The sequence below is a fragment of the Anastrepha obliqua genome, chromosome 4 (assembly GCF_027943255.1).
Source record: "Anastrepha obliqua isolate idAnaObli1 chromosome 4, idAnaObli1_1.0, whole genome shotgun sequence".
Lineage (NCBI taxonomy): Eukaryota > Metazoa > Arthropoda > Insecta > Diptera > Tephritidae > Anastrepha > Anastrepha obliqua.
Genome location: NC_072895.1, coordinates 16138917 through 16427274, shown reverse-complemented (window position 1 = coordinate 16427274; position 288358 = coordinate 16138917). Strand labels below are relative to the sequence as shown.

The following is a 288358-nucleotide window of genomic DNA, read 5'->3' as shown; positions in this document are numbered from 1 at the left end:
CCTGTACGGCGTATTGTGCCCGTTTTGCAGCATTTTCCATAGTTTTAGCTAACATTTCGGCTGGAATAGCGGTTATTTCCTCACGGATGTTGTTCCTGAGCTCTTCTATGGTCTTTGGCTTATTAATATAAACCTTTGATTTTAAATATCCCCACAAGAAGAAGTCAGGTGGCGTTAAATCGGGCGAACGCGGTGGCCAGTCAAAATCACCATTTTTCGACATCAAACGACGAGGAAACAATTTCTTCAAAAAATCGGTTGTGGTGCGAGCTGTGTGTAGTGGAGCGCCGTCTTGTTGAAACCAGAACTGCGTCATACGCTATCAACGAATAATTGGCATCACAATTTTCTTATTTTCTTCTTCTTCTTTTCACAATTGACCTCTTTTGTTGAATGTAAATTTCAACAATTTGGGAGCGCTCGCGTTGCGTGTACTGTTCCATGGTAAAAATCTGCTTGGACTGACGCTTCCAACGCGGTATGTCATTAAGAGATCTGACGTCTCTGCCAAAAGATACAGGGTTTCCAGATGGGTCCGTCGAATAGGAAAACTCTGTATAAGGTATAGCTCTCTCTCTCCTTTTCCTCTAAAAGCCTAAAAAATTTTAATATTGTTTTTATTTTTTTTATTGTAAAAAAAATTCCTGAAAATACTCTAAATTTTCGAACTCTACACCACCGGGACTTATTAAGCTGTCAGACTTTCGGGCGCGTACTCTTGTTTCCAGGCATTGAATTCATAAGAATATTGACCTTAATGCGTCCAATAAACTATTTTTTATTTTTTTGTTTTTTGGAAAAAGATACCGATCAATACACATTTAAATTGGGGTTTACTTTATGCGTGGGATTACCGCTATATACTCTTTAACCTTTAACTATATAAACCACGGCAGAGGTTTGCCAGGCAGTTGTAACAGCCAGTGGATTGCCCGCAGCTGTAACATATTTTTTAATGGATCCGCTTGTCACGAACAAATTAGATTAGATATGTATAAGAATTTCACTGAAAATCACTGGACCTTCTTTGAATGAAATTAGTCAGCTCGTGTTGCTGAGTAAGCAGCAGACTTCCGCCGGTAATAGACTACTAATACGATTTTGGAGTTTGAAGCCTCTTCAAGCTTTGTTTAAAAACTGAACTAGAAAATGAACCTGGAGCTAAAAATTGAAATGGTACTAAACGATGTTTGAATTTACCATTTTAGTATCAACTTCGATACCTGACCGCTATGTCAAAAGGAGGTTCATTTGCTTTATTAGTAAACTTAGAGTAGAGGAAGTTGAGAAGGATCGATTTAAGACTACTCATAAGTTACCCCACCATTTGTTGTTGTTGTTGAAGTAGCATAATCATTTCCCATACATGTGCGCACAATGCTGCTGGAGTGAAAATCCTTGATATAAATCCGAGTCGTTCTGGTAACGTAGAAACGACTACCATGGGACTGCCAACTGGCAACACCAGTCGCTATGAACTACGCTCGCATCTGCTCCAGATGTGTCTGTGCTGAAACACAATACTGGTTTTGTTCGACCTTGACTGGATCTAGAGTAATATTTATTTTCTTATGAAAATCAAAGCTATACCTATGACTTTCAGGAATACAGCTCCCAATAATTTATTTATCCTCCTTATTTAGTCTGAAGGTGAACTGGCTATTGGAGATTACGGGTGTGATAATGGAACGCAAAAGATTTTCTAGGGTACAGTCTCTCTTCATAGCTGTCATATCCCACACCGTAACTTAGTAGTACATCTAAATATCCCGGCTAGAATTTTATCCAGTTTAATGAGTGAAAAACTTAGTATTCGGTCTGCGTTCGAAAGTTATTCAATAGCACCCGGAAAATCATTTTGTATTCTCCTGAGTACACACACGAAAATTACAAATAAAGTGTGAGTTCTTATTGGTTGATTTTTTAAAGATTAAATTAAACAAATTCGGTTTAGTATCACTCTTTTGAAAAAAAAGAACATTATTTCCACATATATATAATATTATATATGTACGTAAGTATCAAAAGTAGAGAACCTAAGGTGTGACCCCCGCATGCACAAAGCTTGTTCGCATACAAGAAAGGCCTTTATCTACATAAGTACTTCTATGCACAAAATAAGTCAACAAAAGCACACAGATTCAATTTAAATTTTGCATTTGAGTAAAAGATCAACTATTCTTCGCCTACAATGGCTTCAAGTGTTTGGCTGAAAGATAGCATATGCAAATGGCTGGGAAATTTGCATTTGAAAAGGACTCCATTGGACGCCTGCTGTGCGCTCTTAAGCATGTCCTCCCAGCTGGAATTCAGAAATGCTGTTATGTAGCTCGCATACAAAATGTATGCACACTCTGGCATATGTGTGTATGTGTGTGTACATTTACATTTTATGCGCAATTTACATATGAGCACCAATACATGCACACATATATGCACGCGTGTACGTCTTGATATGAGTGTCAAAGTTTATATTATCTACAAGTCCATATTTGGAAAATTGTTGAAAATGAAATAAAAATTCATAGCCAAGTGCTTTCTAATGCCTTTCTGCATGTGCGCGCATTTGTCAAGTAACTGGCAAATGTCCAGCGTACATTTCGTCTTTCTCTGCCTCAAATTTTTAGTTAAGGCCCGCTTAAGCAGAAACTTTGCCAGGAGTTAAATCAACGAAGGTTTTTAGATAAAAAACTCTTATTAATCGAATCCTTTTTTTATTTGGCACATTTGCTACAAGTAGAGACAAATGGGAATGGAAATAGAAGTGGAAAAAAGAGTGGGAATGAAAGGGACAAGGAAAGGCAGACAGAAATTGAGAAGGAAACAGAAATGGAAGTGGAAAATGAAAATGAAAATGGAAGGGAAAGAAGAAAAAAGAATTGGCAATGGAAATTCAAACGAAGAGGAAAGGGGAATTGAAAAAAGGAGATGGAAACAGAAGTGAAAAATGAAAAATAAAATAAAGCAAAAGGAAATGGAAAAGGGGATGGGGAAGAGGAAGAGGAAGGACAAAGAAAACGAGGGTGAAAATCAGATGAAAGAGGAAATGGAAGCGCAAAATGAAAAGAACAAGACAAAAAAATGAGAAATAAAAACAAGGAGGAAAAAATGAAACGGAAACGTAGAAAAAGAAAAAAGAAATGGGCATGCCAAAGGAAAATAAAAAGGAAATAGACAAAAAAGAAATGAAAAGCTGAAGGAAAAACGAGAAGGAAAGTGATGCATTTGGAAAAAAAGACGGGGAAGGAAAATGAACAGGAAACCTAATTAAAAAGAAAAAGGATTAGAAAAAGAAAAATAAATAAAAACTAAAAGGGAAAGGGAAAGAGAAATAACAAGGGAATATAAAGGGAAAGTAGAAGCAAAACAAGGCGGAAAAGTGAAAAGATATGGACAAAAGGGAAAGAAAAATAAGAAAATATAAAAAGGGGAAAGGAATGAGAAATGGAAAATGAGAAGTTAATGGAAAGGGAAAAAAGAAAGGAAATGGAAATAGAAAAAATAAAAAGGAAAACAAAAAAGGAAAAGAAAAGCATAAAGACAAACGAAAGGGAAATGCAGAAGGAGAAAGAAAGCAAAGGAAATGGAAGATTAAACTGAAAATGAAAGGACAAGGAAAAGAAAGTGAAAAGGAAAATGAGATGGAGAAGGAGAAGAAGAAGAAACAAAATGAGAAGGAGTGGTAAACGAAAAGAAAAGTAAAAAAAATGCAACAAATGGAAAAAAAGAAAACGAAAAGGAAATTTGAAAGTGAATGTGAAGGGATGTTAAAAAAAGAAGTAGAAGGAAAATCAAAGCAAAATGGAAAAGAAAAAGCAAAATGAAAGAAAATGAGAAATGAAAAGGGAAAGAGAAATTGAAAGTGAAAGCAGGAGGGAAACAGAAAGGAAAAGTGGAAAAGTGTGAAAATAGAAAGAGAAAGAGAAAAAAGGAAAGGAAAACAAAATGGAAAGGGGACAGGATATGCAAAAAAAGAAGGCAGCTGAAAAGGTAAATACAAAAAAGTGCGAAATTAGGGCGCTAAGGGGAATGGGAAATGGAAAGAGAAAGAGAAAGAGAAAGAGAAAGAGAAAGAGAAAGAGAAAGAGAAAGGAAAAGAAAAAAAGACAGGAAACGAGAAGGAAATAGAAAGAAACAAAAATAAATGGAAATGGAAAATGAGAAGTAAATTGAAAGGGAAATAAAGTAAAGGAAATGGAAATGGAAAATAAAAACAAAAAGGAAAAGAATAGCATAAGGAAAAACGACAGGCAAAAGCAGAAGGAGAAGCAGAAGGAAAAAGAAAGGAAGAAAACAAAGGAAAGGAAATGACACATGGAAGGCGAAATTGAAATGGAAAGGACAAGGAAAATGGGAAGGAGAAGAAAAAGAATAAAAAATGAGAAGGAGTGTAAAACCGAAAAGATAAGTTAAAAAGAAACGGAAACAAGAAAAGAAAAAGTAAAAGCAGAAAGAAAACGAAAAGAAAAAATGAAAGTCAAAGGGTATTGAAAAAAAGGAGGAGAAGGAAAATTAGAAATAAAAAGGGAAAGAGAAAGTGAAAGCAGAAGGAAAACGAAAAGCAAAAGTAATGGTGTAATAAAATAGAAAGAGAACCACAAAGAGAAAGGAAAATGGAAAAGAAAAAAAGGAAAGCTGAAAGGATCTGGAAAAAGGGAGAAGGAAGCTGAAAAGGTAAATACAAGAAAATGAGAAATTAGAGCAGTAAAGAGAATGGGAAAAGGAAGGAAAGAGAAAGGGAAAGGAAAAAAAGGAAGGGTAAGGGAAAAGAAACCACAAAAATAAAGGAAAGGGGAAAGGAGAGGGGAATGAAAAGGAAACGCTAGAAGAAGACTTAAATCAAGGCTGAAATAACAATAATAAAGTAAAGAATCAAATGCTGAGTCAGGTTATACCAATGCTACGCAAAAGCCACAACCTCTAAGTAATTTAAATGTAATACACCTTTTTATTTAATTATTAGTAAAATTTCAAATATATTTACTATAAATTAAAATTCGAATAAGTCCGTAAAATATTACTAATAAAGAGAAGTGTCAGGGGTAAGAAGCACAGCGGTCAATAAGAGAAAAGGGAATCCAACTCTACCACGATTTCTTTGAGTGACCAAACTAAAAATATAAGAATGTATTTACCACGTGGTGGGTTTTCTATTGGCGTCAGCTTACATGGTGAAAAGATTTTTAGAGGTGTACTACCTAGCAGCTTGTGTACTACCTTCGGCTGTGAGCGAATTTGACAGATATGCCGTCGTCATTCCTTTTGTGTTTCACTAAGCTAAAGCTAAATTTGGTGAATGACAAAACGAATGACGTAGAATCCAAAGATCCACTCAAAAAACGTTTTTTTCACCATACCTAACGAGCAAAGCTGGTATCTATCATCCTTGGTCAGCTCATAATGGTAGATATTTCGGTTGGGGATTAACATCGGGATTGGTTTCAAAAATAAGTGCAGGTTCCGAAACTTTCTATAATATAATCTAGAAGAATTAGTCTGATAGATTTCGGTTTACACTTTTTTATATTAATGCCAGTGCATTTTTAGTGAATTTTGGGTATAAACTGCTAAGCAGGATGAACAAAAATGATGCGGCTCTGCAAAATAACGCAACCGCACAGTGAGTTGTACTAAAATTTGAGAAAATTTGTGCTGTTTCATGGCAAATGGGGCTTCAACCAAACTGGCGCTTTCTTATGTGATTCCCTAATCCGACGCTGAAGAAGGTATTTTGACCTGCAGAGGTTCATATGTTGATAGCAAATGGTAGTCACATACCAGAAGTCGATTTAATTATAAAGGTTTTTCCAATAACAGGTGTATGAATGGATGGATCGCGCTATTAAGAAATGATTAACGATTTTTTATGGCCGGAATTTTATGGTATTGATCTGGGCAACGTTTATTTTCAACAAGACGGCGCTACGTGCCACACAAGCAACGAAACTATTGATCTTTTACGGGAAAAGTTTCCGCACCCTGTTATCTCTCGAAGAGGTGATCACAATTGGCCACCGACCACCGAGATCTTATGATTTAACACCTTGTGACTTTTTTCTTTGGGGCCACGTGAAAGAGAAGGTCTACGCCAACAGGTCGCCAGGGTCGATTCAAGACCTCAAAGATGGAATTCGTGAAGCTATCGAGGACATAGGGTGGCTGTGCAATTCGGTTATGGAAATTTTCATGAAAAGGATATTGTCCTGTAAGCGTGGTCGTGGTGGTCATTTGCCTGATGTCATTTTCCACTAATAACGGCATACCTTCCCCTTTATAATGGAATAAACATCCGATCATTCATATTAAAAAATAGCATTTTTCTTTGAATATCAAAATATCAAATTTGAATATCAATAAGAGGTGTTATTGGAAACCCCTTTCTTACAAAAATTTATTTTTACTTTTCTATCCCACGACTTAAGTGGCCATCTTCGTATTTGATGCTGCCCCATTTCAGCTACATTTGAACTGTTAAGAATGTGGTTTGGTTTTCCCAGCAGGGTATTTAGTTCAGAGCGTGTATGTGTCAACACTCACACATGCATGGGCTTGCATATGAAGCACTTGCAATATGTGATCTTAATCATTTCAAGTTCTTATGTCAAATTTATGCGTTTGACCTAAATATCGCTACTGATACTAACGGCGGCAACTGGATTAAACACATGCATATGCCTTTGTGTGTGTGTGTGTATAATACGTTTGTTAGAGCAAAGCACCTGGCGTTGACCATTATTTTGAATTATTTGAAACCCGACAATTTCGGGCCTGCCACAGTATCGCTTAAGTGGAAAGTCCCATTTGTGGTGTTCGCCAGAATTGATGAGCTAACAAATTTATAGTTGGTTATGCATATTTGTATGAACATTTACCATATCTACGTATAATGCTTTGGACTGGTGTGCACGTCGATATGTACGATGCGTATTTGCATACATTGAAGCTGGTGTATTAATGAACGCTTGACTTTGTGCTTGCGTATGCAGCTTTTCCATAATCTAAAGCATATTGAGTACCAATAAATGTTAATTTGATTGTGACTTCATGTCTCCTACCTATTTTTGGTATTTTGGTATTTGTATCCTAATGGAAATATGCAAATTCATAGAATTCATATTCTTACGCATTCCCGAGGGTGCAGTCCTGCAGGAACATCCACTCGTGCGCTTCTAAAGAAACAAGATTATGGAGTGATTACACGTGAACTATTGTAACTATTCTGGGTGTTTAACAAAAATGTGGTTTTGTAAAAAATACACAGTGGATGGCACTGGTGTCGCGATATTTTAAGGTCTGATCAAACACTAGTTTTTTATAGATATTTTTTATAATTTTTTTTAAAGATAATAAAATGCTATCGTTTTGATTTTATAGTACGTTATTATTGACATTAAAGTATGCAAAAACAATTTTTTTTTACATCTTACCATCTTACATCTTACCATCTTTACATCTGGCCATCTTACAATCTGAAACAGACAAAAACCCTTATAAGTCTTTCGAAACACGAACTAAGGCATATAATATCTCTTATCACCGGCCACTGCCTTTTGGGCACTCATGCACGTCGGCTTGGTGTTCCTCAAAACGACCTGTGCAGATACTGCGAGGACGAACATGAGGAAGCAGGCATTTGCTCTGCAGTTGTCCCAGTCTAGTCAAAAGTCGACTCGCTCTTCTAGGCTCTCCAACAATTGACAATCTTTCAGTACTCTCGGACCTGAAAATCGAATCTCTCATCAAATTCTCGAAACGAATTAATATCTTTGACCAAAATCTGTAATAAAAATCTCGGTGGGGAAATCATATAATATAATGAGCTCTAGGGCAACACAACGGTCCCAACTTGCGGTCTATGTGGCATTCCGATGTGGGGTCACCCTTAAACCAACCAAACAACCAACCTGGGTGGCACCAAAGTAAGTGTCTTAAAATAAAATAGGTGGCGGTAATATGTTTTTTGTTTTTTTTTAATTGTGAGTTTTCGAGTCTTGAATTACATGGTTTTTTTGTGGAATGCACTATACTGTTATAAAAACATAAAACATGACCACCTTTCGTCTTGACTATAGCCTTCAAATGGTCAAAAAATGAGTTGCATGCTGCACGAATGTGATCTTGAGGTATTTTGGCCCATTCTCGTATAATCGCTTTTGGACCAGATGGAACAGTCCATCAGATTTGCGTCTGGCGAATTCGAAAGCCATTGTGTGGACGAAATGAAGTGTGGAACATGATTTTTAACCATTCTTGGTTCGGACGAGCTTTATGAGATGGTGCCGAGTCCTGTTGGAACGTCCAAGGACTACGACCACGGCTCTAAAGCAGCTTCTAAAACATTTTCCCGATAATAAGTCGCATTCACTTTGACACCAGGCTCGATAAAAACGATTGGAGAGCGTCCATCAGCGGTCACTGCGGCCCAAACCATTACTTGCGATGAGAAATTGCTTCGAGTGGCCATACGTAGGCTCAAATTCTCGTATGTGCGTTCGATCAAGTAAACACGATTGTTTTGAGTGTTTATGAACTGCTCAATTCGGAAATTCTCTTCATCAGAGAACACAATGTTAGGAAATTCGCCACGTTCGTGCAAGCGCAACAACTCCTCGGCTCTTTCGCACCGAACTTTTTTTGCTGGGGTGAAGGATCGTGTGCTTTTTGGAACTTGTAAGCCTTGACCTTGAGCTCATTTTTGAATATGCGTCGAATGCTGTCTTGTGATATTTTCAGTTCTTTGGCCAATTTTCTTCCACTTCGACGTCGATTTCGTTCAAGTCGAGCCTTCACTTTCCGAACCATTTCTGGCGTTGTTGCGCTTTTTTTTTGGTCCACCTCCATAGCGTTTTGCAATGCCAATAGTATCATTGTAACGTTTTATAGTGCGATACACAAACATTTTATTCACTTTGAGGTGACTGAGCTCACGAACAATGGCTGGTTGTGATTTTCCAGCCAAATATAGCGCAATCACACTATTACGTTTGAATTCCATCACAGAAAAAAAAATCTACACAACTGAGACGCAAATGCTTTTGATGGCTATAAACAATATATTGAACTGTCATTAGAACAATTTTGACGTTGATGTCATGAGCTGTTTTACAGATACAAGCAGTGTGAAGTTAGTAACACTTCATATCACTCTCCCTGTAGAGTCCAATCGCCTTTTGTTAATTGTTGAGTAACTCGAACAGTATTTGTCCGATTTACTTCAAATTTTCACACAATATTTTTAAGATATTATAAAAATAATTTAAAAACACAAAGATCAAATTTTTGCAAAGACAAAATCAAACCTTTGCCATCTACTTCGGCTACTCTTTGACCTCGATGAAAAGCAAAGACGAACAGGTATCGAAAAAGTTTATTCTCTTGGGTATTCCATTTCTAAGGCCCGAAATAAATAAAAAATGAAATAACTCATAACCACAAATAACATAGTTTTGTAGAGCAGAAAGAATTCTATTGAATGAATATTTACCCTTTGTCAAATAGCAAGCAAATATGTAGTTGTAAAGTGAAAGAAAATTTAAAAACGCTATGAACCCAGTCCAATAGGTAACAAAAGTTATTCAAAAACAAAATTGGATGATTAATTTTGCGCCACCATGTATGTTGTACATACATCTTCTCTTCTTCTTCTTCTTCTTCTTCTTCTTCATCATCTCTTTCTTCTTCATGTTCTTCTTCTTCATCATCTTCTGTTTCTTCTTCTTCATCTTCATCTTCTTCTCGTTCAAATGACTACCACGACTAGCTTTACAGTAGGCCATTCGATCAACCCAATTTTTAAGCACATTTTCGATTGTTTGGGCTCCAATTTCATGAATGGCAACTTCGATTTCGTGTTTTAAAGCATAAATCGTCTCTGGATGGTTCGCACAGCATTTGTCCTTAACAGTTCCCCACAAAAAAGAGTCCAACGGGCTTAAAACACAGCTCCGAGGCGGCCAATTGATATCGGAATTCAAAAACGGTAACCAAAAGTTCGAGTGTAACTTTGGCAGTGTGACAAATTGCACCACCGTCCTGTTGAAACCAAATGTCGTCCATGTCATCCTCTTCAATTTTTGGAAACAATTCGTTGAGCATGTCACGGTAACGCTCGCCATTTACTGTAACCGCGGCTCCTCGCTCATTTTCGAAAAAAAATGGCCCGATGATGTCGCCAGGCCAAAAACCGCACCAAACAGTGACTCGGTTAGGATGCATTTGCTTCTCTACAGTAACGTGTGGATTTTCTGAGCCCCAAATCCGACAATTTTGCTTATTGACGTAGCCACCGATGTGAAAATAAGCTTCATCAGAAAAGAAGAAGAAGACTCACTACTTTGGAAATAGATTTTCAATATTTCCCAATTTTGTTCAAGCATATATCGTTCCATTTCGTAAATGTCAAACCTTTAAGTAAATTATAAACACATTTGAATTGTCATTTGTGTTACCATTCTCAAAAAAATTGGTGGTTCAAAAGGCATACGCTATATGGCCCACCCTTTACATTTTATTACACGAGTCAACATAAAATTCATTAAAATCCAATACAAATAAAATAAAATAAATTAAAAAATAAAATATAACAAAAAGAATTTGATTTGTCTTCGATTGGCATAGATATCCAGCTCAGCTTCCCTTGATGTGGAAGTCTTTCCGCTGCACGTCTTCCGTTTGGTTCTAGAATCTCTAGTAGTCCTTATTATTCGATCACTGCGTGCCCTTGTTAAATGGTCATTCCAAGCTCGTCTTCTAGCCCATAGAAGTTTAATAGTCTCAGTAACTTTCATTTCCTTCCTTATTGCTTCATTTCTTACGCAATCGAGACAAATTTTTCCAGCGATGGATCGTAAAATTTGTATTCCAGTATTGCGTAGCATTTGTTTTGCTTTGCATTTTCAGCTCGTGCCTCTGCACTTCACGACAGAATGGGTCTTACTACAGATTTGCGTATTCAGGTTTTACCTGCCGTTCTTAAGTACTTATTCCTCTCTTTATATGACTCTAGGGCATCCTGTTACCTTGCCCACTTGAGCACATTTTTCTCGCACTTCCTTAAGAATGCTGCGGTCACTGGAGATCTCCATACCGAGGTATAGAGGGAGTGCTTTGCCAGTAGCCTGTGCATACCGGACAGTATCTGATGATGCAATTTGCGTGATTGCGGGAAAAATTCCACTAGATATCCGAGCACGTGAACTACACCGTCGCTATTCAAGGCAAGGTGTAAAGCCTACAAGGGACCAAAAGTTGGCACAGCGAATGACGTCACTGAACGAATGGCAGCGAAGATGGGATCATTCTTCTAAAGACCGCTGGACGCACGAACTTATCTCTAGCCTTGACATGTGGTTACGGCAAAGACACGGAGAAGTGGACTACTTCCCCTCTCGGCCACGGGTGCTTTCATGGGTGCAAGTTTTCCAAGCAAGTATTGCGTACGCTACACAAGCAGGACGAAGAAAGGCGAACAATAGAGCTGTTTCTGTACCGGTAGCTAGAGCAAAATAGTATTAAAGCACTGTGCCGCGTCTGATCACACCGAACTTCCCGACAAGTGGTAAAGCTAACATGAAACAGTGTTCCGAGGGGCCGATTCAGACATACCGAGCACAATTACGGACGCTTGAGTTAATGACTCACGACCATATCATACGCAGACAAGACGGTAATGCCCATGACATTATCGAACCCTTTCAAAGTTCCATTTACTTCTTAATGGAGTAATGGAGATTATCACCGACGTACAATCTTCATACGTCGTAGGCGGAGAGTCTGGACGCAGGTTTCTTTTGTGGTTGTTACCTACAGTCACGGCTCCCCCCTCGATGTAGTGCAAATGCTGTCCCGAGGTGGAAGTCAGCCGAAGAGGGGAGGTCTGTTTTAGTGGGAACGTGGCCCACATATCATTGGCGCGAGGACATCAATTGAATGTTTCTGACATTTTTATCCTCCCCTCCCACAAAAAAACAAAAAATCCCGAGATATTTAAATTTCATTACTTGCTCAATAACAGTTGGATAAACTCGCATCTTCCCGTCTCCCAAAAGTATGTTGAGTTTCTCGCACAAACACAATACCCATTTCGCTGCGGGCGTGCATAGAGAAAATCGGAAAATGGTTCATAATATTCTGATTATATCTAAGCCAGGAGTACACAGTGGATATGTAGTTCAGATTTTTCCTGCGGGGTCGCATTGGTCGGCATTGATACGCACAGTTGTATGTGTGGCCAAATTTATGCAGTTTGGCATATGGTTTGGTTGGTATGATGATAATCTATTTATATAAATTGGAAATACGAGCACAAATTGTATGCATCGCAATGCAGTGCTTCATGTGCTGTGTCACAATACAAACATACAAGTGAAAATATGTACAAACTCGCTTTTGTTAAAGACACTAAGGATTCAGACAATGTTCTTGCTTGCTCCCTTGCACAGCCAAACTTGTTTCAATGAGTTTTTGTATGCGTATCCTTGCGTGCATCTACATAATTCTTACCAATATAATTACTTGTGAAATCAGACAATTACATCGAAAAATTATCCCTTACATTTAAGCGTTCTTTCCGATATATTTGAAATATTAGAGGTCAATGCGAACCTACATAAGTGTGGCAAAAACCAATTAACTGATTAATTTGAATTAACCTGAGAAATATTTAGTGTGACTACTTTAATTTTTCGTGCAAATACAGCTGGTATTTTTCAACAGAATTAATCTTTAAAAAACACTTCAATTTCATACCGAAAAGCAGCAGATTTTATGAAGCCAAAAAAAAATTGGGCGCTGACTTTTAAAAGCGGAAAGGGCTAAGAAGTTTCCGAAAAATACGTCCGCTAACTCTGAAGTCTGTAAATGTTCCGTTCGCTGATCAGTGAAATGTTAACTGGGATAACCGTTGATACGATACGACTGGAAATGAAAAACTTGACTTCGATCGTCACGTCCTTGTCCGTTCGGACTATGAACAGCTTTTTTTCATGGTACATTAATAAAGCCCATTCAGCTTTAAAAACTCAAAAGAAATGGCCTACAAAATGGAGAATATGGAATGGAAAATGGAATACAGGAATGTAAGAAGCTGATGCTATTATAAAAACTGCAAAGTGGTTGCACTTCAAATACAACTTGAGTCGCCAACTATCTTCCAAAGATTTATGGCGTAATTTAAAAAATCTAAATGTGCGCGACTACAATTCCGGGTAGTGCCCGGGTTCGAGTCTCCGAGCATGAAACACCAAATGATAGAAAAAGTGTTTTCTAACAGCACTCGCCCATCCGCAGCTTCGAGTAAATTTCTGCCATAAAAAAAGTTCCTCATATCAAAACCATATGACGTTTGAAGGCGGCGTAAAACTGTAGGTCCCCCCATTTGTGGAAAAATATTAGGACGCACAACACAAATAAGAGGAGGAGCTAGTCCAAATAACCAAAAAAGGTTGTAAGCGCTAATTATGAATACTACCCCTTGATCAAAAAGTTCCCGGAATATGTGCAGAAACTTTACCAATTACAAGTTTATGCCTCAAAAGTGATATTATCGCCTTCAAAGTACTCCTCGTCAACTGCAACGCACTTATGCCAACGTTTGATCCAACTTTTCAAACATATTTCGACCTCGAATTTCGACCAAATTCGCTAGCTGCTTCACGTAATCGTCTCATAACTCCCAAATGATAGTCCTTATTAACTTTCTGACCTTCTGAAAAATTTTTTTTAAGTGAAACTTTTTAGGCGTTGATGGACGAGCGGGAATGGAGAGTAAAATTTCAAGGCCACGTTTTGGGTATTTTCGTTCCACGAGAGAGAAAAAAGATATAACGTAGAGGAAAAGGAGAGAGAGAGCTATACCTTTTATATATCGTAGATACACTTTAGGCTTGCAAAAGCATCAATTAGTACTTCACGAACTCAAAATTTTATTAGAAATTTCGGTTTAAAAGATGAGTTTCAATTTGAAGGTGCATAGGATTCAAAAATGTTGATATCTTTCATGGAAACGAATGTCATTAGAGATGATGGCATAGCCTTGAAATTTGTGAGACTTGTGTTGCCATTTATTCTAGGCACCCTCGTGCTCATTATTGACCACTGCTTCACAACTTTATCCTTCTCAACTCAGAGAAAAAAGGCTAAACAGATGCTGATGGTCTTTCAGCTATTTTGCTTAAAAATAATAAATCTTTATCTATGGGTACTTTCTTAAATGATTGGAAGTTTACAATCATTACACCTTTTTTTAAAATGGAAGAAAAAATGATGTTCGTAATTATAGGCCGATTTCCAAGCTGTGAATCATATCTAAACTGTTTGAATGCATTGTAAAGGACAGAATTAATTTTGCGGTTAAGTCTTTAATTAACCCAAGCCTACATGGTTTTGTAACTGGCCGTTCTACAGCTACTAATCTTAATGTTTTAGCGAATTTTGTATTTCATCGTTTTCCAATGGGCTGCAAGTTGATTGCGTCTACACTGACTTCTCTAAGGCATTTGACAAAGTGTCGCTCGAGCTTTTATTAAACAAGTTGTCTTGCTTGGGCTTTCACTCCACCTTTCTGCAACGGCTTAAGTCATATTTGACGGATAGACGGAGTTTGATCGAACCACTTTGTTGCTACTTCAGGTGTACCCCAAGCGAGCATCTTAGGGCCACTTCCTTTTGTCATTTTTATCAATGCCACAAGCAAATGTTTTACTTTTTCCAATTTCTTGCTCTTCGCGGATGAGGACTCAGTGGATGCTCAGAAGCTTCATTTCGACTTGAACAATCTTCATCGTTGGTGCAAAAGATCCTTCTGTCTTTGAATATTAAAAAAATTTTCATTTAACATTTTCGAGGCGTCAGTGCATTTTTAGCACATCCTACACCATTTCAAATGATGTACTACAAAGTGTGACAGAGTTTAAGGATCTTGGAGTATTATTCGATACAAAATTTTCCTTCAGTGGCCACATTAATTTCATCCTTTCAAAGTCGTATTCGGTTCTAGGCTTCATCCGTCGCAGTACAACTCAACTGAATATTCTGATCCATAATCCGTAATCCGTAAATTGCTATTTACGTCTCTTGTTCGTTCTCAGCTAGAGTACGCGTATATCATTTGGAGACCTTACGACCAACTCTCGATTAATAGAATAGAACGCGTTCAAAAAATTTTTCTTAAGCAAGCATTACGTTCTCTCCAATTTGAGTCTCCTGTTCCATCCTATAGTTCTCAGCTAAAGTCTGTATGGTAGTTTATTAAAAATAAAAAGGGCAATGCTACTAGCCCTAGTGGTTATAAGCCTGTCTGCATTTTACTAGCCCTTTCGAAGGTGTGCGAGTCACTGATGGCAAAGCAAATTTAATCATTCACCCACTTCAGTCCGTGTTTAGATCGAAGTAGTATAGCTGCTCTACGGCATTTTTGAAAATACTTGATGATATGAGCATACAATTTCATAACGATGATCTATCTCTTCTTTGCCTCTGGCAGCAAAAGCATTTTATTCGGTAAACTATAACCTTTGATAAGCAAAAATCTTAATCTCTCTGTTAAGCTTATGATCAGCTGCCTTTCAGGAAGACCTCAAACCGTAATGTGCACAGCTGGCTTCTCCACGTCTTGTTTTGTTAGCTACGGTGTGCCACAAGGTTCTGTCCTTGGTCCTCTCTTCTTTAGTACTTTTGTGAGTGATATATTCTCTGTCACCAACATGTCAATACTAATGCTTAGAGTTAATATTGGTTGATAATAGAGTTCAGTCATATATAGTTCTCTAATCTATATATATTTTTTTTTTTAATATAAACACGCTTTTCGTCAAGAAGGACTTGTTAGAGAAGCGCCTGCTGCCATAGTTTCGAACCTTGTATAAAATTTTTTGAAATTTCACCAAAACTTTACATTTTTGAATAATAAGAGCTTTTAGAATTTTTTAAATATTTTCTTGAGTAATCACTTCTACGGCCCATTGAATTTCAGTATAAGAAAGTGCAACTTTCAAGAGCTATAAAATACGGTTAATATTTATTAATTTTTTCGTTAACGATACTTGACTTCGAATCGAAGTACGGGAGTCCTAACCTTCTAACGTGGCTGCCTATTAGAGAATGACCAGTTAATACCCCCTTCATTTTTCTTATAGCTTTTCTGTTAAATCTTAAAAATTATCGGTCTGCTATCGAGCTGTTCCATTTCGGCCATGTCTGTCTGCTTAGTTCGCATGTTGTGAGGTTTTGCCAACTTGTCTTTACTTTGTTGATGGTTTCCCTATCTATCAGTAGTTTACAAGTGGCTAAAGGCATGGGTTTCAGCGTCTTATCCACTTAGAGATCAAGCGTTGTACCGGTTCGAGCAAGTTCATCTGCCTTGCAGCTACCTGCTATATTCCTGTGACCTGGCACCCAAATAAGGTGTACTTTGTAGTATTTGCTGTGGGCAAAAAGTGAGGTGAATTTGGTTGTAAAATGAAAAATCTTTATTTATTCTTGTAAATCAATTTCATCCCCTTCAAAATAATCCCCTCTCGATGAAATACACTTATGCCAACGATTTTTCCAATCCCCGAACCATGCCAAATAGTTCATTTCCGGTATAGCCATCAGCACCTTCTTCGATTCAGCTTTTATCTCCTCAATCGACTCGAAACGCGTTCCCCGGAGTGGTCTCTTGAGTTTTGGGAATAGCCAGAAGTCACACGGAGCCAAATCAGGCGAATACGGTGGTCGCGGAACGATATGCGTGGAATTTTTGGCGAAATGGTCACGAAGAACGAGTGCAGTGTGAGACGGTGCATTATCGTGATGCAAAAACCAAGAGTTGTTGGCCCATAATTCTGGTCTTTTTAGACGAATTGCTTCACGTAAACGACGCATAACGCTCAAATAATATTCCTTATTAACAGTTTGGCCAGGTGGAAGGAATTCATAGTGCACCACACCACGAAAATCGAAAAAAACTGTCATCATGACCTTTATTTTTCAACGACTTTGACGTGCTCTTTTCGGTCTGTCCTCGCCTTTAGCACGATATTCGCTTGATTGGTCGGTTGTTTCAGGGTCGTAAGCATAAATCCAAATCTCATCTCCCGTAATGATGCATTTGAGCTTGTCCTGATAGTCTGAAAGCATTGTTTCACACACATCAACGCGACGACTTTTTTCCAAGAAATTGAGAGTTTTCGGTACCAAACGAGATTTGACTTTTCGTAGGCCCAAATGGTCTTTCAAAATGGTTTTCACAGATCCTTCTGATATTCCGATCATATCAGCAAGGTCTTTAACAGTCGACGATTTTTGAGCACTAACTCTTTCACTTTATTGACGTGTTGGTCATCTGTTGACTTCGATGGTCGTCCGGAGCGCTCCAAGTCATCAACACGTTCTCGGCCCTCTTTGAAGTCTTTGCACCACTTATAAACATTTTTCTGCTACATGGTCGAATCATCAAATGCCTTCTGCAACATGCGAAACGTTTCCGCAGCCGAAATTTCATTCCGCAAACAAAATTTGATGGCACTTCTCTGCTCAATCAAATCAGACATTGTAAAAATCGAAAAATGCACTCTTGGTCGTTTCGTAAACACAAGCGTAAATATATTACTGATAATGACATTCACATGAAGGTTGGCCCAGATGTTATTAGCAGTGCTGCCAACTCATGAAAAAAATAACTAGAGCGAAATTTTAATCCTGCGAAGTTTGACAAATAAATTCACCTTACTTTTTGCCCACAGTAGTAGATACGTCATGTTTTTGACGAGTGTGTTTTAGATTCTAGCGTTTTATTGGCGCTTGACTGTCCGTGTATAGGTATGAAGACTTCATTTGTGGATAATACTCTCGTTTTTATTACCGTAGGTCCCTCTTTTATGGCAGTGACTTCCGCCTGAAATAAACTGCAATGATTAGGTAGGCGAAATGATTGTCTAACTCTGAGTTTATCGGAGTAAACTCCGCCACCTATTCTGTTGTCTAGTTTTGAGCCATCTGTGTAGATGTTTATATCATTTTCTCCAAGTGAAATACTTGAAGTTTTTATATGTTGATTTTTGTATAATTTTATATAGAGTAAGAAACTTGAATTATGCAGATTTTTATGTGAGATATAATCTATTTTTTTTGTTTTTTTAGGAAAGCAAAATAGCCAAAACTTGCCAATATGTGGTGCTTTCCTAATTCTGAATCTGGGTTTATTAATCATTCATAGCCTTAGCTTTAGTGCTCATTTTATCCATTTTAATGAATTAATTTAACAAATTTAATAAATTTTGATGTGAAAACTAATGTTTTATTAATCTAAAGTGTTTTTACCAAATTTCCACAGACATATTTATGTATGAATGCCAGCTTGCATTTCGATTTTCATTAACTTGCCTTTGGTTGCCACGAGTTATTATTTAATTCCATTAGAGTGCAATCAACTACAATTTTGTGCCAGTGACATGATTGAGGTGTTGACAGATGTTATCGTCACATTCAAATGACAATTACGTGCAACGTACATACATAAGTGGATAGAGTGTCCACTGTACATAATTAAGAGTTCGTGGATTATAATTTCATGTTCATATACTAATTCAAGTATGGCTCTATATAAATATTATTGGAGTATTTCATGAGTGATTGGAGGCGTAAAAAGGTACACATGCGAGTATAATTTATTTATTGAAATCCACACGCCCTAACATGTATATATGAAGCTATATATGTATGTGTGTAAATTATACGACGTAGCCGGTGTGTTCGAACGTAGGTTCGAATTTCCGCGAAACACCTGAATGAAAAAAAAAATATATGATAATAATAGCGGCCGCCCCTCGGCAGACATTGACTAACTTCCGAGTGTATTTCTGCCATCAAGAAGCTCCTCATAAAAAAAATATATCTGCCCTTAGTAGGCGGCATACATCTATAGGTCCCTCCACAAATAGCAGGAGGAGCTCGGCCAAACACCCAAAAAAGGTTGTAAGCGCCAATTATATATAAACATATTATAATATTACTTAGAAAAATGTTTAAGTTGCCATGCGGATCTACTGACAATGTAAGGCGTGGTAGGCACTTGAATAGGTGGGATCATTATCCAACTATAAAATAATAAATATTATAAAATTCTATTGTAGTTTTGGCAAAAGGAACATTGCTTCAATTGCCCAAATGTTTTGTCGAAATTTTCGCGCCGCTAAACAAAAATTCTAAATTTTATTATCGGCATATTTTTCAATTTTCCAAAGACGTGCTCAATGTGTATAGATATTTTGTTAAACTGTTAAAGTGAAGGACGAGAAGCTTGATAACGAAGTCTTTAAATATATAATTGAGCAACTTCAATCTCCTGCTGGTTCGGCCGAGAAAAGGAAGAAACTCTTAGTAGAAGGACTAAAAGAAGCTTTCGATCCCTCCATACCCAGGCGAATAATGCGCCAAAACAAACAATATCTATTGGGGCGGGTCGATTTAAAAATCGCTCATTGCTCTGTGAAAATCGTATTCTAGGGATCAAAATAAGAAACTTTGTCGAAGGAACCATACCTCTAAAACGAATTCTGATGTCCCCCATCATTGGGTCGAACGAAAAATCCCACTTTGACCCATTTAGAGTGCTCCAATCGAGTCCAAATGTATGACCGACCCCCACTAACTTTGGACGGCCGATCCACCCATGGCAGTGGCACACCCCCTGGAACTCCCCTGGGAGGGGCCTTTACATGAGAAAAGAAACTAAAGAGTTCGACCCAAATTGGCGGATATCAGAATTCGTTTTAGAGGTATGGTTCCTTCGGCAAAGTTTCTTCTTTTGATCCCTAGAATATGATTTTCACAGAGCAATGGGCAATTTTTTTGCCTCCCCGCAAATCGACCCGGCCTAATATCTATGCTACTGGTGGAACGAAAATATCAAATCATGTTCAATCAAAAATGTTCAAAATTTTAGATCAGCCAGGCAGTCGCCCGAAAAAGCCATTAAAACTAGCAAGGAAGAAGCTTTAAGAGGAAGCTGATATCGACGCCTAGGGCACTGCGTATCAGGTGGTATTATCCAAAGCGAAAAGCGTACGCAAATTACTTGCCAAGTAAGCTAGCGCAAGCTTCCTTGGCGCGGAGCCCATTCGGGCACTCCCTTCTGCTGCCACCAAAGCCACGGTTAGCAAATGGCATGGCAGGCTGAGAGAGGCTGCAGATGGACAAAAGCAGTTCTTCCTGTCACTTAGCAGAGGGCACTTTAGGAGGCTGGTAGGACTGATGACGGGCCACTTTCTATGGGCGAAGCACATGGAAAAGGTAGGCATCTCAGACAGTGCAGTCTGCCCAGCATGTCGAGAGGAGAATGAAACGGCGGACCACTTTCTGTCCGTCTGCTCAGCCTTCGCTCGAATCAGGCTTGAGGTTTTTGGTACTGTTGTGTTAAGAAGCGACCACCTTGGCTCCTTAGCATACCAAGATCTACTCAGATTTCTTCGGAGGTCGAATAGATTAAAAGAAAATTAAAAAGGGGACCCGAGTGCAGTACAATGGACTTACTTGCGTCTGAGTGCTGCACTTGCTTGTCTGTTTCTTCCGTCAAAGATCTGCAAACATTTTGCCATTCTGCATACAATCGAAACAGGTGACATCCCTCGTGTGAACCGAACAAGAACTTCAAGCGGCGTGTAATAAAATAAAGTCTAATAAAAGCCAAATCTTCTTCGTCTTAATTGGCGCGATAACCGCTTACGCGATTTTGGCCGAGTTTAACAAAGTGCGTCAGTCGTTTCTTTCTCGTGCTAACCGGCGCCAATTGGACACACCAAGTGAAGCCAAGTACTTCTCCACCTGATTTTTCCTCTTCCTCTGCTACCACCAGCTGGTACCGCATCGAATACTTTCAAAGCCGGAGCGTTTGTATCCATTCGGACGACATGACCCTGCCAACGTAGCCGCTGGATCTTTATTCGCTGCGCTATGCCTATGTCGTCGTAAAGCTCATACAGCTCATCGTTCCATCGTCTGCGATATTCGCCGTTGCCAACGTGCAAAGGTCCAAAAATCTTACGCAGAATCTTTCTCTCGAACACTCCAAGCGTCGCTTCATCGGATGTTGTCATCGTCCAAGCTTCTGCGCCATACGTTTGGACAGGCATGATGAAAGTCTTGTAGAGTATTAGTTTTGTTCGTCGACAGAGGACTTTACTACTCAATTACCTACTTAGTCCAAAGTAGCACTTGTTGGCAAGAGAGACTCTGCGTTGGATATCAAGGCTGACATTGTTATCGGTGTTAATGCTGGTTCCTAAATAAACGAAGTCTTTTACAACCACCTCAAAATTATAACTGTCAACAGTGACGTGGGTGCCGATACACGAGTGCGTCGACTGTTTGTTTGAAGACAGGAGGTACTTCGTTTTGTCCTCGTTCACCACCAGACCCATTCGCTTTGCCTCTTTATCCAGTTTGGAGAAGGCAGAACGAACAGCATCGGCGAGCGATTCAGCTCTGCGGCTCGTACGATGCTCTCCAACATCAGGTTAAAGAAGTCACACGACAGGGAGTCACCCTTTCTGAAACCTCGTTTGGTATCAAACGGCTCGGAGAGGTCCTTCCCAATTCTGACGGCGCTGCTGGTGTTGAGCAACGTCATCTTACATAGCCGTATTAGTTTTGTGGGGATACCGAATTCAGACATCGCGGCATACAGGTAACTCCTTTCCGTACTGTCGAATGCAGCTTTGAAGTCGACGAAAAGATGGTGTGTGTCGATTCTCCTTTCATGGGTCTTTTCCAAGATTTGGCGTATTGTGAATATTTGGTCGATGGTAGACTTTCCAGGTCTGAAGCCACACTGATAAGGTCCAATCAGTCTATCACTAAGTGGTACACATATTTATGGAGTTGTTCACCTCCTTCTTTTAAGAGCTCAGCCGCTATAGAGTCTTCACCGCTTGCCTTACCGTTTTGGAGTTTCTTAAGAGCCACAACGACTTCGTCCAATGTTGGTGGCAGAATACTGTTTTCAGCCGTAGCTATACCTATGTTCCCAAGGCTGTTTTGTCAATAGACATAAATACATAAAAGCTACTAAACCTTGAAGAAATACTATCGCGGATCAAGAGTGGAAATCAGTCGATGGGGAGGAATGCCATAGTGTTAATGGGTGCCAGCCCCGCATACCATTGGTGTGACGGCACCTTTGATAATGTTTCTGATATTTTTATTTCAACCTCCTTACCCAAAAAACAAACCAAAACAAAACCAAAAACATGTTGAAATGTCACACCTCGCACCTTTCAGCTTCTTCCTCGCTGTTGCTTTTGATTTCGCTTTTATGTTTGAATATCAAATATTTCGAACTAAACCTTAATGGAGCTTGGACATTTGGTACACTAGCGACTAAGTTCCCTAGGGCGCACCGACTACGTTGAAAGCAATGCTCTAAGTTAGCAATGTTAAAAAACAGGTTAACTGGTAAAAGGTTGCCAATAAACTGGCATAAAAGATGCATGTGCAAATGTAGCAAAAGTGAGAATAAAAGAAATTTGTTTCCCAAAATGGACTGACTGCGCTGAGCGTTCGCTTTAGAAAAGCACTCGACTAGAGTAATAGGAATGATGACTGTGCAGTGTAAAAACAAAATATGCCAAAGGAATTGTAAAAAGAGAAAATATGACTAAAAGTACAAACACATTCATTTATGTATTCACACATACAAGCATGAATGTAGGCACTACAAAAAACTATGAAAAACTCTCTTTTCGGCAAATTAAATTGCGCTCATGCGTAACGTCCTCGCAACTCAAGCGAAATCGGTCAAATACACATGGAAATAACTGCGCAAAGTGCAAAAACGAGTGCCACACATACATGCACACACACATAGAGGAGTAGGCATATGGCTTCACGAGAAATATTTTTTTGTTTTTTTTTCTTCATTGCACTCGCCACTGAAAATATAAATAAGCTCGCGGCGTGCTTTGGTGCCCGATAACCCAAATAAAATTCGAATGGTCAGCAAATCGAAGGTGACCCAGCTCATGACAAAATACGTATCTACACACATACTTACACAAATAATGAGAAATTTGATAGATAGAAGAGCAGCGAATGTCAAAAAAAAGAAAAAATAAATAAATAACAACTATTTGTTTTGCGAATAAACAAAGTAAAATGAATTTTTTGTCTTGCGCTTTTAGTTTTGACAACAACAAGCAGCATCCAGCCGGGTGCTCGCTAACTAAAAGTGTAAAAGTTCTGCAACTTTCGGCAGGTGTATAAATTCGAGAGGGAGTGCAATCTGACTATAGAAGTTAACGCAGGTGAAACGCATAAAAAAAGGCGGAAAATATGAAATTAAAAAAAATGAAACGAAATTGAGTAGCTCGAACTTACGCAAGTGCAAACATTTTTCAAATTGCTAATAGGTGAAATTGGATTATGCAAAAAGGGTGTGGGGGCGGGACAAATTCGTAGACAAGTTAATGCAATTTGAAGCGCAAAAACTTTGCAAATTTTAGTGCGTAGCTGAACTTTGCTTTAGACGTACCAGCAGTAAGCAATTTTAGCAAGCGGCTTGGGACAAACATGCACTGGAAGAGAGGCTGAATGCCTCGTTTTTTTTTGTTTTTTTTTCATAATTTTTGGGCTCCATTGCGTTGACATTTTCGTGAGGCAGGCTGAGTAAATTCAAATATGTTTTGCGGGAGCCGCTATGGTAGAGGTTTAAAAAATAATATAATAATATTTATAGTTCAAATTAGTTCAGACAGAGGATAAACGGGAAGCAGAGCGATTTATTTATGAATTATGAATGGTCTTGGTCTCGGGGTTTTTGGCTGTAAACTAATGTAATATATCTAAGGAGTAGTTGAAATATTTCAGACCTTGGTTGAAAATACTTTATAATCAAGGTTCGAAAATCCTAATACAGGGTATCCACTCTTAAGCGGACACCTAACGGACCGACAAGTTTGACCGCTTATGAGAAAAGTATAAAAAGGATTCATAAATATTTAGAGTAGATGGTTGTTAAAACAGTTTTATTTACAAAACAAGAACATAACTACATACCTATATATTAAACAAAGGTAAAATTTTCATAAAATTTTTTTTAGGAATTCACAAAAAAAAATTTTCTATACAAAATATTAAAAATGATTTAAAAAAAGTTACAAACGTCATAGTTAACAAAATGTAACACCCTGTATAAAATTTGTATATTATTTTTTTCTGTTTTTTTTTTTTGTTTTTTAAACAAAATCAGGATTTTCATAAAAACTTTTTTTAGGAATTCAAAAAAAAAAAATTTTTTATATAAAATAATAAAAATGATTTAAAAAAAGTTAATATAAAAGCGTCATGTTTAAAAAAAATGTAACACCCTGTATAAAAATTGTATATTTTGTTCTGTGTTTTTTTTTTTTGCTTTTTTCGTAATTTATGGATTCAATAGCATTGAAATTTTCGTGAGGCACGGTGAATAAATTCAAAGATTTTTTGTAGGACCCGATATGATCGAAATATTCCAAATAATAATATTTATGGTTCAAATGAGTTCAGATCCAAGATATATTTTATCTATCTAAAACTAAATATTTTCGAAAATATTAAGAAAATAAAATTAGAGCAAACATTCGCATAATTTATGAAATACGCTTTCATGTCGCTGCCTTGGCTGTCTTCGTAGTAGCGCATCCTGTTAACGCAGTTTTTCCAGACCCTGCTTACAGTTTGTTGCTCTACTTCACGAATGGCTCGATATCCGCCTTAAGTGCCTGAATTACTAATAGATTGTTCGCATAACATCGGTGCTTCAGGACACCTCCCAGAAAATATCGATGCTCCAATTGACATCGGCGAGACAACTGATAACAAGATAGCTTGGAGCTAAAAATTTCGATTTTGGCGCATGTTGAGTGGACGGAATTTGGAATTGGAATTTGAAAAACGAGCCTCGAAAGATTGGCAATTCCTAAAACAAGCAGGCTCAAATGCCCGTTGAATTCAAAGCTCTGGAAAATAAAAAGGTATATAGTCATGGAGGAAAGGAGAAGTGTAACAGAAAGAAGGAGAAAGGATAGAATAGAGACAGAGACAGAGATAGAGATAGAGATAGAGATAGAGATAGAGATAGAGATAGAGATAGAGATAGAGATAGAGATAGAGATAGAGATAGAGATAGAGATAGAGATAGAGATAGAGATAGAGATAGAGATAGAGATAGAGATAGAGATAGAGATAGAGATAGAGATAGAGATAGAGATAGAGATAGAGATAGAGATAGAGATAGAGATAGAGATAGAGATAGAGATAGAGATAGAGATAGAGATAGAGATAGAGATAGAGATAGAGATAGAGATAGAGATAGAGATAGAGATAGAGATAGAGATAGAGATAGAGATAGAGATAGAGATAGAGATAGAGATAGAGATAGAGATAGAGATAGAGATAGAGATAGAGATAGAGATAGAGATAGAGATAGAGATAGAGATAGAGATAGAGATAGAGATAGAGATAGAGATAGAGATAGAGATAGAGATAGAGATAGAGATAGAGATAGAGATAGAGATAGAGATAGAGATAGAGATAGAGATAGAGATAGAGATAGAGATAGAGATAGAGATAGAGATAGAGATAGAGATAGAGATAGAGATAGAGATAGAGATAGAGATAGAGATAGAGATAGAGATAGAGATAGAGATAGAGATAGAGATAGAGATAGAGATAGAGATAGAGATAGAGATAGAGATAGAGATAAGGAGAGCTAGTCCTGTGAGAATTTTCCAGATTCTTTGGTAAATTTGAGAATATCTTCCGAATATTAGTCAATTAATCTCACGACATCGGCACCCAAAATTCATTGACTTGTTCTAACAAAGGCAGGACACACACTCACTCAGTGTTATCCGCCTCTGCTAAGCATAATAGGCAAATCGGGTGCTCAATGATTCCAAAGGTGGCCATATGCTGACCCCATGGGTTGTGTCCTGTAATAATACCGACCATCAAGCGAACGTACAAGTTTTAGAAGAAAATTCGATAGTTTTCATTCCCTAGAACACCGCAGTGTCCTGGAATGCATATACCCTAAGTGCAAGCTTATTCCGTCTTGCAACAGAATTAAGGGGTTAGGGGTAGTCAGAGGCCCGAAAAAATTATGATCTTCCATCAAATATTTTTTGCTAGTCCATTGCTTTATTTTACAAAAACAAAAACATAGCATAAATGGATCGTTTTTCGACTTGACTTTAGCAAAATTTCAAAAAAATTAATTATTGTAAAAGTTTCGCTTTTTGTGTGGAGCCCGTTTTTCCAGAAGTCCATTACGGTGATCATCACAAGTCCTTGGAGATTCATCTAAAACGCATGGGACAAGAGAAATTAGTAATTTTGTGCCTGATTCTAGCTTTTTTTCAAAATTAACAACATGACGGCCTCAGAAAATATTTTTCAGATTTTCGAAAAAAAAACCGACAATTAATTGTTTAAAAAAACCGAAATTAAAAAAAAAAGATTCTTCGATCAGGTACGAGTTTTTTATGTTTTTCAAATATTTTGCTATCTGCTCCGAAGTGCCCGAGCACCATTTGTTAATTGTTGAGTAATTCAAAAAGTATTTGTCGGATTCACTTCAAATTTTCACACAATATTTTTAAGATATTATACTTTAAGAACAGCAAAAAAAATTAAATTTTTGAAAATTCTGTCTACCCATAACCCCTTCAAAACTGTTTGCAAAAACAAAAACATATCGGCGTGAAAAAAAGTTGAATATGTGAAAACAACTTTTTGAAATTAACTTATCTTCCAATCTGCCATTTCTATTAAATTTCTTTGACTAAATCTTTATTTCTAAATTTTTTATTTCTTTTTGCAGATGCCGCAGTGATTAACCAAAGCTATTTCGAGTTCAGCTCATAAGAGCACAAGAACATGCAAATCAAATACTCAAAGCATAAAAACTTTGAAGTAAGCCTAATTTGAATATCGTTGAGATTTTAGGCACCACTAAAATTTCTAAATCCTATTCGATGACATAAACCAAAAAAAAAACTCAAAAGCTCATAGCAAATAAAATTTGATATAAGGAAAAGCAAAAACAATTTATTACACAAATTACTTCCCACTCATTATCCACCACCATTACCTGGATAGCCAACAACTCTAATACTCATTGAATAGTATGCAAATAAACGGCACTCCTTCTTGTCCCACAATGGCCGCCTCTGAGCCACCAGAACCGCCGCCGCGCAATCCGGATCGCATTAATGCTTCGCTGCACAAGCTAAGTGAATCTGTAAGTACATGCATGTATGCATTTTTCAAACCCATTTTCCTCTGCAAATCGCATAAAAATAAAAATCACGCAAGAAAATTCCAAACAATTCCAAACAAAAAAAAGTAAAATAAAATAAAAACGCCTTCTTTCTTACTATTTTCATTGTGCGCGCGGTATGTAGGTCTATGTGTGTGTACTAAAATGCATGTCTATGTATGTGTGCCGCTTTCATAACATTTCTTTAAGCACAAACGTTGAAGAAGTATGAAATGCAAGCATATAAAAAGTCAAAACTATTGCATGTTTTCTATAACTTACTTTCCCCTTTCAACCTTTTCACTGCATTCTTTTCTTCACTTTCCACCTTGGCATCCATGCGCATAGCATACCATTTTATGTCATTCTTCACCTACTCATAGAATATTTGTTTGTCTTCTCACCCGTAGTTGTGTGCATGTGTGTGTGTGTGTGTAATGCCTATAAAATTCCTTTGTGCACGTTCGCTCAACCGAGTATGTGAATAACTCTCAAATTTCAAATAACTTAAGATCGAATTTTATGCTTTTAAATTTTGCTATTTCCTCCTCACTTCATCTTTCTTATAAACGCCTGAGCTATTTCAAGCTTGCTTGCACCTCTATGCATGTGTCCTCTATAGCTACAATCATCGTAAACGAGAATTTATTATTTTTTTGTCGCAGTTATTTTTATTGAGGTATTTTTTTAGTGTATACCTTAATATCGCTATGAAAATGATATATTTGATGTTTTTGTACAAATTCGCTCACTTTTTTATATGCACAGCAATATTTAATTTTCGGGCTATCGGCAGGTTGGGTATTTGTTGAAGACGAACGAACGATGACTGATTTACGGTGGTGTTAGCCGCTTCGTACCGCTGATGAAGTTCATCAGGTTTTTAATAACAATGCCTGCTATATCAAAGAGATAGCACCAATATACTTAAATCTTAGCCCCGTGAAAGGAGACCAACTAAGAAGACAGCGCTGAGATGATTCCAGCTCTTCCTTCAAAGAACTGAAGCAAAAACGACTTGAAGTAATGTCGCGTATCACAGCATAGATTTTTTTCTTTTCCTTGTTCACTCCTCTCGGGAGCATAGGGCCTCGACAAGACTCTTCCATCGTACACGGTTCTATGCTGTTGTTTTTGTGCCGTCCCATGAAATGTCGGCATCTGCTAGTTCGCGCAACATCGACCTTCTCCAAGTGTTTTTTTGGTCGCCCGCGACCTTTGCTCCCTTGCGGGTTCCAGTCCAGTGCCATTCTCGTGATGCTATCTGGAAGTTTTCTCAACGTGTGACCTATCCATCGCCACTTTCTGCATTTGATTTGCCTAAGGATGGGTTCCTCATTCGTTAAGCCCTACAGTGCGTCATTATAGAATAGAATAACGTCGTCCAGAATATTCTGCAGATGATGCGGAGGCATTTGTTGGCAAAAGATTGTCGCCTCTGTGTGCTGGTGTTAGAGACCAGCCATGAGCCGAATATTCTTAAACTACGTACACCTGGAGATTTGCGATCTCCCCCATACGGCATGCCGCCCTTGCTTTGTTTAGCCTGCATTTGACATCTTCATTTGCTCCATCCTCTGGCGTGATGATGTAGCCGAGGTAGCAAAAGCTATCAACAAATTCCACCGGTCATCTGTCAACCAATATCTGTCTTGCGCTATTGTGGTTAACTCACATAGCTTTGGTCTTGGCGATGTTGACCTCCAGCCCGACGGTGCGTGCCAGCGCGAATAGTCTGTTCTCCTTCGCTTTCATGTCTAAGAGTTTGTGAGAGAGGAGGCAGATGTCATCGGCGAAGTCCAGGTCCTCAAGATGTCTGGTGAAACTTCATACGATGCCTTTTTTGTGCAGGGCCAGTTAGCTCGTAACGTCATCAAGGACGATGGCCTTATGCCTGCGTTGGTAGTGTATGGATCGCTGATATCGCCTTTGTGAAGCACTGCCAGTTCGGAGTTCTCGTAGAGGTCTTTGATGAGACGGATTATCTTGGCGGGAACTCCCTTGCTACTCAGTGCCAGCCATATACAGCATGAATACCTCGCGGTCAATCTCCTTTAAGGACACCCACAAGATCCCTCGAGCGCCCCCGATCCACTCATGGCCAGAAAGATTTTGCGACCTTCCAAATTTGTGTTGGGTTAGGTTAGGTTGGTATGGTTGCCCAAGAAATGAACACACTTAGACGAAGAAAAAAGGTTTCGTACTTTGTGGTACCATTATGAAGGAGGTGAGGTGAAAGAGGAAGACCGATGGGATGCGGGGAGAGGGCGGGGAGAGTGCGTTCCTTAGAGTGTGCGGATTAGGAACGATGACTATGCTGCGTTTGCGTGAACCGCTTTGTGCTGCTGATGAAATTCATCAGATTTTTAATGTCAACGCCACCTATATCAGCAGGCGTAGCAAAAAAGTAAGAGCCAAGGTGCCTGGATCTTAGCCCCGCCAAAGCAGGGTAGCTAAGGAGAAGGTGCTGAGATAATTCCACCTCATCCTCCACACATCCAGCGCAAAAAGGACTCAAGGTAATTCCAAGTCTCACAGCATGCATTCCTCGACAACTTCAGAAGCTCGCCCGAGCGCGCCCAGTCTACACGTGGTCAGAAGGATTTCGCTTGCCCGCCAAAGCAGGGCAGCTAAGGAGAAGGAGCTGAGATGATTTCACCTCATCCTCCATACATCCATCGCAAAATAGAATTGAGGTCTCACAGCATGCATTCCCCGACAACCCCAGTCTACACGTGGTCAGAAGGATTTCGCTTGCCCAATGCTTGCTGAGTTGGTGCCATGCCCATATTTCCAGGAGCAGACCGCAGGTAGTCAGGGGGATCCCAATTCTCTCCTTTCGCGGGGAGATCACCTGACATGGCCCTTGGTTGGCCAGCTCATCCGCCTCACAGTTTCCTGCAATGTAGCTGTGGCCAGGAACCCAGATGAGGCTAATGTCAAAGAATTTGGACGCAATCGAAAGTGAGGTCAGGCATTCCCTGACCAGTTTGGAATACACCATCACTGACTCGAGGGCCTTTATTGCCGCTAGGCTGTCGAAGTAAATATTTACTTTCTTGACTGTTAGTATGCATGTGAGCAGCCAATCAGCTGCCTCCTTGATTGCGGCTACCTCTGCCTGGAATACACTGCAGTGCTCCGGTAACCTGAATTAAGGTCTGATGGGGAGCTCCTCGCAGAAAACTCCTCCGCCAACCTTTCCCTCCAACTTCGTTCCATCCGTGAACAAATTCACCAGACCCTGTCCCCAAGTGTGGGGGCGCTGAGCGCCAGAGTAGGAGTCGTTCGAGGCGCCCCACTGATTCCAATGGGTGCCGACCTCTGAACTCTCTCCAGCTTCTTAACCAATGTCGTCCTCTCTACTGAGTTCCACCAGACTATTACTCCATATAACAAGATAAGCGTTACAATAGGATTATATAGCCAAAAAACAACTCTAGGCGAAAGGCCCCATCTTTTTCCAATTGCGCTCTTTCACCCATACAAGGTTATTGTTGTCTTCTTTGCAGGAATGAGTGAGGAGAATGGTTCGCTCGGACTAAGCAGTGGTGCGCATTGATCGGTCCCCAAAGGGATGCATCTAAAGGTCCTATTGATACTTGAGGGTTCGTAATTGAGAGCAAACTTGTAGCCTGAGCCTTTCAATCTGATCGCAGCACTTGCAGCCGGAGCTCTGCCTGCAAGTACCACATTTAGCATTGCCTTAAGCAGTAGAGTAAGAGTAGTTCGAAGCGTCCCACTGATTCCAAGGAGTGAGACCTTTGATTGTGTATTTGCTCCATGTAACGAATGCTCGAAACTTTTTCATGAAGAAGAAGATACTCAAGGCTGCCACTAAAAAAATTGTCAAAAATCAACGCGATTTTTGAGGCTCTTTAAATTTTCGCTTTATTGTACCAAACTTTCGTGTGCTATAAAACTGCATACACAGAAATTTTTGTGTTTTGTTGGAAATTTGTTGTTTTTCTCTCTAATTTGCACAAGGTTTGAAATTTGCATTGACGAGGCTTTTGTATAAAAATTTTTCATTTCACAAAAAAAACAAAAAAACAAAAAAAAAATTAAATGCAGAACAAATAAGTGGTCAAAATTTCTCAATAAGTCGCTGTGCCATAGTTATTTGTATCAGCGGGCTTTCATTTTTGTCATAGCGCAATCAAAAGTGTTAAAATAGAATTACATACGAGTTCTTTTTTTTTTGGCTGAATTTCCAAACAAGTATTGAACACAACAAACGCTAATTTCATTCACCTCCTCTCTGCATGCTTCCTGATGTCTTTCACTGAGCATCACAAGTAAATTAACACCCGACTTCACCAGCTTTTCCAACGCTCTGATAACTTTTGCATTTACCTAAAATACTTCATTTGCGCATTTTTAAATAAATCCAAATAATTTTCTTACTTTCAGAAAAATATCAAATCGCTCGACTCCAGCATAGCAACAATTAACGAAAAAACGATTAACAATAATAAACCACTCAAGCCGATACTATCGCTGGACCACGGCAGTGGTGGCGTCAGTAACATCACCGGTGTAAGTGGCAGTGCTGCCACCACGACAACCGGCACAACAGCAGCACTAAGTGCCAAAAGTGTAACGCCAGCAAGCGCCACGACAGCTGCTGCTTCGGGTTCGGCTACAGCTTCAACTTTATCTTCCACCGCCAATCTACCAAACTCCACTACTACGCTACAACCAGCCTCACCATCAGCGGCATTTGTGTATAGTAAGCGTAGTACAGCGACTTCAGCGTCGACGACGACTGCGTCAGCAACGCCAACAGCAACGGCATCTTCGGCAACGGTGTCAGATTTAACATCTGGTGGTGTCGCTGATAGCGTCTCGCCGCTTAGTTCGAATGGCAGTAGCAGTAATCAAACACTTATCTCACCAATGACGATCGATAATCAGCAGCATCGCCTGAGTTTTCCCAATAAAAACGAGGCGCATGCAACACTTATGGCACAACAACAGCAACAACATTTGAATGGCGCAACTGCAGCAGCGACGCTGCTAAATGGTGGCGGCACTAATGCGGGTAGTAATGCATTGAATGCCAATAATCCGAGTGTGAATGCGGCGACGGCCTCGATAGTTACGGCGAATCACTCGAATACAGCAACAAGTGCAGGTAGGAGGGCGGGAAATTTTTATTTTTGGTTTTTCGTTCTTCGCTTTAACAGTGTACGCTAGAATCTAGTAGCCTATTTTTAGCAAGAATTTAAATACAGTTAAGGGTTGTGCTTAGTTTGAGAAATGTCAAGCTTTTTTAACGCAAGGGTAACTGTCCCTGATTGAACTAAGTCTTGCTTATGGTACATTTCAGAGGAGAAGACAATAATGGCAGTATTTATTTCGGTTATTACAAAAAGTATTTATTTTTAACCGCACGCACTTTGGGACAAGAGTATTATAATTCTGATCACATGAAAGTTGTGTATATACGAGATAAATGTATGTATACCACAATCCTATCAATGATGAGAAGAGTTGATTTATCCAGGTCTGCTGAAACATCCGGTCATCTGCCCGTGCGGACGACAACTCAAGAAAAATTAAATATTTTTCAATTAAACTTGTGTGTAGGAGGTGCAAAATTAAACACCCGATCGGAAGATTTACAATTTTTGAAAATTGCGTCGTACGTCAGTAATATTTGACATTTGTAAAGTAGACAGCTGCATTATACAAACCGACAAGCAATATTCAAAATAATATTCAAAATAAATATTTCCACTATTCAGAATCATTTTATTTTTGAAGTGAATTTTCTTGGCCGTTGATGGACGAGCGAGAATGGAGAGTAAACTTTCAAGGCCATGCAACGTTTTGGGCATTTTCGTTCCGCGAGAGAGAAAAAAGATATAACGTAGAGGAAAAGGAGAGAGAGAGAGCTGTACCTGATATATATATCTTAGATACACTTTAGGCTATTTTTCCTGAGTTTTTCCTTTTGGTTGCTAATTTCTAGTGAGAAATGACACAGCATACTTCTTGGCGCTTGTTCGTTGGTGCAAACTTGTATGAAATATATTTTTGGTGTTTTGGCCTTTTATTTACTTGGTGCCTACTGTATGAGGCGTTTTTTGGTCCCAATTCTTTTGGCGTTTTTTTTTTTGCGCCTACTTTTTGGCGCTTATTTCCGTTTCCTGACTAGTGCTTGTGCGTTCTATAAAGTGCTATCCACTCCGGCGTCCAATTTATTGGTATTGCTTTGCGGTAATTTGTGCCGTTGCTGCGGCCTGGAATCGCTGCATTTGTGCGGGTGATAAACGCTCAGAGTAGTGCGCCTTGTTGCCACGGTTTGAGTCCGACGTTTACCTACAGCGGTAGACCCTTCTCCGTTTTTTGTAAATTTTGTCTATTTGTATTCTCTGCAAATGTTGTGAATTTATTTATATATTTATTCGTTCTCTCTCCCTCCCTCTCTCATTCTCTCTCGGGTCTCTCCTTCTTTCTTTGTCTTCTTTGAAAGTTTCACTTCTGTTATGTGCACGCACTTTTTTTTACATCATTTTTGGCATTTTTCAAGTAGACAGATATACAATTTTACATATCAGAGGTGAGGTTAAATGGCTGCCCTAGCTTGGGGTCCACTTGGACAAATATTCAAGGGTCGTCCGTTCTGATGCCATACGGGGGAAGGAGAGGAGAAGGAAGAAGGAGCCTTCGGATTGGTGGATGATGACCAGGCACTTACGGCGACGCCGACGGTGGCTGATTTACATTCGTAATTAGCCGCAACAAGCTACTGATGAAGTTCGCCAGATGTATGGTATTTAAACCCGCTACATCCGTAGGCGTAGCGAAAAATTGAGCGCCCAGATGTCGAAATCTTTGCTCGACGAAAGCAAGGCAGCTGATAAGAAGATGTTGAGATGACTCCACCCTGTCCTTCAGACAGCTTCTGCAGAGCGGACTTGAGGCACTCCCAAGTCTCGCCGCACGGACACCTAACGGGCAATGTCTGGTAAGGCAACCCACCAAACTCGAGAGCTGGGGATTTGTTAGCCTTAGAAGTTCCCTCGAGCGTCCCCGATCTACCCGTGGCCAGAAGGATCTCGCGACTTTGCACCTTTGCGCACTAGCCCAGCACTCGGTAAGTTGACTCGAGGCCCATCTTTCCAGGAGTTCTTAAGGAAACTCCAATCCTCTCATTTTGTGATGAAACCGTCTCCAAAGATCCCTATCTAGCAAGCTCATCAGCCCAGCAGTTTTCCTCTATACTGCTGTGACTGGGAACCCAAATGAGCCTGATGTCGAGGTATTCGGATGCAATCAAGAGAAAAGCCAGACATTCCCCCAGCAATCTTGAACGCATAAACAACGAGCCCAAGTCCCTAATTGCCGCTTGGCTATCGGAGTAAATATTTTCTTCCTTAACCGTAACTACTGAAGTAAACAACCAATCCACTTCTTCCTTAATTGCGGCTACCTCCGCTTGCAAAATACAAAAATGATCCAGCAACATGGAGATAAACTGAAAATGTTTAAGTATGCTAGAGTGTCCGTAGTTAAGTCTAGTGTGTCATAGCTAATTTTAGCTTATGGCCCGAACACCTTATTCTTATTGCGGCGCGTGCAGCGGTAATTTTTCCTGCAATGTCCACAGGTTCCACATTCAGCATAGCGTTGAGTGCTAAAATAGGAGTGGTACGGAGCGCCCCACTGACCTTTGCACCCTCTCCAGCTTCTCAACTGATGCCATCCTTTCTAGCGAGTTCCACCAGAAAAGGACTCCGTACAGCAATATTGGTTTTGTAATCCTGCTCTAAAGCCAAAAATTGACTTAAGCGAGAAGCCCCATCTTTTTCCGATAGCGCCCCTGCAACCATACAAGGCGACTGTTGCCTTCCTAATTCTCTCCTCAATGTGAGTTTTCACATGAAATTATCGCGAGCGGTACCTAAAAGAATCTAAAATTGTATATGTTTTACAATATTTTAAAACAACATCTTGAAAGACCCTTCAATAAATTTCCTCATCAGTTATGAGGCTCTAAATAAATATCACCGTTAAAGGCTATATATTTCATAAATAAGTGCACGCACATATGCAAACTGTTATCTTTTTATACGCATCAGCTATCTGCGTAACTTTGCCGCTTTTGTTTTCCTTTGGCGCAGGCCATTGATTTGCCGCCACATCATTAATGTCACTCATACGTCCCGGTGGGCACATTAAAATTGCTCATCTTACATGCTGCAGCAGATAAGTTATTATATTTGTTAAAACTGTTTGCTTACGCACTGACACACACACACACACATACACACACTAATGCCAATATCAATATTAACACAAGTGTGGTGATAAATTTTCATTTTGGATTATATTAGTATTTAGTGTTTTCTGCCAACATTCACCCCACCCCATTTATTTATCGTTTTTGAATTTTATGATGGCATTTCAATAGCATTTAAAATATGAGTGTATATACGGAAAAATGAAAGCTCTCGAGTGGAGTTGATGTTTTTTATCGGTCTCATAATTTTATACGGAAGTTGATTCTGCGCCGCAACACTTTGTTTGCTTGTTTATGAAAAGCTATTCCATTCAATTTTTCAATATAAATTGTAATAAAATGAAAAGGTAAAAATAGTGAACCGCACGTTGTGCATAGTAAATTCCTCTTTTTAGTTTACTTACTAAAAAAAATTATACCGCACGACAGTAAAGGAAATAGACATTAGAGCGGGCTGATATGGAACTCATATTTAGATAGTACTTGTTGTTGTAAAAGCGGCAACAAATTGTAGTAAGTGCTGATGCAAGTTTTAAGTGTTTTTTTCCTTTTTATGTAAGTTGTGATGTGAAGTGATAGAATTTATGTATAACCTTATGGTCTTTGAAGCGAAAATTTCTGAAATTCAAGAAAGGCTCATCTCATTATTACTGAGGCACTAATTTTGTTTGTGCAGGAATTGATGAAAAATTAATCACCCGCAATTCAAGGCTTCACTAAAAAATATTTGTTTTAAGATACTTCCTAGTTATACAGGTCGCTTTGGTTAACTCTTAGGTTCTTAACCACGGTCCTTCCCTCAATTACTCATATGGTCAATAGTAATAAACATGCTGCTTCCTACTTGCTTTGCTATTGATTGCTACAGGTATGCCTTTGTTATCCTAAGCAGAGATGGGTTCGAAAACAATCGTGCAAACAATATGGCCTCAGGAAATTTTAATTTTTTTTTTTTTAATTTTAATTAAGCTTATACAATGTTAATAACTGTTATATAAACTGGGGTTTTCATGCAGCACTAGCTTCAGAGGCTATCAGCTGTCCCGGAAGTATGAACGGATTTAAATCCTTATTATGTTTTTTTTCAGATATGAACCTAAGAAGTGCGGTGGGGTCAGTTCCAACGAAATTCTGTTGTATTTTGGCATCGAGTCCTGAGCAGAAAGCAATTAAATGGAGAACGCTTGTTGGGGAATTACAGAATTGGCATTGGTTGGTATGGTCCCTTCCTGCCTCAGGAAATATTTTTCAGACTTTGGAAAAAAAACTGGCTATTAATTGTTTATTAAAAAACTCCAAATTTTTAGAAAAAAAATTATATTTTTATGTTTTTCAAAAGCACTTTCAATTTTATTGAAATCGACCAAGCGGTTTTTAAGTTACAGTGATCATCGTCAGTTCAAAAAACATAGTTTTGCGAAAAACGCATTTAAAGTTTTGCTATCGATTTATGTACAGGGTGATATGGTACGATATGAAGTGTTACCTATTCAAAACACCAGAACTTTTTTGTGTGAAATTAGTTTTTATTGACTTCAAAGACAAAATTGTTCAGAAGTGATTACAATTTTAACATAGTTATATTCACTTTAGCTCGATATGGCCTTTTGCCTTGACTATAGCCTTCAAACGGTAAAAAAATGAATCCTCACCTTGCCCTCCAAAATAGACCAGATGGAATAGTCCATCGGATTTGCGTCTGGCGAACTCGAAAGCCATTGTGTGGACGAAATGAAGTGTGGAACACGATTTTTTAACCATTCTTGGTTCACACGAGCTTTATGAGACGGTGCCGAGTCCTGTTGGAACGTCCATGGTCTACGACCGAAATGTTTGCGTGTCCACGGCTCTAAATCAGCTTCTAAAACATTTTCCCGATTATAAGTCGTATTCACTTTGACACCATCGGCAGTCACTGCGCCCCAAATCACTACTTGCGATGGGAAATTGCTTCGAGTGGCCATACGTAGGCTCAAATTCTCGTATGAGCATACGGTCAAGTAAACACGATTGTTTTAAGTGTTTATGAAGTGCTCAATTGGGAAATTTGTTTCATCAGAAAACACAATATTAGGAAATTCGCCACGTTCGTGCAAGCGCAACAACTCCTTTGCTCTTTCTCACCGAACTTTTTTTTGCTGGGGTGAAACATCGTGTGCTTTTTGGAACTTCTAAGCCTTGACCTTGAGCTCATTTTTCAATATGCGTCGAATGCTGTCTTGCGATATTTTCAGTTCTTTGTCCATTTCTCTTCCACTTCGACGTGGATTTCGTTCAAGTCGAGCCTTCACTTTCCGAACCATTTTTGGCGTTGTTGCGGTTTTTTGGTCCACCTCCATAGCGTTTTGCAATGCTACCAGTATCATTGTAACGTTTTATAGGGCGATGCACAAACATTTTATTTACTTTGAGGTGGCTGAGCTCACGAACAATGGCTGGTTGTGATTTTCCAGCCAAATATTAAATAACGCAATCACACTTCTACGTTTGAGTTCCATCACAGAAAAAATATTCAACAAAACTGAAACGCAAATGCTTTTGATGGCTTATAAACAATATATTGAACTGTCATTAAAACAATTTTGACGTTCATGTCATGAGCTGTTTTACAGATACAAGCAGTGTGAAGTTGGTAACACTTCATATCGTTCACCCTGTAATTACTTATACCGTGTCATCTATTCAGACGTCATATCAACTTCCAAAATATCGATTTGCTCTTGCTTACTTAGCATTCTACCTTCTATAGTGTTATCGTTAGCGTGCTTATCTGCCACTTTCATGCGAGCAGCATCCATTTCTTCAGCATACCGATGAGAATTAGGCCCACAATTAAGTCCCAGTGTTTCCATTATAACCAATAATGAATTTATACCTTCGTTGAATATACTGTTTGTGGGCATATTTTCCATACTAGTTGATCAGAGATTTCATTATTATTTTGATTGAATCCACCTTCACATCTTGAAAATGAATTTTCATTACTGAGATCATCGTAAGTAGGTTTGATAACTTTGCAAACATCAGCAAGTAAGGGAGAATAATCGTGGGTGTTTTCATTTTCGCAGAAGACCCTTTGTGATTAGCAGTACAATCATCTTCATGCGATTAATGCCATTTTTGGAACTCAACTGTATTTGTGTATTTTCATACTCACATAGCTTACAATATGCACTTTTAATGTTTATATCAAGAATCTGTCCAGTAAAATATTCAATTATAAAAGAAACTCCGAATGTCGATGTATATCCTTGTTTTTTCCAGGTTCCATCTCCCGCTACAGTTAAATGATGTGTACCTTCATTTTTAGGCATTGGCATTACTTGCTTTTCTTCATTCACAGCTTTCATCATGAAGGCTTCTGCGACGGTTTTACTACAATTTAAAATCCGTTCCAGTAATATTGTATTCGTGCATTTATCTAACGGTCCGGAGCACCCGAGCACCCTTTGTTAATTGTTGAATAACTCAAAAAAGTATTTGTTGGATTCACTTCAAATTTTTACACAATAATTGTAAGATATTATACTTTAAGAAAATGTAAAAAATCCAATTTTTAAAGCGCTTCGATGGCAGCAGTAGGAGTAATTCTCATAGCACCTGATATACCAGGGTTTGTACTATAGCTGTAATTTGATACCAATGTCCTATGTAGTGCGATAAGCCTTACCATTTGGGTGTAGATACGCGATAACTTACTTAAAATAGATGTTCAGATGTGATAACTAATAATTTAAACGCCCATCAGACACATATATACATTCTGTCGAAAAAGTACCGGGAATCGTTCAATAAAACGCAAAATTATTGTTTAATCATCAAAATTTATTTATTTATAATTCAAATAGGCTCCATTCGAATATGCCAATGATTATTCCAGTCATCAAAGCACCTTTTAAACGTATTTGAAGAGTTCTTCTTCAGCTTCTTCAGCGAATTCTCCTTAATGGCCTCTACTAACTCAAAGCGGCGTTCGCGGAATGACAGTTTAAGTTTTGAGAAAAGAAAAAGGAAAAAGTCACAGGAGACTTAATCCGGTGAAAACGGTGGTGTTATGATGTTCGATGATATTTGTCAAATTGATGGTCAAAAAAGTGTTCACAATATGAGTCTTGTGAGACGGTGCGTTGATCCTTGAATTTTCTTTGCACAAATTGGGCCGTTTCCTACGCACATTCTCTCTCAAACGTCACATAACTTCCAAATAATATTCTCTACTTATCGTAGAACTATTTGGAATGAATTCCGAGTGCACAACTCCATGACAATCTAAGAAAACGAGTAGCATGACTTTCACTTTTGACCGACTTTGACGTGGTTTTTGAGTTTCGGCTCATGCTGATAGTGCCATTCAGCCATCTGTTGACTGGTTTGCATGTCAAACTCATATACCTACGTCTCGTCACCTGTTATGATGCGCTGGATAAACCTTGGGTCCGAATTCACTTGCTCAAGCATGTCTTCAGCTACCTTCTTTCAATGCATTTTTTAAAAGAAATGCAACGCTCCTGGAACGAGTCGAGCAGCCACGCGTCTTGCCATCTCATGTCCAATTGATGGTGTACGGTAAAATGTTGCGAATTGATTCGTGAGACACGCTAAGGTCATGAGCTACCTCTTTCAAGCTTAAATGATGGTTTTCCAGCACCATTTCTTTGACTTTGTCGACAACTTTGCTTTCATCCGTTGAAGACGTTGATGGGCGACCCCATTGGAGCTAGTCTTTCACGACTCCGCGGCCCTCTATGAAAGCCTTATACCACTCACTGACCCGTGTTTTTGATAAAATACAATCGCCATAGACTTTCTGCAACATTTTCAATGATTCGGCACACAAAATCCTGTTCAAAATACAAAATTTAAGACAAATTCTTTGTTCGATATTTTTATCCACAGTGAAAATCGCAGAGCACACCTGCAGTTGACTGATATAATTAAATGCTTAATATATAATATAATTAAGGCTTATTGACAGATCATGCGCAAACTCTGCAACACTATAGACGACAGTTGTACCAACATTCCAGCAAAAAAACTTTAGAATTTTGAGTAACGCGCGATTCTTAAATAAACAATTCCCCATATTTTTTTTGACAGAATGTATGTCCAAAAAAAAGGAACACTAACCAGCATCTAAACAGAAGCTCCCATTTTGTAATAAGGCTAATTAAATCAGTCGTTTTTCTCTACACTTTTTGTGCGAGCAACCAGCATGACTGTACCATCTACACTAATTATTGCAGATTTGCCACGGTGTATGAGTGATTTAAAACTAAAAGCTTGCTACTAATTAAATATTCCACAATGTCAACACATGACCACACAGTCTACCTACATATGAACATGAATTAAAAGAAAAAGTCAGCAGAGCATCATTTCCATTCAAAAAGCTACCGAGTATTTGCACTTTTCCACTAACGATTTAATACGTATATTAAAATGCATGTGTAAACTGATAGGTTGGCTCTGTAGCCAGGTATGCAAACAACTTTTTATGCACAATTCACCGAAAGCAACAAACACTAATACCAACACACATAAATAACTTTGCCGTAACACCGGTCACACTTTAAATTCATAACTTCATCGAAGTATGGAATTTAATATTTTCCATTTCCGTATCAGGGATAGTGAAATATGAGTGGTCGTACGTATAGATAATCACTATGGATAGTAAGCATCGCCTGGTAGGGGATATGATAATTTGAACAAAATAACAGCAAAACTTACTCAGAATCCAACCGGAGCGCTGTATGCTGGCTTGTTAGCGGAAATAGCTTAAAATGAAAATGTAGTGGATAATCATTTTTCTGCAAACGTAGAGTGGAGTTGGTGCTTCACAAAGGCAGAATTCAGACTTATTCGACAGCGGGGCTGTGTGTTTGCTGGTTGGCGCTATTGAGCAATTGCTGGCTGCTGGTCGCCCATACCGCGCATGTAGGCTAAGCTATTCAAGAGGGACTTGGGCGCACATCCACAAATGAATATACATAGTGAACTCTGCCAGCCAATTTGCAGTGTTAGCAACATTCCAATGTCCTTCACAAAATTCTAATAACTGAAGTCTGGTGAGTTTTTTTTTCGTTTTTTTTGCTTGTAATGATAAGTGCAAATCACTTTCTGACCATTTGGCTTACGACTGGTCGGTGCATCTGTAGTCGAAATAGTGAAAATATTGGTCTGGCAACTCTCTCGTTGCTGCCTGGTAGATTTTACTTTTACACGTCAGTCGTAATGCGACGATGGCAATATGCACGAGCATTCCATTTGAATACGAGATGTGTGCGGCAGGTATGCAGTGTGGGCTCTGCGCTAGTTCAAGGCAGCTTGGAAGTTGTTTGAGCTTTTATGAGTTGACTGCCGGCATGGAGTTGTGTGGGCTGCTGCTGAGCATTGTGGTGGGCTGATATCATTGATGGGTCATACAAAGACCAGACTAGCTTCTGTTGGTTGTGCGACAATGATGCGTTGCTGTTTATCGTCTATTGGGTCAGTTTGTGCGCGTTTTCGGCTACTCAGACGGGTAGGTTATATAGTATGTAATTAAGCCCAGTAGGCGATATTTTCCCTGCTTCCGAAAGGAAAGTGATTTTTAATCTTTAAGGTGTATGAATATTTTATTATACAAGAATTGGTTAGTTGGTTTAAGGGTGACCCCGCATTGGAGTGCCACATAGACCGCAAGTTAGGTCCGTTGTGTTGCCCTAGAGCTCATTATATTATATGATTTCCCCACCTAACGGAGATTTTTATTATAGATTTTGGCCAAAGATATTAATTCGTTTCGAGAATTTAATGAGAGATTCGATTTTCAGGTCCGAGAGCACTGAAAGATTGTCAATTGTTGGAGAGCCTAGAAGAGCGAGTCGACTTCTGGCTAGGCCGGGACAACTGCACAGCAATTGCCTGCTCGATACTTCCTCATCTTCGTCCTCACAGTATCTGCACAGGTCGTTTTGAGGAAACCCGGGCCGACGTGCGTGAGGCAGTGGCCGGTGATAAGAGATATTATATGCCTTAGTTCGTGTTTCGATGGACTTATAAGGGTTTTTGTCTGTTTCAGATTGTAGGATGGCCAGATTTGTCTGGTCGTAACGCAAGTAGTTTCCACTCGCCACCTCCGATCAGCAATGCTGCCAAATTCTTGATCAATGATCATTTTACATGTTGAGAGCGGAATGTGGATTGTGGGTAAGTTACTAACATTTGATTGTGCAGCTCCAGCTCTTGCGAACTCATCACCTTTGCAGTTACCTTCGAATCCACTGTGAGCCGGTATACACATAACTTGGAAAGAATTCTGAACACTTATTTCGTTAAGAGATAAGAGACGGGATCGAACCACATCTGAGTGGGTATAAGAGGAGCTGAGTGCTCGAACGGCCATTTGACTGTCAGTGAAAAAGCGGATATCCTCTAGTAATATTCTCTTTTCTAAGAGAGTTTTCTCAGCATACCAGATAGCGCATACTTCCGCTTGGAATACGCTACAGTAGTCGTCGGGTAATCTAAATGATAGATTGATGTGAGGGGAATTGGAAAATATTCCAAATCCCACTTTGCCGTCTTGTTTTGAACCATCTGTATATATAATCAGAGGGCCATCGATTTCGGTAAGATTTGCCTTCCATTCTTCCCTAGTTGCGAGTGAACAGGAGAATAGCAAGGGTGATGATGGAAGACTTACATAATAGTCTATGTCGGAAGAGATAACAGTGTTCCTGTTCAGTATGGCCGAATGGCCAAGCTACTTTTTCCATTTCGATATAGACAAGAATGCGTTACTGTTTGCTCCTTTGAAAGGACGGTCGCATTCCCTAGTTCCAAGATTTCCAAAATCTTATAGACTTGCCAAGTGCCATCAGTTTGGCAAGTTGTTTTTTTCCTGTCCACTCCTCTCGGGACCATAGGGCGTGTACAAGACTGAGTCTCACGTTGGTTTCGTTAATCTATTTTGATTTCTGACAGGGTGGGTGATCAGCCTGCCACTAATGCATACTTAAGTTCTCCTTTTTTCCCAATTTGTTTTTGGAATCATTTTATTTAATTAAAAAAATTCGAAAATGAAACCAGGTAATGTTTCTTGGTTGGAAGGGATGACTACACTAGCCCTAGCTTTAGACCCATCAGAATGACCTCTTTTATACCGAAAAGTCTCGAACGGCTAGTGGAATTGCGCATATATTAGAAGTCGCTGAAGGTTCACCCACTCTCTCCATTTCAGCATGTCTATCAAAGCGGAAAATCCTGCGAGTCGGCACTGCACAACCTTGTTGCTAGGGTAGAGCTGGCCATCCACAGGAGAGACTACGCTATGGACATCTTTCTGGATATAGAGGGGGCTTTTAATAACACCACTTTCGACAGTATGTGCAGCTCTGCCTGGAGGCATGGTGTAGACCGGGTGCTGGTGAATTGGACACGTTCAATGCTAGCCCAAAGAATCGTCACGGTGCTGGCAGGGAGGATCTGCTGGTGCCATACGGGGTTAATAGAAGCTGCCCCAAGGCGGTGTACAGTCGCCATTGCTCTGGTGTATGATGATCGATCCACCTTAAATGGTGCTAGAGTCTACACACAAGCATATGCGGGCGACGTTGCCTGTTTGTTAACGGGCCCTTCGCTTATCTGAACATCTGTAGAAAAGTGCGGGGAAACTCTGGATATTATTTACACTTGGTGCTGTGCTAATCGGCTATCGGCAAACCCCACCAAAACTAGTATTTTCCTCTTCATCAGAAGGAGGAAACTTGATGGGCTCGTTCTGCCTAAGCTAAAAGGAGTCAACATCCAGCCAGCGAAAGAAATCAAATATCTTGGAATTCACACGTTGAATCAAAGATATCCAAAGCACTGACTGCCTTCTGGCAGTGTAAGGGTATTTTCGGGAAAACGTGGGGTCTAGCAAGATTATATGGATCTACGCGGTTATGATGAGACTTATTATCACCACCTATGCATCAGTGGTCTGGATGAGTAGACTCTATCTCGTGGGAGTCAGGAGGAACTTATCGAGACTACAAGGCACTGTGGCCTGCAGCAGATGGAGCTTTTCCAAATACTTTAGGCCCAGCATTAGATGCTCTAGTTGGTCTACCACCACTTGATGCTTTCATCCAAGGAGAGGCCTTAAAGACCATCTGCAGGCTGGAACACAATGGGAACTGGTACGGCCTCTGTTCGGCATTGGAAAACAGAGTAGGCATGGACTTCGATCCAATGACTCTTTCCATGCCCCTTGACTCCATGCCATCAAGAGTCGTATTTGAAAAGAGATACAGTGTGGTGCTGCCAGAGGCTCAGCTGTGGTCAAGCTCAGAAACTGAGCCCGGCAAACACTGTTTTCGCATTTTCGCGGATGGCTCCAAGACCGAGCACGGCTTCGGCTCTCGGATCTATATGGAATCTAGCGGGAGAAAATTGCACTTTGCTCTTGCGATGCATGTATCTGTGTTTCAAGCCGAAGTGTATGCTGTTCAAGAAGCGATGAACTTTGTTGTGGAAACCAGATGGAGAGGCAGATCTATATATGTCTGCAGCGACAGCCAAGCTGCGCTCAAAGCCTTAGACAGCCGCCCATTCACTTCAAGGATAGTTCAGTACTGTAAATCCAGGCTGAATAGACAAAATAGCCTGATACTAACATGGGTCCCGGGACAAGTGGGTATCGTTGGTAACGAGTCCTCTGACTCCTTAGCTAGAATGGGCTCTGAGGCCAACTTCCTTGGCGTGGACCCCGTTCTGCCACTCCCTTCTGCAACCATCAAAGCCACGGTTAGCAAACAGGTTACTCGAACCCACAAGTGAGATTGGAATGTTGAGAGAGGCTGCAGATGGACTGAACTGATGTTCCTTCTCATGTCGGACCGACTGCCCCAAATCCTTCTGTCATTAAGCAAAAGGAACTGGAGATAGCTGGTTGGACTGATGACGGACCACTTTCTGTGGGCGAAGCACATGGAAAAGGTAGGAATGTTAAACAGTGCACTCTGCCCAGCTTATGATGAGAAGGATGAGACGGCGAACCACTTCCTGTGCTTCTGCCCGACCTTCGCTCGAATCAGGTTTGAGTTCTTTGGCACTGATGTGTTGAGAAGCGACCACCTTGGCTCCTTGGCATCACAAGTTCTACTCAGATTTCTTCGGAGGTCGAGTAGATTTAAAGAAAGTTCAAAAGGGAATGCGAGTGCAGTGCAATGCAAAGCAAACAAAAACAAAAAACTAACGTGATTGTCAACACCGATTATTTCTGTGATTTTATCGACATTTTCGACATTTTCTTCTACGTTAAAAATGTCTGAACGAAAATATTAACTCGACAACGAGCATAAACTTTAAATTGCCTGATTGATACTTTGAGAGCTATCGATCACCATAGCGATCTGCCGAGAAAATAATTGATTACTTGTGAACCTTAATAGGTTTCACAATTAGGCTATATAACTTAAGTAAATGTAAGGGTCCTAAATACTAATGTCTTTATGTGTCTAGGACAACTTTCTCGCTTAAATCTTTTGGTATAACCTTTAGTTCCTTTACCTGTTCCCATCTCCTTTTATCACTTTTCTTAAACAACTGTTTTATTTTTTATATGTTCTTCTTCTACACTTTCATTCACTCTCCTCGTTCTCACATTTCGTTATCATCCAAACTACTGCACTATAAATGAGTACTCGAACGAAAAGAGGTGTGCAAATAACTCGTTGCAGGATAAGGAAATTGACACACCCAATCTCGTAGTCATGAGAGCAGCAGCAATTGACTGAAATTATTTGTTTGATATCCCAATGCAGAATACTTCGGCACTAGTTTCCGAACAGTCCAATTCACGAATCTGTGCACGTTTGTATGTATGTAGATATGCATGTGCCTGCACACCCACCTCCTTCAAATGCTAACGTAATAAGAGTGGAATTACCCAGAAAGCAGAGTTATCCCATTTTGCCCTAATGCCAGCCAGTCGAGTAGCGTAGATGTTCATTACAGGCCAACATAGGCTGACCTCTTTCAAATGCTGTTTGTCTGTATTGTCCTTGGCCGATACTGCCTGCCGCCTGCTGCTTCAATGAGTGTTTGCCAGTGTGTTTGTATGCGCGCGTGTAACTGCATTTCGGGTCGATTTTCAGCAGCTCTGTGGCCTGCATGCGAACGCATGCGATAAGACAACTCACAAAACTGCTGCAAACTCAACGGACAGTCAAGGCTTTGCCAACCTATTAAGCCGGACAAGCCAATCTGCGTGCAAAACATCTTTGCATTCATAAGTACAGTTTCGAATACGAAAATAGCAGTACGAAAGAAATATTAGAATTAAAAAAAATATAAATTTTCTTTCAAATTTTATTGTATTTTTTAACCCAACACAAATGAGTCTAAATCAGTTCTTCTGTAACGAAAAACAGAACGTTTTATATCAAAATTTGGGGGAGGATGTCCCGGGTATTCCTCTAGAATCTGAAGGTAAACTTCCGCGATAACCTCCGCAATCTACTTCCATTTTTTCTTAAGAAGGGCCCTCTTCTCCCTTGTCACTGACGGTCAATGTGCGACGGCCCTTGACGACTTCACTAAATGTTGGATGTTTATGGCGGCCTACTTTTTGGTCTCTAACGACCCTTTCTGCCGCTTGTTCTGCGGCTCGTTGCCTTTTAAGTTTGGCACCCGCCGGTTTTCCCAAATCGAATATTACTCCCTTTGCCCATTCCAGCGATTTAGCCTGTTTTTCGGTTAGCTGATCTGCTGCTACCTCTCCAAGTCTAAATAAGACTCTAATGGCCGCGTTTTTGTTTCGGGGGACGAACATGTTAAGCCAGTCCCCCCCGTCATAAACTGGCTGCCCGCCTAGAGATACTAGGGATTTCTATGGTTAAACCTGGAAGCATATGCTGACCCCCACTCCTCTGTAAACGGTTGAGCTGAAATGTGTGAATTATTCACAATAAGCCTAGTTGGCCCCGAGACCGGTTTTCCCAAGCCTCCTCGCCATCCGCTGCCTCCTGCAGTACTCGTACTGGGACCAGACCTCTCGCTCAATCCCTCGTTTTTGTTTTGTCCTTGTTCACCCCTCTCGGGAGCATAGGGCCTCAACAAGGCTCTTTCATCGTACTGATGATTGCTATTATTTTCGCACCGTCCGATGAGATGTCGGCATCTGCTAGTTCGCGCAATATCGACCTTCTCCAAGGATTTTTTGGTCCACCGCCACCTCTGCTCCCTTGCGGGTTCCAGTCCAGAGTCATTACTAGCGACCTGGCCAATACCTTGCTCGCAGCTATGGCAGTAGTCGGAGTCAACTCCGTCGGTTTTTTGGAAGGACCGTCCTCCTGGTTAGAAATATTTTTATTTAATTTCGAATCCATGTTTGGTCCCACGACTGTCGGACAAAGAAGATCAGCCTGTACATAGATCCGTAAGCACAAATAAGGCTAGATAGAACGTGAGGTCGCCAGGTATCTGGAGCGCTGCGCTGGGCTATTTTTGATCTGGATCCCCGAACTATAGAAATGGAATGCCCTCGCTCCATTTCGAAATATAATTAAACGTGATAAGGTCTAATTAATGATATGCCCCCGGTCCACGACAAGGTGCCTGCCTGCCTTCGCGGAGGGAATTCAGATTTAACACTAAAACAACGGACGCACTCTGACCAAGCTTATAAAAAAATTCAAGAAAAGCTGCACTGAAACACTTTCTAGATACCAAGTTCTAACGAATATTTGGTTGAATTGTCCAAATTTTTTATTACGACAGCACAACGCCGGGTAATTGAGGCCATCAGTTGCTCATCACTTGCGGAGAAAGAAAGAGAGGCGACCAAGAAAGAGATAGCTTGATGACGTCGAAGCCGTCTTAAAAGCCATCAACGTTCTTAATTGGAGAAATGAGGCAAGAGAGAGACTGAATTGGAGCAGGATTGTTGATGAAGCTATGGTCCACCCCAGGCTGTGAAGCTAAGGGAGACAGGGAAAAGTTGCCCACTTCACCGCTGCGGTTCTTCAGTCGCGCATCTTAAACAATTTTTCAAAATTGTTGATTGTTATTCGGTTTGGCATTGTGTAAAGCTTTTTTGAGTTACCCATAGATTTTCTATAGAATTGAGGACGAAGGACTGAGTTGGGCATTCCGTAAACTCCAGCTTATTTGGGCGAAACCAATTTTTGGCCTTCCAAATTGTATATTTAGGTTAATTTCCCTGCTGGTAGACCCATTTTATTGGCATTTCCTCACTGGCATACGACAACATAAATATTGGTGTCTATTGGGTTATCAATTTTGTATATGGGGCCTGTGCCATAATATGAGATCCATCACCATATCAATATTTTTGGGCGCCTACGTTTCATGCTACGATTTTAGAGTGGAATGCGGCTGATTTTCGGTGCCAAGTGAACGTCTAGCATATGGACTCTATGAAATATTACGCCAGATGTCAGCTGTCCAGCTAAGATGTTTTCGTGCAAATTCCAAACTTCTTGCCTTGCGCTTTGGTATGAGCAGTGGCGTTTTTCGTGGTCTTCGAGCTGCTAATTCAGCTTCGCGTAGTCTTCTACATACAGGCATATCACAAACATTTAAGTTCACTTCTTTTTTAATTTGTGTGGCTGACTTCGCGGGATTCGTTAATTATAAGTCTAAAACTTAATTATTGTTTTTACAGACCACTTAGATCTAATATGAGCTTAAGGGGTTACATGGGTTTCATTGGTTCAAAAAATCGATTTATTTTTTTTTGGCTTATTAATTTCTAAAACATCTCAGGAATATTATCCTAAATTTTCAAGATGAACCGAATAATAAATTCGGAGATACAGCCTTTGGAAGGTGTGCGTTCCAAGCCACTTTTATTGTTACTCAAAACTTTAAGCGCGTTTTTCTCGGAACCAAAGTCGGTTCCTCGTGCTTGAACGAAGGACTTTTTTTTTCAATTACAACTATTTAAAAAAAATCAAAATGTCAAGCAAATTTGACCGAAATTTTAATTTTTTTGAAAAATGTCTGCCAAAATTTCAATTTTTTCATTTTTTTTCTTTCCTTCGATCAAGCACGAGTTTATGGTCTTAACTAAAACATTTTTTTTTTCTTTTTTTATTTTTGATGAGCCTGTCAGGAGTTATGCTGACAACGCGAACGCACCTTTTTTTCGAGGGGTCACCGGAACTGACGTCACAATGGAGGAGTTTTTTTTTTTTTTTTTGAAAATTTCGGAAATTATTCTTTAAATATGTATCTATAAGACAGAAGAAAGTTTGTATTAAATAAATAATTTTTTACATAGAAAAAAAAATTTTTAAATAGGCCTTTTTTACCCAACGAAGCCCATGTAACCCCTTAAATTACTATTGTACTATATTACTATAATTATTAAATAAATTAGTAAAAAAGAGTTTAGAAATTTATAAAATTCATTCTTTGAAACCGAATAGTCAAGCGGAATAGAACTCGAGATCTTATTGAATTATCTTAAAGCGCGGGCAATTGGAGCATTACGCGCAAAATTCGTGTTAAGAAATTTAAGGTGAAATGGGTTAGTATTGCGTAGAGTTGTTGTCGGAATATGAAAGTGCATGCAACGTAATAGGGATGTACAGTCAATTTCTCCTTTAATTACATTAAAAAACGTAAAGCAGTGAGAGTATAGACCTCCTACTCTCTAGAGACTTTAAGTTAATTAAAATCAAACGGGAATGGTAGGAAGGGATAAGATTTGCGAATTTTAACGACCTGAGATCATATTTAAGGAACACCTGCTGTACACGTTCAATTCTCTAAATAGCAAATTGGTGGCAAGGCCTCCAGACAAAAGTTGCATATTCTAATCTAGAGCGAACAAAGGAAGTAAAAAGTAATTTGTGAGTGTACTGCTCCGAGAACATCGAGCTATTACGCCGTACAAAACCTAAGATTGAGTAAGAAGTGGACACAATAAAGTTAATGTGACTGTGGAAAGCAAAATGTGAGTCAAAGATCACCCCTAAATCTTTGAATTCATGAACAGATTGAAGTAAAGTATTATCAATGCTGTGAGATGACTGGAAAACCTTCTGAGTTTTGGCGAAAGTGACATGAAAACATTTTTTAATATTTAGAAAGACACCAGAGTTACTGCACCAGCGAACGAGCGGATCAATTTCCGTTTGCAACATAGGAACATCCTCATTTTTTCTAATGGCCGAAAATATTTTCAAATCATCAGCATACAAAAGAAAGTTGGCTAATGAAAAACAGGTACTAATATCATTAACTGTGGGCAAAAAGTAAGGTGAATTTGGTTGTAAAATGAAAAATCTTTATTTGTTCTTGTAAATCAATTTCATCCCCTTCAAAATAATCCCCTCTCGATGAAATACACTTATGCCAACGATTTTTCCAATCCCCGAAACATGCCAAATAGTCCATTTCCGGTATAGCCATCAGCACCTTCTTCGATTCAGCTTTTATCTCCTCAATCGACTCGAAACGCGTTCGCCGGAGTGGTCTCTTGAGTTTTGGGAATAGCCAGAAGTCACACGGACCCAAATCAGGCGAATACGGTGGTTGCGGAACGATATGCGTGGAATTTTTGGCGAAATGGTCACGAAGAACGAGTGCAGTGTGAGACGGTGCATTATCGTGATGCAAAAACCAAGAGTTGTTGGCCCATAATTCTGGTCTTTTTAGACGAATTGCTTCACGTAAACGACGCATAACGCTCAAATAGTATTCCTTATTAACAGTTTGGCCAGGTGGAAGGAATTCGTAGTGCACCACACCACGAAAATCGAAAAAAACTGTCATCATGGCCTCTATTTTTGAACGACTTTGACGTGCTCTTTTCGGTCTGTCCTCGCCTTTAGCACGATATTCGCTTGATTGGTCGGTTGTTTCAGGGTCGTAAGCATAAATCCAAGTCTCATCTCCCGTAATGATGCATTTGAGCTTGTCCTGATAGTCTGAAAGAATTGTTTCAGACTCATCAACGCGACGACTTTTTTCCAAGAAATTGAGAGTTTTCGGTACCAAACGAGATTTGACTTTTCGTAGGCCCAAATGGTCTTTCAAAATGGTTTTCACAGATCCTTCTGATATTCCGATCATATCAGTAAGGTCTTTAACAGTCAACCGACGATTTTTGAGCACTAACTCCTTCACATTATTGACGTGTTGGTCATCTGTTGACGTCGATGGTCGTCCGGAGCGCTCCAAGTCATCAACACGTTCTCGACCCTCTTTGAAGTCTTTGCACCACTTATAAACATTTTTCTGCGACATGGTCGAATCACCAAATGCCTTCTGCAACATGCTAAACGTTTCCGCAGCCGAAATTTCATTCCGCAAACAAAATTTGATGGCACTTCTCTGCTCAATCAAATCGGACATTGTAAAAATCGAAAAATGCACTCTTGGTCGTTTGGTAAACACAAGCGTAAATATATTACTGATAATGACATTCACATGAAAGTTGGCCCAGATGTTATTAACAGTGCTGCCAACTCATGAAAAAAATAACTAGAACGAAATTTTAATCCCGCGAAGTTTGACAAATAAATTCACCTTATTTTTTGCCTACAGAACGAAGAGAACGGGCCCTCAAATACTGGCTTGCGGCATCCCTGAAGATGCAATGAAAGGTTCCGAGCATTCACCCTCAATCGTTACCACACATCGTCTATCGGATAAATAAGATCTCAACCATTGAAAGAAAACAGAATGGAAACCAAGCGAGGCTAATTTACGTAATAGAATTGCATGAGAAACTCTATCAAATGCTTTAGAAAAGTCCGTATAAACACAATCGACTTGAAAACCTTCAGCAAAAGTTCCAAAGCAGTATTCACCAAAAGCAGCCAGGTTGGAAACTTAGGTCTATAGCCGAGATAAATCCATGCTGATTGGGCGAGGTTAAGCTCTTAGTTGCAAAGTAGATTTTTCTTTTGCAATTCCTTCGAAAAATTTAGAAATAGTAGAAAACTTCGAGATCGGACTGTAGTTGCACACATCATTCTTTTTGCCACTCTTGAAAGTAGGGGTGATAGTTGTGGTTTTCCAATCGTTGATAAAAACTCCCGAAGATAGAGATTTATTAAAAACTAATTTGAGAGGAATGACAATAGCCGGGCAGTTGCATCAGTCTGCGAAGAAGTTTTTAAACCCAAAATCCCATTCTCAATATCCAGGGAAACAAGGTTTAAATAGTCAAAATTCAAGGATAAAAGTGGATTATCATGACAAGAAGGAAACGAGTAAGTATCATCACTAGTGAAATTAGATTTGAAAAAATCGGCAAACAAATTGGCTATGCCCACAGGAGTAGACGCTGATTTGTCATTAAAACGAACCGCAGAAGGGACTCCTGTGCTTGACTTTTTAGATTTAACATTATCTTTTGAGCACCTTACGATTCTGCGATCGCCTTGCAGCGACAATTCTCGTTTTCGTCCGCTTTTTTGCGCTTTTTCACAAATTTGATTGCATTTGAAATCATTTTTGCTGAACATCGAAGAAGATTTTGTATTTCTGTGTAAGATCTTCCATCTGCTCCCAATTTCAGAATCTGGTTTTGTTGTTCTGTGGTGCAGTGGTTGACCCAACATAAAAATCATTTTTCAAGGCTACTGCTATTTTCATACTCGCAGCTGTATGCACATATGCACATGCAATTTGAATATGCAGGCACATGTTTTCTGCTCAAATTTTGCTTTCACCTCTATTAATTCTACTATTGCGTCTAGGCTGCAAATGTCTTTGTAAGCATACATGAATACACACTTACACACACACACTTACACATACATCTTTGTATATGTAGACCAGTTTCAACGTGCGAACACTCCGGCATGCACCAGGGCATGTTTGAACTTGTATTCATTTTCGTTGAGCGCCGCATGGAAGGAAATTCAATTTTCGAACCTGTATTCCAGTAGCTTTCTTAGGTTCAGTAGGAGAAGAGCAGCAATCCTGTTTAATTGCGACACACATATGTACATAGTTTTTGGTTGTGATGCATAGCTGCTCGTACATACATACAGACTGGTTTGAAAAAGATATTCTGATAACCCTCAATTGTATCACTGACAGCAACAAGCAATCTGTGAGTTTTCAATCCAATGACGACAGTTTTTTTTTTGTTTTTGTGAAAATGTGAATTTTTAATTAAAAGATGTTATTGCCTCCTACACATCAAAGTTTGCTTGTAGAGCAAAAATTTCTTTATTGCGTGGGTAGGGTGAGTGGTGCAGAGATTTTCTTGCACATTCGGTGTCACTTTGTGCTTTGGCAATTATTGTGTGAAGGGTGCTTTAGAAGCTGACTTCGATTTTCTCCTCAGATTTGTAATAAATACCAAATTTGTATGTGATGAAGGCAACGTTTCTATGTACTCAGTTGTGCGTTGTAGTCTTTTGGCTTCTCTGTAATGAGTGTGAACATGAATGTAATTTTCCTTCCATCATCTCTTAATTTGCTTTATTTTTTCTAGCAAAATGGTCTGTCAAACTCGAGTTTTTTTTTCTCTAAACTAAAATAAAAAAATATTTGTATTTTGAATGGGAATTCAGTATTCATTATTTATTATTCCATATTCATTATTGTATACTCATTATTCATAATTCATAATTCATAATTCATAATTCATAATTCATAATTCATAATTCATAATTCATAATTCATAATTCATAATTCATTATTCATAATTCGTAATTCACAATCCATAATTCATAATTCATAATTCATAATTCATAATTCATAATTCATAATTCATAATTCATAATTCATAATTCATAATTCATAATTCATAATTCATAATTCATAATTCATAATTCATAATTCATAATTCATAATTCATAATTCATAATTCATAATTCATAATTCATAATTCATAATTCATATTTCATAATTCATAATTCATAATTCATAATTCGTAATTCGTAATTCACAATTCATAATTCATAATTCATAACACATTATTCAGTATTCATTATTCATTATTCATTATTCACTATTCATTATTCATAATCATTATTCAGTATTCATTATTCATTATTCATTACTCATTACTCTTTATTCATTATTGTTATCATCGGAGGACGACGCAGATGATAGGTTTAAAAATGTGGGGCGTTATATCGCACGATCTGGGTGGCCAATTGACAGGTCCCGAGCGTGAAATAAAACTGTGACCTTTTCTGAACACATTGGTAGCTCTTGCAATTCTTCTGGCTGATCTTCACTCTAAAATTGACAATTCTGCTTATTTAAGTACCCATTGATCCAAAAATGAGCTTCGTCGCAGAACACAATTTTTCGATAAAAAAGTGGATCTTCGGCCAACTTTCCAAGAGCCCATTCACCAAAAATTCTGCGTTACGGTAGGTCGTTCGGCTTCAATTCTTGCACCAGCTGTATTTTGAAAGGCTTCACACCTAAATCCTTTCGCAAAATTTTCCACGCTGTTGAGTAACAGAGGCCCAATTGCTGCGAACGGCGACAAATCGAGAATTGATGATCATCATTAATACTGGCCGATACAGCTGCGATATTTTCTTCAGTTCGCACTCTACGTAAGCCTGTTTGGTGGTTTGATGTCCACTAATGTAAATTTGGTTCTAAGTTTAGTCGATAGCCGCTTCAGTGGGTCGGTTAAACTGACCATAAAATGGAAGAAGCGCGCGATAGTTAAACTTTCTTAACGGAATACGCATTTTTATAATAAAATTCAATGATTTGCAAGCGTTGTTCGTTTAGGAAGACGATTCGTGGTTAAATTATAGACCAAACTGAAGATGTTTGATAGTGAAACGAAACACGAAACGTGCGTCAGCTGTTTAAACCAACTGTTTGAAAAGATAATAGCTAAAAAATCACCCACCAAAAAATCAAAAATCATTAAAGAAACAATTCAAATTTAATCAAATTCTGGTTGTATAGCTATTTAAGATCACTGTTTTATTACCATGATTTTCAACGTTCCCTCAGCCTTCTAGAACATCAAGTTGCACACTTAAATCCATTACATTATTAACATTGACTATTCTACTCTATCTCCTATGCACGAGGGCGTATGAGTAACAATAAATGCATTATTTGAAGTTACCCTACCGCACGCTTTGTCGCTGTCGCCACTAATTTAATTCTAATCCTACCGGCGCGCCGCAGTTTCTACCCCATTGAACATACAACAAAGCATGCATTCCTTCGAAGTTTAATTTTAATTTTAATTTAATTAAATTGTAGTTTTCCACATTACGAGGCCCTCATAAATTTCGAATTTGCGATGTTTAAAACAAAACGTTGATAAGCAGCCAACAACCGGTGGAACTGCAGCAAATATCGCAACACAATCTCTAACCATGGCGCCAAATAAAAATAATTCATTTCATACACGCTTAGCTTTAATAGCCGCATTTAAAGCGCATAAAGACTGCATGGCGTATGAGTAACCACTTTTTTAAGCAAGTACAACTTTATGGGCTTAAATCTACTTGAAAAATATGAGCATTAAAAAAACATTTAAAAGCTGTATATTTTTTCTGGGGTAATAAAGCATAATAAATCCAACAACAAAAATTAATGCCACCATTTTTCAGCTCTGCCACTTTTACGCGTTAAATTTGTTATATTCGATTTATTTGTGGTTGGTAGTGAATTTTTTGGTTTTGTTTTCTTTTACAGTTCACTGCTGAAATATTTTTATGATTTCAGTTTATTAAATTTATTTTTTACGTTTTTCTTTGAAATTATAAAGAAATCTCATTTCAATTGCAACTTTATTGGCTTTTGGCTTGCACATTTGCAATAATAAATTAACCACAAAACAATTTATTTTCAAATGAAAAAGGAGCCACAAAAGTATAATTCAACTGAAGCGAAATATGAATGTAATACCTCGGCAATATTTGATGTGGCATAAGTAAAAACGTTATTACTTAATAAATGTGTGCAGCTTTGCATGTTTATACGCATCTACACACACACACACACGCACACTCACATACATACATATGCTCGAGCACATATGCCTGCTCATAGGCCATCAAAGTGGGCGAGCAATTAATATTGATTCAGTTTGTTTATGTGGCATTTAAACTGAAATTGCACTCATGCATGTGTAAGTATGCGCATAATAGAGTAAGATGAGAAAATATTGAAATGCAAAACTCTCTTCATTTACACAAAAAACTCACTCTTTATGGGAGAAATTGCAGATATTCGTATTCCATTTAGTTTCATGAAAATAATAAATAATATAAGTTATGAATTTCTGCTGTAAAATTGAATTTGGTTTTTCTTAATACCTCTCATATGCGCATATGTAAATGTGTGTGGCGAATTTTCAGTACTACATACATAGTAAAGCTCGTATTTCTGCTACGCAAGTTCAATTTATTTTGGTTTGTTTTTTTTCAAAATTTCGGTTCATTTCGATTTAATGGTGGACTGAACGCAAAGTCATGAAAATTTTACGGTTAAATACTGAAAAATTCATTTAAGCAAAGTAAATATTTCAAATATTAAAAGGTAGTTCGAAAAAAGCCCTTGTAGAGCATTGCTAAATACGGTGGCGCAAAATTAATCATCAATTTTTTTGTTTTTGTCTAATAACTTTTTTACTAAATATGAAAAATTATTCGGAGTGATGAACTTCTTTCCGCTTTTTGCAAAAATTATTCATCCCATATAGGGTGATTATTTTTGCGCCACCTCGAAGTTATACTTACAGAAGAGAAGCAGCCAGTAGGTGGATTGCGGGCTCAACCAGTGGAGGGAAAAATTTCATAAGAAGAAAAACATTGTAAAAATATTGCAAGACTATAACAAAAAACTTAACAATTTATTTTAATTTTTTTGTTTTTCAAAATTCCTTTTCGACATGGCCGTTCCCTTTCCCTGAAATTGTTTTCTATATGTGACTATTCGATTTCTTAAAGGGTTATATGCAGTTAGAAGGCCAAAAAAGCGAAATTTCCAGAATTTCTTGAGAAAAATCTTTTAAATTTATTGGTCTAAAAATTTGTGCTCATATTATGTTATCATTTAACTGTATTTTAAGACTTAGTATTAGTAAAAATATTCTTTGGAAAGGAGCTACAGTTGATCTTCGGGAGCTCCTCTCAAAAAAGACGTTTTGCGGTGACCACTAAATCTCTGAACTGGATCCTCTGAAATGAAAAAACCAAACAGATTTCATTAAAGTAATGTCAAATCTAGTAATTAATCGAAGTAATAGCAAAGTAAATTTTTTTGACAAAATGGTGGTTTCTCAAAAAAAAATTGATTTTTGACCAAAATTTCGGCCTTAAATTGATTATAAAAAAAATATTTCTCGGTGAAAAAAATGTTCGATTAATTACTAATAAATACATTTAAGAAGCTCGTGTTAAAATTTAAGACTAATCGGTTGAGCCGTTTTCGAGTAATGTTGGTCGCCGAATCTGAAAACTCCATTGTGAGAAAAACGCATTTAAAGTTTGAAAAGCAGTGACCCTAAGTCTGAAACACCTTTTCAGATTTGCGTGTAACTTCGAAAATATTCACCGGAACTATATTAAATTTTCTGCGCGTATTCTTAAATATATGTACATTAAGAAAACAAAAATATTAAAATATCGGAAAAATTTGGAAAATGCTAACCGTATATAACTCCTTAAATTATAATAGGTACTAGACATGTGGCGTTACAAATCAATGTGCCCTTGTGTTTGAATACCTGCTGAGTCTGTCCACTTAAGTTACCCTTAGAATGCTTGGACAGCTAAAAAGACATGCTAGTTTTTGAATTTTTTCTCTTTTTATTTAATTTCATTTTGTTTATTTCGAGTTTAAAACATAATAATAGCTTTTACAGACCTCTTAAAGCTAATATGAGCTCAAATTACTAAAGATAATCAAATATAAAACATAAAAAAGAGTTTAAAAAGGCTTAAAATTCCTTTTTTTACACCGAAAAGGGAAGCAGAATAGAACTGGAGATCTCACTGAATTATATTATATTAGGTAGTTAACAAGAATTTGAGAGTGTAAGCGTCCTTATAAGTTCAATATTCCAGTTTTATACAAAATTTGGAAAAATTCCACTCCTAATCCCAAATACCCTTTTTGAAAGATTTTTGGAATGTAGCTTTTCAAATTTTAATACAGTAAAGTGGAAGTATAACGCTGCTGAAATGCGTATCTCATTAATTTTTTCTAATTTTTTGCTTACAATTTTCTCCAACAAGCAATAAAGGTAACTTTTTTTTAATTTATGTGAAATTGAATTTATGTGCTTTTCGTTCGACACTATTCTTTTATATAAAAATAAAGAATATACAAAAAACCAAAAAAACGAAAAAAAAATATACATAAAATTGGGCAAAATGTTGGTTAACGAAATTTTGTGGCTGGGTGTACGTAGAATTTTGTCTCTATTTGGACCATTCGTATTGAGGTTAGATCAGCGACAAATTTTATTTATCATAGATAACGAGTTTTTAGGCACCATATACAATATGTTTAACACAAAAAAAATATATTATTTTAATTTAGCACAACTTTAATTGAATCAATTTCTTCGTCGTCACTGCTCAGTATGCCCAACCGAGAACATTTTTTGTGGAATGATATCACTTTCACTTGCAGAACTTCTTCTTCACTTAAAGTTCTTGAATCTACTTCGCTCTTAAAAAAAAATCTGAAATTGTACTTTGGTTGCTCGCACTTACAGCAGCTCCCTTTTGAATTTCGGCATCTTTCAGTAAAAAGGTCTGCATTCAAGAAAAATGGCTCGAGATCTTCAGCTAAGCTTAGGCCTATGCTATCTGATTTCTATATTTGCTGATTTTTTATTGCGTTGCTACTTGCTCATTCGTATATGCCTTGACGGCAGAGCAGCGCATCGGGGTATTTACTAGTAACACATCATCAAATCCAAACAGAGGTGTTACATAGATATTCAAAGAAAAATGCTATTTTTTAATGTAAATCATCGGATTTTTATTTCATTATAAAGAGGAAGGTATGCCGTTAATAGTGGAAGATAATCTCAGGCAAATGACCACCACGACCACGCTTCCAGGACAATATCCTTTTCATGAAATTTTCCATAACCGAATTGCAAAGTGGCTGCCCTATGTCCTCGATAGCCTCATGAATTTCATCTTTGAGGTCTTGCCTTGACCCTGGGCTGTTGGCGTAGGCCTTCTCTTTCTCGTGGCCCCAAAGAAAAAAGTCACAAGGTGCTAAATCACAAGATCTCGGTGGCCAATTGTGATCACCTCTTCGAGAGATAACACGGCCCGGAAACTTTTCCCGTAAAAGATCAACAATTTCGTTGCTTGCGTGGCATGTAGCGCCGTCTTGTTGAAAATAAACGTTGTCCAGATCAATACCATCCAATTCCAGTCATGAAAAATCGTTAATCACCTCTCGATAGCGCAATTCATTCATTCATAACACCTGTTATTGGAAAACCCTGTATATTTTTATCAGTATTGACTATTTTGCTCTTTTTTTAGAGTTTACTTCTTTTTTTTAATAAAAGTTGTACTTTAACAAAAATCCTTTAAATTTAGATTTACAACTTCTTACAAAATTAGTAATATTCCACAAATCTTTCATCATAAGCCCACGGTTTTTAATTCGAATTTCTAGAAAAAATTTGGCCTTCAGTTTTGTAACTTTTTTAATTTTAGTATAAAAAAGTGCAAATGGGACGTTGTTACAAAATCGCGTTGTTTTTTTATAATTTTTTTTTTTTTTGATGCTGTGGCGTATTTTCTCTATAATAACAACGTCGTGTTTTTCTGTTGTGGGATTGTCATGGTTAGGTTAGGTTAAGTATTTGTGGCAGTCGGCTTAGAGTAGCCAATTCACTTTTTAGGTCCGTTGTGGTACCACTGTTTAACACGAGAATCTCCGTATTTATTCACCGTGAAACCAGTTAGACTTTCTTTTGATGCGTAGGATGGGATTTATCCCACCATTGGATAGTTTCGTAAGAGCGCCAAAAGAGTATTTTCCTAACAACCTTACACTACTCCTAGCTAAGGCTGGTCAATTACAGATGAAGTATTCTACTGTATCTTGCTCTTCCTCGTATCTAGAACTTCTGCAGTATTCATGCGAAAATACTTTTAGCCTAGAAGAGTGCCTTCCTACGAGCCAATGACTACTGACACAAGCCGTGACTTTCGAGATGTTCTGATCATCCTGAGAGGTTGAGCAATTCCGCTGACCTTTTCTTATCTCTTTGCGACCAAATTAGCTTGGTTGTAACACAAGTATTTTCTCTCTCCATGACCTAGTGGCCTATTGGAGAATATTATTTGTTATACTTAATTTGCAGGTTGCTATTGGAACTCCGATATTGCCTCAGTTTTCAAGAAGTACGTTTTCTGTATCTTTTAATGCCCTTTAGTAGCCTTGTTATCTCCTTCAATATCTCTATGCCCGGGAACCCATATAAGATTAGACTTGAGAATAATGCTTAATATCCTTAGAGCTGCCAGGCTTTCCAGAGCAAACTTTGATCTTAGTATAACTGCCTCCATTGATTTGATGACCGCCTGGCTGTCCGAGTAGATATTTATCATAGTTTTTGTTACGGCGTGTGCGTTAAGGTACACAGTTACTTCCTTTATGGCTAAGACTTCTGCCTGGTGGACGCTACAGTACTCCGGAAGTTGGACAGATAATTCTAATACTAATTCTAATTCTTTTGAAAAAATTGAGACGTTTTTGGGATTGACATGAAAAGTATTATAAAGGGTGGTTAAGTTTTAAGGGCCGGTGTTGATTTGTAATAAAATACCATTTTTTTAGGAAATTATTGTCATTTCTCTTTATTATGATAATACTGATATGGCTCAATTACGCATGGAACAAAATATCGGCCAAATGGCCGCCGCGGCCTCGGCGACACACCTCCATCCGACGGTCTAAATCTTCAATGACGCTGAAGCATAATTGAGGTCAAATTATCTCATGCTTTAGCTCTTGAATTGTTGCTGGCTTATCGACGTACACCTTTTCTTTCAAATAAAATAATCCCAAAGAAAGAAGTCCAACGGTGTCGTTGACGTTTAAGTGGGGTTCACATTCAACATCGGTCTGTGAAATTTAACCACCCTTATATAATTTTAAAACAAATTTATATGAATTTTCTTTGGCAAAAAAGGAAAAGAAAAATATGTAAATTTGTAAATTTTCTCAACAAAAACAGTAAAATCAGATTACAGCTGCTAACAAATGATCTTTTTTTTCTGAAAAGAACGAAATATTCCAGTAGTTTATTTGCGTATTGGGTTTTTCTGGTAGTTTTGGCTTATCAGTACTAATTTAAATTGCCCCTATCAGGCAACGTTTTCGTTTGATGGTGGCAGTAAAGTCGACAATCAGTGTTTATAATTATTGCTGACGGTTTTCTTGAATGATGCAAAGGTGAAAAGTGACTATTCGCTGACGATAATAGGACAAATGAATTCAATAAAAAACTCTTGATTTGTGCGCGCATTCGCTGAGATGATTTAATGATTATTTCTATTTTCTCACCAGTGTTAAATTAATCTCCGGATTTCTGTTTTTGCTCATGAATTTCATATATTCTATGATGTGCTATCATTTGCAATGGGCTTTCATTGAACTTCTTTTGCAAATAGAAATTTTTTTTTAATAATTTGAAACAAATTTCAAATTCGGAAATATTGTAACAAACGACAGAAAAATTTTAAATATTATAAAAAACGACTAACGAGATTAACGCAAACTCATCTGACTAACCAGCTGATACATTCAGTTGACTTTTATGACATTTTACTCCAACTTTGACCACCACAATAAAACCCAAGGAGTGAATTTACTGAAGCAATTGAATGAGTGAGTGACATGAAAATCCATTTCATGCGGCTAACCGAAATGATTGCAAATAAATGCAATCGTAGAAAATCAAGATTCACAACCAATAAGGATGTTCTTGCTACATACTTACATATACAAATACGAGGGCAGCCTTTTAGCAGCGTCGCCTTTGCAATACTTCGAGTGATGTAAAGCGATACTTTTTAGTATAAACATTTACTTACGCGCTTCTTGTTTTCTTTTCAATGAGTTGAAAAACTCATCTCCCCCAAAAGATGGTTTATACTCGAGAATATTTTCGTGCGATGTTTTATTACGATTTTCGATGTAAAGGGCTTTCCAATAAGTGGTGTTATTTTGGTAAAAGATCAATGGTTTCGTTGCTTGTGTGACACGTAGCGCCGTCTTGTTGAAAATAAACGTTGTCCAGATCAATACCATCCAATTACGGTCATAAAAAATCGTTAATTATCTCTCGATAGCGCAATCCATACACCGTAACTGTTGTTCCAGCTGCATTTTCGAAAAAGTAAGGTCGAATGACTCCGCCGGACCATAGACCGCACCAAACAGTCACACGTTAAGGATGGAGAGGCTTTTCAGCAATAACTCTTGGATTTTTTAAGCCCCAGATCCGACAATTTTCCTTGTTGACGAAGCCACCGAGGTGGAAATGAGGCTCAGCACTCAAGATGATGTTTCGATGGAATTCCGGATCATTTTCATGCATTCCAACGACCCAATCAGCAAAGACACGACGTTGTTGATGAACGGCCGGCTTGATTTCTTGTGTTAACTGGACTTTATATGCCTTAAGACCCAAATCTTTATGCAAAAAACGGTGTAATGACGTTTGTGGAGTGCCTAATTTCAAAGAACGACGAGGAATGCACAAACTTGGGTTTTCTTCAACATTTTCGGCTACAACAGCAATATTTGCGGTTGTTCTTGAGCGACGTGCACGGGTTTTATTCTTCACATCACTAACTTGTCCCAACAGCTCGAAGTTGTTCAACAATTTCTGTATTGCGATCCGACAAGGTGCTTCACGATGATCCAAAAATGTTCGAGACTTACGAACCGTCTCTGCCAAATTTTCACCATTTTCATAGTGAATTTTAATAATTTCAGTGCGTTGCTTAAGCCTGTATCGTTTCATATTTATTACTGGCGTAGTTTCTACTTGTCAACTGTCAAAAAATGACAGCTTCAAAAGTGACATCTACCGAGATACCGGGCTATTCAAAATAACACCTGTTATTGGGAAACCCTTTAGATTATCGAGGCAGGAGTGCAGATCAACTTACTTCGAATTTTGGCATAAAAGGGCCACACTTCTTCTTCTTGATTGGCGCGATAACCGGTTAAGCGGTTTTGGCCGAGTTTAACAAAGCGCGTCAGTCGTTTTTTTCTCTTGCTAACCGACGGCTATTGGACACACCAAGTGAAGTCAAGTTCTTCTCCACCTGATCCTTCCGAATACTTTCAGAGCCGGAGTGTTTGTATCCATTCGAATGACATGACCCAGCCAACGTAGCCGCTGGATCTTTATTCGCTGTGCTATGTCTATGTCGTCGTAAAGCTCATACAGCTCATCGTTCCATCACCTGCGATATTTGCCGTTACCAAAGGGCAAAGGTCCGGAAAATTTTCTCTCAAACACTCCAAGCGTCGCTTCATCGGTTATTGTCATCGTCCACTCTTCTGCGCCATACGTTAGGACGGGCATGATGAGAGCCTTGTAGAGTGTTAGTTTTGTTTGTCGAGAGAGGACTTTACTATTCACTAGCCTATTTAGTGAAAGGTAACACTTGTTGGCAAGAGAGATCTATGCGTCAGTTGACAACGCAAGATCATCTCGTGGCATATGACGAGATAGGGGCATTCTTGGGTATTAGAGGGACCAGCATACATTCAATATTGCATGAACAATTGGTCATCAAGAAGATTTGCCCTCATTGGATATCGCATGATTTGCCAATTGCCCAAAGAAGTATAAGATGCTCGTGTCGGTTAGTATAGAGAAATGTTGAAGTAATTCAGCCGCGGTGGTTCCAAGCACTTCTGCGACTTCGTGCGAGCAACAGGTGACGAATCTATGCATATGAGGCGAGAACAAAACTACCAAATAAAGTTAGTAAACTCTGAATGGTGCACAGCCATTTGTTAGCCAGAAGTTTTCTGCGAATTAGGAAAAGCCAATCGCTGAAGACCTAATCATCCTTCAGCAAGACAGTGCGAGCTCTCACGTATCGGCTCACATGCGAGCGTTTTTGGGCACTCAAAAGCTGGAATTAATAGATTATCCACTTTTCGGCGTTCATTTGGCACCTAATCATCTTTCTTTTTGCCCCTGATCATCCAAAACTAAAATGCGTGGCAACATTTTTCAACACCTGCGGAAGCTCGATTTTGAGGTATCCACTTTTGAGTTGCAAAAGTGCTTTGAAATTTGTTTGAAACGAATGCAGAAGTGTACTGACTTCTAAGGAGAGTATTAACAAAAAAACAATATAACCATTTGCATTATTACTTCATCGTACTTTCATTATTGCACGCCAAATATAAAAGGCAACCTTCGTATAACAACAAAAACTTCCTTTATTGCAAGCGCAAAAAAATCAAATCTAGCGAAAACGAAAATGATTATAAATAAGCAATAAGAAAAAAATCATACCAATGGTTTTTACTCAAATATAAAATTAATGGATTTGGAAATGGCGAGTGCCGTAACCATGGCAACGATGATGATTGATAGTGGACGAGCAGGCGGAAGAACCAAACTCGAGCTTATAATAGCCAACAAATCCATCAATGCTGTAAGCCAACAGCAGTAACAACAGCAACGGCCAGTAAAGGCCAAAAGCGTATTCAGTAAGAAACACAGCAACAACAGCAACAGTTGCGATGGCAGGCGCAATGATAAGTGAAAGTTGAGTTCAGTCATGCATACAGGCGGGGAGATTTGCAGAATTATTGAGAGTTGCTCACCACTAATACCTCGCTTACCTACTCCCCACCACTTTACTATTATCACTTTCTTGATAATACAACCACTCGAAAGCTCGCTGAACTTAGCTGAACTCCTTCGCATGCCTGCATACAAGGGGAAGTCCAAAGTAAACAAGACTGGCGTCAGAAAAATTTTTTTGATGACCCCAGCTTTTCAGTGAGTTAGTGCGTTGGAAGTTACTACCCTAGCTGGCTTCCAGTGAAAGCTTGGTGGCACTCGGTTCAGTAGAAGCGAAGTTATTGCGTCTAAAGTGTGAGTCTGTTTGTGTCATCGGTACAAAAATGAGTTTCAAACAAAGAGCTAATATCAAATTTTGTTTTAAAATCAGTAAAACGTTTACCGACTCAAATATATTGATGAAAAAAGTGTATGGCGATGATTGTCTATCTCGTGCCAGAGTTCATGAGTGGTCTACACGTTTCAGAGATGGTTGTTGGAACATAAATGACAATGAACATACGGGTCGCCCAAAATCAGTAATCACCGAACACTCCATCGAAATTCTTCGTAAATGTATCAAAAATGAATCGAAATCTGCGTTAAAATTATGGAATCGGTGGTGAATATCCCCAAAACATCGATTTATCGCATTTTGACTGATCATTTGAGCTTACGAAAGATCTGTGCACGTTTTATGCCGCCCAAGTTAACTGAGGTCCAAAAATTGCTCAGAATTCAACATTCGAAAGACCTCTTTAAAGAGGCGAAAAAAAACGAGAACTTCCTTTACAACAACGTAACTGGTGATGAAGCGTGGTATTTCCAGCATCAATCTGAAGAAAAGTATCTTGGAGTACACATCGATGAGAAGCTAACATTCAAGGAGCATCTAAAAATAACCAGTAACAAGGCAATGAGAGTGAATAACGCACTCATGCGTTTGCTACCAAACGTTGGAGGACCCCAAGAAAGAAGAAGAAAGATTCTATCAATGGTTACTGACTCTATTATCCTATACGCCAACCCCAGTATGGTCAGGAGGACGAACGAGACGTTCAAAGGAGGGGCTGCAAGCTAACAGACTTAGCGCGCTCAGAGTAGCAGGTGCGTACAGAACAGTATCTGATGATGCCATCTGCGTTATAGCGTGTAAATTTCTCTTTGATATATGAGCATAGGAACTTAAGCGACTGTGTCGCTTACGTGGACACAAACGGACACCTGAAGATAAGATAACCGACCGCAAACGTACGATAGCAAAGCGGCAAACTATGTAGATGGGATCACCCCTCCAAAGGACGATGGACTTTTAAGTTGATCCCCATACTAGATGAATGGATAAGCAGAAAGGACGGCGAAACACATTACTATCTAACCCAAATTTCCAGCGAACGTGGTGGCTTTGTCGCATACCTCCACCGTTTTAATCTCGAACCACACTTGACGTTTCACTGCCGTAGATTTTATAAAGAGCGCTTCGAGCTCGCAAATGTCCTCGGCGTCGTCCCCACACCAGAAAACCTTGTAACGCAAATGCTGAACTCGAAAGAGAAATGGGAAGCAGTAAAACAGTTTGCAACAAAGATATTAATAAAACTGCAAAACTTAGAATAGGAGCGCAAAGCAGAAGCAAAGCGAAAGCGACCGATATAGAATACCCAAGAGATGCGTCGATTCGCAAAGAGATATTTTGAAACAGATCTCCTGTGGGGCTGACTGTATTCACGAACAAACGACAAGCACGAATGCGTGAGGTAAGGCCTCAAGACGAACCTAAACAGACGACAAGTCGATATCGAGTAACGATATTGCATTTTTCCGATGCCCCAGCGTATAACCCCAATACGCAATTAAGAAAGGTACCTGATGTGTCTAAAAGTCATAAACACGGCTCCACCTTGATGAAATTACTTTAAGCAGTCCCAGGGTAGAATCAGCGGAGAGAGAAGGAATGTTATAGGGTTAGAGGAACTGGTGTGATGCCACCTTTGATGATGTTTCTGACATTTTCGATTTTAGCCTCCTATGCAAAAAACAAAAACAAAAAAATACATGAACCTGAAACTAAGCGTCAAAGTACCGAATGGAAGGCCCCAGACGAGCCACCACCCAAAAAATTGCGTTTGTAGAAGTCAAAAATCAAGTCGATGCTAATTTCTTTTTACGATTCCAAGCAGTTCGTGCCAACGGGCCAAACCGTCAATGCAATTTTCTATCATGGCGTTTTGAAGCGTTTGTTGCATCGCATTCGTTGAATTCGCCCTGAATACCGCGAAGGAGGAAGCTGGCGCTTATTGCATGATAATGCACCATCTCATCGATCCACTCTTGTAACTGATTTTTGGACCAGACATCGCATTTTAACCATCAATCACTCACCGAGCGCCTGATATGGCTCCCTGTGACTTCTACCTATTCAGAACATTTCGTCATATAGGGCATCCAAAAGGCTTGTACCGACATCCTGAAGGACATTCCGGTGAATGACCTGAGACACTCTATCGAAAAGCTTTTAGATCGCGCAAAACAGTGTATCGAGATCAGAGGGGACTAATTTGAATAAGTAATCTCGAAGGTATCAGAAAAAAACGCTCTTGTCGTTTCTATTTTAGCGCAGTCTTGCTTATTTTGGACTTCACCTTGTATATAGGAATAGACGAAGAGGCTGGCACAAGTTTTGCTATTTAAGTTGGGTTAAGACGGCGGCAATGAGGCGCAATGCCTGAGTAGCAAATAAGTTTAAATGAAACAGCATCCGGATTACTATATTATTTTAGCACCAATCAGCGCATTTCATGAAGTAGAGAATATTGTTTAGATTGTGGTTATACGAATCTCTGCCACAGTAGAATGTTGAATGTTTCGTTTGCCTTTCAAATTTGTCTCCAATATTACACAGCAGTCGATTTTATTCCATTTTCCATTAGAGTTCTATTATAGTTTCTTGATTATTTTTGTTGAATGATGTTATTTTCTAGCATTCAACTCGAAATGTGTTGTCTATCTTAAATGGCTAATTAGTTGGTCAGCCATATTTCCTTGTATTTTTATACAAGACTTTTGTTCTTTCACTCTGAGCAGTTGTACGTTTTAGCAGGTTGCTGGCCTCACTTTGAACGCGTTTTTGAACGACCTTTTCTGGTTGGCTTGTTTATTACGCGACAGGTATTTCATTTCCCTCTTACTAGCCAGCTATTACTGGGAGGCGTTCTCCTGACCGCCATCTGCGAACGCATCCTCTAAAATTCGGAGGAGCTTGAATGGGACAACCTGTACATATTGTCTTATTGTGGTGATTACTCCTTACTGATTATTCAATAGCTTCAATGCCCTTGTACTCGTATGTGCCTACTGGTGTTTATTCGACATTTAATCCCACACATCAAGCAGTCATTTAAATCTATTGTCTGTGGTGTGCTATATGTCCTAGCAGTGCAAATAGGCCAATACAAATACTGAATTTGTCTATACGCATTGTTTTGTTAAACATTTATATGTCTGTGATGATGTGTTCACAAAGAATATCTGGGATTCCCTTTGCGTACTTGGCTCCGATTGCTTTGTATTGCTGCTGTGTATTTACTTAATTGGCAACGTCTTTAGTACTTTTGCTGTTGTACTCGTACATAGTTTATTTTACACGAATTTTGTCCATCCTTGCCCATTCCTTACAACAACATTTTTCAAGCGCACGTTATTTGTTGTTTCATTTAACTTTGGTTGCCATGGTGAAGTCTGAATGATTTTTTCGGAGATTTCATGTTTCGATGTCTTGTTGATGCTGCCATACTTTCATTATTTTCATAATCATCAAAGTAAATACACACAAAATAAAGAAATAAAATAAAAAATGAATCGAATATAAATAAAAATAAAAAAATGAATAAAATATAATTTAAAAAAAATAAGTGGCAACATCATTAAAAAAATATTTTTTAATTCAAAAATTCTAAATCATAAATTTCTTGATCTCCACTTCATAGTAGATACTTAAGTCATCTATACAGTTATTAACAATTTTCGCCCTAACAGTTATGTTTTTTTTTTTTTTTTTTTTTTTTTTTTTTTTTTTTTTTTTTTTATTATTGCAACTAGTTCATAAATATTTACAAATGACTAACAAGCAACTTAATTATGATAACATTACACAATTTACACTCTACATGACATAAAGCAATTCTATGGTGGTATGAGATCGCTAGGTTTAGTGCGTCTGAGCCTTCGTATTAATCCGTTGGTTTCAATTAAATTAAGTGCTTCTTCATTGATGTGGTTTAATAGTCTTTCTTTGTGGGCAACTGCAATCTTTGCGATTTCAGTGTTAACGGAGTTTATTTTAAGGTCGCGCTCAATGTCGGAACTTCTGCAGTACCATGGTGCTTTGACAATGCACCTAAGGACCTTATTTTGGAAGTGTTGGATTTCGTTTTTCGTACTTTGACTGGCGCACCCCCATAGCTGCGCCCCATAACTCCATACTGGCCTTAGTATCTGCTTGTAAATTAACAGCTTGTTTTCTATCGTGAGAGCTGATCTGCTACCCATGAGCCATTGCATGTTTTTGAGTTTGATGTCTAATTCTTGCCTCTTTTTCTTGACATGCTCTTTCCATCGAAGTTTGCAGTCAAGTGTCATACCTAGGTACTTCGCATAGTTTGAGTATGGGACTTGTTGATCATCTATGTATAGTGGTATATGTTGTATTTTAGTGTTTGTGAAAACTACGTGTACAGATTTTGTTTTGTTAAGTTTAATTTTCCATGTATTAGTCCACTGGCAGATCTTATTTAACGCGGTTTGTAATGTGGCTGTCGATTCGTTTTCAGTTTTTCCAACTGCAATCAAGGCGGTGTCATCTGCAAACGTTGCTGTGACGTAATTAGGATCAGACGGTAGGTCATGTGTAAAGATAAGGTACAGCAGAGGCCCAAGAACGCTGCCTTGAGGTACACCTGCATTTATTTGTCGAAGACTTGAATAAGCATCATCTTGCTTGACTCGAAAATAGCGATCTGATAAGTACGACTCCAAGATTTCGTAATATTGCTTAGGAAGTATTAATTTTAGTTTAAAAAGCAAACCTGTGTGACAAACTTTATCGAATGCCTTTGCCACATCGAGGAATACGCCAGAACATACTTTTTTTATTTTCGAGTGCTTTTTCTATTTCGTGCGTGATCCTGTGTACCTGGTCGATTGTAGAATGTTTACTTCGAAAACCAAACTGATGTGTTGGAATTATTTTTTTTCGTTCTATTATTTTATTGAGTCTTTTAATCAACAGCTTTTCAAACAGCTTTGAGATCACTGGTAGGAGTGATATAGGTCTATACGATGAAACTTCGTGTCCAGGTTTGCCTGGTTTTTGGAGCATAATAACCTCCGCAGTTTTCCAGAGAATAGGAACGTAATGAAGCTTAAAAGATGCATTCATTATGCTAGTGAGAATTTGGATGCTTTTAGGGGGAAGCTGCTTGAGTATTTCTGCAGTGATTATATCGAAACCAGGAGATTTTTTATTTTTTAGCATTTTAATTTCTCTTTTTAGTTCGGCGCTCGTGACTCGTGGAATTTCTTCAAACTCTTGGAGCACGGATGTAGACAGGCTTTCGGATGTTGCCTCATGAGGTGTAAAAATATCAGCTAGATAATCTGCATATAGTTCTGCTTTCTGGGAATTGTTATTAGCCCATTTTCCTTCTTTTATCTTGAGTGGAGGACAGTGCATTTGTGGCCTTTTTAAGTACTTTGTGCATTTCCATAAAGAGTAATCCACACGACGATCGTTGGACAATGAATGCAAGTAACGAGAAAACCCATCATTTTTAAACTTCTTTATTTTCCGACTGAGGTCTTTGGTCATTTTGTTTAGGTTAACAGGTTAACAGTTATGTGGCAACGCCATGGATAAAAAATTTTAACTAATTGTTTGTTCATTTTCTTGAACACACTTTGCTTGATACATACATACTAAGCGCTAATTAAAATATGTTATTAATTTTAATTTTTCTTTGAAAGTAGGTGGCAACGCCATTTAAAGATATTATTGGATTAAAGTTATCTTACTTTATATTGATTTAATTATGATTTATTTCTTTACAATCAATATCTTACTGTAATCACTTTCTTAATTTCCAAAAAAATAGATGGCAACACCAGCTACAAATGCTTTTTTTATTGAAGCTTAATAAACATTGTTTCATTTAATACCTATAACCTTAAAAATTTTTAATAAATTACTACCTTGCAATAAAATGCAGGTGGCAACGCTATCAACGGAATTTGGTCTGGGACATTTTTTTTAATATTGGCCTTGATCTTGATGTGCTGTAATACTGATATCTATTTTTTAATAAATTACTTTTCTTTTCAATAACTAAATTACTATTTTGTAATAAAATGCAGGTGGTCAAAAATTTTTTTTCTGGAATAAAGTTATTTTATATTTACATTAATTTAATTATGATGTATTTCTTTACAATAAATATATTACTGTATGCTCTTTCTTAGTTTACAAAAAAATAGGTGGCAACACCAGCTACCAATTATTTTTTTATTAAAGCTTGATAAATCGTTTCATTGAATACCTATAACTTTACATTCAACTGAAATATTTAATAAATTACTACTTTGCAAAAAATCCAGGTGGCAACGCTATCAAACTAATTTTGTCTGGAATATTTTTTTCTTAAATTGGCCTTGATCTTGATATGCTGTAATACTGATATCTACTTTTCAATAACTTTTAAAATATAAACAGGGGGCAACACTCTGCTAAAATCTATGTTTCAAACTAACCAGCCACAACCCAGAGTTTTCTATAGGTGCAACAAATTTTAAAATTCGGCAATAGTTTTTGAGTGTTGTTTTTCGAAGAAATTTTTTCTACCCGAAGTTAGTCCCTTGCCTAACTCAAAGCTCTGCTCTCTCTCTTGCTTTCAGATTCCCCAACGAAATTGCGCGAAGAAAATGAACGGCTTGGCGCTGAAATTCACCGCCTCCGCAAACTGTTGGAAAACTCACCCGAAGGCGCTGTCGGCGGAGTGGATCTTTCAGATTCAAATAGCTGTGGCGATGCGCAATCGACCGACGGCAGTGGCGGCATACCCCACCAGCGTGTCGATCGTCTCGAAGCTGAGCTACGTTCGGCGAAGAATCAAATAATGACACTTCGTATCGAACGCAAGAAACTGCGCGCCGATAAAAGTGAACTGCTGACGCAAGTGAAACAACTCTGCGCCTCGCTACAGGATAAAGAACAAGAACTGCGTGATTTCATACGTAATTTCCAAGATCGTGTGCGCGAAACCGAAACGAATAATGCCAAACTGACCGGCGATCGAGAACGCGAGCGTTGGCAATTGCTGAAACAAGCACGCGATGAGGCCGAACGTTCTTTGACGTTGGCACAACAATTGAATGCACGCGACTTGCAGTTACAGCGGCTGCAAGATCAACTACAAGAGGCACGTCGCCAACTTTCTGGCTGTCTGTCGGATCAAGAGAGCTTGCTATCGTTCGCTCCGCTAACACCACCATCGGCCACTTCGGGTATGATTAATCAGATAACAACAACAGTAACGGCGAACAGTGGCATGCGCACTGATGACAGTGGGCGTGGCAATTCGAATTCACTGTCTGCATTTAGCAGCAGCTTAAGCGGTGGCTCAGGTGCAACGGCGGGTGATCGTAATTCATGCTCGAATGACTCGGGCTTGCGGAATAGCAGCGATCGTGAAAGCACCGGTGGAGATTTGAATTTCAGTGACGGTACTTGCGAGAACGGACCATGCATAACAGTTGACCCGGACAGCATCTCGTTGGTCTCCAGCCAAAATATGTATCAATGTATGTGAGGAGCGCATCTGAAGGAATGCCGATTTATATTGCATTCTGAATTTGTTTTTTTTTTTTTCTTTTTGCAGATGGCACACCCAAGGAGCGTAGTCCAACTCTGTCACCTTTGAACTCTGCCGCCTACTCGAGGTATTCGCTTTATACTCCTTAAAATAGAATAATACAACTAGACTAAGATTAATTTTTCTTAGATCTGTGGAGCAACTTGGCTCGCCAGTGGAATCGGATGGTACTGGCGCTGTGGCGCGTAAGTTCACTCCCAAAACTGGAACATTAAGTACGCGTAATGGGCGTGGCGGTACTTGGGGTAGTATTTCACGAGTCTTTGCACGTTCGCGTAATAAAAATAAAGCTTTGTCGGCAGATGGCGCTGCCGAATGTAAGTTGAAATTCATCACATACCTGCTGCCCCACATGAAGCCACTAATCGCAACTACTGTGCATTCTAGTAACTCCTTTTCTTTCAGACGCTGACTACTCTTGGAGTCCACTCTCGGAAGAAGGCTATGCTGAGAAATTACGATTGTTGCGCGACGCTTCACAACTGCCAATGGAAAGGTGGAGAGCCTCACAGGTGCTCGCCTGGTTGGAGGTAGCGCTCGGCATGCCCCAGTATAGCACGCGTTGTGCGGAAAATGTGAAGAGTGGCAAAGTATTGCTCGAGTTGAATGATGGTGAGTTGGAGGCGGGCTTAGGATTGGTGCATCCAATGCACCGTAAAAAGCTACGCTTGGCAATTGAAGAGCAGCGACGCCCCGAAATGGTACGTTATCCCATGATTACACAACTGGGACACACTTGGGTGGCTTCCGAATGGCTGCCTGATATTGGACTACCGCAATATGCTGATTCGTTTCTACACTCGCTGGTTGATGCGCGTATGCTGGACACGTTGTCGAAAAAGGAGTTAGAGAAATTTTTGGGGGTGACGCGAAAATTCCATCAAGCCAGTATTGTGCATGGTGAGTAATAATGGAGAAAATTGATGATAGCCGCTGGCATTGAACAGAGATACTCGTATGTAATATGCCGGGCAAGGGTTTTATGATTTTGTTCAAATAACGGTTTTTTGAAATACTCTAATGACGTAAAGATAGCTATGGGCGTACGAGTTGCGCTCAAAAAGTAAAGCGACTTTCCAAATTTCACGGGCACCGTATATTTAATTTTCAGTTTTCGATTTTTTTAATTTTGTTTGTTTAATTCGTTTAATTGTGTTGGTGAACATGTCCTTAACATAAATCTGTCTACAGTTTCAAATGTCCCGCATATTTAGTTTATTTTTGACATACTCAAGTTTAAACTTGTTTTTGGGAGCTCGCCGATTTTCTGCTATTGCAAAAAACTGATAAAAAATCGGAATTCTTGGCCAAAAATAGCACCGCCATCTTGCCTCAGGCACCGGATTTGCGTTTTTCTAATTCTAGTTATTATTGAATAACAAATATTTTTCGAGAAAAATAAAATGTCACCTAACTTTTTGAACACACCTTGCACTTACTTTTGTGCTACAACATTGGCAATAATTTTTTTTTTTTTTTTCATTTTTTATTAATAATTTTAAGAATTTTTGTTTTCATTTTTGTATTAAGACAAGGCTTGATAATGTCTGATGAGATTAAAAAAAAACTATTTGGTAAAAAAACAATTTAGAAAAAAAAATTTAGAAAAATCAATTTCTTTAAAAATTTAGAAAAGATAAATTTAGAAATGTAGAACAAAAATTTTTTTTGTTTTTTTTTTTATTTTTTTATTACAAAGTTCTGGAATTTTTTTTCGTTTTTGTATTATTAATGCAGAGATAGAGCTTGACAATGTCAGATGAGATTAAAAAAATAATTAGTTAAAAAAAAAATAGAAAAAAATATTTAGAAAAAAAAAATTTTTTTTGTTTTTTATTATTTTTTTATTAATAATTTTGGGAATTTTTTTCATATTTGTATTAATGGCAGAAATAAGGCTTGATAATCTCAGATGATATTAAAAAAACAATTTGGAAAAAATTTTTTTTTTTAATTTAGAAGAAAAAAAATTTGGAAATTTAGAACAAAAAATTTTTTTGTTTTTTTTTTATATTTTTTTATTAAAAAGTTTGGAAGTTTTTTTCATTTTTGTATTAATGGCAGAGATAAGGCTTGATAATGACAGATGACAATAAAAAACAATTTGTTAAAAAAAAAAATTTAGAAAAAAATTTAGAAAAAAAATTTTTTTTTAGAAATTTAAAACAAAAAACCAAAAATTTAGAAAACAAAATTTGGAAAACAATTTTTTTTAGAAATTCAGAACAACATTTTTTTTTGTTTTTTTTTCATTTTTTATAAAAAATACTGGGAAGTTTTTTTCATTTTTGTATTAATGGCAATTCGGTAAAAAAAAATTTAGAAAAAAAATTTTTTTTTAGAAATTTAGCACAAAAAATTTGTTTTATTTTCATTTTTTTATTAATTGCAGGGATAAAACTTGATAATGTCAAATGAGGTAAAAAACAGAAAACATTCGGGAATTGTTTTTATTTCTTCATTTAAAATTTTTGGGAATTGTTTTTTTTTGTCAGTTTTGTATTCATAGCAGAGAGATAAAAAAGAAAACATTTGGAATTTTTTTTTTCATTTTTTAATTAAACATTTTTGGGAAATTTTTCATATTTTATTAAAAAATTTTGTGAATTGTTTTTTTTTCATTTTTTTATTAATAACAGAGACAAAACGTGATAATCAGATGAGATAAAAATAGAAAACATTTGAAAGTTTTTTTTTCTTAAGGTATATTTTATCCTACAAAACTAAGCCCAATAATACGTAAAAATGTTAAAAAGAACCGAATATAATTCACTTTAAAAAACTCACTACTAAAATTCTCAGCATTGCATAAATCTCAAAATTACCCAATTTTTCTAATTTTTGTTTCCTTCACTTCCAAAAATGTTTATCTATTCTTACTATATATATTAATTAGACCATTTTTTTTTTTTTGTTTTGAAAAATGTATTACAATGTTTTATATTTTGTCCTCCCCAGGCATTCATGTGCTGCGTATTGTGAAATATGATCGTCAAACTTTGGCTATGCGTCGCGTGCAATCGGAAAATGTGGATACAGATCCGATTGTATGGACCAATCAACGTTTCATACGCTGGGCCAGATCTATTGATTTGGGAGAATATGCTGATAATTTGAAAGGTAAGAATGGAAAGGTAGTCGTTTCTAAAATCAATTGAGTACCCATAGAAGGCGAGTATATAAGATTTATGTTTCTTGAACTTTAAAATCCAGTCAGTCTTATAATAACAGGGCCGCGAAAGTAGGGAATCTGAAGAGTAAATGGCAAGATTATTCCTCCTTTTTATCCTACGCATAACTGCCCAATTGCCGTAGAAGGAACTTAACTCTCACCACCTGAATTGTACAGTATGCGAATAAGTCTCACACCACTAACGATATTCCCAGTTATATTAGCATTAGAAACTCCGTCAACCTCTTTCGTGCCACACGTGACCAGAAAGACGTTCAATATTTTCGCCCGCCATTCGCTAAACTGACTTGTGGCCTAACTGCCTAAAAGAGGACACCATAACAAGCCAAGTGAGCCCCCGTACTCTCTTTTCGCGGAGAAACTACCTCGAAAGTGTCCCACCTAGCCAACTCATAAGCTATGCAGCCTAATATAGAAATCTTCAGATGCATCTGAAAGGAAAATAGGACTTTTCCGGACTGATGTCTAACGCACCATTAATGAGCTTCGGGTAGTAATTACCGTTTAACTATCGAAGTAATTGTTGATCTCCCTACAAGAGCTTACACTAGTCAGCAGCCAATCAACTGCTTCCTTGATAGCGGCTATCACCGCCTCAAAAACACTGCAGTTTTAGCTCAATTGACAGATTCTTACAGTAAACTACTCCACTAATTTTTACATCAAATTTCAAACCATTAGTAGACAAGAACCAACGTTCCAGAACCCAGTTTTCATCTGATACACTTCGCTATATTCTGGCCTTAGGGTAAACACAAACCCTCGTATAAAAAAATATATAGGATCATCAAACCCAACGTAGATCGACTCTCCTAGCCGGTATGTGGTGCCTAACTGGTTTATCTTTATTATTATATTATTTGTGAACGCGCCGGTTGGGGGCGCAAAGTGCAGATGCAAATAAATTCCAGTGGGGTCGATTTGCAGCTTTTGACTGTTCCCCAGAGGGCCAAGTGAGCGAGCCATCAAATGTCGTAAGTTCGTCATACAGGATTCGTCTCCATGTTCCTTTCGGCTGTCCTCTTCGGAGAGAGCCTTGCGGATTCCAGTCTAGGGGCATTCTGCTGAAGTCAATCGAGTGTTCACGGATTGTATGGCCTATCCATTTCCACTTTCGTACGCGTATTTCAATCTCAACCGGCCTTTGCTCGCTTCGAGTAAGGAGCTCGTCATTAGAAAACCAATTCTAAACCAAAATTATCTGTTGTTGTTGTTGTAGCAGCATAAACATCCCCGTGGATATACGAGGAATGCTTCTGAAGTGACAGTCCTTGGCCGGATATAAGTCCGGGTCGTTCAGGTTGCGTAGAACCGACTATGGTGAGAGCGCAGTATAGCTCTCAAGCAGCGGTTTATAAAAGTTTGGAGCTTTTTTGTTGTTGAAACCGCTACGGACTACGTTTCACAGCCATGCAGTAGAACAGACTTCCCATTCGAATTGAAAATCCTTAGCTTTGCTCTGGCGGTTCGCTGCTGCGAGTGCCAAATGCTTTAAGCATAGCGAATATCTGGCTTTCGATATTCTGTACTCAATGTCAGTATTAGTGCCGCCAGTGTTGATTTGGCTACCTAAGTAGACAAATATTTTTACACCTTCGATGGGTTGTCCGTACACTGTGACTGCGCCAGGACGAGTGCCGTTAATAGCCATAAACTTCGTCTCTTCAATGTTAATACGCAACCCAACGCGGTCTGTGTAGGTAGTGCCACATCGTCTGTGCCCCTGTTATTGTGACAGTGAAGGGGATCTAAGATGACTTAAGTTAATCAAAGTGCTCCAGCTGACTTGAGCACATCTCATATAAATGGCAACCGAAACTTTTTCCTACTTATTTGTCAAATATTGTAAATTAGTTACTTTTTATTGGGCCATAATGCGCTACGACCTCTGAGGTGGTCTATTGTGCGTCCCCGCGAGCTCATAATTGGAGGCTTCCTATGAATTAGAGAACTTCTTCGGGCTTTTTGTATCACGTCCCCAATGGATTTAGAGTCACACGCCTAGGTGTGAGTCTTCGTCTTATGAGAGCTACATATTTGCAGCGCAGATGCACTGGTACATATTTTAGCGCCCAGTTCGCGAAAAGGGTACACACTTTTTTCTATTATTCCTAGTTTGTTGAAATGATGACGAAGACTGCAATATGGGAGTTCGCAAGTACTTTCTATCTTCGTTTAGGAGCTTACTTGATGCTTTGCTAGAAGAAAGGTTAAATTGTTTTGTCTGCCTTTGTTCTGATCTTCCCACCCAGTGTCGAGTGAGTTCCGTGTCTTCCATGTCGTACTTCACCGTGGGTCATAATAGGCCATAAAGGTCAAAACTTCCTTTAAGTAGCATTTTTCTCCTAGTGTAGGTAGGTGGATAGGCGAAATTCTTCGTCGACCTCATCCTGCTCCTCCTCCGGATTCGCAGAACGGAACATCTTCAGCTGGGCCTTCCGTATGCCAAACCGAAGTTTATTTTCCACTTTTTGCAGTGATTCAAGGCTCTCTTCTGTGATTTGAAGAAGGAACGACACGCTGTGCTTCTGCGGAGCCTCCGCTTTGATGATCGACCAATCGGTCATCTGCGCTGAGCGGTTGTGAGCCTGGAGATAGGGAATTAGTTGATTGGCTTCAAACTCCATGTTTGGTATCCCGATGCGAGTCCTCGGCCTTCGTGGTATCTCCCTGGCTGGGATGAGCTTGAGCCTCAAGCCAATCGCATTTGTCAGGAAATGCAATGAGTACTGGTCATCACATTTAATTACCCGGCACTTCCACTGAGTTGAAACCTGGCGATTGACCCTCCGGCTTCGCCATGACATGGTCGACGATTATGCGACAACCGTGCCGCAATATCCGACCATTTGTCAAGCACAGGTTTGCCGCGATTGGAAGTTTCGTCCACCAGTGCCATTTGAAGATGGTCCAGTGCCACCTCACTCAATCGTTTGGTAAGTTTGGAGACAACCGCACCCTGATCTGAGATCTTGTGCTTCTTTGTTGGCCTCTTGTTTTCGTCTTGCGAACGGATACGTTTTTTGGCTTCTGTCTTTCGGGCGGTTTGGAATGCCAGGTATGCGTTCACCACCTTTTAACACCTTGCCTTGTCAGCCTCATCTTTGGGATGAGCTTTACCTTCGGTCTCGTTCTTACGAATCCTGTCAAGGATAGCGAGAGACCTCTGGTAGAGCTTATACCTTATACCGGCCTTTACTAGCGCGCTTTTGCCCCATGGCTTTAGCTTACGTTGTCGGCGTGCTGTGGCCCACAGCTTTACCCTCAACTGTTTCCTGGCTAGAGGTCAGGAGCTCATCCTCCGAGAAAAATCCGATCCCCAGTTTGTCATGGGTGTCCGTTTGTCTGTCCTGTGCTGTGAATGCGTGCGTCACTTTGTCCGTCTGTTTCTTGCCACTATCCGAGTTTTGTTTTTTGTTTGATTTCATTTTTTTTCTGGTTCGTAAGGTCACCTGCCCCGCCCAGGGAGCTGCGCATGTCGCCATGCGCGGTGACCAAAGAGAAATTAGGGGAAATAACCGGTCGACCATGGCAAGGCCACCGTTACAACCTGAGGCGGCCTGATATCAGGAGGGCTCCGTTCGAAGACAGCCTTGTTTAGTCCCCCGGCTGCCAAACCCACCCAATAGGCACGGGTCGCATCACACCTTGGGTTGAGGGAGTTTTTTTAACGAAGTTTACGTCTTCGGCCTGTGTGGTTCGCGGGAGACCTACTCTCCTACCTTCCATATCTGGGACGTGTTCCCTTATCCACCCGAGGACGCGCCCTCTAGGGAAAACAGGCTCCTCCAAGGGCACGTTCCTAGTGTAAATTTAATTTAATCAAAATCGCGCTTCAGTGCTACTTGGGGAGTGCCAGAATGGTACTTCAACCATTTTACCCAACTTTAATTTTAACTTATTTTCAATAAAATTTTCTTTCATCTTCCTCCTTCTCCATTTCTTCAGACAGCGGCGTGCATGGCGGCCTTGTCGTATTGGAGCCATCATTTTCAGGTGATACTATGGCCACAGCACTGGGCATACCACCATCCAAAAATATTATACGACGTCATCTCACAACGGAATTTGATGCGCTCATTTTGCCTGCAAGGTAAGGAATATTTAAGGCAAATTCTTTTCATTTACTTTTTCTACTATCATATCACCAAAAATTACTCGTATCTGTGTGTATGTAGCGTAAGTGTGTAATGAACTTTTTTTCTGTTAAATGTATTTGCTAGTAAATATATTTTATTTTTGTATTACATAAAGAATAGTGCCTGCATTTGAGTTGTAACGAATTTGAGAATATTTTTGGATATTCATTTTCAATTAAATTTAAATTAACATTTTTCCTTTTATTTTTATATTAATATTTTATTAATTTTTTTTTTATTTTTTCTATATTTATTTTTTTCTTTTTTTTTCTTTTTCAAATTCATGTTGCGTTTTACTTTGCTATCTATCATGCACATATTCAAATAAATAGTAGATACACACACCTTTGTAGGCTCATGGAGTATCGCATATCAACGCTTGTTAGTCTTCACATTTCACAAGCTTGCAATAGTTTTGAGAATACCATATTTTTTATTTTTTTGTCTAATTCACAATATTTTTCTCTCAATTACTCTATTTGGTTTTAGTATTTTTTCAATCAATTTAATTAATTTCTTGAGTTATTCCTTTTTATATGCATTTTTTTTTTTCTTTTGTCGGGACAGACTAGCCAGTTCAGCACTTAGACACAATTAAGTCCATTGTACTGCACTCAGGTTCCCTTTTTAATTTTCTTTAAATCTACTCGACCTCCGAAGAAATCCAAGGGGCCAAGGTGGTCGCTTCTTAACACATCAGCGTCAAAGACCACAAACCTGATTCGAGCGAAGGCGGGGCAGACGCACAGGAAGTGCTCCGCCTTCTCATCCTCCTCTTCATAAGCTGGGCAGAGTGCACTGTCTGAGATGCCCACCTTTCCCATGGGCCTTCCCCATAGAAAGTGGCCTGATCGTTGGATCGAAGTCCATGCCTACTCTGTTGTCCAATGCCGGACAGGGGCCGTACCAATGCATGCCGTACATGCAATTATTGTAATAATCTGGCAACCTGTACCGGCAAAGTACAAGTTAAGAAGCGTCTATAAATCCTATAAAAAATCTATAGGTTCACGTGCAAATGAAATTTTTCCCAAATACCCAAAAAACGTTCAGACCTGTCGCATTGGTCGAATAATACATCGAATGAAGCATTACTATCAATATTTACTCGAACAGTCTAGCTTCCCTCAGTTAAGGCTGAACTTTTTGGAAGAGCGAAAGCGGTCTCTGACCTGTGCATTACGAAGTCAACGAGTGGATTTTACACGTTTTTCAGTAGAAATGTGCACAGGAATGTGTGACGTATGAGCGCAGGATTATTAGGATATCCACACAAGTGCTCGAAAATCAAAGCAGAATACAATTACATAAAGTCCAGCAGAACGCAACCGCCGAGGTTGGAACATGACTAAACTGCGGTAGTGCCCAGCTTCGGATCTCCGAGCATGAGCATCCCTTCTTCATTTGCCGTTCAAAGTCGGCTTAAAAATGTAGGTTACTCGACAGGCAATGGCAACCTCCGCGTGTATTTCTGCATTTCGGAGAAAAAGCTCCTCATAAAATATCTGCCGTTCGGAGTCGGCTTAAAACTGTAGGTCCCTCCATTTGTGAAGCAACATCAAGACGCACGCCACAAATGGAAGGAGGAGCAAACACTCAAAAGGGGTGTACGCGCCAACTTTTTTTTTTTAATTCCAGTTGAATAAGTCTCCCGAGCTCGGTTTAGTTTTCTTTTGTTAATTTGTTAGTTTTTTTTAAGTTTTTTTTTAATTTTCAATAGTCAAATTTATATCATCTTTAGCTGCAGTCATCCACGAATTAAGCTATTAGACCATAAACTATTATGTTTAGACTCACACACACACACACACACATGTGGAAAATATTACTTAAAATACTGCAAAATTTACACACACTAATTTATAAATTAAATACAATTTAATTAATATGCGACAGGTTTATTCAAATAGTGATTAAAACCAAAAAAAAAACCCAGTTTCGAAAAAGTTGTGTTTTCAGTAAATACACTTCTTACAAAAATTAAGGGAGGGGTCTAGGGTTTGAGCATTTTTTTTAATAAATTTTTGAGACTTTGCTTTAGGGATATGAATAGTGAAAATGTATTTAAACTTTTTGTACATTATAAAGCATCATTTCAACAATATTGTACTAAATTTTTTTAAGAAAATATCGGGAAATAAGCCGGTGAGGTAACTTTTCCGAAAACGCCTTTTCCAAAAGGTGATTTGCGGTGACTATCGTATCTAGTTGTAGAATCACCTGAAATAAAAAAAACAGAATTATTTGGTTAAATTATCACCAAAACCTCCCCCCCACGGGCTCCGATTTTTTTTTTTTCATTTTTACGTTGCCAGCGCGTTTTTGAAGCAAAAAGTGCGATTTTCACTGATTTTTTCGCTGTATAAGTGGTTTCGAGAAAAACGCGTTTGAAAAACACGCTCCGCTCGCAGCTGTCGCAGAGGAGTGGGGACAAAAACGTCTATAACTCCAAAAGGTTTACTCCGATTGAGCTGGAATTTTGGGACAATATTTTTGAGATGATTTACTATAAGAAATAGCTATTTCCAAAAAATCGATTTTTTGAAAGTCAAACCCTAGACCCCTCCCTTAAGGGAACAGTAAAATTTCCTAAATTTCTTAGTGATTTTTGAAAAGCTGTATCTCGGTGAAAAATGGTCGCGCGGAGTTCCGACAAAAAACAATTTGAAGCTTTGAACTTCTAGTTTTAAGATCTTTGAGCAAAAAATATTTTTTATTTAACGGTTATTTTGTAATAGTCAGTTAAAGAGCGACATAAAAGTTTTCGAATTTTTTTTCTTTTTTTTCTTTGATTGCACGGGCTTGAAAAAATTTTTCCGACTAAAACTAGCCATACAGTCAACTAGCTTGATTATTTGGCTTCAATTTGCTTTTTTTCAATTCTCGCTACGATCATTTTTCTTTGAGATATCCGCATTTTACGAAAAAGACCATTTCATCTTTGATCATTGATATCTCAGCAACTAAAAACCCCACAATAATTGGGACAATGGTTTTGGAGAGTACAATAAATTTCCTATAAGATCCTAGTTCAATTTTTTGAGAAAAAAAGTTTTTTACCCTTAACGGGACCCAGAGATTTTTACAGTTTAATATTCCACTAATAACCCTATAAATTTTTAAATCGATCTATAAAGCCGTTTTTCCGGACCGATTGATCAAAATTTTGCAAAAGAATTAAAGGAACAAGTGCATTGTTTTTAAACATTGGCTAAACATTATTACATAAAATTGGAAGAAACTTTTTTTCAACTTTTTCGCATTTTTGCATTAGTATCTTATTAAATTAAAAAACAAAAAAATTAAAATAAAATTTCAAATAGTCTTTTTCTTAAAACGCGGATATCTCAGAGAGAAATTATCATAGCGAGAATCCAAAAAAAAGCAAATTGAAGCTAAATAATCAAACTAGTTGACTGTATGGCTAGTTTTAGTTGGAAAAATTTTGCCAAACCCGTGCAATCAAAAAAAAAAAAAGGAAAAAATTTCGAAAATGTTTGTATCGCTCTTCAACTGACGATTACAAAATAACTGTTAAATAAAAAGAATTGTTACTCAAAGATCTTAAAACTAGAAATTTAAAGCTTCAAATTGCTTTTAGTCGGAACTCCGAGCGACCATTTTTCACCGAGATACAGCTTTTCAAAAATCACTAAGAAATTTAGGAAATTTTACTGTTCCCTTAATTTTTGTGAGAAGTGTAATTTTTTATTTTTTTGCTTTAAATTGAAATTAAAACTTGAAATCATTTTTTCAACCCAATTTGCTAGTAAATTACTCTGCAGCGATATTGCGTTTGTTTCTGTTTACTCTTTTGCCATTTATTTGAAATTTTTTTTTTTAGTTGTTCAAATAAGCCACTACTTTCATTAAAAACTTGCGTTTTTTTCGACGCCCGCTTTGTGCTAAGTATTTGCATTGATACGCCAGCTGTACAATTTCAAGAAGCAAAAAAAGGCATTTCCCAGAAGTATAATTTCCAATTAACAAACCACTAACACTGCCACTGCTAGTGCTGCTTCATTTCCATTTCATTTAGCGCGTTCATGAAAAATCATAAATTCATTCATCTCATCATTTCCCCTGCCCAGCATCTGCTACTAAATATATGTATGTATGCCATTTTCATATTATTTTAGTTTTTTTTTGCTGCATTCGCATTGAAAATCATTTGCATAATTTCCATTACTAAATAATCGTCTTTCCGCCTCTTCATAATCGCCTCTTCCCATTGCATTCATAGAACTTCATTAGCAAGTTTCTGTTTCTGTTTCGAACAAATACATATCTACATAAATGTGTTCTCTTTGTATGCATTTATATATGTATGTAGTGAGTATGTACTACATGCATACATACATATACTTCTGCTAATCACTTTTTCCATTTGTACTACTCGTAGTTGAATATCTTCATGTGTTTGTGAAAAATAAAAATTCTCATACATTCATTGTTTTTTTTGTAATAACGAATTCTCTTAAAAGCAATCAAAAAACAAAAAAAAAAACATTCAAACGAAAAAAATGAGAAAGCAAAAAATTACTAATTAACATCGTTTTCGTAATTTCTCCCATTTTTTCCAACGATGAATTCTTCTCACAAACATGCATACCTCAACAACAACAATAAACTTGAATGAAAAAAAAACTAAAAATAACATAAAAAACTATGGCCTTCCCTGCATTCTGCAGATATATTGTTTATTGTCAAATGGAAGAATTTCAAATGGATAACTCACGACAATTGAATTTGAATCAAAAGCAACTAGGCAGATAAATCGTTGTTAAGTTATTTCATCCATTGCTTTAAGTATGAAATGCTAGATGTCCTTATAATTAATAACTATGTACTACTTACGTACGTACGTACATATGTATGTTTATGTGTATGTGTGCAGGAAATGTTATATGAAAATTTAGAGAAATTTGTGTAGAGGCCGTTGAGCGATACAATAATTAATATGTAATTTATGGATAAGTAGTTGCCTGGGAAATGCGTACTAAATAAATATATAAATGTTGACATTTGTACTTGTGTAGTAAGAAAATTGAGGTTATGATGACTTTGCGGATTTTAAGCAGGAAATGCGGAGTAACACTGTTGTCTACAAATTTAAGAATATAGTTAAATTAAAAATGGTTTTCTATAGCGAAATGGAATTTTATGAAAAATCACAGTCTTAAAAGTCGCTTAAGTATGCCAATAGCAATGATATGCTGAAAAAATTAAATATCTGAGTGGGAACAGTCAAAATAGAAGAAAAATTACAGACACAGGATCGATTTTGGCACTATTCGATTAATTTCCAAAGCAAATTATCCAAGAAAAGGTAAATTACTGAGTGGGAACAGTTAAGTTAGTTCAAACAACTTGACTTATTTTGAACGTAGAATCGATTGCGATACAATTGGCTTGATTTCTAAAGCAAAAAATCCCAAAGAATTTAAATTACACAGTAGGAACAGTTCAATTTGCTCAAAGAACTTCACATTTTGTGAAGTTAGAACAAAAATAATCAACGCCCGACTAATGACCGAATTGATATCTATAAAAAAAATCTGCAGCAAAAGCTGAACTACGAAGTGGGAACACTTAATGTAGTTCAAACGACTTTATTCTTTATAAAACTAAAATACAAATTATAAACGCAGAACCGATTTCAGCACAACCGAATTAATTTAAAAACAAAATATCTAAGAAGCTAAATTGCAGAGTGAGAACACATAAGTTAGTATAAACAACTTTACATTGTGTGAAGTTAGTATAAAAATGATTGGCGCAAGATAGATTTCGACACTTTGGCTTGACTTCTAAAGTAAAAGATATAAATAAATTTAAATTACTCAGTGGGAACAGTTCAATTTCTTCAAACAACTTTACTTATTGTGAAGTTAGGAAAAAATTATAAACGCCCAAACGATCTCAGCATGACCGAATTGATAGCTATAAAAAATCTGCAGGAAAAGTTAAACTACAAAGTGGGAACAGTTAGTGGAGCTCACACGATTTTATTCTTTATACAGCTATAATAAAAATTATAAACGCAGAACCGATTTCAGCACAACTAAATTAATTTAAATAACAAAATATCTAAGAAAAGCTAAATTGCAGAGTGGGAACACATAAGTTAGTATAAACAGCTTTACATTCTGTGAAGTTAGTATAAAAATTATCGTCGCAAGAACAATTTCGGCACAATTGGCTTGATTTCTAAAGTAAAAGATACAAATAAATTTAAACTACGCAGTGGGAATAGTTCAATTTGTTCAAACAACTTTACATATTGTGCAGTTAGAACAAAAATTATCAACGTCGGACCGATTTCAGCATGACCGAATTGATTTCTATAAAAAAATCTGCAACAAAAGCTGAGCTGCGAAGTGGAAACAGTTACATCACAAACGACTTTATTCTTTATAAAGCTAGAATAAAAATTATAAACGCAGAACATATTTCAGCACAACCAAATTAATTTAAATAACAAAATATGCAGTAAAAGCTAAATTGCAGAATGGGAACACATAAGTTATTTGAAAAAATTTTAATTCTTGTGAAGTTAGTACAAAAACTATAGACGCAGGATAGATTTCGACACAATTGGCTTGATTTTTAAAGCAAAAAATCAAAAGGCCACTATATTAAGCAGTGGGAACAGTTTAATTTGTTCTAACCATTTTATCCATTGTGAAGCAAGTACATAAAATTATCAGCGCAAGATCGATTTCTTCACAATTGGCTTAATTTTTAAAGCAAAAAATCCAAACAAATTTAAATTACTCATTGGGAACAGTTTAATTCTTTAAACCACTTTGCTTATTGTGAAGCTAGAAAAAAGGAAAAGTTTAACTATGAAGTGGGAGTAGTTAATGGAGTTCAAGCGACTTGACTCAGTACGAGTACAAAGTTTGAATAAAAATTATCGACGCAGAACCGATTTCAACACAACCAAATTCATTTAAAAAACAAAATATCCAATAAAAGCTAAATTATGGAATAGGATCAGTTAAGTGAATTGAAATTTCTATACTCATTGTGAAGTTAGTAAAAAAATTATCCCCAGAGAAACGATTTTGGCGCAATTGAATTGATTTCTAAAGCAAAATCTCCAAGAAAAGCTAAATTATGGAGTGGGAACAGTTAAGTGAGTTGAAAATATTTACTAGTATGAAGACAGTATTAGTAACCTATGCAAAATTGATTGATTTTTCCCTTGATCAGCTAAAGCGAACGCTAGGAACAGTTTAATTCCTTCGAATACCTACAATAAACATATGCAGAACAATAGATAGAAAATTTGTATACCTAAATGAAATAGCTCGCCAATTAAAAAAAAAAACTCTGTGGGAACAATTTAATTCAAAATGCGCAGTGGGAACAGTTTAATCACTTCGCATACCTACAATAAATACTTGTAGAACATAAAATAAATGCACTTGTATGGATTTCTAAATAAAATGGAGCATTAAAGGCTAAAGTGTGTTGTGTTAACAGTTCAACGGCTTCAAATTGAACTTAACATACGTAGTCGAAGGTTAAGATAGGCACTGCCTCATTTATATTTAAAACTACAATGCGTTTAGAATGACAACTATTGACATAGATAGTGGAAAAAAGTGAAATTCTAAATGTTTATAATAACGACTGGATATCCATCAAACTGCACCCACAAATCTAGCCAAACCCGATATAATTTTATTATGTAGTTGATTAACGCTTTTCTTTTTACGAATTTTTTTGCACAGGTATCTGTCCCCTTAACAGCGCATCGTAATACCTTATTTTGGAATCTTTATATGGATTTTATATTGGCTGAGCTTGAGCAGCCCCATAGCTGGATCTCATAGGTCCAAATTGGTTTAAGAACCTGCTTATATAAAAGAATTTTATTGTATATAAATAAGGCTGATTGGTTGCCCATAAGCCAGTACATATTTCTAAATCTGATTTCTAACTCTTCTTTTCTCTTTTTAACGTGAGCATTCCATCTAAGCTTGGTATCTAGTGGCATACCTAAGTATGTTATTTGGCGTTGTAGTGATACGGGATTTGCACGCCTTTTATGTGTAGTGGCAGATATTGGATTTTTTCTGTGTGAAGGCCGAAAATTGGTTAATTGATTTTGTTTTGTTTAGTTTTATGCACCATTTAATGGCCCACTCGGAGATTTTATTTAAATAAATTTGAAGGTTTTTGATTGAGTCAATCTGGGCTTCTCCTATCGACAAGATGGCTGTGTCATCAGCAAAAGTTGCTTTGGAGCAATTTGTGGCATTAGGCAAATCACATATGAAAATAATATAGAAAATGGGGGATCCCTGTGGAATGCCAGCTTTAATTTCCTTAAGTTAGGAATATATGCCTTCGTATTTTATTCGATTTTAGAATATTCAAAATTGTGTTGGTAGAAGTGCATTTATTTTGTTGAGGAGCCCACCGTGGCAAACTTTGTCAAAGGCTTGGACACGTCCAGAAAGAAAACAGAGCACACCTGTTTTTCCTCAAAGGCAATTTCAATGATGCGAGTAATTCTGTGCACTTGATCAATGGTAGAGTGTTTTGCGCGAAAACCAATTTGATGCACTGGTATTATATTTCTTTGCTTAATAATTATGTTGAGACGTTTGTCTAAAAGCTTTTCCATCAGCCTTGATATGATTGGTAGGAGCGAGATAGGCCGATAAGATGTGACATCATGCGTTGGCTTCCCTGGTTTATTAAAAATAATTATTTATCAGCAGTTTTCTAATATATAAAGATATGGTGCAATTTGAATGTGACGTTCATTATTTCAGTGAACTTAGATATTGTGCATTGAGGAAGTTGCTTTAGAATTTCAGCAGTAATAAGGTCATACCCAGGTGCCTTTTATGATTTTAGCCCTAACAGAAGTGTACGCGCCAATTATTTGTATTATTATTTTTTTTAATGTTACGCAGTTGCGAAAAGATGCTGCTACTTGGGGGAAGTTTTTATTAAGAGATTAAAGCTACATACGATTGCTATCTCACTAAGATTATAGGCGCGATATGTGCTTCCAAAGCGTCAGCCAGTCAGGCGCAAGATTACCTATGAAAATTTCTAAGATTTGTGTAGCTTTCAGCGCATAACTTTTTTGAATTAAGGGGGTATTCAGGTCTGAACGCCTTAATTTTAGGTATTTTTAAAACTAAGATAAAAAAATGAAAAACATTTTTACTGTCCATTTTTTTTATGGTTTTTATTAATATTGGAAAAGTATACAAAAAAATGAATAACAAAAAAAATAAATAAAAAAATTGTGGAATTACAGGCCGGCGGAGTGCGGGCTACATAAAAACCGGTGCTCCATGGTTGACATGATTTCTATCCTTGTAGTGATCTAAAACAAACAAATTAATTTGTTAATTAATTTAAAACAAATTAAAAATTCTTCATTAGTTAGAACGTCGCTATCGGATTACGTTAAATCAAAGAAAAAAAAAGTTCACAAATTACGTCAACCTGAAAAAAAAAATGTTACCCTCTTTTTTACCTTTTAAAATTTTTTTAAAATACTTCAAACTTAAATTTTTCAAAATCCAGGCAGGCTCGATAGACAGATGTATAATGAAAAATTCTTGTCAAACTTGAAAGCGATCAGTCAAGTAGAACTTGAGATATCAGACGACGGTCTCAAAAAATGTAGTTTTGAGAAAATCGCGTTTGAAGTTTGAGCAACAATTTCAATAGAATAACTTGGATCATAATATTTACTACTCACTCTGGATTAATCGGCGATATATTTCCAGGTATATAAAGGGTGGTTAAGTTTCAAAGGCCGGTATTGATTTTGAATAAAATACAATTTTTTTTAGGAAATTATTGTCATTTCTCTTTATTATGATAATATTGGTATGGCTCAATTACGTAAAAAACAAAATATCGGCTAAATGGCTGCCGCGGCCTCGACGGCACACCTCCATCCGACGGTCCAAATTTTCTATGACACTGAGACATAATTGAGGTTCTATGCTGTTAATGTGCCGAATTATCTTTTCCTTTAGCTCTTGAATTGTTGCTGGCTTATCGACGTATACCTTTTCTTTCAAATAAGCCGAAAGAAAGAAGTCCAACGGTGTCATTGACGTTTAGGTGTGGTTCACATTCAACATCGGCCCTTGAAATTTAACCACTCTTAATTATAGAAGTATAAAGTATGTATATATATATGTATAGAATAAGTAAAGGTTGTGTGGGATACAAAAGATTTTCTGGAAGGAACGAGTCCTCAAGTCGTCCGGTAAATTCTGCCGTTCATTGTGCGATTCGCTCCACTCGGCCGGCTTAGACGCCACGTCACAAAATCCGCTGTATCTCCGAAAATAATTCGAATTTTTAAAAATCCGTTGAAGGGCATATTTTTGTTGGTCTAAACTTTGAAAATATGCAAAACAAAAAAATCGATTTTTTCAAATTTCTAGACCAAAACACCGCCTAAAGTTTACCGTAGGCTGCGTGCCTCGCTTCTTTGCCAGACAACAGTGTTACTACCACCCAGCTGAGATTTAAATATTCAATACAAAATTGAAAACCAGTGTGATTAAAGTTTGAAACAAAATCAGTAGCTTTTGATTAAAACAATCTACAACAAACAAAAATACAAAAAAATAAAAAAAAAGAAAGAAAAAATCCAAAACTGTTTGTCACCTTAAAGCGAACTTTGCTATTTATTAAGTGAGTATAAAGTGAAATGTGTATAAAAATAGCACAAATAATTAGCCTATAGGTGGAAAATGGTAAAGGAGAAATATAATACCATATGCACACACACGCAAATTTTCCATCCGAATTTTTTGCAACCACTCGTATTTTCTTCTTTTTTTTTGTAATTATTAACATGCAAAATATACGCACAAGCTAAACTCATTAATTGTAAAAATAAAATGAATGCATTTTCAATAATTTTTATTAAATTTTTAAGCTTGCATTTCGATTGCATTTTAAGCGTAAGAACCCAGAACAAAAAAAAATAATAAAAATAATAGCAAATTATTAAGCTACAAATGTCGTAGGATAAAATGAATACCACTAGAAAATACTTTACAAAGCAGCAGATGAGCGGCGAAAATGACGAAAATTGCAAGGAAAAACGAAAATCCTAATATGATGCATTTTTTCAGAACCAGTTTTAATTTGCAGAAATCGAAAAAAAGAGTAAAGCAAAGTGAAAATAAATCAAATCTGAAATATAAAAAAAATATTACCACATTAAACGGAAATTAATTAGCACTAATTGCTAATTGATACGAAACAAATCAAACAAATCGAAATATAAGACTTTAACGTAATTAATAGTAGGGAAATTTTAACACACACAAAACAAAAAAGGCCAAAATATCAAAAACGCAACTACATAAATATTTATAATCAACAATCCTCCAACTCTAATTTAAGCAACAACAAAGTACTGGTCAGTTTACAAAGCTAAAATTTATTAGTCAATGAAATGTAGCAGAATTTTGCGTTTTTTATTTATTACTTTCAACATGCACGTAATACTTTAGCAACGTACAAAATTTTTTATGTACTATACACAGAATTACAAATAAGATACAGAAATATGACAAAAAAAAAAAAAAATCAAACCAAATAAGATAAATTAACTAATAAATAAACGCTCAATACTTAGATGCTTTAGATAAAATAAATTCAGTTCAAATTAATAGGCGTCATAATGAAAACACATTTCCAATAGATGAGCAACAGATGTTGTTAGTAATCGTAATAAAAAAAAAGTAAGAACAAAAAATAAAAAAAGCAACATAAGCGAAAACAACAATAAATCCACTCTCCAATTCCAATTTATTTAAAACCTCTCTTCTCCTGCACCGGTCGGCACTCAAACGCCGATAGCCAACCATGTTGTTTGTAGTATTTATTTGAAGTTTTTACTCTCTCTTACAAATTTAGTCCAGCCATGTTGTTTGCATTAGTTGAAGTCTTTACTCTTTTACAAATACACGCATTAATATTTATACACAACAAAAGTATATTGTTGTACGTATGAACACACACATATAGAAATGGTGTGCTCGTGTAATACCTAGAATTTAGTAATACATACACATATACACGTGTGACATACTATAGACCTAACAACAATGGGAAATGCATTAAATACACAATAGCGCCGGAATTCAATCCTTGCCATCATCGATGCGCTCTTGTCTAACAAAATACTCGTACATCTGTGTGCACACACAAACATACGCCTTTGTAACGCCACATACATGCATACATATGTTGTATTTAGTCGTCGTCGTTTAGCAAATATTTCGTTTCCTTTACTTTTTTTTTGTTTATTTTTTTCGTCTTATAGAGTCCGTTAAATAAGCAGCTTAGTAGGACTTTTGAACTGTTGTTGTGTATGTTATTGAGTCGCTGTTTGCTTGCTTTGAAGCTTTCATTTTGCAAAATTCTATTTCTACTCTGTTTTTTTTTCTGCTAATAAGAAGCTTTGAATTGAGAGCAGAAGGTGGACTAAATATTACTTTACAAAACTTAAATCGAAACAATGAAATTAATTTAAAAAAATAAATTCTAAATGTTGATAATTCGAAGGCGCTTTGCGCAGAAAGTTGCTTATTTACTAGTACACATTTTCGGTTATTTATTATTCATTAGCCAATTTCGGTATTCACTAAATTTACTAAATTCTGCTGCATTGCGCTCAAAGCTGTTGCCAATTATAAATTTAAATTAAGACAAAAATCGTTACTTAATGCAATATTTCAATGACTTTGTTTAAAAATTTGCATAAAAGTTGAAGAGGTGTAATAAGTTTGGAAAAACATTTTTTCATTGAATTTCACGATTTTTTTTTAATATTTACTATTTTTATTTTTTTTTTATTTTTTATTTTATTTTATTTTTATTTTTTTTTTCAAATCTCCGTGCATGAAACAGGAAAATGATACAAAATGTTTTGTCTGCCCTAGACAATGGCAAACCTCCGAGTGTATTTCGGCCATGAAAAAGCTCCTCATAAAAAATATATCTGCTCGGCCAACCACCTAAATTTTTTTTATCCAACGTAAAGCACGTACCTACTTTCCCTGTTTCTAAACACAAAAAAAAAAAAAAAAATCATTCCTCAACCCCAAAAACTTAACCTTTCCATCCTCCCGCACCATAGTCAGCGCATTATTTGCATTGTACCTACTAAAACAAGCAAAAAACAAAGAAATCACATATTTCATCAGTGGCGCCAGCAAGAGAAAGCGGACAATCGCGGTAATAGCGCAGACACATGAAATATAGCGAAGTCCTCAACCATCTGTACCTTCTGCCAGAAAAATGTGAAACACAGATGGCGCTCCAAAGCAGTAAGAAGGCGTTGTTCCTAAGCAAACGACAAGTGGGCACTCCCACTACTTAGGACTGGTGGCGGCAGGCTAATCAGCTACCTTGGCAGAAATCTAAAAACAGATTATCGAAATCAACGCAAGACTGAGTCTTGCCGAGGCGCTATGCTCCGGAAACAAAACAAAAAACAAGCAAACAAAAAATAAATGCCTCACAAGTTAGCGCAGTTTTCGTATTGTCTTATGTCGTAGCGATTTAACTGGTTAAATAAATGTTTAGAGGACTTGAAACTACAAGCAGCTAATTTTTAGAAATGTAAAAATTCATAATAGAGGTTTAGGTACTCTTTTAACACGAATTTTGCACGAATTTGATTTAACACGATTTTCAATATTTTATGAATTTTTCTCAAATCTAATGGATCAAATAGAGTGAGTTTTTTCGAAGCATTCGAACATTTTTAAAGTAGTCTAAGGAAAAGTCAAAGTAGATTTTGGCCTCGCTGTTTAATAATTTATTTCTTATAATATATTTAATGAAATACAGTGTAAATTAAAGCACGAAACGAGTTCTTAAGTGAACTATAAAAATAATTTTTTACTATTATTTTCACCGAATTCTCTTTTTACACGATTTTTTACACCAATATTTTTTAACCGAATTTTTTGCGAACATATCTTTCGTATTAAAAGAGAATTAGTTGTATTAGCAAAACAAACAACAACAAAATCAAAAAAAATTGATCTCTTTTTCCCCATTTTCCCAAGTACCTACGGGGTACTTTGCGCATACCCCAAATATATTTTTAACCGCTAAAGTTTAGTCTCTGAAGGCTATTGATTCAAGTGCAAACCAATGGAGGTCGTCATCAGCTGTATGAGGAAGGTCGTACGCAGGATGTACGCAGAATGATGAGATTGCGGAGCAAGCCGAGCGCTCTTATTTGACTTGAAACTACATACTTGGTGACGCAATACAACAACATTTAAGGAAAAAACACACCCAAGTAGCACTTGAGATTATAAATGTTCACACACAATTTTTTCAACTTAATTCTAATTTAAACTATTTTCCTTTAAAAACATAGTTCATTATTTAAAAAAAATTTTTTTTTTTGGTGGCAGTGAGGTAGGGTTTAAAATGCCTTCGCGCACTATAGTGATCATCGTGTCTACCACTACATTCATCGTGACAATCGTGTGGCACTAAATTTACCCCTTCGCTTTCTCTCCTGGATGTTTTCTCTGGTCCGCAACTATGGTAGCATTTCTTCGAAGATTGAGAAGATCCAAGTTGGCATTCAGATAAAGTCTGCCCCTTCTACTCTCCCTGCATCCAGGGACGCCAGTTTTAGACCCGGCATCAGGCTAGCGGTTCATTTTCTAATTCGATAGTTAGGTTCGCATGTCGGTTAAGCATCACTGTCCATGTTACACATTAAAACAACAGCTCCTTGCAGCGCGGTGAGACTCAGAGATATAGGAAGTTGGACAACAAGATCGTACGGTCACAGCAATATCCAGCTACAGGGACCCTCGTTGCTCAAAAACAGATCAGACTACACAGTCCCCGACCTTAACTTGAAGAAAGACTTTACGGTACGTTTTCAACCGTGAACCGAATGGGCCCAAGGGAAGGTGATTGGAAGATACGACATTGAAATATGCACTGACGGTTCTGAGATGAACTGTGGTGTGGGAGCTGGCTTCCATTCGGAGTCACTCAATCTATCTCAGTCAATTCGATTTCCTGACTGACTATGCCAACGTGTTCCAGGCAGAACTTTTAGCGATCAGAGAAGCATGCAAATCACTAAAACTCTACAGGAAGTTGGTACAGTCAGACGTTGGAAGTTGGTTTCGGACAGTCAAGCAGCTATCAAGGCCCTAGACTCCAACTCCATTTCATCCAAACTAGTTTTACAGTGTAGAGAGGAACTAGAATTACTTAGTCATTGGCTTGAAATCAATCTCATATGGGTGCCCGGTCATAGGAACATACGGGGTAATGAGATAGCGGATGAGCTAGCAAGAAAAGATGCGACACTAGGCATAGCAGAGGTGGTGGCAGTCGCGACTCCACTGAACACATTAAAAGCATCCATTGCTTCACACTATCTTGCTTTAGCCGAAAGAAGATGGATGCAAATAACTACATGTATTACAACAAAAAACACATGGCCGTCGTACAAAATCCAAAGGACGAATCACCTGTTAGGATGCTCTCGACCAAACATCTCACGCTTCACTGTAACCCTTACAGGTCATTGGACGGTAGGGGATCATGCAGCCAGACTCAACCTCCCTTTCAGTCCCATCTGCAGAAGCTGTCAAGCGAAAATGGTGAAGGAAAGTCTTTTCCAGTACCTATGGGACTCTGCTCCTAGGGCACGACTTCGCTCCTTCGATAAGCCTTTTTTACAGCAAATTAAGGAGATCTCAGACAACGAGATAAAGGGTTTACTGTTATACCTGGATCTCACAAAATGGATCTCACTTGAAACAAAAAAAAAAAACAGACATCATCTCACGAGGACAGTGGTGGTAAAATGGTGCTGGTCACTTATTAAGATTATTTCAGTGGAAACACTCAACCACTTCAACAACAACAACAACATCCGGTCCTACGAATTTTTTATTTTTTTGCAGAATTTATTGCTTTTAACACCCCTTCTTTTGCTTTGTCCCGACAATATATCATTTTTTATGTTCAAATCAAAGTCTTGCCGGGATTCATCATCAAATGAACTCTTCTCATATTTTTCCCAAGTAGTTTTTATTTTTTCTTGCCCTGAAATTATTTCATTTCCATCGTTCATGAGAACACTGAAGGTTTTTATCAAAATCAATGTCTAAATTATCTCAAAAATACCCTGATTTTTAACCTTTTTATTCGATTGTTGCATTTTCGCCCAGATAAAACACACTTTTCATGTGGAGAAAAAGTTCAACACCGTAGGCAAAAGGAAATTTCCAAAATCAACGCGATTTTTGAGGCTCGTGAAACTTTCACATTTTTATACTGAAACTGAATGGTCCATAAAACTACATATTTTTTCTGTTTTTTTTTATTTTTATTTTCTGTTTAAAAAATTAGAAATTTGATTGATTTTCGCTAAATGTCGTGCAAAGCTTAGAGCTTTGATTCAGCCGGCTTTTATTGCAGAATGGACTATATTTTTATTGTAAATTAGTTAAAATGAATTTGAAAAAAAATAAATAAATGTAAGATTTTGTAATCACAATTGTTGCGTGGATTATTATTATTATTTTTTTTGTTTTTTTTTTTTTGCCGACGAGTGCTCACCAGCCACACCTTTGTAGCGGCAAGCACGTTTTGGACCTCTCACGTCAGTGCTTTATTATTATTATAAATTTAAATTTATGTTTAAATTAGAAAAAAAAACAATATGCATTTCCTGTTATTTATATCATACGGTTTCCTAATTTCTCCTTTTTTCCACTGCAATTTTTGCGCACTCAAACACGCTTCATGCTATCTAACCTCACTTTTGTAAGTAGTAGGTACATGCGCCTAGTAGCTCTTCGAAATGCTTTTATCTGCTGGTATTGCCTCAACTTTATACAGTAGGTTACTGCCATTCATAGCCATTAATTTCTATATGTAACTCAACTATAGCGAACTTTCGAAGACTTCAAATGCATTTACATAACTTTCGCAATCAATATTATTTAGAGTTAAGTTTGGAAAAGTTCGCTTAGCAAACCTAATTTCTCAACTTGCGTCCATTTATTTCACTTCATTTTACTTTCTAATATCTACAACTACATTTGCGATTACTTGTTTGTGTGTGTGTGTATGCGTACTTGTACTATAGTTCGATGAATTTCTTTTCTTAGTTTTTGTTTGCTTTGTTTGCGTCCTCTTAATTTAACTTATACATTTTCAACTTATTTTCTTATTCATCTTGTTCTTCTTTCTTTCTTTTTTCATGCAATGTACATATATGAATGCGTCTTCTTCTTCTTCTGCTTCTGCTTCTTGATTTAATTCGTACAACTTTGACGTTGCCGTTGGCTTGTGCTACTTTTTATCTTTATCAATGCAACTTTTACGTTACAACAACAACATGCGCACACTTGTGCATACACACAAACCCACAAATTTGTATATGTAACTTTGTGAAAAAACAAAACAACAACAAACAATGAACGAAAACTTACTTTTATATATTTGCATATTTTTTATTTTAAATTTTTTTCATTTTTTTGCAACTACAAATTTTTTATTCAACTTGTTGCTGTCTTTGCTGTCTGTACAACCTCCACAACAACAACAACTAACGAAAAATAAAAATAAAAAAAAATAAACAACCAAAAACCACAAAAATCATTAATACTGGCTGCCTGTCATCTACAACTCGGATTCGATAAAACCAAAAAAAAAAAAAAACCAAAAAAAAATTCAATTCAAACTGAAAACATCAACAATCCATCATCAACCGCCAAATCAAACACAAAATCCGTAACTTATACACATACACAAACAACTTTTACTGCCATTACCATCAAACCACGTACACGTACATGTACACACACTTACAAACCCATACATGCCTGTACTGCCTGGCTATGCCGCTCGCTGTGTATGTGTTTGTCACACTTCGTTTGGTATGTAACTGTGTATTTGTATTTGTGTGCTTCTCTGTGGAACGAATACTCGTACGAAATACAAAATGAAATGAATAACGACAAAAATTTCAAATACAATACAACAACAACAACAAACAAACAAATGCCAAAACCACACACACACACACATGCATACATGACAAAACTAAACATTTACGCCAACTAATTTGAATCAACGCCAAATTCCAAACCAATAAAACAAACTCGAAAACAAAAAAACCAAAAAAAAACAAACCAACACCAAAAATCTCACAAACCACAAACAATCGACATCATTTATTTTTCGTATGGCTGTAACGAATGTGTCACGCACTGTTGTTGTACTGTTGTGTTTAGAGCGACCTTGGGCCAGGGCATACGCTCCGGTTGCGGCATAGTACCGATTACCGGACCGGGCGGCTTGCAACACTATGCCACAACTGATCGCCGCTCCAATGGCGCACTGCGGGTAAGTGTCTCAATGCTACTCACTTACTTATTTACCTACTTACGTAACTACTACTAATAACTAACTACTTATTCCAACTACTACTACTTATTCACAACTCATATGAATTTCGTATGCTTGATTATTTTTATTTTTCTTCTTTGATTAATTAAGAATTTTATCTTATTTTTCGTCAACCACACAAAAATTGTATTGCCTTGAACTACTCGTTATAGTAAAACTATTTGTGTGTATGTGTTTACGTTTTTTAAGCAAAGAAAAAAGAAAAACAAAAAAATAAAAAAAACCAAAAAAAGTAAAAGGCAAAATTCTTAAACTTTGTTTGCCCATCAGCTGATTGTTCGACTCTCTTTCAAACTTAGTCTGTATTGCTATGCAGCTTTTGTTGTCTTTAACGTTTTATGCGCATCCATAAAAGAAAAAAAAAAAAACAAATCAGAAATTACACTAAAACTCATGTCACTCATCACCTACCTACCACTCATACGTAACTAACTACAAAAACAAAAACTACATTTAAAATATTTCAAAGAGTCATCACTTATTTCCTTCGAGTCGTATCACTTAACTGCAGTTGTTGAAATTCCCATTTAAATGAGCAAATTTCCATGCAATTGCTATTGTATCAAGGCATGTAAACTCTCCCTCAGACTGCAGTCAACTCAACTCTGCTGGCCTAACAGAAAATGTTAAGTTAACAGTGCCATTCATATTACAAATGGATGCCTGTTGTATCAAGGCACGTAAACTCTCCTGCAGACCGCAGTCAACTCAGCTCTGCTGGCCTAATAGAAGTTAAGTTAACAGAAGTTAAGTTAACAGTGCCATCCATATTGCAAATGGCAGCATTTTTTACAAGGCACTTTCAGGCGCAGTCAGAGACGCAAGTGTAGATTAGATTCAGATTAGATTTGTGGGGAGTTGGAGGCAGTCAGGAGACCATTGTACTACACCCGGATAGATTTCAGTAGAAAGAATAGATATAGGAAAGATTAAATGTGGGCGGTAAGACGGTCATTCTTCCACAAATCTCTTGGATTCATTGATCAGTCTTAAGATATCCAGAAGACGAAGAGTATGAACTTTATCCATACTCGGTATATCGCAACCCAATATCCTAACTCTGATTCTTGAAATCGTCGGACAACTACAGAGAAAATGCCCGGCATCCTCAAGACAAGATAGCCATATCGGGCTGTCTACGACCCCATGGCAGCCATACGCTGACCACAGGCATTGTGCCCTTTGATTACACCCACCAGCATTCTCAGGGCCTTTCTGCTGACTTTTAGAAGAAAAGTCGCTATTTTACTGTTTAGTTCTTTCCCAAAAGCAGTTGGCTACTCTGCACGAGTTCAACCCAGACCAACGTCATCTATGGGTAGATCTCATGAAATCGTCAATCCATTGTTAAATAGATGCAGAATTGACACCTGGGCCTAGTAGCATACTTGCAGAGCCTTCATTACCCATTTTATCAGCTAACTCGTTCCCCGTAATACCACAATGTCCAAGCACCGAAATGAGACTAACTTTGTTGCGTTTTGCAGCACTGTTTAGTTTTGTTTTACATTCACCGACTAACTTCGAAGAGCAGCGTGGGTTAGCAAGGGCTTTCAGTGCAGCTTGACTGTCACTACAAACTCCAATACTGCTACCCCGCCACTTTTTCTCAATTAGCCAATATGCCACATTCAAGATGGCATAGACTTCCGTAAGGAATACCGTGGCCATCTGTCCTGTGGCATAGGAGTACTTAGTGTCTTCATCTAAGTACCATCCAGATCCGCTGCCATCACTGACTTTGGATCCCTCGGTGTAGAAAGTGTGCTGATATCCCGTTAATAGGTTCTCTGAACTTTACTATTGATCTCTATCTGGGATCAAAACATTATACTTCCTACCGAAGCTAACGAAAGGCACCCGATTGCCCATTGGCATCGAGAAGTGTGCAAGTGGCAATGTGCACCGCTCCGACAACTGGTGGTATATCTGACAGTGGCCAGTGCTTTTTTCATTGCCCCAGACTCCGTTGAACTTAAGCCCGTACAGCGCCTTCATCGCTTCCTTTCGGATTTGAAAATCTAGAGATTACAATTTCAGAATGGCATTAAGGGCATCACCAGATGTCGTACTCATGGCACCTGTGATAGCCAAGCACACACTTCTCTGTAGCCTGTTTAGGGGTTTTACTCTGGAATTAACCATTGTAGCCTCCCACCATACTACAGAGGCGTATGTAATAATGGGTCTTAACAGGGTGATGTACAACCAGTGGACTATCGGCGCAACTGCAGTTAAGTTTTAGGTGGGAATAGATTATTGCTAAATAAAATAAAATTCAGTTAACTGCGCATACAGTGCGTGCCTTTGAAAATCGTACAGTCAGTCATATGTTTTGTAACGTTTAATTCTATTTTATTTTTTTGGTTAATTTATCATGGTAATATAGGCTACCAAACACAGCTTTGCTCAAGACTAAAAAAAAAACTTAAAAAGATGAGAAAAAAATGCGTCAAACCTTCAACAATTTTATTCATTAGATGGAAGGAAGCAATGGTTCACCAAGGACTGTAACGCTCAGAAGTGGTAGCGCTAGCCAAACTAATAGGCAAAAATTAGATAGTAAGCTTGGACAACTGTGAATTAGAGTTGCCTTATGCAAAGGTCAAAATATAGATAAATTCACCGCAATAGGCGAAGAGTTGTTTTGGCTATCCGAAAGGTAGGACAAAGAAGAGGAAAACAACGAACGATACTAGGAAATGTAAATTTGTTATAATCATAATCCTCATCATATCGCCTCAGCCTTACAGCCCAGGGGTGAGCTTTAACTTCGTTCACGATTCGTTTCCGACCATCCCGATCCTCGTTAAAAGTTATCCAGTTTATAGCACCCAGTGTTCTCAAGTCCATTAGAACTTATTTAAGCCCTGTTAGTTTTGAACATCCTCGTGCTTTAGGCGCTACGGGGTTGAAAAATGGTGTAATTTTTTTTTTTTTTTATCGCTTAAGCTGCGTTGAATACTAGTTGACTACACAAAAATCTTTTTTTTTTATTTAAATCTCGCAAACTACGAGGGGGGTTCAATAAGTACCCCCTCGTAGTTTGCGATCTCTCGTAAGAAGTTTTGATTTGAAGATGTTAACGGATTTTTCAAATAACGCTTAAAATTTTGCTGAAAAAACGGTGGAGGCCATTAATTAGTATTTAGTGGAAGTTGGAAGTTGCTAGGAATTAAGGAAATATGAGGTTTTTGGACAAGCATTTTCTTGCAAACTTTAGTTTAAGAACAAAATGAGCAAAGCTGTTAGGGATTGTCGACTATTTGTTGGTTTTTTATTATTACTTTTTTTTTTATTATAGAATTTTAAAAATTAAAGTAATAACAATTAAATACAATAAATTAAAGAAAAAAATTAAATAAAAATAAATTAATAAAAATTAGTTTAAATTAATAAAAATTAAATAAAACAATTAAAATGATAATAAATTAATTTAAATTAATAAAAATTAAATAAAAAATTATTAAATTAAAATTTTTTAATTTAAATTAATAAAAATTAGTTTAAATTAATAAAAATTAAATAAAACAATTAAAATGATAATAAATTAATTTAAACTAATAAAAATTAAATAAAAAAAATTAAATTAAAATTTTTTAATTTAAATTTATAAAAATTAGTTTAAATTAATAAAAATTAAATAAAAAATTAAATTAAAATTTTTTAATTCAAATTAATAAAACTTAGTTTAAATTAAATATTAAATAAAAAAATTAAATAAAATTTTTTGAATTTAAATTAATAAAAAATAGTGTGAATTAATAAAAATTAAATATAACAATTAAAATGATAATTAATTAATTTAAATTAATGAAAATTAAATAAAAAATTATTAAAAATTAAATTAAAAAATTAAACAAAATTTTTTTCAATTAAATTAATAAAAATTAGTTTGAATTAATGAAAATTAAATAAAACAATTAAAGTGATAATAAATTAATTTAAATTAGTAAAATTAGTTTAAATTAATAAAAATTAAATAAAAAATTATTAAATATTAAATAAAAAAATTAAATTAAATTTTTTTAATTTAAATTAATAAATTAAAATTTTTCAATTCAAATTAATATAATTTAATTTAAATTAATAAAAATTAAATAAAAAATTAAATTCAAATTAATAAAAATTAGTTTAAATTAATAAAAATAAATAAAAATTAAATAAAAATTAGTTTAAATTAATCAAAATTAAATAAAAAAATTGAATTAAAATTTTTTAATTTAAATTAATAAAACTTAATAAAAATTAATTTAAGCTAAACATTTTTTTTTTGGGGTTGTTTTATATATATGGGACTTTCGTAAAAATTTTTTTTTCCTACATTTTGACTAACAAAGAAAGTTAACTTTTCAAATGCATTTGAAACATTGGAAAAAAATAACTGTACGATTTTTAGTAAAACTCACTGTATTTATTTATTTCAGTACGTGTTACATATTTATGCCTACATACATATATATACACATACATACACATACACACATACTACTAAAAGGAAACTCCTACGCCGCCTCTGCATTTTCGTCTAACATATCCAGTGTCTTAACTATGTAATTGCTCGTTTCGTTCCCGTATCTACTAGCAACTGCACCAGCTATTTACTTATATATGTACATATACTTACATATGTACATACATACATACTAAAGTATATCAGTCAGTTTTTATGCAACTTGATAGTCTCAGTGTGTTGCGTAAATTTTCTGCATTCTATATTTTTTTATTTTTATTTTTCTCTTTCTCAATATGTTTCGTGTATAACGAAATGTTTCTACATACATTTAGTGCTTACTCGACTTGGTCGGCCTCATACATATCTACATACATATATGGTATACACACAAACCCCACTTACACCCTACGAAATATTATTTATTTAAGAAAATTTATTTGTAAACTAGCCGCCTTATTTGTTGTCATTCAGATGTTGCATGTTGAACGGAGAAAAAAGTAGAAACTCATAAACACGCACACTCTCTCCACCACATTCGCTCGACCCACAAAAGTGAATCCACAACATTAAATTGGCACATCTTATCGAGTAAACTTTCACTGAAATAAGAGCGCCTAATATATTCAACTGTCATCTTGTCAAGAAATTCAACAAAGATTGATTAAAGCTTTCATTAAACAACGTAACAACAGGAAACTTAGTTTGTTAGAAACTTACTGCGAAATATTTCTAAGAAGTGTTTGTTGTGTGGTACTCTAGCGTACTTTTTTATGCATCAATCTACTATGTGAGCAAAACTTTTCCAAATTATTTGTTGTATTGAGATTGGAACTGCTTTGGGAAGGAAATGATTAGAAGATTTGCAAAATTAATTACAAACCGAGTGTCTCTTTTAAGCAAGCGGCAACAGATATTCGAGAGAGGGAGAAAAAGTGGGAGAGTACAGAGAGACTTGTGATTTAGTTCGCAGTACATCGCCAGTCAATACAACTAAAAATAATAACTTTCCTAAAATTTCTGCATTATTCTACGAGATGCCGCCACCGCCGAATAAGCAAATCAATCGGGGAAAAAACTTAGTTTGAACCTATGAGTTCCTGTCTTTCCTATATTTAAATCAGAGATCGGCAAAGCTTAAACTCAGTAAGCGTAGGAGTATTGTTACGCTTCTAAAATCAGGCATTGTTCTAATACCAACGAAGCACCATACAGGGTCCGGCACTCGAAGTGTAAACAACCTCAGACCGCTCGCGCAATTGATGCAGTCTCGAGGCGCTGAAAAAAGCCATTGTCCGTGCGAATTGGCCAAAATACTTGCAAGTCACATTCGGCGGCTGTAAATGGCCGCTATGCTGGTAATTTTCTTGTGCTACAGTGGACATAGTTTCATATACTTCGTCCTGCCATAAGTTCTGTTACAAGTTAAGTCCGTTATAGATATGAAATTATAATACGTTTTTTTTTAAAGAGTTAGTTTTATTAAATCATGTAAATATTAAAGAACACATTTAAAATTTTCATTCGAAATGATCACCATTTGCTTTTACAGAAAGCCTTCAAACGATTAGGCCATTCAGTTATTGGAGCACGCACGGATATTGAGGTCGCTGCTCGAACCAAAGATTGGATGAGACTCTCCAAATTTCTATGAGGTCTTCTCCAATTCTGATCACAAACTGCAGTCCAATTCTTTCCATCTTACGAAATTTTACGCTCCACAAATTGAGTCGCATTCTTTCTTCGAGTTACCTTTTAATTCAAGTATAATCCCTTTTTTGATACATAAACTAGCTTTTGAAACAACCTGCAGGGTAGTTCCCATACACATTTTTTTATTGATATGAAGTAAGAAACTTACTTCATTACTTAGCTGGTAACTACAACCGGTGTTCGCTCCTAATAACCACCTATCAGTGTTCGTCAATGTCCAAGACTCAGAGCCATACAGTAACAAGAATGAGTGATTGATAGAGCCTTTTTTTGGTGCATCGAGAGAGGGATCTGCTTTTGAATTGCCTGTCGAGCCCAAAATAGTACCTGTTGGCAAGAGTTATTCTTCGCTGGATATCTTGGCTGACGTTGTTGTTGGTGTCAATGTTTGATCCTACGTAGACAAAGACCTTAACAACGACGAATCCATAATTGTCAATCCCAGCCTACTGTCCAATACGCGTAGACTTTTTGGTTGTTGACACAAGCGTTGTTGTTTACCGCAAGACCCACTCAACGGGATTCTTTTTCAAGCATGGAGAAAGTTGCACTGACTGCCAACAACGCGCTGATCAATGCCAACAATGTCGATATCATCAGTGTAAGCGAGCAGCATAACATTTTTATTGAAACAGTGGTGGAGTGGTCGATATTGGCGGCGTGAATAATTTACTCCATCATCAAGTTGAAAAAGCCGCATGAAAAAAAACGCGTTTTCTGAAATCCCGCTTCATTTCAAGGGGCTCAGAAAGATCATTGCCAATTCTCGATTGTTAGGGTCATCAGGCGATTGAAGTAGGGAACACTTTGTGAAAAATCGTAAATTCAATACTTCATCAAGCAGCCATTTTTTACTGTCAGGGCTTGGTTCAAATTTTATTAAGCCTTTAACCAACATAAAAAAGTGGACTAACTAAGAAATGGGACCCTTGAATTAAACTTAAAAAATTGGACGTGCAAACAACAGATAATTTTTGAAGTAATCCTGAACATCGAATACCCCGAAAAGGGTTAAGTTTTGGAAATGATGTCGCATTACCAAAGTAATCAGAAATGAGATAAATAACAGCGCCTTTAATCATCTAAGACGACATTCCCCCGGTACCGAAAATTAATTTACCCCCTTCACACGAGGTGCCGAAGTCGACCGCTTCGTATTCCTCTTAATGGCTTGACATTTTTTCACAATGAATATGCCATTTCATCGTAAAACTGGGTCACTCGTTTTGAGAAAAATTTAGAAGAGAATTTTGAAAACGGCATATGACAGAGTTTATTTCTTGGCCGATCTTACCATATTCCATTGGCGGTATATTGTCATCTAAAAAAATTCGATTTCATTGCACATTTTTATGAATTTTTTTTTGTAAACTTGTCAGAAGTATTTATAAGAGCTGATTCAAATAACACTATAAAATTTGTCAAAATTATGTTTTTTTTTTTAACCTTTTCCATTATTTTTAGGCATAGATCGGACTGTATATCATTTATAGCCCATAGGATTTCCTTTTTCATCATCGTGGCGTCTTCTTCTGCTTATTAACATAAAAACAGAAAAATAAGTCCAGTAGTGTGAAATCGCAAAAGCTCCCCGGCATTTGACCTCGTTTCATACGCTGTTTTTTTATCATGCGACGATAACATTCACCGTTCACCATAACAGCGTTACCGGCGTTATTTTCTTAGACTTATGATCCGATTACTCCGCCAGTCAAAAAGTCTCACCAAACAGTGCACAGGAATTCTCTGAAAAGGCATATGGATTTTCAGTACTCCAAATGTAGCAATTTTTCTCATTGCTGACTCAAATGGCCAGTTATGTTGACAGAAAATATCACTCAATGCGCCAAATGCATTTCTTACCGAGCGACCTTTTTTATAAAATATTTATGTTAATTTGACGCGTTGTTCCACTGAATTTCATTTCATGACTAAGTAAGCCACAGCCGCTTACCAACTGTCTGAAAAAAACACCATTACCGTAATATGAATAATTGCTGTTAAAGAGCTGTAGCAGCTCTGAATAGCTCTGTATTTGTAATACGGCTCTCACTGTTAACATAACAGTTTCTGTTAAGCCAGCAGAGTTGAGTCAGTGAAAGATTGCAGGTCTCTCAAATAGCTGCATCAGCTTTGAATCACTCTGCATTTGTAATACGGCTATCACTGTTAACATAACAGTTTCTGTTAGCCCAGCAGAGTTGAGTCAGTGGAAGAGAATGAATTTCAGCACATAAATCCTGCTGCTATAGCTTTTTGAAAATATTCTATTAACTGTTTTCAGAAAGAGAGTTCACCAGCTTTGATAGAAATAGATTTTCATGCGTTCCTTATAAGGTTTTCTTCACCCTTCCTTCTTAAATAGCATCTTCCAAGCTCATCCCTGTTGAGTGCTCTACAATCCACTTCATTCTTAGGTATACTAGGTTGATCACCTAATGGTTTTCAAATAATGCATTTACTCGTCTATAAAAGCATTTAACTTTTATGAAAAGAAATTCTCAATTGTTTTACCAATCAAATTCCTACACACACACACACACACACACACGCAGCCAGACAATTCGTTTAACTTTATTTGTCCATTAAAGCGAATAAAATCAAAATGAATAACAATACATGGTCAATGCTTTTTTGAAATATTTAAAATTTACAAAACCCAAACTAGAATACAGACTTTTTCCAATTTATATTCGAGTAATTAAATAAGAAAAGTTGGTAAAAGTGGTATACAAATTGGATATATAAGAAAGTAAATAATGAATTAATTATTTGAGAGGTGATTTTCCGACAACATTAAGTCAAGTGAATTGAGTAGCTTAGAAAAATGTTGATTTTGTCTTTAGTGCGCACACTTAAAGCTGAAATGATACATTAAGCGTCAAAGTCGACAGGCATTAAAGCATAAAATAGTGAAGTCAAAGAGATAAAAATAATTTAATGTTGGAATTAAGAAAAGAATTTGGTGGAAATAAGATTAATTATGGAATAGTAACACCACATATACAATACGAAGACAAACATAGTTGAGTAGGTTATCAAGTTCATGCCAGAGGAATGCAAAAAAAAACAAAAACAAAAAACCAAACAGTAGCCACTGTTCAAAGGAAGGATAATAATAATTTATAAAACAAAATTTGATTATCAATGTTAATATCTTCTTATTAAGCAAGCAATTAAAACGAAACACCTACAAACTGAAACTATAATTCATTAATTAAACGGTAGGTTAATAAAACTTGAAGGTGTCACATTGAAAAAGAAGAAAATAAAAAATAAATAAATAAATGAGAATACCAACTAATTAAATGGCGCTGTATAAGTGGAATAAATTAATAATAATGCATGCAATCTTTTTTATGCCTTTATTTTGTAGTGACATTTAATCAATTTCGATATTTACCTTTGATTAAGTGTAACTCTTTGGGGCGGGCAGGAGCAGGTGGCGGGCGAGTTGTGCAAGTGTCATTGAAAAATGCGATGTGAGGCAGAGCAGTTCACTGGCATATAAGTTACAGTGTGTCAACTAAAGGGTGATTTTTTAAGAGCCATAGGAAAGTTTTTCAAAAAAACACAGAAACTGAATTTCAGAAAAATTCACGAAATTTTTATTTAAATCGATAGTACAGTCCATATAATTTAATGTTTGAAGATTATTTCAAGCAAATGTTGACCGCGACTGCGCTTCAAATGGTCCATCCGCTTAGTCCAATTTTGGCATACTCTTTCCAATGTTTCGGCCGGTATCTCACATATAAATGCTTTAATGTTGTCTTCCAATGCGTTAGTTGAAGCAGGCTTGTCTGAATAGACATGAGCTTTAGCATAGCCCCACAAAAAATAATCTAAAGGCGTTCTATCGCACGATCTGGGTGGCCAATTGACAGGTCCCGCATGTGAAATAAAATGTTCACCGAACTCGCCTCTCAACAAGTCCATTGTTACGCGTGTTGTGTGGCATGTGGCACCGTCTTGCTGAAACCGTATGTCATGCAAGTCAAGCTCTTGCATTTTGGGCAAAAAAAAGTTGGATATCATTTCACGGTACGTTACGATTCGCAGCATCTTTGAAGAAGTACGGTCCAATGATACCTCTAGCCCATAAACCGCACCAAACTGTGACCTTTTCTAGATACATTGGTAGCTCTTGCAATTCTTATGGCTGATCTTCACTCCAAAATCGACAATTCTGCTTAGTTACGTACCCATTGACCCAAAAATGAGTTTCCTCGCTGAACACAATTTTTCGATAAAAAAGTGGATCTTCGGCCAACTTTCCAAAGGCCATTCACCAAAAATTTTGCATTGCGATAGGTCGTTCGGCTTAAATTCTTGCACACCTAAATCCTTTCGCAAAATTTCCCACGTTGTTGAGTAACAGAGGCCCAATTGCTGCGAACGGCGACAAATCGAGAATTGATGGTCATCATTAACGCTGGCCGATACAGATGCGATATTTTCTTCAGTTCACACTCCACGTAAGCGTGTTAGTGGTTTGATATCCAATAATGTAAATTTGGTCTTAAATTTAGTCACAATAGCTCGAATAGCCGCTTCAGTGGGTCGATTAAACTAACCATAAAATGGAAGAAGCGCGCGATAAACTTTCTTAACAGAACACGCATTTTTATAATAAAATGCAATGGTTTGCAAACGTTGTTCGTGGTGGTTCATGGTTAAATTATAGACCAAACTGAAGATGTTTGACAGTGAAACAAAACACGAAACGTGCGTCAGCTGTTTAAACCAACTGTTTAAAAAGATAATAGCTAAAAAATCACCCGTTCCATAAATTGGATTGCACTGACGAAAAATTCGAGTTCTTTTGACTTGATCCACTCATTGAGCCAGTTTGCAATCCTCTTGTAAGAAGTGAACCGCTCTCCAATAAAGGCTGACTGCATTGATCGAAACAGATGATAATCTGGTAATCCGAAGGTGCAATGTCTGGGGAATACGGCGGATGGGACAAGATTTCCCGTTTCCCAATTCAGTCCCTCTAAATATTTCTGGACCGATTTAGCAACATGTGGCCTGGCATTGTCAGACAGCAAAATCAGTTTGTCAAGTCTATCGTCCCATTCCGGCCGCTTTTCTTTGAGAGCTCGATTCAAACTCATTAGCTGCAGTCGGTAACGATCGCCAGTGATGGTTTCAGAGGGTTTACGGAGTTCATAATTGATGACACCCTTCTAATCCCACCAGATGCACAACATAAGTTTTGAAGCATGAATATTTGTTTTCATTCACGATGAACCTCGTTCACCTGACAGGCTCCAACATTTTCGACACTTAGGGTTATCATAATAGATCCATTTTCCATCGGACGATGCGTTGCAGGAAGCCTTTTCTTTTCTGCCGCTCAAGAAGCATCTCACACATCACCAAACGTTTCGGTATCCCTCACTTTCAAGTGATGTGGCACCCAGTTATCTCCTTTCTGGACCATTCCCATCGCGTGCAAACGTTTACCGACGGTTGATCTGTCAACATCCAACTCTGGAAAGTGAAAGGTTTGATAGACAAGGAGGAAAGGAGAGAAGTAACAGAAGGAAAAGATGCTTACATATGGCTGTGAACTATGGACGCTGAAAGCTAACGAGACAAAATAGCTAATGAGCTTTGCGAGAAGAGTGCTCCGAAAGACGTATGGTCCGCTTGGACTGTCAGATGGGACTTATCGCATTAGGCACAATGCCGAAATGGAAGTCATAGTTGAGAAAGAAACATTAAGTCTCAACGACCTAGATGGCTGGGACAAGTGGCTAGAATGCCAAGGGAGTGATCAACGAAAAATAAAAAGGCGACGCCTAAGGAAAAGGTGGCTAGAAGATGTGAAAGCTGATCTTAGGAAAATACGCATGCAATGTTGGAGGGAAGTGGCTGTAAATCGAGATCGATAACAAGAAGCTGTGAAGGAAACAATGGCTCACCAAGGACTGTGACGCTAAGAAGAAGAAGAAGAATTGAAGTAGTTAGACCTGTGAGAGTTTTCCAGATTCTTTGATAAATCTGAAAATATCCTCCAGTTTGAGAGAAAGAATTTTACTTGGAACCCAAACAAGACAGGAAAATGGGCTTATTAATGATTCCAATGCTGGTCATATGCTGATCCCCTGGGTAGTGTCCTATAATAATAACGACCATCAACCGACCGTCTTTCCTTCCAAGTTTTAGTAGAAAGTTTGACAGTTTTCTGTTCGGGCTTGTCACAAAACACTTTGCAGTTCTCCAGCGCTCAAGACCGGACCATCGCTCTTTATGTAAATTGCATACATAATCGCTGATCCAATTCATGATTCCTGCGGAATCGATTCCGATTATTGGCTCAGGCCCTTGTGGGGGAACCACTGATCCACGGCTGGCCAATATATCGGAAATTTCATTCCCTTGAACACCGCAGTGTCCTGGAACCCATATAAGTACGAGCCTGTTTTGTCTTGCGACATAATTGAGCTTCTTCTTACATGCTTGAACAAACTTTGAGGTTTGCTTTGCCTTCTCCAGGGTCTTTAGCGCAGCCTGATTGTCACTAAAGACTCCAATCTGTTTCTCGCTCCATCTCCTCCCAATTATCCATTCGGCTACTTTTAGAACGGCAAAAATTTCCGTAGACGGGACGAAGTTAGACATCTTTGGCATCAGATAAAAGAGGATTTTTACGCTTGAAAATAATGTCAAGTACTGCGTTCGAGACCTACACCTTCAAGTCACCAGTATACGAGGTGTGTTCAAAAAGTATCACGAATTTTGAATTTTCGCAGGTTACGTATATTCGAATTTCGATTATTTTGTGGCGATAAGTTGATACTCATGTCTCTCACTCACGCCGACGAGTTCGGCCATTCTGAATGTTCAGTTAATTGTTGACAGCTGCTTTGCTTGCACGTGTTTCGGCTCATCTTCGATTTTTACCTATTCAAAAAGATGGATCAAAGAACCTGTATCAAATTTTGTATGAAAAGCGAAATTACGGAGAAGCTACTTTGGACCAAAACAACGCTTATCGGTGGTACAAAATGTTCTTAGCAGGCCGAGAAGAAAGTCGGCCGAAGCGAGACGAAAAAATTGATGAAGAAAATGGTCAAGACCGAAAAAGCGCGCCAAGTTCGGTCGAATGTAAAAGTGTTGCTTGCCGCTTTCTTCGATTGCAGGGGCGTTGTGCATCATGAGTTCTTACCACAGGGTAAAACGGTCAATAAGGAATATTACCTGCAAGTTATGCGCTAGTTGCGCAAAGCAATCCGCCAGATACGCCCGGATTTTTGGAAGAACAAAAATTGGCTCTTGCATCACGATAACGTCCCTGCTCACATCTCGTTGCTTGTGCGCGACTTTCTGGCCAAAAACAACGCACTAATGATAGCACAGCCACCGTATTCCCCAGATCTGGCCCCCTGTGACTTTTTCTTGTTCCCGAAACTGAAGAAGCCCATGAAAGGACGACGCTACGCTACGATTGACGAGATAAAGACGGCATCGAAGGAGGAGTTGAACTAGATAAGAAAATTTTTGAAGTGTTTCGAAGGTTGAAAAACACGTTGGTGCAAGTGCATAATATCTCATGGGGACTACTTTGAAAGGGACAAAATAGATATTAATGAATAAATATATAATTTTTGAAAAAACTCAAAATTCGCGATACTTTTTGAACACACCTCGTATTACTAGAGCAAACACAAAAATAGTATCAGCAGCGACACCTCTTTTACGAGGGGCGGAAATTTATTCCCAAAGCCAATATTACATTTAATAATACATCAATCCAATTCCATCGAGAGTAAAACCCAAACTTTGCAATGCGTGAAAATGGATGAATATTAATATGATTTGGTATAACCTAAACCAACTTCTATTAAAAACAAACCTCTTCACTTAGAAAATTACCCTTTTTGTTGAAGGTATTTGATCAAATAGTTGCCAAACTGTATTTGCATGAGCCTGCATCTCGGTAGCTCACTGGCTCTTGGCGATTCGCTGAATGAATGGTAGGTATGTATGTAGGGCTGCTCATTCGACTCCTGTGCCTTACATGTGTGTGGTACAAAGTTATGTGTGAATTAACAATGCTATTAAATTAACAGTTAATTGTTGGCAATTGAATGAAATGAAACGTTAAATGACAACAAAAGTTCATGCCAACGCCATGCGACCGTGAGGGAGTTCCAATAGGCGCAATGTAAAAATATTTTAGATATTTCCATGTGGAGAATTGTATTGTAAGCTCATGCGGACATATATAAATACGTATGTATGTATGGTATGTAAAAATGCAACGTAATGAGCGCAAAATAAATGGGTCATTAATTAAAAGAGTTGCAATTGGTTAAAAACTGGTGAGCCGCATAACAGACTTCGGCCTATCTGCCGTTCGATTGATTGTATGTCATTGCGCAAGCAAAGGAGCGAAAAATTACTACAATAATGAGCAAACAAATGGTTATTACGCACGTATGATGGGCGCTCAATAATTACCCATATTTAAATAAACAAATAAATAAAAAACAATTATAATTTTTCCACATAAATTTTAAAATTTTAAAATTTTAAAAAGCCTTCGCTACCACGAATCACATTTATATGTTAGCTGGGTTTTCATATAGCACCCCGCCGACACAAATTTGTATGTGACGCGGACTTAACTTAACCCTTAACGGCCCAGAGCTTTTTTGGTAATATTCGCCCATAAGACGGCGGAAAATTAGGTGAAATTCTAAAACGTTTATAAGGATGAAAAATTCAACTAAAAATTTAAACTGGTTTATTTAGATACGAATTCAATATATTTATTAGACTTATTGTATAATTTTATATGATCAACCAACCAGGGATGTACAAAATTATATTTGTTAAAGAAAACTGCAGCGATGTTAAGTAAATGAAATGGAAACTGAATTCTTTTCATGCCCTCGTATTGGGGCCTTTCGTACTGTATCGTACAAGTACCATGTTCCCGTAGCCTTTCGGCCGTTAAGGGTTAACTTAATCTTAACTCCATTTCCCGCCGTCTGCGAGAACGGGTCGTTAGCTGGAATATGAATGTGTAACTGTCTACGAGCGCGCGAGCACCTAATGTGAATACTCTTGTTCCGAAAAAATGAGCTAAACGGTTAAGATGTCCCGTATATGTTGTCAAAAAAAATAAAAGATCGGCAACTTTTTTTCACGTGCGACGCTTGCCCAAATAAAGGCCAAGCGCTCGGTCTTTGCATCGATCCATGTTTTAGAGACTACCACAACCAAAATAAGTCACAAGTCTCCGGTATTTTTAGTTAGACGTAATATTTTGTAAGTTTTGTAGCTTTGTATAAAACTGAGTTACAGTCTGTGAAGAAAAAAAAGATATATATAATAATATATTTAAAATTTTTTTACATGAAAGTATGTAAAGAACTATGAGTCGCAATTACTCAATAAGCCGTGTAGTCTTCATCGTTGTCGAGTATAGCCTGGCATCTTCTTCAAGCTTTGAGCTAGCTTTTCTTCGTAGCTCGTCGACAAAGAGGACCAGATTTTGCGAATTTGACGCACGAGTTGCTTTAAATCGTGGACTGGCTTTCCGGCAAGATGCGTTTTCATAATTCCCCGCACGTTTTCAATGGCGTTGGCGCCTGGGAACTGGCAAGGCCAGTCCATTACGATATTTTCTTGTTTCCATAAAACTAACGCTTCGTGTACTTCTCACTCATTTTTGTTTGGTTGCGTTTACGGGAAAGTTTCGAATGACATTAACTTGAGTTAGCACTGGCATCGTAGCCCTTGCATGGGACTATTATGCAGCAAAAAGCATAACGAAATATATCTTGAATTTACAAGAAAAAACCCGGTTCTTTTCCTCTGACACAGACTTTATATGAATGAGTTATAGTTTCTAAGGTACTCAGTGACAAGCAAAACCTACATTACGAGACAATAACATAAACATTTCTAGCTGTTCTGTGAGGATGGACTGCTAAAATCTCCTCAGTAGCGAACGTCTTAATTACCGCCTAATATCGCCTAAAATGGTTTAGTTTTCATACCGACCTTCCAAAATATGTATATGTATATAAGTACAAAATGCAAGGTGAAGTCCAAAATAAACAAGACTAAGCTAAAATAGAAACGTCTGGAGCTTTATTCTGATAATTTCGAGTTTATTTATTCGAAATAGTTCTCTCTTTTGGTTGGCCTCTACGGACGCGAAGGGTTTTCCTTTCATGTCCAAATGCAATTTTCCGAATAGATGAAAGTCACAGGGAGCCATATCAGGCAAATACGATGAGTGATTGATGGTTAAAATGCGATTTCTAGTCAGAAAGTCAGCCACAAGAGTGGATCGACGAGATGGTGCATTGTCATGCAATAAGCGCCCTCTTCCGCCTTCGCGGTATTCAGGGCGAATAAGACGAATGCGATGCAACACATGCTTCAAAATTCCAAGATAGAAAATCGCATTGACGGTTTGGCTCATTGGCACGAACTCTTTATGGACAATTCCCTTGGAATCGTAAAACCGAATGAGCATCGATTTGATTTTTGACTACTCCAAACCCGATTTTTTGCTCGGTGGTGGTAGCTCGTCTGGGGCCTTCCATTCGGCACTTTGACGCTTAGTTTCAGATTCACCCGTTACAATGTTGTAAAGGAAGTGCTCACCTTTTCTCGCCTCTTTAATGCGGTCTTTCGAATGTTGAATTCTGAGCAATTTTTGGTCCCCAGTTAACTTGTGCGGAATGAAACGTGCACAAACCTTTCGTAAGCCCAAATGATCAGTTAAAATGCGATAAATCGATGTTTTGGAGATATTCAACTCCGATTCTATGAATTTCAACGATGATTTCGGTTAATTTTTGATAAACTTACAATTGCAATTGCAATTTCCATAGAGTTTTTGGTGATTACTGATTTTGGGCGGTATGTTCATTGTCATTTATATCCTCACAACCATATCTGAAACGTGCAAACCACTCATGAACTCTGGCACGAGATAGACAATGATCGCCAAAAACTTTTTTCATCAATCCCTTTGAGTCGGTAAACGTTTTACCGATTTTAGAACAAAATTTGATATCAGCTCTTTGTTCGAAACTAATTTTTGTACCGGTGACACAAATATACAGACACTTTAGACGCAATAACTTCGCTTCCACTAAACGGAATGGCACCAAGCTTTCACTGGAAGTGAGCTAGGGATGTAACTTCCAACCCACTAAATCATTAAAAAGATGGCGCCATTTATGACGCCAATCTTGTTTATTTTGGACTTCACCCTGTATATAGTACATTTATTCCAAGCACCGTTTCGTGCAAAACTAGGGCCATGCTCAGCTAAGACCACAACCATTATCGATAATTGCGTCTTGGTTAGTCTGAGAGCTTCGTGGAGAGCATCTGTCCTCTCTTTGGTCATGCCCTGCTATGCATTTAGCGTTTGCCGATCAACTTTGAACTCCTCTTATTATAAATAGGTTAACCCTACCGGCTCAACTTCGCTTTTTTCCACGTCTTTCCATCGAAAAATCTTATGCGATATGCAAATCGATGTTTGGCTGTCACCAGTAATGGCCCGCTTTCTCAGCAGCAACAGATTTTCTCAAATATGGGTACTTGTTGACGCACCCACGTACGCGCAAATACATACATATATGTACTTATATATGTGTGTATATATGTGTCTAGTATAGTTCTTCCATTATTTGTTATTGCCCAGTTATATAAGTGTAAAAATAATTATGTAAATTGTATATGCCGCCATTTGTAGGGCAATTCATAAGTCCTTCCGGCTGCAACGTTACGCTCGCATACAGCCACAGGCAAGGTTCTTGTATATTTAATAAAATTGTTTTTTATGTATGAATTAACTTACTGGTAATTGGAAGCGTCGACGTTGGAATTATGCAGTCACATTGACGCATTTTTCATGCGTTTGTAATTACATATTTTTACTTCATTTTTATTATTATTTTATTTTTTTAATTATCCTCTTTCGATTTGCTCCATCATCGATAATCTTGTTTGAACTTTTATACATATTCATATATATGTATGTATTCTCATTTCTCTTCCCGCTTCTTTGCTCAGCAGATATCGGCATGGAAAGGATCACAGGTGAGTTGCGCGCTAGCTTTTGCGATTCAGTTTTTTTTGTAGTTTTTGCTTAGTAAAGTGTTGTTGTTTTTATTTTTCACAACACTAATAATTCATGTTGTTTTTGTGAGCAACATTTTGCCTGCAGCACAATTAATGTTTTATAAGTTTTTAAGCAAACTTTTATTTAATTTCATTTTCTACATAAACATGAATTTTAAGAAATAACATTTTTAAATATTATTAAATATTAAATAGTATTTGCCCGTAACCTTCAATAAAATAGGAAATTGAATGTAGGCCCGAGGCGAACGAAAGTCGCTTTTTTCCTCTTGTTCATTCCTCTCGGAAGCATAGGGGCTCGACAGGAGTCTCCCATCGCACACGGTTCTGTGCTGTTGTTTTTGCACCGTCCCACCAGATGTCGGCATCTGCATTGGCCTTCTCCAAGTGTTTTTTGATCGACCGCAACCTCTGCTCCCTTGCGGGTTCCAGTCCAGTGCCATTCTCGTGATGCTGTCTGGACGTTTTCTCCACGTGTGACCACTTTCTACGCTTGATTTGCCTAAGGATGGTTTCCTCATTCGTTAATCTCCACAGTGCGTCGTTACTGATGGTGTTTAGCCAGAATATTCGGCAGATGATACGGAGGCATTTGTTGATGAAGGATTGTAGCCTTTGTGCTATGGTGTTAGAGACGAGTCATATTTCGCTTCTGTACAATAATACGGACTTCACGCATGATTTGAATATTCGCAGTTTAGAGCGCCTAGAGATTTGCAAACTCGCCTATACTGTATGCATTCGCCCGAACGCCGCCTTTGCTTTACGTCTTCATCTACTCCGCCGTCTGTTGTGATAGTGAAGCCGAGGTAGCAGAAGCTTTCGACAAATGCCACCTGGTATCCGTCAACCAATATCTGCCTTCCGTTTTTGTGGTTGACTCTCATGGCTCTGGTCTTGGCGATGTTCACCTCCAGTCCGACTGTGCGTGCCAGCGCGACTAGTCTGTCCACCTTCGCTTGCATGTCAGAGAGTTTGTGAGAGAGTAGGCAGATGACATCGGCAAAGTCCAGGTCCTCAAGATCTCTGGTGAAACTCCATACGATGCCTTTTTTATGCAGGGTCAGTTGGCTCATGACGTCGTCAAGGACGGTAGCGAAGAAAAGGAGCAACAGGGGACAACCTTGCATTACGCCTGCGTTGGTAGTGAATGGATCGCTGATGTTGCTATTGTGTAGCACTGCCACTTCGGAGTTCTCGTAGTGGGCTTTGATGAGGCGGATTATCTTGGCGGGAACTCCCTTTCTACTCAGTGCCAGCCATATTGCGTCTCGTTTGATAGTGTCAAACGCCTTCTTAAAGTCTACAAACAGCATGTGGAGCGGAGAGCGCCACTCAACTGCTGGTTCTACTATAATCCGAAGTGTGTTGGCTTGGTCAACACAGCTTCGGTCAGGGCGAAAACCAGCTTGCTCGTCTTTTAAGGAGCATTCGATATCTTTGAGCCTGCTTTGTATGATCACGGCTATAATTTTGTAGATGATGTTAAGTAGGATTATTCCTCACCAGTTGCCGCAGTCACGCAGGTCGCCTTTCTTGGGCAGCTTCACTATGATGCCTTTTGTCCAGGATGGAGGCAGCTTTTCATTGCTCCCAACGGCGGTGGTATGGGGATGAAGAATTTCCGCTGATATTTGCGAAATCAGCGTCTCTCAATACTCCATACTTACCATCCGATTTCTTTCAGTTTTGAAATTTGGTTTTAAAAAATTAGGTTTTGATCAACATAAATGAGTAGTTTCGTATTGGTAGTGGGTAGACCATCGACCGATTTCCTTTTAAATCACAAGACAAAACAAAAGCTTTTTGTTACACTGTGTCACAGACTATGAACTATTTGGACTATTCGACTCTGTACTCTTTTTTGTGCGTTATCGTTAAGCATCGATGCAGAAACGATTCAGACTCTTAGAAGATCAAAAGTATCCGAAATAGTCAACGTAGTCTTAGGAATTTGGTTTGACAAGATGAGTTACTGTGAAACCAAGGAAAACAGCACGGGAAAAAACAAAAACTTGGTAACATTTACAAATAATTCTGTGAGTTTTTGACCAACTAACTTGTGTGACTTTAAGTGGTTTTGCATTCAGGCCACTGAATTCTGATTTAGGTATTACATAAAAATGTAGTGTTTTATTGAACTTTCATTAAAGAGTCTCTCAAGTCTCTATCCCTTCTTATTTGGCGAATTGCTTCACGTGAACGTCTCATAACGCCCAAATGATAGTCCTTATTAACTGTCTGATGGACAAAACTAAAGTTACCTGTCATGTCCGACCGACTGTCGCAGTTCCTCTTGTCACTAAGCAGAGGAGACTTTAGGCGGCTGGTTGGACTGATGACGGGCCACTTTCTATGGGCAAAGTACATGGAAAAGGTGGGCATCTCAGTACACTCTGCCCAGCTTGTAATGAGGAGGATGAGACGGCGAACCATTTTCTCTGCGTCTACCCCGCCTTCGCTCGAAACAGGTTTGAGGTATTTGGCACCGATGTTTTAAGAAGCGACCACCTTGGCTGCTACTCAGATTTCTTCTCGAGTAGATTTAAAGAAAATTAAAATGGGAACCCGAGTGCAGTACAATGGACCTAATTGTGTCTGAGTACTGTACTTGCCATTCTAATCCATATATCCACTGTGAGCAAAGCTTTCCTTTTTTTCTTAAAACGACGTGGTTATTTTGGTTTCGGTTTATTCGCCTCACTCGCCTGATCAGTTGGTCTGGTCTCGTACTCATACATCCATGTCTCGCCTCCAATAATGATGCGTTTGCTGAATGTTGGTTCCGATTTAGACTTGGAATGTTTGGCATTTTTTGCATGAAGTTCACGTTCTTTGGGTCCAACTTTGCAGCGACACGGTGCAAAAACAAATCACTAGCAGAATGTACTTAACGGATCCATAAGCAATGTTCAATTCCGCTGCCAGCTCTCTGGTGGTTAATTTGCGGTTATTGATCAACTTTTCTTTTACTTTATTGATTTTTTCATCAGCTTTCGATGTCGATGGTCTGCCATATTGTTTGACATCCTTGATGGACTTTCGATCTCTTTTGAAGCGTGCATGCCCCTCGTAAACGGCTCTTTTCTTAAGAGTATCATTATCCAAACAGTTCTCGAACATCTCTAAGGTTTTTGCGCCATTGAATCAATTTTAAACCGAAATTCAAATCCATATTTAAAACTGTAAAGAATCGAAAACACGTGCAGAGTTACATTTACTCAAGGTAGTGTAACTTTTACAAATGCCAAGCAATGACAATAAAATTTTGGTAGGAATATTAATCACAAATGTGGAAAGTTAACAAAGGAAAAAACAAAACTCAAATCAGTTGACTTAGAACATCACCTGACCGTTGCTCCACTTTTTGATCAAAATTTGTTTGAATAAAAATAGTGAAACCTCATAGAATCTACAATTGTACATTTTTTATTGTAAAACAACATCTAGGCATGTCGTTTGAGAGATCCTTTATTTTTATGTATGTATGTACTGCGCACTTTATTTTTAATTCAAAACTTAAATTACTTAAAATTTTTTATCCAGCTCCATGGTTAGAAAATATGACAAATTTCAATATTAAATATGATATTTATTTGAAATTTATGATTTATATCTAAAATGTAGCATGATAAACATTTGTTTTTTGGCTAATAATACATGGCAACCCTTAACAAAAAATTTTGTAATTTTGAAATGCTTAAAAACCAATGAGAAAATTAAATTCTTGCCTTCCTTTAAATAATCTAATATTATATTTCCATAAATTACATTCAGTGACAAATATTGAGATGGCAACCCTGTTCAAAATTTTCTCTAAACATATGTTTTCTCTTTCACTTTTGTATGCTGCACATACTGCCGTTTTACTGACTCAGTTTTTTATAAAATAATATGTGGCAAACCTAAAAAAAATTGTGTAATTCTAAATTACTAGTCAAGGTAAAAAACAAGTTTGCATACCTTTTTTTCCATTTGGTAAAATTTCTGATGGCAACCCTTTAAAAAATATTGCGCATTTGAATTGCTTGAATTCAAGTTCATATTAAATTATGTTAATATATTTGTAAGGAATTTTGGTGGCAACTCTGTCTTAAATTTTCAAGCTCACTTTTATATGTTGTACATATTTGCATACTACAAGAATTTTTTTTGAGAAAATAATATATGGCAACCCTTCATTTCAAAAGGTTTGTTATTCTGAATTGCTGCTTGTCAAAGTAAAAACAAATTTTCCTACTTTATAGTATTTGGTAAAATTACTGATGGCAATATTGCACATCTGAATTGCTTGAGTTCAAGTGCTAAGTGTATACAATTTTGGTGGCAACTCTGGGTAAATTTTCTCCTTCACTTGTATGGGCTGTACATATTGCCGTTTCACTAACACCATTTTTTATAAAATAATATGTGGCAATCCTTATTTACAAACATTTTGTAATTTTGACATTCTTAACAATCAATAAGAAAATTAAATTCTTGCCTTACTTCAAATAAAATAATGCTATATTTTAATAAATTAATTACATTAATTGCCAAATATTTAGGTGGCAACCCTGTTCAAAATTTTCTCTAAACATACGTTTACTCTTTCACTTGTATGGGCTGTACATATTGCCGTTTTACTAAAACAATTTCTTTTATAAAATCAGATATGGCAACCCCTAACAAAACATTTCTAATTCTGAAATTCCTAGAAATCAATAAGAAAATTAAAATTCTTGCCCTGCTTTAAATAAAATAATACTATAATATATTTTTATAACTAACATTAATTGCCAAATAATCAGATGGCAACCCTGTTCAATATTTTCTCTAAACGTAGGATTTCTCCTTCACTTTTATGAGCTGTACATATTGCCGTTTCACTAAAACAATTTTTTTTATAAAATAAAATATGGCAACCCTTAACAAAAAATTTGTAATTCTGAAATTCCTAGAAATCAATAAAAAAATTTAAATTCTTGGCCTGCTTCGAATAAAATAATACTGTATTTTTATAAATAACATTAATTGCCCAATAATCAGATGGCAACCTTGTTCAAAATTTTCTCAAAACATACGTTTTCACTTTCACTTGCATATGCTGTACATATTGCCGTTTTACTAAAAAAAAATTATTATATAAAAAAATATGTGGCAACCTTTAATTAACAAATTTTGTGATTCTTTAATTCCTAAAAATCAATGAGAAATTTAAAATTCTTGCCCTGCTTCAAATAAAATAATACTATATTTTTATAACTAACATTAATTGCCAAATAATCAGATGGTAACCTTGATAAAAATTCCCTTCAAATGCACGCTTACTCCAAAATAATTTTTCGTTCAATTTATTTAATTTTTCTTTTATGATATTCATAATACACCTTTCAACTGTTTAAATTTTGCTTACGCCATTTTTTCTTAATTTTCTCTTCTACCTCGTCACGCAGAGTTCTCTCTCTAAAGCCTTCCGTTTCAATGCAAAATCATCACGTAGCGGAAACTCCATTGGGGATCGTTCATCCTTCGGCAACTCCACCTCTCCCACACCATCGTATAGTAGCTCCGAAGGTGGTGGAGGAATTTACGCCACTATAGGCGGCCATCCACCGCACTCAGCGCCGCTCTACCCCACCACCGCACACCACTTCCCACCACCTACAACCGCACCACCACCACCACCGCCCTCATCAGCCCCCGGTATTGGAGCCCACGGAAGTGGCGGCAATATCTTCAACTACGCACCGCCCGGACATCGTGTGAGTGCGCCACCTGTGAGTAGTAGCAGCAGCATAGCCGAGTCAATGACAGATCCAAATGCTTTGTATGAGCAACATCGACGTGTGAAAAGTATCAGTGATATTGGCATTTCGGCTGGAGCGGGTAGTGCAGTAGCCGGCGGAACGGCCACCATGGGCGCAACGTGCACAACGGCAGTAACGTCAGCATCGCTGAAGAGCATCGGCAGTATGGGTAGTAGTAGTGGTGGTTTCGGTAGTGGAAGTGGTGGTGTCGGCATCGCCAGCAGCGGCGGTAGCGGCGGTGGCGGCGGCTGTACTTCAGGCTCTTCCGGCTCACCTGTATGAGAATCAGTTATCATGTAAGACGCGTCGTATGCGTGCTTACATACATATCTAGATAAATGCAGTACATATTGAATTGAGTTGCAAATGGGATAATGTCAATAAATATGGAAGAAAAAAATTATTATAAGTGTTTATGGATAATACAAATGTATGTGAATAATTGAAAAATACTCATGCATTGTTAATCGCTATATTAAATGTGTAAGTATGTATTTATATTGAATTTACATGCATGCGCACATATATACATACATTCATAAATGTGGGTCATGCGCCATAAACATGAGAACGTAAGTTGTGGCGCCTTAAAGCTTTTTACTACATTTTTGTCATTTCTGCATTAAACAGTCGCACATATGCACATTAGGGTGGCCAAAAAACGCTTTTTTATACCTGCAATGTGGTCTATAAAAAAATTTTGTAGCCACCTAAACTAAATTATTTTTTTATTTAAACAAACAAAAATTTTGTTTTGTTAATATTTTTTATGCCATCTAAAACCAACATTTTTTTATTTTTCCCACTTAACAAAAAAAAATTGTTTTAGGTGGCATAAAAAATATTAACAAAAAAAAAAACTTTATTATGCCACCTAAAACAATTTTTTTTATACTTTATGCCACCTAACAAAAAATTTTGTGTGCCACCTAAAACCAAATTTTTCTTTTATTTATTATGATTAAAAATTTTTTTTTTATGCCACTTAAAACCAAAATTTTCTTTCATTTATCCCAACTAACAAAAAAATTTTTTTTATGTCACCTAAAACCAAAAGTTTTTTATTATTTATGCCACCTAAAACCAAAAATTTTTTATTATTTATGCCACCTAAAACCAAAAATTTTTTATTATATATGCCACCTACAACCAAAATTTTTTTTTATTTATCCCAGCTAACAAAAATATTTTTTTATGCCATCTAACAACAAAAATTTTTTTATGCCACCTAAAACCAAAATTTTCTTTTATTTATGCCACCTGAACTATTTCTTTTTTTATTTTTCCGATCTTCCAAAAAAAAAATTTATATGCCACCTAACAAAAAAATTTGTTTGCTAACTAAAACCATGTTTTTTTTATTTATCTCATTTAACAAAAATATTTGTTTTTATGCCACCTAAATTAATTTTTCTTTATTTATGCCACCTAACAAAAAAATTTTTTTTATGCCACCTAAAACCAAATTTGTTTTTAATTTATGCCACCTAACAAATTTTTTTTATTTATGCCACCTAACAAATTTTTTTTTTTTTACTGGTGGTCTAAAAAAAATTTCTATTTTATTTTTTTGACTTAAATATTTTTCTACGCGAGCTAAAATAAATTTTTTTTTTTTGTTTAACTTATGCCACCTAACAAAAATATTTTTTATGCCACCTAAAACCAAAATTTTCTTTTATTTATTCCGACCTAACAAAAATATTTCTTTTATGCCACCTAAACTAATTTTTTTTTATTTATCCCACCTAACAAAAAATTTTTTTTGCTACTTAAAACCATTTTTTTTTTATTTACCTCACTTAACAAAACTATTTATTTTTAAGCCACCTAAATTAATTTTTCTTTATTTATGCCACCTAAAACCAAATGTTTTTTTTAATTTGTGCCACCTAACAAAATTTTTTTATTAATGCCACCCAACAAAAAAACTTTTTTAATGCCATCTAAACTATTTTTTTTTATGGCACCTAACAAAAAAAATTTTTTTTATGCCACCCAAAACCAAAATTTTTCTTTTATTTATGTCACCTAACAAAAAATGTTTTATTCCCCATTAAAACTATTTTTGTTTTATTTATGCCACCTAACAAATTTTTTTTTATGCGATCTAAAACAATTTTTTATTTAATTTTTTTGACTTATGCCACCTAATCTAAATTTTTTTTATATATCATTTTTATATATTTTATAACAAAATATTTTTTTTATGTGCCATCTAAACTACTTTTTCTTATATTTATGCCACCTGAACTATTTTTTTTTTTATTTTTCCGATCTTCCAAAAAAAAAATTTATATGCCACCTAACAAAAAAAAAACATTTTTTCCACCCCTAAACATCAATTTTTTTATTTCTATTTATTATTTTTGTTTTTTATATTTTCCCTTAATACCCACACTTTGAAAGTTACCTTTAAATTCCCATATGAAAAGTGCACTCTTGCGAAAATTTGGTATAAAAAGTCAACAGATCGATATTAATTAATCCTCTCATCCCTCATCATCATCATTGTTGGCTGGACATACCTGGTTGGACTTTCGCCTGCTGCAGCATATGTATCCGATTGTCTCAGTTTCGAGCCTGCGTCCTCCATGCCCGAAATCCCTAAAAACTTGCGTCGTCATCTACACCGTTAATTCGTCTGAGCGGCAGGCGACCTCTGAATCCCTTCATCTATGTATGTACGCGGCACTTTCAAACGAGGAGGCCTTCGTCTTGCTCTACTACCACCAGCTGGTACCGCATCGAATACTTTCAGAGCCGGAGCGTTTGTATCCATTCGGACGACAAGACCCAGCTAACGTAGCCGCTGGATCTTGATTCGCTGCGCTATGTCTACAAGTAAGTCGTCGTAAAGCTCATACAGCTCATCGTTCCATCGTCTGCGATATTCCCCGTTGCAAAAGGGCAAACGAACGCAAATCTTGCGCAGAATCTTTCGCTCAAACACTCCAATAGACGCGTCATCGATGTTGTTATCGTCCATGCTTCTGCGCCATACAGCAGGACGGGCTTGATGAGCGCCTTATAAGGTGTTAGTTTTGTTCGTCGAGAGAGGACTTTACTACTCGGTTGCCTACTTGGTCCAAAGTAGCACTTGTTGGCAGGAGAGATTATCCGTTGGATTTCAAGGCTGGCATTGTTATAGGTGTTAATGCTGCCCTCGACAGTGCGGGCAGCACTAACTAAGCTTCAGCGCTTAGCATGCGTGTGCATCACGGGGCGATGTGGACCTGACCTACAAATGCGATGGAGGTGATGCTTGAACTGAGACCGCTTCATATAGTTGTTCAGCAATCAGCAACATCAAAATGATTACTGTCAACAGTGACGTGGGTGCCGATACGTGAGTGCGCCGACTGTTTGTTTCATGACTTCAGGTACTTCGTCTTGTCCCCGTTCACGACCAGATTCATGCGCTTTGCCTCTTTATCCAGTTTGGAGAAGGCAGTACGAACAGAACAACAATTGTACGCTACTATAAAAAATTTTACCAGACCTTTGCTCAATAAACAACACCTCATTTTTCGGTAAAATATTTCATAAACCCAAAAACAGTTCTTTGTGTTTTGTGAGAAGTAACAAATTTTGTGTTATGCCTCTTTTGAAGCAGTTGTGCGAAATATATGTATATCTGCAAGTATACACACACACACCTATCTTACCACTGTAAATCCGCAGAACATATTTTACGAGTTCAAAGTTTCCATGCCGGGATGCCATGCATTTACATAAATGGAATGGTCACTCCATTCCATTTGGGCTTTGCAAATTTACCTTTAATTCATTTGCTCACCTCAGCCTGAGCAGATTACAAGCATTCGCTTCGGAATACTGACATTTATTATCTGTTCTGTGGCCTGCCGACTGCATTCGATTGGAAAAGTTAATTTGGAATTTTATGCCTCACTAGGCAATTATGCTAAGGTTATAGTAACCGTACATGAGAACTTACGTACTTACTTATATTTCTGTGTCAATGAAATGCCAACTATTCATTATGCAGCAATTATAATTTTCCAATGTGTAGACAAAGCCACAGAGCCACTGCAAACATTCAAACTATAATAATAATATCCATATCCAATGCTAATTTTCAGAGTGTTTTTAATGCCAGCATTTGGAATTGCAGCTGTGTTTACAAAAGTGTTATTGTAGTTATTCAAGTATTAATTCATACTTGGGTATCTCCAGACAGGCTTATCCTGCTGGGAAATCGAGGGCATCCCAACTAATGGGCCTTTTGTGAGTTTCAAAGTGGTTAAACAACTGATATTCCTTTGTTTGTATGTGAGTATGTGTGTATGTATGAATATATGTATGTATGTATGAATATATGTATTTATGTATGTAACTATGTATGTATGTATTAATGTATGGGTTTTACCCTGACCACAATTGCCACAGCCAGTGCGCAGTTTTCAATGCATTCACACTTTTTTTGCTGAAGACTATTTCAATCGCTATTTTATTGTTCGAGCTTTCAAAGCTTCTTGCAAGGCTACTGGTAATGAAGTTTGAAAGGTAGTAGTAGTTAATTTTAACTCATACTGCAAGTAGATGCCAAAAATTTCAGCTCTGCAGGGTTGACACAGACATTAAATCGATAGCCAAGATTCTGTAATAAAAGGTAATGCAAAGTTTGACAACTGACTTCGGCTGCTGCTCACTCCATTGATGCAATTTGGAAGTATGGGAAAAAGGGGCAAAAGCCTATTTTACTTCCTTACTTAGGCCGACCTCACTAGCTCTCTCCAAGCGCCTCTGCTCCGCGCGCGCCTTCTCCAATTCTGTACACCAAGCGAGCATAGGGTTTCCTCTACCTGGTCTTTCCACCGGAGCAATGGTCTTCGATGCGTTGAACTACGTCAATGTCGGCGTAGAGCTCATACAGTTCGTGGTTCATTCTTAAACGGTAGTCTTCGCCAACGCGCACAGGACCGAAGATCTTACGAAGAACTTTTCTCTCGAACACCCCAAGAGCGGCTGCATCGTTTTGTGACACTACCCATGCCTCTGCGCTATAAAGCAACACCGGTATGATGAGCGTCTTGTAAAGTGTCAGTTTGGTCATGCGAGAGAGGGCTAGACTACTCAATTGCTTACTTAGCCCATAGTAACACCTATTAGCAAGAGTGATTCTCCGTTTGATCTCCAGACTGATATCGTTGTTGCTGTTAACGGCGGTTCCAAGATAAATAAATTCTGACACAACTTCGAAAGTATAGTTGTCCGCAATGACGTGCGTTCCTATACGCCGTGTGTTCCGCGTTGTAGACAGCATATACTTCGTTTTACCCTCGTTCACCGCCAGACCCACTCGTGATGAAACCTCGAACGGTACTGGATGGCTCCGAGAGGGTATTTCCTACCTTGACGGAGCTGGTTGTGTTGCTCGACGTCATTCTGCAAAGCCGTATGAGCTTCGCTGGTATACCGAACTCAGATATGGTGGCGTACAGGCAATCCCTTATCGGGCTATCGAACGCAGCTTTATAGTCGACAAAGAGATGATGGGTGTAGACTTGATTTTCATGGGTTTTTTCCAGAATTTGGCATAATGTGAAAATCTGGCCGATAGTGGACTTACCACGTCTGAAGCCGCACTGATAAGGTCCGATCAGTGTGTTAGCAAACGGCTTAAGTCTTCCACTTAGGACGCTAGACAGGACCTTGTAAGCGATGGTTAGAAGACTGATGCCCTGGTAGTTGGTGCAGATCGTCGGGTCACCCTTCTTCAATACAGGACACTGAGATTCCAATCGTCGGGCATGCTTTCTGCTAGCCATATTTTGCAGATGAGCTGATGCATGCTCCCTATCAGCACATCGCCGTCAGTCTTGAACAATTCAGCGAACAAGCCGTCAGCGCCAGCCTCTTTGTTATTCTTGAGCCGCTAAATGGCAACTCTGACTTCGTCATGACTAGATGGTGGAACGTCCAAATTATCGTCGATTGGCGGTATCGGGTCATCTTCTACTGGGGCGGAATTGTGTGCGTCATCGCCAGCAAGTAAATTGCCGAAGTGTTCCCTCCATATGCCCAGTGTGGACTGTATATCCATAACCAGATTTCCGTTTTTATCTCTGCAGGTTGATGCTCCGGTCTTGAAACCCTGTGTCAGACGCTTGACTTGTTGATAGAATTTTTGAGCAACATTCCTGCCACTGTACTCCTCTAGCAGCTCACGCAAAAGCCTATCCGCTTTCTGTGAAGGTGGTAAAAAAAAAAAAAAAATTTCGATGTAAACCATAGAAGAATAGACTTATTTTATGAATGATATTTAAAGTCTGTGTCAGAAAAAGGAACCGGGATAATTCATGAAGAAAAAAAAGATATATGCATCAATTTTTTTTACATGAAAGTATGTACAAAACTACGAGTCGCAATTACTCAATCAGCCGTGTAATCTCCATCGTTGTCGAGTATAGCCTGGCATCTTCTCGGCATGCTTTCAACCAGCTTTTCTGCGTAGCTCGTCGACAAACAGGACTACATTTTGCGAACTTGACGCACGAATTGCTTTAAATGATGGACTGGCCTTCCGGCAAGATGCGTTTTCATAGTTCCCCACACATTTTCAATAGGGTTGGCGTCTGGGGACTAGGAAGGCCAGTACATTACTGTGACGCCATTTTCTTGTTTTGTTGTTTCTCAATGTGTTTTTCTGAGAGCAGTGGTTTTGTTGTTGTGGGACGGTAGGATATGCTCGCCTCCTTCAGTCGATGGTGTTGATACTCACATCTATTCCCTTTTTAGCAAGAATTGTGCGTGGTTGGCGTAGTCGCCAAAAAGGGCCCCGCTTAAAAAGTTGGACGATGACTTGATACTGCTTTTTTGCCATAACTTGCTTCAAGCCGCGCTCTGAACCAACATTTTTGTGCACCTTCTACCGCTGAGGCCACATCACAACAAACTTTTTTGATATTTTAATCACTTTTGCAGCCACAGCGTAAGATAATTTCGGCCCTTTCGAATGCGTGCTTAAAAATACCGCCTCGAAATGCTTCGCGTACTTCTCACTCATTTATGTTTGGTTGCGCTTACGGGAAAGTTTCGAACGACACTAAGCTGAATTAGCACTGACGACGTAGCCCTTGCGTGGAACTATTATGCAGCAAAAAGTAGAACGAAATATATCTTCAAGTTACAAGAAAAAAACTGGTTAATTTCTTCTGGCACAGACTATAATTATTTATAATTGTAACTTTGCTGACGCAAACTTGTCCAAAGCAACAAAACCTCCACTTGAACCGCAAACGTTTAGCAGGAAAATCCTAGGACTGCAGCCCAAAAATCCTGAGATGGATGTACATCTGGATAATAAGGACAATGATGACATATGGAGCTCTTGTTCGGACAGCGAGAGCTGCACTCTCGACAGTGCGAGCAGTACTAACTATGCTACAGCGCTTAGCATGCTTGTGCATCACGGGGGCGATGTGGACCTGACCTACAACTGCGATGGAGGTGATGCTTGAACTGAAACCGCTTCATATAGTTGTTCAGCAATCAGCCAAGCGAACGCTGTTGCATATTACTAGCGAAGGTTTCGGTAGTGAAAAAGTTATGTCATCTAAAAACATGGAATTGGTGAGTCTGCAGCTCCCACTTACCCAGCCACCCAGAGATGATAACACCCAATTCATCAAACTTGAAAAGAAGTGCGATATTGAACTGGACGACAAGGTACACTGGAGTATACCTGCATTTGAAAGGGAATCCCAGGCGTGAATCCTGCTCTGGTGCACAGAAACTTCACAGGCAACAGAAGGCGTAGGTGCTGGAATATGTGACCCCAAAATGGGCGGTTAAGTTTCAAGGGCCGGTGTTGGTTTTGAATAAAATACTTTTTTTTAAAGAAATTTTGTCATTTCTCTTCATTATGATAATACTGGTATGGCTCAATTACGTATGGAACAAAATATTGGCCAAATAGCCGCCGCGGCCTCGGCGACACACCTCCATCCGATGGTTTAAATTTTCGATAACGCTGAAGCATAATTGAGGCCGAATTATCTCATCCTTTAGCACTTTTCTTTCAAATAACCCCAAAGAAAGAAGTCCAACGGTGCCTAATCACATGATGCTTGCGACCAATTGACATCGCCGCGACGTGAGATTATTCGGCCATCAAATTTTTCGCGCAAAAGAGCCATTGTTTCGTTAGCTATCTTCCAATTCGGGCCATAAAAAGTTCGTTATCATCTCACGATAGCGAACACTATTCACAGTAACTGCCTGACCGGCCTCATTTTGGAAAAAATACGGCCCAATGATGCTGCCGGCCCATAAACCGCACCAAACAGTCACTCTTTGTGGGTGCATTGGTTTTTCGACAATCACTCTTGGATTATCATTCGCCCAAATGCGACAATTCTGTTTATTGACGAATCCACTGAGGTGCAAATGTGCCTCATCACTGCAGAACAGCAGCAATATTTTCTGCAGTACGAGCTGTACGAGCATGCACTGATGTTTTCACATCACCTACAGACCCGGTTTGCTCAAACTTTTGCACAATTTTTCCGATTGTACGCATATTTGGACGATTAAATTGGCCAAAAAAATCACGAAGTGCGCCATATGCATTTTGATTTGAACGCCCGTTTTCATAATAATCCGGAATAACTTTAATGCGTTGCTCGATTGTGTATCTTTCCATGGTTCAAATTGAATTAGTCTGAAATTAAAAAATGTCAAATGAAATGCAGAAAAAAACTTGACGTTTAGATGTGGCTTGCATTCAACATCGGCCCTTAAAATTTAACCACCCTTCATTTCGTCTTATCTTTGTTGATTTTAAGGTGAATTCTACCAGCTGCCAGTTCAATATCCGCGATGGTTTTGGAGAGGGCGTGGATCTTCTTGCTGACAATTGGTATGCCATCTGCGTATGCAAAAAATTGGGCATCAAACTCTCGTCGGGCAGTTACATTTTCTACTATAACTTTGAATCTATGGGGAATTTTTACAATCGACTGCCACAGAAATACGCCCAAAACTATAAAGAATAATCGATTTTTTGAAAATTCTGGACGTGTGTAACCCCTGAGATCTCTTTCGGTTAAACAGCTATCAGTTACCCAAATCACTCACACATTTTCGCATTAAATGAAATCATGAACAACTCACAATAACGACCCACCTTTTTGAAAAATCAGCCCACTAAAAAAAAAAATTTAAATAAATTAGTGTATGGAAAAAGTTGACAGTAAAAATAAACCAATTATAAAAACATGTATTAACGTATTAACTAATGAAACTAATTAATTATATTATCTAAGCAATAAATTTAATGAGTTTTCTATATTATAACATGTAAAAAAATTCTTTGCATAGCACAAATGCGAAAACACGGAAAATAAATGTTTGAAAACCCGATTTAAAATTGCATAAGTCGACACAAATAAGTTGAAATAAAAAACAAAAAAAAATGCAACAACAAATGTATATTCGCATGTATGTATGTATGTATGTATATGTGTGGCACCACCACACACAACATTAGCAAAAATTAACTATAAAAAATTAAAAGTTAAAAAAATGAAAAATTCAAAAATTCAAAAAAGAGCATAAATCATTTGCTGCTATTGGAAACCCAATTATAATGCGATTAGAAGCTAATTACAAACACTCGATGGCAGAGAATTTGCGTAAATAATTTCGCCATGTTACGCAAGTGTCGAAAAATATCGAACACATGTTGATAGCCAATTACTGTTACGAGTATTAGCAATTTTGAATGGCTAATGGCAAATGACAATGACAACATTTTTAATTAGTTGCTGGGAGGCTGCAGCAAATCAAATGCATACCAACAACACTCTATTAGCATAATAAAGTATGAATGGAGCAAAAAACTAGAAACAAGCCCTACAAAAAAGTTGGAAATAAAAACAATAATTAATCGAATTCAAAGAAATGCAAATAAACTAAAAACGTGAAAATAGAAATTAGCAACTCATTACATTACACACACACACACGCTCTTATGGATGTATGTATGTATGCTGTATGCACTCCGAAAGAGCTAATTTCGTATGATGCCTACATTTTGCGACCACTTCCGAACTAGTGCAAAACAGGTGCATAGTGGAGTGGTTGGTGCCAAGAATGATGGAATACAAAATAGTGTCATCCCTTGGCCGTGACGACAGCACAAAAACAAAACATATGGGTAGGGGGGAGCAAAAATAAGCGAAAGCCAGTGGAGCCACTAAATTAGGTTAGGTTCGACTTGCTTGATTCTGTAGATCGCACATAGAACAGAAATTGAAGGGATACCAAGTGTTGGTATGGTGAGTTTATTTTATATTTTTTCTTTAATACGCAGTTTCAATAATTTAAGTAGGCTGCAAATTTTTTGATCTGCCACACTTTCTAATGTTGAAAATGATGCAGAACCTACAGGGTCCGGCACTCGAAGTATAACCAGTTAAAAAGGCCATAAATGTAGTTTGGAAAATTACTTTTATTCAATTCAAAGTAAAAAATGTGTGAAAATAATACAAAATTAAGATTAAATTTACTTTGGCTCGATCTGACCATCCTTTGCCTTGACTATGGCCTTGAGACGGTGCAGAAACCAATCGCCAGCTGACCGAATGTGAATTGCAGTATTTTGGCCCACTTGTGGACAATGGCTTTTTTCAGCGCCTCGAGACTGGTAAATCTTTTAGTTAGGACCTTTCTCTCCAAAATGGCCCAAAGAGAATAATCCATCGGATTCACATCTGGTGAATTTGAGAGCCATTGAGTGCACGTTATGAAGTTCGGAACGTTGTTTTTTAGCCATTCTTAATTCACTCGAGCTTTGTGAGACGGTGCCGAGTCCTGTTGAAACGTCCATGGTCTGCCATCGAAATGTTTGTCAGCCCACGGCTTCAAAGCAACCGCCATAATACAGGGTGGGCCATATAGCGTTTGCTTTTTGAACCACCTATTTTTTTGAGAATGGTAACACAAATGACATGTTAAATGAGTTCATAATTTACTTAAAGGTTTGACATTTACGAAATGGGACGCTATACGCTTGAACAGAATTGGGAAATATTGAAAACCTATTTCCAAAGTGGTGAGTCTTCTTCTTCTTCAGCGGTTACAGTAAATGGCGAGCGTTACCGTGACATGCTCAACGAGTTGTTTCCAAAAACTGAAGAGGATGACATGGGCGACATTTGGTTTCAACAGGACGGTGGAACTTGTCACACTGCTAAAGTTACACTCGAACTTTTGGCTATCGTTTTTGAAAACCAAATAATCAGCCGAATTTCCGATATCAATTGGCCGCCTCGGAGCTGTGATTTAAGCCCGTTGGACTATTTTTTGTGGGAAGCCGTTAAGGGCAAATGCAATGCGAACCATCCAGAGACGATTGATGCTTTAAAACACGAAATCGAAGTTGCCATTGGAGTTGAAATTGGAGCCCAAACAATCGAAAATGTGCTTAAAAATTGGATTGATCGAATGGCCTACTGTAAAGCCAGTCGTGGCAGTCATTTTTTTATTACATATTACGATATTATTTTTCATTCATAAATGACAATGTTCAATCTTCAAAATAAAAAAAAAAAGTTTGAAAAAATATTGATTAGTTTTTTTATAGCCGATTCAAAGAGCAAATTTTACATGGCCCACTCTATACTTTCCCGATAATATTTCGCATTTACCTTGACACCAGGCTCGATGAAAACGATTGGAGAGCGCCCATCTGCGGTTACAGCGGCCCAAACCATTACCTGTGGCGGTTGCTGTCTCCTGGTGGTCACTCGTTGACTCAAATTCTCGTATGAACGATCAATCGTTTTGGGAGCTTACGAATTGCTCAATTCGAAACATTTTCTCATCAGAAATCATAATGTCCGGAAATTGACCGCTTTCGGTCAAACGAAGCAACTCCTTTGCAATCTCACGTTGTTCTTGTTGTAGCAGTAACTTTGCCCTGGCAGTGTAGTGTAATCTCCGGTCGTCTTCGTCTAGCTCATCTAACAGTAGGCCCAGGAAACTATCTGTTTCGACTGGTTTGGTCCAGAGGGAGAGGCGTATTAGATGAGTACGTTTTAAAGGGCGTGTGAAAAGGTGGTTAGTGTCGTGCGGGGTGCCTTCATATGCTGGACATATGTTTAGAATGTCGGGGTCGATTCTGGTTAGATATGAGTTTAACCTTCTACAGTATCCAGAACGTAATTGTGCCAAGGTTACGCGGGACTCTTGGGGAAATTGGAGCTCTTCGTCTACAATGGGTGGTGGTTAGACGCCGATGACGACATTCGTGGATCGGGAGCTTAAGAAGGTGGTAAGATGAATGTCGTTAATTGTCTGTCTGTACACTGCCCGATCCAGTAATTGTAATTTTGTTTTACCCTGGATCTCGTCAGTGTAGTTGAAGAGGTTCATCCTAACGTACCTGGGAGGTGGCTCAGGCTCGAGGGGATATCTGCAGAGATAATACCTACAGACATCTACACCCAATTAGAAGTTGTTTGCTGAGCATTTCGCTGTGCTCCTTAACCGGCAACACGGAAGCCTCGTTGTGAAGGTATTCCCACGGCCGGCCAATTGCCTTACATGTCGTTGCCAACATTTCTTTGCCTTTGCCTCAAGTGATACCAGCAAGCACTTGGAAGCTCATCTTCAACTTTGCTGTATTCGGAAAATGAATGAGGCGTCGAGATGCCCTCTATTCATCGCAATACCCCATACAAACCCAATTCCCTCACTAAACGTAAACTGAAACTGGATTTTGCTGAGCGTATGTGCCTTTCTTTTGGTCGTACCAAGTCGAAATGTTTACTCCTTCTTCTCACTATGGCACCGCATGCGACATGCAATAGCAGAGGTATTTTCGGGCTTTCGGGACTCTAGAATTGCATTGCCAGCACATTTCGGGATATATATATCGTTCATATTATCCTGGTTGAAATATTTTTCCTGGGACAGTTTTGTTAATTCCGTGATTTCAAGATTCGGGATCCCGAGAATTTTCAGGATATATCTCTCATGACAACCTAACTGAAACATTTGTACAGGATCATATTTTGTGTATCACAACTGATTTCAAAAGTTCGGCATTTCGGGATTTTAAAATTACATAACCTGCGCGTTTTGGGATATATCGGTCACATTATCCTACTTGAAATATTTTTCCTTGATTGCTGTCAGAGTATTTCATCAGATTTTGTAAATCGTAACTACTTAAAAAATAATCGCCCGGGTGTTGATTTTATCCAAATTTCTGAGGTGTATCCAAATCACGGGAGCCGCTGTACTATTTGGCTTGCAGTACCACAGACAGACAGTCAAGCAGCTATCAAGACCCTAGGCTCCAACTCCATTTCATCCAAACTAGTTTAACAGTGTAGAGAGGAACTAGAATTGGTTAGCCATCGGCTTGAAATCACTCTGATATGGGCTCCCGGTCATAGGAACATACGGGGAATGAGATAGCGGATGAGCTAACAAGAAAAGGCTCGACATTAGACATAGCAGAGGTGGTGGCAGTCGCCAACCCAACTCAACACAATAAAATCAACCATTGCTTCACACTATGATGCTTTAGGCGAAAGAAGGTGGAAGCAATTAACTACATGTATTACAACAAAAAAACATTGCCCTCGTACAAAATTAAAAGGACGAACTACCTGCTAGGATGCTCTCGACCAAACATTTCACGCATCACTGCAACTCTTACAGGTCATTGGACGGATCATGCAGCTAGACTCAACCTCTCCTTCAATCCCATCTGCAGAAGCTGTCAAGTGGAAAGTGGTGAAGGAAAGTCTTTTCCAGTACCAATGTGAATGTCCAGGGCTAGCTAGGGCACGACTTCGCTCCTTCGGTAAGCCTTTCTTACAGCAAATTAATTAATTAATGAGATCTCAGACATCGAGGTGAAGAATTTGCTGCTATACTTGGCCCTCACTAAATGGATCTGACATGGAACAAAACAAAAAAAAAAAAAAAAAGATATCATCGCACGAGGGCAGTTACTACCACTGTGGTGCTGGTCGCTAATTAGAATTATTTCAGTCGAAATACGCAACCACTTCAACATCAACACCGCAGTACTAGATGAGCCACCAAAAATATGGCTTGAGCCACTATCATCCTCTAATGTACTAGTTTTGCGCTAGTTCTTAGCTGTGCACTTGGTTTACTGCAGGGTACGTTAATACTCACTCATACATATACACACAAAAAAAAAATCGAGTTTTAATCAAATTTGCACTGCGCAAGAAAACTTTTTGTAGTTAAACGGAATTAATTAAATTTGTTGGAGTTTGCATGCATACACTAATATTCATGCATACCTAAACACACATATACATATATTTATACATAAATAGTTAAGCAATTTTCATACCACCAGAATCATTACTAACTGTAATTACTTTCGATTCTTACGTGGAATTCAAAATAATTTGTATTTATGTAAATCTTCGGTTGGCGTGCAGTTATTGAAAAAAAGAATAGCTAAATAAATGAATCTTTAATAAAAACTTAAGTTTAAATAAAAATTAAAAATAAAAAATTAAATTTATTATACGAAAATAAAGTATTTTTTACTATTTTCTAACTAAATTGCAGTAATAAAAATGTTTAACCGTGAACAAAGTCAAGTAAATTTAATCAAAGAATTTACTATTGAAACTATAAAAAAAACTCTATATATATATAAATATATATGTAACAAATGATTGTTTATTTAAGATACCTGTGCCGGTATATTTTGGAAATTACAAAATATTTATGTAACAAAAATAGTACAGATTTTAATACGAATTAAATTAAATAAGTTCAGCTCTCTTTATGGCTCGACTGTTCCGCGACGCGACGACTTACTGACTGCTACGAAAGTAGTTTGCTTGACATGGCTGAGGGTAGGCGATAATTGTTGCGTTGCCTCTCTGCTGCTCTGCAACCATGGTTGCCACTGTTACATTCGGCCGTCCTGATCATCGTCATCCGCCTCGGATGACAGTAGCTCTTCGTTGCATTCGGCGTACTTCCAGAGCCTCATGTTGTCACAGCTGGTAGACGTGTTGTTGGGACCCTCTACATTGGCTGCTTTGCGTACGTCGTATCGACCATTGCGTTTAACTTTGACGATTTCGTACGGACCCAGATATTCGCTGGCCAATTTTTTACCAGCCACAAACTGAATGCGTTTGATCGCCACTAGATCGCCAACTGTGTAGCCTATTTCCGCTTTTCTGCCCTTGTCAAAATTTCGCTTGTAAGTAGCTTGAGTCTTCAGAATTTGTGCCCTCGCGTCATCACGGATACGCTGTCTGTCGATATCCAAGTTGTCAACCAATTCATCTCGTAAAGCATCTAGAATCTGGCTCTCAAGATCGACTTTCATTTTGATGCCAAACATAATTTCGAATGGCGACGCCTTTGTCGAGCTGTGAAAAGAAGAGTTTATTGTTTTTTGAACTTCAGGTACAAACTTGAACCATTTGGAAGGATCGGCTGCCGAGAGCTTCGAAATAATAGATAAGATCGCCCTGTTGACCCGTTCTACTTGTCCATTGCCTCTTGGGATGCCCGTGGTGGTCAAAACGTGGTTTATGTTTTGCTTCGTAACAAACTCGCTGAAATTGTTAGATGTGAATGCAGCACCTCTATCACTTATGATGCGTGTCGGATTGCCGAAGATCATTGACCACTCGCTCAGCTTCCGGATAACCTCCTCGCAGCTTGTTGACTTTGTGGGGTATAGCCACACAAACTTAGTAAACCCGTCGACTACAGCAAAAATATATCGGTAACTTTTTGAAGTCGCATCCATTGGACCGAGGTGATCGATGTGGATCGTATGCAACGGCAGGTCACCTTTATCAATGCAATTAAGGAAACCTTCTTTTTTTCCCAGCTTCTTGTTGTACAGGATGCACTTGACGCAATTGTTGATGAACTGTATAACCTTGTTCTCCAGATGTGGTATCCAGTAAAACTGTTTGATCGCGTGCATTGTCTTCTGCGTGGCAAAATGTCCTGGTTCGTGCGCGTTTCTGATAACTTCGGTTTCCATCGATTTCGGGACTGCTAATAACTCCAGACCGTCTAATACTTTGTATATAATATCGCCTTTAATTTTGAAATTTTCATATGGTTTGGTTTTCAGGATTTCGTGAACTGCTTTGAAATGCCTATCCCATTGTTGAGCAGCGCGCATGCGAGCTGTGACTTCTGAAGCAATTATGAGAACTTGCTGTGGGTATCGGCTTAAGCAATCAACATGTTTCATCTTATCTGCACTTCGATGTTCAGCTTCGTAGTCAAATTCTTGGAAATAGAGCACCCACTGTGCAACTTCGCGGGGGACATCTTTTTTCTTAAGGGTCTGCTTAAACGCTGCACAGTCCGTAACAAGCTTGAATTTCGTTCCCAGTAAATAGTGTCGAAACTTTTTTAATGCTAGATACGCTGCTTTTACTTCAAGAATGTAGCTATGTTGAGCGGATTCCCTCGGCGACGTCTTTTTACTCCAGAAAAATACCGGATGTAGTTGATTTTCGAATTGCTGCAGTAACGTGGCTCCAAATCCGTCTTTTGATGCGTCAGTATGCAGTTCTGTGTTCGCGCCTCGACAAAAAATGTGTAGCACTGGTTCTTGTATAAGCGCTTCCTTCAGTTCTTGTACAGCTTTCATTTCTTCGACTCCAAATTCAAACTGCTTATTCTTCTTTAAAATATTTGTCAAAGGTCGAGCCTTTAGTGCGTAGTTCGGAATAAACTTTCGGAAGAAACCCGTCAATCCAAGAAATGACTGCACTGCCTTTATATTTTGCGGTGTAGGAAACTTTTTTACGGCTCTTGTCTTTTCTTCCCCTGGTGAGATTCTTCCATCCTCAACTGTGTGACCAAGAAAGTCTATCCTTGACTGTAAGAAACTGCACTTCTTCCACTTGATATTTAAACTCCACCTCGCTGCTGTTTCTAAGACCCTTTTCATTTTGTTTAAACATTCTTCTGTCGTCGACGCGTAGATGATTATGTCATCGATATACAAATCCATGATATCTTTGTTAATCAAGTCTTGGAAGATGTGATTTACGTAACGGCTGAAAACTGCAGGCGAGTTGCAGAACCCAAAAGGCGCTCTATTGAATTCGAATAAACCTTCTTTGGTGATGAACGCCGTATATTTTTTACTTTCTTCGTCTATCTTGACATGAAAAAACCCATTTTCCAGATCCATAACTGTAAAAAACTTTGCTTTCTGCAATTTTTCAAGTACATCGTCAATAACCGGCACCGGGAACCGATCTTTCAGAACCATCGAATTCAAGTTTCTATAGTCGATACAGATCCTTCTGCTGCCGTCTTTCTTTCTTACTACTACGATTCGGCTGGCAAAGTTCGACGAGGATTTCCGCACTATTCCTTGTTGTAACCATTCATCAACCTGTGTACTTACAGCTTTTTGTTCATGATGAGGCAACCGGCTCGGTGAATGATGGAATGGTTTCATTGTAGTATCCGGAACAATACTCAGAGATATGATGCTTTCCTTCGTTACAGCTGCAGGCTTGTAATCCGTTATCATTTCTTGCACTTGCTTTTCAAATCGCGACGGAACCATTATCTCCTTAGATGACTCAGCTATGTTGTAAATGTTCGCGTTCGGCGGCTCTTTTATGTTTTGTTGCGACCGCAAGGATATAAACGAATATCCGTCAGTACCGGACTCAAAACGAAACTTTTTAACGAAGTCCCAGCCTAACAACATGTCGTATTGAATAGTGCCATTTGGCACCACCATCGTCGTTTGGGTTGTGCATAAATCATCGACGCATATTTCGCCTACAAAACGTCCAACCGGTTTAGTTTTTACATTACCGAGACCGAACAACGTAGTATCACTTTTTTGCAGATCGACGCTATTTAATTTTTCGAAAGTTGTTTTTGACATTATCGTAACATCTGATCCCGTATCTATGAGCGCATTTATTCGGACACCGTTCACCGATACGTCTTTTACGCGTTCTTTTTCAATCACGACATTAACAAATTTTGACCTGTTTTCGCACTCCTTGGACGTATGTCCGAATTTGTTACACTTAAAGCACTTTGTCTCAGAACGACAGTCCCTTCGTTTATGACTTGGGGATCCGCAATTGAAACAGTGTTCTTTTTTTTCTATAGGTGACTTTTTGTCCGCGACTTGAGGTTTGCCGCTCTTATTTACGCGCTCCCCGTCGTACGATCTTTCGTCTTTAATAAAATGTTCAAAAATTTCATATTCTTCTTGTAGCGATTTATATGTTTTACACCTGTACAGGAGATGTTTGTTTTCACTTTTTATACGCAAACCATCGACAACGTAGCGAACTATAGACGTTTCCTCAATATCACTTAGTGAGGCAATTTTACGCATGTGTAACAAATACTCGTGAAACGACTCTGTGTTCCTTTTTACGCGTTCCGACAGTTTCTTATGCACTTCCGCACTATTGTATTCTTTCGCGAATTCTTCTATTAATGCCGTTTTTAACTCTTCGTACTCGGTTATTTGTGTTGTCTCTAAGAATAGTTTTGCGACCGACGTCATTTTCGCGCGCGCTTGCACATATTTTTGTTTTGGATTAAGTTCGTATGCTGTCGCGTTAATGTCAAAATTGTCAAACCACTTTTTTATTGGTATACTGCTTCCATCACACTCGGGGATAATTTTCTCGAAGCTTTCTGCACTTATTTTCGTAGTTCTATTGTGCTGCTCTTCTATTTCAATTTTTCTAGCCAGTAGCCGTACTAGCTCCGTTAGTTGTAAATTGTCTTCGTTCGGCATATTTTGTTGTTCTTGCTCTACTGTTTCACTATGTGCTTCTTTCATGTACTGCTGCTCCTTTTCGACTTTCTGCTTTACCTCTTCGTGCTGCTGCTTTCCCTCCTTGTTACTGCTGCTTCTGCTGTCGTTTTCGGTTTCTGCTAAATTTTTTAATGTGCCTTTAGAACGTGTGTTGTATGTACTACCGCTGCTTGCCATCAACGCTGTGCACTTTGCATGTGTTACGCGCCGCAACCACCGTTATGCTTCTGTGTTATATGGCCTCGGGTGACGGTCAAGCAATTGTTTGGGACGAGCCCCCATATGTAACAAATGATTGTTTATTTAAGATACCTGTGCCGGTATATTTTGGAAATTACAAAATATTTATGTAACAAAAATAGTACAGATTTTAATACGAATTAAATTAAATAAGTTCAGCTCTCTTTATGGCTCGACTGTTCCGCGACGCGACGACTTACTGACTGCTACGAAAGTAGTTTGCTTGACATGGCTGAGGGTAGGCGATAATTGTTGCGTTGCCTCTCTGCTGCTCTGCAACCATGGTTGCCACTGTTACATATATGTATAATTGTATGCATTAAAACGAGCTAAGCAAAAATGATTGAACTCTATTGAAAAAGAAATAAAACAAAAATAAAATTTATTGAGCAAAAACCATCGCTACAAGCGTTTTATTCGAAAATCATAAGTTGTAGAGCTCGAAGGTTCCAACTCTTTTCGCCTGGGGAATTGGAATTGTATTTTTCAAGCAGATGTTCTCGGAATAAGGGAAGCTCGCAGGATAATTAAAAACCTTCTTCTGTTTCTTCTTTTTCTTTATTATAGGATCAAATCCTTTTCATCAACCTTTTACACAAGAAATTTGGTTATACAGCACCAGTAGGGTACGCCAAGTGAAGCCAAGACCTTGCCCACCCGATTCTTCCAAAGCACAGGAGGTCTTCCCCGGCCTCTGCTACTATCAGCTGATAGGTTTGGCAGCCGCATCGCACATAGAGACAGCGAAGTCACATAGACCACGAAATGGGTCCGTTGTGAGCCGCAGGAGCTGGGCTACATTTTCCCTTCCATATTGAACCATCCTGAGCTTTTGACAAAGCACAAAGAGTTGTTGATACCTAAAGTGTATAGATTATCTATTTTCGTTAAGAAGTAGGATCTTGAATATCGGTTCCTGCTTCTGGCTAGAGCCGGGCATGTGCAAAAAAGGTGTTGAATTGTTTCCAAATCCTTCTCATTCCTGCAGCTACGACAGAAATCATGCGTGTAAACGCCTAATCTCCTTGCATGATTTCCTATGGGATCAGGTCCTGTGAGAGCCCCTACTAAGGTCCTAATTTGAAGTCTTCTCAATTTTATAATATTCCTGGGCAGACGTAGATTTAGCTTTGGCCATGTTTGCCCAGTAACTTCACCACCTGTGTATGGTACTAATCCATTTTTGATTTACAGAACTGATTAGTGCCTCCTTAAAAAGAAGTTTACAAGTTGCGAGAGGGACCCCCATAAAATTACTTATGTTTGGCACACAGGTACCTTCTCTTGCAAGTTGGTCTGCCCTACAGTTCCCTGGTATATCTCTCTGGCCTGGAACCCAGCACAAGATGATATGATATTGCTTGGCCATCTCATTTAGAGATTGGCGACAAGGTAAGACACTTCTTGCTGTTATTTGGAATGCATCCGGGGCTCGTACGGCAGCTTGGCTGTCTAATAGAAGGCAGATATCCGTTGATATCTTTATTAAGGCTTCATGAATAGCGTTTATTTGCGCTTGAAAAACACTACAGTGATCCGGTAGTTTAAAGGGTTCACTGAAAAAAAGTTCTTTGCAATATAACCCTGACCCCACACCGGTTTCCATTTTAGATTCGCCCGTGTAGACCTTAACGGGTGTGTTACGTGATGGATCTTCTTCAAGCCATTCCAGTCTAGAAGGGATTTTCATTAAGAAATTCCTTTAGAAGCAGAGAATGGGAGGTTGATAATCACAATCACTCGCTATATCCGTATAGGAGTCTAAGATGGTCGAATGTCCATGTGAATCAGTCTTCCATTGTGAGCTCGCTTTGAGCCTTAAAGCGGAGCAGGCCGCTGCGTATTTGCAGAAGAGATCTAAGGGGACCAGATGTAGCATGATGTCCAAAGCCATGAAAGACGTGGTTTTCATGATGCCACATATTGCTAATTCCGCTGATCTCTGCACCTTATTCAATAAATTAGAATAGGTTTTTCTCTGCATAGCACACCACCAGAAAACATTTCCATAGAGGTTTCCAGAAGAATGAGTCTGACGGCAACAGTATAAAGCAACCTTGGGTTTAATTCCCCACATCTTACCTAAGCTTGTAAGACATAAAAAGCTACGTTCGCTTTCCCAACTCTGATGACGTCCAAGTCAATTTCCTATCTATCTTTAGTCCCAAGTACTTGGTTTCTTCACAAGAGCTTCCCCAGTGAGCCTCAGCTGATACCGCATCGAATACTTTCAAAGCCGGAGCGTTTGTATCCATTCGGACGACATGACCCAGCCAACGTAGCCGCTATGTCTATGTCGTCGTAAAGCTCATACAGCTCATCGTTCCATCGTCTGCGATATTCGTCGTTGCTAACGTGTAAAGGTCCAAAAATCTTCCGCAGAATCTTTCTCTTAAACACTTCAAGTGACGCTTCACGTCCACGCTTCTGCGCCATACGTTAGGACGGGCATGATGAGCGCCTCATAAAGTGATTGTTTTGTGCGCCGAGCGAAGACTTTACTACTCAACTGCCTACTTAGCCTACTACTTGGCAAGAGAGATTCTACCTTGGATTTCTAGGCTGACATTTTTGTCGATACCGAAGTCTTTTACAACCTCGAAATTATAACTGTCAACAGTGAAGTGGATGCCGATAGGCAAGGACACCGACTGTTTGTTTGATGACAGCCAGTACTTCGTTTGCATACTTCCTCGTTCACCACCATTGCCATTTGCTACTTCTACATTAGCTGTAGTATTAAATACCCAGGATATACCGCAAGAAGGATTCTAGTAGGGTTTAGTATCCCACATATTTTTTTTTTATTATTTGTTGTTTTTTAATCTACAATTTTTTCACGATCTTTCTTTAAATTTTTGTTTAATTATGGGTTTTCCAATAACAGGTGTTAGGTGTTAAACAGGAGAGATGATTAACGATTTTATATGGCCGGAGTTGGATGGTATTGATCTGGACAACGTTTATTTTCAACAAGACGGCGCTACGTGCCACACAAGCAACGAAACCATTGATCTTTTACGGAAAAAGTTTCCGGGCCGTGTTATCTCTCGAAGAGGTGATCACAATTGGCCACCGAGATCTTGTGATTTAACACCTTGTGATTTTTTTCTTTGGGGCCACGTGAAAGAGAAAGTCTACACCCACAGCCCAGGGTTGACTCAAGGCCTCAAAGATGGAATTCGTTAGGCTATCGAGAACTTAGGGCAGCCACTTTGCAATTCGGTTATGATTTCATGAAAAGGATATCGTCCTGTAAGCGTGGTCGTGGTGGTCATTTGTCTGATGTTATTTCCACTATTAACAGCATACCTTCCTCTTTATAATGAAGAATCCGATCATTTATATTAAAAAATAGCCTTTTTCTTTAAATATCAAAATAACACTTCTTATTGGAAAACCCTTTATCATTATTTTCTTAATTTTTAATTGTTTTTTTTTATTTGATTTTTCCGAATAGATTTTAAATAACACTTCTTTTAATGAAAAAAAAAATGCATTCCAGCATAATTTAATAATTTAATCAGAAGTTTCATTGAGAATTTGTAGGTGTATAATTTCTATGTATTCAAACACCTACGATTTCTTCTCATGTACACCCCGTTGCAATATTATAAACACACCACTAATGTTTTTATTTATAAAAATATAGTTCATACTACAACAAAAACCATATAAGGCAAAGTTTAAAAGTTGTACAAAATTTCTTCAAAGCTTTGAACTTTTTAACCAGAATTTTCAGAATTTTCTCGGATTTGCAGTTTTATAGCCCATTGAGTTTTAATGTAAAAAAATGCAAGTTTCGAGTGTCTAGAAAATGCTGATAATTTTTGGCAATTTTTCATTTTTATTTTTTGTTGACAGTGACCAGCTTTTTCTTCCATATAAAACACTTCCAGCTTATACTTTGCATAAAAAATACGTTACGATGAATGATGGGGCCATATAAATAAAACACACACAAAAAAACCATCAATATTGCCTTCAGTTGCGATTTGGGCAACCTTTTTTTGTCGGAACAGACTAGCAAGTACACCACTCAGACACAATTAAATCCATTGTACTGCACTCGGATTCCCTTTTTAATTTTCTTTAAATCTACTCGACCTCCGAAGAAATCTGAGTAGATCTTATGGTGCCACGGAGCCGAGGTGGTTGCTGCTTAACACATCAGTGCCAAAGGTCTCAAGCCTTCGAGCGAAGGTAGGCCAGACGCACAGAAAGTGGTCCGCCGTCTCTTCCTTCTCTCCACATGCTGAGCAGAGTGCACTGTGTGAGATGCCTACCTTTTCCATGTGCTTTACCAATAGAAAGTGTTCCGTCATCAGTACAACCTGCCTCCTACAGTCCCCTCTGTTTAGTGACAGGAAGAACTGCGACAGTGTAGACTTTCGTCGTCAGCTACCCAGCCTTTTCCAGCCAGTACTCTATTTTCCCCGACGTCATGTCGCGTCAAATGTCCACAAAACAAACTCGCTATTGACTTCAAGCTTCAACTGGAACTTCAAAAAGGTCTCCTTCCAGGCGTATGCTGTGCTGTGAGCCACACAGTCCTGCCAGCTTCAAAGCCGTAGGTAACTAAAATTCCGGAACTTGATAATTTTATTAATTATTTCTTAATTTGTTTGCAAAATAAAATTACTTCTGATTTTATTTATCCAAGTTTCGAGACACAAAAACCAATTAACTCCCACTTCCATTCCAAATATTCGATTAACACAACTCAATTTTCGACGCTGTACTTTTATTTCATTCAAGAAAATTAAACAATAAATTTATTTTTTCCATAAAAACTATTCATTCTATGAAATAGTTTGAAGAAATAACACTAATTTCAGCATTTTTAGCCACACTTTTTGCCGCCGCCACCAGTGCTGCGCTTGCCTCCACCACCGATTTTCTTGGTGCCAGACACCAGCTGCACTTGGCTGCAACTCCAAAACAAAAACAATAGTAGAGGCAGACTCAAAAACGATAGGCGCATATTGAATTTTTTTTTTTTTTTGATTGTAACACTTTATAGGCGTAAGTCTTCCGTCAGCTACAGCTCGCCGGCAATTGATCCTACACCACTAACATTTCCACTTATATAGGCTGTTGGGAGGCTGTTTGCGTTAGGTGTTGGAATCTCTTGTTTCTATTTGTCACGCCCTGCAGAATTACATATATTTTTAGCTTAATAAAAGATTGTAGTTATATTTTTTTGATAATAGTAATTAATTTAAACTGGCACGCGAAAGAATTTTCAACTCTTTGTTGTTATTAGAAATTTGATTTTGGGATTCACCCAAGGGTTTTCCATTGCAAAGCTCTGATGAATTAATATATATCGAAGAGACTGTTGATGATTTCTTTGCACTGCATAAAAAAATAGATAATACGTTTGTTCAATTCAATTAAAAACTAATTGAGAGATCCGAAACGTACATACATGCATAGGTTGTGATGACTCAGTGAAGAGCTGGTCATGAGACAATGAGGTCTGGTAGGAAAACCACGATTTCACGAACGACCTTAATTCCTTTTAGGGAAGTGAAGTCTTCATTTAACTAGGAACGAGCATTAACTCCTATAATATAATAACCCAACGGAAAATCTGTCTTACCAACAAGTGCTACTTTTTTTTTGCTGAGGTTAGGTTAAAAATGTGTGTGGTGATTCCACTAAAAACATCCCTCCCATTCGAGGTAGAGGTCTAAGACGGCGTCCTAAGAAAGACACATTCGCTTTTTTTTGTCAGGACAATTAGCAAGTCACATTTAAGTCCATTGTATTACGCTTGGATTGTATTACACTCGGACTCCCTTTTAATTTTCTTTATATCTACCCGTTCTCCGAAGAAATCTGAGTAGATCTTGTGATGTCAAAGAGTCAAGGCGGTCCCTTCTTAACACAACAGTGCCAAAGGTCTCAAACCTGATTATAGCGAAAGCGTAGCAGGCACAGAGGAAATGGTCGGCGATCTCTTCCTCCTCTTCACAAGCTGGGCAGAGTGCACTGTCTGAGATGCCTACCTTTTCCGTGTGCTTCGCCCACAGAAAGTGGCCCATCATCAGTCCAACCAGCCGTCTGCACTGCCTTCTGCGTAATGACAAGAGGGTTTGCGGCAGTCGATCGGACATGACAGGTAACATCAGTTTAGGCCATATGTAGCCTCTCACAGTCTTCCAAGCTCGCTTGTGGGTTGTAGTAACCCATTTGCTAACCGTGGTTTTGATGGCCGCAGAAGGGAGTGGCAAAGCGTGCTATGGGCCAAGGAAGTTGGCCCCAGGACCCATGTTAGCATCAGAGTATTTAGTCTACCGACATAGTTCAGCTTGGATTTACAGGACTCGAATACCCCTGATATGGTTGAGGGGCTGTCTGAAGCCATGAGCACAGCTTGGCTGTCGCTGCAGACACACACACAGATCTGCCTCTCCATCTGGTTTCCACAACAAAGTTCATCGCTTCTTGAACCGCATACACCTTCGCTTGAAACACAGATGCATGAATTTCATGAGCAAAATGCAGTTTTGTACCGCTGTATTCCACGTAGACCCCAGAGCCGGAGCCGTGCTCGATCCTGGAGCCATCCGTGAAAATGCGAAAACAGTGTTTACCGGGCTCATTTTCAGAGAGCAACACACTGTATCTCTTTTCAAGTACGACTCTTGCTGGCATGGAGTCAAGGGGCATGGAAAGAATCGTTGTATCAAATTCCATGTCTTTTCTGTTTTCCAATACCGGACAGAGGCCGTACCAGTTCCCATTGTGTTTCAACTTGTAGATGGCATTCAAGGTCTCTCCTTGGATGAAAGCATCAAGTGATGGTAGACTAATCACAGCATCTAATGCCGGGTCTGAAGTAGTCGGAAAAGCTCCAGTGCAACAGATGGCCACAGTGCGTTGTAATCTTGATAAGGTCCTCCTGACTCCCACGAGAGAGAATTTGCCCATCCAGACCACTGATGCATAGGTGATAATAGGTCTTATTATAACCGTGTAGATCCATAGGATCTTGCTAGGGGCAAGACCCCACATTTTCCCAAAGACACCTTTGCACTGCCAGAAAGCAGTCAGTGCTTTGGATGCCTTTATTTCAACGAGTGACTACAAAGAAGTTTACTATCGAGGATTCCTCCCAGATATTTCGATTGTGATAAGATTTCAAATTACGAAATTCGTTTTTTTTTTGTTTAATAAAATCAGTTTGTTAACTTATTAAGGCATAGAAATTCATTGAAATTCTAGTTCAATGGAAGTGCTAATAGAGGCGAGAACCGTTTTTCCCTCATTAAAGTGAGGATTTGACAAAAACAGTCTCTAAAATACATTATTTTGGAAAAAATATGTACAAATTGTGACTCTCTTGAGTTTTAACTGCACTTTATATATTTTTCTATTAAAGATAAACTATGAAATGAGAGGAGATGTTCTGAAGTGCGCCCTCTTCGCATGCTGTTTGCCACCTTTGCCCTGGACTGTCCATTCAGTGGCATATGACTTTCTTGTTTTCCCAGTCGTTGGTAACTTCCTTTATGTGGGTCGAATTCTGGCCGATGGAATTTTGATGTGACGCCTCATTTTGCTAGTTCATTGCCATAATGACTTTCATGTCCTGGTACCCTGCGTATTAAGACGGTGTTCCTTGCTTCCAGCGTAAAGAGAAAAATGAAGCATTCCTCAACGAACGCGGATGTTATTATGTGAGATTGAAGAGTGCGTGAGGCTGCCTAGCTGTCCAACAAAATACAGATGCCTTTGTTTTTTTTTTTTTGTTTAAAAAATTTATTTCTTTTTGTTAAAATTTTGCAAAAAAAAAATTTTGTGGAAATTTTTTTTTTCATTTTTGAGAAACATCTCTCATCAAATTGTTTTCTTAAATTTTCAGAGTTAATGGTGTGGGGGTAAAAAAAGGGTATTCCAATAACAGGTGTTAGGTGTTAAACAGGAGAGATGATTAACGATGATTATGATTATGGCCGGAATTGGATGGTATTGATCTGGGCAAGTCAAACAAGCTACGAAACCATTGATCTTTTACGGGAGAAGTTTCCGGACTGTGTTATCTCTCGAGGAGGGGATCACAATTGGCCATCGAAATCTTGGGATTTAACACCTTGTGACTTTTTTCTCTGGGGCCACGTGAAAGAGAAGGTATACGCCAACAGCCCAGGGTCAATTCAATACCTCATAGATGGAATTCGTTAGGCTATCGAGGACATAGGGCAGCCACTCTGCAATTCGGTTATGGTTTCATGAAAAGGATATTGACCTGTAAGCGTGGCCGTGGTGGTCATATAACTGATGTTATTTTCCACTATTAACGGTATACCTTCCTCTTTATAATGAAATAAACACCCGATCATTTATATTAAAAGAAAAAGCATTTTTATCTGAATATCAAAATAACATATCTTATTGGAAACCCCTTTACTTCTATCAGTTACGAGCGAACAACTAATACTGAACATTTTTATGTGAACTGTAATCCCACTTAAATTTTCTGACAAAAATTTGTGTAGAACATTTTAGTCCTCAAAGCTCTCATATAAAGGGACTTTCGTGCACTTTTCGAAATGGAGTCGAAGTGACCCGAAAAAAGGAATGCTTCAGGATAAAAATGTTCAACAAACTTGACTCTCGTGAAATTCTACTATAGAACATTGACAATAATATTTATATCAGAAATCGACTAATACCACCGGTCTTCCATGACTCAAGTCTAGAAACTGGAAATAAAAAAAATTTTTGACTAAGAAATAAAAAATATTTTTGACTAAGAAAAAAATTAAAACCAACTGCACTATAACTTTGTTCTACAAGTGTAGTATTTTCAGTATTAAACGGACAGGTTATTTAATTCACTTCTCATTAAAATTTTCTGGCAACTACTTTGAAATTCACTCGGAAGTGACAACGCCCTTTTCTGTGACACAGAAACTGTTCGACAATGTTTTTAAACCTTTTATAAAGTCGGTCTCCATTAAACACATTTTTTTATTATTTGAATAAGATATTTTATTTTTACTAAACAAAAATTTTATTTAACGATTGTCATACAATTTTTATAAAAATTTTTGATTCGATATTAATTGAAACAATTCCAAAACATTAAATTTATTTAACATTCTTGAGACAACTAATACAAAAATTTTGTCATTTTTCTTCTATCTCAAACAAAAACAATTTCAACATATTGCAATTTCTCTTCACCATAACATTGCACAACAATTTTACGGCGATCCTTCCTCAACGGTGTGGCACATTTCATCGGTTTCGGTTTCGGTTTAAAATGCTCTCTTCGTTCCGTATACTCCACACTCGTTGTGCTGCTCTCGCCACCACTCACATTCTCCTCCAGCTAGCGCCGTTCACCGGCATCATTAGTATCGGTGGTTGGTGGACGACGTGAGGTGGTGGGCGGACGTCCACGCGGTTCAGGATGTGGTTCGGCAGCAACTAACGAACCCATACTGCCGATCAAGGCGAGTAGCCCGAAAACCAAGAACAACGATAACCACTTCATTGCTGTCGCAGAAAATGAATAAAGGAGTAATAAAACAAGTTATGTTTACCTCAACTCTTTTCGTTCGCTTTGTGAAGCTAATAATAGTGTCGCAACTTTATTCTGACTAACAATGAGCTGTGCAAATTTGATACGTTTTATACCATTCGCTTAGCGTAGAATCGCATAATAAATGAATATCAACTATTGTTGCTGCGACTAAGCATTTAGGCAGATGTCACAAACATAAATTCCGCTACTGATATGATCTGAGAATCTTGGCGGTTGTATTGAAAGCAAATCTTTAGTGTAGGATTTTGTTTTTTGTAGTACTTTGTAGTACAAAGCGGAATAAATGTCAAATGCGTTTAGATGTCAAATTCGAAGACAAGTCGGTTTTGTTTATGTTCCAAAGATTGCCAAGATCGATTAGCTGCTAATTGAGTTGTAAATTTTGCAAGAAAATTGGCGGAAAATCACTCGACCATTTAAGTATTTGTATGTGGAATTTATGTATTGTGTAAAACGCAAAAAGCTCGGAAGAAAATGTAAATCAGTACTCTAGTGATGATTAAATTTTTACATTTTTAAACGGTTACTTGAAATTAAAAAAATTTCAAATTTAACTTCATTGACCAACAGCATTTTTGGTAAAAATCCACTTATGCAGAATGAAGTTCTAAGGTCTGTGTTCATGAATCAAATAATTTACTACAAATTATCAAGTTTTGGTGTTCACGCACATATACAAAAAAACTTGCAAAGTAGGGGAAAGTGAGAGAGCAAATGACATTTTATTTTGAGGGGAAGTTGCAAGTTTTTACTGGATACATTTTTACCTGGAAGAATTTGCAAGTAAGAAAAACAGCTGATCGTAAAGTAAACATAAAACCAAATTAAAATATACGAATCTAGTCAAAGTTCTGAATTTAAATAAAAATGGTGATTAAAATGAAGAATGTAAGTAGATATATTTTAGATAAAATTTATAAAGATTTAAAGTCATATATTAAATAGAAATCTGCCAATGTATGTACATATTTACTTCGGAACCACAGCCTACAGTCACCGTTGCTGCAGTTTCCGAAAAACAAATCGAAAGCATTGAAGGTATCTTTCGTGTTTTAGCTTGTACTTCTTGGTTATTAAGGGGTTAGGGGTAGTCAGAGTCCCGAAAAAATGATGATTTTGAATATATTTTTTTTTGTTTCCAAGTCAATTGCTTTATTTTACAAAAATAAAAACATAGCATTAACACATTATATTTCGACTTGACTTTAACTAAATTTCAAAAAAAAAAAAAATATATTAATAATTGTAAAAGTTATCGCTGTTTGTGTTGAGCCCGTTTCTCCAGAAGTCCCTTGCAGTGATCATCACAAGTCCTTGGAGATTCATCTTAAATCAATCGGACAAGAGAAATTAGTTTTATTAATAGATAATCTTGTGCCTGATCTAAGCTTCTCTTTCAAAATAAACAATATGGCGGCCTCAGGCAATATTTTTCATATTTTTGAGAAAAAAACCAAGAATTAAGTGTTAAAAAAAATCGAAATTTTGAAAAAAAAAATCCTTCCATCAGGCAAGAGTTTTTTATGTTTTTTAAAAGCAGTATAAATTTTATTGACATCTACCAAGCGGTTTTTAAGTTACAGTGATCACCACATTAAATCCCAAAGGCTTCGATGGTTAGGGCACACTGTGCGCATGGAAGACAGCCGCTCCCAAAAATCTTTTTTTATCAACGAATTGTCTAATGACCCGAGCCCGAGGACGTCCAAGGTTAACCTGGCTTGACGAACCCATAGCCGGCCTGAAAAAGCTAAGAGTTAGGAGCTGGAGATCTGTTGTTATGAACCGTGCAGATTGGAAGAAGATTGTGGAGTCAGCTAAAGCTCACTCTGAGTTGTAATCGCTACCTGATGATGATGATGATCACCACTTCAAAAAAAACAGTTTTCAGAAAAATGCACTTAAAGTTTTGATATTCGCTTCGGAGTGCCCTTTGTTAATTGTTGAATAACTCGAAAAGTATTTGTTTGATTCACTTCAAATTTTCACACAATATTTTTAAGATATTATACTTTAGGAAAATGCAAAAAAAAAATCAATTTTGTTTAATTTTTTTTTAGTTCTAACCCCTTAACTAATTTTGCAATATACCAGGTTGTTCAATAAGTTTTGCGGTTCCATAAGAGAGGGCATTGCTACTAGCCAATTTTTTTTTTTTTTTTGTTCATTCTTTAATTGCAAACTATTTAGTACCATTTCCACAATGGAAAACCCAAGTATCGTGCGGTAATTAAATTTTTATTTTTGGAAGGTTTAGAAGCAACGTAAACTTATGAACGAATGTTGGAAGTGCATAAGGACTTTTTGCCTTCAATTAGTAAAATAGAAAAATGAGTTGCTGAATTTAAACCTGTTCGTACAAGCTCACGGTAAGTACGTCCAACCACAACAACAACAACAAAAACCGTAGAAAAAATACAGGATATCGTGTTGGGAAAACGTCGGGTGACTAAAAGAGATTTAGTAGAAGTCCTAGGCATTTCATTGGGCAGTGTAAGCAATATTTTAACTGAAGTGTTGGGTTTCAGAAAGTTGTGTGCATTCACTAACAATGGAATAAAAACACATACGAAAGCTAAATTTAGAGCATTTTCGAAAGGATAAAGTGGATTTTGTGCCACCTGGATGAAACTTTGGTTTATCACCATGATCCTGAATACAAACAAGAGGCTTAAGAGTGGTGTGAATCCGATTTTTCGACTCCGAAGCGAGTTTGTGCCCAGAAATCGGCCAAGAAGGTGAGAACATCAGTTTTTGGGATGCAAAAAGAATTTTGTTTATGAATTACTTGTTAATTGGTGAAATAGTAAATTCAGTAAGTAATTACTATTAAATGAATAATAAAATCGTATGAAAATAAAAATGTCCAAAGGTAAGTTTTATTATTGAAGCATTAGTATTCCAAGCAAAATCATAAACAAAAATTGAATTTTTTTTTTGTTAAACAACTCAAGTGGACTTCAATAAAAATTTATGAAAAGCACTTCATTTATAATAAAATGCAAAATTTTTCTACGACCTCAAGTAAAAACCTGAAGTAAAATGTTTTTCCAACAACAATCCACAGATATATAAGTATTAAATTATTCATAAAAAAATAAGTATTGTCCATGTCCAATCTAGAGCTCGGTGTTTATTGGGAATCCAAAGTCCAAAACTAATGTATAGACAGATGGTGATGATGATGGCCCACGGCAACAGGATGCGACACAACGACTGGATGCGATACAACCACCGGATGTGCGACCACTACAGGATGCACCACTTTTCTCACGACTACGACAGGACGCTCTACAAGCACTACAGGATGGGGATGATGTAAAACTCCCGGTGCTGCGTCCACACAAAAGAACGTCGCTGCAGCGTACACCAGAAAGGCAAGAACGCCGATAGTTTTGTAGAAACGCATTTTGACGAAACGGGCTTAGGATCTGCTTAGTTGGTTCTACAAAATACCACTGAATTTGACTGCAAATACAGCTGCGTTTTATACTTTGTAAGTAAAGGGAAAACTTAATTATGACTCAAGAATTTTTAAATGTTTATTTGACTTTAGCCACAAAAACGCAGATAAATCTGAGTCTACCATATAAGCTAACCGCATAGCCACATTTACAAGCAGGTGCATATGTAAGTTTGTATGCATGAATTGCTGCAGTAAAAAGAAAATTCAAAAAAACATATGTTACAAAACAAAAACAAAAAAAAATGTGTTACAAAAAAAAAAAAAATATGTTAAAAAAACTAAAAGAAATCTTACAAAAAACAAAAAAAAAATTACAAAAGAAAAAAACAAAACGACCTTTGCAGATACTGCGAGGACGAAGATGAGGAAGCATCGAGCAGGCATTTGCTGTGCAGTTGTCCCGGCCTAGCCAGAAGTCGACTCGCTCTTCTAGGCTCTCCAACAATTGACAATCTTTCAGTACTCTCGGACCTGAAAATCGGATCTCTCATAAAATTCTCGAAAGCAATTAAGGGGGGAGCCTGGTTTATAAGGTCAAAAAAATCAATTTTTTTTTTTCGTTTTAAGCGATTCCTAATATATTTCAGAATATTCACACAAAGTTACAGAGCCTAATTCTCAATAATTCCGTAGATACAAAGCCAAAGGTGGGCGAGCGTTAGGTAGTTACGTTGTGACCGGACAGCTATAGTACAAACTTTATCTTCTTTTCTCGACTTTTCATTTTTATGATTTCTTTGAATTGGCGTACATGAATGAAAAAAAACTAATGAACCTTTTGAAATGAATCATAGCTTGTTCCCTTCAGTATTAAATTCTCTTCTATTTGAACTAACAAAATAAATAAAAATAAATTTTCAAGATTTTTATACCAAGTTGAAGTGAATTTTTTTTTATAGAAAGGCATTTTTTTCTTTAAAACCTTCAAAAAGATGAAATTTTGAAATTTCTCTCAGTTTTCTTAGTTCATCTAGAATAAAAAATCATGATAATTGGAAATCCATTTGCATTTTTTGCTTTAGATAATAATTACGAGTATCTTGACGCCAGTTGGAAACTCCAGCGTTGCAGCGCTCTACTAATTTCTATGTTAAACATTTTTTTCAACTCATTTTAACCAGTACAAAAATTTTTTTATACTTTTTAAATGATTAGAAGACAGAAAAAACTTTGCAGTGCTTTAACTTTTTCCTTTAAAAAAAAATCGCAAAGAGATGCAATTTATTACAAAAAAATAAAATCAAAAAAAAAATGTTACAAATAAAAAATAAAAAAAAAAACAAAAATGTTACAAAACAAAAAAATATGTTACAAAAACAAAAAACATATTTACAAAACAAAACTATGTTACTAAAAAAACACAAAAATATGTTGAGAAAAACAAAACAAAACAAATACAATATGTTACAAAAAAAAACAAAAATGTTACAAAAAAAAAAGAAACTATGTTACAAAAGAAAAAACCACACAAGAAAGTAAAAAAAAAAAATGTTGTTACAAAAAAAAATATGCTACAAAAATATTTACAAAAGCACAATATGTTCCAAAAAAAAAACACACAAATAAGTTACAAAAAAAACTCAAAAAATGTTCCAAAAAAAACTTCTAACAAAAAAAATATATTACTTTATTTATTTATTTTATTTATTTATTTAAAGAGAAACAATTATAAATAATTGCTACACTTAAATCTAAAGCACTGGCTGCCAGGGCCGTCGGCTAGAAACATTTTTTTTTTTTAACATACTTAGGTGATAATATTTCATACAGAAAGATGTATAAGCTGATGTGAGGATATTAAATTATAAGGTTGTCACAAAAGTCTTGCGGTATTTTTATTGAATTTTCAATTGTTCATAAAATTGGTTATAATAATGCGATTTAAGTCAAATATACGCCGTTTTGTTCGATGACGAGTTCCCAACGAGATGCCACTTCATAATGCCCCTCTTATAGAAGCTCGCTTCCCTATTGTCAAAAAACTCGGAGAACCAATTTTCACAGGACTCTCTTGTGGACAGCTTCCGACTACCGAGCTCGTTCGCCATGGACAGAAATAGGTGGTAATCACTTGGTGCGAGATCCGGACTATACGGTGGATGCAAAAGAACCTCCCATCCGAGCTCCCGGAGCTTCTGGCGCATCACCAAAGATGTGTGTGGCCTGGCGTTGTCCTGATGGAAGACAATTCGGCCTCTGTTGGTCATAGATGGCCTCTTCTGCATGAGTGCTGCATTCAAGCGGTCCGCAAAAATACCGCGGAAATACCGCAAGACTTTTTGGCCAACCTTATATATGCTTATTTTACATAGGGATACGAATTGCGATAGAATATTAACATTGGTGGCATTAATAAATTTAAGATGATCAGAAGGTTTAGTGTTAGTAAATAGAGCTGTATTGATGTGTTGTTTCTCTGGGCAGTCATCGAGCAAGTGAGATACCGTGAGGTTGCTGTCGCCGCAAGAGGGGCATGGTGGCGCCGAATCGCCGTTAAGTAGATGCGTGTGTGTGGTAATCGTGTGTCCAATTCTTAGCCTAACAAAATTTTTTATATTTTTGATTGGCAGGTTTCCAGGAAAGGTCGATCGTGCACCATCGGGGTTGCAGTTTTTATAGAAATGCTTGTATTTACTCCATTCTGTTTGCCATCTAACGTGCTGCGGTTTTTTGCAGAGTTTACGAATATCTGCATTTGTGAGGTAATCGAAAAGAGAAAGAAGAGGTTCGGTGCCAGCTTCTTTGGCTCTTTTATCCGCAATCTCATTACCTCTAATGCCTGTATGTCATTACCCACATTACTTTTATGGAGCTATACTGAAGTAGATTTTGGCAGATTTTGTTTATGAGATGGCATTCGTTTGATGAGTTAAGAATGGCGTCTATTGAAGACTTACTGTCTGTGCATATAATATGCTTGGCATCTTTACGAGAGGAGTACAGTACTGCTTCATGCAGAACAGCTACTTCAGCTGTAAAAGCTGAGTAGTATGTGGGCAGAGCACCGACGGTAATGGGGGCACCAAGTGTGTTTGTGACAGCAAACGTTGTACTGGTATCAGATTTCGATCCATCGGTATATATGATTTCCCAGCCCTCGTTGTATGTTTGTAAGGCTTCACGAAATATTTGCTGGTATTCGTTGGAACTGGTTTTATTTTTATGGTGATTCTGAACAACGGAAATGAATGAAGATTGAGGAATCATGAAAGGTGGATTACACACTGTTTTTACTAATGTTGGTGTCGATATTATGTCCATTTCCTGTACTAATGATATGCACCGTGATAATGTAGATTTCTTCCTAGTTTTGCGTGCATGGAGCAAAACAGAGCTAACACAGCTGATTCCGGCAATGGAGAATCTTAGGTAATAGCATCATAGTATTGTACTCAGCCCTGTACGAGATATCAGGTAGACCGGCTTCGGTTAGAACTGTTACAAAAAAAATGTTAAAACAAAAATAATAATATATAGGTAGGTTTTTAACTTCAAATTAAAGATTCTTGATTTCAAATTAATGTTTATTAATGTAATATTGAATATTTACAACAAAAAATGTATACTAACAAGCTTAAGAATCAGAAAAAGGTAAATAAAGCAATTTGGACAAAGCATTTAATGCAACGGTTGTTCTGCTACAGCCAGCGGTAGTTTCCTAGACATGCCAATGTAATAAATGTTGCAATCAGTAGAAGGAACAGTGGTCAGTGATTCTTCAATAATCTGTACCAAATTTTGATTATTTTGTGGATCGGCCAGCAAATTTCGTGCAGACTATTTTATTTTTGAAAATACCTTTTCTATAGGACTTAACATGGGGGAATATGGTGATAGAAAAATTAACGTATGATTAGTCTCACTAATCTTTTTGCGTACTTTCCGAGTTTTATGGATTCTGGCATTGTCCAGAACCAACCATGCTTCTACGATGTTACTTTCAGCAATTTATTATATAATCCATCAAGAAATGTAATAAAAAATGAATTTACTGTTGAGTTAGAAATTGCTTGAGAATGTATAATACCATTTGAATTCATGTCTAAAATTAATGAAACATTTCTTCCTCTTGTTGGAACTAACTATTACATAGACTGAAGTATTTTTCCTCGATCGAGCTTTATTTCTGCGAAGATGATAGTTGAAACCAGACTCATCAATAACAAATATTTTCTCATGTGTTTGTGGAGAATTTTGGGAAAAATTTAGTGCATAATTTTTACGTTACTCAATTCTTGATTTGGAGTTTAAACGGTCCAGGTTGATTGTGGCGGTTTTTAATGTTATTTTTAAAGCTTTTAATGCATTAAATACCGTTGTTGTGGTCATGTTGACCTTTTTTATTTTCAAAAATTTTTGTTTTTTTTTATATTTTTTAAAGTAATTGATGGATTTTCTTCAATTAATTTCTCCACATAGTTTAAAATCTCATCACTTAGTTTAGCATTTCTTTTTCCACCACGATTTCGTCTAATACCCTCACATCCATCCTTCTTATACCTGCATTGATTCTTTCGCGGCTGGCTTCCAGGTCGATTGTATATATTTACACCGACGTGGGATGCTTGATATAGTAAATATTACAATCATTCTATTGGCAACTACCTACATATGTACAGAAGGTTATAAAAGTGAAGCAAAATGCATCCCACGCTTTTAACTCTAATTTGAATTACTCTATTTGTATCTTAATTTTTGTTATAATTCTGTTCTGAGGTAGTTGACTATGACTGATCGTTCGATTTGCTATTACTTCATTATAGGTCCCTTTGTCATTAAAACTTATTTTCTACTTTTTAGTTCGATTGGCAAAAAAGCGTGTTTTTTAGTTTTTTTTTTTAAACTATTTTTTATTGTGAATGAAAATTATTGTTATCATTGCAGTCAGTGAATTAATGATTCGATATATTCGTGTTATATTTAATCCTTTCTTATCGACTGTGAGTCTAAAGCTATGCAGTTATCGGCCGTGATAAAGAAGTAATCGGGATGAAGAACTTATTTCGTGGAGGGAGCCTGAGAAACGGCTACCCCACTCCATTGGCCAGTTTTTTTCGATTTTCGTGGTGTGGTGCACTATGAATTCCTTCCACCTGGCCAAACTGTTAATAAGGAATATTATTTGAGTGTTATGCGTCATTTACGTGAAGCAATTCGTCTAAAAAGACCAGAATTATGGACCAACAACTTTTGGTTTTTGCATCAGGATAATGCACCGTCTCACACTGCACTCGTTCTTCGTGACCATTTCGCCAAAAACTCCACGCATATCGTTCCGCAACCACCGTATTCGCCTGATTTGGCTCCGTGTGACTTCTGGCTATTCCCAAAACTCAAGAGACCACTCCGGGGAACGCGTTTCGAGTCGATTGAGGAAAAAAAAGCTGAATCGAAGAAGGTGCTGATGGCTATACCGGAAATGGACTATTTGGCGTGTTTCGAGGATTGGAAAAATCGTTGGCATAAGTGTATTTCATCGAGAGGGGATTGTTTTCGATAGGGGATGAAATTGATTTAGAAGGATAAATAAAGATTTTTCATTTTACAACCAAATTCACCTTACTTTTTGCCCACAGGTAAAAAAAGAAAATATTAATCCTGGCAATCCTAATAAGGATAATGGAAAACTTTTATCAAATTATTGCATTGTCATCGGTTCTTGATAGGTGTGCAAAATTCAAAGTCGATCAGATTTTTAGAAGCCAGTGAAAATTAAGCTGAAAGATTCCGTTACATACATACATACATACAACCCGACCTAATAAAAGTGTGTTAAAAAGCTCCCCAATCCATGATGCTTCCGCCGCCGTGTTTAATCGTCTTTTTTGTTTACCTAGGATTTAGCGCTTGATTTTTGGACGACGTACAATAGTTTTCCCATCTGGTCTCATCCTATTTATTTTGGTTTCATCGGTCCAAAAGTGAATAGATTTGTCTTTGTGGACTTTTGCAAAGGCAAGTCGGTGTTTGACATGTCTCTGAGAGGAGTGTTTTTTTCTGCTTATGCAGCCAAACAGCTGGGCTTCGTTAAGTCGCCTTCCTACAAGCTTTCTGGACACCTGTAGACCAGGCTATTGGTTTATTTCAAGCATTATTTGCCGTGCCGACTTAAAAGGATCTGCTTTGCTCTTGCTGCTTTGCTCTTGCATATTATAGCTCTATCCACACCAGTTTTTCGCGGCTTTGGTTTTCTTTCCGTTTTGTTTGCTTAGATAGGATGAATCTTTCTTAACTAAATTAAGATCATTATAAACCATTTTCCGAGAGCATATTATATATTTCAGCTATTTCTGCATAGCTTTTGACTCTTACGGTATATAAGAGCTCTTTTCTCCGGCGTGCAATGTTTTCCACGTCCCATTTTTAGTTATTACTTTAAAATTTTCCTTGAGAAACAAAAAATTATACTTAAAATCGCTGAAACAATATTTTAAGGTTTTACTCTCCGCTGCACAAGTTAAAATGTGCTATTTTTGTGTCCACTTCAAAATAGCAATAAGCATAAATAAAATAGAACGCAAAAAATTCCATCGAAAAAAAAACGGTAAACTCCTCGCATAAATGTAAGCTTAATAACGGTAATAAATGTAAACAAACAAATTTGTTTGATCAAAGCAGAGTTCGATTAAAAACTTAGCTTAACATACCTGTAAGGTTCACATTTGTGCAAAAAACAAAAAAAAAAATATTACAAAAACAATGCTAAAAAAAATAATAAATATATATATATGCTACAAAAAAATTATATATGTTACAAAAAAAATATGTTACAAAAAAAAAACAAAAACAAAATATGTTACAACATGCGTTCTCATTCTCATCGTTTATTTCTTTTGATTTTTTTTTTTGATATGCAAATCTTATTACCCATCAAATCTTACTACACTCTCTATTTACTAGTGTATATTTGTATACAAATACAAAGTAATTAATTTCTAGTACATTTCAGTAGCTCTATTAATGTCTTATAAATTAAAAACACTCAGCAATAAATTTAATTCAATTTCGCTCGTCTAGCAGGCTTTTACGGTGCCATCTTCCACCAGCAAGGCTGGCGATTTTTTCAAATTCTTCTCAAACTTCTTCTCGAATGTTTTCAGTTGTTTCGCCGTTAATTCTGCGCCACCAATTTGGGTAGAATATTTTTTTAATACGCGTTTTTTTAGTTTTTCCACCGCAATGCCATCTGCATTCTTTCGCACAATTTTCTCTAGCACAACACTCCATTTGAATTCATATTCAACTTCACCATTCGCTTCCAACGTTGTATCATTAACCGGCTCTTCGGCTACGATTAGCTCTTCTGTTTGCGTCTTTTGTTTTTTCGATTTCTTCTTGGCTGGTTCGCTGTCCCCATTAGTTGCAGCTTCAGCTTCCACTTCTATTGCAGTTGCCTTCGCTTTCTTTGATTTCGCTGGCTTCGTTGGCTCAACATTCTCATCCACTACATCTTCATGATCCTGAGACTTTTCAGTTTTGGCTTTTTTATCCTTTTTAGATTTTTTCTTGGCTGGTTCGCTGTCCCCATTAGTTGCAGCTTCAGCTTCCACTTCTATTGCAGTTGCCTTCGCTTTCTTTGATTTCGCTGGCTTCGTTGGCTCAACATTCTCATCCACTACATCTTCATGATCCTGAGACTTTTCAGTTTTGGCTTTTTTATCCTTTTTAGATTTTTTCTTAGCTGGCTCTTCGTGGTCCTGCTCCGGAGTTGCTTCACGTTTCACACCATTTTGTACTGGTTTGTCCACGCCATTTTTCGTTACCGCTGCATTTTCCTTTTGTTTTGCCAACTTCATCTTTTCTTGCTCCTTTTCCAGCACACTCCATACTTCCTCGGTTAAACGCACTGGCATGCGCATGCAATTTTTCGTAAAGTTTTGGAATTTCACTTTCTTTCGTGGCACATTGTCGACACTCTGTAAACGTTCAAATGCACCGCGTGCCTGTGGGCTCAATTTGTAATCGCTCGAGTCGAGTATGGCACGTATAATGTCCATCCAGCTCTCCTGCTTTTTGGCACCCGAGTTCCTTGGCTCCTTTTGTACGTAATCTTTGCCAGAGTATTTTTGCGCCTCTGTAATACATTTAGTGTGCGCCACGTACTCCTCTGCGTGGAAATCTTTTAGACAATCCATGCAAGAAACATTTTTTGGAGCGCCGCGGCATTTGGTATTGTAGTGTTTCTCAACAGCGGGTTTCTTGACAGATTCGCCACAGTGATTGCAGGTGAAAAATACCATTATAATGCTGATAAAGTGTAATTATTTCAGTAGACAAACAAATTCACTAAAAAAACGTCGGAAAAATCGCGCAGCAAAATATACCCAAACAAATCGCACGTGCTGAGTACAGAGCGTTGCCAGATGCTGACCGGCAAACCAGCTGTTCAGAAAAATGCGCAGCACAAACAGTGCATGTCAAACTGTTAGCAGTCGCTTGTAAAGCAATGCCAAATGTTCACAGAAATTTAAACCACTTGTGGCTCAGCAGAAACGAAAATTTCTAATTAGTTGGCTAATGTAGTGGAATATATGAAGAAATTATTATGACGTAGATGCATTTAAGATACAGATTAAGATTTAGTAAGAGAACTGAAGCATTCCAAATACATTTATTATATACTGGTTATCCTTTTGATTCAGTAGAAGAGTAGGGCTGGCTTTCCCTTGCTATCACGTTAAATTTTCGTATAATATCTAAGTGCGTGGATCGAATTTAAAAATTATAACCCCTAAATGTATTCACTATATCAGCCTTTCGATTTCTAGTACTTTTTATAAATTACCATTAAGAATTAATAGCAATATTTAACATTAAAAATGCTTAATTCTTGCATAAGCTTGAAAAAATACCCTATTACAGACGGTTATTTGACTTAAATACAAACACAGAAAAGCAACAATACTCACTTATAAAAATTCTTTATTAATATAAGATTTTATTTAAAGCCATTTTTACTCAATAATACTACGCATTTTATTAAAATTCTATTGTAACAAATATTCTTCTAAAGGTACAAAATAAATGTGCGGGAAGAACTGTCAAAGGAACCGTAGCGAGAAATGAATAAAAAGAGAAACCGAAAAACCCCAGTCAACCAACAATGAGGTTCGCTAGAACTTTTGTAGCTTTTGAAAAGAGTTAAAATAACCTTTGGCCTTCGATAAATCATTATTTAAAACAAAAAATAGTAAAAATGTGGACTAAAATGGCAATAAAATAGTAATTTCATAAAAAGTGAAAATTTGGAGATGTATTACAATGGGTGGTTAACTTTCAAGGGCCGGTGTTGATTTTGAATAAAATAAAATTTTTTTAGGAAACTATTGTCATTTCTCTTTATTGTGATCATATTGGTATGGCTCAATTACGTATGGAACACAATATTGGCCAAATGACCGCCGTGGTCTCAGGGGCACACCTCCAAAGACCACCAAATGCAAATAGTTCCTTATCCAAAGCGTGGTTAAGTTTTAAGGGCCGGTGTTGATTTTGAATAAACTACACTTTTTTTTAATTATTGTCATTTCTCTTTATTATGATAATACTGGTATGGTTCAATTACGTATAGAACAAAATATCAACCAAATGGCCGCCGCGGCCTCGGTGGCACACCTTCATCCGATGGTCCAAATTTTCGATCACGCTGAGGCATAATTGAAGTTCTATGCCGTTAATGTGCCGAATTATCTCATCCTTTAGCTCTTGAATTGTTGCTGGTTTATCGACGTACACCTTTTCTTTCAAATAACCCCAAAAAAAGAAGTCCAACAGTGTCAAACCACACGATCTTGGCGGCCAATTGACATCGCCGCGACATGAGATTTTTCGGCCATCAAATTTTTCGCGCAAAAGAGCCATTATTTCGTTAGCTGTGTGACAAGTGGCACCGTCCTGTTGAAACCACATATCGTCCCCATCCATATCTTCCAATTCTGGCTGATCTCACGATAGCGAACACTATTCACAGTAACTGCCTGACCGGCCTCATTTTTGGAAAAAGTACGGCCCAATGATGCCGCCGGCCTATAAACCGCACCAAACAGTCACTCTTTGTGGGTGCATTGGTTTTTCGGCAATCGCTCTTGGATTATCATTCGCTCAAATGCGGCAATTCTACTTACTGACGAATCCACTGAGGTGACAATGTGCCTCATCACGGAAGATGGTTTTTTTCACGAAGTGCGCGATATGCATTTTGATTTGAACGCCCGTTTTCATAATAAGCCTGAATAACTTTAACGCATTGCTTGATTGTGTACCTTGCTATGTTTCAAATTGAATTAGTCTGAAATTGAAAAATATCAAATGAAATGCAGAAAAAAACTTGACGTTTAGGTATGGTTCATATTCAATATCGGTCCTTGAAATTTACCCACCCTACATTTACATATGTTACAACAAAAAAAAAAAAAAACATTTTTATTTTATTTTTTATTAAGTGAACATTTTGAATAAAAAATTGCGCGATTTCTTAGTCCAAATTTTCACCTGCGGCGCATTTTTGTTCAAAAAAAGTGAAAATTAGAAGTAAAAAATTGCGTGATGAGTGGATAAATCATTATTTTTATAAGTAGTGAAAATTTGGACTAAAAATCGGGGTAAAATAGTATTTTCATAAAAAGCGAATTAGGAATAAAAAATCGCATCATTTCTTAGTCCAAATTTTCACCTGCGGCGCTTTTTTGTTTGAAAATGTACATACAGTGACTCACAGCTTATTTGATGCAGCAAAAAAAAAATATTAAAATGTCAAATATTTTATGGTTTTTCCATTACAGAAAAAAATCTTATATAGGGTGATCAATTATAAGGTGCTTTTTTCAATAGTTAAAAAAAAAAAAAAAATGTAAATTATGTTCAAAACCTTTATTTATCATTTGAAAGGACATTCTTTGACATTTACTTTTTGAATATGACTTCATTCAAATGTTGGCCGCAACTACGCTTAAGGTGGTCCATTCTGAAGGTCCAATTTTCAATCACTCGTTCGAGCATTTCGTGAATAACACACGTAATGTTGGCTTCCAGAGCTTCAATCGGAGCTGGTTTATCAGCCGTTGTTTTCTCTGGGTGTAAAGGTAGCTCTTGAACCTGTTCTGGTTGCTCTTCATCCCAAATACGGCAATTTTGCTTATTGACGTATCCATTGAGCCAGAAATGCGCCTCATCGCTGAACAAAATTTTGCTCGAAAACAGCGGATCTTCTTCAAACGCTGATTTTCATAATACAGTTGAACAATTTGTAGACGTTGTTGCGGTGTGAGTCTTTCCATGATGAAATGCCAAACGCTGTTCAACAAATCCACGATGACAGTTTGCCACAACTCGCGCGCGATCTGTAAAAAAACGCAAATGAAAAAAACTCTTCTTAATTGATCACCCTATATTTTTTATTGTTAAATAACATATTTTATTTAATCACAAAAAATAACAAAAAATGTTTCATAAGGAAGATATGGCAAATTAAAATAATTCAGTTACAGTTTTGAGGTCACAGCTTAAATGATGCACTAAATTAATAGTATTCAAAAAACATAAACCCATTAATAGTTCGATTTCATGATTACGGCTAATACTTAGTGGGGTATCCCTTTTGATTCAGAAGAGCTTTTAATCGAGAATTTATAGATTTATAGATGTATAATCGGAACTAATTTTATCCCATACTTCCTGTAGTGCCCGTTTCTGATCAGAAGCATTAAAAATATTGTTGTTTCTTATTTAATTTGCCAGCACTGACCACAAATTCTCAAAAACGTTGAGATCTACACTCTGCGCAGGTATCTGTACTACATGTGGGCAGTTCCAGATAAGCCAAGTTTTTACAATACCAGACGTATGCTTGGGATCGTTGTCTTGGTAGAACCTAAACGGATCCCTAATGCCCTTTTTATCCGCATTTTGTACTAAATTATCTTTTAACAGCTCCAGATACATGTCTTTATTCATGTTTCCATCGATAAATGTTAAATTTCCAACGCCTGAATAGGACATGCAACCCCATACCATCACACTGCCCCCGCCGTGTTTAACTGTAGAGCGGAAATTACATGGTTGAAGCGCAGTGTTTGGTTTGCTCCAAACTCAAGACTTCATATCAGACCTGAAAAGGTTAAATTTGCTTTCATTCGCAAAAACAACGGACTTCCAGAACAAAATGTCTTTGTTCAAATGTTGTCTCTCAAAACTCTATTCTTTGTTTACTATTACGAGCATTAATCAACGGCTTATTTCGGGCAGGCCTTCCATGAAAATTTTCTTCGCGCAGAACTTTACGAACAGTTTCAGAGTTACAGATCTTGCTTAAGTATTTTTCGACTTCGTTCCTTAATTTTGGAGCGCTTAAAGCGGGTTTTTCTTTAACTTTGCGAACAATCCACCTCCTATCTGCATCATTAAATATTTTATTTGGCGCAGATCTGCCCTTCTCTTCTATCCTGTTTTCATGACGAAACCTTTCTATAATGTGCTGGACAGTTGAGGAACTAATAGCAACAATTTCTGCAATTTTTCGTTGGCTTTTGCCCCCTCTATAATGACGAATAACGTTTTACCTTTTTTCAACTTTTCTTTACAAAAATTTGTTGAGAATGACTTAAGACGCTAAGCTAAACAGAAAAATACATTTCACCGTTACTGCATTCTCAGTGAAAGTATAAAATACTTCTACTCAAATATGAACGAGACGGTATCAATAAAACGGTCCGCAGATGACATATGGCAAAAATAAATTTTTTGTTTTTTGGTAGGACTGTTATAAGCTTACATGGCAAATTTCAGTGTGATACGTCACATAGTTTGTTTTCTGTGCTACTGTAAACAAGTCAAGCTCGAGTGTGTTCTTCGAATTCTCTTTTATGACTTCAATTGTCTCAAAATGTTTTCCACGGAGCGGCTACTTGAGCTTGGGAAACAGTAAAAAGTCACATGGAGCCATATCAGGTGAATACGATGCTTGCGGAACGATATTAACATTAGTTTTGTTCAAATAATCGCGAACAAGACGTGATGTATGAGCTGGTGCATTATCGTGATGCAAGAACCATGACTTGTTGTCCCACAATTCCTTCGTTTTAAGACGAATGTTCTCGCGCAAACGCTTTAAAACGTCTAAATAATATTCAGCGTTAACCGATTTTGCGATTTGTGCGATTTTCAAGCACAATTTCCTTTACTTTTCCAATGTTTTCGTCGTTTACTGATGTTGCTGGACGACGTTCATGAGGCAAGTTTTCAACCGATATACGGCCCTCTTTGAACGATTTGTACCACTGGAAAACACGTGCACGCGATAGAGCAGAGTCCCCATAGGTTGTCTGCAACATTTTTAAGGCGTCTGAAGCCGAATTTTTGTTGGAATAACATTATTTCAAACAAATTCTTTGAATTTCCATCGTTAAATTCGAAGAACACATTCGAACTTGACTTGTTTACAGTAGCACAAAAAACAAACTATGTGACATATCACGCTGAAATTTGCCACGTAAGCTTATAATAGTCCTACCAAAAAACAAAAAAATTATTTTTGCCATATGTCATCCGCGGACCGTTTTATTGATACCGTCTCGTTCATATTTGAGCAGAAGTACACTGCATCATTTAAGCTGTGAGCATATTTTGATGAGAAAACTATTTGTTTCTATATTTTTTCCGCAAGCTTTGTTTTTGTTATTGTTCTTTCTGCCGTGATAAATAGTATATACATATCTCAGTATAAGTCGTATACAATTTTTTATTAAATAATTAATAAACTTCGAGTCATTTTCTTTTTTTCTAAAAAAGTATTACCTGCATCAAATAAGCTGTGAGTCACTGTATATTCATGTTACAAAAAAATTTTTTTTTAAATAATACTTTTTTCGCCAGTGTCACTTATAAATTTTACGATTATACACTATTTTCATAAATAGTATGAATTATAAAACCTAAGTTAAATGCTTGCTGGGTTAACAATCGCTTTATACATTTCTCTTCAACAATAATTCAATACAGAATGCAAATACGGTCGTCAAAATCTTAATTTTTAAGCTTTTCCTGGGGGATCTATAGGGGCCCCTCCCCCTCCGCCCCCCAAGTTTAGCCATCTAGTTTAATAAAAGAACTGACTAGATACAAATCCCCCAATCACATTAGAATGACATTCACTCATCTGGCAGCTCTGTGTGCGTAGGTGGATAAGTAGTCTACCGTTACGAAAGTTTGGCTCAAAAATTTATATAAAGTGAAGTTTATGTTTTTGTGCGTCAATATTTACAAAACTGTTTATCAAACAAAGCGGAATCAATATAATAACCATTTCGTATTTCAAACCGAATTTCACATCAAAATTTCAAGTGAGTACATTTCATTTTTAGTACACTTCCATGGAGTTCTCAAACAGTTCCGCCAAGTCCTCGCGACTTTGCGCTCTCGGTGCTAATTTGGTTATGCGCTCCTGTGGCAAAGTGCCTTCCACCAATGCTGGTATATCGCCGCTATTGAATCCCAACGCCTTTAGACCATTTTCAATGCCAGCGCGTTGCATAAAAGTGCGCACTGTGTCGGCCAATATACGCCCTGCGTCGACAAGTTTGGCATTGCTTGTGTCGGCGCCAAGTATTTGTGCCGCTTCCAAATGACGTTCGGGGCATGCGGGCGCCGTAAACTGGAATACGGCTGGTGCGCTTATAACCACCGACAAACCATGTGGCACAATCGGGTGTGTATTGGCATAACCTGCAGGTCGATACTGGCGTACATTGCCGGATATTGGATATGATAAGCCATGACAAAGGTGTACACCAGCATTGCCGAAGCCAACACCAGCCATAGAAGACGCCAAATGCATGCGCGAGCGTGCTTCCACATTGTCGGCTTGGTAAATGGCATTAATAAAGTGCTCACGTATTATTTGGAGTGCAAAACGTGCCCACACATCGGAAATGGGATTGCGTCCTTGGTAGGGTGGCCGTAAGCTAGGATCAGCAGGTGAGAGACCACGTTCGCGATAATCTACGGCAGTGAAACTTTCGAGTGCATGACAGAAAACGTCAAAACCACAAAATGCAGTGACACGCTCCGGTTGAGTGAGCGTGTGCAGTGGATCGATGATGGCTGGAATAAATAATTGCCGCATTAAAATATATTTCCTACACTTATAAGTTTTGCACTTATACCTAATTTGGGTTTTAACAACTTGCTAGAAATTCCTGTTTTCGCATGCAACTTCTTATAATCGAAAATAGCCACACCGGTAGTCTCTGAACCGGTGCCTGAAGTAGTCGGCAGCGCGATCATCGGTTTCAATGCGACATTTATCTACAAAGAAAACAGTAAGCAAGCAACGCAGAATAATTTTAGCAGAATAATTTCAAAGTGTTGCAATTTGTACAATACCTCCTTACCCCTACCGATCGGTTTGTTCACATAATCCAAAAATTCTGCCTCTCGATCACAAGCGAATAAATTGGCTGCTTTGCAAGTGTCAATTACGGAACCACCACCTATCGCCACAAACGCATCAAATTGTTTTCCCCTTGCGAAGGTCGCCGCATCCCATAAGCTGGCGTCGGTCGGTTCAACGCGTGTCCGATCATAAATTTCATATTGTATGCCATAGCGGCTGAGCGAATCGAAAGCTGTACGTACGCTGGATAATTTGGCGACATTCACGTCGGTAACCAAACAAACAGACTTTGCACCCCAGTTGCGTAGATCAGCGCCAAGTTCGGCTGAAACGCCTGGACCGAAACGTATCGTAGACGATGACATCTAGGCATTAGGCGAAAGAGGCAGTTACTAATTCGATTTAATTGAATTTATTGCAGTGTTCACCTCAAAAGCGTATTCCATTTGGCCCGTTTGGCTGGCCGCCGCAGCCGCTTGTCCAGTGCCAGAGCTGTAGCCATGCGAGTGTGCTGGACAGCTGCAGCTAAAGACAAATTATTAATTTAAATTGATGTTGATTTGATTTAAAACAAATTTATTGATTGATTTGCAACAAAAAAAACCAATAAACTTACGATTTGTTCACAATGACTTGCATTAAATTGATTGCATTTTTACGCGACATTTTCGTTGTACAAAATTTAATAATACTTATGTGTGTATGTATTTGCTATACGATCAGCTGGTTTTTTGCTACTGATAAGGCGCCGTGTGTGTGTTTGCGTGTGTGTGGACAAGGCTGTGCTTCTATGCGCCTTCCAATCGCGATGAATTTAGTATTAGTACTGAGTGAAGAGCGCGTAGAGCGCTGATTTTTTATAGTAGGGAGTTTCTGCGCGAGCACATAACAAACAGTGGTTATAGTATTTTCTATTGTTTATTTCACTTTTTTTTTGCTTTTAAAGTTAGCATCACTCCCTGAGCGAAATTATTTTATTTATATGCATTTGCAGTTCTCTGTCTCTTAAGTTACCATCACTCCCGCGAGCACATAACGTTCAGTGGTTACAGTTTTTTTTTTTATATTTTATAATTACTTTTTTGTTTTGTTTTTAAAGTTAGCATCTCTCCCTGAGCGGCATTATTTTATTCATATATATTTGCAGCTCTCTGCCATAATGGAGAACTCAGCACTCTTTTCTGCTTCTGATGAGCATAATTTTGACTATGAATTCGCTGGCGATATCTTTGATTTTGAGAATTTATGGCATGAATATGGCGCTGAAGCGCAACAGAAAGAGCAATTCATGGACTTAGAGCAAAGATTTTTTAAGCAGCTGAGAATATCCGAAACATCTGACGAATGATATGGTCTGTATATTTATTGTAAAGTTAGGTGTTTTTTTTCTCCCCTTTTTTAATTTTGTTACTGTGTTAACACATTTTTTATGCGTTTTTAGAAAATACGTACGTTTATGAATTTGTAAAATATGCAACAATACCGCTAGCTTTAAGTTTTGAATAAAATATGGTAAGTTTATATTAGGTTTAATAAAATTTTTCGCAACTTGCAAGGCCCTTGTGAGGCATTTTTTGTCTAAATTTGTTATGTGCAAAATGTTATTTAAAATGTAAACATAATTTTTTTTTTATAATGTTGATTTGTACTAATGACAAAGTCGCACTTGAGGCATCAAAAATTGTAATACAGATGTGGAACTCAGGTTTCTAAAGTATTTGGTTTTTAAATTCGTAAGTAAGAGAAAAAAATATTGTAATTTTTTAAATTAACATTTCTTGATTATGGGAACTCTACCGCGATTGTTATTTAAAATTAGTATTACATTTTTATTTTTTATTCTATTTTATTTTTTTTGTGTGTTATAAATACTATTTAAGATGATGAAACTCTTGAGTCATCAGTTTTTGTTAAACAAAAAAATATGTACCTAAGTAGTTTGTTAAAAAAATATGTACTTATTTTTTTTTTTGTTAAAAAAATATGTACCTCATTTTTTTTTGTTAAAAATTTATTTAATAATTTTTTTTGTTAAAAAAATATTTATTTTATTTTTTTTGTTAAAAAAATATGTACTTTATTTTTTGTTTGTTAAAAAAATATGTGCTTTATTTTTTTTTTGTTAAAAAAATATGTACTTTAAAGCATGAAATCTTCTTTATGGTATTGTCCTTAAAAATTATACATTCCAAAAATTGTGATTTATGCCTCTTCATTGGGATTTCAAACTACTTTTAAATGCGTCCAATTTTAACTCTCCAAGAGTAATTTCCTCGCTTGATTTTATATGTAAAAACATTTTTTAAAACATTTATATTTATTTATTCAAAATTTTATTTAAACTAATTTTTTAATTCCATCGTTTTTATTACTATTTAATTATTTATTGTAAATTTATTTGTCACATCAATACGGTTTTTAAAACTGTGCTTATGTAATTCTATGCCTATTTGACTTTTATATGTAAGTTCAGCCCGCGTGTTAGACTCTAAAATTATTAGGTGTTTCTAAGTAAAAAAATCTTTTATTACTCACCAATTTCGTACTTTATACTGAAAGTGCAAACTTAAAAAAAAAAAATTTTTTTTTAAATGCATTGTAACTCAATTTTTCTTTAAATAAATATTTTTTTAGTTATATTATGTATATCAAATTATTGTACCTATTTTTTGTTAACCCTGTGAACGCTTCCAGAGCTACAAAACTGTGAATCCTATAAATATGAGGATCGTTTGAAAAGTCCGAAAGATGGCACTACTGGCGCGTATCACAGTTATATTTCTTTAGCTACATATCTTGGAATAGACGTACCTCTAACGGAAGATGTTAAATATCTAGGAATAAAAATACTATATAATATATAAGAATACCATATCTTCGATAAAAAACTCACTTGGGAGGCCACATCGACTCAGTAATAAAAAAGGCACCGAAAAGCCTTTGGACAACAAAACAACTCTTGGGTAAATCCTGGGGTCCGAACGCTAAAATGACCTTCTGGATCTACACCCAATTGGTTAGACCTATTGTACTATATGGGGCTTTGGTATGGTGGGTTAAGGGAGTATTCTGGTCTAGCCGCTTTAATTTTAGGTATTTTTAAAAATAAGATAAAAAAAATGAAAAACATTTTTACTATCCATTTTTTTATGATTTTTATTAATATTGGAAAAGTATAAAAAAAATTAATAAAAAAAAGAAATAATAAAATCGTGGAATTACAGGCCGGCGTAGTGGGGGTACATAAAAAACGGTGCTCCATGGTTCACATGATTTCAACCCTTGTAGTACTCTAAAACAAACAAATTTAAAAAAAATTCTTCATTAGTTAGGATGTCGCTATCGAATTACGCCAAATCAAAGACAAAAAAATTCACAAAATGGTGTCAACTTGAAAAAAAAAAAAATTTTTTACCCTCTTGTTTTACCTTTTCAAATTTTTTAAAAAAACTTCAAACTTAAATTTTTCAAAATCCGAGGCAGGTGCTATAGACAGATGTGTAATAAAAAATTCTTATCTAACTTCAAAGCGATCGGTCAAGTAGAACTTGAGATAGCATGACGACCATCTCAAAAAAAGTAGTTTTTAGAAAATCGCGTTTGAAGTTTGAGCAACAATTCCAATATAATAACTTAGATCATAATACTTTCTACTCTGGATTAATCGGCGATATATTTCCAGGTATATATTATACAGGGTAGGCCATTTAAAGCGGGCCCATCGGGCAACCCTATAACTTTTGACAGGAACGTCAGATCGACTAATGACATAGCGCGTTGGAAGCGTCAGTCCAAGACAATTTTTACCATGGAGCAGTACACTCCAAAAGAACGCGCTGAAATAATTCAGCTTTACATCCAAAATAACTTCTCAATTGTGAAAACTCAACGTGCGTTTAAAAAAAAAAATAAAGTTAAAAGTGCGCCATCCAAAAGCACTTTACAGCGTTTATACGCAAAATTTATTAACCACGGTAGTCTCAGCAATACCAGCCACGCATCCAGACAACGTACACGACGTTCTGCTGAAAATATCGAGGCTGTACGAGCCAGTGTTGAGGAGGCTCCGCGAACATCGAGTTATCCCAATGTTTATGCCAATCATCGAAGAAAATGACATGGAAGGCTACTGGTTCCAACAGGACGGGGCTACATGCCACACTTCACGCGCTACAATCGATTTTTTGAAGCCATTGTTCCCTGGAAGGTTGATTTCGAAAAATGGTGATTTTCCGTGGCCACCGAGATCACCAGATTTGACGCCACCGGACTTTTATTTGTGGGGTTATCTGAAATCCAAGGTATACATCAACAAGCCAAGGACTCTAACTCAACTTAAAAACAATATCCGACGCGAAATCGCCGCCATACCGGCCGAAATATTGGCCAAAACGATGGAAAACGCCGAAAAAAGGACACATTTGGCCATCAAGGCCAGAGGCAAACATTTGAAGGATATCATTTTCAAAAACTAGCTGGAACAAATCTCCTTGAATCAAAATAAATGATTTTTCATATCAACACAAAAAAAAATGTTTTTTTCAATGTTTTTTTTCAGAAACAAATGGGCCCGCTTTAAATGGCCTACCCTGTAGAAGTATAAAGTCCATATGTATATATGTATAGAATAAATAAAGGTTGTGTGGGATACAAAAGATTTTCTGGAAAGAACGAGTCCTCAAGTCGTCCGGTAACATCTGCCGTTCATTGTGCGATTCGCTTCACTTGGCCGGCTTAGACGCCACGTCACAAAATCCGCTGTATCTCCGGAAATAATTCGACTTTTGAAAAATCCGTCGAAGGGCATATTTTTGAAGGTCTAAACTTTGAAAATATGCAAAAAGAAAAATCGATTTTTTTCAAATTTCTAGACCAGAATACCCCCTTAAAACAAATCAAAGTACTACTATATCAGAACTGTGTAAATTACAAAGGCTGGCATGGAACCGCTTTCAAATTTACCACCGCTACATTTAGCAATACAGAGAAAGCTGCTATGCAAGCACTCTCTTCTCATATGAAAGAAAAACTTAAACCAGGAGATCTTACTGGGCACCTCAATATCTTGAACAGGGTTCAACATGCAATATACATCACCCAGGCGAATGACCACACGGAACCCATACTCAATTTTATAAAGAGATACAAAGTTATCTTCCCTTCTAGGGAAGAATGGAACACTAACCCAACATGGTAAATGAATGACGACTTACAAAAATGGTAACAGATGGTTCCAAAACGCTCCAAGGAGTAGGAACAGGAATAGTGGGGCCTAGAGCATACAAATCCCTAACACTAATTACAGATAGCATAATTTTCCATGCGGAGCTCTTCGCCATAATGGAAACAGTGGAAATCATATCCAAAAGAGGGTTTGAGAAAGTAAAAATTAAAATACTTTCGGACAGCCAATCGGTTCTCAAAGCCTTGAATAGCTTCACATTCAAGTCAAAAGTCCTAATAGAGTGTAACAATGCACTCAACAAACTGGCCACTCATAATCAGGTCTCACCAACGGACACGAAGGAAACGAGTAAGCGGACTTTTATGCCAAAAAAGGTGCAGAAGGGCTATTTAATGGGCCAACGCCATTTTTCGACTTTAATAAAAATAATACAAAACAGGAAAGCAAAAAATAGATCCAAACTCCCACTCAGGGAACACTGGAACGGCACAAGGGGCCTTAATCACTCCAAAAAGTGTGTGAACTTCAATGCCGACAGAGCAAAATTTGCTCTAACCCTAGAAAAAAGGGCCCTAGATTGCTCTGTGAAGCACTTACAGGCCAGCAATCAACATTTCCATACAATAGTAATATCTAGCACAAGGTTATGCTGTAATGACGAGGAGTCTATGGAACACTTAATCATCAACTGTGAGGCATTAGGCCACAGCAGACACAGAATCCTGCGCTCGTACCTACTAGAGGAGTAAGACCTACAATTGCTCGCTACTAATGAGCTGGTTCGATTCCTCGGTATACTAAATAATTATAATTAAGTAATTAGGGGCGCACAATAGATCAATCTGGTCGCAGTGTATAAAGGCCTTAGCCTAGCCCGTACAACCATTACCATCTCTTGGGAGAACACACACCAAGTTTCAGCCAGATCGGTCTATACAGGGTTCGGCACTCGAAGTGTAACCAATTAAAAAGGCGATAAATTTAGTTTGGAAAAATATTTTATTCAATTCAAAGTAAAAAATGTGTGAAAAAAATAGAAAATTAAGAATCAATTTACTTTCGCTGGTGGTCATATCGAAACGAATCGCAAGCTGCCCGAATGTGACTTTCGCCATTTGATTGGCACTTCGTCGGGTGTCGGGGATTTCGTTCAAGTTCTTCTTCATTTTTTGAACCATTTCTCGTGACGTTGCAGTCTTTTGATGACCACCTGCATGATGTTTCGCGATGCTACCAGCATCATTGCAACGAGTAATGGTGCGCAAAACAAAACCGGGGGTTCGAATTTCGGTGAAACACCAAAATGAATCGGTCGATCCTCGGCAGGCAATGGTAAACCTCCGAGTGTATTTCTGCCATGAAAAAACGCTTCATAAAAAATATCTGCCGTTCGAAATCGGCTTGAAACTGTAGGTCCTTCCATTTGTAGAACAACGTCAAGACGCACGCCGCAAATAGGAGGAGGAGCTCGGCCAAACACCCAGAAAGGGTGTACACGCCAATTATATATATATGTATATATATATATAATCTTCTTCGTAGTCTGACCTTCCGTTTGAATCCAGGTCTATTGAAATTTGTAATCCACATTCATTGCTCCACATTTCCTGCTTGCTATTGACACCTGAAGGCCTCTATATTATCCTACGGGGGGCGCGATCTTTTATGTCGGTATATAAACGCTGAATAACTTTGTCATTTACCAACCGACCGACTTCAACATACATGTTTTCGATACAATTTCAACCATGGATCGCTTTACACCGAAACAACGCGCTGAAAAAATAAGGCTACATGTATATACCTCGAAAATAGTCGTTCTATTCTAACTCAACGCGCACATCGCAAAAAGTATCGCGGCAAACAGGTACCGTCTGATAATACTTTTCGTCGTTTGGTGTCGAATTTTTTTGAGCACGGGACAGTACGAGATCGTCAACATGCCGTTCATCAACGACCAAGACGTTCCAATGAACTTTTGGGAACAGTGAGGGAGAGCGGTGCCCAGGAGCCAACAGTGTCGTATCGTCGTCTCGCTCAGTATTTTGGCGTTAATGAAACCACAATGCGGCGCATTTTAAAGGATGATTTAAATTTGTTTCTGTATAAAGTGCAATTGACACAAAGAATATTGCCGACAGACCATTCACGTCGCTTGGAATACGGCCAAACAGTCGCTTGAATGGTTGACACTGAAGCCAGGTTTTGGAAGCAAACCTTAATGACTGACGAGGCACATTTTATCCTCTCTGGTAGCGTGAATAAACAAAACTCCCGCATTTGGGGAACTGAGAATCCACACGAGATACATGAAACGCCACTGCATGACCGGAAAGTAACTGTTTGGGCCGGCATTTGCGTCAAACCCATTCTTAGGCCATATTTTTACCGAGAAAACGAAACGGTCGAACAGTCAGAACCCGATATTGATGGATGTTATCTCATTATATCATTTGATGAAACGTATAACATTTTCGCCCTTTATCAGTTGATCTAGCTCGTCGTTCCATCTTATCCGCCACTCGCCGTGATCTTTGATTGCTCCGAAAATTTGTCTGAGTACTTTTCGTTCGAAGGCTTGCAGTTTTGTTTTATCTGCTTCAATTAGCGTCCACGTTTCAGCTGCATAGCATAATACTGGTCTAATGATGGTTTTATACAGAGTCAATTTGCATTGTCTGTTTACTAGTTTTGATTTGAAGAGTTTCGTTAACGACGCATACGATCTGTTCGCTGCTAGAATTCTCTCATCGATTGTGAGGCTCATTGAATCTACTCAGTTTGAAGACTAAATAGGTAAAGGATTCAACGATTTCAAAAGAAAAATCGCCAATTTTCAGTTTGCCTGATGTTGGTTTATTTTGTCTGGACATCATCATTTATTTCGTCTTCTCTTCGTTGATTTTAAGACCAATTTTACTAGCTGCAATTTCAATATCAGCGAAGGTTTTGGTTAGGGCGTGGATATTTTTGCTGACAATTGCTATGTCATCTGCGTATACGAATAATTGGGAAGTTCTGTTTAAAATATGTCCAGTCTTTTTTGCGTGACTTACTTCATCGATGGCACAGCATAGCATAAGGTTGAAGATTGTTGATGAAAGCGTATCCCCTTGTCTTACTCCAGTTTTATTTCTGAAGGGGTCGGATTTTCTATCTTGTATCATTACTTTGGATACAGTTTCTTTCAGAGTCATCATCACTATTCTGGTTAGTTTGTCTGGGATTTTGCATTTATGAAATATTGTGGGGATAGCCCTCCTGTTGATGCTATCGAAAGCTTGCTTGACGTCAACAAACAGCATGTGCAGCCCATTGTTATGCTCAAAACATTTCTCCATGGACTGTTTGAGAGAAAAAATTTGGTCTATTGTTGACCTTCCAGGTCGAAATCCGCATTGATACTCTGGAAATACTCTTTCCGAGTGACCTATAAGTATTTTGTTAACAATTCTTATGAAGATTTTATACGTTGTGTTGAGTAGGAAAATCCCGCGATAGTTTTTGCAGTTTAATTTATCGCCTTTCTATTTTTGCTTCCAGTCGCCTGGCAGTGTTTCATTGTTCCAGACCAATGTCAACAAAATTATCCATGATAAAATGCGACAAATGGAAAAAGGTTGACTGATGTAAACAAACGCCAGGCAGACACTAATGATCCGATGGCGCTAAAAAGTGACAGATGTGTGTCTTACAGTCCTACCAAGATAAGAAAAAAATATGGGCCGGTTCCCACGTGCGCGGTTTCCTTTAAATTAAAAATTTCCGATACTTTTCTCGCAATTAAAACATGAATGTGTATTGTTTTTCCTTTTCTCGAAAATCAAGCTTTTATTAAATTTTTCACTCATTGCATACATAAAATTTGCGTTCGATTAGGAAGCCATCAAACTGCATAGTACAAACATTAACTTCGAGAAAAGTTTTGTAAATAGTTATACATATATATTGTTTTTGTTTTTTTTTGTTTGTTTTTGAATCTGTGTAAATTATATGTAATTATAAAATTAACCAATTAAATTTACGCCGAAATTATATTACGTTAAGAACAAAAAAGTTTTTTTGTTAAAAAAATAATTTAAATTTCCCCTTTAGAATAATATTGTTTTCGCAATTGAAGTCAAATACATAGCAAGAAAACTTAAATGTATGCATGTGTATGTAGAATGTGTGCATGTATGTATTGTATGAACTAATATAAAAAAAAGTTTGGGAAGAATTTGTAGTATAAATGTTTTTAAGGTAGCAAAAAGCTGCGAAGCTATTCATATAAGATTTCACTTAAACATATATTACAGAAAACATTCATCATCATATTTATAGTTAATATGTAAATATGTATTATTTATTATTTATTGTTTATTATTTATTTATAAATTGTGTACAGTAAAATTTACTTCTTTTTTTACTCATTCACCAAAATGCGGATTACCGCTCGTGTCTTGTCTTTTTTGTTTCTATACAGCAAAAAAAAAAAAAGAAAAAAACGCCAGTTCTTGGATGCAAATTATTATTATTTTTTTTTTTTGTTGTATTTATGTACGCATAGCATAAATTTTGAAAAAAAATGGTGTTCTCTTTCGTTATTCCGAAAATTCTCCAACGATGGCACTAAGTATTGGGTTTTCAAATAAGCTACGCCAAGGCAATTGTGGCTTGTTGCTGGGTTGGCTATCGGTTTGGCGTTCTTTCTTTCTCTTATGAATTTATTATTAGTTTTTCTTTTTAAATTAAATTAATTGTAAATTAGTTGATTACACGCTTTTATAAGGCTTTTTGTTTTGCGCTCTTCTAGTCAATTATTATTACATACACCGTTTTTTGATCACTTCTTTGCGCTTTTTACTTAGTCGGATAGTGGGTAGGTAGGTCGGTCGGCGTGTGTTTTGCTTGCTAATCGTGCTTGGGAACCGAAAAAAAGTAATTCTTAATTATTTTTATTATTTTAATTTTTTTTTATTTCGCGTGGTTAGGCTTAGTTAAGTACGCTTCAGCATCGGTTTAAATAAAGTAAAATATGTTTTTGTTGTATTTAAAGTTTAATTCGGTATTAATACTTTGTTCCCGCCTTAAATTACAAAAATTACAAATTTCACAATTTTCGTTTACTATATATATGTGTGTGTGTGTGTATTTGTTTTTTAGTATTGTTTGTGTTTTGCATTTTACTATTTTTCATATTTTTTATGTATATATTTAGTTTTGCTTAAAATTAAAACATTTTAATAACAATTGGTTGTGTTTGAGTTTTGTTTTTTTTTTCTTCTTCTTTTTTTTTTCTTCTTCTTTCTTCTTTCAACCTCGCATTCCCGTTTTCACTTTCATGCATCCATTTCCAACAGCTGTTGTGGGTGTGAACTTTATTCCCCCCTTCACATTTGCCTTTAGCGCCTGTGGCAATTCTACCTTAGACCTGATTGATTGGCGCATAGCGATGCACTTTGGGCACCTTCGGTTCCTTCACCTTCGGCTTGATGTCTTCGGTAAGTTTCTGATAGACGATCGAGTTGTTGGAGGAAGCCAATAGCGCCATGCGGTAACGCTCGCCACGTTTTCGCACCACAACCGTTACGATCTTGGCTATGACAATCAGCAGCATTAACAGGCACGTAACGATCACAATGACGGGTAGCAGGAATTTGTAGCCTACATAGTAGACGTGGCCACGTTCAATGATGATTTCCTCATCGGCATTGCTTTCATTCGACTCATCGCCATTGAGGAGGAATTTATCTGTAATAAATTAAAATTGAGTCCACATTAGAAATTTATTTATTTTATATCTACAGGGTTTGATTGAAAAATAATGAGCCTTATTTTTTTAAGCAGTTTTATTAAACCTTTTGGCTTATACAACTAATATTCTTCAAAATAGGACCCTTGAGCGTCAATACACCGCTCGTTGCGGTCTTTCCACGGCAGGAAACATTTTTTAAAATCATCCGCCGGATTCGCGTTCAATTCGGCTGTCACAGTGTTTTGGATCGCCTCAATGGAGTCGAAACGCCTCCCTTTCAGCTTTCTTTTCAGGAAGAAGTCCGGAGGGGAAAGGCCTGGGCTGTAGGGAGGGTGGGGAAGCACCGGAACCCCCATCTTGGCCAATGCAGAGGTGTTGAGGAAGGCGGCGTGCGCCGGCGCATTGTCGTAATGAACGGTCTAATTGTTGACGAGGTCGGGCCAATCTTTGTAAAATGCCGCGTTTACAGTGCTTCCTGGAGTTACAAACTCCTTGTGGATGATGCCGCGAGAGTCGAAAAAGATGATCAGCATGGTTTTGACCTTGGATTTCGACATACGTCTCCCGGCCTTCCTTGAACGTCTTGTGTCACCGTTTTACCTGGGCACTGGACAGAGATTGAGCCCCGTAAGCCTCCTTGAGTAGGCAATAGTTTCGGTACTCGTTTTGTTTAGCTTTACGCAAAATTTGATCGAGTAACGTTGCTCCAACGATCGCTGCATTTTCGCCACTGCAAAACCCTAACACACATTTAAAACAGCTTTGACGCGCGGAGCGATGTTGACTGCACCGCTATTGCCAGCGAACTGGGACCGGTTTCTAGTGGAAGGGGAAGGTTTTCCACCAGCCGATTCGGTTGATCACTTGGCAGACGCTCCGCGCGGGAAGGCTCATTACTTTTCAATCACACCCTGTACCCCCAACTACTTACTCAACAAGAATTGGTCTTTGGTTTCTTTGTGCAGATCCACATCTTCCACATGCATGCCAAAGTCGTGCAGCTTGGTGATGTCAATCTTCTTTTCCGCTTCCTCGTTATTGTTGTTCTTCTTCTTGTTATTGTCGTCTTCATCGTCATCCTCATCATCCTCATCGTCTTCATCATCATCATCGTACTCGCTATCATTTTCATCGTCTTCATCGTCCTTATCCTCTTCAGCGGTGTTCTCTTCCTCTTCCGCACTCTCTTCATCCAAACCGCCCGCAATCACCACCTCGCTCTTATCTGTGTCCTTTAGTATCTTGTGTTTGTAGCTCTTGGTGTTCTCCACGATCTTCCACAAGCTCTTCGCATCGTTGTCCAATACCTTATCCACCTGTTCGATGCGTTTTTCCAAACTCTTTTGCTTGGTCTTGATTGTTGTGCCTTCTTGGTGGCGGCACACTTCATGCGCTAGCGCTGCCCAGTCGGCCTGTGGTTGGTAATCAATGAAACTGGTGTCCCCGTCAAGGTTGGCAAGTGTTGGCAGCTTGTTGGTGCCCAAGTTGGGCGTGAGCGAAACGTAGCTGATGAAGTCTTGGAAGTCTTCGTTGCACTTCAGTGGATTGTGTGAGATGTCTAAGGTGCGTAGGTTCTTGAAGCTGCGCACATCACCGGAAGATACGCGTTTGATTTGATTTGAGGATGCATTGAAGCTTCGCAGAGTGTCATAGAATTTGTATTTACGGCCCATGCCATATTGGTTTTCGGAAAGTAGCGAAGCCAGTTCACAGTCACTAACGTCTAATTCGCGCAGTTTTCCCAGCGGCATGAATAGACGCACTGAGAGTTTGCGTATTGGGTTGCCGGCCAAATTCAATTTTGTCAATTCGTTGTTGTTCATGAAGAGTAGCTCATCCAAACGGGCGATCAGATTGTTGCTCAAATCCAGTTCGGTCAGCTTGGTGAGGCTGGCAAAAGTGTCGCGTTCCAAGTTGTTAATGTTGTTCCAGGCGAGCTTCAATGTCGCCAAATGTGGTAATGTGGAGAAAGTTTTGTGGCCAAGTGCGCCAATAGCGCAATTCGATATGTCCAAAAAGTAAACGGTGAAGAAGCCACTATGACTGTGGAAACCATCAGTGGGCAGCTGACTCAGACGTGGATTGTCGTTGAGGCGTATGACGTCCAATTCGGAATTCTTAAAGAAGACCATGCTATTGATCTGATCCAAGTCATTGATAGACAGATCAATGTGACGCAGACTCTTGAGCGCCAAGAAGGAATCCGGCTGGATCGATGAAATACCATTACCCTTGAGGTTGAGGTTAGTCAGGCCAGTCATTCTATCGAACATGCCATGATGGATGTGTTTCATATTATTGAAGCTCAAGTCAAGTTGTTGTAGATCGCCAGTGCCAAAGTGCAAGTCGCCGGTAATGGAGTTGTATTTCAGATGCAAAATGGCAAGTGCAGTGCGATTGAAGGCAGTGGATGGTAGAGATTTTAAGGCGTTGTACGACAGATCCAATTCCTCGATGGTCTCTACGGAATCGAAGACATGTTCGGGAATCTTCTGCAAGTTATTCTGCGATAGATTGATGTACACAACATTGGAGAGTTGAGAGAATGCTTGTGGGTGCAGCTCCATTAAATTATTACGTGACAGATCCAGCTCCTCAATGCTCGAGGACTGAAAGGAGGAAATACAAAAAACGGAAGAAAAAATAAGTTGGTGTTCGGGTAGCAAAACTTGTTCAATGGGGGCATAAAATATAATAACTATGCGGAGTTCTAGCATAGAAATTTTGCTGCTTCATACACCCTTTCCTCCTCCTATTTGTGGTGTGCGTCTTGATGTTGTTCTACAAAATGGAGGGACCTACAGTTCCAAGCCGACTCCGAACGGCAGATATTTTTATGAGAAGCTTTTTCATGGCAGAAATGTACTCGGAGGTTTGTCATTGCTGCCGAGGGGCGACCGCTATTAGAAAAATGTTTTTCCTAATTTTGGTGTTTTACCGAGACTCGAACCAACGTTCTCTCTGGGAATTGCGAATGGTTGCTACGCACCTACCCATTCGGCTACGGCGGCTGCTTTGCTCGACTTTATTTGCTCTTCTAAGGAAGTAGGTGGTAATTCCCGTTGCCGAATGAGTTTGTGCATGACTAGCGTTTGTCCAAGAATTGAGAAGGTAGAAATGTTTTTGTTTTTGAATAGCGATCGCTTCTCGGCCGGCAGTGGCAAGCTTACGTATTAATCTGTTGTGAAAAAGTATTTCATGAAAAAGCCAATCTATTTCTATTCTATGGAGCCAGCATCAAGACTCAAACTATGAATTGGTGAAAAATACCTGACTAGTAAACTCCTGTAAGGAGGAGATCCAATCTCTTGGGTGTGCAGGTAACATTTCTCTAATCTGGGTTCCAGGACATAAGAGCATAGAGGGAAATGAATGGTTTCAGATACCTCCTACCTGGTCATCGGCATCCCCCTGACTGTTCTTAAAGGGGAACTGCACAAATAATTCCTCAGAAAAGCGCAGAAAAGGTGGAGCTCCATTTCTTCATGCGCTATTTCGAAAACCCTTTGGCCCCATTACATTATACGGAGGACTCAGAAAGTCCTTTGGACTCCTCACCATTCAATTTCCTGTTTACCGGTCACTGGACGATCGGAACATACGCGAAAAAGTTGGGGCTACCATTTAACCCCCATTGCAGAAGTTGTGGGCACCTTTCAGAGAAGGAGACTGTTGAGCACATTCTATGTAAATGTCCGGGTTTGGTAGCTAGACGCTTAAGATCAACCATTTCACCTACCTACCTACCTAGCCGAGAGTATTCGCAAGGGTGTGACTCTCAATGTAGACTGATTCGCCGTAGCGCTGGCTCAAGTTGAGCAGAAACACTTGCGTCCGGGATATTTGTGGTACTTTGGCCAGTACGTGGACTCACTGGTGCCGAATATGTTGATTAGGTTGGTATCTGGAAACAAAGCCTCACTGAGGGACGCTCTACAGAGGATCGATGATACCGCTCTGCAAAACTGGCAGACCAAATGGAACGACCTCCCCAAAATACAGAATTGGATCCGGAGAACACATGGAAACGTTAACTTCATGCTGACACAGTTTTTAACTGGGCATGGCTGTTTCAGGCAGTATTTGAACAATACAAGCATTTTGCCTATACTGCCAAGAAAAATATGAAACTCCTGACCATGCCCTATTAGAATGCTCTAGGTTTGATGGGGAACGAAGCATGTGGCGCTCAAATATCGGCGAGAGCATGGCAGTTGCTAGCCTAGTACAATATATGCTAGAATCTGAAGAAACGTGGAACTATGGTTGTAACGTAGCCTCAATATGTATGCGAAGGCTGAGACATGATTACAATGAACGTAGACAAATGTGAATAAACACATCCTGCCCCTCAAAGGAATATCTTAATTGGTAATACCGAGGGCAGAACAGAAGGCGATGGGGTGGTTCAGTCCGCAGACACTACGAAACTCAGACCAAAAGAGCCGGGGAATATCGCATGTGAATCGGGAATACGTATGACTTGGCTCCTACGTATCTTTAGAAGATTCCACCTCCCAAGTCCGAATACCAAAAAAAAAAAAAACAAAAAGGGTGAAAGCCCTGATACAAAGGCGAAAATAGTTTTTAGACTAAGTGCCCTTAGAGTTGCCTGTGCTTTTAGGACAGTGTCGTATGTGTAAGCAGTGTGTGTCATATCGGGTATCATGCCACCAGATATAATGGCCTCTGAACTGGGTAGAGTCTCCAACAAATCCAAAAGCCTAAACAGGCGACTAACCGCGGAAGAGCGGAAGGAAGGAGGAAATACAGGGGAGCATAAATGAGTGGCAAAATTGCTGGAACAAAAGGGAGGTGGACGCATAAACTCATCAGAAGCGGGCAGGCCTGGGTTGCGGGAAGACATGGTGACACGGATTACTACCTGACACCATTCCTGACGGAACATGGATGCTACAGAGACTCGGCCATATACAGATAAATCTTCAAAGATTCGGCCACGAGACTGCTCGTTCTGCAGCAACGGTAGTGAGTGCGCGGAACATATGGTCTTCTCCTGCCCGATATACGCTTCTGAGAGAACGTCGATTGAAGAAATGATAAAAGAAGGAATAACCCCAGGCAACAATGTACATAAATCACATGCTGGTTGGTGTGAACCCAGATGAGAGAATGGTGCGCAAATGCGTTACAGGAACTTCGGAAAAAAATAGGAACGCAGTATATAAGGAAGGTAATGAAGGGTAGACAGATACAGAAACATATATGAAGAGCCATACTGGCCAGCTTGGCCCTGCGATGCAATGCTTAAACGGCGGTACTGCAAGGTAAACAAAAGCTACCGAAGTCGGAGTTAGGGTTTAGTACGTAGGTGTACTGTTTCGCAAGTCCAGTTTAGTAGTAATACTGACTGTGCGTGGTCCCGAATGAGGTGCACCCTTAGCGATCAGTATGAATCATGCATGCCGTCTATGTGGACGGTATCTATGTAAGAATCCCTCTTCGGATAAAAAAAAAAAGTTGTATTTGTATTTGAAACAGTTACTTGTATGCCCCTATCCCTGAAATCTCCTTTGCGTTTACACATTTTCGTCGTTTTACTTACATTTAAAAGGAAGTGCACATTGGACATTACGCTCAAATCGTTGCCCGAGATGGTCAGCAGGCGCAATTTCTTATTCTTGGAGAAAGTGTTGGGATTAATGACAGCCAAACCGACATTTGTCAAATTCACCGAGTACAGTTCGTCCAAGCCATGGAAGGCATCCGGATGCAGGAATTCAATGGTGCAATTCGAAATCTTAATCGAAGACACATATTTCAAACCCATTTGCAGGAAGAATTCCGGGCCCAATAATATGGGATATTTCGGTCCGACATCGGTCACAATCAGATCGGTAATATCCGAACCGAATTTCTGTGTTTCAGGATCAAATCTGCTGCAAGTCGCTACCAAATAACTGTTAACATTGCGTGCGCAGACACAGTACCTTGGGCAAGGCACATTCTGATTGAACACGATCTCTTCATCATCGGTAATATCGTCGTCTTCGTCACCATCTTCGTCGTCGTCGTCATCATCATCATAGTCATCTTCGTCCAAGTCTTCGATTTTCTTCACACTCTGCTCCTTATTGCTATCAGCCGTTTGGGTATCCTTTGACTTGGAAGATGACTAAAGTTTATATAAATAAATGTAAGCCATGGATGTGAGCAAACTTAGTTGACAAACACTTACCAGTTTTTCTTCCTTGATCGGTTTCATTTCCACCTTCTTGCTATTCTTCGCTGCTGCGTTCATTTCGCCCCTTGGCTTGGCGGTTGTGCTGGTTTTCACCTTCTGCGCAGACTCTGTATTAACCAGCTCATCGTCATAGCTGTACTCATCGTCGTAATCATCGGAGTCATAATCATAGTAATTCTCCTCACTTTTGTTAGTCGTGGCGGTGGAGTTCTCCGACTTGAATTTATTGGGCAACAATTTATTGAATCTAAAATAAATTAAAAAAAAAAAATAATAATAATAGCGTGGTCAAGAGCGTTCAATGCACGCACACTCGTACGTATTTGCACATCACAGCTTAGCTGGTTACCTTGGATCATCGGCAAGTGCGGCGCTATGTTTGGATGCTTCAATCAGATCGTTGAGCGTCTCATCGTTCAGCTGCCGATGTTCGGCATGTTCAGTTTCTTCGATCAGTGTGTTGATCGCATCATCGCTCAACTGTGGATGTGTCGCAGCTGTAGACATTGTTTTTGTGGCCGATTTTTTGGCATGCTTTGCCGCCGTCGCTACGCCGCCTGTTGTGCGCGCCGTTTCTGTGGCCGTTGTCGAGCTGATCGGTATCTCCTTCACTTTGGGTGTGGAAATGCGAATGCCATGCTCTATCGAATGCTCCCAGTCTAGGGTGGCCTCCTTGGCTACATCATTCAAAATGTTATTCTCCTCATACAACGGTTCTTCGGCCGAATGCAATGTGCTGGTGAGTGTCAACTGAAATGCACTCAGTGCGATGAGCACTAGGAACACCAGTGCCTGCTGGTTACCCATGGTGAGAGCTGGAAGCAGATGACAAAACAAATGCAAAATTAGTGAAAATGCAAAATTTATTTATTAAAATGTAAATATAAATTGAAGCTTTTTCGTTGAAAAAACAGGACTCAGACCTACAATAGGGTAGGTGAAAAAGAAGAAGCTAAAGTCTAACAAAATAAAATGATGATTACCAGCAAATATAAACAATAAAGGTTAGGTTAGGTGGGCCTGGTTGACATTAAGCCACGCATAGACCTTTTGGTCCCAAGCGATACGAGATGGAGACCTACTTCTATGAATTCTGAAAGCAGACATCATGTAGGATGTCAGCGCTTTTGGCGAATCTAAGTAGAGCTGGGAGCTCCGCTTTTAAGACGTCCTCCAGACCCTCAAACAATGGGGCTCCTAGGCATTTTAAACGCGTTTTTAATAATGCCGGACAAACGCACAGAAGGTGTTCTAAAGTTTCCTCAACATCCTCTCTGCTTTTCCCGCATTTGTCCGTGCAGCCAATAGATTCTGACCTGTCAGCATACCTATGATAGTTCTGCAGTCCTTGCGTGAGAGTGGAAACACGAATTGCACTTTGTTCTACACATAACTTTTACTGTTTTGCATGTGGTCAGATTAGTCCACCTACCTTCCACTCGCTTTTTCAAGTAGTCGTCCATTTCGTCCTGTATTTAGCGGTTTTTGTATGCCGTTCTCTTGTTCAAATTAGACTACCATTTTTGCGCTTTTTGCTATCTCATCTACTTTTTCGTTCCTCATAATACCCTTGTGACCAGGTACCAAATAGATGTGCCGGCTTCTGTTTGCGGCTAGCCTTTCTATGGCCACCCTGCCCCGTTGAACATTTTTGGGCATAATACTACATAATTGCTTTTATTGCTGCTTGACTGTCCACGTACTACTGTGGGCAAAAAGTAAGGTGAATTTATTTGTCAAACTTCGCGGGATTAAAATTTCGCTCTAGTTATTTTTTTCATGAGTTGGCAGCACTGTTAATAACATCTGGGCCAACTTTCAAGTGAATGTCATTATCAGTAATATATTTATGCTTGTGCTTACCAAACGACCAAGAGTTCATTTTTCGATTTTTACAATGTCTGATTTGATTGAGCAGAGAAGTGCCATCAAATTTTGTTTGCGGAATGAAATTTCGGCTGCGAAAACGTTTAGCATGTTGCAGAAGGCATTTGGTGATTCGACCATGTCGCAGAAGAATGTTTATAAGTGGTACAAAGACTTCAAAGAGGGTCGAGAACGTGTTGATGACTTGGAGCGCTTCGGACGACCATCGACGTCAACAAATGACCAACACGTCAATAGAGGAAGGAGTTAGTGCTCAAAAATCGTCGGTTGACTGTTAAAGACATTACTGATATGATCGGAATATCAGAAGGGTCTGTGAAAACCATTTTGAAAGACCATTTGGGCTTACGAAAAGTCAAATCTCGTTTGGTACCGAAAACTCTCAATTTCTTGGAAAAAAGTCGTCGCGTTGATGTGTGTGAAACATCGCTTTCAGACTATCAGGGCAAGCTCAAATGCATCATTACGGGAGATGAGACTTGGATTTATGCTTACGACCCTGAAACAACCGACCAATCAGGCGAATATCGTGCTAAAGGAGAGGCCAGATCGAAAAGAGCACGTCAAAGTCGTTCAAAAATAAAGGTCATGATGACAGTTTTTTTCGATTTTCGTGGTGTGGTGCACTATGAATTCCTTTTACCTGGCCAAACTGTTAATAAGGAATATTATTTGAGCGTTATGCGTCGTTTACGTGAAGCAATTCGTCTAAAAAGACCAGAATTATGGGCCAACCACTCTTGGTTTTTGCATCACGATAATGCACCGTCTCACACTGCACTCGTTCTTCGTGACCACTTCGCCAAAAATTCCACGCATATCGTTCCGCAACCACCGTATTCGCCTGATTTGGCTCCGTGTGACTTCTGGCTACTCCCAAAACTCAAGAGACCACTCCGGGGAACGCGTTTCGAGTCGATTGAGGAGATAAAAGCTGAATCGAAGAAGGTGCTGATGGCTATACCGGAAATGGACTATTTGGCATGTTTCGGGGATTGGAAAAATCGTTGGCATAAGTGTATTTCATCGAGAGGGGATTATTTTGAAGGGGATTAAATTGATTTACAAGAATAAATAAAGATTTTTCATTTTATAACCAAATTCACCTTACGTTTTACTTTAATTATTGAGTTCTTTCTTGTTCTTGTGTAGGCTAGCTCCGCGGCTTTCCCCACAGCAAAACCATCTGCTTGGAAAATACTGCTCTGATCGAGCAGCTTGATAGGCTGCCTAATCCCTAGTTTTGAGCAGTAAATGCGGGCTCCTACATCGTCTAAAGTTTTAGAGCCGTCTGTGTAGATGTGAAAAGTCCTATGGCCAGGCTTCATGCCTTTGTGCCATCCCTTCTCTTCAATTGTAGCACGAAACCTTCTCTCCCAATTAAAGCACGGAGTCATGTAGTGTGTTCAACCTGAGTTCCACTTTCCTATTGAGCTGTGCACGAAGGTTCTACAAGTGAATACTTAACGGAATACCCGCGAATATCGCTGCCAGATTTTCCGCCATAAGATCAATAGGTGGCATGCTGAGTATCATTTCCAGCGCCGCCATTGGAGTGGTTGTCATCGCTCCTGGTATGCACAGAGCTGAGGCATTAAGTATATCAGTTTTCTTGTCGCAGTCCACCATACTAGGGCCCCATACAGCAATATCGGTCTAACTACTGCCGTGTAGCACCAATGCATCAGTGAGGGCGATAGACCCCAAGTAACGCTCAGCATTCTTTTACATGCGTACAGCGCATTACTGGCCTTTTTCACCCTTTCCTCGACATTGTGCTTCCACAGCAATTTACTGTCCAGTATTACTCCGAGGTACCTCGCATGATCTTTGAGAAGTACTTCGTTGTTGCCTAGTTTCGGGAGGTTCCCTGCGCGAGATGTCCATTGGTGTATAAACCATAAAAATACCATTAAAATTCGATTTCACTTAAAGCAAAATTTTTTAATTCAATTTATAGGCACAATTATTTACATATTTGCCTTCTTGCCAAGCAGAAAAACAAAAAAAAAATAGAAGAAACTTATCAGTTAAGCTTTTGTCGTTTATTTTTCTTTTTTTTTTTGTAGGCGTTTTAGTCTCCTAAATTTTGTTTCATTATCTGTATTTTGTGTACATGCATTTTGGCATGTTTGTACATATGCAGATGTGTATATAAGATAAAATATATATACGTAGGCATGTAGATACATATGTACATACACCTGTGTTCAAAATAATAGGAACCCGATGAAGTACCAAGTTTTAACTTTTTTCTTTTGCATTTTTTTTCACTTGGACAGCATTTGGAGGTTGCGATTAACAATTACGAGTTCGGCGTAGTCCAGCACTTTGTCCACCAACAACAACATTATCCAAGATAACCAGCAAAGAATAACTCTTCGTGCTACTTTGTGCTCGGTAAGCAATCGAAAAGCAGATCCCTCTCTCGATACACCAAAAAAAAAACGCTATCAATTTATCATCCTCCCGATTTTACTATATGGCGCTGAGTCTTGAACATTGACGAACGCAGATGGGCGGTTATTAGGAGCTTTCGAGAGAAAAATTTTCCACAAAATCTAGGGTCCAATTTGCATGATGCATACCGAATAAGATAAGGAACCACGAGCTGTACGCCGACATCGACGTAGTGAAGCGCATTGGTCACATTGAGCGAGTAGAGACTTGAGTGAACGAAATGGAATAAAGCTCCAGCAAAGAAGGTGCACTGGTGGAACTCACACAACCAGGACGTTCTCATCTACGTTGGAAAGATCAAATCGACGACGACCTCATCTACCTTACTCGTTAGTCCGTTACAGTTAATTTGTAGAAGCTTGAATCTTCTCGATAAGCCTGTTGTAACTTGGGGTGTGAGAGACGCGTGTGGTTGTCTACGTTGGGCCTGCTATGCGTTCCGCTGTTGTTGTTGCAGCCTGATGGTGGTAGGCGGCCGCGCCTCGGAGGGCGGTTGCGGCTGCAAGGCTCTGCAGCAGGGAACAACGTAGTCAGTTGTCTACTCACGGGTGGTGCGCAGGCCAGATCATCTGCGAAAGTGACACCAGCTATTGCAAAAATTGCATTTGCCTGATGCCAGGTTCCGCGGTATTCTAGTCTGACACAAGAAACAGACTGTGCGGTAGACCAAGAGCTGCTGGTTTGTCCCCGCAATGGGGTTGGAGCAGGAGGGAAGGGGATGGGCTATATTTGGGGAGCTGTGTTGCGCCGATAAGCTCCTTACCGTGGAGGTATGGGTGGTGGTGGCGGTTGGTAGTGCTGGCCTATCAGGGAATGTAGTAGCCGTTGAGGCATCGGACGCGTGGTGGCGGGAATAACACGTGGCCACATAGCGTGTGGATCACTCCCTATGTGACTTAAGGCCTGAGGCAGGTCTTAGGGTGTCTCCACCCGTTGCACTTATTGCACCTAACCGAGGTGGAGTTTATGGCAAACGCAGCAATAGAATACCTCTGAACCAGGGTTGGATTCAATACCAGCCCTGAGGAGAACTATTTGGAGCAAGATTGCTGCATGGAATTGCTCCTGTGACGTAAAAAGGTAGGTGATAAACGGGCGATGAACTGACCGCACTTGGTGTTTCTAATTGATGCCAACGCGTAGAGGCGATTAGCGCAACATTTTGGTAGCGGCCATCGGTTGTAGCTGCCAGCTAAGTAAGTAAGTAATTTAATTTTTTTATGTTTTTATAAGAGTATAGTGCATTCCACAACAATAACTATGTAACTCAAGGCTCCAAAACTGATAAATATTCAAAAAATAAATAAATTGCCGTCAAAATTTCCGTTTTGTTGTTAAAAAAAAATAAGAGCTTTCCACAAAAGTGTGAAAGTTGCGGTGATTGACGCAGTGAACTTGCTATAATAACTTCGAGAAAAATTTAGAAAAAATTTAATAGTATAAATCTGCTCTCACTCATTAAAAAGTTAGTGCATATAATTTTTTCTGCGCAATTTATCTGCGCATATCATTTAAATTTTCTGGAATTTTTTTACAGCTTTATTTAATTTTTTATTAATTTGATTTTGTCAATTTTTTTATTTTTATTATTTTTTTATAACTTTGTCTGTGTAAATTTTTATTACTATAATTTTTTGGAATTTATTACTAATTTCATTTTATTTTTTGTTAATTTAATTTTAGCAATTTTTTTATTTTTATTGTATTTGTTTTATAATTTAGTCAGGGCAAATTTTTTGTTAACTTTAAGTAATTTTTTTAAAAGATTATATAATAATTTCCCAATTTTTTTATTTTTATATTTTATATGAGCAATTTTTTATTATTTTAAATGTTTTGGAATTTTTTTCTAACTTTATTTCATTTTTTTTATTAATTCAATTTTGCCAATTTTTCTTTTATTTTTATAATTTTGATTGAGTATTTTTATTTAATTTGAATTTTTTTGAATTTACTAACTTTATTTCATTTCTTGATAATTTAATTTCGCCAAGTTTTTTTTAATTTTATTACTTTTTTATAATTTTTAGTAAAATTTTTATTATTTTAATTTTTTTCGAGTTTTTTTATACTTTATTTAGTTTTTGTTAAATTTAATTTTGTCAATTTTTATTATTTTAATTTTTTTGGAGTTTTTTTTATATTTTGTTTAATTTTTTTTTAATTTAATTTAGCCAATTTTTATTATTTTAATTTTTTTTATACTTTATGTAATTTTTTTTTAAATTTCATTTTAATTATTTTAATTTTGTTTGGAGTTTTTTATATGGTTGGTTGGTTGGTTTAAGGGTGACCCCGCATCGGAGTGCCACATAGACCGCAAGTTGGGTCCGTTGTGTTGCCCTAGAGCTCATTATTTTAAATGATTTCCCCACCTAACCGAGATTTTTATTGTAGATTTTGGTCAAAGATATTAATTCGTTTCGAAAATTTGATGAGAGATTCGATTTTCAGGTCCGAGAGTACTGAAAGATTGTCAATAGTTGGAGAGCCTAGAAGAGCGAGTCGACTTCTGGCTAGACCCGGACAACTGCACAGCAAATGTCTGCTCGATACTTCCTCATCTTCGTCCTCGCAGTATCTGCACAGGTCGTTTTGAGGAACCCCGAGCCGACGTGCGTGAGTGCCCAAAAGGCAGTGGCCGGTGATAAGAGATGTTATATGCCTTAGTTCGTGTTTCGAAAGACTTATAAGGGTTTTTGTCTGTTTCAGATTGTAGGATGGCCAGATTTGTCTGGTCGTAACGCAAGTAGTTTCCACTCGCCACCTCCGATCAGCAACGCTGTGAAATTCTCGATCAATGAGTAATTTACATGTTGAGAGCGGAATGTGGATTGTGGGTAAGTTACTGACATATGATTGCGCAGCTCCAGCTCTTGCGAGCTCATCAGCTTTGCAGTTACCTTCGAATCCACTGTGACCCGGTATCCAGATAACTTGGACAGAATTCTGAACACTTATCTCGTTAAGAGATAAGAGACAGGATCGAACCACATCTGAGTGGGTATAAGAGGAGCTGAGTGCTCGAACGGCCGCTTGACTGTCGGTGAAAAAGCGGATATCCTCTAGTGATATTCTATTTTCTAAGAGAGTTTTCGCAGCATACCAGATAGCGCATACTTCCGCTTGGAATACGCTACAGTAGTCGGGTAATCTAAATGATAGATTGATGTGAGGGGAATTGGAAAAGATTCCAAATCCCACTTTGCCGTCTTGTTTTGAACCATCTGTATATATAGTCAGAGGGCCATCGCTTTCGGTAAGATTTGTCTTCCATTCTTCCCTAGTTGGGAGTGAACAGGAGAATAGCAAGGGTGGTGATGGAAGACTTACATGATAGTCTATGTCGGAAGAGATAACAGTGTTCTGTTCAGTTTTTTATATACTTTATTTACTTTGTTTTTAATTTAATTTTGCCTATTTTTTTTTTTTAATTTATTTTGGCAATTTTTATTATTTAAATTTTTTTGTAAAATTTTACTTACTTTACTTTATTCATTTAAATTTTGGTGTTTTTTATCATTTTATCTACGTAATTTTTTATAAATTTAATTTTTTTTAATTTGTTACTAATTCTATTTATTTTTTTGTTAATTTCTTTTTGGTCTCTCATTAAATGTCGGATATCTCGGAAACTACTAATTCAAATAACTAAGAGAATTATTTTGAAAAATTTCATTATATTACAAGAAATTTTTCTAAAAATTCTGGGTGCGCAATTTATAGCTCATTTTAGTTTAGTATAACAAAATGCAAGTTTGAAGACGCTCAAAAATCGCATTGATTTTTGACAATTTTTTTTTTTGCATGCGATGTTGACAATTTTTTTCTATACAAAGCACACGAAGCCACGAATGGCAGAAAATGTTTAGCACCTCAGCGAAGAAACAAATGATCACAAATCAACGAAATTTTTTAGCCACTGAAATTTGCACTCAAATTTAATGGGCTAAAGAATTTACCTTCTGCATACCCAACATTTTTCTAAAAATTCTGAATAAAAATTGGAAATAAAAAAAAGTAACACCAAAAAAAAAAAACAAAATTTAAAACCTGGTAATTCGTTGCGCGCTTATTATTTTGAGCACAGGTGTACATATGCATACATACATACTCGTATGTACGTTTTGTCTAACATTTTTAAGCTCATAAATAAGTCTGCTCACGCAGCTCGCTAACGCTATGCAAGATTTTTTCTATCAAATGCTGTGATAGGAGTAACTACAAATTGTTTTTAGGTGTACCTGCCTGCATAGTGCAAATATGATGATGCCACACACATGCATACGTACACACAGCTACACAAGTAAACACAAATCGTTTTGTCGGCACTCAAAAACCTGCTTGGAATATGCATTATATGTAAATGAAGATTTCTCTTATACTCGTATTAAACTAACTAACGAGTTGTCTGGAGAATTTTATGGAAAAATTCCATGTTCGATGTTTGGAATGAAATAAGAAAATCACTTGAATTACTTTTCGATCAGATTGAATTAATTCTATTCAGTTTACTATAATTTCAGTTAGCTGAATATAGAATATAATTGAATTAGTTCTATGTACATAATCAAGTAGTTAGGTTGGGCGTGCCGCGAACGTGTGTGGGTCCCCCAGCGACAGCCAATTATAGTAGATCCAAATGCGTCTGATATTTATTTATATTTAACTTTTCCTCATACCAGCCGAACCAGCTATTGGCTCTGACGAGTTTCAGCAACATAAATATTAGGTCGATGTCCGCAACCTGATTTAAAGCAGACGACCTCGGATAGCACGAAAAGCTTTCACACAGCGCGTGACTGTTGTGGAAGAGATAAGGACTCGTTCCTACTCCTTTTCTACTCACGCCGTTCGTGTTTGCTTTCTTTTCTCCTATTAGAGATTGCCATGTTAAAGCTCAGAGAGAGCAGACACTTCGTTAAGTCCTTTAGTTTTTAAGTTCAATTCGTATCAGGTATCCCCATATACTCCAGCGCACAATGCGGGTGAGAGGTGATAAATCGATTTTTGTTCTTCCGAGTCCTGGAAGGCTCGCATGGCTCTTCCGCTTGTCTTCCTATACGAGTTCTAACGTCAGTAGAGCTTAATTTCCTTCCTTCTCACATTTCGTATAAAATTCGAACCCGATTGCAGCTACATTTTCCTAGCGACCCGATAGAGATCCGTAACTTAGTTCCGTAATTCAACAGTTTGTTCATGTAAACATAAATTTTCGAGAACCACCGAAATAATGTCGTATTCTGTGTTCTTTTCGGATCAGAATTCGCTTGTTCCTTCCCTACATTGTAATGAAATCTACCACGTAGCTCTTCGCCATGAACATACCAAGGGAGCCAGGAAACGATAAACAGCGTTCTCTTGAAGAAGTCGCTAGTTTAGAATTAAACATGAATGAACCCCCCTCCCAGAATGGTTGCAGTCTCCCTACTACTAAAAATGCAGACTTCTTTCCTTAGAGACTTGATTTTTAGTTGCTCTACAGCCTCCATGGTCGATGGAATCTGAAACCAGACGACACTGGATTCAACTGGTTATCATGACTATAGTCCTAGGAAGACGCTGGAGAAATCTAGCTACCGAAATGAGTGATTTCGGTGTGCTTCGGTACGATGCTGGTTACAAGTATTATAAAATGTTTCCATTAAACAAATCGACAGCGCGATATGTCTATCCTGTCTTGAGGATGACGAAAGCATTTATTTGTAGCTGTCCGGCGTTTTCCAGAATCAGACTTAGGATATTGGGTTGCGATATACTGAATATGGAGAAAGTTCATACTCTTCCTCTTCCGGTTCTCTTAAAATTTATCAATGAATCCAAGAGATTTGTGGAAGAGTGACCTCGAACTAATTTTTCCATCTTACCACCCACTTTTTATCTTTTCTATCTCTATTCTTTCTACTGAAATCTTTCCGTGTGTAGTACAATGGTCTCCTGACTGAGTGCTTGGACTTGTCCAATCCCCACAAATCTAATATAATCTAATCTAATGGCAGACCAAAGAAAAGATGGCCAGATACAGTTGTCGATGATCTCAAATAAATGTACGTGAAAAACTGGTGGCGCTTAGTATAATTTCTGAATAAAAAGAGAAACACTTTCATGAAATGTTGCTCAATATTTGAACATTCTCTCTGACAGTAAAACAGCTCTAAAATCTCTGGATAGCTTCTCATTCCAATCAAGGTTGGTCTGGGAATGTTTTTAGCATCAAGAAACTTTGTTACCTTGATGTGGGTTCCGAGACATGTGGGGCACGAAGGGAATGAAATTGCGGACACTTTAGCGAAAAAGGGGGCAAACACCCCCTTCATAGGTCCTGAACCTTTCTGCGGGGTAAATAATAGCTTCAAAAGTACCTTTCTACGTAAGCAGGAACAACGAGGCCTAATCGATTACTGGAAAGCCCAATCGGGCATGCGGCAATCGAAGAGACTCATAGTTCCAGAACGGATAGAGGGAGAAGCAATCCTTAACCTAAGCAGAAAAGAGATAGAACTTTACACTGAACTACTAACAGGATACTGTAAACTCTATTATTATATGACAAAGATAAGTGGGATAGAAATCAAATTCCTGTAGATTCTGCAAAGAGACACCAGAAACAGCAGAACACGTTTCTACGACGCAGACTAAATTACCTGGGAAATGGGGCTATAGATCCAAGCCTCCTGGTAGAAATGAAGCCTACAGCAGTTTTAGGATTTATTAATAGCTTAAAACTGTTTGAGTAGGCTACATGGCTGCCTAGGCCGCAGTACACAAACAGCCAATCGATATAATAATGATAATAATAATAATTTAAAACTTAGATTCATGTGGCATTTGTTATAGAAACTTTAATTTGTTTAAATTTCATGCCCCTCTATTAAACGCGTTTTTCTCAAAATGGTGTTTTCAAAGTCGGTAACCAACATTACTCGAAAACGGCAAAACCGATTAGTCGCAAATTTTAAATTTTTTTAATTTTTCTTAAATATAATATATTTTTTAGTAATTAATCGAAGGTTTTTTTTTACCGATAAATATTTTTTTTCTAAACAATTTAAGGCCGAAATTTTGTCAAAAAAATTTATTTTGCTTATTCCTTCGCTTAATTACTAGATTTAACATTACTTTAGCGAAATCTGTTTGGTTTTTTAATTTCAGAGGATCCAGTTCAGAGATATAGACATCGCAAATCGTCTTTTTTGAGAGGAGCTCCCGGAGATCAGCTGTAGCTCCTTTCCAAATAAATATTTTTACTAATACTAAGTCTTAAAATACAGTTAAGAGCTAACATAACACGAGGCGTGTTTTTTAAGTAAGTACCGTTTTTAAATTACGCCGCCGCAGCGCTACGGTCGCCGTTTAGCGCATGCGCGTCGTGTAGCTACATCTGTTGGGAAGCCACAGACGCCTCTACCGAACCATCCGATCGGTCTACATCTGTTAGCGTGACTTTAAAATGTCTTCACCTATTGAGAATCCCGTCGACTATGAAGTGCATGCTGTAATACGGTTTCTCTGTGTTCAAGGCTTCAAATCAGTTGACATTCATCACCAAATCAGTCAAGTGTATGGTGAAAACATTATGAGTGATGGAATGGTGTCGAAATTGTGTCCGAACGTTTAAATGATCGGAAATTGTGAAGCAGTGGTTGTCTAATCAGGCGGCAATCTTCTTTGACGATGGCATACAAAAGCTGGTCCCAAGATACGATAAATGCCTCAATAGTAATGGGAATTATGTAAAAAAGTGTGTAGAGTAAAGTATGGCCTTTCCAGTGAATAAATTATTTTTGGAAAAAATTTACTTGTTGTTTTGTTTATGTCAAAACGGTACTTACTTTAAAAACACGCCTCGTATGTGTACAAATTTTTTAAGATCAATAAATTTAAAAGTTTTCTCAGAAAACATTCTGGAAAATTCGCTTTTTTCGGCCTTCTAACTGTATATAACTGCTTAACTTTATTCTAATTGAATTTATTCATTCAAAAATTTGCCCAGCTACTAACTACTTTCTTTATCAGTCAATTTGGGCGCGCTTATTATATCTTAAATGCATACCATATGTATATGTATGTATATATGTAAGCATGCGTCAAGCACAGAGGTATTGCAAAAAAAACAAGAACATTTTAAATATTTATCCAGACCTTTTTATATTCTAATCTAATTTTAATTTCCGTCAGTAAAGTCGTTTGTCTTGTATTACTGCTGTTCGCCATTTATGGAGATTTCCACTTTTAAATTTATCTTTTTTTACAGAAGTAAAATTATAAAAGAAATATGAGAAAAAAAGTAAAAACCTGTTAATTTAAATGTATGTTTATTTTGCTGCTGAATAATTATGCATCTTAATTGAGTGTAATACTACCTACATATTTTAGGTGGAAGGAAAAAAATTTTAAAAACAAAAAAGGAGAAAAATAAAGTGCAAAAAATTCTGTTTCAATTACTGTTTCTTGTTTTTCAAAGTATTTCGACGTGTTACCAATACATGTGTATATATATATGTATTTGTAAGTACATAAGTATGCGTAAAAATTTCATGATTCCTAATTAACTGCATGAACTGCAAAAAACCAATCGTGATATCATAGGAGTAAACTAAACAATGAAATGTAATAAAAAGAAAAAAGTTATACAACTTGTTTTCTTCGATAATTGGAAATTCTACGTCGAAGTTCCTAAAAACTTGCGCATACCTTTCTGAGTTCTTTTGCTAGTTAACGCTTTGTTCGATAAAACATTAACTGTCCCAGCCAGCAATAAAAATCAAAGCGTAGGCAGGAATGCCCTCTCAAATGCAAGAATATCAAAAAAATGTTAGTGAAGGCATAATTTTTAAGTAAGTCTCTGAGATATTAAAAATTAGATTTACAAAAGGCTATTGGGTTGTTCGGAAAGTGATTTCGTTTTTCCCGGACAGAGGATTTAATTGTATTTTGCCACAGCTAACTTCACACTTAAGTCGCATTGTCATCATATGTTTTCACAGCTGATATAGCAAGGCTTGCGTGTGAATAAGTTCAATTGATTTTATGCAGTAGTTTTTGGTCGGTGCCCTTTTAAATTATTTTTTCTATAGAAAAGGTAAAAATGCTATTCAAGCCAAAAGGAAATTAACCGATGTGTATGGAGAAGATGTGTTGACAATCCGCTAATGGCAGAACTGGTTTGCAAAATTTCGATCCGGCAATTTTAATGTCGAAGATGCACCACATTCTGGAAGGGTGGTTCAAGCTGATAAAGACGCGACAAAGGCGTTAGTTAATGCAAACCGGCGATAACAACACGTGAGATCGGTGACAGGTTAAATTTATAGAACTCAACTGTTTATGACCCCTTAAAAGGCCTGGGTTTAACCTCGAAGCGTGAAATTACTTTCCGAGCAATCCAATAGTTTTCTTTTCAAAATAGTGTCCTTTCAAGTCGATACGTTTGCCCAATTTTTTTGATTTTTCGAGCTCCAAAGACACCAGACATTTGTTGCATCAATAACCTCTTCGCTGGACTCCAGCCTCTCACCATTGAGCTCTATTTGAAGTCATCATGAATAGTCCAGAGAATATGTTGGATAAGGGAGCAATTCGTAATTTAGTTTTTGCCATTTTGTCCTTGCAGAAACGGGCTTATGTGGTGCACAGTGGCGTTTTTTCGACCAATTTTGTTCAAAAATGGCTACAGGATCCAACCAGTTTTAATTTTTTTTTAAATGCTTGTAAATGATTTTAGAAGAAATCATCTAATCCCGAATTTCAATTAAATTTTTTTATTTTATTGTACTTCAAAAAACACCCTTTAACTAGGGTATTTTTATAAAAAATTCAGACAAACTTTAAAAATAAAAAATTATACGCATTTGTATTAGGTTTGGACTTTTTTATGGCAGTTCTGGTCAATGGTAATACATCAGAGTAAGTACGCAACTTTCCAAAAACCTTTAAGAGGTGAATTCATCCCCTAACTACCTAATTTTTTCATAGAGGAATGTAGAATTAGAATATTCACCGGAAAAATTAAAAAAAAAAAAATGTTAATACGTCTTTAAGGTTGCTGAATCCGATTTTATTGTCTATTTGTCCTTTCGGGGTGAAATTGAAGGTCAGCTCAAAGTCAAACGTAGAATATTTCCCGGAAAAATTAAAAAAAAAATTGGTGTATACTTTTTTGTGGTTCCTGAATCCGAATTCATTGTCTGTTTGTTCTTTCGGGGGCGAATTGAAGGTCAGTTCAAAGTCAAACATAGAATATTTCAGGGAAAAATTGAAAAAATAAATGGTGTATACTTTTTTGGGGTTCCTGAATCCGAATTCATTGTCTGTTTGTTCTTTCGGCGTCAAATTGAAGGTCAGTTCAAAGTCAAACATAGAATTATTTTTTCCTTGTTCACTTCACTCGAGAGCATAGGAACTCGACAAGACTCAGCCTTGCGTTAATTTCGTGAATCTATTTTGATTTCTGGCAGGGTAGGTGATTAGCCTGCCGCAAATATGGAAATTTACCGCACAAATTTCCAAAAATTTAATATACAATACGTTTTTGGGGTTGTATTGCATTGTCTTTAGGTGGCAAAGAATCTTCTTCCAAAAATGTGATTGCTCTTGTTTAAAATCGGCGTTGAGTAGATACGACATCTCTGCGTGTTAATTGATGTAAATGGCATTGCGTACATCCTTTAAAACTATCGCCATTCCCTAGACCTGCAATCTACCCTAACCTTCTTTTGCCACGATTTATCACGAGATGTTTACTTTTCCGTCTGTTCGATATATTGCGATGTGGCCAGAGCTTATAACTCTATGTGCACGTGGTGAAATTTAGACAGTTTGTATAAATCTCTAATCGTACCTTTTTTGGGCAATGTTTGTCCCTCCTCTGTGGGTATTCAATTCAGTGTGAAATGATCAGATTAACTCAAGTTATTTTCAAATATTTTGCCATTCGGAAAACATTTTTTCGCTGGCAAGTTTAAGGGGTCAGGGGTAGTCAGAATTTGAAAAAAAAATGTTTTTTTTTGCATTTTCTTAAAGTATAACATCTTAAAAATATTGTGTAAAAATTTGAAGCGAATCCGACAAATACTTTTCGAGTTATTCAACAATTAACAAAGGGCACTCGGGCGCTCCGGAGCATTTTTCTAAAAACTAATTTTTTGAACTGGTGATCACTGTAACTTAAAAACCGCTTGGTAGATTTCAATAAAATTTATACTGCTTTCTAAAAACATAAAACAAAAAGATCATTCCCGCTCGAAGGTTTTTTTTTTAATTTCGATTTTTTGTAAACAATTAATTGTCGGTTTTTTTCTCAAAAATCTGAAAAATATTTCCTGAGGCCGCCATATTGTTAAATTTAAAAGAGAAGTTTCGATCACGCACAAGATTATCTATTAATAAAACTAATTTCTCTTGTCCGATTGATTTTAGATGAATCTCCAAGATCTTGTGATGATCACCGCAAGGGGCTTCTAGAGAAACGGGCTAAACATAAACAGCGATAACTTTTACAATTATTAGTCAAGTCGAAATATGATGTGTTAATGCTATGTTTTTATTTTTGTAAAATAAAGCAATTGACTAGCAAACCAATTTTTTTTTGAAAATCAACCCTAAACCCTTAAGGGAGGAAGTCCATGTAAAATTTATCGACCGATTTGTTTGAAGTTTGGTGAAGCCTTTCTGTACATTACTATCGGAAGGATAAACCTAAAATTTGAGATATTTCGCGTTGATAAATTACTTTTTGAGGTTAAAAATGTCAATAAAATAGCACTAAATTCTGACTTTTTTCAAAGGCTTATTTTATAATTAAAACAAATTAAATATAAAAAAACAAGTATTTTTATAGGTTCAGCCTTTCCGTTAATATGTTATAAAAGAAACCAATTTAATTTTTTTTTTGTATCAGATCGATAGATTAAGAGTAATAAATAGAGCAGTTTTGCACCTCGCGCCGTAGGCAGCCGACAAGAAATGATCCTGAGCCGCCATTTTGGAAAAACAAAATGAAAAAAATTTTTTTTTGTACTCTCGAAAGGTTAAATAAAGTTGTGTTAAAGCTTCAAAATAATATAATTATTTTATCACCTTAAAAAATATGTTTAAGAAATGACCGATTTTGAGGCTTCTACAATGGCTCGTTAGTCGACACAAACGCTTCTAATTTATAAAACGCCAAATTTATAACTAACACCAATTTACTATAAACGCCAAATTTATAACTAACACCAATGATCGTTGAATTTTGCTTTGTGTTCTTTCACTGCTAAACCCATGTCAACTAAGCTAGAGAAATTGCCGCGGCGGCCCATCCAAGTATCCTAATAAAGGGTGGTTAAATTTCAAGGGCCGATGTTGAATGTGAACCACACCTAAACGTCAAGATCTTTTCTGCATTTCATTTGACGTTTTTCAATTCCAGACTAACTCAATTTGAACCATGGAAAGATACACCATCGAGCAACGCGTTAAAGTTATTCAAGCTTATTATACGGGCGTTCAAATCAAAATGCATATCGCGCACTTTCGAAGAAAATCATCTTCAGTGATGAGGCACATTTTCACCTCAGTGGATTCGTCAATAATCAGAATTGCCGCATTTGGGCGAATGATAATCCAAGAGTGATTGCCGAAAAACCAATGCACCCACAAAGAGTGACTGTTTGGTGCGGTTTATGGGCCGGCGGCATCATTGGGCCGTATTTTTTCCAAAATGAGGCCGGTTAGGCAGTTACTGTGAATAGTGTTCGCTATCGTGAGATGATAACGAACTTTTTATCGCTCGAATTGGAAGATATGGATGTGAACGATATGTGGTTTCAACAGGACAGTTACACTTGTCACACAGCTAACGAAACAATGGCTCTTTTGCGCGAAAAATTTGATGGCCGAATAATCTCACGTCGCGGCGATGTCAATTGTCCGCCAAGATCATTTGATTTGACACCGTTGGACTTCTTTCTATGGGATTATTTGAAAGAAAAGGTGTACGTCGATAAGCCAACAAAAATTCAAGAGCTAAAGGCCGCGGCGGCCATTTAGCCGATATTTTGTTTTTTACGTAATTGAGCCATACCAATATTATCATAATAAAGAGAAATGACAATAATTTCCTAAAAAAATTGTATTTTATTCAAAATCAACACCGGCCCTTGAAACTTAACCATCCTTTATAACACGCTTTGTTTGAAGATCTTCGAAAATGGTGTCCCAAATTCCTTTTGCCATACAAATCCCCATACGGCTTTTGCACCTTCATATTCCATCGCATAGTAAACGTCTCTATTGGTGATTGCACGCGGAACGATCGCATCGATAAACTGCAAATAATTTTCCGCGCTTTCAGCAGCATTCTGCCATGTGAAAAGGTTTCTTTTTTTTGTTGCTAGCCGCTTTTCGCTTTTACCGCCTTAGTTACCCTACGAACGCTGGACGCATTTCGGTTGACATTTGTCACCTTGGCTCCAACAAACAAAATCTTACTACACTACGTGCAATAAGTATGCACAATGATTTAATTCTTTCGTAAGCAATTAACACACACAGGCCTATAATTGACACCTCATATTTTTTAAAGCGCACTACATTTATCCGATTATTATGACAATTTGTACGATTATTTGCGCCTAATTGCGAACAACAAAGGCGAATGTCTTCGAATGATTTGCCTAAAGTCGAGTTACTATGCAAATATGATTTTACTTATTTGTTGTAATTTAAGCTTTAAATGTCGAATCTACATAGGAGATGTGGAAACTTAACGAGTATTGCATTTGTACATATGGATGTATGTAAGTGATGCTAGGCTATTGTATACGAGTATATAAATTATATGCAAATGAATTCATTTCGCACCTACGCAAATTGAACGTCGCGACAGGCCGTTTAAAGTAAATTTCAACCCATTTTGTACCGTGTTTATTTATTTATTTTTTTATATATTTTTTCTTTCTTTAAGCAACGGCATTGTCGGCTGGATTAGCGCCTTTTCATAGACTGGCTACCCGACAAAGCTGTCAGCCTTAAAAACCAACCAAAGTTCAACGATATAGGCAAATGTACATACCTATGAACATACATACATATATACATATGTAGATATGATTACCATGTATCGAATTATTGAAGTATTGCACATGCAGTCACACACATATGCATGTTTTTCCTATATGCAAATTCATGGGTGTAGGGCTTGTTCATGTGCGCTTTTGAAATTGGCGGCGTCATAAGTGTCGTTTACTGCGCAATTTGCATCACATTAGTGCACGACATAAGTTTGCACATGCACATGCATACATATAGTTAACATATACATGCATACATACGAGGTGTGTTCAGAAAATAAGTTTGATTTTCCAAATTTCGTGGGCTACGATCGAAAAAATGGATCAAAGTAGTTACATAAAATTTTGTGTAAAAAATGGAAGTAAGTGCTCAAGAACACTTAAAATGCTGACAGTGGCGTACGGTGAGCGAACTCTGAGTAAAAAAAAATGTTTACAAGTCGTGCAAACTTTTCACAGAAGGCCGAGAAGTTGTAAATGACGATGCTCGCTCTGGACGCCCCAGCACATCCGAACAACCGATGAAAATGTTGAGAAAGTGAAGAAAATTGTTATGGAGAATCGTCGAACCACAATTAGAAAATTTGCTGAGAATGTCGGCATATCGGTTGGCTTATGCCATGCAGTCTTTTCGGACATTTTGAGCATGTAGCGCGGACAGCGAAGTTCGTTCCAAAATTGCTGAATTTTTATCAAAAACAACGTCGCATGAGCATCGCTCAGGAATTGTTGAATGACGTCAACCATGATCCTGATTTGCTTAGAAGGGTCACAACTGGTGATGAATCATGAGTATATCGCACCCTAAATACAAAAGGGTCACAACTCAAAATTTTCCACACTCGAGCTTGACTTGCTTACAGTAGCACAGAAAACAAACTATGTGACATATCACACTGAAATTTGCCATGTAAGCTTATAACAGTCCTACCAAAAAACAAAAAATTTATTTTTGCCATATGTCATCCGCGGACCGTTTTATTGATAACGTCTCGTTCATATTTGAGCAGAAGGAACATTTTGAGTTGTGACCCTTTTGTATTTAGGGTGCGATATGGTTATGACCAAAGCACAATCGTCCCAATGGAAGAATCCAAGAGAGCTAACACCAAAAAAAGCACGCCAAGTTCGAGGTAACCATCGAGGCAATCCAAACAACTGTGACAGCCGAATTGAACGCGATTCCGGCGGATGAGTTTAAAAAATGTTTCCTGCAGTAGAAGGACCGCTACCAGCGGTGTATTGACGCTCAAGGGTCCTATTTTGAAGAATATTAGTTGTATACGCCAAAAGGCTTAATAAAACTGCTTAAAAAAATATAAGGCCCATTACTTTTCAATCAAACCCTGTACTTTGAAGTTATGCGGTGTTTGGGTGCGCAATACTAAAAAAACGACCGGAATTGTGGAAAAAAGTCATGGCTTTTGCATCTTCTCACTCAACATTGCTTGTGAGAGATTATTTGGCCAAAAACTGCATCGTTATCATGCTTCAGTAACTGTATTCACCAGATTTGTCCCCCTGCGACTTTTTCCTCTTCCCAAGATTGAAGAGACCCATGAAAGAACGGCGTTTTGCGACGATTGAGGAGATAAAAACCGAATCGCTGAGAGAGCTCAAGGACATACCAAAAAGTACATATCAGAACAGCTTCGAGGATGGGGGGAAAACGCTGGCACAAGTGTATTATATCTCAGGGAGACTACTTTGAAGGAGATAAAATAGAAATTGATGAATAAATAAATATTTTTTATGAAAAATGAAAATTCATCTTTTTTTTTGAACACACCTCGTACATGAACATATAAAGAATTTCAGGCTCTGTTGTCATTCCGAAAGAATGCAACGAAGAGCAGAACAAATTCAACTTGAATTCAAGGGAATTAAAGAAAATGCGACCTACAGGCTAACGCACACCTAAATATGCACTAACGTACATATATACTCACATGTTTTCATACTTCTGTAGGTTATTGTATAAGTATATTTATCTACTTTCACACTTAAGCACTTACATACTTATGCACTTTTATACTAAAGTTCTTACATACTTCTGTACATGCCTACTTGTACTTTCGCACTTATGCACTTACATATTTACATATTTATGTAATTATGTACTTACATACTTCTGTACTTATATACTTGTGAAGTTATGGACTTACATAGTTATGCACTTATACATTTATGTATTGTATATACATGGATATGTACTTATACAGTCATTTGCTTATATACTTACGAATTTAACTACTGACGTCCTTATATACTTCTGTGCTTGTGTAATTATGTGCTTATGCACTTACACTTGTGTACTTTTGTATATGCACACTTATGTACTTATGCTGTCATGTACTTATATACTTATGCACTTATATACTGAAGTACTTGCACACTTGTGTACTTACATGCTTCACGACTTATATACTTCCGTATTTACATACCTGTGTGCTTACATACTTATGAAATTATATGCTTGTCTACTTTTATATTTGTTTTCTTACATACTTATATACGTATAATACTTGTATCATTGCATAATTCTGTGCTTACACATTTGAACTTTCGCATTACTTACATACTTCCGTACTTACATGCTTGTGCTTCTGTATATATCTACTTACTTATGTACTTATGCAGTCTTGTACTTATATACTTATGTCCTTATATACTTAAGTACTTACACATTTGTGCACTTACATGCTTCACTACTTATATACTTCGTTATTTACATACCTTTGTACATACTTACATACTTATGGACCTATGTACTTACGTACTTACATACTTGTCTACTTTTATACTTGTGTACTTACATTCCTATGTACTTCTATACTTACGTACTTAAACACTTCTGTACTTATATATTTGTATCATTACATACTTCTGTACTTGTACACTTGTACTTTCACACTTATGCACTTACAGACTTATGTAATTATTTACTTACATACATCTGTACTTACATACTTGTGAAGTTATGGGCTTACATATTTATGCATATACTTACGAACTTACATATTTACGTCCGTATATACTTAAGTACTTACATACTTCTGTACTTAGGCAGTCATGTACTTATATATAATACTTATGTACTTCTATACTTACGTACATAATCACTTCTGTACTTGCACACTTGTACTTTCACACTTATGTGCTTATACACTTATGCATATACTTACGAACTTAAATATTTACTTACGTACTTACATACTTTTGTAATTGTTCATTATGTGCTTACATACTTATGCACTTACACTTATGTACTTATGCAGTCATGTACTTATATGTATATAATAATTATGTCCTTATATACTTATATACTTACATACTTCTGTACGAATATATTATACTTTTATAATTACATACTTCTTTACTCGTATACCTGTGCAAGTATGTACTTACATACTTACATACTTATGCACTTACACTCTTATGTACTTCTGTATATACATACTTGAGTATTTATGCTGTTTAATACTTATATACGTATATACTTACGCACTTACACGCTTCTGTACTTAGGTACTTACATATATACTTCGGTACTTCTGTACTTACATATATACTTATATCCTTATATAATTACGTTCTTATATACTTATGCACTGACATACTTAGGCACTTACCAATATCATAAGTTAACAGTATATACTCGTACATATGTACATATATAAATACATACATCCATACATCCGTATAATCAATACCAGCAAATCAGTTAGTTTCCCGTTAATTACAAGCCATATAGAATTGAGTTATTAAACGGAAAGCTGATATATTTATTTTACAAATTTCATAATGCCAGCAACTGCTGCTGCTGTCGACTGCCATTTTAGTTACTATAGGAGTATGTGTGCGTGTGTACTGCTTTGTGCTGCATACTTGCTTTAATTTCCACTTAGGCCTTGTTCAAGTTACTTAAGTATATTTGTACACATCTCACAAGCAATTGTGTGCACTTGTGTAGGTACATACACACACACACACACGCGTATGCCTTTTTCGTATAAAATATTGAATAAAATATTTTGCACAAATATTGATTTTTATGGTCACTACTTAAATATTTTTAATCGTACGTGACATTTAAGTTAAGCATTTTTTAGGATGACAAGTCGGAATGTACTTGTGTCTAAATATTTAACATAAATATAAAATAAATTGATTATTCACACATACTCGTCTATGTATGTGGGTACATTACAACCACACAGTTACTCGCAGTAGCGGCAGCCTAAAACTGAACTAGTCCAGTTTGTGCTGCTTTCAATGCCTTTTTTCGATTCCCAACAGATATTTCAGTTGGCTACTTTAAAGTAACGATTTCATTGGATATGATAATTTCGGGCTTCTGCTTGCATTTTAAACAATACATTTTGAAGGCAAAGCAGAAATTTAACTTTTTCATAAAATTCTGTGTGCTTTCGATGATTTGCCATCAAATACCGGAACGAAAATTGCCCCCAAAAGGCATCAGATTTTCACTGCCATCTCTTCCGCTATATATTTACAGTGACAATACTTTGTGATGTTATCAGCCCGCTGTACCTTCTCATAAGCGCACTCTTAGCTCCCTACTCAAAACTGAGCGAAAGAATGCATGATTGGTGTAATATTTTAGGAGGTCCTTAACCTTATATTTCTCAATTTGAAGTGCTTTTAAATCAACGCATCACGAAAAGCAGATTATCTGCGTAGCTAATGTTGTATTTGACAACTGTTGCACTTCCCCACCCTTTTTCACCAGTTTGAGACTAGTCACGCATGGAGTAGCATAAAAGTAATCTACCCAGTTTTGAAGGCACATCACGCACAGATGTAGAGTTGCGTGTTTAGAATTTTGCCAATCACTTATTATTAACAAAATCAGTGTTTATTTTCAATTATTACTTCATTGTTAATATTTATGTAATTTGACTTGTTATTGTATGCCTGGAGCTACCTCGTTTTTGTTTTGCCTAATTACTGGTTAATTGTTTGGCAGCTAATGAGATGTATTGAGTTTGTTCCTACATAGTTTCAAGCGTGGGCGAATGAAAATTAAACTGAAAAAGAAGTACTCAAACTAGTAAAGGAACAGGTGAAATGGTTGAAGTGCCAGTCTGGCACTCCTCAAGTAGCACTAAAGTGCCGTTTTGATAAACAGAACTTGAAATAAAAAAGTATCGTACATTCGTTATGTGGAGAAAATGGCTTACACCGTTACGGGAAAAAATTACCAAAATTCAACGAGAGTTTTGAACTAATTCAGATTAGGTGCAAGTTATATTAAAATTTAGTGGGCCAAAGAGCTGTGTACCCAGTTTTTTGTTTTAATTCTGATTAAAAAGTTTGAGATATTGAAGAAAAGTTGTCACATTTTTATAAGTCTTGTCCAAAACTTTAAATTTTAATTTATATGATATTTGTTGTAGAATGAATTATGTTTTTATCAAATATTTTTTTATTATTTTTATATTATTTTTATATTTATTATATATTTATTTGATGAACTACATTTTTATAAAATATTTTTATAATGAAAAATAAAAAAATTAAATGTAGAATAAACTAAAGTAGTCAAAACTGATTAAACTATCCTGCACCTATTTTTTTTTTTTTGTCCATGGGGTCATATTACCGAGCCTCTACTCTATCTTTACTGGACCAGTGCTCAGAGCTGACAATTGCCAATCTTGATAGTTGAGGCTGATTGAAAATGCTAATTTCTTTCTGCGTTTTAGTAACAAAGTATTTATTTAAATTTTTTTTTATCTTTTCACAAAATAACCAGAAAGAAATTATAAATATAAAAGTATTTAAGACTTAAGTATTTAAGAATTAAATTAAAAATATTTACATATATAAATATTTACATAACTATTGGATTTCACTTTATATTGTAATAAGCTAAGGGCGTGTACGTAAAAATGGCAAACACAAAGCTACTTTAAAGTTAGATTTTCATTTTAGCGGTCAAAAGACCTAAAGTGATTCAACGATAATTCGGTAAATAGTTTGACAGAAGTAAAATTTGAATTATAGTGACTTTAAATGGATTTTTTTTTATTATTTTATTTTATTTTATTTTTTATTTTTTTTACAGAAATTAAATCCGAATTTAGTACCTTTAAATTGCTGTTATTTTAAAAAAAATTTTATATATTTTTTAAATTTTTTTATATATTTTTTTAATTTTTTTTTAATATCGAAAAAAAAAATTCACTCACAATTGTGAGTCTATATTTTAACATTTATTTTTTTATTAAATTTTAACTGATATCTATTAATTTTTTATTTATTTCACAAGTTAAATTCGAATTATAGTGGCTTCAAATTAATGTTTTTTGAATTAGTTTTTTATTACTTTATTTTATTTTGTTTTATTTTATTTTTTATATAATTTTTCTTTTGAGAGAAATTAAATTCGAATTATAGTGCCTTTAAATTGCTCCTTTTTTAATTTTTTTATATATTTTTAAAATTTTTTTTAATATTGAAAAACTTCACTCACAATTGAGATTATAAATTTTGACATTTATTTTTTCAAGAAATTTTATCTAATATCTATCTGATAAGGATTCATTCCAAAAATAAATTTCGATTTCTGATTTATTAAGGGGTTAGGGGTAGTCAGAATTTTCAAAAAGTTTGAAATTTTTTGCATTTTCTTAAAGTGTAATATCTTAAAAATATTGTGTGAAAATTTTTAGTGAATCCGACAAATACTTTTCGAGTTGTTCCACAATTAACAAAGTTCGCTCGGGCGGTCCGGCACTCAATAGCATTAAAGTTTACTTTTTTTGCGTTTTCCTCAAAACTATGTTTTTTGGACTGGTGACCACTGTAACTTAAAAACCGCTTGGTAGATTTCAATAAAATTTATACTGCTTTTGAAAAACATAAAAAAGCTGATGGAATTGCTTTCTCTTGTGCGATTGATTTTCGATGAATCTTCAAAGACTTGTGATGATCACCGCAAGGAACTTCTGGAGAAACGGGATCCACACAAACAGCGATAACTTTTACAATTATTATTATTATTTTTTTTTAATTTTGCTTAAGTCAAATCGAAAAATGATTTTTGTAAAATAAAGCAATTGACTAGCAAACAAAAATTATTGACAATCATCATTTTTTCGGACCTCTGACTACCCCTAAGCCCTTAAAAAAATTTAATCTTTTTTTCGATTTCTGAAAGACGTATCCCTTGAGACTTAAAATTTCGACAGTAAATTTTTTTAAATCTAATTTTAACTAATTTTTAATAAAAATATTAGTAATTCTTCAACAAAAGCCATAGGAATCGAAATTCCACATTTCGTACGAAATTCGGAAAAATTTTCTTCCACATAAAAAATATGAGCAAAAGTTCAACGCCGTAACCAAAAAAAAATTTACGAAAATTAACACGACTTTTGAAGCACGGCAAACTTTCATTTTATTACATTAATATTTTATTTCTATAAATTTAATAGGCACTACAACTACATACTCAAAAGCTTTCTAGAAATTCAGTTTAAAAAGTTCGAAATTTTGTTCAATATTCGATGAATTTTTCTGGATTTCGTACGAAATTTGGAGTTTTGATTCAAATAATTAACTTTTGTTAAAAATTATCTATTTTTTTTTTTAAATTTGTTAAAATTAAATTAATGAAATAAGATGTCAAAACTTTCCAGCTCAAGGGATACGTGAGTTTTTTTCCTCGGATGTATAAATTTAATAAAACTCAGAAATTGAAGTTGATTCGTTAGCAAAAAAGAGATTTTGAAGTGAATTGTCGGAAAAAGGAGCTTTGAGATGACCTCCTTTTCAGTTTGCAATTATCTTATTTTTCTTTAAATATTTAAAATATTCTAATTAAATATTTAAAATATTCTAACTAAATATTTGAAAATATTAAAAATCCACTTCACTTCCTGCTTCTTCAGAGTTTTCGCAATAAATATGTTTGGCTGCTAGAATTTCGCGGCTTCTGTAAAACACCAGTGACAAATGGCATGTAAAATTTGCGTTAGTCGGCGATAGTCTTTTTCCCGCCGAAACTAGTCAATAACTCGAAAACTAGAAAACTACAACTATAGCAAAGCCTTGAATTTCGCCTTTTGGCAAGCGCAATGCTGGTCATTTAAATGCCAATCTAAGGGTCAGTGCTTATCCTATGAGGTACGTATGCAATTCCATCAGCTTCTACTGGCAGTGTTGCATGACTCTCTTGTCATGTCATTTGCCGCTTTGCACCCGCGCGCTCTGCTCACTGATGCCTTCATCTCCGTTGCGTTGCATTGGTCATTGCCATCAGTATTTCTGCAATTATATTTTTTGCCATACCATCATTCATTTTTCTTGCTATTGTTGTTGTTGTCAGCGCCATTAATGTCACATTGGATTTAGTGTCGGTAGACGCTGCAGTTATTATTGTCGTCAGCGCCGTCAATTGCATCATCAGCTTAACGCTTTTCTGTCAGATATTAACAGCTTACATGCATACTTACATACTTACATACATATGAACATTTATATATTTATTAAAAATTATTCCAAATATGTATATACATATGTACACATGCACATATTTTCACATCTCCTTCAGCTCCTCCATATTCATCGCGATCTCAAACGCTTTGTAGAGAATGCCTTGGTGGTGGGTGTGGCATCAGCCACACGTAGAAATATTTGTAGGTAACTAACATCGCAAAGTCAAGGCACTTTTTTCGATGCATTATCTCGTTCACTCATCTTGAACTAACTAACCAGTTAGACTCTCGTATGAAGCGTAGGATAGGTTTTATCCCAACACCGGATAGTTTCGTAAGAGCATCAAAAGTGTGCTTTCCTAACAGCCTTGCACTACTCCTAGCTAAGGCTGGACTTTAACAGATGAAGTGTACTACTGTTTCTTCGTTTTCCTCGTCTCTACAACCTCTGCAGTACTCGCATTTTCGCATATACTTCTAGCCTAGAAAGGTGCCAACCTAGCAGCCAATGACCAGTGATATAAGCCACGACCTTTGAATTGCTCTCTCTTGAGAGGTTGAGCAATTCTCCTGCTCTTTTCTTATCTATTTGCGGCCAAATTAGCCTGGTTGTAACACAAGTAGTTTCTCTCTCCATGACCTAGTGGCCTTTTGAAGAATATTATTTTTTATCTTAAATTTGCAAGGAACTCCGATATGGCATCTGTTTGCACACAGTGGAAGATTAGTACCCTTTCTGACTAGCTCATCGGCCTTGCAATTTCTTCAATATCTTTATGTTTCGAAACCCATATAAGGCTGATATAATTTAGAGGCATTCCTGAGTAACCTTTGTTCGGCCGCGATTAATTTGATGTGTGTTAAGGTGCACAGTTACTTTCTTTCTGCCTAAGACTTCTGCCTGGTAGACGCTACAGTAGTCCGGAAGTCAGGCAGATAATTCTAGTCCTAATTCTTTTGAAAAAAAACTTCATAGCCTACTTTATTTTCTTGCTTTCCCTTCTTCTCCATGGTCTTTGAGTTCGCCCCTCTCTTCTTGACGAGGTGTTCGTGTTGAAGAGCCTGTTCAAGGGATGGGTTGAGGGAAAAAGTAGTCGGTTTCTTGTTTATAACTACTTATCAAAAACTTTCAAAAAAATACCATTAAAATTCTCAACTTTTTAATCAGAATCTTTAGAAAACTTCATGGTGTACAGTTTTATAGGCCATTCAATTTAAGTTCGAAGTCATGCAAAAATCGCATTGATTTTTGACAATTTTGTTTTTGTTTTTTGCATACAATGTTGACAATTTTCTTCCATATGAAGCACATGATGCTCGCTCAAAAGTCTTTTAGTTTAGTCTTTTTTTGTTTATTTAAAAAAAAGTACCTACCCAAAAGTACCAAATAATATTTTTTTAATTGTCACTACCACAAAATGTTCACTTCAAGTTGCTAAAGCAGATGACTAATGACAAATTTCCTCTAAAAATATATACATATACAAACGGCGGGTGTACCTATTTCGGTTTTCTGTCTCATTATCGTGAAGTGAATGGGTTGAGTTCAAAGCCTTCGTTGCCTTTATCTTATCGTAGAAAATATAGAGTAAATACCTCGGAATACCAATTACTGTAACATAAGATAGGTGATAGCGAGTGTGTGGTGGAAAACTCATAGCGCCGTTGAACCAATTAAAAAATCTTCTACAAATATTTTTGTCTACAAAACGGGCATAAGAGGAGACAGAAGGAATGGAGGCAAAATAAACGTAATGAAAAATTCTCTCTTTTCGCATTATGTGTGCACGTGTGTTGTACAAGGTGGCGCAAAATTAATCACCCTATTGGAAGATTTATAAGTTTTGCAAATGGCCTCGTACTTCATTCATATTTGACACTTGCGAACTAGAGAGCGGTAGAATCTATCTTACCAACAAGTGCTACTTTGGACTAAGTAGTCAAATGAGTAGTAAAGTCTTCTCTTGACTAACAAAACTAACACTCTACAAGACTCTCATCATGTCCGCCCTAACGTATGGCGCAGAAGCGTGGACGCTGACAACATCCGATGAGGCGTCACTTGGAGTGTTTGAGAGAAAGATTCTGTGGAAGATTGGAAGAGTCTTTGCACGTTGGCAACGGCGAATATCGCAGGCGATGGAACGATGAGCTATATGAGCTTTACGACGACATAGACATAGCGCAGGGAATAAAGACCCAGCGGCTACGTTATCTGGGTCACGTCGTCCGAATGGATACAAACGCTCCGGCTCTGAAAGTATTCGATGCGGTACCAGCTGGTGGTAGCAGAGGAAGAGGAAGGCCTCCTCTGCGTTGGAAAGATCAGGTGGAGAAGGACTTGACTTCACTTGGTGTGTCGAATTTGCGCCGGTTGGCACAAGAAAGAAATGACTGCCGCGCTTTGTTAAACTCGGCCAAAATCGCGTAAGCTCGGCCAATCAAACTGAATAATAGATAACTTTAAAGTAAACCGATTTAAAGATTGCATGGAAATAAATGAGAATAATTTTAGAATCATCACAGGGATTCCAACAGGTCATTGTAGATTGAAACATCATCTTTCTAACCTGCGAATATACTCCAATCGAACTTGCAGGAGAACGAAATCACCAAGAATGTCCTGGCAACGTGCGCCTCAGTGCTGCATAAGCGACTCAAGCACCTGGGTAAACACATTTCACCAGGGGAGGAAATAAAACTCAATAAATTAGGCCAAAGACTAAAATTTATTGAAGAAGTTGGGCTTCCAAAACACTGTGAAGGGCGTAGAACAGATCTTTCAAGTCGCAGTACTAAATTCTCTCTTATTAATTATAATAATACCACCCTACAGGCGGTCGATATTAACGATTTCTACTAAAAGTAGTACAGTTTCATAAGTGTGACGATATTTCTGTGGCACCAGAAAGCATCAAAACCAAGTAGTGGGTAGTTTTCCAAGCATCTTCCAAGCGAAGATGTATGTCAGCTACCTATGTGCACAGATAAACTTAGACAGAAATTTCCAGAATGAGCAATAGTCAGGTGTCACTCAAGTCTCTCTCATCTTGTGAGATTACGTCCACGCTGGCTCTTGAGTGTTTAAGAATGCGCAACCGCATCAGGCCTATTTGGTTCCCAGAACACAGGGTTATAACTGGGAACGAAGTAGTGGACCCATTGGCGAGAGACTGCTGTCTCGCCATTAATAGGAATCGAGCCTTTCTTTCCTATGCGACAACACACCACCGAGTAGAAGCTTACGAGTGCAGAGCTAAGGCTAAGGGAGGTCAGCTGGCACCAAACTATGGGGATACGCCAGGTAAAATACTTATTAGGAGGGTACAATAGGTTTAAAAAACTCACAACCCTACAAAAGGATACACTGAGAAGGCTCAAAGGCATTCTCCCAGGCCACTGCAAACTGCGTAGTCATCTGCACATAATCGGGATATGGTGCGCTGATTCTTGTCATTTTTGCGACCAATTCCAGGAAACTCCAATGCACCTTTTCCGCGCTATTGCGCTACATGCACAACTTCTTTTTCAATGTAGTGCTATAGCGCGGAGAGGATTGAGACATCTCGACTAACTGCAGCCAGAATAAAGGTACATACCCTCAATCTTACCCATCCTGAGTTTAATAAAGGAACTGGGACTGGATGGGTGATGAGCAGAGGGCACAAAGGACCATGTGGTCGAAGTAAAAACCTCGAAGTAATCTAATCTAAACCTAATTGAAGCCAAGTGGAATAATTCTAAAGTGAAAATACAGGGTCTTTCAAGTTCTAGTCTCTTTTTAGCAGTGCTTCGCTTTAGCCTCTATCACAGTTGGATGGGTTTGATTACCGACTAGAAAATCGGTCGGGAAAAAAATGTTTTCAGTAGAAATTTCCTTAAATGATTTCGGACCATATAAAAATACGGTTTACACTGTGAAAATTCGTTTTTTCAAATAATTGTCAATACTTTCGCTCATCATAATCGTCCAATAGAGCACGGAATAAAATATTAATCGAAAAATTTGAGTCGAGTGGGTCGGCTTAACACATAAAAACACCAGTGCACGTTCCTTTCGGCTAAGTAATAGAATCAGCGAAAGATTTTAGGCCAATCAGTCTTTCGTATTTCCTGTTAAAAACCTGTGAAAATTTTTGGATATACACTTCAGAAGCTCTTTGGGGACCTCTGATATATCAAATGCACTACATGCGTACCTTAATGCGATTCACGAGGTAATCGGAACAATAGAGGGCTCTCTAGAGAACAATCATCATCATGACGGCATTCTTGGATATAGAAGGCGCCTTTAACAATGTTAGTACAGATACTATCCAACGGGCGTTAATAGATTTAAAGGTGGTCAATTGCATTAGTAATTAGGTTATCTCTATGCTAGAAACCAAGATCATCAAAGCTAACATGGGCAATATCAGCATGGGCACTCCACAGGGGGGAGTATTATCTCCACGTCTTTATGTGTGATTAGCAAAATCTTAATAAAACTTAATGGAGGTGGGGTAAAAGTGGTGGTGTACGCTGATGATGTGGTACTAACGGCGTCAGGACTGTGCCCTAATACGATCAGTGGGATCATTCAAAGGGCATTAGGCGAGTTTAACTCTTGGGCCACAGGCTTAGGGCTAAGTTTAAACCCGCGTAAAACAGAGCTTATGCTTTTTATCACCGGATATAAGGTACCAATCTTTACTCTACCAAGCATTAACGGACAAACTCTCTCACTTTCACACAGTGCAAAGTACTTAGTAGTAAATTTGGACTCCAAACTTAGCTGGAAATTAAACGTCGAAGAACGGGTAAGGAAAGCAGAAATTGCTTTATATGCCTGCAAACGTTTCCACGGAAGAAGATGGGGTCTTCAACCTAAGCATACATAATGGCTGCATAAGGCGGTTATATGACCTGTTTTATCGTATGGTTCGGTAGTTTGGTGGAAAGCTCTAGGGAGAGAGTACAATTCCAAATTACTCGGCAGAATACAAAGATCAGCCTGTGGAATAACGGTCGGTGCAATCAGATCATGTCCTAGAGAGGATCTCAATGAACTGACACACGTCATTCCAATAGGCCTACATATTAAGAAGACGGTAACCACGAGTGCATTTAGGTTAAATGAGACGGGTCGCTGGAAAGAAAAAACTTATGGTCACGCAAGTCTATTATTGTGACAAACTCAGTTAATCTCGAAAAGGATCGACTACATCGTCCCATCTAAGGAGGAATGGAATAAGGGATTCTCTCTAAGCAACTTCGACACTACAGTCTATGGATGGCTTGGATGCCAACAATCCAATAAGGTTTTTAAACCAAACAGACTGGATGTAGTCTTGATCTAAATAACCGTTAGACAAGTTGATAACGAGGATTGGGCAACAAAATGGTGCGGAAGCGCTAGTTGAATTCTGGATGAATCACCACTTTAATCAACCAAGTAATAGAAAATATGTCTGCTTTAAGGAAACGTTTTTTCTGTCTATTATTTAGGTATTAATATGCACGATATCGGCTTTCAACAAGACGGTATAATATACCACACAGCCAACGAGACAAGCAATTTATTTCAAAAGGGAACTCACAGGAAGAACAATATCACATTATTCTGCAGCAAATTTGGCAGCCAAGATCACTCACCTTGGGACTATTTTCTTAAGACTATCTGGAGTATAGAGTTCATAGAATGAACCAGAAGTAATTGGTACTGTGAGAGATAACAATCACTTGCGTAGATAGAGCGCCAAATATAACTCAATTTAATCATTTATCATTCATATTGCATGAGAGCTTAAGTTAAATGTAGAAAATGAACTCGCACTTGAAAGACTTCTCATGGACGCGAATTAATGTATGTGTGGTACCCTGTGCTGATATCGGCGCTTGCCTGCTTATGCGCCTTCAAAATATAATATTAGTGAAATCAGTTGCAAACCAATAGCAAAATAAATAAAGTCAATACGAAATTAATCACTCAATTATATTTGCCAATAAGGTATTAATATTTATTTGCGTAAGACTTACGGCATGAAAACTAGTAAAACCAGAAAAAGCATACGCGCTTCGCATCCTCAAATGCCCAATTGCGGGAGTAGGAAGTGATTAAAATAACAAACAAGAATAAATAAACGGCACAGCCGCCAAGCCACTTACATATTTACATACATACATACATATGTATGTGTGTGATTAATTGCGTTTATTATTTTAAAAGTTGATAATAGAAATAGTAATTACTGTTCTAACGCCCACAAAAAAGGAAAGCAACGACAATTTCCCCTGCACCGATGACAAACAGTTAAGGGAAAAATAAAATAAATGTTAGTAGTTAATTAGCGCTTAGCAGCGCAGGCACACAATCTGTGTCAGGTGTCAGGTGTCGGGCTGATCACGGCCTTATGACTATTTACGGAGTGTGGAAAATTGTAGGCACGCAGTGGCGCGAGCAGAGGTAGAAGATAGAAAGAAAGCTTATGCAAATTAAGTTACCCACAAAACTTTTCTTGGGTGAAAGGCAGTTTTATGTTTTAGTTTCGAATATTTTCTTAGTGACTCAATGTGACACTGTTTTATGTAGATATGTATGTATATATGTATGTATATATTTTCCACAGTTTTACATATTTGTCTCATTTACTAAATTTAATAGATATACTCGTAAATATTGAGGAAATATGATATTTTTTTTATTTTTATTTCGTTATTTTTTGTTTGGTTTTTTTTTGTTGGTTTTTTGTTTGCTTTTTTTTAATTTTTTTTTGTTTTAAATAAATATTGATTACATTCATAAAGTTTGGCACTTTATGGCTCTGAAGTTGTCTATGAACATTTTCTAAGCAGGTGGTGATTTTAGAAGTTCAAATCTTTCTCAAATTTAATAAGTTTTATATAAATAAATATTAACATTTTGTGGATAAACAAACCAGTGTTGACTATTTTTATTTTCTTTTTGGACCTTCTTAATTTTTTATATTTTTTTTGTTTATCGTCAATCCATTTCGCAAGTTGTATACAAAAATTAGTGCTTTGGCTTGAATTGAAATTTGAAATTTGAATAGGTCGAGCCAAGGCGCACCAAGAGATTTGATGGCTCCTAAAACACCCAGACTAGAAAGGTAGATAGTCAAGGAGGAAAGAAGAAAAGTATCAGAGAAAAAGATAGGAAAGAAAGAGACAGAGACAGAGGTAGTTAGTCCTCTGAAAATTTTCCAGATTCTTTGGTAAATCTGTAAATATCCTGCAGTTTTAGAAAACGAATATTACTCATTCTCATGACATCGGAACCCAAAACTCGTAGCCTTGCTCCAGCTCCAGAGTTGCAAGGCAAGAGAAAGTACTCAGCCTTCTCCAAGCAAAACAGGCACATCGGGTCCTCAATGATGCCAATGGTGGTCATATGCTGACCCCATGGATTGTGTCCTGTAATAATAACAACCATCAACTGAATCTCTTTCCTTCTAAGTTTTAGTAGAAAATTTGGCAGTTTTCTGTTCGGACTTGTCACAAAACACTTTGAACTGCGTTCTAGATCGGACCATCGCTCTTTATGTAGAACTATAAGTTTGAAGTTTAAATGGTTGAAGTACGAAACTGACAATCCCCAAGTACCCCTAGAGCAATAAGTTTCAAACTTTGTGCAAAACTCATAAAAATTGGGAGAATTTTGCTCAAACATTTCAAACTTTTTACTCAGAATTTTTAGAAAAATTTCGGGTACGCAATTTTATAGTTCATTGAATTTCGTATAAAAAAGCGCGAGTTGCAAGTGACTCAAAAATTATGTTGATTTTTGGCAATTTTTCGTGTTAATTATGTTAATTTTGTTCCCTCCATGTAAAAAAATTGGGTATGGAGGAAATGCATGAAACCGCAACTGAAAAAATTCCCAAAAATCTGTGTGATTTTCGACCTACTTAAAACTTACGCTTTATTATATCAAAATTCAATTGTCTATAAAATTGGATACCCGAAATTTTGTTACAAATTCAAAAACATGTTTGAAATTTTGATGAAAATTTACTGAATGTTTACAAATTTCATACATATTACGAAACTTTGCTTCATACGATAGTTGTTGTAGTATAAACTATATTTTTATAAGAAAATAATTGCAAGTCCAAAAAAAAAAAATATTGTAAATAGTCAAAACGTGCCAATATGTGGTGTACACTTTATTTTAGCGCTGACTCCTCTTTTCGTCAAGCGTCGAGTAGCGAATAGATGAAGTAACTGATATAATTAAACATACCTTGGCAGCACTGGAATAGAGTTGCCTTAAATTACATTTGTTTGTAAGTTAGTAAGTTTTTTAGTGAGATAAAATCATACTCGCTAGCGGTGAATGTTGCTCGATAACTTTCTTGTTGCTTTCACATGCAAATTTTTTGTCAAGTTAGTCGAGCAGAGAATTGGCGAATAGAAGAGGCCTTGTATAAACTCGTATGCACTGCCTTAAGTAACTATAGCACTCTTACTTATTGGCAACTTATTTGTTTCTTATTTATTTTTATAGTTTTTTTATGAAAATATAGTCCATTCCGTTACGAAAACCATATAGATGCAAGTTTTAAACTTTGTGCAAACTAAACAAGAAACTTAATAAATTCCCATCAAAATTTCAAAGTTGCTTTTAGAAAAATTTCGAGTATGCAGTTATATAGCCGATTGAATTCTACTAGAATAAAGTGCAAGTTTTGAGTGGCTCAAAAATCGCATTGTTTTTTGCCAATTTTTTTTTGTTTTGCAGCCTGGTGCGTTTTCTCCATGTAACGAATGCTCGACTTTTTTTATATGGAAAAATGCAAACAAAATTTTTCAAAACTCAATGTCATTCTGAGCTACTAAAACGTGCACTTTATTATCAAAATTCAATGTGCTATTAACCTGCTTAACGGAATTTCTAAATTTTCTAAAAATATCGACTTGCGATCGGTGAGATACCTTTTTTAAAACCTTCGGTTGGGCAAACGGGTCTGGCCTTTTTTCAAACAGTTCGAGGATACTATTTGAAATGTTTTATCCATGAATGGATAGAAAATTTAATTTTAGTAAGTTATATGGTAGCGGCAGCTAATCACCTACCCTGCCAGAAAGCAAAATAGATTAACGAAATCAACGCAAGACTGAGTCTTGTCGAGGCCCTATGCTCCCGAGAGGAGTGAACAAGGAAAAAAAAATTGGAAAACTCATTTCGTTAGATTTAATAGAAATAAGTAAAATTCACGTCCAAAAGTCGAAAAAATCAATTTGGCTATATTAGACCCAGTTGCCTCACGGAGGGTTGAAAAAATGTGCAAATTTGCTGAAAATTAATGGATTTTTTTTTTAATTTGCACAATATTTTAGATATGGATGTACTATATTCCTTTTATAGAAGAATGAGCTATGATTACATACAACAATGATGCACATAATCAACAAAAATAAACCCAAAAACAATAATTTGTGGGTTTAGGGGTAGTCAGCATTTTGGACTTTTTTTTGAATTTCCTAAAGTATAATATCTTCAAAAATATTATGTGAAAATATGAAGTAAATCCTGCAAATACTTTTCGAGTTATTCAACAATTAACAAAAGGTGCTCGGGCGCTCCGGAGAAGGTAGAATTCTATGTAGGCAACAGCAAATCGATATTTTGGATGCTGTTATGACGGCTGCAGAACTATTATATGGTCCAGGAATAGGTGACACAGTGTAAGTAATTAAATAATTCGTGTAGCCTTGCATAAATCGATAGCCAAATTTTAAATGCGTTTTTCTCAAAACTACCTTTTTTGAACTGGTGATCACTGTAACTTAAAAACCGCTTGGTAGATTTATACTGCTTTTGGAAAACATAAAAAACTCGTGCCTGATTGAAAGATTTTTTTTTTCAAAAATTTCGATTTTTTTTAAGAATTAATTGTCGGTTTTTTTCTCGAAAATCTGAAAAATATTTCCTGACCGCCACCAAAAATATAAATTTTGAAAAAAAAACAAGTTTGCTTCGATCAGGCTCAAGATTATCTATTAATAAAACTGATTTCTCTTGTCCGATTGATTTTAAATGAATCTCCAAGGACTTGTGATGATCACCGCAAGGGACTTCTGGAGAAACGGGCTGCACACAAACAGCGATAACTTTTACAATTATTTTTTTTTTTTTTTTGAAATTTTGCTAAAGTCAAGTCTATGTTTTTATTATTGTAAAATAAAGCAATTGACTAGCAAAAAAAAATTATTGAAAATCATAATTTTTTCGGACCACTCACTACCCTGCCCTACTAAATACAATACATCTTTTAATTCCGATAGGAGAGCAGTGCCGTTTTTTTATTAGCTTTTTGTTGGTACGGATTTCAAAATTAAGGTACTCTAATCCGCTTAATTACACCGTTAATTGAACACTGATCTCCTTATTTAGCATTTTAAATCGAATCACAAGATTTTAAGCCAAAGTCAAGGCGAATTCGACTTAAATGCTAAACTCGGAACTCAAAAACACTGCAAGTAGAAAAATGTTAAATTAAAAAAAAAAAATTTTATAAACCAAAAAAGTGTATCTAAAATGAATAGCGTTTTCCCTTTTGCTAATTTAGCGGTCATTAGACTTTGCCGGTTTCCAGCGAAATAAATCAAAATTAACACCTACAGAAACAAAACACAAAAAAAATACACCTACAAAAACAAAGAAAACAACAACGAAAAATCATGACTTAAACCAGCCAAATCAAACGGCAACGAACAATAGTTAAAAAAATCGGTGTTAAAAACAGAGATGATATTGAGCGAAACCCTAAACAGAGTAGCTATAACAACAACAACAATGATTGACCTTGTTTCTTCATGTGTGAACGATCGCACAGAGTGGCGCATGCGCAAACATACAAACCTACCTGTCTGACATAACAAGCCTACAATAAACCAGCTGAACTTTTTTGCTATATGAATTTTAAGTTTTTTAAATTAGAAAAAAATTACTCAGTTTTCTTAACCATGAATAAGTTAGTAACAAAAATAATATGTAGCAATTGATAAATATTAACAGCAAAACAACATTTAAATATGTTAACGAGGCAAAAACAATGACGCCACACCCGCTCCCCAAATGTTTGTTTTGTCTGCTGACTTACTGCTGTTGTTGTCAGCAGTTGTTGTAAAGATACGGAAATATGTATGCGATAAGTTCGTATTGCGTATGGCGATGTATGTGCGCATGTGTGTGTGTGACATGCAGGGGCAATGAAATCCACTACTACTACACTTCGGCTTTACAGCTGAAGCCTGTTGTTCGGCTTATATCTCTTTTCAATGCTAGCAACCTGGGGCGATAGCCAACGAAGTGTCAATTGTCAACCTTTGCATCAGAGTTGTACTAGCTAATGAACTGGTTCATAATCGATAAAAAACAGATGCTTAACTCCATTAAAATTTACTATAATAATTATTATTATTATTAAAGGAAATCACGTTTTTTTGAATAAGTTGAAATATCGGGTGCTTTGCAGAAGCCATTTATCTATATTTAATTGGCGCTTATTGGCTGGCCGAGCTCCTCCTCCTGTTTGTGACCTATTTGGGATCTACAGATGGCTTTTTATGAGAAGCGTTTTCATGGCAGAAATACATTCGGAGGTTTGTCGTTGTTGTTGTAGCAGTAACTTTGCCCTGTCAGTGTAGTGTAATCACCGCTCGGCTTCGTCTAGCTCTTCTAACGGTAGGCCCAGGAAACTAGCTGTTTCGACGGGTTGGGTCCAGACGGAGAGGGGTGTTAGATGAGTGGGTTTAATAGGCCATGTGAAAAGGTAGTTAGTGTCGTGCGGGGTGCCTCCACATTCCGGACATATGTTTGGCAGATCTGAAGCTTCGTCCACTGCGAATCACTGGTTTCAGGCCACCAGACAGGCGCAGCATAGTTTATAACCGGTCGGCCTATTGCCTTGAAAGTCGACAGCAACATTTCTTTGTCTTTGCCCCAAGTGTTGCCGGCAAGCGACTTGCAACGTCATTGCCTACTGAGAAAGGCTCATTTGGTGTTGCAGGCACGGAGATTCGAACCTGCGCACATTCAAATGGTAGTCACGTACCAATCCATTCGGCTACAGCGGTCGCAATGGCCGTAGTTGAGAGAAAAACACTGTCGTAATTATCATTTTAGTTGAGCTCTAATAAAATTCAAGCTTCATAAAAGTGGTTTTGTTTTTTTTTTTTCGTTTGGTCAAACAGTTACGGCCAGTTAGTTTTAGCAAAATTTATAAAAATTATAATTTATTACTATTTAATATATTATTTTTACATCATTTCTCATTTTTTCTATTCAAACAAATTGAATACAAAACAAACAAAAAAAAAAAACAAAAACCAGACCTGCACTTGCCTCAGACTTAATCTCTAAAGTTCTTTCGAGCTTTTCCGCTTTATGTTTCTAAAATCTAAATTTCAAACTTTGCAGTGCCAAGTCTGCTTGTACGAATTTACGATTAGGTTATTAGCGTGACATAGTCGTATAAACGTGAAAATGATGTCACAACAAGCAACCAATTCGAGCAATCGATAGGAGCAAAAGTATTTTTCGTGGAGTGGGGATTGGATGGCATAGTGTCCCCGTAGTGCACTGCAAACGCGAGCTACGCGTACCTGCATATGCGTAATTGGACAATAAAAGTAAAACCAAAACCAAAAGCGAAATCGAAATCGAGCTCGTCAAACACAATAAATAAGTTTTCGAATAATAAAGAAACCACGAGCAATGCCCATGCCGGAACAAGTAATGAACGTACAATGAATGCTTACATATGTATGTGTGTACGTAAATATAATACATGCATATGAATATGATATGCTTTTTGGGTGTATCTGTATAAAATGTCCGTTATTTTTTTTTTATCGATTGTACATCAATCAAATGCACTGCCATGGGTATCTCTGGGGCTCTGCTGTCCAAAAAGGTGCGCTTGCTGATGCTTGACCACTGCCGCCAATGGGATCTACATGGTTGCATGGCCATTTGGCGGCACTTTGGACTTTTATTTATTTTCTTCTTTTTTATTCTTTTCATATCTTCGTCTCTTCTTTCGCTATCTTTGAGTTCACTCAAATAAAAAGAAAATCACATTCAATGACATAAAAGTGGACACACACAGCGCCTCTGGTTCGCCTGTTGCTTGCTTGGAGGTACAGTTTGTATGTAGATGAATGTCTCGGAATACATACAAACCAACAATTGTGTTATTATCTGCGCAGATGTAGGTGGTGGCTTCAGAATGAATTGAACTCAAAAAGCACTTGTGAACTGGTTTAAAGTTGATAGTTGGTTTTATGAGTTAGAAAGTTTTGAATGGCCCAAATTATGTGGTTTTCATTTTTATTTAAAAAAAAGCACTCCAAAAACAAAAAAGCATTATTTTTTAAGTATCATATTTGCGCAGGCGTCGAAGGTTCGGATGGGAAAGAGATTACTGAAAATCTTCTGCTCAAAAGCTAGACGCCTTTATGCCGGGTTAGTAAAATGAAAGACAAAAAAAACAAAAAGTTTTCGTACAATCATAAACTTATACTGTCATTTGAGGCTAAGCCCAAGTAATGCAAAACTTACTCGTGCGGATATGAATTTTAAATTGTAAGAAATTGTGGATGAAACGTCGAAAACCAGACTACCCAAGCCCGGAACTTTACTTGAAACGCTGGAGTTTCAAATGCATATGAAATGTAAAAGAATATAAAAAAATGTAAAAAATATAAAAAAATGTAAAAAATATAAACAAATTTAAAAAGTATAAAAAAATGTACAAATATAAATAAAATTTAAAAAATATCAAAAAATGTAAAAAAATATAAAAAAATGTAAAAAATATAAACAAATTTAAAAAGTATAAAAAAATTTAAAAATACAAATAAAATTTAAAAAATACAAAAAAATGTAAAAAAATATAAAAAAAAATGTAAAAAATATAAATAAAATTTAAAAAATATAAAAAAATGTAACAAATATAAACAAATTTAAAAAATATAAAAAAAATATAAAAAAAATGTAAAAAATATAAAAAAATGTATAAAAATAAAAAAAAGTAAAAATATATAAAAAATGTAAAAAATATAAAAAATATAAAAAAATGTAAAAAATATAAAAAAATGTAAAAAATATAAACAAATTTAAAAAGTATAAAAAAATGTAAAAATATAAATAAAATTAAAAAACAATAAAAAAATTTAAAAATATATAAAAAAATGTAAAAAATTTAAAAAAAATGTAAAAAATATAAACAAATTTAAAAAGTATAAAAAAATGTAAAAATATATATAAAATGTAAAAAAATATAAAAAAATGTAAAAAATATAAACAAATTTAAAAAGTATAAAAAAACGTAAAAATATGTACATATAAAATTTAAAAAATATATAAAAATGTAAAAAAATATAAAAAAAATGTAAAAAATATAAAAAAAATTAAAAAAAATATAAATAAAATTTAAAAAATATAAAAAAATGTAACAAATATAAACAAATTTAAAAAGTATAAAAATGTGTAAAAATATAAATAAAATTTAAAAAATATAAAAAAATGTATGAAAATATAAAAAAATATAAAAAATATAAGAAAATGTAAAAAATATAAATAAAATTTAAAAAATATAAAAAATGTAAAAAATAATAAAAAAAAATGTAAAAAATATAAAAAAATGTAAAAAGTATAAAAAATGTAGTAAAAATGTATAAAAAAAATGAAAAAAGTAATATATAAAAGAAGTTAATTTAAAATCTAAAATAGTATTAAAAAATAAAAACATATTCTTTAACAGAGATTTTGGTTGCCAATGCGAGAAACAAAAATTTCGAAACAATCTTGCGTCTAGGCCCAAAGTAAGCTATAAGGGGTTAGGGGTAGAGGCCCGAAATGATAATGATTTTCAATTACTTTTTTTTTCGCTAGTCAATAGATTTATTTTACAAAAATAAAAACATAGACTAAACTTTAGCAAAATTCCAAAAAAAAAAATTAATAATTGTAAAAGTTATCGCTGTTTGTGTGGATCCCGTTTCTCCAGAATGCCTTGCGGTGATCATCACAAGTCCTTGCAGATTCATCTAAAATCAATCGGACAAGGGAAATCAGTTTTATTACGGGGGAACACCACTCTAAACGCGTGAAAATTAAGTGATTTGCATGAATTTTTTTTTATAAGTAGGGATGATTATTTGTGGATCGGAGAAATTATAATTTATTTAACATATATTCAACTATACTGACATACATTTTTATTAAAAACTATTAAAAATTATAATTGTTATTAATATTAATGCAATGACGTCATAAAAAACTGATGCACCCTGGTGGCCACGATACAGCGGTGAAAAATCAACTCAAAGCAAAAAACGAAAAAAAATCTTAATCTATACATCAATGGCTATCGTCGTACGTGGCGGTGTTTTTTTTGTATATTTTTTTTTTTTTTGAGAAAATGGTGCAGGTTTGAAAAATGAGTTTGTGTTTTTGCCCTTTTTTTTGTTTTCGAAAGGCTTGAAAAAAATATTAATTTTTAGAATTTTTAAAAACGGCTATGTTCGACTGTAGCCAATACATGTACAAAAATGTAAAAAGAAAAATTTAAATCGGTTCATATGTCTTCAAGAAATCGAGGCCACGTTGTTCAGAAAAGTCGTTTTGAGAAAAACGCGTTTGAAGTTTTCATTGGCCGTTGTAACTCACTACCTGCACTTATTGTATTGGGTATAACTTCGTCAATTTTTTTAAGATTTTAAGTTCACTTTTTTTTTTACATATTTTTGAATATATCTACTTTAAGAAAATGCACAAAAAATCGAAATTTTTGAAAAAAAGAAATCCTTCGATGAGGCACGAATTTTTTATGTTTTTCAAAAGCAGCATACAATTTATTGGCATCTACCAAGCGGTTTTTAAGTTACAGTGATCACCAGCTCAAAACACATAGTTTTGAGAAAAACTTTAAGAAAATGCAAAAAAAATTCAATTCTTTGAAAAAATTCAATTCTCTGACTACTCCTAAGCCTTTAAATCGTATGTGAAAATGACTAAAATGAAATTGCGTGTTCCTCAGACAACTGTGCAAAAAAGAATTTTGACCGTCGTATTGGATACTAAGAAATTACCGCTGGTCACTTGATAATTCATCATCTCATCGTTCAATGAGCATCTCATTGTGAATGAAGTTCTGGAAAAGATGCAAATTATGATATTTCGCCGAACCATTCGCCGTAATCACCTCATTTGGCACCCAGCGATTATCAGCTGTTCCATAAGCCGCATTTAGCGATGTTAAGAAAGCGATTGAGTCGTTCAAGCAGCCACCTGGACTGCCAACCTGAACAACATTCCTCAAAAGATAGAAAATTAGATAAGTTCGTTTGATAACTTCAAAAAGCGGGCAAAATTGTGTGCTGAAACACATTGCAAATATTGAGAGTATTGATTAATAAAAAATATTTCTCACAAAATAAGCACTGATTGTTTCTATTTGTAAAATTTGTTTTTTTTTGTTTTTGTTTTCTGTTTCATAGAAAGCATACAAATATATGTATGTGCGTCCATTTGTGTGATTCATATACATCCACTCATTGCAATACCTGCAAACTGCTGTATTTCCTTGTCTTGCTGCTGTTGGCCAACTACCAGTTGCCTTATAGGGCTGCTTGTCAGCGCGCGAACGTGGCTTATAAGGTAACAGCTGCTGAAAGGCGTGCAACTGACTTGCCTGATGAGATAAGATACGATATTATCTTGCTTTGCAGAATTGGCAGATATACATTTTTCCAAATGCAAAATACTACGTGTGTGTGTGAGTGTTCGAAAAGAAAAACGCAAAATAATAAGGTGGCGGAAGTGGCGATGTGGAGTTTTTATGAAGGGCAGAGTTAAAGAGAATCAAATTCTTTAACTTTAAGTATAAAAAATAAGAGAAATAATCCTAACGTAGTATAAAATAAAATCGATATTCTTTGAAAGAGGTAACCTCCAAAGATATTGAATGGGTTTGGATGTGATTTTTGTTACGTCAAGTATTTTAAGTACCGTTCCGGTCGATTTCAAGTTTTTTACTACTACTCCAGCTACAGCGAGCACTTAACTACTAGCAGTAACGCAACGTAGCTTGGAGCGAGGTAAAACAGTTCATCCCGCTTTTGGCGCTACCTGCTCCGCTACTCAACTGTTCAAATTCAGAGAGGTAGCGAGAGCAGAGCAATGTTTTTGTTGTTACTGCTGCTACGAAATAGTTGATGCAAACACTGGCATGAACTTTTGACTTTTTGTGTTGAAAATAAAAATACATTTAAAAAAATATTTTTTATATAAAACAAAATAAATAAAAATGTAATATATAAAATAAAAAAATTTACTTTTGCATATGAAATAAAATAAAATAAAATAAAATAAAATAAAATAAAATAAAATAAAATAAAATTAAATTAAATTAAATTAAATTAAATTAAATAAAATAAAATTAAATAAAATTAAATTACAATAAATTAAATTACAATAAATTAAATTAAATAAAATAAAAGAAAATAAAATAAAAAATATTTAAGATTATTTTTGCTTTAAATTTCTGCTATAGAAATAATTATAACTTATTTAACTTTTTGCTCTAGAAAACTGATTAGTTTTTGGTATTTTATATATTTTTGTAAGATTAATTATTTCTTTTGTGTTTGCTAATAAATAACCTGACAAGTAACTTTGAAAAATACGAGAATGCATTGCTTTTTTGTATTGTTTTCATACGAGGATTTGTTGCCTTTTCATTAGTCTAGTTTTGGAAAATATTCATTTTTGTTTTTTTGGAAAATATGAAAAAAATTATAATATTATAATAAAAAAATGCATGTCCTGAAAATCATAATTTTTTAGGTATTTATTAGTCATATCAGAGAAAGTACTCACAGAATGCAAAGTATGCTCGCTTTGTTGTTTTTTATCTATAGGCCGTTTGGCAAAGGCAGGCTGAAATGAAATAAGAATAAAGAGGAAAAGATTAAAATAAGAAATTATTGAGTATTATTCAGCTAAAAAAAATAAATAATAAATAAAAAAATTGTATTATTTTTTATAAAAAAATGTTTATAATTCTTATACAAAAAGAAACTGATTAAAAGTTCGCAAAGATTTTGGAGTGAAAAGTAAAAATAAAAAAATAACCAAAAACTAGTAAAAAATGAACTATAAATATGTACATATATAATTGGCGCGTACACCCTTTGTGGGTGTTTGGCCGAGCTCCTCCTCCTATTTGTGGTGTGCGTCTTGATGTTATTCCACAAATGGAGAGACCTACAGTTTCAAGCCGACTCCGAATGGCAGATATTTTTTATGAGGAGATTTTTCATGGCAGAAATACTCCCGGAGGTTTGCCATTGCCTGCCGAGGGGCGACCCCTATTAGAAAAAACTTTTTCTTAATTTTTTGATCTTTCACTGAGATTGGAACCGACGTTCTTTCTCTGGATTCCGAATGGTAGTCACGCAACAACCCATTCGGCCACGGCGGCCGCCAAAAATTAACTACTAAATAAAAAAAAATGGTTATAATTCTTTTAATTAAATTTAAAAGAAATTGTCAAATATTTTCGATTGCTATTGAAATTTAGAAGAAAAAAAAACTAAACAGAATTCTGAAAAATTTTTTTTAATTAAATTGATTTAGAATTTATTTTAATTAAAAATAAATTAAATTGAAAAAAAAAATTGTTTTTTGAATTAAATTTTGTTTAGCAAAATTTCAATTAAATTAAAAAAAATTGTCGATTACTATTGAAATTTAGAAAAAAAAAATAAATTGAATATGAAATTTTTTTTAAATTAAATTGAATCAAGAAACAAATGTTTTAAATTAAATTAAAAAAGAAAATGTTTTTAATTCAAAATAAATTAAATTGATTTAAAAAATGTTGTTTTAATTTAAATTTAAAAAACAAACATTTTTTTAATTCAAAACAAATCAAATTGAAATAAAAAAAATAGTTTTTTTGAATTAAATTTTTAATTAAATTAAAAAAAATAATTTCGAATATTTTCGATTGCTATTAAAATTTAGAGAGAAAAAAATTCAATTGAATTATGAGAAAAATTATTTTAAATTAAATTGCAAAAAAAAAAAAATTTAATTGGAAAAACAACTTTTTTTAATTGTTAAATAAATTTTTCAAGATTGAAAAAAATGAATTAAATTCAAAAACACATTTTCTTAATGCAGTTAATTTTTTTTTCAAACTTCTAATTAAATTGAAAAAAAATTGTTTTTTTTTTCAAAATAATTGCTGTTTGTGTGTATATTCACTGTACGCCAAGATTCATTAAGTGGAAATAAACAAGCAATATAGAGGTTAAAAATCGGGGGCATAAAAGTTATAAGTTTTTCGAAAAAAAATTGCTTAAAAATAGTTAATGGAAAAAAATTATTTTTACGTTGTCGATAAGAGTTGTGTCTAAGAAAATTTATGTTCCAAAATTTATTTTTTAAGTTGCCCGCAGTTACAGTTAGTAACCAATAAGTGCTACTAGAAAACTTTTATTTTTTATTTCAAAGTTTGGGCAACTTTTTTAGCTTGGAAACTTCAATTAACAGTTATTTTTGGTCTCTATTAAAATGCATGCCCACTCGCATACTGGTAAAAATATAAAATGAAAAGCATAATTCAAGTACGTTGCTTTACTTTTGACCAACACTGTATGCACTATGCCTTTAATAACTCCATTTCGAAGAACTTCGAGCTGAGCTAAGCTATTGAATAAGAACACCTATCATTGCAGTACTCAATAGTTGCGTACATAACACTTTATACGAGTAAGCGATCACATTGACAATTATCGAACACTTACGCACACACACAAACAGAATAATTGTTACGAACACTCAAAAGTAATCAGCCATTATGGGTGAGCTAGATTTCGAAATCCGACACAGCTTAAAATGCAACGAACGACCGATCACCCCTGTGCGGTCACACACCTACATACATACAAACATGCACACATACGTTATACGATGCATGTTGCTCTATGTAACAGATATACGAGCACTTATTGTATTTGTTGTTATTGTAGAAGTAACTATTTTTGCCGGTGTTGGATTTAGCAGGTTATGTAAACAAATACACCTAAATACACAGGCGCTTATGTGTACATACCTATGCGATGTGCTTAACATGTAAGTTCCTTGCTAACTGTAAAGCGAGACAAAAATTACTACAAAAAAAATAAAAAAAATACTTATTGCCTGCCTATAAAGCAAAAAAAAAAAAAAACAATGTGACGGAGACACAAAGCAAAAGGCAAGTAATGATAAAACCAAAAAAAAACTCAACGTTTTTGTTATAGATAAAAATAAGCTGCATATAAGTGTAACTGTGTCACAACTGCATTGACGAGTTCTACGTACCTATAGAATTTAAGCCTTATTAATCACATTTCGGTTAAAAGTTGACGATAAAATGACAGTGCGCCATAAATCGCTAGCAGCTAAACTGAACTGAGTACAGTGAGGGGAAGAATAATTTTCAGTTCATTTGAGTAGAATAATTTTTAATGCACTTGCAGGTGCAGGTCAAGCATTCAAGCTTAGATACAAAAATACATGCGTGGGTATATGTATATACATACATACATATATACATATACATGCAACTGCTACTAAACATGCCATCATTGTCTAAATATGCCTGTGCACAATGTGGAAGGTGTAGGGAAAAAGAAGATTTGGAAAAAAACACTCACTTCCCGCTCTCGTACATAACTTACTTCCCCTTCTGCTTTTACGCTCAAGTGAGCACAGTATCGCTACAAGAAAATAACAAAAATTCAATAACTAAAAAAATTGCACAAAATTTGCAGCTGTCATTAGCCAGTTGCGGAATTATTCGGCGCTATTTTATGAAAAAAAAAGAACTAAGCTTCTTTCAACTAACTACTTGGCCGTAGGGCCTGTAAGTTTGCCCCTCCACTCATTCTCTGGTACAAAAAAAACAACAACAATGTGTCTTCATACGTTCCACTCTCTCGAAACATGTATGCAGGTAGTAAGCGAAGAGTAAGGAACTGTTTAATTATTCCGCTTCTGGAATTTGCGGTCTCTCAGCTAAAAACAGCTGGTAGCAACAACAAAGGATGTGTCTGGACATTTTTATGAGCATACGAAAGTGATATGCCCCTAAATAAGTGCATGTGTATGTAGGTATTAAAGGGCACATAAATGAATGCACAGCTGTTTTGAAATTTATTTATTTAGCATTTTTGGCATATGGGTTTTTTTTTAAAGCATAATAAAAATAAATATTTTAATAAATATATAAAAAATATTTTTTTTTTGTATGGAAATAATACATTTTTTTTCCATATAGAACGAAGAAATCTCCAACATTCAATTGCGCTATCATGATTGTACAGTACAAAAATTTTATAAAAATGTTACTAACACACACACAATATTTATGAGAGCGGACGCCTCTAGGACCAACTTTGCCGAACACAAAATATTGCTCCAGTCCTAGTCCAATAATTTGGTCAAAGCTTTCTTTGACACTCATTCGAACTCGCACTGAGTTTTCGTCTTCGGTGAGCCTTAGCAAAATTGTCTACTTCAAAACAAAAAATGAAAAAAAAAATAAATAAATAAAAGAATAATACAAAAAAAAAACATAAAAAAAAACAAAAAAAAAAACACAAAAAAAACACAAAAACAACAGAATTAACTCTCTAACTGCCTTTTTTATAAAACTTTCATTATTCCTGCTTCGAGAAAAGGTAAAATGTACTAAAAAAATTCCACACTAAATTTTAGGAGGTAGTGCAAAAGCCCAACCCTGATACTCTGTAAAATGTTAATAATACTTTCGCGCAAAATTTTAAAGCTTTCACCCACCAAAAACGAAAATTCAGACCCTGTTGTTGTTGTTGTAGCAGCAAAAACATTCCCCAAACATGTACGGGGAGTGTTGCTCTATGACAGTCCTTGACCGCATATAAAGGGTGGTTAAATTTCAAGGGCCGATGTTGTATGTGAACCACACCTAAACGTCAAGTTTTTTTCTGCATTGCATTTGACACTTTTCAATTTCAGACTAACTCAATTTGAACCATTTGAAAAGATACACAATCGAGCAACGCGTTAAAGTTATTCCGGCTTATTATGAAAACGGCCGTTCAAATCAAAATCATCTTCAGTGATGAGGCACATTTTCACCTCAGTGGATTCGTCAATAAGCAGAATTGCCGCATTTGGGCGAATGATAATCCAAGAGTGATTGCCGAAAAACCAATGCACCCACAAAGAGTGACTGTTTGGTGCGGTTAATGGGCCGGCGGCATCATTGGGCCGTATTTTTTCCAAAATGAGGTCGGTTAGGCAGTTACTGTGAATAGTGTTCGCTATCGTGAGATGATAACGAACTATTTATGGCCCGAATTGGAAGATATGGATGTGGACGTGGTTTCAACAGGACGGTGCCACTTGTCACACAACTAACGAAACAATGGCTCTTTTGCGCGAAAATTTTGATGGCCGAATAATCTCATGTCGCGGCGATGTCAATTGGCCGCTAAGATCATGTGATTTGACACCGTTGGACTTCTTTCTTTGGGATTATTTGAAATAAAAGGTGTACGTCGATAAGCCAGCAACAATTCAAGAGCTAAAGGATAAGATAATTCGGCACATTAGCGGCATAGAACCTTAATTATGCCTCAGCGTCATCGAAAATTTGAACCATCGGATGGAGGTGTGCCGCCGAGGCCGCGGCGGCCATTTGTCCAATATTTTGTTCCATACGTAATTGAGCCATACCAATACCGGGTCATTGTCTTGCACCACCCTGAAATCCGAGCCGAGACCAAGTTTTTCAGCGCTCTGCTTTAAATTGTCCTTGAGAATAGATAAATATTTAAATCTATCCATAGTGCTTTCTACAAATGCAAGATTTCCAACACCGCTAGCCGCCGCCATTGTGCTCCAAACCATTACATTTCCGCCACCGTGCTTGACGATAGGAGTGAGGTTTTCCTTTCAGAGAGCAGTATTCGCTTTCCACCATACAAATCTTCTTCAATCTGACCTAAATAGGTTGTATTTACTCTCGTCTATAAATATAACATCGTTCCAAAAGTCATCTGGCTTATCAACATAGGTTTTCGCGTACTCCTTTCGCTTTTTGCATTCTTCGTTGATATAAACGGCTTTCTACGTGAGACGCACCCCTTGTAACCTTTAGATTTCAGGAAGTTTCTTATAGTTTGTGGGTTCACAACTGATCCCCCAGTTTCCTCAAGGTTCGCTGCAATCTTAGGTGCTCCAATTTTCGGGTCAGCTTTAACCATTCGTTCTATTATTCGCTCCGTATCTTCTTCTTCTTCTTAGCTTCACAATCCGTGGTGGACTATAGATTCATCAGCAATTTTTCTCCACTTTATTCTATCCATGGCTACATCTCTCCAGTTGTGTACGTTCATTTGCTTAAGATCTGATTCGACGTCATCTAACCATCGCTTTCGTGGGCGTCCTCTTTTTCTTCCTCCAATGGGTGTTAAAATAAAACCTTTTCTAGCATTTTGCTCTTTCGGCATGCGCAGTACATGCCCAATCCACCTAATTCGTTGGGCTTTGATAAAACGTATTACATTTTGTCTTTGAACGATTTCTTCGATTGCATTGTTGTAGCGAATGCGGTAGCTGCCATCTATTGTTGCAACCAGACCATATATTTTCCTTATTTCAGCTCCGTATACTGATTACAAATTTTTTTTCGTCCTCTCCCTTTTGCCATGATAAACGTTCCATTCTTTTCAAACGTTTTTACGTCGAATTGAATGGTAGCACGTGGTCTGTCAATAGTTGCTGATATCTCACCATTGCTCTTTCCTTCTAGCTTTAACTTTACAATTAATTTTTTAATATCAACCGGTACTCCTAAATCCGTTTTTGGTGCCTGACTCTCCATGTCGCAGTGTTTACGATCAAAAGTATAAAAACGCACTAAAAAAACGAGTATGGTTTCTAGGAACTGTACATATGTCACAAAAATATTTACCGCTATTTAAAACAGCAAGCATTGAGTGATTTTCGCCATATATATTTGCTGTAGAACGAGTGACGTAGAATCCAAAATTCCCCTAAAAAAAAATTTTTTTTTCACCATACCTAACGAGCAAATCTGGTAATCTATCATTCTTGATGTCAACTGTTCTAATTTCCAGAGCCTTCACTCATCCTCGTATTTTATTTTTATCTTTATTAAATTGCTTTTTGTTGTTGTTGTTTTTTGTTAATGAATCCCTTTTAAATTGTTTCTGTATCATCCATTTTAACATCGCGCCCATTCCGTTGCACCTGGCTTATATGCAGGTACTTTTCCCCTTTCAATTATCTTCGGGATTTCCCCAATGCAATCGCAGCCGAGAGTATTAAAATAAAGTCAGACACTCAGACACTTCTCGCTGCGCCAAGCCGAACATGTGATCCCAATTTAAGTGATATATTTGCCATTTGCACATACCAAAGTTAATATTATTTTCAATTAAACACGAGTATATGCAAAAATATACGCACGCGTGTGTGTGTAATGCTAATGGAGTAATTAAACCGATTGCAATTAGTCAGGTGTTTGAAATTTAATCTGATTTTCTATGCACTAAATGCAAACACATACATACGTGTGCATACAAATATACATAAATACGCTCATATGCATTCTAAAAGTTTGAAATGAGATTATAAATATTTTTTTATAAACAAATGTTTGAATTCATGAATGCGTTGAAGGGCTTAATTGAGCAACTTCATAATGACCAGATCAGCAACAAAGCAACAAGTACGAATACATCTGTATAATGACAACAACAAAACAAACAAATCAATGCAAATTTAGTTATTGTAAATACAGGAAATACATGTTATGTACGAAATGACGTTTTATGAGGCAAAGCAAAAAGCGTGACTTGGGCTGGCGGCGAGCTGGTTTGCTGTAAAACGCAATGCTGAGTTATACGTTGCCGCTGGTTTTATAATCCCATTGATCCGCTTCCGCTAACCGCTAAACATTTATAGCAGTGAAAGTGTCATGGCGTGGAGCTCAAAGGCTGCAAGTAGAGTGAGACATCTGCTCCTTGGTAGATGAGGTAATAATCGATCATCATCAATATAAAAGAATATTGGTTGGCAATTTGAAGGTTTGCGTATATGGTTTGGGTCTTAGCTGGTTAGGCATAATTAAACTGAAAATTAAAAACTGAGCCTACATTTAGTAAATAAAGTCCACTAACAAAAGCAACGTCAGCATTTGGGCACAAACTAGCTAAGTATTCCTACAGAGAATAAACTTTTTCATCACACCAACAATGCATACCGGTTGAGAGGAACAGTAACAATACTAACAACAATACTAATTGTGCGTAATAAAATGTCCAGCAAACATCAGTAAAAATGGGAGAGAGAGGATACTAAGCTACCGTTACTTTGCACCGAGTTTCTCCTTAAACTTGCGATGTACGTGCTGATTTTTTTCTACGATTGGGTAGTCCTGGAGTTCTTTATTGTTGAGAATAGAGAAAAAAATTTTGCAGGCTAATACAAGGTGGCGCAAAATTAATCACTGCATAGAAAAAATGTAAAATTTTTGCAAATGGCATCGTCTAGCTAGTCAAATTTGATATTTGTGAATTAGACAGTTGCAATATATAAACAGACAGGGAGTGGAAGGTCAAAATAAAGATAACCATCACTCAAAGTCTTTTTCTTTGTTTAGTAAAAAAGTTATACAAAAACAAATTTGGGTTATTACTTTTACGCCACCTTTTATTTGCCTCAACTGACATTTGCAAAAGCGGTCATACAAGCAACAAGAAAAACAAAAAAAACCTCGGGCAATGACATTGATGGCTTATGCTCCAAGGTAAACGACTACCTCGCCAGCCTTTCTCGCTTCTTCACTGCGAAGAATTTACAACTCTCCCCCACCAAATCTACGGCGACCCTTTTCACCACCTGGACAAAGGAGGTCAAGCTACAACTCAAGGTGAAAGTCGATGATACACAAATTCCGACGGTTAACAACCCCAAAATTTTGGGTGTAACCTTTGACAGCTTGCTCTCCTTCTCAGCGCACACAACCGCTATTGCAGCTAAAGTACAGAATCGCAATAAGGTTCTCAAGTCGCTCGCCGGCAGCACTTGGGGTAAAGGCAAGGAAATGTTGCTGTCGACTTTTAAAGCAATAAGCCGACCGGTTCTAAACTATGCTGCGCCTGGAACCAGTGATTCGCAGCAGACGAAGCTTCAGACCTGCCAAAACACTGCATTAAGGACCGTGACAGGATGTCTTCTGATGTTACCTATACAACGTCTACATGATGAGGCCCAAATGCTGCCTGTTAAGGGGCATAACAAATTGTTCAGTAAGCTAGGTTACCGCAGGCCTCACCCATGCAGACACCTGCTCGAGCCTGAGCCACCTCCCAGGCACATCAGGAGGCCTTTCCTCCTCATGCTTTCTAAAACAGACTCATCTAAAACCCCTCTCCCTGTGGACCCAACCCGTCGAAACAGCTAGTTTCCTGGGTCTACCGTTAGATGAGCTAGACGAAGACGACCGGTGATTACTGTACACTGACAGGGCAAAGGCACTGCTACAACAACAACAAAAGAAACCTGTCGAATCATATTCAACTTGCGAACGCACATACTAACATAGAGTAGAAAGATTACTTAAAAAAAGAATGTTTAAGAAAAGTTTCTAAATCAACTTAAACCTTTTTCTAGCAGTATGGCAGCTACCTTTGTTTGTCGCTTTATCTTAACGCGTTAACACATGACATTAAAAATGAAGAAATATGAGCACTTAAAACAAAGAAACAGCAGCAACAGCAAAAATCTGCTGTCAATACTGAGCTCGCCGCGTACAATGACATGAAAAATCCACTTGGCAGTGTCTACAACATTTGCAAGTGATTGCTAGTTACTTTGTTTATAAGCGCAGAAGTATCTAGATTTCTTTACATGTATGTATGTGTGTAGGTATCGACATATAAGTATATGCATGTACAGCAATCGAAATATATAATAATATATGCATCTGTATTAACTAGAATTTATTTGCTTGTCAGCGCACGTCAAATGGCTAAGGCCCATGCATCAGGAGGAGTATCGCCAAAGCTACCGTTTTTCACGTTGACTAAATGCCTTATGAAAGTTATGCATATACATATGTACATGCATACATACATTATATTATATCTACATATGCATATAGGTGTATACCTATAAAAATATGCATACCTATAAAAATATGCAATACGCCAAAAAATTCAATTTGTTCGCCCGTAAGTTTGAGGGGTACACAAATTTCCTTTGTTGCTAACTTACCCCTACTCGATAATGCGGTTAATTGAATTTCGGCACGTACTTGTTCTTGTAACCGATTTTCTATACCCACATACATACATATTCATACGAACATAGGTACTCTAATCAGAGTTACTCTCTAACAGCTACCGGACACCCGCATTGCTTCGCTTCATGTGCATACATACATACATACATTCGCTCGTATGAGTATTTACTCCCCTGTTTTTGTATTATGACGCGCATATCACCTGTGGCACATTGATTTGCTTTGAATGCCGAGGATTTAATTAAATTGACAACTCAAATTTGGTTGCTACTCGCAGTAGCCTTTGTTATTGTTTTCTTTTTTTTTGTTCTTTTTATTTACCTACAAAGTACTCGTTAGTGTTATTGCGCTTTATTGAAATGTGTGCCACTAAATTATGCACTCTTATTTATTGATGTGTCTGTGATCCGTGGCTGAGTTGGCTTTAGTTGCGTTTGGGTGCCAGAGAAATGCCTTGTGGTGAAATGCCTACAGCGTCGGGGGGCTAACATGTATTGCTCAAACTGTTGATCTACTTGATTGAAAGGTATTTGTGCGGCTGACATTTGTAATTTTTTTATCAATTATTTAATGTCCTACAGGTATACACATACATATGTATATCTACTTGCATAATAAATGATCACGTAAGAAAACAATTGCGCACGCGTGTGCTGCGTTCAGATGATTTTTATTAGCTGATTTTTCAATATTTATTTCTTATTGCTTTTCCTGCTGTTTCACATCTCACACAGTCAGAGCTATAGAGAAAATTGTTGAGCTAATCCCCCGAGCTCAATTGATTTCTAGTTGTGAAATGATACTCTGCGATTGCAGCAAAAAATCCGCATTCGAGCTTCCTCTGCTTGATTCACAATAACCACCCAAGCGTTTTTTTGGCTTTTGCTTCGACGAAGTGCGCCAGACGTTTCTTTCTCACGCCAACTGGCGCGAGTTGAAAACAACAACCAAAGTCAAGAATTTTCTCTACTTGATCTTTCCAAGACTGATGAGGAGACATTTCCCCTTCTCTGCTACCATCAGCAGAGAAAGCAACGAATATTATCAGCCTGGGGCGCATGCGTCTATGCGCTTAACCTGACCTAGCCAGCGCAGCTGCTGTATCTTTATTCGCTGTACGAGGTTTATGTTAGTCGTAAAGCTTACATAAGCTCAACGCTCTATTGTACAGTGGTTCCATTTGCGTGGGAAAATGGTCAAAAATCGTTTTATCTACATTTAAATGAGATTCCGCAATGCAACTGGCTATTCTCGTTACTCTTTGTCCAGACTAAATTGGTAATCAAGGTGGATAAAATCAGAGCAAAAATACAGCTACCTTCCGTATAACGGCAATTTTGGAAAATACAAAAACTACGATATCTAAGTAACTACCGAAGTGAACTTGTTAAAAATTGACATGTAGACTGAATTTCGCGCATGAGCGGGCCCACTTATGACAAAATACTAGGACTTATTGATAATTTCTGGCTACTTATTTGTTTCATATTTAGGTTAGGTTAGGTTGAAATGGTTACCTTGGACGAAATTTAAAAAAAAAATCGTCCTTTGTGATGCCATTGTAAAGGAGGTGAGAAGACTACTCTTTCATCTTAGCCGTAAGGCCGAGAAGGGTTTCCACGGCAGTCGGTTCTACGTAACCGGAACGATCCTTATTTATATCCAGCCAAGGATTGTCACTTCAGCAGCATACAACAACAGGTGAGAAAACTAGGAAGAAAGGGAGGTGCAGAGATGGATGTGCACTTGTTGATGACACCCGAACGATGACTGAATTACGGTGGTGCTAGTCGCTTCGAGCTGCTGAAATGCATCCAGTTTTTAATATCCCAACCTGCTATATCAGCAGGCATAGCAAAGAGATGAGAGCCAAGATATTTAAATCTTAGCTAAGGAGAAGGAGCTTTACAATATGAGAGGTTAGAATGTCGCTCGGGTTTAGCACTTCAGAGCTTACTTAGATTCGCAAAAGACGCAGGCTTATTATAAGAAGTCTACTACGAGGAAACGTAAGGGTCAATCCCCATCTGGTACCACTAAGGACAATAGGTCTATGTGATGGCTTTGAGCCAGCCAGGTCAACCTAATCTATGGTCGAAGATACTGAGATGATCCCACCTCATCTTCCATACAGCTAACGCAAACACGACTCAAAGTAATGGCGAGTCTCACAGCATGCATACCTTGCGGCAAATATACTGTAAGGGCCTTCACGAAATTCGAGAGCTGGGATTTTGTTAACCTCAGAAAATCTCTCGAGCGCTGCGATCCACTCGAGGCCAGCAAGATGTCGTGACCTTACAAGATTCTGAACTTGCCCAGCGCTCACTGAGTTGACGTGAAGCCCACCTCTTCTTCCAATCCTCTCATTTCGCGGAGATACTACCTCACAGGTCTCCCGTCTGGCCAGCTCATCCGCCTCGCAGGTTCCTGCAATTCTCCTGCAATGACCAGGTACCCAGCTGAGCCTTATACCGAGAAATTCGGATGCGATCGAAAGTGAAATCAATCATTCCCTAACCAGTTTCGAGTGCACCATCATCGAGCCCGCGGCGCTGAGTGCCGCTTGGCTTTCGGAGTAGATATTAAGCAGGAGCGCGCATTGATCAGTCGTCAAGGGAACTGTGTTCCAAAGCCGCAAAGAATGCCGCAACTACCGGCTCAGACATAAGAAATCCAATCAGAAGGTAAAAGAGTTATGCCAGGAGCGACAGCAAAGTTCGTTCAGGTTTTCAGAAACGAAAGCCGTCAAGGCCACAAATCATTTAGCGCTACCCAGAATGCACCGTTCAGATCGCCCCGTATTTAATTTTAGTAACTTTTTTTATGAAATTATAGTTTATTCTCCCACAAAAACCATATAAATTCAAGTTTCAAAAAAACAAAAAAAAAACTCAAAAAATTGTTATTAAAATTTCACTCTTTATAATCAGAATTTTTTGAAAAAATTCAACTATGTTATGCAGTTGTATAGCCCATTCAATTTTAGTGTAATAAAGTGTAAGTTTCAGTGGCTTAAAAATGCGTTGATTTTCGACAACTTTTCACTGACGGTGTTGAATGTTGAGCAAATTCAATGGACTATCCAGCTGCATAGCCATTTCAGTGAAATTGTGTTCCAAATAAAAAATTGTTCAAAAATATGCAAGAGCCGTTTTTAAAGACGATTTAAATTCCATAGCAAAATAGCCATTAAATAAGTTACCTATAAAAACAATAGTTAAAAAATGGGGAAATACCGGTGCAGTTCAACAACTACAGTTCACAGAATTACCTAAAACATTAGAGCTTTAACATTAAAATTTTTAACTAGAAATCTATTAAGAAAAACAGTAAATGTAAATGGAGGTAAGCTCGGAAACTTATAAATAATGAGAAAAAACGTAGTAATTCAGTGTTTTGCCATTGTTCAAGTAAAAATAATTAAAATAGTAGTAAACAGCAGCAAAGTGAATGATGTGAAGTGATGAAGTTGTATGATGAAGAAAAAGAATTAGTTACTACTTAGGCAAACACGCACCCTGCAGGAAATTCCACCAGTTGACTATGACAACGAAAAAAGTTATGCGCTGGAATGCATTCATATTTTGGGTAATTATACCTCCGCACTTGATTTATTTTTATCAAATTATCAAAAAATCAACGAGAATTTTGAGCCACTTCAAACTTGCATTTTATTACCCTACAGCGTCCGGCACTCGAAGTGTAACCAACTTCAGACCGCTCGTGCAGCTCATGCGCGGGCATCAGCTGTCCGTTAGTTGGCTAAATGACAGTCCAGAGTATTGCGCGCGGAAGCATTTCGTAGAGAGTAAACGCGAAAAAAGAAAATCAGTAATGGATTTCAAAATCAAATGGAAAATCACAACCAGCGATTGTTTGTGAGCTTAAGTAAATAAAGTAACCTTAAAGTGAATAAAGTTTTTGTTTGTCGCACCATTTCTCGTTACACTGATATTGGTAGCATCGCGAAGCGTCATGCAGGTGGTCATCAAACGACTGCAGCGACACTTGAAATGGTTTAAAAAATGAAGAAGCGACTTGAGCGAAATCCCCGACGAAGTGCCAATCAAGTGGCAAAAGAACTGAAAATATCTGACCGTAGCATCCGCCGCATACCGCAAAATTATCTCAAAGTCAAGCCTTACAAGATCCAAAGGGTGCATGATCTCACACCAAAGCAACAACAAATCAGACTTGAGAGAGCGAAGGAGTTGCTTCGCTTGGCCGAAAGCGGTCAATTTCTAAACATTGTGTTTTCTGACAAGAAAATTTATCAAATTAAGCAACTCGTAAACTCCCAAAACGATAGAGTTTATTTGACCGACCTTTCATACGAAAATTTGAGTTATCGATTAGCCACCACGAGGCAGCGCCCGCCAGGTAATGGTTTGGCCCACTGTAAGCGGAGATGGGCGCTCTCGAATCGTTTTCATCGAGCCTAGCGCCAAGTTAAATGCGATATATTTTTTTGGGGAAAATATTCTGGGGGTTGCTTTAAAGCCATGGGCAGACATTGATGGGCAGACAAACATTTCGATGGCAGCCCATGGACGTTTCAACAGGACTCGGCACCGTCTCACAAAGCTCGAGTGAACCAAGAATGCCTAGAAAACAAAGTTCCGAACTTCATAACGTCCGCACAATGGCGCTCAAATTCACCAGACGCGAATCTGATAGATTATTCTCTTTGGGCCATTTTGGAGAGCGGGGTCCAAACTAAAACATTCATCAGTCTCGAGGCGCTGAAAAAAGCCCATGTCCACGAGTGGGCTAAAATACTTGCAAGTCACATTCGGGCAGCTTGCGAGTCATTTCTGGACCGACTTAAGTTAATCGAATATTAAAAAAACAATCGATTTTTTTTTTAACAGTGTAAAAGAGTTAAACAAAAGTTTTGAAAAAAATGCGAGCTTTATTTGTTTTTGGAAATGATGAAATGCAAATTGGAAGTGGCTCAAAATTTTTGTTGATTTTTCATCATTTTCTCCTCCAACGGTGTTGCGTATTTTCTTCATATATAAACAAAAAAATAACTAATGGGCTACATAACTGCGTACCCAGTATTTTTTTAATGCTGGCTAGAAAGTTTGAAATTTTGATGAAAATTTGTGCAATTTTTGCTAATTTTTGTATAGAGTTTGAAATTTGGTTTATATGGCTTTTTGTTAGACAGTGACAGTTAGACACTTTTCCTCTTTGTTGCAAATATCAGGTGGAAAATGTCTTGGCTTCACTTGGTGTGTCCAACGGTTCTCGCGCCGTATAAAAAAAATACCTGTCTAACGGTTAGACGGGATAGAAGTGAAACCTTCCGTAAAACAAACTGAGAGAGAATAAGACGAAAGCAGCATTAGGAGCGGGATAATTATAGGTTCATTATAATATTGCTCTAAAGTTCATATTTTATTTTCTTCATTTTATTTTATTCATCCTCAATGTTTTCAATTTCAACAAATGATACGAGTGGCTTATGATAGCTAAAATATGATACAAATGCTTTGGTTTCGATGTTGTCAAAAAAAATACCCAAACGGACCGAAGAAACAGACTTACAAATTTCTTCCATTTTCGTCTACTTGTATTCATATAAAAATGTATGTCTCTTCCCACCAAAGCTAAATGTATTAGTATATTTTTTCTTGTATTTATTCAAGGCCGAAATCCCGGCGGTACTGCAATACCGGGCCAACCCGTGGCAGAGGTGGAGCAAGCCCCTAAAACACTCCGCCCATTCCCAAAAATCAGTTTAACATTTGTTGTCCTCCGACGGAGGATATATCAGATGTTAAGCTGATAAGAACAGATACCACACTACCTAGTCAATAGATTTTCTAATAAACCTTTTGAGAATTACACGCTCACAAAAATTATTTATATCAACATATAATATAACGCTTCGTAACTAAATAACTTTTAGGCCAGCGACGACAGCATGGCGCGGTAGCCGAGCGACTAGAGCTGATAGAGCAATTCTGAGGGCAGATTTGGATTCAGCGCATCATAAACCTTCGGAAATATATAGTCTGGTTTCTGGGTCTGAATGTTGGTTAAATTTTGTCGGCCTAGTTCCATTAAACACGAAAGATACGATTATCGTAAAAACTCAAACTAATAAATTAATTTTAGTTATCAATCCGAATTTTGCATGGACAGAGAAGCAGATATTAGTTTAAATTATTTCGGATACTTTTCCTTGTAGACTAGTGTAATATAACGCTTCGTAGCCAAGAGGGTCGCTTTTTCGTTTCACTTTTCCTCAAATCACTCCCAATGATTCTAAAGAAGTTTTCACTTCAAAAAAATATAAAAATAATACACATTAAAAAAAAAAACGAAACTGTCAAAAACTGTTCAAAGGCGCTATATTTTTTTGCGGGCTGGCGAAATAGGAGCGCTACGAATTTTAAAACTTAACAATTTTTTCTATTTAATTATTATTATTACTTTTTAAACATAAACATAAGTAATAATTTGCAATGCATTTATTATTTTGCACGCAGGTGTAAATATTCATTTATTCACTGTTTTTTTTTTATTCAATGAATTTTATAAAAATGTATATACGCTAAGCAGAACACAGTTTAAAATAAAAATTAGCTTCAAAAACAAAAACACACACAAAAAAATTGATTGAAAGTATTCGCAATTACAAGCAGTTTATCGCAAGTGGTAACCTTTTCTTAGCGGGTCTTTTCACCTCATTTCATAACAACATTATTTCGCTCACTTAAAACGCGCTGAAAAGAAGTTATTCATTACCCCTCCAACGAGTACTCAGACCTTCAGTCGAGTCAGTTAATCAGTCTAACTAAAGCAATTATTGTGGTTTTGGTACTACGTTGCGCCAGTATTGGTGCGAATGAACACTCGCTTAAATATGTGTGATGATGAACCCGTTGAATGCGCGACGACTTATTAAGCAAAGCAAGCGCGTCGCGACTATTGGGCTTGTCGGCCAACACCAACTTTGATGATTGGCAGCATTGTGAACAACGAAAACGAAATGAATGATGGACGTTAATGGCGCCTTAACGTCAACATAGACGTAGAAAAAAAAATACAAAAAAAAAAAAACGAAAAAAACAAAAACAAAAAAAGAAAACGAAAACGTTTAGATATGAAAACATATTTAGGTGAACGTGCGCGACTTCTTCGTAGGTATGAATTCATATTTTGCTCGCTATGCCTTTTATTTGCTCCTGATGTTACTCGGCTACTTCGTTAAATTATCTCTATATAAATACTATGTTGCTGATCTCTACACTCTGTCACAACAAATCACTGCGCAGGTGATGAGTAATGTAGTGAATCGGAGTTCGGAGCATATTGAAGTTGCTCGGGCGGCGAGTTACTCTTTTCGCTGATTCGCTGCTCGTTCGCACGAACTGTGTGCGTGTGCGTGCGAGTGTGCGCGCAGCGGTTTGGTAATGAGATTTGTGCTATTCGTGACCGGGACAAAGTCAAAAGTGACAATTTTTAATAGTTGTTACATTTTGTTGTGGTTGTTGTTGTTGTTTGCTGCCTAGTTAATTATTTTTATTGTTTTTTTTTTTGGGTTTTGTTTTTTGCGTACTGGGATTTGTTATCGATGACGTGCCATTGCTGAGAGTATGAATGTGTGTGTGTGAGTATGAGCGACATAAACTCACGCACGTGCTTGCTTACTATTTTTCCCCTCTAATATATTATCAAGCATTTATTATTTTAAGTGGATTTTCAGTGGTAATAAAACATTTAATTTTCCTTGCTAGACGCTGCATAATTCCAATAAAAATATCGCTTTATTAACTTAATTAAGAAACATTTTCTATTTGTATTTCCATTTCCCTTTCCTTGAAGATTTTTCGAAATCTTTTGTTTTTGTTTTTGTTTGTTATTGGTATTGTTGTTTTTATTCAATTAAGTGCTTGCCGCGTTAGCGATAGTACAAATGCCTTGCCGAACATGAGACAACAATAACAATTCAATGTCTCTGCATTGAGTGCATGACATAAATTAAGTGCCCCAGTGCTTGGCTTAATCCGCCAGCTGCTACGAAAACCGAACGGATGTGATAAGGCAACAGCAGCGATCGAGACGACGTTTGTCAATTATTTGACATTTATGGTTTTTCAGTATTTTAAATGGATTCTAAAAACATTTTAGAGTACATATCGTAGATATCCCGCAAAAGAGGCGTAACTCAAAAGTTTTTGTTTGTCAGAAAGCGACAATAAAAATGTCAACAGCGCCACGTAGCAGCGCATGAGCGGAGTAAGGTAACTTTTTTGTCATAAATTTACAACAAAAACTAGTTTGATGCTTCGCTCACTTGAAAATATCTGCAATATGAGTAGTCGAAATGTGAAAACTTGATATTGAAACATTTTTGAGTTGTGCCACTTTTGTGTGCTAAGTGCGTGGCTTTGATTTCCCATGACACCAAATATCATACATGCTGACCTAACTGTTTATGCGGGTTCGATATATTTGTCACTCATGCATGCAATTTAGGGTGCTGCCAGCCAATTGACATATACTCTCACACATACATACATACATGCATACTTCCCCTTGCACTTGAGCTGCCAACGTTCAATTCAAACAATTGCGCCCTGCTCACTTGAATGCAGGCGGGTAATATGAATTTTATTTTGAATTATCACGTAAACTGTGGCATTGCTTTGTTGAACTGTCAATTGAGAATTTCAAAACAAACGCGAAACAAAGAAATAAAAATAGAGACTCATCATTCTGAATGGTGTTCTGGTGTCATAAATTCCAGCGACTGCACGCTTTTCTTATGCACACAAATGCAATTTTCACGTTAGGCTTTTATGTATAAGTACGGGCGTATTTTTGCATTTCTTTGTTTTTTATGCTTATTCTGCTGGATAGGTTCCGGAAAGTAGCCTAATCCATGGGTAAAGCAGCAATTTATTCTACGCTGTGTTTGACCGCAATCTGCCATTTAGTTTTTAGACGAAGTGCGATAACGAAATTTTGTTTAAATTTATTTTGAGATATTAAAAAGTTCACAAAGATTTTTCCCTTAATGCTCCGTTCTTAGGTAATATCAAAATTTATTCGTATCTCAATTTTTCAAAAGGCGTTTTTTTTTCAAATTATAAAAAACAAAAAAACAATTAAAAATATAAGAAAATAATTATTAAATTAAATATGAAAAATAACAAAATTAACCGGGTGACGCAAAATTAACCATTCAACTATTTACTAAAAAAAAAAATTATTTTGAATGACGGAAATCTTTATTTTGATCCTTACGTGCTCCATTGCTTGTCTGTTTGTATGCTGCGGCTGTCTAGCTCACAAGTGTCAAATATGATTGCCGTAGGACGATATTTTCAAATATTATAAATCTTTCCATAATTGATTAATTTTGCGTCACCTGTTATATATATTTACATATATATATATATATATTTCCTTGTTCACTCCTCTCGGGAGCATAGGGCCTCGACAAGGCTCAGCCTTGCGTTGGTTTCGTTAATCTATTTGATTTCTGACAGGGTATGCTGGGCTGATTAGCCTGTAGTGGGAATGCCCACCTGTCTTTATTTAGGAACAACGCCTTTTTAATGCTTGGAGCGCCATCTGTGTGTCACATTTTTCTATCAGAAGGATCACAAAGATGGTTGGGGACTTCGCTAAATTTGGTGTGTCTGCGGCTATCCGCTTCTTTTTGCTGGCGCCATTGATGCAATGTGTAACTGTGTATTTTTCTTTGTTTTTTGCTTGTTTTAGCAGCCACAATGCAAGTAATGCGCTGACTTTTGTGCGGGAGTAAAGATTGGAACGATAAGGCTTTTAGGGCTGAGGAATGAATTTGTTTTTGTTTTTTGATTTTTCTTTGTTTTTAGAAACTAGGAAACGCTGCGACAAGTGCACGGAACGTACTTTACGTGGGTTATATAAAAAAATATATAAAACAGAAATAAAATGAAAAATTTGGGAATATAGGATATTATACAAAATTGTATTAAAAAAAAAAATCTATTTAAAAATAAATGAAAAATATGAATTATGAAAAAAATTTAAGTCGAACAAAAATTTTAAAATTACATATTTAAATAAAAATTATTAAGTATAAAAGCATTAAAATTAATGTAAAAAACATAAAAAAATATATTTCAAAAATTAGAAATTATCAAATGTCAAATTACAACTAAAATCATAAAGAAAATATGAAAAATAAATCAAACAAAAAAAATGTATAAAAAATAAATGAAATGAAAAAATGATAAATAAAAAGTTTTAAATTAAACTTAAAAACGAAAATTATAAGAAGTACAAAAGTAAATGAAAAGGAAAAATTTGAAATTATAAAAAATTTAAAAAACAAATTAAATGAAAAATACAAAATATGAAAAAATGTGAAATTAAAAAAATTGTAAAATAATAAATTATAAATAGATAAGAAACTATTTGCATTTGGTGGTCTTTCAAGGTGTGCCGCCGAGGCCGCGATGGCCATTTGGCCGATATTTTGTCCCATACGTAATTGAGTCATACCAATATTATCATAATAAGGAGAAATGATAATAATTTAAAAAAAAAATTGTATTTTATTCAAAATCGACACCGGCCCTTAAAACTTAACCACCATTTATAAAAATATAAAAAATAAATGAAACGAAAAAATGAATTATGACAAATATTTACATTATAAAAATTTTAAAATTTAAATTATAAAAAAAACCAATACAAAAATAAACGAAATAAAAAATATTAAGTATAAAAATTGAAATTATAGAATAAAATTTTTTGAGAATTAAAGCTTTTAAAACAATATAAAAGATATTAAAAATAAGATACTATAAAAAATGTGAAAAATTAAAAATATTAAAAAATTAAAAATTATAAAGAAATTAAAAATTAGAAAAAATATAACAACTAGATTAAAAGAAAAATAAAAAAAATGAAATATACAAAATATAAAAAGAGTTTTAACTATGTGAAAAATATGACTTAAAAAAACTTAAGAACTGAAATTATAAAAAAATATAGAAAATGAACGAAATATGCAATAATTAATATGCAAAAATTAAAAATGTGAATTTTTAAATTATAAAAATTTAAAAAATTAGAAATTAGATAAAGTTTAGGTTAGGTTAGCCTGGTTGACATTAAGCCACGCATAGACCTTTTGGTCCCTAGCGATACCAGATGGAGACCGACTTCTATGAATACTGAAAGTAGACATCATGTAGGATGTCAGCGCTTTTGGCGAATCTAAGCATAGCTGGGAGATCCGCTTTTGAGACGTCCTCCAGACCCTCAAACAGTGGGAAATTACATAAAACTACAAATACAAAAAAAAAAAAATGAGAAATACAGGTACAGAAACCCGGTACTGAGCAACGGACGCTCAAAACTTCGTTAAATTTACTACAACTAAAAATTTTGGCACAGTATTTCTGAGATTATTATACATTTACATAAAAAAATAAGAAAGAAAAAATATAAAAGAATATAAATAAAAAAAAATAATAAAAAAATAAAAAAAAAATTAAAAAATTAATATATAAAAAATAGAGAAATTATAAAAAAATATTAAAAGAATAAAAAAAAATAAGAAAACGATTAAAAAAAAAATAAAACAAAAAAAAATAAAACAAAAAAAAAAATAAAAATAAAAAAGGAAAATACCTCAACTTACCAAGCCCGAGTCAGTAAAATTGACGATTCATTAGCAATTTGACGCCCATGCTCAAATAGGAGTTAAAGGAAAAAAATTAAAAAAAAATTAAAATAAAAAAAATTATGAAAAAAAATTAAAAACAAAATTCAAATAAAAAAATATAAAAAAAATAACATTCAAATAAAAATTCAAATAAAAAACAATTCCTAGCCCAACCATTTTTTTTCTTGTGGTACAATTTGTCGAAATTATGGAACTAAATTTTTTGGTTCATAATTCGCAAACAAATTGCATTTTATATAAGTAAAACCCGCACTTATCTCACGGAATGACAACAAAAATGTGCATAATTCGAGTTGTTGATCGAAAGAAACAAAAAAAAAGTACCATAAATCCGAAAATGAATGCCATCGTTCGCGCGACTTATAGAGATTTGTTGTCAATATAATGTCACACGCCACAAAAACGTGTAGGCGCATGCATAAACACACAAGCATTTCTACATCTGCACACATGCACATTTGTCCATCTGCACTAGAAAGCCACAAAACATGCCTCAAATCGCGTCTTTGTAGGTGAGTTTGTGGCGCGCGAAAGGTGTCCAACGAGCGTTCATGCCTTTGACTTTGGCTCTCACACAAGTAGACATAAATTCCTGTAGACAAGCGTAAAAATGAGCGTATAAATATAAGTTTGAATGTGGCGTGAATACATACATACATGTGTGGTTAACTATGTCTGCACATACATACATACACACACACATACACAGATACGTGTTGAATGACACCCTTTTTTGCTGGCGTTGCAGCGAAGAAAGTGTACGAAGTGCAACTTAGTTGAATGCAAGTGAGCCATAAAAATTTATGCATGCTTGCGTGCTTATGTAAATATGTATACATACATATACAGATATATTTGCATTTACATACCTACACCTACATACATATATATGCGCCAAGGGATTTAGTGGAGAGAAAAGCGCTGCGCTGTGATTATGGCCATACATTATGATCATTCACGCACGTCTAAGCCCAGAAGTGGATATAGACATACACACACACACACACACCTAAGCACATTTAAACGATCTATTTACAAACATATGTATGTATGCACATTGCCATAAATCCCAAAGAAAGCTCCTCTGATCGTGCGCTCATTTGCTCCACAAATCTCTACTCTACTCAAACGGGGGAAAAAACGCACATAAATCACTTAAATCGCTTGCTTGATCAACTGCATAGCCTTATCATTAAGCGAATATTATTTCACAAAATAAAAGCGGAAACGTAGACCGCAAAATATAATTATTTCCCTTTGCAATGTGACCGTTTGCGGCGAAAACTGCCCAAATTATGAGTCCAACCACGAAGAGCCAGAAGGTCAGTTGTGGTGTAATCACTTCTTGCGCCAATTTAGTTGCTAAAATTGGAATAAAAGCGGTATTTTAAATTATTTTAGTAGGATGACGAAATTACACAAAAAAGTGATTTAAATTAGTTTAGTTGGAAATCAGTGATGAATTTCCACAAAAAAGTGACCCTAAGCAACTTTCTTCTGCACAAACTTTTTCACACGAGAAGTCATCAGCTTGCAGTTTTGTTGCACATGGCAAAAATACGTAGCCAAATGGGTTGGTGTATGACTACCATTCGGGAGTGCATGGGGTCGAATCTCCGTGCATGAAACAGCAAAATGATGGACAAAGTTTTTGCTAATAGCAGTCGCCCCTCGGCAGGCAATGGCAAACCACCGAGTGTATTTCTGCTATGAAAAAATGTCTCATTAGAAAATGGTTAGGTGTTCGAAGTCGGCTTGAAACTGTAAGTCCCTCCATTTGTGGAACAACATCAAGACACACACCACATATAGGACTAGGAGCTCGGCCAAACACCAAAAAGGGGTGTAAGCGCCAATTAACAATAATAAAAATTTAGTGTCAGAATGAAACTCTCCACTGACTGAATGAAGTTATAGATTTAAAGAATGACACATTTTTAAACAATTAAAGTATTTTCCCAAGATAGTAAGAATCTAAAATTCCTCTGAAGGAAGGCAAATAAATAATACATAAAATGTGAAAAATTACAAAAAAAGAAATAGATCATATTTTAGGGGATGCTTATGACCGATTTCATATCAAGAGATTGAAGTATTTTGGACGTGATCTTAAATTTTTCTGGAAATTGATTTATTTGTAGGCTTAAGAATAATAAAGGTAAACTGAAAATATTGCATAATTTTTTGAATGTTGAAAATTTAAGAATGGGGTTTTTAAAGTCATATATCTATGGTTCTTCTTTACGTTTTTGTAGTTTAATTTTTATTGTAAATACTTTTAGTTGTAGCACAATGGTCTTCTGGCTGAGTTCTTAGACTTGTCCAACCCTCCACAAATCTAATCCAATCTAATTACACTTTCAGGGTAAAAAAATTTGGAAAAAATTAATTTTTTTTTAAGTTTTAAGAAATATTTTTTCTGTAATTTTAAAAATTTTTTTTTTTTCAAAAAAACTTATTTAATTTTATTTTTATCAGTAAACTATGAGGTTGGGGAAAAGTTCGTAGTTTTGAAATTTTCTGTTTTTAGAAATTTTCTGTTTTTTTTTTTAATTTTTTTTTTATCGGTAATATAACAAAATTTGAAAAAAAATGTCATCATTTGAATCATCTGAAAATTTTAATATGGAGTTTAAAAAAAATAAAATATTTATAATATTTGATTTTTCTTAACGATTTTAAAGTTTAATTTTTACTTTATTTTAGAATAAAAATAAATTGGAAAAAATTTAATTTTTTGTAAGTTTTAAAAATATTAAGAATATATAATTTCTGTAATTTTTAAGAAAACCATTTTTAATTTTGTTTTATTAGAAAAACATTTGAATTTTTAAATTTAAATTAAATAAAAAATGAAATTTTTTTAAATATTTAATCAGAAATTAACAAAGTTTAAAAAAAATGTCATAATTTTTTTTGGAAATAAAGATTTTTTTTCATTTTTTTATCGGTAAATAACAAAACTAAAACAAAAATGCCATCAATTAGAGATTTTTTAGTGCTGATTAGTATGGAGTTTTTATAGTCATACTACTGTGGGCAAAAAGTAAGGTGAATTTATTTGCCAAGCTTCGCGGGATTAAAATTTCGCTCTAGTTATTTTTTTCATGAGTTGGCAGCACTGTTAATAACATCTGGACCAACTTTCATGTGAATGTCATTATCAGTTATATATTTACGCTTGTGTTTACCAAACGTCCAAGAGTGCATTTTTCGATTTTTGCAATGTCTGATTTGATTGAGCAGAGAAGTGCCATCAAACGAGCGTCGACGTCAACAGATGACCAACACGTCAATAAAGTGAAGGAGTTAGTGCTCAAAAATCGTCGGTTGACTGTTAAAGACCTTACTGATATGAGCGGAATATCAGAAGGATCTGTGAAAACCATTTTGAAATACCATTTTGGTCTACGAAAAGTCAAATCTCGTTTGGTACCGAAAGCTCTCAATTTCTTGGAAAAAAGTCGTCGCGTTGATTGATGTGTGTGAAACAATGCTTTCAGACTATCAGGACAAGCTCAAATGCATCATTACGGGAGATGAGACTTGGATTTATGCTTACGACCCTGAAACAACCGACCAATCAAGCGAATATCGTGCTAAAGGCGAGGCCAGACCGAAAAGAGCACGTCAAAGTCATTGAAAAATAAAGGTCATGATGACAGTTCTTTTCGATTTTCGTGGTGTGGTGCACTATGAATTCCTTCCACCTGGCCAAACTGTTAGTAAGGAATATTATTTGAGCGTTATGCGCCGTTTACGTGAAGGAATTCGTCTAAAAAACCAGAATTATGAGCCAACAACTCTCGGTTTTTGCATCACGATAATGCACCGTCTGACACTGCACTCGTTCTTCGTGACCATTTCGCCAAAAATTCCACGCATATCGTTCCGCAACCACCGTATTCGCCTGATTTGGCTCCGTGGGACTTCTGACTATTCCCAAAACTCAAGAGACCACTCCGGGGAACGCGTTTCGAGTCGATTGAGGAGATAAAAGCTGAATCGAAGAAGGTGCTGATGGCTATATCGGAAATGGACTATTTGGCTAGACTATTTGTTTCGGGGATTGGAAAAATCGTTGGCATAAGTGTATTTCATCGAGAGGGGATTATTTTGAAGGGGATGAAATTGATTTACAAGAATAAATAGAGATTTTTCATTTTACAACCACCTTACTTTTTGCCCACAGTTTATCATTTGTGCTTTCTAACGTTTTTGTAGTTTAATTAAAAAAAAAAATTTTTTTTTGGAAAGTTAAAAAATTATTAAAAAACAAATAAAGTTTTTTTTTGGAATATTAAATTAATTTTTTTGGAATTTGTTTTTGTTTTTTGGAAAATAATTTTTGTTTTTTAATTTTTAAGAATTTTTTTTAGCTCGTAATTTTTAATTTTTTTTTTGAAGCTAATATTTTTATTTAAAATTTTTTATCTGTAAATAACAGTATTAAAAAAAAATGCCATCAGTTTGATATTTTTTAATGCTAATTTATATGGAGTTTTTAAAGTCATTTGGTGCTTTCTAACGTTTTTGTAGTTTAATTTTTATTATACTTTTAAGATAAAATATATTACAATTTTTTTTTATGAAAAAAAGATTGATTAAAAAAAATAAAAAATTAAAATAACACCGTGAAATTTTTTCTTTACATTAAAACGTAACTTTCAATGGAGATAAATATGTAACAGTAAATAATAATAAAATTACAACAAAACAAATTTTTGTTTTATTTTTTAATTTAAATTTTGTTTTCTAATTGTTTTTTTTGTTTTTGTTTCAAATTTTTATTTTGTTTATTTTTGGCAAATGTTGATTTTTTTTAATTATGCGCGAACAAAAGCATACAATTTTTTTCTTAACATTAAAACGTAACTATCAAGGGAGATAAATAAGTAACGGTAAATAATATTAAAATTGCAAAGAAAAGTTTTTGTTTTATTTTTTAATTTTAATTTGGTTTTTTTTTGTTTCAAATTTTTATTTGGTTTTTTTTTGTATGCGCGAACAAAAGCATAGAATTTTTTTCTTAACATTAAAACGTAACTTTCAATAGAGATAAATATGTAACGGCAAATAATATTAAAATTACAAAAAAACAAACATTAAACCAAATTTTTTTTTTCAAATTTTAGTTTTTTTTTCAAATTTTCATTTCTTTTCTTTCAAATTTTTATTTTTTTTTTGTTATAAATGTTGATATTTTTTATTTTTTTTTTAAATCCGCAAATAAAAGCATAGCATTTTTTCTTTAAATAAATACCAAGCTTTCAATGCAGATACAAAATTTCAGACTTGAGCTTTGGACTTAAATCCACTCTTCCGCGTTGGCGTGGTGCCATCGATCAGCGTGCAAATATTAGAGAAAAAAAAACCAAGTTGTGTGTTAAAAATTAACGTTCCTCTGCAGCTCAGTGCCACCGCTAAACGCGCCTTCCTCATTGCTAATGAACCAGGCAGAGGAAAATCTACTGGCCAAAACTATTGGCCATGGCCATTAACTGTTAAACTATTTACACTAACAATTGACAGCATTAGCAACTTGTTCACGCTTTCCCAGCTCTTTCTAATATTGTCATCACAGCAACGGTTGAAATTACACATTTTACACATACACACATATACATGCATTTGTGTATGTTTGTATATATTGAAGTCTGTATGTTAAAGCTAAGCTGCTCATCCAAGCAAAAGAAACATGCAGAAATCTACGCAAGCGCACTAAAAATAACTATGCGCAGCGATTCTTCAACAGAAACGAAAAAAAAAAACGAAAAAAAATGTGTCACTTATGCGGTTGGCACGCCTCTGAGCCCGTAAGCTACAGCTCACGTAGCACAAATCAAGTTTAACTTTTCTGCAGAAAAATTTAGTAAATGTCAGAAGAAAAACGAACTAATGAAATAATGAAAATAAATAATTTAACACTTTGGCTTAGTTTTCGGTTTGAGTTGCGCTCCGACAGCATTTTCGGAAAATACAGTTTAAACGTGTTTGGGCTACGCTTAGCAATTAGCCAAACATTAAATGGCAAAGCTGAAGCCGAGACAACAAACAACTAAGTAAGCATACATGCATACATACATACATGCATATGTATGTGTATGTGTATCAACATAAATATGATGTCATTTAGTTGCAAGCGAATAACGATTCCAGCGAAGTGTTGTTGCGTTTTTATTTTTACGATTTTTATTTTGCTTTGTTTTCCACGAAGTGAATGCCAATGGCCGTCAGCTATCGGTAAGCGCTTACTAGTGGCCATTTAATAGGCGTTCAACTAAAACGTGTTAGTCATTTACGATTACTTACAACGCCATACATATATACATACATACATACATACATACAAACATACATACATACATACGTACACACATACATACATACATACATACGCGCGTACATACAAACATAGACTTTGTATGCGAGTTAATAGTTTTTCCAATCATTTTTCAAACGAGAATCGAATTCGTTTTTTAATAGCCAAAACTTGTTGGGATTTTTCAAATTCGCACTTTTGGATTTAGATAGAATTCGCAACGTAGCTGGTTTGCTGGCTTGTTGGTGTGACACAAAAAAATTGCTTGCAATTAAACGGATTCGGTATATGAAAAGTGTGCAAGTTTACAACGCCTTTAATGGCTATGCATTTTTATGACGTATTTCCCAACATTCTGGCTTATTGCTTCTTTTGCCTTGATTGCGCCTGGTAATGCAAATTATTTGCGTCACTTGAAAATTATGGAACCCAAGCAAAAAAAACAAATATAAAAAAATAAAAATAAAAAAAGATTAAAACGAAAATTCAAAATTCAAAACAAAAACAATGAGAATCCAAAAGTCTATTTCGTAGAAGGCAGTTCTAGTTGAATTAATGAATTTCCATGCCCATTTCAACACACTTGCATGCACACATGCCGCCGCAGTTACAATTTGCATTTTTTTTCATTTTTTTTTCTTTTGCTGAAAACTCTAATTACCGAATGCAAGCCACTTTCCGGTGAATAATAGAAATTATAGCATTTTATTGTATGGCTTGAATGTTGCTAAATTGCGCGCCACGAAGCAAATCGGCATTCAATGAAAAGTAATCAAATACGAGGGTCACTACAAAGGTAATAAGCGCAAGAATTGCGATGAAATTAGTGCACGAATAAATGCAAATAAGAGTGCGAGTTTTTGATATATTTAAGTGGGAGAAAAATTTTATGAACAGGATTTTAGGTGTAGATTTTACTGGTAGTAAGTTTAAAACAATCGATTATATTTTTCTATGAAATTACTAACCGACTGTGTACAAAATAATTGATAAATTTACTATTGTTCTCAAAAAAATATGCCAGCAACATTTTGAGCAATCTTGGCTTTTTACCTTTTTTTTTAAATTAGGTGCGCAACTAAGTTCCCGCTGTTTTTTTTTTTATGAAAATACAACTTTATTCGCACCTAGTGAATCCTTGAAAGTATTGCCCATCGCTGGCTACTACTTTTCACCATCTTTCTGGTAGATCTCGTATACCGTCGCGGCAAAACTGTTCATCTTTTGAGGCTATCCACGGATTAAGCCATTTTTTGACGTCTTCATATGAATGCAACTGCTGGTCAGCTAGACCAGGTGCCATCGATCGGAACAGGTGATAATCGGACAGCGCAATATCTCGAGAATATGGCTGGTGGGGTAGGATTCCCCATTTCAGTGTTTCCAGGTAGGTTTTAACGGGTTTGGCAACGTGAGGCCGAGCGTTGTCATGCTGTAGAATCACTTTTGCATGCCCCTCCGCGTATTGCGGCAGCTTCTCGCGCAGTGCTCGACTCAATTGCATCAATTGAAGTCGATACCGATCCCCAGTGATGTCTTCACTTGGTTTTGACAGTTCAGAATAAATAACACCAACTTGGTGCCACCAAATACATAGCAAACCTTCGCAGCGTGAATATTCGGCCGAGGCGACGACGTAGAAGCATGACCAGGCAGTCCCCATGACTTTCTTTTCTTTAGATTGCTGTAGTGAATCCATTTTTCATCACCCGTCACGTTGCGATGAGGAAAACCCTTCCTTTTTTGCCGCTAGAGCAGTTGTTCACAGGCGAAACGTCGTAAAAACGACGTTCAACATCCCTTGGTTTTAACTCATAAGGAACAGAAGTCCCCTGCATGCATTCGCTTGGAAATGGATTGGCGGGTAACTCCTAATACTGAAGCAAGCTCTTCTTGCGTGTGGCACGGATCCTCATTGAGCAATGCCTCCAATTCAGCGTCTTCAAAGGTTTTTGGCTTTCCTTCGTGAACATTAAAATCACCGTCTTTGAAGCGACGGAACCAATCTCGGTACGATGTTTCACTGAAAGTAGCATCTCCAAAACAAAATCACTAATGTGTCGAAGCAGTTTGTTTACCATATGTCTAAGCTTGGTTTATATCGTTTAGGTTATGTTAGAATCGACTAGACGGGAACTTAGTTGCGCAGTCCATTATAAGGTGCGTTTCATAATCTAAGATACTGTTTAATTAAGGTGATCGTTTAACAAAAGTATACTTTTTTTGAATTTTTTTTCTATCGTCTAGAATATTTTAGTATTCTATGGAAGCACCATTTGCTTTAGCGACACAAGATACATTTTTTCATCGATGCTGCTAACTTTTTACTAAATTTACACCTAGAGCACCCCATTCTGCCTTAATTGCCGCTTTAAGCTCTTTTCGCGGTTAAATTGGCGATTGTTGGCGTAAACTCTTCTGACTAATACTACTCCAAATGTCTCCTATTGGGTTTAGATTCGGAGAACACGCCAGCCAATCCATAGATTCTATGGAACATTCGCTCAAATACTGCCTCTGTTTCTCTGCTTACGTGGATTTGGGCATTGTCTTGCTGAAAAACGAAGGGCACTTTCCGATAATCCTGAATAAAAGGAAGGATACTATTTTTGAAAACGTTTTTGTAGTCTCGACTATTCATTTGCGATGATGTAAACTGTGTATCAAGAGTTGCTTTCGATGTAAATGCACCCCAAACCATAACAGAACCTCCACCGAAGTTGCGCTTGGAAAATAAGAGGGGCAAATCATTGCGCAAACCTCTCCAATAATTTAAAAGACCATCGAGTCCATCAAGGTTTAATTTTTTTTCATCTGAAAATATAACCTTTTTAAAAAATTATATGAAATTGGGCAGCATTGAAAATATTCCAAATATCTCACTGTGTCCCAGTTGGTGTCTAGATGTTTTTCTGCAAACTGAAGACGTACCAGCTGATGCCGTGGCAAAAAATTGGATCCTTTTCTTGTTTTTGCTAATTTTAAATGATGGCACCTCTGTAATGTGCGCCAAACTGCTGTTTCTGAAACCTTATTTTGAAGAACAGCGGCCAAGTTGGCGCAAGACTTAGTCGAGTTAGCAGATTTTCTTATGAATGCTCGCTGTTCTCGACTTAATAGTGATAATTTTCTTCCAACCGCCTTCAAAATGTTGTAATTCTCAGGACTCTGTAAAAAACTCCGGATAACACAACGACTTCGACTTCTGCTTGCTTTTTTTGCAATTAATTTGATTGACAAGCCTGAATCCTTGTAGGCCAAAGTTTTTCCACGCTCCTCTTGTGATAATATTGAACCCCGCGGCATTTTAGATTAAATTGAATAAAATTATAATTAAAGTCATTCAAAACAATGATCAGCACCTTCTATCTCTTCAGAAGCTTATTTTCGACTAGTGTCTTATCATTATGAAATGCCGAAAAGAATAGCAAAAGTGCAGCTTCTTGGAAAAAGATAACGATTCTACAAAATAGAGTGAGCTTTCACACCAGAAACAATTGATGGACGTCTTAAGTCGATAACTGTTAAAATGACGCCAAATAAAAGCTACTCCGGAAGGGAAAAGTGAGCTTATGGTAGTCCAAAAATTGTATACCAAAGGTGGCTTATGATTATGGAGCGCATCTTATAAGAAATACGAAGCACATCCAAGTTTCAAACATTTCTAACATTCATTAAATTTTACACTTTTTATACAGAACTTCTATAAAAATTTTGGGTATGCAGTTGTATAGACTTGAAAATGTAATACGTTTTATTAAAGCGCAGTGCATTGGCCACATCATAAGAATGCCCAACAAAAGAATCCCAAAAAGGTTTTTACTTTGCGTCCAATTGGAGAAAGAAAGAGAGGTTGACCAAGAAAGAGATGGCTCGATGACGTCGAAGCAGACTTAAAAACGATGAACGTTCGTAATTGGAGAAATGAAGCAAGAGAGAAACTGAATTCGAGGATTGATGATGAAGCTATGGTCCACCACAGACTGTGAAGCTAAGAGAGAGAGAGAGTTTTATAGCCTATTTATTGCTGGTATAATAAAGGGCAACTTTGAAATGGCTCAAATTCTTGTTGATTTTTAATCAATTTTTTTTTCTTAACTTTATTGCACTTATAAAAAAATATCGTGCATTCGGCTATTTGTATTCTTCGTACTGAAAAACTACTTTTTCCTTCACCATTACCTTGATTTCTAATAATAGTCAGCAGTTTTTGATTAATTCCGAATAACTTTTGATTCAAAAGCTCAATTAGAATTCTCGATATGCAATCTACCAATTTTTTCTGTTTCTAATTTTTTCTTATTTTCAGTGTTTCACAAGGACAAATAAGGACGTTGAATATCCCAAACACAGAAATAAGTTCATCGCTGTACTCTCGTCTTGAGACTCCAATTCGAAAGCCGTAGTAAATCGTCGCTCGCAAATTTACGTTCCAACGTTCAAGTAACTGTAAACAGCACAATGCGCGGTCGAATGGCAAAACATTCTGAAAATTGTTGTAATTTAAAACACCAAACACGTCAGCAAGCAACTAACAACACAAAAGATTAATAGTGCCCCTCGTAAAAGAGAACGCTAAGGAGGAGGTGCAATCTTCGCGACGAGTCATATATGCTGCTATGCTGCCGTAAACACTCCAAACGCATTCGCGCTTCAGCAATCACATTGACCTTGAGTTCAGCAATAATAGGTGAGCCATTAATTTTCGTTATTTACTTTTATTTATCTCGGTTTTTTATTTGCTCTACAAAACAAATGAAGAAATAAAGTTGAGACTGTATAAATATAAGTATAAGTAAGTGTAGCAATGATTGCAAATTCAAGAGAAAAAATTTCGGAAAATGAATGAAAATGAAACCTATTAATGCTGAAAATTTTAAAAATTATTAAAAAAAATTTTTTTAGAAAAATTTTTGATGCAGAAAATTCAAAAAATTATGAAAAAAAATGATTTTTAATATAGTTTTTTTTTGAAAAACTGTTCATGCAAAAATTTTCCAGTTGCCTTTCTCTACATGATGAAGTCATTCCATATTCAAAAATTAAACGATTGGCGATTTTTTTTTTGTTAAGTATGGATATGATAGCAAATTTAAGAGAGGGTTAAAAGAGAAGTTTCAAGAAAGGTAAAAGGTTTTCAGAAAATTACATAAATTAAATTAAAAATTTCTGAAAATTAATTTGTTCTCAAATCCTATTGATGCAGAAAATTCGAAAAATTATTTAAAAAAAATTTTTTTTAGAAAAATTGTTGATGCACAAAATTCGAAAAATTATGAAAAGAAAAATTTTTTGGAAAAATTATTTTTGCAGAAAACTCAAAAATTATATTTTTTTGAAAAATTATTAAAAAAAAAAATTTTTTTTGTTAAATTATTGTTGCAGAAAACTCGAAAAAATTAAAAAAAAAATTATATTTTTTTGAAAAACTATTGATGCAGGATATTCGAAAAAATTATTAAAAAAAACAAAAATTTTTTTTTTGAAAAACTATTCATGCAAAAATTATCTAGTTGCCTTTCTCTATGCGATGAAGTCATTACATATTCAAAAGTTAAACGTTTAGCGATGTTTTTTGAAGAACGAAAAAAAGTAATGTCTATCACCACATTTCACCCCACATATGGATGTATGCCGTATATCCTCTCAACTCCTCTCTACTTGGATTGTTCAAAGGCTTGAATGATTAGTCAAAAGTTATTTTTCAGCAAAATATAAAATAAAGCAAACATTTTGGTTTTCATCAGCATGTTGACACATTTATCAAACAAGCCGAAAAGTTCATACATTTTCAAAGATAAAGACTTGATAAGATAAAGTTTGAGAAATGATGCATGAAAACGCGTCATGCCTTAGCAAGTAAAAGAGGACATAAATAAATAATAAAAAAAGTTAGCACAACATTTTTGTGTCACTTAAGTAGAAAATATATGTAAATGTGTATTTTTCATGTATTGGGTAGCAGAAAAAGTGACGTTAGGAATGCTCGGTAAACGACTTCAAATTCGAATATCTCTTGCGATGTAACTCCCATCTGACGACACTACTTACTATAAAGTGCTTCTGATATTTTGATGATGAAATAAAAAGAAAGACGAACCATTAAACCATCCCATAAAAAATTATTTGCCTATCTGTGCATTTTTCATGAAATAACTTAAGTCGAGTTGACACTTTTTTCTACCAACCACTAAAAAGCTTGCTTTTCTTGAAATATTTAATCAATTAATAATTTATTTTCGTAGCTTATGTAAGCGTCTTAATAAAAGTCCTATAAATACTAAATTTGTCTATGACAAACCACATGGGTTTGTTTTGTCGACAGATGTGCATTAAAATTTTTACGTTTTATTTACAATATTCACCTCGAAAGTCAATAGTTCTTTGTCAAACAAGGCGAAGAACAGTCTGAACTATGTGAAAGTTCAGCTGGAGCTCTCCAAGGCAGCCGTATGGGCCCCATCCAATACTTGCTGTACAAATACGATCTACCACCTTTTGAAAAAAAATAGTCGGAACGTTCGTCAATGACACGGACGCACTTACAATGGACTCCTAATCCCATGTGGCCTCCCAAAAACATCAGAAAGGACTTGACTTGACTTGATCCATTGGTTGAAAGAGCGGCGCATGCTTCAAAGATTCCATACGGGTTTGCAGAATGATCTCGAACGCCCCTTATTATAGCACAATGCATCGGGACCTCAAAGTACGCGCAATAATTGAAGAAATAAGAAAATATGCCACATCCTCTATCCGCACTCAAACCCTCTTATCACAGAAATAACTGCAAATACCATAACCTTCACCTGACTCAAGAGAAAGTCTACAAAAGACCTCATGCGATAAATTAATGTATATCGTACCATTACTCGTTACAATGATACTGGTTGCATCGCGAAATCTCTCAAAAGATTGCAACGTCACGTGAAATGGTTAAAAAAGTGAAGAAGCGACTTGAGCGAAATCCCCAACGAAGAGCCATTCAAATGACGAAAGAACTGAAAATATCTGACCGTAGCATCCGCCGCATACTGAAAAATGATCTCAAAGTCAAGCCTTAAAAGATCCAAAAGGCGTCGGATCTCACACCAAAGCAGCAACAAGTCAGATTTGAGAGAGCGAAGGAGTTGCTTCGCTTGACCGAAAGCGGTCAATTTTCGATTATTGACGAGAAAATTTTTCGAATTGAGCAATTCGTAAACTCCCAAAACGATGGCGGTTATTTGGCCAACCTTTCATAGAATGTGAGTTCCAAGAATTTGAGTTATCGATCCATAACCTCCACATAATGGCTCTCAAATTCACCAGACACGGGTCCGATGGATTATTCTCTTTGAGTCATTTTGGAGAGCAAGGGCCGAACTAAGAGATTCACCAGTCTCGAGTTGCTGAAGTCAGCCATTGTCCGCGAGTGGGCTAAAACACCTGCAAGTCGAATGCAGGCAGCTTGCGACTCCTTTCTGGACCGTCTCAAGGCCATAGTCTAGGCAAAAGTGGTCATATTGAGCAAAAGTAAATTGATTCTTAATTTTGTAAAATTTTCACACATTTGTTACTTTTTTTTTGGTTTGGTGGGTGAGGTTCGGGTCAAAATGCCTTCGCACTTACAGCGAGCATCGTCTACTGCGTCGTGTGGTGTGGCCATTAAAACGATCCCTCCTGTCCTTCTTGGGAGACACCCTTCCGGGAACTACTTTCTATATTACTTTGGAAGGGTCCAGAACGGCATTCATAGAGTACCAATTCTATTCATCCACGTCTGGTCCACCATATTTGTAGCCAGCTTTCATGCTATAGGCTCGTCTTCTTGTGTCTCTGTGTCTGTGCGGCTACGCTTTGTTGCACTGTGTCGAGGTCAATCCTTTTTTTTTCGTAGTTCGTTCTCGATGTATTTCTTTACCGCGTTCCAGCTGTCCTCGCGTTCAAGCATTTTGCTGATTATGTTGCTCGGTGCGATGTCGTCAATCTGCTCCCTCAGAGCATTTCGCTCCGCAAGCCATCTGTTACAATTAAAAAACGTGTGTTCAGCTTCATCGCTCGGTGCTTCGCTTGGAATCGGTTACCTTGCCCATGCGGTATGGGTATCTCCGGAAGTATCTGTGGCCCGAGAGGAACTGAGTTAAGAAGTAGTTCACTTCTCCGAAGTTCCTTTGGACCCATTTGTCAATTGATGGAATAAGTTTCGCCGTTCATCTGCCACTCGGCTCAGTGTCCTATCGGCTTTGCCCCCACAGCAAGGTTCGCATGGTATCTCCGTTCTGAGAAGCTAGTGATGACGTGTTTCTTCTTGGAGTCTCACGCATCCATTCGTTCCCGGACCATGAGGTCGACGGGTATCTGCCCGCTGATCACGGAAATTACTGCACCTGAGACAGTGCGGTAGGCTGAGGCAACTCTGAGTGCCACTCTTCGTTGCACAGCCTCCAGTGATTTGCGCTTGGCTTTGCAGTTTAGCACAATTCCCCATATTTCGCTGCCGTACAGGAGAATTTAGCTTTTTTACTTTGAATCGAATAAAAGTAATTTTCCTAACTAAATGTATGGGCTTTTCAATTGGATACACTTCGAGTGCTGGACCCTGTAGAACCCTGTCGAACTAAATACTTAATACTAAAACTGTGTACTCTTTCTCGCATGACAAGTGAAAAATTTGCCCCTACAAAAACACTCCCGCTCCATCGAGGCTACGCGAGATCACCTTTGAGTACGAACCTACATTTCGAATGACGCTGCTGTAATCCAAATCTTGGCAGCGCAGCTTTGATGCGTTCTTCATAATCATCTTAAGGGGGGACCCTCATTTATCGGGTCAAAAAAATCGATTTTTTGGAAATAATTTTAATCTATTCTACAACTATTTAAGAATATACTTTCAAAATTTCAAGTCGATATCTGTATTTTTGAAGGAGTGACAAAATTTTTAACAGGACGCGACGGGTGGCCTGATCGCCTGTATCCAAAACTTTAAACGCGTTTTTCTCGAAACATCATTTTTCGATTTTGTGTACACAATTGAGAACGCTGTATTGAACCAATCAGGCTTTACAATAGTTCATTTTAAAGATAATTAAATTGTTTTCAATGTGACATTAAGTGTTTTTTAAAAAAAAAGATTTTCATATTTTTTTGTAATTTTAAAGTCAATTTTTATGCATGAAAAATCACTTTTAACATAAAACTGGGTAAAAAATATCAATTTCGACATTTTTTTTTTAAATCAAAATGTCACATCGAAGGTATTATCCTAAGGTTTTAAAAAAAATTTGGTTTTTTTATTTCAGAAAAAAATTCAGAGCGCTAGAATGTACACAGATAGAATGAGGTGCCATGGACGAGGTGTATATTTCCATACTTAAAATGTTTTTTTTCTTCTCCGAAAATTTTTGTAGACAGTCAAGACATTTATTAAAGTACTTTATGAATTACAAAACGTTTGAAGTTATTTTACCTGAGAAAAAAATTCCCAAAAATGATGCATTTTTCGACCGTCTAAATGAGGGTCCCCCCTTAAGCTGGCGTTCTCAGACTAGTATTTGTTTGCTTGTTTACAAAACACTCCTCATGAAGTAAGGCTGAATTCAATAGAAGCCGGCGAAATGCGCTTAAATCAGTCGTTTACTCATCGAACGCTGAAATTCTGTATTGATCAAATAATGGCTATACAAAAACCAAATTAATAACATTCAACAAAAATCAATTTAAAAAAAATATATTTTAACTTTACTCAAACTTTGTTGTTGAGCCTTTAAGACCACCCAATATGTCCATATGTATACATACATACACATATAAGTATAAGTACTCGTGCATATTTATTGATAGGCAAAAATATAGGTAAATAAAAATATATTTAATTTATATTTTTGTTGTCTATTAAATTTCATTGGGCTTATTCATTAAAATTCTCTACAGACACAATTTTTCCATTAAATAAATTTATTGCCAATAAACACATTCAAGCGCTATAAATTCGACTCTCTCGTTTTATAATATTATAATGAATATTTTCAGCTTTTTTCATTTGTTTCCAAGCATTCACGTCTATCCATTTTATTCGTTTACGCTACCGCATCATAAGAAAAAAAACACATTTTTATCGCCTCGTGCGGCCTAATCGTCGGCCAAAGTCTGTAGAAAGTCATTTACAAAAATAAAAAAGAAATAATAAAAAAATAAATAAATAAAATGGCTTTTTGAAATATTTATTAAAGTAGTTAAGCTTTCAAATCTTCAACCGTTATGTTATTATATGATTGCGGGATGCATATATGTATGTAACTATTGGTATGGGTAGGTAGGTTAGATGGCAAGAGTACCCCAGGTACTACTTGTAGGCACTTACGTGCCGTTTTGATACCATAATGTGGACCAGTACCTGCGAAAAAATTTAGGGAAGAGCAAACCATCTACAGCGATCCAGTGCTGTTGATGTAGTGGAGGAGAGAAAAGGGATCTGGGCTGGAGAATTTCTTTAAGCCATCCCCAAAGGGCACGCCAAAGAATCTCAAGTGCCTAGCCGCCAGAGCCGGATTATAGGTATGCAAGGGAGAGCTTTCACTAGGAATGTGAATTTTCGGGATTTTACTAATGGCGCAGAAGCTTGGACGATGACAACATCTGATGAAGCGACGCTTGGAGTGTTTGAGAGAAAGATTCTGCGCAAGATTTGCGGACCTTTGCCCTTTGGCGACGGGGAATATCGCAGGCATTGGAACGATGAGCTGACATTCCACAGCAAATAAAGATCCAGCTCCGTTGACTGGGTAACGTCGTCCGAATGGATACAAACGCTCCGGCTTTGAAAGTATTCGATGCGGTACCAGCTGGTGGTAGCAAAGGAAAAGGAATGCCTCCTCTGCGTTGGAAAGATCAGGTGGAGAAGGACTTGGCTTCACTTGGTGTGTCCAATTGGCGCCGGTTAGCACGAGAAAGAAACAACTGGCGCGTTTTGTTAAACTCGGCCAAAATCGCGTAAGCGGTTATCGCGCCAATTAAGAAGAAGAAGATTAATCCCGGAATTTTCGCGATTTTATTTTGTAATCCGGTACTGTCCGGAAACTAAACGAAATATAGATTTTTTTTGTATTTAAAATATAAAAATTACTATTTGTTTTAATTACAGCGTGGGCTTAAAAAATAAATAAAAGCTCTGAGAGTACTATACACTGCTAACAGTAAGCACTTCAAACTTATCTCTGTTATAAATACTTAAATTTAATAAGCTACAAAATCAGATAGCCAAAGAAGGTTCCAAATGTTGTCTATAGTTTTTTACTTAAGTTTTTGTTTTTTTTAAGTATGAGACTTGGATTTATATCGTTTGTTTTTTAATAAAATATCAAAATAAATTAAATATTTATAACAAATCTTCAATTTGTTTTTTTTTTAATTGTTGTTCCACTTTCAGTGATACTCAGTGTATATGAATGTATGTATGTACAAATAAATTTCACGTACGCGTCGAGTACTTTAAAGTGGTCAAACGCGCTTTTAAGCATAACTTTTAACTATTTCAAGTATTTCTCATTTTATTTGCGACTGACAAATATTTCCACTAGAATTGAGCAAACGCTCAGCATACGAATAGTCAACATTCCATTACAAAAACCAACAGCAGCAGCAGCAGCATCAATAGCAGCAACAGATGGTCGGTCGTTGCGTGAATCGTAGCAGCAAAATGTTTGCTAAAATTGATGAACTGCAAATGATAATGAAGTTGTATGCAGATAATAATGACGAGAGTGACGATGACGAAAATGTTGACGTAGAGGTCTCGGTTGAAGAATACGAGAAGGTTCAGCTGCGTTAATATTATTTACTACAGTCCATCACAGATGGCTATTGCTTTTCGTTGCTCGTTGAAGATCAACGCGATTTTTGTGCTTGGTGGGCTTGTGCATTTGCTCAACTTGCTGTTGTAGGCAACGTTGAGTTTGTTGTTCTACGCGCTCACCACTTGCTGGTCATGTGAGTCGCACTAAGCAACAGTGGGGACAGGTTAATGATTTTGAAGCTAGATTTAGCGTTTGCTTTTCTTTGATATAGCCTCGGTATTTTTAATGTGAATTTCGTGATTTTTTGTAGCCCAAAAATATTTATATGATTTAAACTGTTTTAATAGCTTCGCATAGTAATAAAATATTAATTTTATAATTATATAACATTTAGGCAATGTTTTTGGTGTAGTCATAAATGATGTAACTTTTATATTGTATTATTGGACATAAATAGCTGTTTTTGCCATCACTTTTTATACCATTTTTTTTGTTGTTTTATACATTTTTTAATTTTTTTTAGCTTTTTTTATTATTTACTTTTTTAAATTATTTATTTTGTTTTTTTTTCTTTTGTTTTAATTATTATGTTTTTAACTTCTTCTTTTATTATTAGTTTTTTTATTTTTTTTAAATATTTTTTTATTATTAATTATTATTTTTCATTATTTTTATTTAAGTTGTTTTTTTATACTTTATTTATTTTTAATTTATTTTTTTAATAATTTATTTTTAATTATTTGTTTTTAATTATCTTTTTTTTATTTTTTTTTAATTATTATTTTTTTTATTATTTTTTATTATTTTAATTTAAGTGTTTTTTGCTATATTATTTATATTTAACTTTTTTAATCATTCTTTTTTTAATAATTTTTTTTAACTACTTTTCCTAATTAATATTATTTTATTTATTTATTTTGAACTTTTTTCTTTTAAGTTATTTGTTTTTTTTTTTGTATTAGTTTTTTTAATTCATTTTTTTTAATATTGCTTTTTAAATTTCTTTTTTGTATTATTTTCTTTAACTATTTGTCTAAATTATTATTAGTTTTTTATTTATTTTCAACCTTTTTCTTTAATTGTTTTAATTCTTATTATTTTTAATTACTATTTTTTATTTATTGTTATTTTTTTATTTTTTTTTTATTTTTTTATATATTATATATATATATTTTTTTAACATTTTTTTAACTATTTTTCTTAATTATTTTATTTGTGATTTATTTGTTTCCAACTTTTTCTTTAATTAATTTAATTCTTGTTATTTTTATTATTTTTTATTTATTTATTATTATTATTTTTTTTTTTAACTATTTTTCTTAATTATTATTTTTTTTATTTATTTATTTTCAACCTTTTTCTTTAATTATTTTAATTCTTATTATTTTTAATTATTATTTATTTATATATTTATTTATTATAATATTTAAATTTTTTTAATAGTTTTTGTGTAATATTGTTTTAAGTATTTGACGTAATTATTTTTTTTTTATTTATTCATTTGCAACCTTTTTTTTTAATTATTATTATTTTTGTTTTTTTAATTATTATTTTTTAAACAACATCTTTTTTTATATTCTTGTTTTTTATATAATTCGTAAGCACAAATCGCCTTAAGTAGCGCAAAATTTACTCACAATTCACTACAGGTCTTTTTTGTCTTCCAAATCCTTTTTTAAGTACCTACTATAAGTTTTAGCTTCTTTTGTTTTGAGCAACTCGTTACACTGCAAACGAGTCAGTTGACTACTTTTATGTAAATTTAATGAAGCTGCCATACGATACCTTTGTTGTGTCTACCTATACATATCCATATGCCTGTATGCCTGTGTGTATGGCTGCTTATTCGTGCATGTGTAGATATGTATCCATGCCCATGCCTGTGCATTAGCAAAAACGTATTTGTCGAACAAGCAGCTTTATTTTTTCAATCATTAAATATACCTACAAATCTAAAAGCGATCGGTGATCGTTAGATGATTTTCTCGTCTCGATTTCTGTTTGTGTAAATCCAATAACAGTGACATTTGAAAAACGTTAGCAACAATTCAATGAAAATTTAGAGTTTATTTATAAATATCTCTAGCGTTAGGAAGTTTTTCTATATCTACAATATACATACATACATATTTACCTATACACCGGGCGATTTTAATATTTAGTTTATTACGCTTTAAAGAATAAACAATTTATGACTCTCTTAACGAGAATCGATAAGAATTATTTGCTGTTGTAGAATCATATTTCTCGATACACTGTTAAATGTTTTTTTTATTATAACTACAAATTTGGCCGGATAGTTTCAATGGAAATGGGGGAAGCATGCGAACAATTTTCAATTTTTTTTTGCTTTCTTGAGAAGGGCGCCATTGGCAATAATTAACCCGCCTACGACAAACAAAAAATTAAAAAGTAATAATAATATAATAAATAAATATAATATAAATAAAATAATATTTTTTCATATTTGTTTTTTTTTTTATTCTCGAAATACATAGTTTTCATACTGAATTTCCGAAACTGCCTGCTGTATTTTTCAGACACACTTCTTATTCAATAACCACGCCCACTTCCCATATAAGGGTACTTTCAAAAACATAAGAAAACGTGATACCTTTGATAAATGAGTCAGGTAAGGTTGAAATGGTTGCCCATAGAGAGGGCACACTTGAACGAAAATGAAATAGATGAGTCAAAATTACTCAAATTTCATACAAATGATGAACGCAAAACGATAACGTCCTTATAAGATCCGACATAAGTATAATTGTCCGTCCGCCTTTCTTTGTGTCAAAACTAAAGTTCCGTTCGTTGTTGTTGTTTTAGTTTTAGCATCATAAATGTTCCACATACGTATAAGGAGAATCCTGCTGAAGTGACAATCCTTGGCCGGTTATAAATCCGGATCGTTTCGGTTACGTAGAACCGAGTGTCGTGGGTATGAAATTTCCGTTCGCCTGTGGGTTTGTTTGATTCCAAGGCAAAATTAAATTTTTCGTTCGTCCGTCTAGTGCTGCAAGCACGAAATTTCCGTTTGCTTGGTTCCAAGACTAAATTAAATTTTGCTAAAATGTGCGCGGGCTTTATATACCTTGACCCACCCCAGATCGAATGTAGCTTTCCTGACTTGGTTTGTTTAGAGCAACTATTTTTTTATTAAATTTTTTGTATGCCTCTTCTTAGCCTATTTCTCAAGTTTATCTAATCTAACTTAATTTTTGGTGGCCGCCGTAGCTGAATGGGTTGTTGCGTGACTAACATTTAGGAGTGCCTCGGTTCCAATCTCCGTGCATGAAGCAGCAAAATGATAAAATTATTTCTAATATCGGTCGCCCCTCGGCAGGCAAAGGCAAACCTCCGAGTGAATTTTCGCGTTAAAAAAATCTGCCGCTCGGAGTCAGCTTGAAAGTATAGGTCCCTCCATTTGCGGAACAACATCAAGACGCACGGCACAACTGGGAGGAGGAGCTCGACCAAACACCTAACAGAAGTGTATGTGCAATTTATTTATTTATTTTTTAAGGAATGTAGCCTTCCTGAATTGTTTTGTTTAGAGCAACTTTTTTTTATTTTATTATTTTTTTTCACTCTTTTTAGCTCACGTCCAACTTCAAATTTTTGGAACCCACTTCGTTTTTTAATATTCAATAAAAACTTTATTTTTTATTAACAGTCTACTACTTCGTCTTTTGGCCAGAATGGAGTAGAAATTCTAATTAAAAGCGGGCAATTTTGAAAAATATTTTTTTCTTAATTTTAAACTTGGATCTGTATGGCTTTTACAGAAAATTGTTAGACAATAAGGCAACACTTTTATAAAAAAAGAATGAATATTTAACGAAAAAAAATTTTGTAAAAAAAAATTTTGTGAAAAAAAATTTTGTGAAAAAAAATTTAGTGATAAAAAATTTTGTGATAAAAGATTTTGTGATAAACATTTTTTTTCTTAATTTGAAACTTGGATCTATATGGCTTTTACAGACAATGAGACAACACTTTTATAAAAAAATAATGAATATTTAACGAAAGAAAATTTTGTGAAAAAAAATTTTGTGATAAAATGTTTTGTGATAAAGATTTTTTTTTTTTTAATTTGAAACTTGGATCTATATGGCTTTTACAGACAATGAGACAACACTTTTATAAAAAAAAATTATGAATATTTTACAAAAAACAAATTTTGGGATAAAAATTTTTTTCTTAATTTGAAACTTGGATCTGTATGGCTTTTACAAACAATTATGAGACAAAGAGCTATACTTTTATAGAAAAAATAATGCACATTTAACAAAACAAAAAAAAAAAAAAAATGGCACAACTAGTTAAAAAGTGATGTGTTATCTTGTCTCGCGTGCTGCATTTTTACCACTGCCTACTCTTTTAGATTCGGCACTAGCAACGCTAATTTTGTCGTCCAGTTGAGAAAACGCAAAGTTTCAAAGGGCATTCTAAACTTAGTGATTGATTATCTGCCCGGCTAGTAAAGCATTGGTTAGATAAGAGACCTTTCCTAATATTATACATACATATAATATGTATATATAAAAGAAGGAGAAGAGAAAAAAACACAATATGAAAATGCCATACAGAGAATACAAGTTTGTCCGACTTTTTTGTGATTACATTTTTGTTTTTTCAATATATTTTATCTTTATCTTCAATACCTATTAGTAAATCTTATCGCTTCTCCAAATGGACTCGTTTTCGCCACTTTTTATTACTTTATTCCTATTGCTCGCTTGCGGTCTTTGCTTCACTCTTATTGAGAGTGTGGTGAGAATGACTAATGACGGCGGCTCTTTAACTAAATATACCGGTTTTCTTGTTAGTGTTTCGAATGCACAAAATGTACGAAAAGGGAAAATTAAAATAAAAAGATAAATCAAGAAAAAACTATAAAAAAATTAAATTAAATATTTTTGACATCAAAAAACTGCTAAATAAAAGCCGATATTAGAGAGGGGGGCTGCTCACGCTTCTCACGCCTTCAACTACCAGTTGATTCTAATATGCGTGCATGTATGTATGCACTCATGTAAATAAATAAACCCAACACGGGCTTATGCTTTATGTATGTTTGTGTTTATGTGCTCAGTTTTTTTACTGACTGACAACTTCTTGGCGAGAATATTTGTGTGGGCCGCTAACTGCATGTTGCTGCAGCTGCAGCATTCAATGCCGTCAATTGCAGAAACTAGCAATTGGCGACACACATAATTTTCATGCATGCATAAATATATATGTGTGTGTGTGTGTGTGTGTGTGTGAGGGTGTTTCCTCCCTATACTTGAGCCTATCCATAATTTACCACTGACGGCACTAAAGTCTTGCTGTGTAGGTATGTATGCCTGTGTGTGCTTCTGTATGTAAAGAACCGTTCATTCGCCGCCTGAGGTGAATATTTAAAACGGTGAGTTTGCGACTTGTTTTTCTCCATTTGCTGCTCTTCATAGTTTCCTCGTGAGTAGTGCACATACATACAAGCATAAATACAAATACGAGGCATATGAGCTCTGCATATTCTCGCTTGCTCATAGTTACATAGTCACACAAAATGAGTACCTACTTATGTATGTATATGCATGTGTTAATGACTGTATTTGTATGCAACCATGCGCCTGCGTAAAATGTGCAATGCTTGCAATTTTGTCTTTGCCCACCTTTTGAAAATTTCGCTTCGCATTGCGATGCGTTTTTGCTTGCAATCACACACAGCTGCCTGCATACATTTCACAAAAAGTATATTTGTATGCACACTTTCCTATCGGCCATATGTATGTATGTAGTCCGTTCCACCGACTTTGTTGGTCTGTCTGCATTGACGATACCGTGGCCGATTTGAAAATGTGCCCCTCATTCTTCATGGCACAACCTTAGTGCCCGTTCCTGCTGCGCGAAAGGTATGTAGGTAAAAGGAATATGTATGTATGTATGTTTGTACGTATGTGGTAGATAGACACCAGATTTCTGTATAGGACCTTCTAGTTGGGCATATGTTTTTGTTGGATAGTTTTACTTATTGTTATCTGTCGCATTGCTACTAGGGAGTATGTATGTATGTATGAGAGTATGTATGTATGTATTTATACACGTAAAGAGCTATGCTTGCTCTGGCAGCTGTTTCTCTTGTCTTTCTTGCTGTTTTGGTTTTACCGTCAAACAGGAATTTGTTGTTTATTTTGTTGTCAATAGCGTCTAGTCGCGTTCTTGGTGGTGTAGGTGCTCAGCGTGACTGACTAGCTGTATCTAAAATTTTTTTAATATTTTTTAAACAAATGTTTGTATGCCATTTATCGATAAGAAACCGTTAACCTTTTCACTCCACGCTTGCGCCATGACAAATTTTTCAGTCACCAATGATGAGTAGACAGACGTCTGTTGTTGTGTAGACTTCAAAAATCATTATCAATTTTACGATTCGAAAAATCAAGAAGAATTTGAACAAAAAAGAAATCAGTCATTGTTTACGTAGCTGCGATGCTTTGAAATATTTTAAAATTTATGTGCGCCCTCTATTCCAAAAAAAACATGAATTTCTTATAAATAGAACCATTTTGTGGCATTTGTGCCATTTTGTAATAATCCATATATGATAATAATAACCAATGTGGAAGGGAGACTCTGAAAATTGTCTTTTCATGTTTCATTCGCGGTCACACGGGCAAAATTGTTTAATGCTTACGCTTACGCCAACGGAGACACCTACTCGCAGTTACCAAGGCACGCCAAATTTGACTCAAAACAGAGGCAAACCAGTCCTTACTCCAGTGGAAAAAGCAGCATCAAAGCCAGCAAGACTTCTTGACGAGCTTCCTGAGCATTCCCATGGCAGCCGGTGCTACGTTACCGGAATGACTTGGGGTTTTCCCGACCAAGGGCTGCCGCCCCCGTAAACTAGCCCTGTCCAGTGACGGTATCCCACGAGCTTTCTGAGCTATGCCAATAAAGTTGAGGCCAACAATATGCTACTACCAACGCTAAGTAAGAAGCTCAGCGATCTCGTCGGCAAGTTGGGTTCTGAAATAGATGAGCTCATCCGTTTCTGCGAACCGCGGCACAACGTGTATGGCGATATCAAAAAACGATGCAGCATAATTAAGCGCTGACATACGGAGCTAGTTATGTAAGACGAGGCGGAGTAGAAGACATCATGTTCTGTACCCATGAGCAAGACGGTGGAAGTCCAAACAATAGGCGACAGCCGTGTCATAGACACACAAAGTCCACCACAAAGCGGTAAGCGATTCACGGCTCAATCGAGTGCCAAGGAAAGCTCGCAAGACTGAAAAGACTCGGCAAGCAAAAAAAAAAAAGGAGAGCTGCAGCCTCAGCGGAGAAACAAGAGCAATTGGTAAGGTCGGTGGTAACGCAAAAGGAGCAAGAGTGGACGAAAGTTCGCAGGCAGCAGAAAAACAAAAAGGCAATAGCAATAAAACCAAGGGCAGATGCCTTTTTACTCGCAAAAAAGTCTGACGGCAGTGAAATCCAACTCAGAGCTCAAGGAATGTAGTGAGGAGGTGAGAACGATTCGGCCAACACAGCAGGGACGACTCCTTATAGAGCTAAAGCGCCGAAGTGAAACCAATGCCGCCAAATATCAGTCAGTAATTGAAAAAAACTCTCGCGAACGGGCAAACAAAGTTTTCGGCAACATTTTGACGTTTACTACGATAGCATCTTCTGGTGCAGATATATTCTACTACCGGTTAACATATAAAGCGGAGTACGTATTTAACCTATTTTACTAGCAAAAATAATTCTGCATTTATCAAGCAGCGTTCTGATGTTTGTCATCGTTGATATCTTCGGTTTGATTAAAAACCAACACAGAACTCAGAACTTACTTCCACAAAAGAAGAAAACGAATGCAGCAACTGTCAAAAATTGCTTTAAAATTGGAAACACGAATATGAAGCGCAAAGCGTGTCGCCAGTACGGGAGATAAAATCCTCTCGCTCTTCCGCGGCCCTCCTTCACCACTGCACAAAATGCTTTCCTTCCAAATGTTTCCCTGTGTAAATGGGCACTTTGCTTCCTTCGTCAAATCCAGTTTCGGGAATAGCCGGAATAGTCAGAGGATGTCATTTCGAGCGAATGCCACGAATGGTGCAACGACATAATGTGACTTTTTGTCAGAAATTCACGCATAATTCTTGACCTATGCGCTGGTGCATTATCGATTTTTTGGCTGTTTGTCTGACTTGTTTGGCACAAATATTCAATTGAGCTCACGAAGTTCTAAAAAATAATCCATTGATTACATTTCCGTAGTAGTCTGGTCAAATACTCATTTTTTATAGATATTTTTTAGGATTTTTTTTTGTTAGGAAAGGCTTGTCATTCTGGCAGGTGCTACAATGGGAATTTTTTTTTGAAAAATAACAAAATGGCGGACTTTTGAAAAAAAGGTATGTTTTTTCGGATGGAAGTCAGACTGTAGTACGGAAAGTTTTCCCATTGTAGCACCTGCCAGAATGACGAGCCTACAGAATAATAATCAGTTTAACTTTTTCGTTTCAGATGTCCTGAAGAGCCAAAATTCTGTTGACAAGCCACCTATCTTGTTTTTAAGACTCTTACTTTGGTGCCACACTACTACAAAAAATATGTAAAAAAAAAAAAATTTTTTTGTATACTATTTGATGTCGATAATAACATGGGTTGGGTACGTAATGCTGTATGATACAATATTCTGTTTACAAAATGCTGTATACAAAATTCTGTATTTCAAAATTCTGTAAAAAATATTCTGTATTGCCGAAATGCTGTATTGACAAAATTCTGTATTGACGAAATTTTGTATTGACAAAATTCTGTATTGACGAAATGCTGTAAGTAAATGACAAGAAATTCAACAAATTTTATAAAAAAAGTCCGCACTTTTTTTCTTCAGTTTCGATAGAATCCACCGTATTTTTGCCTAGAACTCCTTTTCGCGTGGGCGGCCTTCGGCCGCGCTTAAAAAAAATAGCCCTCATCAGTCCGACTCCGGCTACGCAATCCACCGTATTTTTGCGTAGAACTTTTTTCGTTGACTTTTGTCAACACAAAATTTTTTCAATACAGAATTTTCTTAATACAGAATTTCGTCAGTACAGAATTTTTTTAAGACAGTACAGAATTTTGTTACGTTAATTTACAGTATTTCGTACGAAAAGAATTTTGATATACAGCATTTTGTAGGGATCCCTAATAACATACTAAAGGGTGGTTAGGTTTCAAGGGCCGGTGTTGATTTTGAATAAAATACATTTTTTAGGAAATTATTGTCATTTCTCTTTATTATGATAATATTCGTATGGCTCAATTACGTATGCAACAAAATATCGGTCAAATGCCTCGGAGGCACACCTCCAGCCGATGGTCCAAATTTTCGATGACGCTGAGGTATAATTGAGGTTCTATGCCGTTAATGTGCCGAATTATCTCAACCTTTAGCTCTTGAATTGTTGCTGGCTTATCAACGTACACCTTTTCTTTTAAATAACTCCAAAGAAAGAAGTCGAACGGTGTCGTTGACGTTTAAGCGTGGGTCACATTCAACATCGGCCCTTGAAATTTAACCACTCTTTATAAAATCAAAACGATCACATTTTATTTTCTTAAAAAGAATTCCAAAAAAATATCTATGAAAAAAAGAGTATTTGACCAGACTACTACCTTCAGTGAGTTCCACACACTCAAATTCTTGTAGCTTTTATTCTAATCACTAACTTTTTCAAAAAGTTAAAATATTTTCTGAAGATAATCCGCGCCCTCAAAAACTTTGTTGCGTTTCGGTGAAAGATTAGCCCAATTAAACATAAAAATTCTTTCAAAATTTTTTGCTCGAAACTCATTTCTGACCGCAGCACGAAACATACAAGCAAAGATAATGCAATAACTACAGTTATTTACATCCAAATTAGTCCGCAGTAAGGCAGTGCTGGACAAGTTAATTTTATTTATAGAAGCTTCGGTTATTTTTGAAACAGAGGGTATATACTGTCTGCGGAGAGATAGGAGGAAGATAAGAACGAAAAAATATACATAAATATATTTTTGTGTTTTTTTTTGTTTGCTACCATTAAAAGTGAATGAAACTTTCATTGAAATACGTAAATTTTTGGGTTCACGGCGATCAGTGAAAGTGCATAAATAATCATAAATGTTGCTCCAGGGACGTAAAGCAGTTTTTGTCTGTGACATTTTCGTGGTCTCTCAATCAGTTACAATATTTCGTGTTCTGTACAGAATTCAAAGTTTCGTATACTTATTTTAAGCAGATTGCTGGGCATGCGTGTGTAAAAAAAATAAATTGGGTGCAGCTGTTTACAAGTCCACAACTTTTCACTCAACTAATTTCCTTATCCCGTAGAGAGTTAAAGATTTGGAAATGTGTGCGCTGAATCTCTTTTTATTGTTAGTTATGCAGTCTACAAGAATTAAACAATTCGACCAATGAACTCCCAGAACTGATCCGGTCTAGAACGCTGCGGAACTGCAAAGTGTTTTGTGACTAGTGCGAAAAGAAAACTGTCGAACTTTCTACTAAAACTTAGAAGGATAGACGTTCGGTTGATGGTCGGTATTATTACAGGACACAACCCATGGGGTCAGCATATGACCACCATTGGAATCATTGAGGCAATGTGCCTGTCTTGCTTGGAGGAGGCGGATAGCACTGAGCACTTTCTCTGTGAGTGTCCTGCCTTTGCTAAAGCACAGCTACGAGTTTTGTGATCCGATGTCATGAGAATGAGTAACATTCGTTCTCTAAAAGAGGAGGATATTAACAGATTTACCAAAGAATCTGAAAAGTTCTCACAGGGCTAACTATCTCTGTCTCTGTCTCTATTCTTTCCTATCTCTTTTTCTGATACTTTTCTCCTTTCCTCCTTTACTATTTACCCTCTCTCCAGAGCTCTAAATACAATGGGCTTTTTAGCCTGAGCGTTTTAGCAGCCACCAAATCTTTTGGTGCTTTTTGGCTCGACCTATTCAAATTTGAATTTCAAAAAAATTTCAATGAATTCCCAATCGAGCTCATCATCAAACGCAGACAATTTGGGTAGATAGACCACACTTTGCGCAAAGATGACGGCGAACTATGCAGAGCTGCTGACCAAAACCTTCAAACACCAAAAACCTCCTAACGACGCATGGTGGATACGGACTTATCAAACTCAAATATAACTGAAATTCTTTAAAACAACTTTTTTTTGTCAGAACAACTAACAAGTCCAACACTCAGTTAACAGTAAGTCCATTGTACTGCAGTCGGGTTCCCTTTTTAATTTTCTTTAAAACTACCCAACATCCGAAGAAATCTGAGTAGATTTTGTGGTGCCAAGGAGTCTAGGGGGTCGCTGCTAACACCTCAGTGCCAAAGACGTCAACCCTGATTCGAGCGAAGACCGGGAGTCAACCAAAGGCTGGTGGACTTACAACCTCATACCACATCTGAATAGGAAGCATGGCGATACTGACTACTACCTAACTCAGATAGCCACCGGACTCTACTGCTTCCTTGAATATCTATGTACACCGTTTCCAGCTGGCCGACAGCCCGTTTTGCCCGAGTTGCTGGAATACAGTCGAGAGCGTCGAACATGTGGCCTTTCACTGCAAACGTTTCAGTGGAGAACGAGCAATTCTGGCGAAGGCATTCGAACACAGGTGGGCAGTGGAGATCAACTGTTTTAAACAAACCTGCGACAGGTCCAGACGTTTGAGTCAAACATATTTACGCAAAGAAAGAAAGGAAGAAAGAAAGAACCTTTAAGGAGTGATTTGCATCAAAATAGAAAAAAACCCGCGCAAATTGGAGCATTCCCTGCATATTTTTAGACTTTATTTTCTAAAATGTAGATATTTATGACAGACGTGAACTGAATAACTTTTATATGCCGATTACAAAATGCATTGCGGGACTTTTTGTTTATAAATTTCTTTAGAAAATAATATGAGTTTGTGGCATGAATGCAGTATTTTATAAATGTGTGTATGTATGAATTTTTGCGCATTTTAAAAATAATGATTAAATGTGGTTTTCCTTATTTATTGTAATCACTTCTGAGTAACTGCAACTCTATAATTAAAAGCTGTTCTCGATTTCACAACTAAAAAGGCAATTCGCCAGTCGGACTATTAAGGCGAGTGAGGAGTGAGAATGGCAACTGTTTGCCAAACGGCTTTCAAAAAAGGGCCACAGCATACAATCATGATCGCCGGGTTGGACTCCACCAGACTTCTTTTTGGGGAGATTTTTGAAGTGCTAGTTAGTTGAGCTCCAAGATAGAGCTCATAGATATATACATATAATAATTTCATATATAAGGGGCGATCAGATAGGAGGTACTTTTTTCCAATAAGGTTGTTTTGGCAGTTCATGCGTGACTACTGTCAAACTAAATACATCATTTTTTTGAGTATTCATTGACATTTCATCATGGGAAGCCTTACGTCTCAACAACGTTTACAAATCGTACAATTCTATTACGAAAATGGGCGCTCTGTGAAAAGAGTTCATCGAGCGCTTAGGTCAACTTATGGTGTACAGCGATAAGGCCCATTTTTTGCTTAATGGCTACATCAATCAGCAAAATTCAGGTATTTGGGTATGGCATATGGGCTGGAGGAATCATCGGTCCATATTTCTTCAAAGACAAGGCAAGCGCCAATATAACAGTGAATGGCGAACGCTATTCCGCCGTGATAAACGACTTTTTTATAGTGGAAGTTGAACATTCCACAACATTCGGTTTCAACAAGACGGCGTTACTTGCCATACCATAAGTATGGAAACAATGGATTTACTGCGTCGTCGTTTTCGTGAGCAATTTATCGCTCGTCTCAGATCAGTGGATTGATCACCAAGATTTCCACCAAATTTCGTTCTCGAGTTTCGATCCAATGCACCTTAACGATCTTTGAGTTAATGGGAAGTGGAAGTTTTGTACTTTTTGTTGTTGTTGTTTTTTTATATAAACGTTATAAATATTTAAATACATTTCATTCTATTACACCAAGTTCACAACTATCAAGTAATATTATTTATAATAATATTATTAGACAGCTGACAGAAATTTACATATATTTGTCAGTCATCAAAATTTCTGGAACAAGATCATTTGGTTTTTTTCGTTTAAATCTTCGGCATTGGTCATCTAAATTGGCAAGTCGCCGAGCCTCCGGGTAAGTATGTTTTTCGAGCCTACAGCGTAATGTTTGACAACTTCTGATACTAATGACATCTTGAGGTCACGATGTAAATCAGTGTTCCTCACATACCATGGTGCGTTTACTGCGTTCTTTAGTAACTTGTTTTGAAATCGTTGTATTTTTTCGATATGAGTTTGTTTGGCACATCCCCATAGCTGTATACCATAAGTCCACACAGGTTTAAATACTTGTTTATAAATTAAAAGTTTGTTTTGTATGGAAAGAGGAGACCTTCTTCCAGTAAGCCAGTTTAATTTTTGCATTTTGAGGTTTAATTCCACGTGTTTTATTTTAACGTGCTCTTTCCAGCATAGTTTGGCATCAAGCGTCATCCCTAAGTACTTCGCCGTATTGGAGTAAGGTATTTTCGTGCCAGAAATATATACAGGATGATACTGAATTTTTTTGTTTGTAAAATCCACATAAAGTGACTTGGCTTCATTAAGTTTTATACGCCACTTTGTAGTCCATTCGGTGATTTTGTTAATATCTTCCTGAAGTTTGCGAGTGGTCTGTGTCTCATCGTCTCCAGTTGCTAAAATGCACGTATCGTCAGCAAAGGTAGCTATAGTGCTAGTCTCAGAGACCGGTAGGTCAGATGTGAAAAGCACGTAAAGTATAGGGCCAAGGATACTGCCTTGTGGAACCGCCTTTAACCGCTGCATAATTACTTTTTCGAGTAGTTTGGACATAATAGGTAGCAAGGAGATCGGACGGTATGATGATACTTCGTGAGGACTTTTGCCAGGTTTTGGTATCATTATTACCTCTGAAATTTTCCTGTACATTGGCACATATTTTAGCTTAAGGCATGCATTTATAATTTTTGTTAGCTTAATCAATGTTTTTTGAGGAATATTACTTAAGGTTTCAGCGGTATAAAATCGAAGCCGGGTGCTTTTTTAGATTTCAGGAGATTTATTTCACGCTTTATCTCTGCAGGCGACGACAAACAGAACTGGTTTTCAGCTTGATGAATATCTGTAAGCAATGGTGCATGATGTGCTGAGGCTTAAATGTTTTTTCTATGTGATCAGCAAAGACTTCTGTTTTTTCAATATCGCTCTTAGCCCACAAGCCATTGGGTTTTTTAATTGGAGGGTTTTGTATAGTTGGTCTTTTCAGAAGTGGAAGTGATGGAAATTTTCATAAAAAAATATTTGATTAGACTTTGATTCGTTTTTCTACGCATTTTCACAGGGTTACTAAAAATTGTTGAGGTGCTATCGTTTTGTCGCTCAACTTTTATTTCTCGCTTGTTTTTCATCTATCCCTCGCTACGATATCACATATATCGATCACATTTCTACTGGGCAACTACAACATCTGTTGTCTGTGTCGTGTCATGCCTATTCTTAACTGTGCTCCTTTGTCATCTGACACTACGATTGCTTACAGTGTCAACACCTTTTGCTGCAAAACCCGTCAGTGACGACGAGCTTTGCATTGAAAGCTCAGCATTGAAACAGTTCAAATACTGGCTTGTAAGTTTTTATCAACCGAAATTGCGACTTATTAATATTATATCGTGGAACATAACTCGCCCACATGAAACATGTGGTAACCACATGCACACATGCACACACACACATATACACACCAGCACGACGAGTACATGCGCGTATAATGCAGTTAGAGGTAAAGAATATACTGATGACGACTACATGACAAACTGGTGGGGTGGCAAGACGATGTCGGGTATGCGCGCGGCGGGTGCGCCAATAAGCTATACTCATACCCAACTACTAAGTATATCATACGAAGCCGCGATTGACCAAACCACGAGTGTGCCGCAAAAGCGTTAAGGAAATTCTATTTTGAGATATCGCCGTGTCGAGTGGCGGCGATCAACGCTCGCAAAAAAAAATAAAAAAAAAACACAAAAAACAGTAACAAACGATCAGACAAAGCAAACGAATGACAAACAAAGGTAGCGACTTGCGGATGAGTAGAAAGCAAACGGAATGAAAATCGGAAGAATAACTGCTTACAAATACAAATACGCATACGAATACATGTGCACGCGTATGTTGTACTTACGGAGGTGAAAAAGAAGGTAGGTACTGTGCTGCATAGTTAGTTGGCAGTAGCTGTGGCGCTGTGGTGGTAGTGATTTGTCATACGAGTACGAATGTGTTGGGGGAAAAAAGTGGTAAGAGAAACGTGCTATGTGCACGAATCTGTATGTCGCTAGAAAGAGTTAACTCTACACCTTTGAGCTGATGACATTTGACGCTGCTCTGTCAACAGTCGAGCAACCAACCAACCAACCAATAAGCCAGCCAACTCCTTAAACGATACCGCGACTACGACTACGACAGCGATTTTTTGAGTTAGTATTTTATGGTTAGTTATTTATTATTATTATTATTGTTTTATTTTTACTTAAAAATTCACGTAGGTTGGTAGAGGTGCTCGCTCGTCGAATTTCAACTCAATTATATCACCAAAATATACTACATACAAATGCCTTCATGCACATATGTTTGTATGGAAAAAATGTGCATCTTATATTCATATTCCTTCGTGATGTTTCTACATATAAAAATCGCAACTCACCTTGAAATTATAATGTTTTTTTGTGCTGCTGCTGCTGATGTGTTTATGAATTATATCCTCTTTTGAGTATTTGCGTTTTTAAACCACGTAAATTTATAGGAAAGCTGAAAAAATGTTTTCTCTGAAATACGAAACACAATAAAGGTTCAGAAAACCTGTTGCCGTTAGTAGACAAACAAAAAAAAAAAAAAAACAAGATATAGAGAAGAAAAAAAATCACCACAAAAAAGAGAAAAAATCCGTCGCTATACTTTAACTTTCTCGTCGGAATGCACTTTTGTATCACCTTTTCCTTAAAAGCTGGTCTTTAAATAATTTTTATATATATTTTTGTTTTTTTTTTTTCTAAACAAATTACTAAAAATTCACAAAACTCAAATCAGTTGAATTTGTTGCTAAAAACCAAATCTCCACTGTTTGTCTGTGCTTAGTCCGTATGGGTAGTGTGTATATTTGTACGTATGTATGTACATATATATCACCTATATTTGCTTTGGAATAGTATTTACCGATTGATTTGTATTTCGCTAACCGCTCTACGTTTTCAGACACGTTTTTAACACCTGTTGGTGTTCGAGACAACTGAACGCTCTGGAAATTATCACTCGGCTAATAACCAATACGATTCCAATCGGATTGCCGAGTGTGGCGGCGACGTTCGTCCAAGTGTGGTGAGTTGACGCATACACAGCCACATTGGCTTATGTGTGCGCGCGCGCTTGCTTATTGTCGCACTGCAAGCGCACACAGATAATCACTAATACAATGATACCTATTTGTGCGACACCAACACAAATGCAGATGTCCGTGTGTGTGTCTGTAGTGCAG

At 36.8% G+C, this 288358-nt stretch overlaps 5 protein-coding genes, 1 long non-coding RNA gene and 1 other non-coding gene across 12 annotated transcripts; 2 read left to right on the top strand and 5 right to left on the bottom strand.

The window, feature by feature from the left end:
- Nucleotides 1-27175: 27175 nt before the first annotated feature.
- Nucleotides 27176-123498, top strand: LOC129243484 (kazrin). The gene is made up of 11 exons (XM_054880532.1): nt 27176-27256; nt 31688-32411; nt 72229-73134; nt 73212-73272; nt 73335-73522; nt 73611-74105; nt 76164-76325; nt 80347-80491; nt 98849-98960; nt 117256-117279; nt 122757-123498. Exons 1-11 carry the CDS (start codon nt 27176-27178, stop codon nt 123390-123392), a joined length of 3534 nt encoding a protein of 1177 aa, XP_054736507.1. The 3' UTR covers nt 123393-123498.
- A 27824-nt stretch (nt 123499-151322) lies between these two features.
- Nucleotides 151323-151762, bottom strand: LOC129246309 (uncharacterized). Its single transcript, XM_054885020.1, has one exon. The coding sequence runs from the start codon at nt 151682-151684 to the stop codon at nt 151520-151522; it is 165 nt and encodes a 54-aa protein (XP_054740995.1). The 5' UTR covers nt 151685-151762; the 3' UTR covers nt 151323-151519.
- Nucleotides 151763-161995: 10233 nt separating this feature from the next.
- On the bottom strand, nt 161996-163570 carry LOC129245923 (cell growth-regulating nucleolar protein). Its single transcript, XM_054884367.1, has one exon. The coding sequence runs from the start codon at nt 163439-163441 to the stop codon at nt 162215-162217; it is 1227 nt and encodes a 408-aa protein (XP_054740342.1). The 5' UTR covers nt 163442-163570; the 3' UTR covers nt 161996-162214.
- A 5759-nt stretch (nt 163571-169329) lies between these two features.
- On the top strand, nt 169330-172503 carry LOC129244040 (uncharacterized). Of its 2 annotated transcripts, XR_008582363.1 has the most exons (3): nt 169333-169537; nt 171737-171941; nt 172031-172503. It is a non-coding gene; the product is annotated as an uncharacterized LOC129244040 (long non-coding RNA). The 2 variants fall into 2 exon arrangements; XR_008582362.1 differs by lacking the exon at nt 172031-172503 and having other exon boundaries at nt 169330-169537.
- LOC129244039 (probable hydroxyacid-oxoacid transhydrogenase, mitochondrial) lies at nt 169482-171353 on the bottom strand. Its single transcript, XM_054881635.1, has 5 exons — nt 171206-171353; nt 171018-171114; nt 170580-170954; nt 170360-170501; nt 169482-170297 (listed from the first exon to the last, which is right to left on the bottom strand). Exons 1-5 carry the CDS (start codon nt 171253-171255, stop codon nt 169555-169557), a joined length of 1407 nt encoding a protein of 468 aa, XP_054737610.1. The 5' UTR covers nt 171256-171353; the 3' UTR covers nt 169482-169554.
- Nucleotides 172504-179578: 7075 nt separating the features above from the next.
- On the bottom strand, nt 179579-288125 carry LOC129244038 (uncharacterized). Of its 5 annotated transcripts, none has more exons than XM_054881630.1 (8): nt 288040-288125; nt 287531-287651; nt 232473-232532; nt 188066-188531; nt 187711-187963; nt 187078-187647; nt 182443-184120; nt 179579-181507 (listed from the first exon to the last, which is right to left on the bottom strand). In XM_054881630.1, the coding sequence occupies exons 4-8, from the start codon at nt 188521-188523 to the stop codon at nt 181182-181184; spliced, it is 3285 nt and encodes a 1094-aa protein (XP_054737605.1). In that variant the 5' UTR covers nt 188524-188531; nt 232473-232532; nt 287531-287651; nt 288040-288125; the 3' UTR covers nt 179579-181181. The 5 variants fall into 5 exon arrangements, with proteins under 5 accessions (XP_054737605.1, XP_054737604.1, XP_054737606.1 ...); XM_054881629.1 differs by having other exon boundaries at nt 287751-288111; XM_054881631.1 differs by having other exon boundaries at nt 287782-288111.
- LOC129246645 (U2 spliceosomal RNA) lies at nt 247611-247804 on the bottom strand. Its single transcript, XR_008582510.1, has one exon. It is a non-coding gene; the product is annotated as a U2 spliceosomal RNA (small nuclear RNA).
- Nucleotides 288126-288358: the final 233 nt, after the last annotated feature.

Coding starts and splice junctions, on each gene's coding strand:
- LOC129244039 (XM_054881635.1), bottom strand. CDS start 171,255: ATGTCGCGTAAAAATGCAATCAATTTAATGCAAGTCATTGTGAACAAA. Junction 171,115..171,205: donor CAAGTCATTGTGAACAAATC/GTAAGTTTATTG, acceptor ATTTGTCTTTAG/CTGCAGCTGTCCAGCACACT. Junction 170,298..170,359: donor GTTGTTAAAACCCAAATTAG/GTATAAGTGCAA, acceptor TATTTATTCCAG/CCATCATCGATCCACTGCAC.
- LOC129245923 (XM_054884367.1), bottom strand. CDS start 163,441: ATGGTATTTTTCACCTGCAATCACTGTGGCGAATCTGTCAAGAAACCC.
- LOC129244038 (XM_054881630.1), bottom strand. CDS start 188,523: ATGGGTAACCAGCAGGCACTGGTGTTCCTAGTGCTCATCGCACTGAGT. Junction 187,964..188,065: donor GCACTTGCCGATGATCCAAG/GTAACCAGCTAA, acceptor AATTTATTTTAG/ATTCAATAAATTGTTGCCCA. Junction 187,648..187,710: donor CGATCAAGGAAGAAAAACTG/GTAAGTGTTTGT, acceptor TATAAACTTTAG/TCATCTTCCAAGTCAAAGGA.
- LOC129246309 (XM_054885020.1), bottom strand. CDS start 151,684: ATGAAGTGGTTATCGTTGTTCTTGGTTTTCGGGCTACTCGCCTTGATC.
- LOC129243484 (XM_054880532.1), top strand. CDS start 27,176: ATGGCCGCCTCTGAGCCACCAGAACCGCCGCCGCGCAATCCGGATCGC. Junction 73,273..73,334: donor AACTCTGCCGCCTACTCGAG/GTATTCGCTTTA, acceptor AATTTTTCTTAG/ATCTGTGGAGCAACTTGGCT. Junction 76,326..80,346: donor ATATGCTGATAATTTGAAAG/GTAAGAATGGAA, acceptor CCATTTCTTCAG/ACAGCGGCGTGCATGGCGGC.